Source organism: Pipistrellus kuhlii, unplaced genomic scaffold (genome assembly GCF_014108245.1).
Source record: "Pipistrellus kuhlii isolate mPipKuh1 unplaced genomic scaffold, mPipKuh1.p scaffold_m20_p_8, whole genome shotgun sequence".
NCBI lineage: Eukaryota > Metazoa > Chordata > Mammalia > Chiroptera > Vespertilionidae > Pipistrellus > Pipistrellus kuhlii.
Window position 1 is genome coordinate 42547656 of NW_023425584.1, and position 288358 is coordinate 42836013.

At 37.9% G+C, this 288358-nt stretch overlaps 1 protein-coding gene, 1 long non-coding RNA gene and 1 pseudogene across 14 annotated transcripts; all 3 read right to left on the reverse strand.

Moving 5' to 3' along the window:
• Positions 1 to 41883: 41883 nt before the first annotated feature.
• On the reverse strand, positions 41884 to 198584 carry SLC7A11 (solute carrier family 7 member 11). Of its 13 annotated transcripts, none has more exons than XM_045576780.1 (13): positions 197960 to 198577; positions 194899 to 195025; positions 191515 to 191630; positions 181855 to 181980; positions 178144 to 178243; positions 170350 to 170394; positions 142920 to 143043; positions 141001 to 141104; positions 139702 to 139798; positions 138082 to 138231; positions 136294 to 136471; positions 109475 to 109480; positions 41884 to 42059 (listed from the first exon to the last, which is right to left on the reverse strand). In XM_045576780.1, the coding sequence occupies exons 1-13, from the start codon at positions 198234 to 198236 to the stop codon at positions 41899 to 41901; spliced, it is 1611 nt and encodes a 536-aa protein (XP_045432736.1). In that variant the 5' UTR covers positions 198237 to 198577; the 3' UTR covers positions 41884 to 41898. The 13 variants fall into 13 exon arrangements, 8 of the variants coding, with proteins under 8 accessions (XP_045432736.1, XP_036279406.1, XP_036279407.1 ...); XR_004985541.2 differs by lacking the exons at positions 41884 to 42059; positions 109475 to 109480 and adding exons at positions 124735 to 125488; positions 125630 to 125777 and having other exon boundaries at positions 197960 to 198574; XM_036423513.2 differs by lacking the exons at positions 41884 to 42059; positions 109475 to 109480 and adding an exon at positions 78293 to 78637 and having other exon boundaries at positions 197960 to 198575.
• On the reverse strand, positions 49408 to 51403 carry LOC123651794. The gene is made up of 3 exons (XR_006740718.1): positions 51132 to 51403; positions 50066 to 50149; positions 49408 to 49818 (listed from the first exon to the last, which is right to left on the reverse strand). It is a non-coding gene; the product is annotated as an uncharacterized LOC123651794 (long non-coding RNA).
• Positions 198585 to 204366: 5782 nt separating the features above from the next.
• LOC118711471 lies at positions 204367 to 205518 on the reverse strand (annotated as a pseudogene).
• Positions 205519 to 288358: the final 82840 nt, after the last annotated feature.

Below are 288358 nucleotides of genomic sequence, written 5' to 3' on the forward strand. Positions count from 1 at the left end.
GTCCTTGTTTACTTGTGTGTTAGTGTTTTCCAGTCCATGACTTCCTTTTCATTCTCCTAGTGGTGTCTTTTGAGGAACAAAGTCTTAAATTTAATGAAGCCTTTTTCAGTAATCAATTGCTGTGTAACTACCTACCATAAAAATTAGTAGCTGAAACATTGTGTTACATTCATCCTCTATTCTGCATTTTGGAAAGGCATGTTAGTCTCCGGTAGTTCGCTTTCTTTCTTCGCTTTCTTTCTTGGCAACTTCCCATAGCACAAAAGGAGTACAATGTCCTGTCTTCCACATTCTATTAGTGAAAGGACATCACAATGCCACTTGTACAAGGATACATGTACCAAGATTCTCATCTGAACAAAGGTTGGATTAGCAAAACACTAATAATGAATTGAGTGCCTTAATATAATGAAACACTTATAATGAATATAAGGCTCATTAAATGATTATGTATTTGTAAAATGAAATAATTCAAACCACTCCTGTTAAAATAAGTTGATCTATTTTGATATGGATTGAGCCAAAATATAATACTGAAATTTTTACTAAAAATAGAAAACTGCATGAGAGGAAACATGTATATAAAACATGATTTAATTTTTCTTAAAAATATAATTTTCATATTCATAGCCAAATTATGGTAGGATGAACAAAATAATATTTGTGAATCAAAAAACCTTGGAATCTTGCCTAGAAAAGAATCTTTCCTTTTTTGCTTCCTTTTATTATATGAATGTATTTATTCTCCACTTGAATATTAATAAAATATGTCAATATAACATTTCAACATCTTAACATTAGAAAGAAAATAATACTAAAAATAGTGCTAAAAATAAAATAAGGATCCCAGTAGAATTACAATATAGTCAGAAATAACCTCAAGCAAAAATAAATATTCTGACAGATTTTTTTTAAAAATGGTTTCAGAAACTTACAGAAATGTTCGAAAATGGGATATAAATGAACTGAAATTTACATTTGTTGTGTATAAACACATCCACAGAAAGTTGGGTAATTATGCCACAGAATATGGGACAAAAGTGAATGAGTGAAATCACTGCATCTCCTAAGACAGCATCTGTCAGGAATAGTTTTCCTGCTTTTGTCACTGGGAACATTTAACCTTGACTTTAACAACCCCCGTAAGTACCACCCAGCCTTGGGTTCTATATGAAAAGTGTTTCACATGGAACTAATGAAGTGTGTGGAAAAGGTAATTTTGAGACATTTATGATATCTATACATTTACTTGCCATATAAAAATCAGAATATTAGCATTTTAAGGGGTTCTGATATCAACTTCCAGCTTTTCTCCTAGAATCTGGTTTAATATTGGCCAGTCTCAAGGATTTTCAAGTTGTATTTTCCATATTTCCCTTGTATACAATTATGTTTTCCAAGTTATTTAATTCATCTTTATTAACATGTAGGTTCCTTTCTTAACTGCAGAATACATAGGAGAGCTTTCTGCTCCATCCGAAACTTCAATTATTACCATACACCTGGTTCCTGAATCAGTCTCAGATGTCAGCTCAATGAAAATTACAACACATTTGTTTTCCTCCTTGTTCTTGAGGAATTTCCAATATACAGACATTAATGTTGATGAAACCTGTAGGGTCTACTACGACTTTATTAATATAGATTGCTCCGAAGGATTTTATTTCATTTGAGTAGTTTAGGAGCATGGGTGTATTAGGGATAATTTTTTAAAATCTAGCAAACTTGAATGTATCAGGGGTAATTTTTTAAAATCTAGCAAATCTGAAATGACTTGGTGTTCAAATAAAACTGTTGAAAATGCAGATTTGGAAAGGAACCAAAGCCAGGAGTTTAGCCTGGAACAGAGCTTGTAGACAAGCTAGGGAAGAAAGGGCTGCTGTGGACATTTGCCTGTGGGCAAAGCCTTTTGTTACAGCGGTATCACACACAGATGAGTCCATGAACAACTACAAAATGCTAAGGTTTGACTGCTTCCCCCTTTTTCTGTAAGCTCCCTCTAGAGCTGGGTGGGGAAATAAAGTTATAGCTGTTGGAAAGAAAAAAATGTTCACATTCTACAGCTTTCAACTCTAGAAACTCTGAGCCAGCAGCTACATGTTGCAAAGGTTTTGATTAGAGATTTTAGGGGGAAAATCAATACGTTCTGATTCCTCTGCTCCTTTGTGATTGCAATAACACTGCGTTCACTCGCTTTATGATGAATAAAGTCATTATCGCAGCTGAGTGAACCAGGACAATCTAGACCCCAAAAGCCAGATCTAAATTATGAAGTATAAGTAAAATGCCACAATGAATTTTCACCTTTTTATTGCTTCATGTATATTGTGTACTGCACTAAACATTAAGAATATGAAATCAGAAATGTCACGTCTTCTCTTTACTAAAAACATGCTCTAGCCCCATCCTGCAGAAAAGATTAGTAATACGCCAATGTTGCTGCTTTAGTTTAAAGAAACAGTGTTTGATGCTGCCTTTCTTATTTAACATGGGCAACAAATCTAGTTTGTTGATTACATTATATTGCAAATGTGGAAAATGATATTAATAATCAATGGGAAAATAAACGAACAAGAAATAATTACAAGTAAGTATGATGCAATCTCCAAACACAAAGTACAAAGGCAAATGTAGTAACAACGTTTTCATGAAATATGTAGACAGTCATGGAGGCATTTGTGGAATTAATTGCCTATTTCTGTATTGTATAACCGTGTGTAAGCACATAACACAGACAGGTGAGAAAGATTTTCATCAAGGTAGCATGGTAAATATTTAAATCATATATCCCATCCATAGAAGAAAGCAAATACAAGAAGCAATAAAAAATGTCTTTCACACTTGGTTCCTAAGAATATTTATCCTTTTAGCTTCTTTTGGGCAACTTACGTGATGGGTGTAAATGATAAAAAGAATAATAGTAACTGAAGCCATTTAATACCAAATTCTCAATTTCTATTAATATTAATAAAAAAGTATAGAAAAATATTATCAATGATTATTCTGCTTAATCTATATTTATGCTGTAATAAAAATACCCAAAACTATGCTCTCTGTAAAATAAAAAAGATATAAAATATCTTGAGGACAAAAAAAAGCATTGTTCACAAAAACTAATGCCCAATGCAGCTCTATAGATTTTCATTTGTTTGGTTTTTAATTTTGAGTCTTTAGAATTTTAAAAATTAATAACTTTTACTGGTTCATCAAGGAAATTCTTAAGTAAATTGCCTTAAAAAAAAAAAAAAGCAAATGCATGATGATGATGATGATAGAATGACGACTAGTGCACTTTGATGTTACTGCCTTGATTTGAGCAACTTATCTCTGGTTTTTCCTTTATCAATGCAAAAGCAACAGTTGAGTTGGAAAAGGCGAAAATAATGACTCATTGTTTTGTAAATAATTTTGACCTTAACCATGAAAATTCTCAGGGAACCCTGGAATTCTGCAGAACATTTGAGAACCTGTTGGTAGATTGATTAAAAGTGTGGAATGGAGAATTTTATTGCCTGAGTATTACTCAGCTTTGAGAAATTACTTACCCTCTCTTTCTCTTACTTTATTCATCTGTAAAATGGAGATATGAATAGTGCTTAGCATGCCGGAGCTGGTTTTTGGCTCAGTGGATAGAGCCTTGATTTCAGTCTTCAGTCACAAGTTTAAGTCTTTGATCCATTTCAACTCAATTTTTGTGAGTGTTAAGATAGGAGTCGAATTTCTACCTGGGTTTATCAGTTTCCCCAGCACCATTTGTTGAGATTATTCAGTCCCATTGGGTATTTTTTGTTGATTTCAGTCAAGGGCACATGTCTGGGTTGCAGGCTGGATCCCCAGTAAGGAGCTTGCAGGAGACAGCACATCAATGATTCTCTCTAATCATTGATACTTCTATCTCTCCTCCTCCGCCTTCCTCTCTGATAAACTATTTTTATTGATTTCAAATAGGATCATACAAAAATTAGAACAGTAGCTTATATATGAAACACAATTATTTTTTGGTTCTTAGTTCTATAGTATTAATAAATATATCACCAGTATATTCACTTGGTAGGAGCATTATATTACTATGAATTAATTATGCTATTCCATTATCTTTAAAATATTTAATAATTTAAATTCCTTTCCTGTGAAGTAGTTTCTCCATGAGATAAAAAAGTAAATTTACAAGAAAGTGATTTTTCTAATAAAGCTGTATTCCTCTGCTCCAATTTTATTTTATTTCTGTATTTTAATTACAATATATTTTGCATATACCATTGTATAAATTAAAGTGTACAGCCTATTAATTTGGTATATTTATTTATTGTAATATGGCTTCCATGGGTAGTAATAATATTGTAATATGGCTTCCATGGGTAGTAATAATTAGCACCTCTCAGTATTCAAATGTTCCCTTTTCTTACATCCTTGACAGTACTTGTTATCTCTTGTATCCTGTTGATAACCCTTTTAACAGGTGTGAGGTGATAGGTCATTGAGGTTTTGATTTGTATTTCCTGATGATTAATAATGTTGAGGATCTTCTCATGTATGTGTTGGCCATTTGTATATCTTCTTTGGAGACTGTCTAGTTAGTTCCTCTGACCCTTTAAAAATCAGACTGGTGTGTTTTCTTTATAAGGAGTTTTGTGTTCTTTATATATTATAGACATTAACCTCATTTCTGATATATGGTTTGAAAAATTGTCCTTCCATTCCATAGATTGCCTTTCCATTTTGTGGATTATTTCTTTTGCTGTGCAGAAGCTATAAGTTTGATGTAGTCCTATATGTTATTTTACTTCTGTTTTTTCTTGTTATACCCCGAAATCTATATTGTCTAGGCATATTATGGTGTTTGGTCATATGTTTAAGTTTTGGCTGTTTAAGTCTCTGATCCATTTCAACTCAATTTTTGTGAGTGTTGTAAGATAGGAGTCGAATTTCTACCTGGGTTTACTCAGTTTCCCCAGCACCATTTGTTGAAGAGACTTTCAGTCCCCATCGGGTATTTTTTGTTGAATGTTAATTTTCCATATGTGCTGGCTTAACTTCTGAGCTCTTTATTCTGTTTCGTGGTCTATGTGTCTGTTTTCACTAAATAGCCTTGTGATATATAGTAGTTTCCCCTTATCTGTAGTTTGGCTTTTTGCAGTTATTTGCCCACATAAACCACAGTCTGAAATATTAACTGGCAAATTCCAGAAATAAACAATTCAGAAGTTGTAAACTGCACACCATTGTGAGTAGCATGATGAAATCTGGTACCATCTCCCTTTGTCCCTTGAAATCGTCCCTATGTCCAGCATCTCCACACTGTAACATGCCCCTCCACCTGTAGCCATCTTTGTTAGCAGACCCACTGTCACAGTATTGCAGAGCTCGTGTCCAATAATAGTCCCAAAGCCCAAGAGTAGTGATAATGGCGATCTGATATACACAGCATTTGATACTGTCCACTATTTAGTATATGCTGGGGTCTTAGAATAAATGGCCTTCAGTATGGGGAAAATGCTGTAGTTTGAAGGAAAAAAAAAATTATGCCTCTGGCTTTGTTGTTCTTTCTCAGATTGCTTCAGCTTTTGGGGTATTTTGTGGTTACATACAGATATTAGGAAAAATTCCCACAATCCTATTTCTGTGGAGAATGCCATTGGGATTTTGATAGGGATTTGTGTGAATCTATAGATCACTTTGGGTAGTATGGACTTTAAGCAATATTCTTCTTTCCACATAAGGCTGTGAAGGTTGAAAAAGACAAGGCAATCAGACAGTTGTATGTGTGAGCACTGGCAGTGCAAGCTACCTGCCCTGCAACCGACTTGTTTCTTCAGAACCTGCATGAGGCTACCTTTTCTTCTGGGGGCCTGCACCGAGCAGTGTCACATGGTGTTTATCTTCTAGAAGGTGTGCACTAAGAGACACAAAATTAAAAGGATATACTTTAGGGATGGCAGTGTTAAGAAGAAAAATAAAGCAGGTATGGGAAATGATTAGTGGTTAAGGGTTGCAATTTAGTACAGATGGTGGGGAAAAGTGATATGAGTACAATAAGGGTAAAAGTAAAAAGATAAAGGAAGAAGCCGAGTGGGTATTTGTAGGACACATGCTCCATTCAGAGACACGTATGCTGAGGAAGGAGCCTGCCTGGACACTGGAGGCCTGTATGACTGAGAATGGTGAAAAAGGACCACCCATCACAGAAAATTAAGAAAATAACTGCTGATAGTGGCCTAATTACTTACAACTTTTTTGTTTTATTTTCTTGGGTGAATTAGGACGCCATCAATGAGCTCTGAGCAAAGATGTGATGCCATTTGACTTTATAATTAGGATTATATAGTCTTCAGTATCCAGAATAGACTGAAATGGATCAAAGAGTAGGGGTCCAGTGAGGAGGCTATTACAATTATCAGGATAATCACAGTGGTCACTTGGGTCAGGGTGCTCTAGTCAGTGGTCGGCAAACCGCGGCTGGTGAGCCACATGCGGCCCTTTGGCCTCTGGAGTGTGGCTCTTCCACAAAATACCACATACCCTAATTAAGTTAGGGTACCTAACTATATAGTATAAGTTTAAAAAAATTGGCTTTCAAAAGAAATTTCAATCGTTGTACTGTTGATATTTGGTTCTGTTGACTAATGAGTTTGCCAACCTTGCTCTAAGTGATCAACAGTGGGGAGACCCTTCAGCCAACAGGATTTTTCTGATGAGTTAGAGGTGGTTTATAAGAGCAAGAAAAGAGGAGGTTGAAGAACTGGAAGGATGTAAGGTAGGGAATACTGAGAGGAGAAGGCTGGGGGTTGGGACACCATGTCAGTTCTGCACATATTAATTTGGAATACTATTCAGGCAGTTGAATATATGATGTACCTCTACATACAAGGGAAAATGGAAGTAATCCTTGTGAAGACATTTAAAGCTCTGAACTATATGAGATCATTGAGTGAGGAATTCAGAGAAGAGTATGCAGACTGAGTCCTGGGTGCTTCAGGGTTAAGAGGTCAGAGATACGAGGAGGAACAAGGCTGAGAGTGGAGAAGCTGGAAATCCAGGCATGTGCCTCAGCCAATGTCAAGAAAGAGAGTGACTGCAGATCCATGTTAGACTTTTTAATTTCATCCTCCACCACTCAATGTCTCATCTTGTCCATTGAGTTATTTCTCTGCTAAATTTTGAATCATCTTAGAGGCAATATAGCAGCATAGTTGGTAGTGACAAGCAGACTGGCTCTATAATGGACTCTAACAAATTACAGCAAGAATATATAATACTAATGAATAATACTTATAAATAGGCAAGTATTTCAATAGCACTTGTATGCTTAGTAAACATGTGATAAGCATTAGGTCACTAATTTTCTATTCACCTGTTTCTAATCAAAGGTTTAACTTGGGTGTTTTATTTCACTGGCAATTTTTTATTTCTGAAACTCATGTTTAGTTCTTTTCCAAATTTTCATATTCTTACTTTGCTTTATTCCTCTGTTTCAATTGTATACTATGTTTTTAAATCATTTCAATTGTACACTACGTTTTTAAATCATTCTAAATGTCCATTCTTAAGCCCACCAGTTTATGACCTAAAGTTCTGATGTTCTATTCATCTGGCTTGTCATGGCTGTGTCTTACAGGGGTATTGTATCAGTGTTGTATAACTCTGCATTTATAAACTTGCCCTCCCAGGGTTTTACCTATAACCACCTTGTATAGCCGAAGGGATATTGCACTTGGTTCTGGAAACCCTACACTAAGAATCCCACATTACAAAATAGGTGTTGGCCCTTCCAATGGTAAGCTTAGGGAACTAGAAAGAATCATTTGGTTAATATAATTGGAACCAAAACTCATTAGAAGCCAGTTCATTGTTCTAAATTTCAAGATAATATGTCTCCCTGAGTGGGAAAACCTATCTATCATTATCATTCTTATAGGCAATGAGGCAGACTTTCGGTGCACCTTTCAACATGAATGAAGTCTGTGAAGGTCTCAGCTTGACAGGGACTCTCAGTGCTTAGCCTCACAAAAGTTATAAAAGAACAACTAAGACCTGTGTGCAGCCCCAGGGCCAGATCATTTTCTTAAAATAGAACTTCAATACCGAATTTGTTTGTGGGGGTTTCACTTTCTTCCTTGGGAAAATTCAGAATGCCTCTTAAATTTTACCCCGCGTGTCTAGTAGGTTAGGTTTCGGAGGTCGGACTTATGGATTGAAGTCAAATTATTGATTTTGCCACATTACCAAAGCCAGGGGTACTCTGCATAGATTTTCAGGCCTGGAATTCTATATCAAGATTATGTCAGAACACTGACCTTTCCTAAGGGCATACACAAATGCATTCTGTTCAAATCCACATACTTGACGATTCACCTGTAGTCTGTATGTACTTCTGGCCAATGTGAAATTTTTTTTCTACCCTTGCCAGCAGGTATTTCTGAATCCAAGTGCAAAGCTTTCATTATGCTTATAGGACACGGGGGAGATGAAAAGGAAATGGGTATAATCTGAACAAAAGAACTAATTTGGTCTTGCTATCTTGTAGAGTAAAATTACTAAGACTAGTTTCAGTTTCCTTGTATTCTTATTTTAAAGCAGTTGTGACATTATGACTCACCCAAAGTTATATAAAGTTTCACAAATTTGATTAAGCTGTGAAGAAGGAACTGAGACAAAACTAATTGGATTTTGCTTTATCAATCACCCTGGAACTCTGTTTGCTTATATCAAGTTTTCAATTCAAATATCAAAGATAATTTGCTACCAAAAAGAAACTGTCTTTGACTCAACATTAAGAAGATCCATGTAATTCACTGTGCTATTTGCCTGTTTAGGAAACCGAAAAATGTGCTAGCAGAACAACAACAAATATTGGTTATTCCTGTGCTGATTCCTGTTTCTATTGCACTTGAACATTAACCATGTTAAAATGGAACTGACGGCACTATATGACTTGGTTTGCCATAAATGAAGTCTTTGTTTTGAGCAACCATATTGCATTTGAAAAGACAATATATATCTAGTTCTATTGCATAGCTACAACTCCAATTTTTACAAATGTGTTCATTGTAATTCAAATTATCATGTTAGCATATATATTTGAAAGAAGAGCATTTTGATTTTGTGCAACACTTACTTATTTATAAAATAGTTTTGTTACCTATGGTTCCATTATTTATAAAATAGTTTCAACAAATGGTTCCATAATTTCAACAAATGTAAATATTGCAAAAAAGTAATAAAATGTGAGGAAATTTATTTCAAGATATAAATGTTGGAAATGTTGGAAATTTTACATACCAACACCAAATTATTTCAATAAGACTAAAATTATCTCTCAAGAACTTATAAATAGTATATTTTCAAGGATTATGGCTTGTATACATATACATGTATTAACTATGTTAAATTCTTGTTTCTTTTTGTCCACCTTTTTTTGCTTAAAAAACTAACTTAAACATGAGATGGGAGACCTATATTTGATTAAATGCTGTGATTTCTTGATAAGCAAATAATTGGATTTGCTTCTAGTACAACTTCTCTATTCTTTAAAGCTGAACAGGATTGTTTTTTGTTTTGATTTGTCTTTTTGTTAATTTTCAATGTCAAAAACATTTACATAATGAAGAGAAAATTACTTTGGTAAAATTTTCTTATATTTCACTTTGAAATTAATAGTTATTTATGAAATTAAGTTATTCATTAGAGACTTACTGTTCAATAATTCTGCATTCCTTATTATTGCCAGTATATAACTGCATTGTCAATATTTTCTAGCTTCACAATGATGCATCTTAAAAAACAAAAACAAACATGGTTTTTCTTTCAGAGAAGCACTACCTATTCCTTCAATGAATTCAAAACCAAGAAAGCAGTCTTTAATAGGCTGAAATAGTATTCTGTGCACATTGTAAATCTCACATACTATAGCATCTGAGGTCAGACGATCTATGACACTTATAGTATAACAATTTAATATGTTTAAATTCACCAATATAAAGTAGAAAATTTGAGATTTATTTATTTATTTATTTATTTTTGCTTGCTATTTTTTATCACTGAAATAGATTTCTGCTCTGCAATTTATGGAATATATTTTTGCATTTTACCCTAGGGTTTGAGGAGTCCAGTTCCAGGCCAAAATTCCCTGGGTGACATTTCAATAGGCAATTGCACAGGCTTTGCCTTGCAGGCCTCATGGGAAAAGTTGTCTCCACAACATACCCGTGCATTAGAATTTCTGGAGGGGTTTACCATTAAGGCCTTAAGATTCCTCAGGCCTGCCATGCTCACACACATCTGTACTCCCAGGCTAGGTGTACTCCCAGGCTAGGTGTTTCCTGCAGAATCTGTTTATGAGGAGAAGCTGGCTGAGGCACTTCTCAGGTGTCTGCCAAGACCTCGTTAGTGGGGATCTTCATTAGGATACTTGTCCCCAGTCTGGCTCAGTACTTTTCCACTCTTGGCCCTCCCCTATTTCCCAAGTTCCTTGGATCCATAAAAAGGCAGGGCTTTCTGTTCCGTTTGGGGCTCCTTGTTAGATGATGCCCCCTGTCTGCACCACCTGGCATCTAACCTCACTTTACTTTATGCTTTAGCAGTAATCTATTTTGATCTTTTGTTACTCTGCACCCCAGTGTTCCATTTCTGTAAATGCAGTAAATTTGGCTAGATTGTCAACAAGAAGATGTCAAACCAAAAGTAATAATCTTGACACCGGAGAGCTCCATGAAATTCATAACTTCACCTTTCAGTGGTAGATTTTCTTTGAATAGCTTTCATTTTTCCTTTAATAAAAAATAATGTATTGGGGTGACATCCTATATAAAAAAGAGGTGATATGCAAATTGACCATCACTCCCTCACACAAGATGGCCACCCTCATGTGGTCAAAAGATAGCCACCACAAGATGGCTGGCAGGGAAGGGCAGTTAAGTGGGGACTGGGCCAGCAGGGAAGCAGTTAGGCATAGATCAGGCTGGTAGGGGAGTGCAATCAGGCAGGTGAGCAGTTGGGAGCCAGAAGTCCCAGATTGGAGAGGGTGCAGGCTAGACTGAGGGACACCCCTCCTCCCCCCAGCATATGAATTATGTGTACCCAGGCCTCTAGTTGGTTAAGAAAATTATATAATTGTACACTTGAAACCAAAATTTTTATCACTTGTATATTGCATTGTTTGCTCACCACCCCAACTCGAATCTTGTCATCACTATACTGTTGTCTATAAATTTGTTTGTTCATTTGTTGCTTTCAGTTTTATGAGTGAAATAATACTAGTTTTGTAAAAGAAAGTTGAACCATGACATGTGCCCTGCCAGCATGGCTGGATGATTCTCTTTCATCATTGATGTTTTCTTCTCTCTCCTTCTACCTTCCTTTCTGAAGTCAATAACAATTATTTTTAAGGAGAGCAATGATGTGCCAGTAGTTTTTTAAAAAAATACAAAGCATGTAACAAACAGTCATGGAAACCAAAGACATTCAAGACATCACATTGATGCTGCTAATGCAATATTTCCTGTGTTCAAAACTGGTAGGGTGTGAATATGCCATTACTGAATTTTAAAATATGTGGCTCTGCATAATAATGGAAACCAAAACCCAACAATATAATGTAAATGTTGAATCTTTCTTCCTGATACTTTAGGCATCAAATTAATCTCTTAAGGAGAATAGAAAACAGACCAGTAACTTTGTTTTTCTGCACTAATAAACGCCTAATTAGAGTTAAGCACTTGAATCAAGTGAGGCAAGGAAATGAATTATATAACATTTACATGTGGAGCACATTATTTATAAATATAATAAATGCTGTTTTATTTTCCTTTTTGATAATTGAAAAGCAGAACATGACAGCTTTGTCCTTAAGCTACAATATCTATGGTATGTTTCTGAAAATTAAACTTTTTATAAGAATCACTGAGTTTTTTACTGGGATAACAGAAGCTATAAGAGCAGAAGCAATTGCTTTGTCGTAAAGATATTTCACTACCGACTTTCCAGTTAGTGTGCTTGATATGCCACCGATTCTTAGAGTCTATCTTCATTATAATTTGATGAGAACTCCACATCACTTGATTTTAAAATAGCTTATTATGTTTCTCAATTTCTGAGATATTACTAAATGCTTCAAAGAAACTGAAATGCATTCAAAGAAACTGAAATGCAAAGGAATGAATTTTGAGATGGATAAATTTCTTTTGTAATATACCTAGAGAAGGAAATAAAAGATCTATTATGATGGCAGTTAATCTATCTTATAATGTATGTGACATAAAAGAGACATGTGCCTACTTTATTTGATCAAAACTTAGTGGAAGACCTTGTGGAAAAGTAAATGAAACATTTTGTTTCATTTTTAAAAAGCAACTGTCCTTTCTCTATTTTTTCCTGCAAGGAACAGGACAGATGAATACTTTGAGAAAAACATCTGTAACTATAAATAATGATTAAGATGATTAATATATGTATAATGAAAGACATTTAGGTTTAAAAAAATATTTGAGCGTTCAACTATTAAAAAAACATTTGAGCTTTCAACTACAAACTTCCTTACCTCCCCTTCCTTCCCCCATTCTACCAATATAGTTGTCATTATTTGTAATTGCTCTTTAAAGCCTTTAAGAAAACTTACTTGGTAAATATATGTAGCATACTTTGCATAATTTATTGAATAAGAAATAGGTATGGGAGTATCATCGCAAACATTGCTCATTGTTCATATAGAGCTTTCTTGTTTGGCATACAGACAATATTTTCTACTGCTTCTCCCTTCCACTTGAATTCTAAGGATGCTGCTTAGAGCTACAGCGGACCTTGAAGGGTAAACCACTAATGTGCTAAGGCTGGCAGAAAAGTAGAGCCCATTCTTGATAACTTAAGTCTCAAATATGGTTTGTAACATACATTTGTGTCTGCAAATATGGGACTACAAAATTTAGCAATAAGCAGGTGCAATATATCACTTCCATTCTGAGCAAGAAAATATAAGGGAGATACTACAAAACAAGGGTAAATGTTTAAAAGAGTTCTAGCCTCCCATTTAGAAGGTAATCTTATATTTCAAAAATTAATTATAAAATAGGTTATATTTTCCAGGAAAATCTTAGATCTCATTCCTTGGTAGCATGTTTCTAATGGCTGTAAAACTGAGACAGATGGTTCTTCATTACTCCAAGAGACTGTCCTTAGCATAAAGTTTACAGCAGATGCTTCAAGGGCTTATTAATGAGAAAAAAAAAACAGGGGACAAGTCCAGAAAAGTCTCATTATCTTATTAAAGGGAAGTTAAGCCATATCTAGCATGTATTAAAGAAAACATTAAAGAACATATCTTTGCCTTACCTATTAGCTGTGGATATTCTGTAAACAAAAATTTCACCTTGGATTCACTGTGCATTCCTTGTTGAGATGCTAACGTGCTGCACTCCAGTGTTGTGAGTTGTGCTGATAAGGCTACATAAATTAGATGCAAATCACAGAGTACCACCGTCTAAAAGTTAATGATGCTCAAGTTGTCAAATCTCCTAGCTAAAGTTGACTGCAATGAAATGGCTCACTTTTTGAATAACGAGGAAAGAAAAAAAGATCAACCAGTAAGATCATCAAACCGAAAAAAATCAATTCAGCAAATTGCAACACCTTTTTCTGCCAACATACGGTATGATAATTCCTTGTAAGAAAGTGATAGGTAACATCTAATAATAAGTGATGAAACTAAAGGCCAAGAATTAAACCTCATAAAGCAATATTTTCTGGAAAGTTGGGATAGTCTGGAGAAAATTATAAACCAACCTCCTAACAAACTATCTCTTAAAAATGTGGGTCCTACCACCTGTATAAGCAGAAATCACCTGATACCCAGAATTTCTATGTATCCTGAGTGATTGCTGTATGCACCCCAAAGTTTGGCTATTATTGCTGTAGCAAATTAAGCCTCACCATCACCTACATTTTCACTACTGAATAACAATTAATGCTAATGTCATTTTTATATATTTAAAGGGACTTAACTTTAAAAGTGCCACAATTCAACAATACAGGGATAAAAGGCCAAGAGATATAAGCTTTTTAATTTGTTCAAAATCAGCCACACATAGGAAGTTAGTTAATAGATATTGATACTGGTTTGAGGGAATGGGCTGAAGAAATGACTTTACATGCTCTTATTTCAAAATACCGGCACATACAAGTATAATCCCTGCACTAAACATAACTATTATCTTAAGTTTTAGCACTAGAATTGAACAATTTCAGGAGTTTATGAAGTTCTTCCTCGTTTACTAAGTGAGGTATAGGCAGTTTAAAATGTAACATTGATTACAACAACAAAACATTCACAGGATTCACAAATCCTACCTAATTGATAGTAGTAGCAAGTCGTTTAGGAAGTTCATTCTTGCATCAACCCTAATTGTCAATATGAAGATAAACAGGCTATGGAAAAGTTACTCTTCAGTGTCCCAACGTGGCACATGACTGTAGTCAATAAGATAATCCTTAGTCATTTAGCACATACAAAGAAAGCAAAAAATTAGTGGTTAGGTAGTGTTGTTTCCCTGCCTTCAAAACCTTCAAGTAGAAAAAATTACTATCATCCAGATAAATGCTCATAGCATAATTTAGGAGAGAAGGCTCATGGACCCTGGCTCTCCTTTAGGACTATTCTGTCTTGGTATTAAGCTCAGAAGCTCTACAATGTCAAAAATTCTCTGCAGGCTTGGATGTTCTATGAAAATTGGTATGAGTCAAGCAGAAGATAGTCTGTTTGCTTCCAGAATAATTGTTGAGAAAAGAAAGGAGGTCTTTGCCTTTTAGTAGTTACCGTATTTTTCGGACCATAAGACGCACTTTTTTCCCCCAGAAGTGGGGGGGAGGGAAGTCCCTGCGTCTTATGGTCCAAATATAGCCTACACATATACTTTTTTTACTTGCCCGGCTCCGTGTGGTCTCTGTGTGCTTGCCCAGCTCTAAAATGGTTCTAAATGCTGCTGTTTACTTTACAGGGTTGATTACATGTGTTTATGACGGTGATGTTGGGTTTTAATGCACATAAAATATTTTAGGACACTATTTGTTTCAGAATCTTTTTTTCTTCATTTCCCTTCTCTAAAAACTGGTGCGTCTTATGGTCTGGAGCGTCTTATGGTCCGAAAAATACGGTATATGCCTGGGGTGCGACTACCCACCGTAACCTGTCCAGTTATGATCAGATCACTGTGTGAGGTGACTTTTCATAGAACCCTTTTTTTTGTGTGTCTATATTCTTGTATTTTGTCTACATTCTTGTATTTCAAAAATCTTCCATTGTTGATTTTGCTTCCCAAGTTTGTCTCACTGAGATCACCATTTCCTGGGTGGCAGCCACAAAAAAACCGGGGTGCCAGATAAGGGTTCAAACTGCCCTGTAAGAGTATCTCCGAGACAGAAAAGGACATTGTCTTTGTGCTCTTACCTGTGCTCTTACTGTACCTGAGAAGGCCCTTACACCTGAGGGCAGGCATCTTTTTCCTAGGAAGACCGGGGCTGCATCTCTGCTATCATTTCTTGAGTTCTTTGTGCTCTGCCAGCGGACTGTCTTTCCCTTCATTACATGCGCAGAGCACACAATCCCCACAGGGACTGTATGTCTCCTTGGTCATCACAATCAAGCAATTGAGGGGTATTTCCTGGGTGACAGCCACAAAAACTGGCACCCTAGATTGTGTTGGCATCCTGTATCTCCTGAAGGGGAGCTTGTGACAGCAGACACAAGGGTTCTGAGGCTGCCTGTCACTCCTCAAGCCAAATTAAGCAGAGACAGGGCTGAATCGGACATGAGCATTTATACACAAGCGAGAGCAGAATTTCCAGAGTCACCAGCCACTCTCCCATACTGCTATCATTATTGGAATAATCGGCCAACTGCTGAGGGGACTTGGGAAGAAGATAACTCCGTGTAGCTGAGAGCAGCAAGTGTAACATGGAAAGGAGAGGGTCTGGGCTCCTGAAGGCCAGACTGCTCAGCCTGTTCCTGAGGCAGTTTTTAACATATAGAAGATTGCAAAGTTCGACAACAAGGTGGCTAAACTGAGTGGGCCAGGGTCTGAGCACAGCAACCAAATTAGTGCCTTGGTCTGTTCTCAATGTATTTTCTTTCTGAATAAGAGGGGTAGCAAGAAGAGAGCACGCACCCACCAAAGTCTCTAAAGGCCAATTGTAATTCTCTTCAGAGGTGTGTTAGTTTTATTAGAAGCCTCACAAAACTATAACAGAGAAATGGGCAATATAGGACTTACACTTGGGCCCCTCAAGGATATAAGCTCCTTCTAGGAGCTATGGGCTAGTCTGGAATCCCAGTTTTTGCAGCTGCTGCCCAAGGAACACTTCCACTGGCCACGCAGAATGGGAGTGAGGATGGTGGTCAGTAGGCACCCTCTTTACAGATTATGGTTGTGAGGCAAGAACCCACAGGGAGAATCTACTCCCTGAACTCCAGTAGGCACCCTCTTTACAGATTATGGTTGTGAGGCAAGAACCCACAGGGAGAATCTACTCCCTGAACTCCAAACTTTAGTGATAAAAGTCCTAACTTCCATGTGGGGAGGGGTTTCCAAGAGGGTAACCAACTAAGCCCTTTTTTCTAAGGTTTTAAAATGGGGAAGGGGTCCAGATTAAGAACTTCCAGCCTTTATGACCCTGTGCTTTTCTATGCTCCCTTCTAATTAGAAATGAATATTCTGCAAATGAGTGACCAAGTCCAAAACCCATATGGTGCTCTCCAATCTTCTGTGAAAGATAAAGCAGAGAAAGAGGAATGTTGCAATTGTCTCTTCTCATTTCACTCTTCCCAGAAGCAAAGGGGAGAAAATTTCTCTATCCTCTGTGGAAGTAAGATAAGCATTGTGGCAGCTTGGAGGTATTTCTGCCCTTCGCATATGCATTCCTCTCCCATTAACCCCCCTTGTTCCCTGAAACTGGCCCTGAGGGTCTTGTTTTAGAGACAGGGGTCTCCAGAATTCATCTACAGGTTTGAAAGCCAGTGAGGCTTGCAGCCACTTCTCTCTGGCATGAGTCTTAATCCACACCCAAGGATATTTTTCCATTGAATTTTAGAGAATGGAGGAGAGAGAAAGGAGAGAGAGACACTTCCAGGCGACCAGTTGATCAGCTGCAGGTTTGATCCCCAGACCTGAGGTACATGCCCTTCACCAGAATTCAACCCGGGACCCTTCAGTTCACAGGCTGACACTCAAAATGCTGAGCTTCCCCTAGATGGTCTGGCTCTGTGGGTAAACAAAAATAAAAGGTTTAAACCCCACACAAGGAGAAGCTCCATTTCAATCATCAGGTACCTGAACTTTTGAGTTCCCTCCCTATTGTGGATCATCTATTCCAGGGGTAGGGTTTATGAAAAGACTGGAGAGGGTGCAGGCTGGGCTGAGGGACACCTCCCCCTGCCTCTAATCTGGAACCCCTGGAGGGATATCCGACTGCCCGGGATCAGGCCTAAAAGGGCAGTGGACATCCCTCTCATAATCCAAGCAGGCAGGCAAGCGGTTGGGAGCTAGCAGTCCTGGTCACTCCCTAACCACTCCCCTGCCATCCTAACCAGGCCGGCAGGGGAGCAGTTAGGCGTTAGGTGACCAGGCTGGCAGGGGAGGGCAGTTCAGAGTCGCAGTTTGGAGTCACCAAGTTCTTTACTCTCATACCCTTAAGTGATATATGGAAATGTTATTTGCCTGAATTTTTATCTTTATCACTCAGCATACATAGATACTGTAGAAAAGGGCACTTATGAAGTGAAAGCAAATTAACTGAACAATTGCTGAGCAAACAGCTGTACCAGATGTTTGCCTTCATCATTGCAGAGCAATCAGATGGGTATTGATTTGGGATCACAACTTCAGGAAGAAAATGCTGAGAATTCAGCTCTTGGCTTTCACCCCTCAGGACAAGCAATCACCTATACAAAAGATGCTGTTGTCAGTGAAATTTGTAGTGTTAATCTCTATCAGTGAATCATAAAATTTGGGATTCATTATATCAGGGGACTGAATTAACTAAACACTCATATTCTACCCTCCATAATGCTTTTCTTGTGTTAGAAATAGATGAATCCAGCAATGAATTTATTGTTCTGCATTTATACTTTGACCATAATAGATAGGAAGGGTTGTGTCAGTACTTCTGTGACTCTCGCTGCAGTGGATTTTACAATTCTATTTAGAAGGCTGAACTACCTGTGTGATTCATATGCCATAATGCAAAATTATTGAAAGGTAGCCTCATAGAAAATGTACAGAAATGCTGATGAGTGAGAATTTCAACTTAAAAAGAGAGGTTTCAAGCATATCATGTGTCAAAAGCCACAGATTTGTCCCGAAGGAGGATGACTGTATCCTTCTACTATTGCACTGATTGGGGGGCAAGGCATGTGATCAGGAGCCAGTGGTCCTGGATTGCTGGTTTAAAACAGCAGTTAGACAACCCCCTCACAGTTGGACAAACCCAAAAGGGTCCCAGCTTGGAAAGGGTGCAGGCTGGCCTGAGGTCCCCTAGCCCAGCACATATTGTAAGCAACCTTTATGACCGAACGACCAGAATGACAACAACTGATAACTCGTTGCTATAATGTGCAACTTCCCATGGCTAGCTAACCAACCACCAGGGGACAGACGCCCAATACAGGAGCTGCCCCCCTGACCCAGAGGCAGGTCTCTGTAGCAGAGCAGCTCCCTCGCTGCATAGGAATCTATTGAAAGTCAGCCCCTGACACACGGGTTTGTCTTGCTCCAGTCCTCTCTCTTCCCCGGGGCCCACCTGCCTGCCCACTGCAGTGGCAGTGAGGTAGTGAGGGAAGGTGGGAAGCCATGCAGTGGTGGGGTAGTGTCAGTATTCATTCCTTCTGCACCCAGCCTGGCGACCATTACCTCTTCTCCTAACCCCACCAGGGCCTTCGGTTCCCTATCCAAGCCTGGGGCCTAATGTAGAGTCAACCACCCTGGGAAAGGGGTTGAGGGCCAGCTCCCTCCTCTTGGAGCTGGTGGCCAACCTCCCATGGACCCTCATTCCCTCTTGCCCCCATGCATGAATTCATGCACTGAGCCTCTGTGGTCTCAACTGATCAGCGTATGAAAGGGGCAGATTGAGATGTGAAGCACATTAGCTAAGTCTTACATGCCAAAGGTCTGCAATCAGCAATCTCCTCAAGGCTAAATGTGGCTGTTAAATACATAGAGCATATCACCAAAGGGCCCCTATATTGACAAGGGGCCTTTCTCCCTATCACAGGAAAGGGGTGTTAGTAATATAGGTGATAAACATCTTATTTTCAACCATGGATACCCCGTCATCCTACTGGCCGCCCCTGCAACAATATATAGCTTTTCTTTAGTAGTAATGAGTTGTATCCCTTCTCTCTTTATTTGTTGACTTTAAATTAATAGACCATAGGTTTTAAAAAATGCATAAATGTATTATATTGATAGATGAAAAAAATTCTACATTTTAAAAAGTTTTGTTATGTGAGTTCTACCAACCTCCTCAGGCTATAGCCTTTTCTGAGAGGAAAACTTCAATGAACATTTCAGTTTCTTTACCTGAACAGTTCAATAAACAATAAATTGCTTTTTTCTCCTTCTCAATTTTCTGTTGCCATTTACTGGCTGAGATGAAAATTTAGCTTATGCTCTTGGCTCATGTTAGCCTGGACTATAGATTAACAACCATCTTCTATTCTGCTAACTTTACCTATATTCTCTCCTCTGCTAACTTTACCTATATACTCTCCTTTGGGAATACTTACTGTTTCTATCCTCTAGACTAGTAGCGTGGGGTGGGAAATTGCACTCCCTGGCCCAGTGCAGAGCTGTTAATCATGATGTGGCTAAATCTACTCCTGAAACCCAGAATCAGACAGGACAAAAAGGATTAGGTATAAATTTATATTAACAGCTGCCTATTCTAATTGGGGTTTGAGGGAGTTCTGAACTATTTGTTCAGCCATGTTGAATGAGCAACAATTGTCACAGAAGGATGAAGATTCAGTACCATAAATGGAAGGTGTTTAAAATATTGCTCAGTCAATGCCAGCTTAAATTAGTCATCATCACAATGTCAGATATAGTGGGAAAAATTACTAATTCCTGTGTTTAATTCTCCTGTTTGCATTGCATGTCTGCCTGGTGAAAGTTGCTATGTCTGCCTGGTGAAAGTTATGTGGGGATGATAGGGCTGTTAAAGCAAAAGATATGTTGAACACCTAATGCTCTAAAGGGCTGTTAAAGCAAAAGATATGTTGAACACCTAATGCTCACCAAATCATTTAAGATTTAAGTTTTTCTTGGCCATACAGATGTTGATTAGATAACACAACCTATTGGATTCTGTAACTGTCAACCAAGAACACACTCTGGATAGCCTCATCAGTTACGTGGGCAAACAAACAGCAAGCACAGCCCCAAAAAACAAAAGCTTATGTGGTTAATGATTTGGAGGACTTCCTGTAGATGGTTTAAATCCTATATATTAGGCCTTATAATTGAATTGATGACTCATGTTGACTGGGAGATGACACAACTACAAGGATATGTCACAAAAAAAGAAATAATATGATACAACTTTTCTTTGGAACCTGAGCAGCCACTATGGTGCCTGGGCTTCTAGTTTCTATATGGCCCCAGACAAGACAAGGGGTGAGCATGATAACTCTAGAAAATCTGCTGTGGCAGGAAAAGTGACCACAGTCCAGAACCTCAAGCCAGAGAGTCACACTACACTGTCCCCAGCAGTCACACTATACTGTCTCCAGCAGTCAAAGTCTGAAACAAAGCTGAGTTGATCTCAACTTTCTTTTCTTAAAAATATAAAGTTATTGATTAAAGAAAACAGACCCACAAACATTATAATCAAAGTGTTACGCACAACTCATGACTTAACTGATTCCACTTATTTGTTCAATCAAACCAAATGTTAATATTTTATTAGACACCATTTTTAATCCTAGACTAGAAATAAATTTGGCAGTTATATTATACAGCAAATCATCCATGTGAAACTGACTTTTTGAGTTTGAATATAATGAGCCATGGGTTAGCAAGACATCTGTATTTTTTTTTTTCTGTTTGGATTTTTCCATTGTCAGTTTGATTAATGGGATGTATCTCCTTTTGGATATCTTATATCTGAACAAGTCTATTTCATGTTCTTGCCACCAACATTTCCAGGAGATATCTGTCATTCTGACATGTTGAAGAAAAGTTTCTTTATAAGACTGACTTATAGAGAGCTCATTATTGTTTCAAACCAGTGCAATTGCCCTGAAGGTCCCTTAAGCAAAGGGCCTTTTTCTAAACCATGCTGCATAAAGATGTTATAACACTTATATTAAGTTAATATTAAGTTATTTTATCATATGGGGCTTTTTAAGCTATCTGCAACATGCACTTTAATAACTGCCCCAAACTCCATTCCCAAACTCCATTCCAAGTTCTACCAGTCAGAGTCAAGTTGACAGTGCTCAGATCCCCCACAGTATATGTTACCAGTCAAATAATCTTATTCAAACTCATGTCCCTCCCAAATATTTGGCAGATTTCTAAACTCAGTCTTGAACTATAAATGTGTGCAGAAAACTACTTATAGGTTTATCAAACTCCACCAAAAACTTAGTATTTATACTGTATTTGTTGTATAAATATTTTTGCTAATGTCTAGGGGAAATAATTTTAGTCTCAAATACAGTAGTCTCTTTGCAGACCACTGTTAAGCAAATACAGGATAAGGCAAACTCAGCAAATACAGGATAAGGCAAACTCAGTAGCCAACAGAGACAAATATCAAAAGAAATTTCAAGACTAATCATTGTTTTTACTTCTAATAATAATTTGGCTCTCAATAGTACAGACTCATCCAGGCCGTGGTAGAGCCACAGTCAACTGTGGCTCACGAGCCCCATGCGGCTCTTTGGGCCCTTAAGACCAGTTGATGTTTGGTATCATTGTCTTTTAAAAAAAGTTAACTGGTATCATTGGCTTGTCGTCTCATGACCTAAACTTACAAAACAGACACATGCTGGAAGAAAATATTTAACCCATTGATTAATCATTGTTTTTTTAAAAAGAGACCAAACTACAATACTTTGACATTCCCACAAAAGTTTCTGTAGCTTCATGTCCTCACCATCATTTGGTGTTGAAGAAATTGTGATTAGGTCCTTTAGTAGACAGTTATATGTGGTAAGAAACTACAAAAGAAACTACAAAAAGTTTATAAGTTCAGCATGTCACTCCAGTAAAAATACATATGTTTCTCATCACAACAAGAAGCATCAAGTGTTAAAAGTTGTGTATTTGATATAATATTTCAAAATAATATGTTTACAATAAAAAGGTATACTATAGATAATATAGAATTAAAAAAAAGAGGAGCAATGATTTTTGAATGAGTATTTTTAATATAGGACACACTTATCTATTCTATTCACTTTAGATGGTTCTTACAAAAAAGGGCTTCTGATTAAACATTTAGGTATTGATCATCTTAATGATAATCCTGTGTCCCAAATATACCAGAGGATAACAATTACTACTTGAGAGTTCAATGAATATGAGATAAAACTAGCATGAATTAATTTTTATTACTTTAGAGTTCACTTAAGATATTACATTCATCATTATATATAACCCTACAACTAGCCTATATGTATGGATAGTGTACCTCTAAGATGATATAGACCTGGTTTTTGTGTTTTCCAGCTCTAAGTTCATTACTACTTTTTTTATTCTTCTGGAGTAGGGGTATTTCCCAACTATTTTTATGAGACATTTGTCAATTTAAAATTGGGAGGTAAGTTAATCTGAGGGGAATACATCTGAGGCAGAATTTCTTAAATTGCATTTGCTTGAGAATTTCCCACAAATTGGTGTGTTCATTCCTTCCCGTCAACCCCCATCAAGAGAATTCTTGTTCATATGCCAGCATGGAGGCTATTCTGCTATATCTTTTCTCTCGCTTGCTTAAAACAAATTTTAATTGCCTGTGTTCTGCCTTATTGCAAAAAGAATTTGAGGTGGCTAAAAGCTATTTCTAATGCAAAAAAAAAAAAAAAAAGTGTGTGTTTTTTTTTTTCCTTTATTGATTACATTTGTAATACCTTATACTCTCATCCCCCCACTCATGCCCCCTGTTGTCCGTGACCACTAGTTAGGGAAGAGTGTGAGGGTAAGGGATGTCTCTCAGTCCAGCCTGCACCCTCTCACAATCCAGGATTTCTGGTTCCCTATTGCCCTCTGCCAGCCTGGTCATCCCCATCTGCCCTCCCCTGCAGGCCATCTTGTGTCTTGGTGTGATGGTCAATTTGCATATTACTCATATGTATTAACTTTTTATTAAAATAGCCTATATAATAAGAAAATTATAGTGACTTTCAAAAAGAAATAACTTTCATTCTGGAAATACAGGCACTGCCTCTCCATAATCCCATTATTGAATCCAAACGTTGAACTTTAGAAAGTTTTTCTAATGTTTTGTTTACATTGTTGTTTTTCTTTTCTTGCCTGCAAGCAACTAAACTGATGTATAAGTGGAACTAGCTCTAAATGTCAGCAGAAAGAATTTACAGTATCAATGAAGCCTGTAGAATCATTGAGTCCCTGGGATCCTGTTCATATACCAAGCCTAGGTGACAGTCTGAAGAAGATGCACTCAGTTTCTAGAATTAATCTGGATGATTTTCCTGTCTCCAATGCTCCACTATCTCAATCTCAATAAATAATGTGCTTACACTCCTTATTTACTTGCTCTAAATCCTCTGGATTCAAAATTGCTGGGGGGCGGGGGGAGAAGACATAACTAGCAGCAATTGAGTGAAAAAATATCTAGCTTTCTTGGCTTCCCTATGGTGACAGTGGAGCCTATAACTTATTCTATGAAGGTTCCTCCTAAATGAGGATGAATTTATAACATCAATGAGCTTATATTATACATTGAGTAAGCTAAAATGCCTAAAGGTCTATCATATTTTACAAATTTAAGCATTTTCTCCATTTGTTTTAAGCAAAAATGAGATAACTGCATTCCTCACTCAAACACATGTAGCAATTTCCTTGATAAAGATTAAGGAAATTCTAAAGAAGTATATGAAGTGTCTATATTGCTACAGAGTCCATGAACCAATGACACTCATGATAAACCTCTGTATCAGGATTATAAGAAAAATGTCACAACTTGGAAAAAAGGCCAAGGCAGATATAAGCAAGTGCACATAATATGTGTTTAACCCCCATTCAAGTGCCTCTATATATTATCTGCCCTTGAGTTCGGGCTATATAAAAGTTATCAAGGGCAGATAATAATCTTCACAAAATAAAAATCTGATGAGTAATAATAGTATTGTATAAGTCAAACTGTATCACAATAATAAAAAAACAAAAGACAGTACATTCCATTGGAACAATGACAATTGATATTATAAAATGAATTTTAAAAATTACTCCCAGAAACTTGTCATTTTCAAAATGCTAAACTGGATTTTTCATGGAAATGAAATCTAAATTAATGTAAGCCTGTCTGAGCATTTCTTACTGAAGACTCATTTTCACAGTTAATATCCAATTGGAATGTATTCTAGCCAACAGCTTATGAAATGTCATAATTGTGAAATACTGCTTACTGCTTTTAGCAATTATTGTTGTCTACCATATAAGGTTCTTTACAACAAATAAATTGGCCAGAATGGAAAATGTAACAATATTTAGTACTAAAGTGTTTTAATTAGCTGGAAAAATGTAACAATATTTAGAAAATATTGATTAGTAGCTAAACATGAGTATTCAGAGATGATTAGTTTCCATTAATGTCACTCAAATCTTTCTTCATGTGGAATTCCAACAGGCTTTAACAAAGGATGTCTTTATAGTACACTTTGAATACGTGTTTACAAATACCAGTAATGTTAATGCAGGATCACGGGGCTGTCCCTAGATCCCAAAGGCTGGGCCTGAGGACTAGAGGATGTGCTATAGGTACAGGGAAGAGCTGCTTTGATAGGAACTGTGATATTTCAAAAGATCCAGTCTTCTGGGAGCAGAGCATAGAGAGCTACTATGAAGAAAGAAGCAGATGAACTTAATAAAGTGCCTGTTGTTTAATCAATGCATTAAAAGTTTAGTCACTTTATTTTTGTTGCTACTTCATAAAAGAAATATATAGGTGACCAATTTAAAAATCTATCCTTCATAGGAAAATATGCCTTTTCTTTCCCTCTGTTATTGCTGTTTTGATCCTGAAATGCTAATTTTTTAGCACAGGATCAGCTAGGTGTTAGGCTTTACTTCTTAAAACAATTGCAATTTGATGTGTATTTCAACCTTTTGATGCTATTCTGACCTTTTTGGTCTGCAATCATGTTTATTCCATTGGCAATTTAACTGCTCTGTTACAAGTTGCAGATCTCAAATTTAGGTCCATTACTTAGTTTAGCATAGAGATAAACTAAGGGGGTAGAGATAGAGTTGTGCTTTATATTTTAATATATGTAGAAAAAAAAGGCATACCATTGCCAAATGTTTCATAGGAAAATTGAAATTAGTTGAGCTCACGTTTTAAAACTAAGGGGGTAGATACAACTGTGATTAGAGTGTTTAGAGTGTTTGAATTGTATGTAGTCCTTAAAGTTTAACAGAATATATATTTGTGAGAGTAGAATATTCAGTTCTAGCTTTATTCCAAATGAGGTCTTTGAGGGAAGGCTGGAGAGTGAAATTCAAGGAGTGAAATTCAAGGAATATATCACAAAGCAAGTGATCCAAACCAAGATCATAAGGTTTTCCAGCTTAAATATTATCTGGTTTACCTTTTTCAGATTTCTAAGGTTAAAATATTTAAAGAAAAAGACACAGGACATATGTAAAGAAAAATTCAAGCTTTTCCTGAGTAATAGTGCTATAGCAATGCTAACACTAAAGCTGTATATTTTTTTCTGCTTTTAACAAATAGGGATTAAATAGTTCCCAAATTTTTATAACAAGTTAATTATTTTTGAGGCTACTTGCCATGAGATTAGAAGATAATTGCAAGTGTGATTTGAGAAAATGCACTCCAAAATTCAGCATTATTAGAGAATGGAAGGTTTAGTTTATTTTTATTGGTTTGTTCACTTTGTAGTGTGATCGGGGTAGGAAAAGGTTGCATTTCAGAATATTTTTTAGAAGTCCAGTGTTAGACTGACAACTGAACAAATCAACTGAACAAATCAACTTAAACTCTAGCTGTGGCTAAACTCTAGCTGTGGCTCTGGAGGAACCTGTGACCCATCAGTAAGACATCAGGGAGCCAATGCAAGTATATTCCAACCTCGTACCTGAAGGGAGTTCATCTCACTTGAGAATGAGTGAAGCAGGAAAATTAACATCACAAAAGAGGGGAGGGGCCATGAAGGGGAGGGGCCATGAAATTATCCTTGAGACAACAAAATACACATGGCTCCGTAGACAGAGAGATGATACACAGAAGAGCCATCCGAAGAAATATATTGTACATAATTAAAGTTGCTTTGAATTGAATTATTTGTGACAAGTGACAAGGGCACATTTCCTAAGAAAATAAGGTCATCTCTACAATGCTCTGAGATAGTCACTTTACAATGCTCTGAGATGATCTTACAATGCTCAGAGCATTGTAAGATCATCACTTTACAATGCTCTGATTTCGGTCAAGGGCATGTACATTGGTTGCGGGCACATCTCCGGTAGGGGGTGTTCAGGAGGCAGCTGGTCAGTGTTTCTCTCTCATAGACATTTCTAGCTCTCTCCTCCTCTCTATTGATTTTTTTACAGAGAGCTAGAGAGGGATTTTTTACAGGGAGGAGGAGAGAGGGATAAAATACATTTTTTTTTTTAAATGAAAAAGTGGAGCTGGCTCCTGGCTTTCACACCAAGGTACAAGGTGTAGAGTCAATAACTGTACAGTGGCAGATGGTTATTAGGCTTCTAAACCTTACGAGGTGATCACTATAAGAAATGTTGAATCACAATGTTCTACACCTGAAACTAGTGTGTTAATTTATAATTTCTTTCTTTTAAAAAATTCTCATAAAAGATTTTCATAAGTACTTTGGCTCTTCCCACTCTAATGTTCTATATTTCACTAGAACTTGTAATGTCTGAAATTTAATTCAGATTCTAGCTGATGGTCACAGCAGCATGGAGGCGGCACTGGTACTAGGACATGGCAGGACTGAAATGCAGTGCTCTGTAAATTCGTCAGCACAGAAACAGCAAAGTGCTGCTCATTAGCATTCAGCTTTGCTAGGCTGGCCCTGTGAAAAGAATCGATGAGGAACAGAGCCGTGCCACCCCATGAACTGATGGAGGCAAGCACATTTCATGATATGTCAGGGCCTCACTGGGGCACAACCCGAAACGGTGCACACCGCGCTTTGGAAAAAGACAGTCGTCACTGCAGTTGATTGTGGTTGAATTAACTCTGCCTCCCAAGTCCACATTCTCTCATTTCAGCGAAATTTTTATTTTTTGTCTCTCTGCTAAACACAAATAAAAATGACATGATGCTTAAAAAAATAAAAATAATAAAAAATAATAAAAATTTTTAAAAAGTACAATCCTGGGCTTGCAGTTTGCCAGAGCCTAATCTCCAAAAGAATCTCCGGGCACAGCATTTTGAAAGTGACTGTGGGTTAATGACAGTCTCGGTACCATTAGCCCATCTGCATGCATAAGTAAAAGTGTTCCACAGAATAAATTTAAGCTAGTTTCCCATACTGCTCAGAAATATATAACATGCACTTAAGGTCCTACATAGGTTAAGGACGTCTTACATTTTAAGTCCCACACATTGACATCGTTACTGACTTGACTCTTGGAATGACAAGTTATTTATTCAGCTTCATTAGAAGCAGGAAATTCAACACAGGTTTGGATATAGATTTTTCATGTAAATGCCAAAATGGTTGAGCATCATAATGTGAAATGTAATCAGTATGATTTTAAATTTCCTATGGGTATATCCTGAATGACACTAAGCCATCATACTTTTTCTTTCTTTTCCTCAGTTGTTTGATGTATGAGACAACTCTGATTGGGACAACTCAAACAACTGAAACAACTGAGGAAAAGAGAGTCACACCACCAGTTTATTAAAAAAAAAAAAAAAAAAAAAAAAAAAGGCTAACTGTATGATGATTACAGCTTTTTTTTAGACTTGTACCAGTGTCCATGTTCTATTTGAGATAATTAAGTGTCACGTTTTTTTTTTTTTTTCTCAGCCTACTTTTCTTAACATGCACTTTTAAGAGTGAAGATTAATAAGTACATAAGAGCATAACTGAAACAGATGCATCACTCTTGTACAGACACAAACAGTATTACTGCATCTACAGACACATGTATCTGTACAACATCAAAATGTTATCAAACACTAACATATCTAAATGTCGCTACAAAGTGGACAGAATTAAATATTTCTGTTTATGGATTTATGGATACTCGTACACAAATATTTATGGATACTCAGATTATGAAGATCAGCTCAACTAAACAGTTACAATGTGAAGTGGTGTATGATCATTATCAGTGAGAAGTTTGTGTATGCACAGCCCACGGTTTTGTACTTAATTGATACAAATAGTTTCGATCACATTCTTATGATCTCAATATCAGACAAACAACAGTGAGGGGGAAGGCTAGGCCTGGGAGGAGGGGAGCGAGTGGGGTGGAGGAAATGGAACAATTTTGCTTAGCCAAAAAAGATTTTTATAGTGTTTTTAAAAAATTCTAATTATAAAGGAATATGCAATGACTGCTCGTGATTTATTTTTCCCAGCTCGTGATTTATTTTACAAGTCTTTCCTCAAAGCTCTTTGACATTCCTTGTGTTTTATTACAAGTTTCTTCCATTGCGTCATAGGCACACCATCTCACTGAGAGCATATTTTATTTTACTCCTGTCATTAATTACCTGTGGGCCTGTATCATGTCTCCCTCAGACCCATTTATTATAGTGCTGCCTGCTGGTATCCCTGCAGCTAGCAGTCTGTCAGCATTCCCATAAGAAACCCCATTTTGCAAGGAGTTAACATGCACAGCCTAAAGCTCAATTTTACGGCTGAATTTTTAGAGTACATGATAGAAGCTATGAAGCTCTTTATCATCTTGGAGCTAAAAATAGTTTTAAAATAGTTTTGTCTTCTAGAAGCAAATTTGAAGGGGAAAAAAAAGAAACCCTGTAAATATTTTTATAATTACATTGTTTCAAAATTGTGCCCTAATTTTCACGATTAAAAAAAAGCTTTTTTAACTACATATAAACATATGAGAGTATGCCTGTCCTAGAAATATTTCTGTCTCCATTTTAATTCCCTAAAAATACATGACTAACTTTTTAAGGAATTCTGATTCATTCATTAAATTGAACACTTCTAAGTTTCTGGAAATTGAGGGTAATTCTAACTTGACAGGGTCTCTGACAATTATAAAAGAATCTAACAATTTAGTGATAAAGAATCTCTTAATAATTGTCAAAGAATCTCTTATAATTGTCAAAGATCAAATTCCCTCTAAACATTGTTTATTATCTCATGTTTTTTCTCTTTTCATTAAAAACAAAAAATAGGTGAGCTGGGCCCTCCCTGGATAAGAAACTTGGGTTACCCAAAATATGTGATCAGTGCTGAGGCCCTGCCAGCAGGCGAGGGGATCCCAAGGCAGGTGTTGGGTGTGGAGGCCACTGGCTACCAAGGAGACAGAACTAAACCTCACATCACCCTGCTTGGTCCTAGAGGATGGCTGGTTAGCCAAAGTCAGGTAAGATTCCTCAGGGAAGGAACAACCTAAGACAGACACAATTGCAAAGGGGCCATCAGGAGAGAACTTGGGGGGGGGGGGGGGGGTTTGAGGGTCGGGGGTCAACAGAGTGTGCCACAAACTTTTCAGGGGCCTGAACCCTCACCCCTTCTAAGGGAGGTCTCCTGCCCCCATGGCTGCTTCGATTCCCATACCCAACTCAACTCAAGAGAGACTTGGCCAGCAGCAAGACTTATCTGGGTCCCGATTTGTCTTGTACCCATGGTATGGGGAAGTAGGTATTTGATATCTAAATCCAGCCCAGAACCAGGAATGCTCAGGGCCTACTCAAGAATGTAAATATTAGAAACAATCCTTTCCACTAACAGACTAATTTAAATTGAATTCTCAATCTTATTTTAATTAGCCAAATTTATAAGAAAATATTCCTTTATGTTTGTTGCAGGAATCCACATGGCCTTGGCTGGAGTAGTCCTGTCAATTCCTGTCAGTCCAGAGATGGAGTTGTATTCTGTCTTCATGGACTGTTTCTCTTCTGAAAATATACTAAGCTGCTGACTGTCAGGGACCTACATTACCTCCATTTGTCCAACCAGTCTGTGACCACTGGTTAGGCTTATATGCATACAACAGAAGGCGGGTGGGGGAATGCATGGGGAGGGATTTGAGATGGGAATGGGACAAATAAGTGAAGTATCATTATAAAATCAAATGAATGGACCAAAATTGATCTTTCTCCCCCTTTCTCTAACTGATCATTGATCTGAGTCCAATACTTATAAGTCAATGAAAGAATTACTGATCATTTCTAACTGCCTACTGCAAGCCCCACACGATCCCACTTATATAGCATTTTGAGCAGTATTTTAACAACCCAGGCATTGATCTATGAACCAGGAGTTCAAACTGGTGCCCTGACTGATTTAAGTACACTCACAATGTTGTGTAACCCTCACCACTAGAACTTGGTCAAAATTTGTTTGGGATGATGAACAAAATGCAGCAGAACTAAAAACACTCTCTGCTTTGTCAGGAGCCACATCCTCTCAGAATCTCAGTGCTTTCATGGTGTCACCTGGAGAAGAGAAATTTCAGTCCTTGAGGCTTTGAGACAACAATGGACCCTGTGACCTGTGAATATATTATCTGTGGTAGGCAAAATAATGATGCCTTTACCAAAATAACTTCCTGTGATGTTTTAGGGTGACATTTCAACATACATAAAATGAACCAACTTGACTCACCAAATGTCTGGACACCCAGTGGCCCAGACATTAGTCTGTTCTCTTACCTAACTGGATGGGCTCGGACGTTGGTCTTTTCTAGACTTTGGGGGTCTTCTGCTGGCTTTGAACCATTGGTAACAGTCCAAGCTCAAAGAGCCAGTGTTGTGATTTCAACTTAGCAAGCTGAAGACCCAGGAAGAGTACCAGTCTCAGCCTGCAGGCCTGTGAGCCGAGACTCCTCAGTCTCTAATTCCTTATAATAAATAAGTGTGTGTGTGTGTGTGTGTGGGGAGGGGGGGTGTCCCCATTGAATCTGTTTCTGGAAAGAACCATGATAAATTGTTGGGGAGGGGGGACAATGGAGGAAGGTATTCCATACATGTCCTGTTTACACAGTCCCAGGCATCATTTAAGGTTCTTTAAAGTTCTTTTATACCCAAAAGTTTGACTTTACTACATTGTCATTCTTAAATAATTCTATATTTGAGATCATTTATATGATACTTTTAACACTATATGATATTTTTAAAATATTACAATCTTTATCTTGCTGTTTATAACAAAGAAACTATTCTGATTCTGTACAATATGTACTTGAGATTGAATGCTCTCTTTGCTGTTTGTTAAATTTTGGGTGGACAAGAAACTATATTTCCGAGTTGTTATGGACTTAAGCATCTCAAAGGACTTGTTCATGCTACTGGTTAGTCTTGTATGCATGCATACAACAGGGGGCATGCGTGGGGAAGGATTTGGAATGGGAATGGGGGGATGAAGACAAATACACTTTTAAGCAGGGGGGGAGGTAAGGTTCTGGATGGAAAGTGAAAATTTACCAAAGTAATATGTGGAACTTGGTAAAAACAGCTTTTTAAAATAATCCAACATTCTATTTTCATTTAATATCTACTTAACAGAGACTTGGCAGTTACCTGGATCCCAATTTAAGCTGGGCATGGTAAACAAAGCAGCCATTGGGGCAGGAGACCTCCCTCAGAGGAGGTGAGGGTTCAGGCCCCTGCGAATTTGGAGGAGGTGAGGGTCTGTGCCCCACCTCTGTTGACCCCTTTGCGACTGTGAGTAACATGTAATGACCTAAAGCAGTTTTAGCATGAGATGAGGCAGTCAAATTTTTTTTGCACTAAAATAAATCAAAAGCTATGACTATAAATTTCTAAAAGCCTCCTAATAAAAAATGGGGAATAGTAGAAGGATATCATGTAAGTAAAATAACAAATGAAGTTAAAGTAAATAAGTAAATCAGGATAAACACACATGGTGTCAAAATAAGCCAAAAGAAAGATCATTTGGGCAAAAAAAAAATGGAAGATGCCTTTTTCATCTCTGGTTTGATCCCTGGCAACTTGCCTTACTAGCAGTCAGCAGCTATGCGTCACTGTCAGGAGAGAAACAGTCCAATCTTTTGCAGAGGATGGGACCTGCATTACCACCATTTGTCCACCATCCAGAACTTAAATATCATTGCTGACAGAAACTCACTTCAAACATGTACACATAAGGAACTGACTTTGAAATTGACATGGGGACTCAAAACTCATTTTCGGTTCTTATGAGAGGCAAATGAGACAAGCAATGAGTGTATTTCTAGTAGCACAAATACCTCCTAGACGAATGAGATCGAATGAGATCATGTGCTACTAGAAATACCCATCACTCATCTAGGGGGTATTTCTAGTAGCACATGTTCTTGTTCATTGATGAACAACATAGAGGAAAAGGTAGGGGAGTGTGGGGATGACATACTGATGATGGTCTATGTTGTTCTTGATCAACCAAAGGACTTGTCCATCACCACTGGTTAGGCACATACGCATGCACACAACAGGGGGATAGGGGCATGCGTGGTGAGGGGTTTGGTATGGGAATGGGGGGGATGAAGACAAATATGTGATACCTTAATCAATAAAGAAATTTAAAAAATTAAACTAAATTAAATTAAACCTTGATGGAAATTCAGTAACTTTTATTTTTATTTCTTGGCATCCTAAAAAATATTTGAAAGAAACAATTAAAATATTATAATTTTAACTTTTGCATTAAAATATTGTTTCCCTTTCTGATTCTTACCACAACATTTTCTTGATCTTTTGGAGTAAGACTAAGATTTAAATCAAGAGCTTGTCTCAAGTCAATAAGACTGTTTTGTTTTGCTTAGGATAGCTGGGGATGACCTGTGGTTGGCAGTCCTGATAGGCTGTTTTACTTGGCCAACTCCTTTTCTTGGGAAAGAAGTTAGTTGTTTGTTAGAAATCTAGGAATTCAGATAGGCTTGGATTTTGCCCTTTGATTTTGCCCTTTGTGTGTATATATATACATACACACATATACATTATATATATGTATACGTGTGCGTATATATATACATACACATATACAGTATATATGTATATGTATATTTACATATATACATATACATATATACGTATTTATATATACGTATATGTGAGTGTTTATATAATATATACGTATATGTGTGTGTTTATATATCCATATATATGTGTATATATATACACATATACAGGCAATATTCTTACTAAAAACATATATAACTCCATTGTATGTGCCAGACTTTTCAGAATTAAGTAGACTAAGTACACTGGAACTAATGAAGCTACTACAAAGTGAGAAGCATGGAGAAGATTCTTCCCTGATAGCATGCCCCAAGCATGCGAGGGATGTAAGAGTGTTTCTAGGGATAGCAATCCCAGAGAAACTTCCAACCACTGGACCAGAACATCAAACCTCAAACTCTGGCATTTTTAAGTTGCCTGTTCTAGTCCCTTTTTTAAGTTGCCTGTTCTAGTCCCTTTGGCCAGATTTACATCAACTCATCATTCAGATTTACGTCAACTCATCATTCAAACTCATCAACTCTTTTGAAGGGTACTTACGTCAAAGACAACCTTTCACTGCTGTGAAAGCAGCAAATGTTTAGGAGTAATTGGTTAAAGTTGGCTGCAAAAGGGACAGATAGCAAGTCCTTTTCTCAGCCTGCCTTCTGGGGCCCAATGACATTTTGTCCAACAGAAAGTGAGATCCACAGGAGGCCACAGATTTGTTCTTAGGTTCTTAGCTAGCCACCATCTCTATGATAAGTAATATGATTTAATTAAACAGATAATGGATGTCTCACATGGAAAGTTTTCCATTTTAAATTCCCTTGTTAATATGGAGAGGGAAGGTACTCAGAGGGAGGTTTCAATCCGTCTGTTATGTTCTGCAAACCTCCCACCTCCTCTCTTTTATGGCACGGTTTGTGCATTGGAACACGAGCCTCTAAACAGGCTCTCCTTTCCATATCATGGAATTGGATTTCATGTAACTTCACCTCAATAGCAAACATAAACCTCACAAACAGGGAAAAACCCCAAACTGATACTGCAGAAAGCTTCCTATCTTGATGATTCTAGAATGTGGACATACCTAGTTACCATCTATATAGTGTATGTAACTTGAAAATTAGTGGGTATGTTAGAAAATTTTCAACATACCCAGAAAAATTCCTTAAATCGACTTTTGGAGCTGCTTGTCTTCTGGTTCTTTTCTTGGGCATAAAGGATGTCAAAGCAGGTCTATGTCCGATTGCGTGCTGAAGCTAGAACATGATGGAAGGGTTTACACCCTTTAATCCAGTGTAATAAATCATAAAATGGAAATTTACTTGAAATGCCAGCTTAGCATTGGAGTGGTGGGGAAGGCTATGCGATTGTCTAGCAGGCCTGTGTATTCCTTCTTCATTCCTGTCTACCTGGGGACACAAGTACTATGCAGCACCATTAGGTCTAGCATTGCATCAGGAGCCAGTTCAGAAAGTACTGATTTATAAGGAAAGTATTGATATAGCTGGAATAAAAGCCTTTTGGTCATTTTGCTTACTGAAATTTCTTTTCCCTTATTTCCTAAGCTCTCCTCTTTGCCTCAGAGATGAATACAGTTTGGTGTGGGATGTGGATATTAATCATCACCATACCTCTAGCATAGCAAGGAAAAGTTACATCTCTGAGGCAAGGGAATAGGCACCAGCATGATTTATATGCCTACATGAGAAACGTAGGACATTAAGAACATTAGGTCCTGAGTTCCTAGCTAATGGGGAGGTCTAGTGTCCTGGGAGGGAGAGGCACAGCCCTTGAAGGACACAAAGTCCTTATCTAGCCATTCTTACCTTTCCACCACAAGGAAAGTGCACAGGACTTCCCTGAGACATTAACTTCAAATTTTATGATTTATATCCTTAAATACCACAGGTTGGAATCCACACAAGCAAAACGACTTGCAGATCTTGGGGCTACAAGTGTGACCTCTTTTCCCCTCATTGTCTCAAACCGTGTGTTTTTAAGATAAGGTCCAAGGTACAGACATGCAGAGCATTCCATATTAACAGTATGACTATTCTGGACTGAAAAATATCAAAGTATTGTGTGAATACCTACACCTGCTCTGCCGTCTGTCCCTTTCAACAGACTGAATTAAGGACAAGACACAATAGCATGCAGAGTAGCATGCAGTCTGCCCGTGTCTCCTTGTTAACATTCTATGTTGTCATTAAAGAATGGATGGGCAGGGGATGACATGCCCAAGCATTGGAGAAAGTATGGTATGTAATTCTGGTAAGCTGGAGGGAGGCCGTCTGTAATCAGCCCATTGTACCACACTGAAGAAGAGTGATAACCATTCGATTCTCCTGACAAATCATGTTTCCTCTGGTATATCTTTTAATCCCTTCTGATAAGATTATCCCCAGATTCTTTATTTTCTCTTAATCCCTTCGGTATATCTTTTATAAACTTCAAAGAAGATCTGGATTAGTGATGTGGATCACCATCCTCAAGTAGATGAACCACCTTCCCACAAAAGGAGGGACAAATTGAAAACATCTTTGTAAAGATGTATTGCACATCTGTGAAATCTATAGTTACCTATCAGAAATGCAAACGGAAAAAGTTTAAGTTTCATGGCCAAGGTTATAAAAGAGCTCCATCAAAGCTCTTTTACTCTTAAGCTGCTTTTTAAAAACGAACATTGGACATTTCTGAATCTTGCTGACACCCAGCTATCTCTCTCCCTTCCTCTCTGTACAAAATCAATAAAATATATTTAAAAATAAAATTAAAAAATAAATAAATGCTCTCTACCTTTGCCATTTTATTTATTTATCTTGCCATTTTATTTATTTATCTTGCAACAATGAGTAATATTTAAAGTCAGCAAGTATGTCATATTCATTGTTTCTAGTGCTATCACATCAAAACGTCTTGTGAATGCTATATATGCTACATTAGGAAATAGGAACTGGCATACCTGCTTCCAATGATATTGACTAATCCAAATGACATTGAATTACATACTAATCTAAATCTAAAGTGGCAGGCAATCACCTTGTCTGCATAGGAACAAACCTAGATTTAAGCAGAGATTAGCAAACACGGGAGAGTGTTGACGTTAATACTAGAAGCTGGGAATTGAGATGACTTGCCTTGAGTAACCCTAAAATATCAAGTAAACTGCCTTGTTAAGACCTAAAATATCAAGTAAACTGCCTTGTTAAGACCTTAATGTAAAATTGCTCTTACTCAAGTCATCTCAAGTAATTTTACATTACGGTCTGTAAGGCTTGTGATTGAGTCAGTTCTAAAAAAATGGTCTTTCCTTTGTCCTCGGCTCCCCACCATTTACACTACCTCATAGAACTGTTGGTGGGGAGCCAAGGAAAGACCATGAGGTAATGTAAGTTCCTTTGAGCAGGTTGCACATGGAATAGGATTTCAACGTATATTTGTTAGTAGTAGAAAAGATTTATGATCCTAGTCGAGGTCTCCAATAGAACAGTGGTGAAATGCAAAATTTCTGGAGGCAGACTACCTGGGTGCGATGTTGGCTCACCAGGTGCATGATGATGGAGAAGTCCCTTCTTCTAAGCACTAGCTCCTCCTCTGCAAGATGGAACTGACTGAACGTTTTGGGCAGCTCTAAGAGATCATGTGTGTGCAGATACTGCACTGTGCCAGGCACACAGCAAGGTCTCAGCCCTTAGCTCTGGCTGGTAGCATTACAAGTCTTTCCAGCAGAGGGCGCAATACACCCATAAAAGCAGGGTTTCTTGGGGGGAAAAACATTGGTCTCCAAACTCTGGTTTTCAACAGAGCACTCACAGACTGAAAAGCCAGAATGAGCCAGCTGGGAAAGGGCTGCCTGCAAAATCTCTTCAGCTCATTCCAAACTTTTTGTAAGTTTCTCAAGGTCTCAAGGTTAGAACTGGTGAAGTGAGATTCTTATCCATTATGAGTTTCTGTAAAGAAGTCTCCAAACACTCCTGTGATCCTGGGCACACTTGGATTATTGAAGAAATTTAGGGTGGTGTGTGTGGGTTAGATGGATGATTAAAAATAGACAAAATTCAAATTCCTTCTGCACAAGGATGCAGGAAGCTTCCTTCAACACAAGGATGCAGGAGGCTATTATTTACCTATGTGAGATTTTCTGTCCCTCCCAAAAATATTCAAAAGGGTTTTCATTTGTTGTTTCTGCATAATTATGCTTTGGAGTCCTGTTTAAAAAGGTTTGTTGGTATTTAGAGTTCAGTCAATGAAACAAATGATATAGAGTTATCTGCATAATTATGTTTAAAAAAGTTTGTTGGTATTTGATAACTCTATATCATTTAGAGTTCAATTAAAAACAGTCAATGAAACATAGTAACCTAGGCATATATAGAAACACCATTGATGAGAGAACATCATTGATCAGCTGCCTCCTGTATGCCCCAAACTGAGGATCAAGTTTGATTCCCAGTCAGGGCATATACCCAGGTTGCAAACGGTGACCTCCTGGTTCATAGGTCGAAGCTCAACCACTGAGCCATGCTGGCTGGGCCGTCACAGGTTTTTTAGACAGGAATTTGCTCAACCTATTCCCATGATTCTGTTCAGTCAGTCTCTGTGAACTATTGCCTTCCTGACTGCCCTGCTGCCTTTTAGTACTAGCATCAGTCAGTCAGGATGGGAAGATGGATGTTAGGTTAGGGAGAGAGCAAGAAAACACTGGAACCACAAACACAAGCTAGAGCTCATGATGACAAATGGATACCCATGACTTGTTGCCTAGGAACTCGACTGACCTGTGTGCTGTGTTGTGTGTCACCTGTAAGGGCCTGCCGAAGGCTTCAGGCCCCCTATCTGTCACTGACACTTCAAGCGTCATTGCTCTGCCATTTGGACCACGTTGACACAGCAGATCTAGTTGGCACAGCAGCTGAACCTGCTGCAGGGTCTGTCTTGTTCCAGGACCCACTCGAGGCTGCCATGTAGTGAGTCATTCGTGTGTGTGAGTCTGACTTGGTTATTGAGTGAGATGTATATTGTTTTCAAAATCCAAAACTGCCTACTTGGGTTATGTGCAGTCACTTGCCATTCACCTGATAGTGGTTGGTGAAATTTCTAGGTATCCAGTAAGAAAAAGGCACAACACCCAAGTTAGCAGACCATTTGGTTTTTGTGGGATTTATTTCTCATTGGCTGGCATTCAAGTATACCAGGCTCAAGCCAAATTTATATAATCAATGAGATGTCCTGTGGAAGGAAACGGATGAATGTATTGGTCACGGATGAATGTATTGGTCACAAAGAGCCCTGTGGCACCGATTATAACATAGGGCTGAGGAATGCATGCCTCAGTTTTCCCCTGGCAATGTCTACAAAACACTTTAATTAAATAATTTACCTGCTACCTGGTATGTAACTACTGACCTGCACAAAGACCACAAGAAGTTTGATATTTATGTATATCCATATCTATGTATCTAACCATTTGTTGTGGGGTACTCTTCATTATGGCACTTTGGAGAGCTGATTAAGCAGATTTGAATCTGGAGCTTGAATCCCACAAAGAGAGCAGTTGGGAAGAAAAGACAGATTAGTGGTGGCGAGAAAAGAGCAAGCTGGGCTTCACAAGCATGGGCTGGAGCCCAGGCAGGAGGACAGTGCTTTACACCAGTCTCACCTTGGCAAATTGGGTGTCCGACAACGGTTAGGGCCCTTCCTCATGGAGCTAAGAACACACACAGCCCGGCATTCAGAGACATGGAAACAAGGACCTCGTGGGGGTGGAGTACTGCGGCCCCACTACAGCCTCACACAAGTGCGATCAGACCTCAGGTCTGACCTGTATAAGATACAAAAAGGTAGCTGCTGCGCTCCCCATTGTTCCCAAATCTCCCGCAAGAGTCTCTCTTGTTCCCACCCTAACCAGAAACAAACAGGAAAGAACATTTTAGAAAATTAATTCACTCTTGCTAAATTGACACACCATGGAGCCAGCACAGTATCTTTAAAACTCTGCTCTGAAGAAAGTGTCAGAGCAATTATAATAAGGTTGCTGATGCTGGTTCTAGGGGATAGGACAGAAAGGAGGCGAGCTGATTCCATTACAAAGGGAGTGGGGCAAGGATGAAGCTGGCAGGTCAGGAAGATGTAACAATAGTTCAAAGTAGTTTCTACACCATCTACACCGACTACTTACTCTCTCATGGCCTGAGAGAGCAAACAATAAATATGGCCTATTTATTGTTTGCTCTCTAGACTCCCAAATATATAGGATTCCCCCCTGCCCCCAAAAAATGTATACACACTGTAACAGCTGATAGCTCAACTTTTAAAATGAAATGTGTCTTAATAAACACTACCTTTATAAACACTACCTTTATAATCAAAGTGTGTCTATACATTTTTGGGGACACCCTACATTTCTGATCAACCTACATTTCTGATCAACCTGAATAAGAGCGTTCTCAACAAGCGATGTGCTTACTATATGTATCTTGGCCAACCATTGTAGGTTTTAATAGCAAATTTATATGTGAAGAACATCGTGTGCCCTAGTTATAAAGTTCTCTGCCAGCAGGCCTCAGAGGATTTTCTCTAGCCAGAGCACTAGTATAGAAGGTTTTGCACCAAGCTAATCAGACGATTGCATACCTGCACTAGTAATCCTGCTCAGATGAAGATCCATGAGCTAGTAGGAAACCCAGCTAAAGCAATTGGTCCACAGACTCACTAGCTCTAGGCTAAAACTGCCCTGATTACTGTAGGACTTGCCACACAAAGAGAACTGCCAGCAGATGAGGAGGTGTGGAGTTCCCAAAATAGCATTTCTGAGCACAGTGCTTTGACCCATTTTTAATATCTCCTTACCAACTTGGAAGAGACAGCCTGTGTGATCAGTATGGAAGGGGAAGACATGAAGGAGCAAATGTTATTATCTACAAAGTCACAGAAGCAAAACCAATTTAGGCACGCTACTTAGAAAATATAAAGTACAGGGTCTAAAAGTTTTTCAGCAGAAATCCGGTTCAAAGACTAGAAATACTGACAGTCTAAAGGAGAACTGAAACAACTAATGAGAAAATATACATTTTGGCAGGTCATTTCAATTAACCCTAAAATGTGGCAACAGAAATGACATTTTTCGCTCATGTTGTTCTTTCTACATCTAAGGCATGAGGATACAAATGTGGCAGGATATCTTAAGGCCACAAAGGAGCGAGTTATGGGTCTCCTAGTCTTTCATTCTGAGTTTAACCTATCATTCCAGCTCTTTAACCTCATCACTTTGGTCAATGGTTACCCAATCAATGGATATTATCCTCAAAATGATTTGCAAAGCAAAGATGCCACTTTGGCGGTGGGGTCAGTTTTCTCCTCCAAATTCATCCAACTGATTTAAAAGACAGTTTCAAGTCCAACTTCACCTTCCCTGTCATCATACTGGAGCACCTTGCTAAACAGCCAGCACTGGTAAAAGAGCATTCAACAATCTGCTTCGCATACACCTCTCTTCCAGCCAAATTGCACCCATAAAGCTAAAACAGAACCTCTTTGGAGTCTCAACAAACACAAACTGTAACTACTGCACAAATCATAAAATATTCATTGTGTTGCCTTTTCTTAATTAGCATATATATGGAAGCCTTTCTTTCATGGTATGTTGTTATTGTTGCAGTAATTCAATAAAAGTATCCTAAACATTTACATGGCGGAGCATTTTTATGATTTACACCAACAGAACAGCATACATGGTGGAGTACATCTGCTTTCAAAGTCATCGCTTTATTTCTCACTCCCATATCCCTTTTAAGAATGACAAATATTGCCGTGTGGGGGCCTGTCTTTATTCCTTATTCTCTCTGCCTATGAATTTCATTCTTCTATACACTCTTCCCTATGATGATCCAATCAATTCATTCAGTGGGGAGCATTATTTTTTTTCTCTGAAGTCTCTCACAACAGAGTAAAGAATTCTTCCCTTAATCTACTCCCTTGGATTTCTGTTATTAAATAAATAAATAAACAAACATATTCCTCTGGTCACTAACTAGACTCACACTCACATGTCTTTCCAAAATGAGTCATGAATAGTCAAAAGCGCAAGTCTTCCACCGAGAAACTAAGGAAATGTTGAAAGGGAAGTCACTATAATTTCTTATATTGTGTTATCCTCCTGAACTATTTCCAACCTCAAGTCAACGGAACAGGGGTCAGTTGAACAAAACGATCGTGTAAAACACCTCACTGGGCCCTCAGGTTGTTTCCCTTTGCCATGTCACAACTGGGTTTTCTTAACACAGTCAGAGCCATGTGCTTTAGCTCAAAACTCAAAGCTCCAAGACGTCTTCACTTGGAATAGCTGTTATAGGCACGTGTTTGTCTGGGCTTTTAATCTGCCCTTATTTCTACTCTTTCCCCTTTAAAAGAATCAAGTAGCAATTTACAGAAATTAAGACAAGATCTAGCAGAGCTTAAAACATCAAAATTATGAACTTCAAATAAGAGGTTTGGGAGAGACATTCTATTAAATCTAAAGATGCCATCTGATGATCAGCAAACATACCTGTCGTCGAAGACGGTGGAAGATGGTGGTTGGTCTGGCCTGGGCCACTGGTTGACTGACTCCAAGTGCAGTAAGAGGCGCTGGTGAATATAGCTTCCCTGGCACCCACATTTATTGTTTTCCAACTGATTCTGAGGGAATCTTTTAGCTACAAGAGAAGAGAAAAGACTAATAAGTATTATTTTAATATCAAGGTATTATTAAAAAAAAAATTGAGAAAAGTAGGCCTGAATTAAGGCGTCTGGAGAATAGGGACATCCTTTCCCCCAGCTAGAAATTTCAGAAATTAAAAATGATGGGGAGTGCAGAGGGAATAAGAGAGGGACAGCGGAACTGGAACTGAATGTTAGCAATGTGGTTCCCATCAGCATGGCTGTCAGAGAAGCCTGGACAGTAGACAAGAACACCAGGGATCAGAGGTGGAATAAGGGGCAAACATCATTTTCAGAAAGGTCATTTTAAAGGCTACAAAAGAGAGTTAGACATCAGATGAAATAGTAACAAAGTCACCATCATAATAATTGCTGACATTGGACACTGCTTCAACTGCGTCAAGAACAAAGACTTATATAGACTGTCTTGAGTTATTTACCTATGGTTTCAAAAAAAAAAAAAGTGGTATGCTCAATGGACATAGATAACGGGGTTAAGGCCATGAGTGGGGGGTCATGGGGGGTCATGGGGGAATAAGGACACATAAATTAATTAATCAATAAACTTAAAAAAATAAAAAAGTGGTATGCTGAGCTTTGAAATAGGGTATTCTAGATGCAGTCTGTGCCCTCAAACACTGCAGAATCCCTGGCAGGTTGGAGGGGAGGCCAGAATTACTATTTCCAGGACTCTCGAGTCCAGAATTCCTTCGCTGCTCCAATATTGCTATATTTTCACGAGTTCTTTGTGTTCATAGTGAAAATATTTTGAAACAAAAATAAAAGGCACTATTCTATTGAAACTGATATATTAAGCATTTAAGAAAAAAAATCATAACATTCTTGGAGTACCAAGTTGCTTCACATAAACATAATACTCAGAAACATTTGAATTTTTTTCAGCATCTGTTGCAAATAAAGTCCAATCGGGTAAGTATTGAAGCATAAAGGGGGGAAAAAGCTAAGTGAACTGACAATTCTGCAAGTGCTAAATGCCATTCAGATTTAGTATTTCTTTGTGTGAATATGTTTTATATAAAACCCTTTCCATTAAGAGTACACATATTCCCACATAGCTCCACCTCCTAACATGGACTGATCGGTGACCTAAATGAATATAGGTATTAGGATGTGAAATAATTTTTACTGCTGTTTTACCAGCACATAAATTAATTAATCAATAAATTTAATTTGACTTGTTTGATCTGGCATGGAAATAAATCTGCATTCCGCCTCCTCACATTCCTCACACCACCTCTTTGTGAAGATGCAGAGCAAATGAAAGGTATTCCAGATCTGCATGGGGAGTCCTGAACACCTCCTTTCTGACTGATTCAGCCAATTACGCCCTGGCTCCTGGATGGATAGTTAAAATGCACCGGAGCCTTGAATCCATCGAAGTGTTTTACATTCAGGCCGGGAGCCCCCAGCCGCCAGTGTTCCATGCTCGCTCTCCAATGTGCTAGCTCTCCGGGGAGCTGACACAGAGGAGCTGCTCCACATTTCAGAGCGAGCACACCAGGTGCCAGACTTGAAATTGCTGCTGGGACTACAGCGAATTCCCAAGCCGGACGGCAGAAACAAACAGCGAGTCTCAGTCTCGTATATTAAGATGGCAGAATGAGATTGAAGAGATCGAAACTTGTACACCGCTGCATCCTTTGCAGCAACTGTTGGGTAATGTTGATGAGACATGATATTAAAGGGATTTAGCTCTACGAGTGACTGGGGAGAAAGGTAAAGACATGTGAGGAGGACAAGGAAAATGAGATGGCTGCTAATTTTGGAAAGTTTTGTCAACAGATTTAACCAGAAAGTCATTCTTTATTACAGCATGCATTACAGATTGCCATATGGTTTCGTTATTTCTGCACTGTTTGTGTTCAAAATAGGCTGTAGTGTGCACAAAGTCAGCTACTCCAACTGTGTTTTGTTCATCTCTGTGTACCACCAGGATTTCACTGATGCATTTGATTCATCATTTTGAACACAGCTAGGCTAGAATTTATAATACACCAAATCCAAAAGTGGCCAGATGGCTATTTTAAAAATTACAAACTTATATTTCTGACATTATAAAGGGACTAATCAGTCACAGGATAGTATGACGGATGAGCCCTTGAAAGGAATTTTCCGTCCTCTGCCCTTCAAGAAGGCATGCAGCAGTACTTAAGCATTCAGTACCATCCCAAGCAGATGAGAATCTATTCTTTGCCTACAGAACTCCAGGGAAGTATAAGGCACAGCCTTCCTCAGTAAATCATGCCATTAATAATATTACCCTATATTAAACTTGTATGAATGAATTTATTGACTAATTGACAATATGTCAATGGGAGAATTTAATCTTAAACGTATTCAAAACGCAGCAGACTTTGAAGATACTATCACAAGCTAGACGTCTTCTGGGTGTGTTAAAAATTCAGTCGAAACTTTAAAAAGTTAATAGAAAAAGGCCAAGGCTCCCTGGATGGATTATTTGAGGGTTGCTATTACAACGTTTGAAAATCAGAAATGGTGTAGAAAAATTACACTCTGGCTGAGGCATTGCATTATAATTAATGGACCTTGACCAAACAACAGCTTGGCCTTAAATCAATACTCAATTAAATATTTCCTGCAGTTCTATCCATTAATTGCTCTGCAGCTCAGAAAATAACATTCTAACTGCTTGCAAAAAGGTAATCAACACTGGTGTATGAAACTTAACATTTGGGCTCCTTTGAAGAAGTTAATTTTTCTCATTGAAGGAAGATAATCACAGTGACTTACACTTGATTTCTTTCAAATCCACTTAAAACTATTGAACATTGGATACAATAACAAGCAATAGATTTCTTTTATCGTGAAATATTTAGTTTGTCTGGAACAAACACCACAAGACAGCATTTCCATCTTCATAGTGAAAAGTATCACTATTTTGATGCTAGATTTCAGTTGTAGACATATGAACTCTGGTTGCCTACAGACTATTGGATGGAAAATGTTTAAGGGGCAACATCTTCTAGCCGCTGCTGGCAAAGGAACATTTAATGTTGAAATAGAAAATGCTATCTTGCCCTGCAATGAGGAATCACCTTTCAGTTCAGCTCTTAAGTACAAAGAGACTCAGCCTGACAAAGGTGATTTACAGTGAGCTTCCCACAGATGCATCACCCAGAATGCTGATTGCCTAACAGGACAGATACAGAAGCAGAGGGGGAGAGGTGGGGTTTTAGGCTGCTGGCTTCAGACAGAGAGCTGCAGGACCCAGGCACTCGGAGAAACACCCTCAGGACTAAAGGATAACGGCAAGAGAACAAAACTGAGGGAAACAGCACAAATATAAGCACCACACAGGCAGGAATACCAAAGGTCGGCAGGTGTGATGACTACGAATTTATCAAGTAAGGTTTTGAAATGAATAGCTCAGCCCCACACAGCCTGTGGGGAGACACTGTCTCCGGGCTCATGTCACTCCTGCAGAGACAAAGCAGATGGAGGAGGTGTCCTCTCCTTTCCCTCCAAGGCTCTTGTCTTAGTGTGGATGGTGTGCAAGTATGTGTTCACAGTGTTTGTAATGTTTGTTTATAATAACTTTGAAATGTATCCATTAAGGCTCAGATGCACAGAAACATAATTTTCTGCATTTCTCCCCACTGCAGTCAACTTGTTCTCTGAACTTCCTTTTTTAAATGTAACGTGGGCTACAGAACTGAAAGCAACAAATAAACAAAAACTCAGACACGGACAACAGTGTTGTGGTTACCAGAGGGAAGAGAAGGCAGGTAGTAAAGGAGGTCAAAGATATGATAAAGGAAGATTTATCTTTGGGTGGTGGGCTCTCAATGCAATATATAAATGATGTATTACAGAAATGTACACATGACACCTATATAATTTTATTAACCAATGTCACCCCAATAAATTTAATAAAAACTTAGAAACAAAAGAAATGATCACATGTCAAGTTTCCATGTAATACCAAAGAAGAATATCCACAATTATCTGAAAAGACTATTGAAGTTTTAAAGGCTTAAATCCTTTTAAACATCTGCCAAAGGAGTCTAGACTTTCTTCATATACATCAACCAAAATAGCATATCACAGCAGAATAAATGCAGACGAAAATATGAGAATCCAGACATTGGACAGGTTTGAAAAAATATACATTGTTTATAGTAACATAGTAGATAATTTTTTAAATAAATAAACTCCTTTTAAGAAAATGTAATGCATTCCTGGCTGGTGTGGCTCCGTTTGTTAAAATGTGATCCCATACACAAAAAAGTTGTGGGTTCGAGTGCTGGTCAGGGCATAAACCTAGGTTTCAGGTTCAATTTCCAGTAGTGGAGAGTATGGGAGGCAACCAATCGATGTTTCTCTCTCAAATCGATGTTTCTCTCTCTCTCTCTCTCTCTCTCTCTCTCCTCTCTCAAAATCAATAATCATATCCTCAGGTGAGGCTTTAAAAAAATGTAATGCAGACTTATAGTTTCGCATGTAAGAGGTATGGGAGTGCCATTCTGTCCTGACAAAAAATGAAAAGCTGAACAAACTAAAAATCAACAATTCTTCTTTGAGCAAAATACTGCCACAAAATTCACTGACAGATGACTACAGATTCACTACTTACAGAACAGAAACCCAGGAGCTGAAATCTCTGTAGGAGCAATTGCTGGGTATGAAAACATAAATTGTAGCTGATGAATTGCAGGAGGCTCGGTGTGGCCACATTTGAGAGAAAATCTCTAGGGACCCAGTCGTTGGTGGAACCCCACACTCCTGTGAGTTTGACCTTCTGGAACTCGACCAGGTTCTCACAGTGAAGATCTGAGAAACATCCCCTCCTGCTTCTTGAGACAAGGAGCTACCTTGAAAGACAGCAGGGCACTCCATTCTCATTAAGAAGGCCTGCCCTCAGGAGAAGCTATTTAACCAGATCCTAATCTGCTGGGCTTTCTCAGTTTAATTGACTTGAGGGGAAGGGAAATTACCCAACTCCAGCCCACTCTAGCCATCTGGTGCCACCTGAGGGGCGTGCAGAGAGGGGGTGAAACTGAGAAGCACATGAAGCTCATCATCCAGGGGCCAAGGCTCAGAAAGAGCCCGAGACCTACTCAAAGGGCTAGCATGCTTCTCCTCTCCCACATTACTAAAGGCCTATAAGTGTGATTCCTTTATACCTGCTACATCTAGTTTGGCTACCAAAAAAGTAAATTACAAGACATACGGCAAGGCAAACACACACTTTGAAGAGACAGAACACGCATTAGAAGCAGACACAGAGGGGACATCGGAATTATCCTGTTAATCTTTTGTGACCACCTTTGTTCTCTGTATCCACAGCTGATGTTAATGTTCCCATCTGGCTTCTGCATACAATGAAGCAACCTTGCTCAGTCAGGCCTCTAGCCTGGCCTCCATGTCCAGCACTGTCCTTACTCCTTATCTCAACACTCCATGCCTCCTAGGATCAACCAATCTGTTTTTGCAATTCCACATTCCCTATTGGGGCATGAAGCAACTCTGATTGTTCTCCACACCAGATCTTGCAAAACTCTGAAACACAGCAAGATGTTCTCTCAAGCCCTCTTTCTGCCAGAAAAGGCAAACCCTTCCTATAAAATCCTCGGTCATCCCATTTGAGGAGCATTAGGAAGCCTTGCCTTGAAACTGTGAGTGTAGAGCATGCTCTCTCCTCCAGAAATTACAGAAGCTATGATATGAAAGCAGGCTCCCCTGCGGGGCCTCCAAGCACTCTCATCTCTCTGGCTCCAATGCTTTCCCCTCCCTGAGGAGGGACTTTTTCACCTGATTCAAGTCCTCCTTCCTATGTCACAGTTTGTAATAAAAACCTTATGTTCAATCCTCCACACTTTTGTGCCTTGTGCTTACAATTTTTTAGAATTTTGAAACTTTTTGTGTTTTTATTTGTGTGTGTGTGATTATGAAGTGAACTTCAAGAGCCCATTTTAAAGTGAGAAGAATTGCCCTTGACTAGTTCGCCCTCTGCCATTCAGCTGCAACAATAATCCTAATATGGTAATGCACCAAGGCTGTAGCAGATATCTTGCTAAGTACGTGTGTTTTTTCCATTTTACACTCATAACATTTAGCAAATGACATTACTAAACCTCACCCAAGACCACAGTTAGGGACAGAACCAGAAACTGAAGCCAGACAGTTTGCATCCAATGTATACACAATCTTTGCCCTCTATGCTTGGCCATCTAAAGACAATCAGTGCAATACTAATAGATGATCAGCCACATGCAAGGAAGTAAATAAAATGAAATCCCATTTCAAACCATTATCGATATAAGATATATATACAAAGTACATTTGCCAATGGCTAATTTCATGTGTAGTAAAATTTGTAATTCTGAGTGAAATTTCAATCATCTCTCAGTCACCCTCAAAATTCTAGATTAAAAGGCCTTTGTTATACAATTATCTATTATTTCTGGATACAGAGAACTTTCCTAGATAAAGAATTGCACCGGAATGCACAAAACTAGAGAAGTACATACTATTCTGTCATGTCTCCACCAGGTGTATTTCTCTTGCCACATGTTTCATGAAAGCTAATATTCATAAAAGTTTTTTCTATGGCTAAAATTATGTATTGTTTCTCTCTGTAACTATCTGAACAACTCAAATACACATAATATATCACATCATGATCCTTGAAACTCAATGGAAAATAAACTATTATAATACCAACATAATCTAGAAATGCAATACTTATTAGTAGGATCATTATGACAACAAAAAAATTCAGAATTTGAAACCTGGATTCTAATAAACAATATTAAAAGAGATTCCTACTCTAAAATATAATCATATTTTCTTTTCTATATGCCAAAAGAAAAGAACTTTCAGGAAAAAGAAAGATGTATTTATTTGTTATATGATTACTATCATGCTATTATTTATACTTCATGTATTAAATTCCATAACTATTTGGTATATCTTAAATTATAAGAACATTTTTTCTTGATTTAACCTCATTTCTATTTGAGATATACATTAGCATGCAATTGTTTATTCACTTATTTGCATAACATGTATTACTGGAGTGTTTCCCAAACTTTTGACACATGTGTACCCCTTTTATAATTTTCGTAACACTGAGTACCCTTCGTACTCATGAGAACGTAGAATTAGGCGCAGCTAAGCATGGTGCAGTGCATATTCCCACCAAACTCCGGCGCAACGCGTACCCCCACCAAACTCTTCCCGTACCCCTGGGGGTAGGCATACCACACTTTGGGGAACAGAGTTAGAGGATTTATCCGATACATGTGATATTTAAAAATACATAACACTAAAATTAAATATGAATAAATGTGGGAGAAAAGACAAAGGAAAAACTGGTTTGGGTTCTGCAGGATTGTACTTCCATCATGTAGCCAGTATTATTGTCCACTCAGAAGAAAACAAAAATTCAACTGATATTTCAATGGGAGGAATTTAATATAGTCTCGAGATAAGCTACAACCAAGTTGGAAGGTCTGAAGTAGGCGGAAGGGAAAAGAAAAGTTTCCTCAAAGGTCAGTATCTGCAGTTAGCCGCCATCCCAGGCCAAAGGAGAAGGTAAAATGGTGTTACCTGGGAGGGTCAGTGCCGGCTGGAGCTGGGGTAGTCCACGCGGGAGCAGTCCACTGCAGCTAGTACTGGGACCACTCCTTGCTGCGGCTGCCTTGCAGGAATCCCAGGCCGTTCTGTTGCTAGTGCAGGAGTCCTGGGTTCCAAAGTTCCCAGAAACTATCACTGGGACAGACAGAGAGAGCACCATGCTACCAGCGCTGCTGAAGCTCAACTACTTTGCTGCTTTACGTATAACTCAGAAAACCTGCTGCTGTTGCTGGAAACCGCCTGCCAGAGCGAGCAGGGCCCCAGGTGCTCAGCATCACCCTGGGCCGGCTGGGGAAGGCTCTGATGAAGACTCTACACAGGCTTCCACAACCAATAGAAGGTGTGGGTTTGGGCTTTTGCCATCCTCTTGCATTCTAATCACCTGCTATTACCTCCCACTGTCAGAGTCTTAAGAAGCCAGCCGCCAAAGAAATCTCAGGAAAGCAGTTTTCAGGCCTCAGGCCCTCTGTGACAGAAGATGAGAACAAATATGCAAATGACCCTGTCTGACCTCTGAAGTCAAGGCCAATTTGCAGTCTCTCTACCCTGACAGTCTTTGGTAGTCTTCAAAGATTCCTTGCACTGTTTTCTGTTATTTCTCTTCTGCTCATTTTGAAAGTAGAAAATATATTTCTAGCCAGGCCGGTGTGGTGCTGTGCTTGAGCGTGGTCCTAAAAAACCAGGAGATCACGGAGATCACGGTTCCTGGTCAAGGTACATGCTGGGATTGCAGGCACATCACCAGTAGAAAATGTGCAGGAGGCAGCCAATCAATGTTTCTCTTTCATCATTGATGTTCCCTTTCTCTCTCCTCTCCCTTCCTTTCTAAAATCAATAAAAATACATTTAAAATATATACTTATATTATTTTACTAATTTCCATAAAACTTAGTCATGATATAGTATACATTTTATATAGTTCTAGATCCTATTACAAAATATTTTATTTATTTATTTTTTCATTAGTGTTTATTGGTGATTTTTCTTTCATAAACTATTTTTGTCAGTTTGGTAACAAAGTTGTACTGACTCCACAAATCAGGTAGAGAACTTTCATATTTTTCTATTCTCTGAAAGAATGTCTACATTATTGGTGTTATTTTTCTTAAATATTTTTGAATAATTTACAAGGTAAACCATTTAAGCTGTGTCTTAAAACAAACATGAAGTTTCAAGAAAATAATTGATGCCAAAACTGGTTTGGCTTAGTGGATAGAGCGTCAGCCTGCAGAGTGAAAGGTTCCAAGTTTGATTCCAGTCGAGGGCATGTACCTTGGTTACAAGCACATCCCCAGAAAGGGATGTGCAAGAGGCAGCTGATAGAGGGCTAGAGAGTTAGAAACATCAGTGAGAGAGAAACATCTCTCTTCCTCTCTGTAAAAGATCAATAAAATATATCTTTTTAAAAAGAAAATAATTGATATGAGTAAATATCAAAGCAGAAGTACCATAATGAATACTCTGTAAATTTCTTCTCCAAGTCAACTACTAGGGCAAAATACAATAGAACTCATTTTCTTTCATATTTTTACTAGAAGGAAGCAGTAATAAGTTTGTTAATAACAAGCAGATAAATAATATAGTTCACTTTATCTGATAGAAACACAGACTCCTTCACCCTACAGTGAATATAGGAAATAGGATATCCTATATAATAGGAGGGGAATAAGCTAATTATTTGTTACGCCCTGAGGTATAATGACCAACTGCATTCAAAGACCAGATCACAGATCAGCAGGAAGGAAGGGCAGTGAGCTACAAGCAGGGGGTGGAGAACTATAGGTGGGGGCAGGGCAGCAAGCAAGAAGAGGTGGAAAACTATGGGGGAGGGGCAGGGAGAGCTCCAGGTGGGTGGGGCAGCAAGCTATGAGCAGTGGGAGCTACCAGCAGCAGTGGATGGGTGGGTGGATGACCAGCTGAGGCAAGTGGCAGGAAGCTACTGGCACAGGAATTCATGTGCAGGGCTACTAGTCTTCACATAATGACTGTTAATTCAGTCTATATACTCGTTACTTAATGTGAGGTTGCTAGGTACACAAGTCAGTTTGGGTAGTTTGTGTGTTTTTAAAAATTTGTCCATTCTATCTAATTATGTTTTGCTCATTTATTTTCATTCTTTTCTTTTTCTCTTTTTTTTTTTTTGGGGGGGGGGGGATTCATTATCCCTATCAATCTATCATAAAGTTAAGATTGTTTATTTCTCTAATTTAAAGATACTATTGGACCCTTCTATTGAATTACTCATTTTATGTGTTGGAGTTTTTAACTCCAGATGTTGTTTTATTTTCTTATACTTTCTATCACTTTATTGGTTGTCTCATTGTTGAGACATTGTCTCCATAACTGCCCTTTCTTTAAGCATAGTTTCTTTTATTCTTTGCATATATCAATAACGGCAACTTTGAAGTCTTTAAGCTGACACTTAGTCCCTCTCACAGGCCATTTCTGTTTCCTGTTATTTTCCCCCCTGTATTGGGTCATACTTTTCTATTTCTTTGCTTGTCTCATAATTCTTGTTGAAAACTGGATGTTGTAGGTAATACAATATATTGTAGCAACTCTGGATATGGATTCCCATCCCTCTCCCACGGGTCTGTTTTTATTGTTTTACTAGAGCCCGATGCATGGAATTCATGGGGGAGAGGGGAGGAGACCCTTCAGCCTGGCCTGTGCCCTCTCGCAATCTGGGATCCCTCTCTCCTAACCATCTGCCATCTCACTCCTTGCCAATGGCTCGCCCCACCTTAGTGCTACCATGGAGGTAGGAGAGGCTTCTGGCACCACCACTGCACTCACCAGCTGTGAGCCTGCTTCTGGCTGAGCAGTGCTCCAGCTGTGGGAGCACACTGACTACTAGGGGGAAGCTCCTGAGTTGAGCATCTGCCCCCTGGTGGTCAGTGTGTGTCACAGTGACCAGTTGTTCTGCCTTTCAGTCAATTCGCATTTTAGGGTTTTATTATATAGGATTATTTATATTTTGGTGACTTCAGCTCCTTTAGTGAAATCTATCTCCACTTTTGTTATCCCTCCTTGGGTGCAGCCTTAAGGGGGACAGCTTCACCCTGGAATAACCTTAGATCTAAGAAAGTCCCTTAGTTAAAACTAACACCGTCTCTTTCCCTGATCTCCTTGGTAAACTGCTTGCTTCACTTGGTATTAAATCCTACTGAGAGGAGTTAAAGCAGAATTGGGAAGAAAGGGTAAGGGGTGGAAGGAGGGATCCTGGAGCTAGCTGAAACAAACAAACAAATGTGTTTTGTAGAAAACCAGAGTGGGTAGCAGAAAAACAGGGTGTTTTGAAGTAAGGATGCTTTTCTTGCAAGTGAAAGAAAACAATGTTGCAAAAAGGCCAGGAACCAATTGGCCAACTGCACAGACAGACAAAGAGTAGGTCCGAGGGGAAGAGTAGAGTGCTCCAGGAGGCAACCCATTCGAATGCCCCTCCCAAACAGGGAGTCTGTGTTTGTTTGCAATGAACTCCTGCCTTGTTTAAATACCTCCGGTCCTCTGGTCCCCAGCTCCATTCCGTGAGACATGAGACAAGATCTCGGGAAAAATTCCTGCTCATTCCCGCTCACAGGTTCCGGTATCACTACCCATTAATCTTCTCTAATTACCAGCTGATGATCATGTTGTTTTTGATAATGTCCTCAAGACTGAGCCCAATCTTTTTTTCAGCAGTCTAAACCAATTAAATGTGAGCTTCTTTGCCAGGGTACTGTTTCTGAGAATTTTTTCTGTGCCTAAGAGGGCTCTTCTTAGGTGTATCTTTTTATCTGTTGAACTAACTCACCTATGGCTTAAAATGTTGCTTTTAACTAAGATAACTTATTGTTTTCAGGGGCTTCTTTATCCTTGAACACTCTGTTTTGAATGAAATATGTTCCTTTGGGAAGAGCTACAGAGCTGTTTTCCCCTACAAATTGCCTTTCCCCCCAACAAAATCTCTGAACCACCATTTGGGGAGTAGGATTGTAGATAGTCTCTGGTCTTTTGGCTCCTTCAACTTGTAGTTGGAGGGAATAAGAACTACAGTAAGTTGTTCTGATTGGGAACTAAATCGCAAGGGAGCCCCATTTTCTTGGCCTTACTTCCCCCTACCTTCCCCCAGTCCTAGGTGAAGTCTCTATATCAATCTGAACTAGAATGGGGGAGAAAGAGGAAGTAGGTTGTGGCTCACATGTCACAGATGATCACTTACCTTTTGTGTTTTAGTGGAGTGTGAGGAATAAAAGTTTTTTATTTTTATTTTTTATATTTTTTGTATGCCCTTAGGACTATTTTCAGAAACTTTAAATGATTGGATTATGTTTTACAGTTTTCGCTAGTTTTGCTCATTTCACTGGGGATTAAATTCATAGAACTTTCCATGCTGGCATCTTAGAAGTAGAGCACTTCTGAGCTTCAATCTTAAAGGTAAAATAATGTAACCATGATCTGAACTTATTTAAAGTCGTCATATCCATGGCCTTTATTTTTGTATCCCACTAATTTATTGCCAATATCTCTGCTATTGAGGGCATTATGACTATTTCTGTGCTACCTATTTGATTGGGGGGGGGAAGGGCATAAAACTTTTAGCTTTATGCCCTTCCAATATGATGACAGAATAGATTGGTATCAGAAATGAGACACAGACAGCAGTGTGGTGATGGCCAGAGGGGAAAAGGGTGGGAGCTGGGTGAAGTCAGACAAAGGTGGGGGAGGGGGAGGACCTCAGTAATAGTGTCCACAAGAAAAAAAAGAGAGAATTACACGGGATTTACAATATTGGGGGGGAAACAAAGAAGAAATGAAAGAGAAGGTTCTGATTGCTAGAAGCAACCAAATAAAAGGAACACCTGTGTTAATGAATAGCTGTGTGATTTTGGGTTTATAATGGGGATCACATGGTTTTAAGTAGCAGTCCAGTCCTCTAAACCCGAGTTTATTTCCATTAATTAAAATAATCTAGAGGTAAATTTGGACAGGTCAGAATTACATCGTTCTAGAGTTAGAAGTTATCTTTCTGGGCAGTTGGCCCATTTCATTTACAGCAGCAAATTTGAGAGGTCACTTGTTAATGTTAGAAATGAGACCAAATTCACAACTTTTGCTCAAAGATCATTATAATTTATTTACTGTGCCGCTTTTTTCTAACTCTATGTTATTCTCAATTAAACAGCCACATTATATTAGGACAGCCAAAGTGTTAATTTTATCTGGTTATGAATGAGGATACATCTGGGCAGCTCCTAACTCCTATGGTTTGTTTTTAATAACCTGAAAAGCCCTCTTTAATATTTAATATTTAACTGTAATTTTTAAGTTAGCATGTCTATTTCTTCATTACTATTTTCTCTTTTTTAATGTTTTTTTTATTTTTATTTTTAAAATATATTTTATTGATCTTTTACTGAGAGGAAGAGAGAGGGATAGAGAGCTAGAAACATCAATGAGAGAGAAACATCGACCAGCCGCCTCCTGCACACCCCCTACCGGGGATGTGCCTGCAGACAATGTACATGCCCTTGACTGGAATCGAACCTGGGACCCTTCAGTCTGCAGGCTGACGCTCTATCCACTGAGCCAAACTGGTTTCGGCTAATGTTTTTTTTGTTTTGTTTTGTTTTGTTTTTTTTTATTTTAATTTTTAGAGAGAGATGAAAGGAAAGGGAGAGATTGAGCAATAGAAACATCAATGATAGAGAACATCATTGATTGGCTGCCTACTGCAAGGCCACTACTGGATATTGAGCATAAAACTGAATTGCATGCCCTTGACCAGAATCAAAGCTGGCACCCTTCAGTCCATAGGCCAAGGTTCTATTCACTGAGCAAAACCAGCTAGAGCTCTTCATTACTATTTTCTAAATCTCTATAATTTGGTGATACATGTTAATGTGCTTTTTTCAAGTATAATTTCACTTTGTAGTCGTATCAGTTTTAGTTTATTGTTATTATTGGCTTATAAAAACTGGTACTTGCAATATCAATTTACTAAACAGCTTAAAATTGGTTGGCATGCTTTTTTATATCCTTTCCCAACTAAAGGTTATTCCAGAATTTGTTGGCATGCTCCTTATATCATTTTCCAACTAGGGCATATAATATTTTCCTTTATTATGTTTTCCCAATTGGCTACATAGCCCTCTATCATTACCTTTTCATTTATAACAATTCAGTCTCATCCAAGTTAAAGGAATGCCAAATAATACTATAAATATAAAATTCCAGAATTTTGTACATGTAAGTAATGTGTGTACATTACTGCTATACCGTTCTTTTTAAAAATAATATACCATAGCCGAAACAGGTTTGGCTCAGTGGATAGAGCATCAGCCTGTGGACTGAAGGGTCCCAGGTTCGATTCCAGTCAAGGGCATGTACCTTGGTTGCTGGAACATCCCCAGTAGGAGGTGTGCAGAAGGCGGCTAATCAATATTTCTCTCTCACTGATGTTTCTAACTTTCTATTCCTCTCCCTTCCTCTCTGTAAAAAAAAAAAAAAAAAAAAAAAAAAAAAAAAAAAATCAATAAAATATATATTTTAAAAAAATAATATACTATCGATATATAAGATCGGAGCAGAATGGCCTAAAATTTTTTCCATCCATTGCCTACCTGAAGTCACAACCTGTCTCTTCCCCCTCACAATACCTCTTCCTGCTCTTTTTCCATTACATTGATCTTCTTCTAAAATATGTAGTATTATTTTTATTTATTGTGGTTGTGGCTTGTTATTTTTCATTCTCCCCATACTTCTGCTTGTAAGCCCCATGAGGGCCAATTCCATGTGATTATAATAATGCTGGGCTCTGCTGAGTCAATGATGTCTATTGGCTGCCTGCTGTGTTTAAAACACTGGGCTAAGCCCTCAAGATGTATATATTTCAGGTATGTTCCATAAGCTTGTCCTTTATAATAGGACAACAGCAAGATACCAACAATGATAGTATACCTGGACAACTTAATTTTCAAATTAAAGAGGATTTGTAAGTTAGCCTGCATCAAGAAAAGGGCAAATATTTCTTGGTAGTGAGATTAAAAGATATGTTACCAGGAGGAATAGGATTATTTTACAAAGGAAACTAATCACCAACAGTGTAGAGTATGAAACTTAAATAATATTCCTAAAGAAAAAGTTCCCTTTCCTCCTTCTCCACATTGTCTGGGTGTCCCTTCCTCTCTATTCCTGTCACTCCTCTCCCAAAACAATGGTAAGAATTCTGGCAGAGCTGGAAGCACTTTTGATTGTGGCTTATTTGGGGGCTAGGATTCGTTTATTTATCTACTCATTCCCTGAGCCAATCTTCTTTTATTTTCTTTTTGAAAATTTGTTTGAGCCAAAACTGAGGACTGTGGCCAGGAAGCAAGGTCTCAAATGCTTTAACCAATTCTTCTTAATTCTCATTATGTGTTGGGAACTGTTCTAGGTTTGGGGAATATAGTGATGAACAAATAGACTAAATTATTTTATAGTTTTTATATAAAAGACTCAACAGTTTTCAAAATGGGGGTCAATTATTTTGGCAAAAGAGGCAGGTAGAATATAAAAGACAAAGACCATTTAAAATTTTTAAAAATATAAAACAAGAGCAATACCGAGGAAAGCGAGAAGAAGTAGAGTTAAAATGACTTATTTACATGGGAAACCGCTGGAAGCGTATGTGTCACTCGTGTGGGGCTCCCTTGAAAGGTCTGGGCCGAAATTCTGACAGATAGTAGCTACTCGGCACATGTGGGCACCCAGCACTTGAAACCTGGCTAACATGGCTTAGGTCCAGACAGCGAGGGCCAAGAATACTAATACATGAGTCACAAGAACTCTTACCTCAGCCGCATTGCGCATAAATCAGATTTACCTCTGCAAGTCAAAACAGCTTCCAGGGATTGCAAAACCCAATGATTTGGTGACAGGATGAACTACAACAGGTTCTGGGACACTTGTGGCAAACACCCTTTTTTTCCACCATTGATTTACACTTTCAAAAACATTAAAACTTTAAAAAGTCCAAAACAGTGCTAGCCTGTTTAAAAATATGCTATGATCATGCAGGCAGGTATACGGTGACCTCTGGTTTAATGATTCTCACAAAGAAAACATGCTCAGGTTTGCTTATAAATAGTTGCCAACACAGTACCTGAAATAGACAAGCCCACAGAGCCACCCTCCTCCAACCCACAGGCAGCATCAGATCCACCGTTCTCCTGAGATACGGAAGGGGCAACACCAGAGACCCCTTTTACACTAATAAAAAACAAGCTGAACAAATAATATGATTGACAAGCCCACACCTCATAATTACCATCACCTTGTCACTTTATTTCAGAAGATACCCCCAAATCCCAAAAGAAAAGAAACAAAAGGATCTATCAAAATTTTAACTTCTAAATGAAAGCATTTTAACAGAGAATCAATCAAGCAGGAGACTCTGTCATTAGCCTCCTGTCAGGTGGTTACATGACACTTCACTGTCAGTCTGCATAGCTGAGTCTCACACGTCAGGCAAATCTACGTTTGAAAAGTGTGCATTGCTAACATTTCCCTCATGTTCAGCTCCGGTATCTCAACCAGAAATTCCGACACTTTGCTCCAACTTCTTTCTCTTTAGTCCCTTTGAAACTACATTGAATAAATCAAATTTATCTCCAGCAAGAAAGTACTTCAAATATGTCACATTATAAACTCTCTCCTTACCTGTTTTCTATCTCCAAGGATAATCTTCCCCAAGTTAAATATTCTTCATTCCACCAACATTAACTTACATGTGTTCAGCAAACTGGTTTGGGTCTGTTAGTAGTTTCTGATCCACTGTAAATCCAAAATTATAGATTTGAATTCCTATTGATTTTACCACATTTAGGATTAAAAAAAACACACAAAAAAACCACTCCCAGCCTGTTTAATATTTCATTTTGAATACTGCTTTTATTATATAATAGTTTAGCAGTAGCTACAAATTTTGTAACAAAAGATTTTATTCATCTATAGTTCATGTATTCTAAACTGTAATAACATGCTAAATCAGATAAGCTGTTATAACATGCTGAATAAGTAAGTTAATGACTAAAACCATAGATAAATCATACCACTAGAAATCTTTTATTCTGATTAGCAAAGATATGATAATCTCTCCAAATAGTCTATGAAAATTGGGAAGATAAAACATTTAACAAATATTTGCTGAATGTTTACTATGCATTGAGTACTCATCTAGAATATGATGCTAAGAAACAGAAAAAAAAAACCAACCTTTTCACCTGAAGAGTTTATACATTGTGCCATAAATAGGTATAAACTTAAATAACCATTAATTCTATTTTCAGTGCTATCATCTAAGCATGGATTAGATTATATTTCCTTTAGGATCTTATTAGGCTGAAGATAACAAAACTCAGCTATAAATAGCTTAAACAATTAAAGGTTAGTTTTTGTTTTTGAGCCATTTGTTCGGCTTTCAGCTTCCTCACAGATAACATAAAAAAAAGAAAATACAGCCATGGCAGGATAGCTCAGTTGGTTAGTGTGTTGTAGTCCCAATACGTCAAGGTTTTCAGTCAGTCCCTGGACAGAATCAACCAATGAATGCATAAATAAGTGGAAAAACAAATCAATGTTTTTCTCTCTTCCTTCCTCTTTCTCTCACTTAAGAATCAACCAATGGCCGAAGCCGGTTTGGCTCAGTGGTAGAGCGTAGGTCTGCGGACTGAAAGGTCCCAGGTTCGATTCTGGTCAAGGGCATGAGCATTGGTTGCGGGCACATTCCCAGTAGGGGGTGTGCAAGAGGCATCTGGTAGATGTTTCTCCATCATTGACGTTTCTAGCTCTCTATCTCTCTCCCTTCCTCTTGGTAAAAAATCAATAAAATATATTTTTAAAAAAAAGAAAGAAATAACCAATGAATGCATAAGTAAGTGGAAAAACAAATCAGTGTTTCTCTCTCTCCCTTCCTCTTTCTCTAAAAATCAATACGGGAAAAGTACACATTTACTTATGCCACTTGTATTGTAGAAATACACTATTCCTTATTCACATAAATAATAATAGTCAAATGTTAATCAAAAGACCTCTGTATTCATGTTGTGCAAGCACCTGACTAATAACCTCAGAACTCATGAAGTCTGAGCTGGAGTAGATGCTCTCAATGCTCCAAGCAGAACCACCTAGTAATTCTGTGAATCTAAAGTATTAAGAACATGCATGACTAAGAAAGGGACAAAGGAGAAAACAGAGCAATAGAAAGTACTATATCCCAGAAAGAGCCTACAGCCAAACAGACCCACCCAGCTGCAGGAAACCAGGAAGTGGGAGAGGTGAGAGGCTGTACTTGGACTTTCCCTGGGTTTAATTGCACAGTAAGTAACTCCTCCCACAAGTCACTGTGGCCTATCTACTCTGCACACCAACTGATCAAACCAGTAGCTCTTTTTTCCCTGGAGGGGCTTAAAATGGCAGAATTGTGGGTTCCCGTCAGGCCACTGAATGTGGCCTGAGGGGAACCCAGCATCCCCACCTCTCTCTCATACCCTTTCATTTTTATTTATTGTAATCTATATCCAGTATAATCTAAGTCAAGTTTCAACCAGGGAAATAGTGCCTCTCTTAGGAGAAGAGCATTCTGTAGCCTCCAAGGCCAAGTGGAGTAGGAAGTAAAGTTTTTCCCATGAAGTCTCTGAACTAGGTCAGAAAACACATCAAACATGAACTCTAAAACACATTTACTACTAGATTAAATTCTCTCCCTAGACTACATGCCCAGCTACATGGTCCAACATGGTTCACAAGAAAATTCATAAAATGTGCACTATGTGATAGAACTTGTCTATTACAAATAACAGAATGCCAGTCCAAACAGTGATGAGAAAGGAATGTGTGGTTTCACATAATTAAAAAAAATCCAGATGTGGCACAGCTTCAACAGGTGCTGCAAAGTGTGAGATCAGGACTTGGTTGTTCTCCATCTTTACTTATACCTTTGTTTTGGTTCAATTCCCAGGCAGACACTTTTAATGTCATTGAAAAGAGTAAAATATTGTCTCAGAGAGTATATCCTTCCACTTTAACAATCCTGAACCTTAGAGACCTAAAGGCTTGTCACATACCTACCTCTGAAGCAATAATCCTGGGACTCTCCTTAGCCAAGACGGGGAAATTGCCTCCACCCTGGAGTCAGAGAGTAAGCACATCAATCACTCACAATCACATGGCCTGAGGATTAGATAAGGATGGCTCAATAAAATCAATCAGGGTGTTTTATTAGCAAAGGGGAGGGATGGATACCCAACAGGCCAAAAGTAACAGATGTCTTAGCCACACAATTGACCATGATATTCCAAATATAAGAATGAAACATTATCCTAAATTTGAACATAATGAACAATATTTCATTATCATTTTACCGCACAGAAATTAAAATGCCAAATAAAAATCCTTTCTCCTTGTAAAGTCATAAAATATTAAAGTCCAATATTCTTCCCTTCACGATTTTCTTTTGTGGTTTAGTTCAGCTCCACGGAATTTATTTGGAACTCAGGAATCATGGAGGATTCCAACGTTTAACCCATACAATTCTCTGTTTATTAAGAGAGAAGTTGTGTACAATAGTCATGACTCCTTCATGATACTTAGAAAATAGGAATAATTCCTAGCTAGCTAGGCACACTGCTGCATTAAATAACATTGGCATTCTATTCCTAATGTGAAAAGGAGAGTAGATATTATGGAAAAGTAGCAATTTAAGCCACAGGCCATCATATTCATTTTATTACATGGTCAGTAAGAAAACAGAAAAAGACTCCATAGTCCAAGCTATGCTTCTGACCAACAAGAAAATTTGCACAGTTTTTATATTGTTAGGTTAAATAAAGGCAAGATCATTAGGTCATAGCCCATGGGTTAATTAGCACAAGGTTAGTGAGAAAATTCAATCAGGAAGGACAAATATGGTCTATAAATGCAGGGGGAAAATACAATTTTCTAACATATATATTTTATAAGCCTTGCTTGCAATCATACTTTGCGGTTCAAAGGTAACATTTTAAGGGAGACTGACAGAACCTGTATAGCCAGCAGCTGAACATGAGGGTGAGAGGTTCTGCTCTTCTTGGTAAAAGGTTTAGGAATGCAAATCCATAATGATAGATGCAGAATCCATATGGACTCCATCCGAACAAGGCCTTTGTGCTTCTCTGGCAATTCTCTAACAAATCAGTGGTCATCATTTGGAGAATATGTACAAACCCACTGTTATTCCCTCTAAGATTTTTATCATCAACCACTGTAACATATGATTTAATTTTAACCAGGCAGGAATTAAAGTTTCTTTACATTTATGATTTTTACTTCCTTTAGAGGTTAGGTTAGTCATCTGTCATTTGTTAATCTATAAGCCTTGAAGGAGCCCCAGGTGTCTTTATGCCTGTGCTGGTCCCCATGACACCTCCCTAACCCGAGCTGCGAGAGGCATAATGAGGAGCAACTATCTCGGCCAGATGCTCTGCCCTGAACTTGTCTTTGCTTAGCATTTAATTCCTCAGATCTTGGATAACCTTCAATACCCTGGTGTCAGCATAAAAGTCCTTTCCCACCTTTGATTTCATGGATCCAGCAGACCTGACTTCAACATTCTCCAAGCCAAGGCTAGGAAACTGGATAAATGCAAAAGGTTAACAAAATTGTTGTCAACAAGATGAAGATGGGATGAATTATTAGCAGCCAACTTGGTGCTGCCTGCCAACATTCAATAGTGATAATCCAAGACTCCAAATCTGCCCGCAGAAGAGATCCATCAGCATTTCTCCCAGCCTTTGTGGTTTGCAACTATGGATGAGGTTAGCTTATCCTGTGATAAAATGTTCCTGAGTCTAGCGAGACCTATTCCATGTCCGTATGGATCTCTAAGCTCTGGGAAATGGCCTTGCAGTCATGCTTTGTAAGAGTGCTGGCCTTGCCCCACACAGAGAGAATCACCAAGTTTGGCCTCATTATTCTGTTTGAAGTTCCTACCTAGCTAGCCTCCCACCACCAATCCCCAGACTACTCTAGCAACACCACAGTCATGTGTAGCAAAAAACAGCCACATTAGCTAAGTCTGTTAAATCCACCAGTGCACCCACCATTTCCCCGAAGAACCATTGTCCCAAACAACTGCTTCTCTTCAGAGACCCTCAGCACACCCTGTGGAGTGGTAGCATCTGGGGGCTGATGAGTGTGTCTTGTATTAAATCAAACTGTTGTCATTAGCTAGTAGCACAGAACAAGGAAATAGAAGATTTATTCAGTCAAAGAGATGCAAACACATTTCTCTCTAACAATTAAATATACTTCCATAACAATGTATACTCCTTTTAGAGAACTTATCATAATCTGATTTCACATTTATTTATTTTATTACTGGGCTTCATGCCTAGCTCTTCTACGAGAGTCTTTACTATTTGAGAGGTTTACTTGTCTCTGAATTAGCAAACTTAGTACCATGCTTAGCATATACTAGCATTTAATACTTCATTGTTGCATGAATAGATGAATAACACTCCAGTAATATCTGAGCCTGGACAGACCAGATTGATAACTCATTCTTGTTCATAGGTGAAATGCATTAGATCTTTAAAAAAATAACTTGTAAAAGAGGGCCTTTTCTACAAACTTGAAATGAATATGATCCTTCACATGAATTTTCAAGTAGAGAATACTAAATGGAAATGTCCCCCAAAATTCCCTTAAGAGAATGTAATATTACATTTGATATTAATATTTTAAAGCATCTCTAAATATAAGCCAGGGCATGATTTTAAATATTTCAGTTAAACGATTTTTCTGGAAGTCAGGACACTGTGATTCACACACTCAGGGATATGATGACTGGACTCAACACATGCAAAAGTGAATGAGCAAATGACACTTGAACCACAACTTGGAGTATCTAAAAAAGATCTATAGGATATAAACATTTCTTCCATACAGACTTTCAACAGGAGTTGGATTCCAAGGCAAGGCCCTGGATTATAGGCACAATGTTCTCTAGTATAAGAGGTAGAATAAATTAGTAAATGGCAGTGTTGAAGTATTTTCTTTTAAAATCCACAGCCAGTCCTAGCTGGTTTGGCTCAGTGGCTAGAGCATCAGCCTGCAGACTGAAGGGTCTCAGGTTTTATTCTGGTCAAGGGCACATGTCCAGGTTGTGGTCTTGATCCTCAGTAGGGAGCATGCAGGAGGCAGCTGATCAATTATTCTCATCATTGATGTTTCTCTCTCTCCTTTAAAAAGAAAAAAAAATCCACAGCCTGATGAATATTTTTTTATAAAACAGGGATAAAAGTTTTTCTTTAGGGAGAGGTAAATCTTTCTGAATACATAAATCAATTTTGCTATAAGAACAACCTATCGGTATACTCCCCAGTTTTACATCATAGACACTAGCCTCCATCGATGGCATTCTAAATGTACCCCCTGGTGATCTGCAAACTGCTACCAGTTCACAGTGACATAAGAACAGAAACCAGGAATGAGCACTAAGAAATTTATATAATAATTTGAGATTATCATTGCATTCAAGCACATGATCAGTGCCTTCTTTGTTATGTTAAAAGTATGTTTATGTGATTATGTAAAAGTTAAACAAATAAAACAAGAACAACAAAACAATTCTTAACCACTGATGATTTAAGATTTGGCATAAAGGGTTTAGTTTGGAGTTTTCAAAAAGGGTTTAACAGTTGCTTAAAATAATCATAGAAAGTTCTCATCAATGAAATTATATCATTGTTCTACATAAGAAACTTATTGGAATATCTTCTAGGATGAATTATTTGCACAACATATCTAAAAGTAACCCATAGCCAGGCCAGTGTGGCTCAGTGGTTGAATGGCTATCTTTGAACCAGAAGGTCATGGTTTCTGATCAGGGCACATGCCTGGGTTGTGGACTTGGTTTCCAGTAGGGGTCATGCAGGAGCCTGTTTCTATCTCTATCTCCCACTCCCTTAATCACTCTGAAATCAATAAAAATACATTTTTAAAAGTAGCCCACAAATAGGTCTAAATTAATTCACCTATTTTAGAGATTATCAAATACAATGAAGTTAATTGTAGATTGATTCATATTAAGGCATTCCTTCTGACAGTAGCAAGAAAACAGGAAAAACTGTCCATTCAAGGCTAGTAAAAAATAAATTATTATGCCGAAACCAGTTTGGCTCAGTGGATAGAGCGTCAGCCTGCGGACTGAAGGGTCCCGGGTTCGATTCTGGTCAAGGGCATATACCTTGGTTGCGGGCACATCCCCAGTAGGAGGTGTGCAAGAGGCAGCTGGTCGATGATTCTCTCTCATCAATGTTTCTAACTCTCTATCCCTCTCTCTTCCTCTTTGTAAAAAAAATCAATAAAATATATTAAAAATAAATAAGTGATTATAATATGACCAATGAAATTTGCAGTTGAAAAAATAATGTATCTTTATTTTTATTACTCCAACTCTTCTCATAGACCTTCTAAGAATGGCAAGACATGTTCTGTGAAATATTGGAGAGAACTTAGGAAGAGCTGTCTAAGCATGAGTTTCTAAATGAAATTTGGAAGCTGTATGATGTCTTTATATTAATAAAAATATATACCTTTCAATAATGATTTGTACAGTGAAAGGTAAGAGAATAGTAGTTCTTGGGAATGCAGGGTACTACTGAACTGGGTTCAAAGTTGACCAAAGCCAAAAGCAGATACAGAAGAAAAAAAATTCTGAAAATGGAGCAAGTTCTATAAAACTTACATAGAAGAGGATGTTTGTTAGTCTCTTCTCAAAAACATGCATAAAGTGAGGTCAGAGGTTCAAAAAGTCTTGAAATATAATTTAAAATGAGATAGAGCCAGATATCTCAAAAATGTTATTTAATTTGGCTTAAGAGCATTTCTACCAACCTAACTCTTCTAGTAGTCCTGGCTGGTGGCTGGTACATGGAGTGGCCGGGAGTTTATACTGAGTTCTTAAGATATAACCCACCCAAAGTCCCCAGAACCCTGGCCAGGAGTTCAGTTGTTAGAGCATCAGTCCGTGAACCAAAGGGTTACAGATTCAATCCCTGGCTCTGATCCGGAGCTCAAGAGGCAATGACTTTCTCAGGTTGATTTTTTTTTTTTTTTTCCTGCACTCTCTCCTGCCTCCCCCTCCTACTCTCTCTCTCTCTCTACAAATCAATTGAAAAAATATCCTGAGATAAAGATGTAAAAAAGATAAATAAAGTCCCCATTCCACAGTTGCCACTATGAGATAAAGAGGGTCATGTCATGTATTTGTCATAAGTTCTCCATGGAGTGATAGAGTAATGAGGGTCAATATTGGAATAGGTTTAGTAGCCTAAAATTCCTTGTTCTTCATGTAATAAAATAATGACTGAAAATACTCCTGTCATTTTCTGAGTTAAGATTCAGAGAAGTTTATATGCACATGAATAAAAATACTGCTTCTCAGAAGAGAAGGGCACATATAAGGGGTTTAAATCATACTGTTCTCAGGGTTATATATTTTTTAAATCTTTAGTAAATGGATAACTGAAGATTCAGATCCTTGAGTAATTTAACTAATTACAATTGTTTTATTCAAGCAGTTGAAGTGTTCCAACCAAAGATGGACATACAATGTAAAAAATTTTGACAATTTTTCTGTCATTTTTGAGGTAGAAAATTGACCATCAGGTTAAATGTAGCTCAGAGATAGTTTGAAAGGACAAACCCAATACCTATAAAAATAAATTTATTGTATTTTAAGTATTTGGAAGCAATATGCCTAAGTTTGAATAGGGTGAGACAATGAGTAGTCATGATTCTGTCTCTCTGATTTTCTATTTCGGGGTTGTCATTTTTTTCCTCCTTTTCACACAGCACTTGTCAAACCAGGAACTTTAAGACCAATATTTTGAAACATGAAACAGACCAAATTTTATCAATTATCTGTTGATAAGAGAAAAAGAATCTTCTTTTGACATTCCAAAAAATAAAATAAAATAAAATAAAACAATAAGTGTTTCTTACTCTTTCTCATTCTTTTTAAAATTGCCATAGGATCTAGGATGACTTGAGAAAAACTACATTCATGTGAGATAAAGCAAGAAATTTAGTCTAAGGCAATATCAAAGCAAATAATGAGTTCATTATAATACAATCAGTAATTTTCTCAAGGGTTGAAATACATTTGAATTTTTCCTAAATATAAGGGATTTGTTTTCCAAATTTGTCCCATAGGCTGCAATTTAATGATGTAAAATTTTATGTGTAAATAAATACATTGAGAAATGTTTTCCATTAAATTGTCACAGCTCTTTGTCAAGAAATGTACCATCTTAGAGCAGTTTTCTCCAGAGCAGCTTTTTCCCCTCCCACAGGCATCTACAAAATTCTTTATAAATAACTATCTCCGGTATGTACTACTGTAATGTATAGTAATGTATAATATATAATCAAGTTAAGAGGTTATCATAATTTATTAAAAACTGAACAAGTACCCTCTGTCTTGGGGATGGGAGGATAGATGCAAAAAAATAAATCTTATAGAAAACAAATCAGAGGGATAATTGGGGGGGGAAGGGCTCTGGGTCAGATTCTAAAAGCTTTATCTGTAGCATTCCCCTCCTCTTTATAATGAAGAGAATAACAGCTTAAATCTTGGCACTTAAGGAAAGCTAATATATATAATTATAATATAATTATAGGGGCCATGGCCTGAGATCCCCTGTCAAGCCCCACTGATTGGGGCACAGCCTCAGGTTCCCCTTCAAGCACTGCTGGGTGGGGGACATGGCATGAGATCCCGCATCAGACCCCTCCAGGTGGGGGGTGTGGCCTGAGATCTCCCATCAAGCCCTGCTGGGTGGGGTACATGGGCTGAGGTTCCCCATCAAGCCCTGCTGGACAGGGGCATGGCCTGAGGTCCCCTGTCAAGCCCCATAAGGCACGGGGGAAAGACTCAGCCTCAGGTGCCCTGCCCCAGCCCAGCACCATGCAGCCTTAGGTCCCTGCTGATTGCTCATTAAGGCTTGTTACAGAAACTCAGCTTCCACTGTGAGTGCAGCCATCTTGTGTTATGGAAACCCCACCTCCACTGGGCTTCTTTGTGATGGTGTAATGGTCAATTTGCATAGTCCCTTTTTATTAGTTAGGATTCTAAGTCACCTCAAAACCTATAGTATAAAAATCCACCAAAACAAAACAAATAAAACCTACACCTGAAGATTGTGCATTACTTTTCCTGCCAACCCACAATTTTCAAAACCAATCTTAGAATTTGGAAGGTAATCCCAGTAGAATCTGCCAAATTTGAAAACAAAACAAAACAAAACAAAAAACAATCCTTATCCTTTTGCAGCTTCCAGATAAACCTATCGGCATCAATTGGACAATGAAACACACTCTAACCGAGACTTAACAAATCTAACCAGGTTTCTGAGGAAAGAGGGATTGCTTTCTGGAAGAATCTGTGCCCAGGTCCTGGAGTGTCTGGAAAGGAAACCAAGCAAGTGTGATTTCAAACTGACTTTGAGAATGATGGACAAGAGGTTGACCGGGGACAGCCTGAGGGCTCAATTACTACCATGTCATTCTAATTAATTGATGTTGATCAGTTTGGTTTTAAAAAAAAAATCATCCCTGTAAACCTCCAAGAGGGTTTTAATTTGTGCTTTTTAATATTTTTTTCTAAGTTGAATACTCTGCTTAGCATGGTGCTGTTTACAGAGCTCACCCGGTTGAATTGTGGTTAAAGGGAACCGTGCTGTTGAGTGCTGATCTCTGAGAGAAAGACGGGTTTTGTAATTATAAGCATCAATCATGCCGAAGACTATTAAACCTAGATCACTTCGCACAATAGAAGTTTTAAATCAAACTTCTATTTGGGGAACTGTCATTAATATTTTTTTCTACGGTCTCACTTCTACAAAAGCGTTCTTCAGTTTATATTGGAGCCCAGTCCGTTTAATGGAGCTTATGTTGGAGCCGAGTCAAATTCTTCCACACTCTCCCTGCTTTTCTTTATATAATGACCCCCATTCCAGAAACTCAATCTCTGTTGTTAATTTCCTGAGGATTGTGGAGAATGCTGCCTAAACGAGAACCATCCGTTCTAAGGATGTAGGCAGTGCCTTAATTGATCAGATAAACATGGTCCATTTAGTTTTGCTTTAACTCAGACTTCAAAGTATTGTACAAAGCTGTATGTTTGCATCATGTTGGCCAAAGTAAAAAACCTGAAACTCCTCAGGAGGAAAGGAAACAGTGGAAATTAGGCATCTGCCCAAAATCTGGGAGGAAGAATAAACACGTAAAGCCCATTTTAATCTATGCTTTGAACTGAAAAGAAAAGGGCTCATGAGAACATCTAAAGATAGGAAAAGGACAATTTCCAAGACCTTGAACTTGAACCCCTTGAACAGCAGGGGATGTGGACTCAAGGCCACAAAATATTGGTCTTTCTTCGCTCAAGTCCCATCCCATCAAGATAAAACACAGGTTCTAAAATCTCCACTCTTCCACCTACCCACCTACCGGGTGTCAGCCCTATGACCAACTTGCCCAGGGAGGATTTATAAATGCCCTCCTGAACTTCTCACAGACTCTCTCTTTTGAATAACCATTTACAAAAAGATTAAATTCAATTAGATTGTATCTGTTTCCTGTGGCATGCTGCCTTCAAAGCCTACTTTATTTATCACCTTCCACCCCAGCGGAGTACTGATGCTGGCTGGCACAGGGCACCTTCAGATTCAGGAGGAAGGGAAGAAAGGGAAGGAAGTATATGTATAGACTCACTCAATCCCTGGGAGCAGTTTGGGAATGGCTGACATCTGACATCCATGCCTGCCCTGAATCAGTTGGGACTTGTGACCTCCCCCCGCCCCCCAGGAGTAACCTGAACCCTCCACACACCTGCCCAGCTGAGTCACCTTGGGTTCAATCATCTACTTACACCCTACTTATACTCATTATCTTTTTTTTTATGTTCTCTTATTCTCTGAATTTACCAATAATAACTACACCTTGATAGTTATTGGTACCAACCTATTGTACTTATGGAGAAGCATTTGTTTTATCTTGAAACCTAGGTATGACTTAATGATCATTTCAGCCTAATTTGCTCTTAAAACTATGTTAACATATTTACTATAAATACTATTAATTCAAACAAAATCAGTACCCATGGCACTGAAGGGATTAATGGGAAGCACATCTCTCAATCTCTGTTCAACAATTAGATCAGATAGGAAATCAGATAGGAAATCACTAGATGTCAGAGTTAGTCATTTTTATTGGTAGACTTTTGAGAGAAGGAAAAGAAATATGACAAAGAGAAGCAGACATTGAACAAACAAAAAGATAAAAGTCAGCATTTTCCACCTGGGACTACAGACTCATTCTTCTTAAAGGGGAAAAGCAATGCAGCAGCTTTTCACAATGCCTCTGGTTCTGGGTTCTGTCTGCACTGTTGTGACCCCCGGCAAAGATGGATCTTCCTCTTTATTACTGTGCTGTTGCTTTAGCCGGGCGAGACTGCAACCTCTCCTCCCAGTAACATTTTTTACAAAGATGAAGACGAAAGAAGGTGAACCATTTTTACAGCAATTCCTTCTTCATTCTGGTGTGTTTTGCAGCCCTGGAGGAGTGTCCCATGGCCCTAGCTGCCTGCTTGCTGCTCACTTCCCTGGGCCTGACAAGCTTTCCCTTGGGTTAGAGGCAGAGGGCTGTTGGTAATTTTTCAGGTTTTGCTTTCTCACTGGCATGACAATGCACAGCATTCTAGTCTATTTTTTTTTTCTTTCAGTAGTGTGGAGGTGTGCAGTCATTTGGCAAAAGAAACCCCCAGCGGCTAAAAGGAGCAAGGAGGAAAGTCAGGAGCAGGCCAGCCTGGCCTTTCTTTGGGGACCGGAAACTGCCTGCAGTTAATTGCTCGCATCAGAAGAATAACTGGTGGTACCATAATTGAATTTTTATGGAAATAAACAGGTGGCAGATTTACTATAGCTGTGGGGATAGTAGGGGGTGGAAAGCTGCAGCCACATTAACCTGTTTAATTTAATAGCTTCGGTACTCGTGGAAAAAAAAAAAAAAAAAAGGCAGTGTTGCTCATTGAGTCAGTTGGATGCCAAATGTAAATAACTACAAATACCTGCACATGCCCATGTGGTTGAGAAAAAAAAAAAAAAAAAAAAAGAGGGCACTGTGCCAGCTTCTGCTAGGTTTCATGTTTATTAATTAAGCTCCTGGAAGTGTCAAAATAAAAGTTGTAAGCCACAAAGAGCCTTTGAGAAAGGAAAGAGAAAAGAATCTGACAACAGGAAAATAGATGATAGGCAGAGGGAGACAGACTAAGGCTTTGTTTACATTAAAAGCAGAGCTCAAGTCTTTGACAGAGAGGCTTTGGGGAGAATGTCCCCTGGGCATTGCAAGGATGAAGGAAACACTACCTTTGCACTATACTTCCCCCCAGTGGGCAAGTTTGGGAAATGCATTTTTATATTAAGGAAAGAAAAATCGGGAACCATTTGGAAAAAAATATTAAAAAACAACGTTAGCTTATTAACGTACTTGGCATTTATTTGTAAACCAAATAGTAAGAATGAAAGTTTGTGTTTAAATTTTTGCTGGTTTGCCTTCAGGCGAGAACAATGTGAAATATAAATATATATTACACCAGGGATTGAAACACATTTAAAAGGGAAAAAATGTTTATGAGACAGAAGCACTTATTATCTAGGGGGAACCACACAAATGTGTATACAACGTGGGTGTCCTCTGCCTAATTTCCCAGGCCTGAAAGGTAGACGGATTCTCAGATAAGTAAGTTAGATATAAAGCAGAGCTTGCTAAGTAGTAGAAAGAGCACAGAGAGAAATGGGGATGAGAAAGGCAACAGAGAGAAACAGGGTTGAGAAAGAAGTGGAGAGTATGAAAAAATAATTTTACAAATGAGAACTATTTTGCCCTGGGTTTGAATGACCAGATCAAATACAAAAATAGCCAAGACTATCAGAACCAGAGGGATCAAGCTTGGGATGTTTTGTGCTCGATTTTACTATTTTAGAGTAAGAAGTGGGAGGGTCTGAAAGGGTGCTACCCATTTTGGGTTTTTTTGTTTGTTTGTTTGTTTGTTTTTTAATATATTTTATTGATTTTACACAGAGAGGAATTGAGAGGGACAGAGAGTTAGAAACATCAATGAGAGAGAAACATCGACCAGCTGCCTCCTGCACACCCCCCACTGGAGATGTGCCCACAACCAATGTACATGCCCTTGACTGGAATTGAACCTGAGACCTTTCAGTCAGCAGGCCGACGCTCTACCACCGAGCCAAACCGGTCCCGGCCGTTTTGGGTTTTTTAAACCCATGAACCTTTGGTAAATGCTTGCTGGGCACATCATATTGTGCTGACTACATTCCAGGGGAACATCAAACCTCACTGCAATCAGATATCTGGTCATGAACTCTTCCCTCCTTAAAACCATGCTCTTGACTTCACATCAACCTCTTAAGATAGAAACAGATCCCACAAATTTAGGCCCCTGTCTACCTCTGCCGCCTCCTCTTTCACCACTCATCACTCCAGGTGCACCATCTTTCATTCAAGTCCTCAAGCACTCACTTCTCTCCTGCTGTCTGTGGTGTTTGGGTCCTCCTATCACTTACCACTGCTCTAGAATTCATCTGAAGTGTCACTTGCTAAAGGAAGACTTTCCCCACCTTCACTGCCCTCTCTTCCAAAACCTCCTGCACATACATATACACAAACACCAGGACAACATGGGTTTTCCTGTTACACAAGCCCATAGAATTCTCCTGAGCAATGCCTCCCTCCTCCACCAAAATATCTGTGACACAACAGCAAAATCCATGTCAAGTTTGCTCAAAACTGTACCTCTGACATCTAGCACAGAGTTAGTGGATCTTGGTTAGTACTGAATATTTAATACCTGGACAGCTGCCTATCTACACTAATATAAGAGTAAGATGCAAATTGACCATACCTTCACAACATCCACCAGCCAATCAGGAGTAAGTATGCAAATTAACACAACAAAGATGGTGAGTTGATTTGCATATGGAGGCCTCCGGGCCTCTGGGCAGCATGGGAAAAACAGGAAGGCAGCTCTGGACCGGAGTGAAAAGGTGGCTCTGGCTAGAGCAAAGGCGCTGCTGGCAGCCAGGGTAAGGAAGGCCCATGTATCTTTGTGCATTGTGTCTCTAGTCATTTATAATCACTCAATTCATGTCTATCTCTTATAAGGCTTATACATCTTCCACATATTCTAAATAGACACATGAAAATAATCATCAATTCAACATCTGCATGCTTTGGATGATTTCTTTAATTTTTGTGATTCACCTATAGATGCAATATTACTTTGGATTTTAACACTTGGGAGGGAGGGACAACTTCAAAAGCTTTAACAGCCCTATTCATGATAGAGAGAGCAAGGGAGGATTTTGCCAATTGCTTAAGAGAACAATTCCAGTTATGTACTCAGAAAAATAACCACAAGACTGGACCACCTAGAGGCAGACTCAGATCAAAATCCAATTTATGACCTGAAGTACAATTTGCTGTTCTGAGAACACCACAGTGGTCTCTGAGTTTCTGGAAATGAGGTACCTCAAAACCAGTGTTTTACAGTATCCCAAAGCTCCAGGTACTTCCCTTTCCCCATGTAGTTTTGCCATGTGGAATTTTACACCTCCTTTGTATTCTATTCACATATAGGTAATACCTGGCATGAAATGTCTGAGTAGCCAGATTCTAGGATCCGTTTGTATCAGCAGGACCTGAAAGGCAAGCAATCTATTTTTGTCACAAAGCCAAAACACTTTGGAAACTAAAAATGTTTATGTGAATGTTGACCCCTAAAAGCACATTATCCTTAGAATGTAATATGCTTTTCTTATCGCTTGCCACATCATTGGTATAAAAGAGCAACAGTTCTTTGGAATGCTTTATCCAAAACAAACATCATAATAGCCCCATGCTCAGCCATTCTTAAGAAACCCAGAACAAAGGGTAGGCTAACCAGATGAAGGGCTATTTATTTGCAATACACAATAAATGATCACCGATCCTCTGGCAAAGGCTGGGAAGGAGATATATTCCACACACCAGTGATATCATTGCACAATCCAGCATTAAGGAATTCTTGATTATGGAACTAACTCACGTCTGATAATTTTATGAGAATGAGCGACTTCCTGTAATCGTGTCAGACCCATGCTTCCCAGTTGTGCAGTGTTTTCCAAAACACAAATGAAGAAGGACTAATGTGCTATCACCTATCTCAGTTAAGGGACCCGATGATGGGCCAATCATTTCCAAAGATTCCTGCAATTCAGAACGTGCTGATGAGCTGTTGTGATTACAGGTAACACCAACTATTTTGCATCTTGCCTTTCAATGCTACCACTTGGCCTCTGCTGCTCTACATTAATAGTTTCCTCCCCGTTTAAGTCAGGCAAAGCATTTCCACTGGAGCATCTGCCTCTAACATCTTCAACCCACAAATAATAGTAGCAAAAAGTTTCTTCAAAACTGCTACCTTTCCCCTCACCATACATTTCTTTGGAACATAGTAATGACCTAGGTGTCCTGGGAGGTAAATTAGGTGAAAATGATTTGTATATGATAATACCACCCAGAATACTTGCTACTCTTCTCTGTGTTATATAAAGGATCTTTGAAATCTCAACGTCACTATTTAGAATACCATATTTTCCGGCTTATAAGACGACCTCCTAATTTTACAATTAAAACATAGGTTTAGGCCTATATTTGCTGTATAAGACTACTCCCCACTTCCAAGGCAACATCAGTTCTTTTTTTAATAGACTACCTCTCTAACTCAGCCAATCCAAGCAGGCTTTTTATGCATGCAAATTATACATGTTCTGTACCCTAAGCTACACTGTGGTCAATCTGAGCAGGCTTTTTACTAGAACAGAGTCAGAGAGGCGGTCTATTAAAAAAAAACTGGTGTTGCCTCAGAAGTGGGGGGTAGTCTTACACAGCGAATATAGGCCTAAACCTATGTTTTAAGTGTAAAATTAGGGAGTCGTCTTATACACCGGAAAGTACGATGTAGTCAAACTCAGACTCACTTTCACCAGCTCAGAATGATACAGTTATCGCTTTGAAAATTTATACTTTACTTATCCAAGGGCAGTCATTCTTATTAGTCATCATTGTTCTTACATATAGTCCCAAGTTTTGTCATCTTACCTAATAATAGACAAACATGTAAATTGACTATACCTCTGTTGCACCCACAACCAATTAGGAGTAAGTATGCAAATTAACTCCACAAAGATGGAGGGTTAATTTGAATATGCAGATGTGGGGGTGGGGCAGGACACATGCTATGAGGGGGAGGGGGCATGAAAGGAGCTATAGGAACAGTGCTCTGGCTGGGAGCAAGGCCTTGCCTGCTCCCAGGCAGCCTCCTGGGAGTGGTGACTTGGCAGCTCCCAGGCAGCCCAGGAGCAGGGACTTGCAGGTTCCTGGGCTGCCAGGAGCAAAGCCAGGGGAAGGAAGGCCTATTCTTGTAGGAATATTGTGCAATGAGGCTCTAGTCATAAAATAAAAGGAAATACTTCTCCAACCAGCTGTTATAATGCAATTGATTCCCCTGGGACAGTCCTGCTTCTAACCAATGGTTAGAAATTAGGAAATAATGGTATGTTTGTGGGCTTCAAATGGTGAATTGCTCTCCCTTGCAAAATTAGTCCCTGAGAAAAAAAGAATAGTCTCTAAGCAAGAAGAGACCAACCCAAATAAGGAAGAAAATACATCTGAAATCCCAACACAGCTATGTGCTGGCAAGTGTTCAACAATTCACTCCTTTTTTGTTTTTGTTTTGTTAAGATATGTTTATTAATTTTTAGAGAGAGAGGGAAGGAGAGAGAAACATCAATGTGAGAGTGAAGCATTGATTGGTTGCCTTCTGCACACCCCCCACCAGGGATCAAGCCTACAACCTGGTATGTGCTCTGACCAGGAATCCAATGTTGACTTCAAGTGATCAACATGACATCACTGAACACAGAGTTGGGAAGAAGTAAGTGCAGGTGGCCATCATAAGGCATTAAGAGCCAGCACACCACTGTAGGGAGGGGGGATTGAGGGAGGAGAGGAGGGGAGGTTGGGAGGTCAGGGAGTTGCAAGTCTTTACAACCCACTCACACACTCCAATTCTGGTGCTTAGAATCCTACATTTTTCTGATCAGTACTCTCGCTTTCACATAAAAGGAACAGCAAGACTTTAAAGTTAATTGATATTATAATTCAGCAACCATATCAAACCCCGAGTTTCATTTCAAGTACATGAAAGCTGAAAGAAGCTGAGAGAATTAAGAGATTCTTTAAGCATTGTTAGAGTTCCCGAGGTCCGGTCTGTGTCACAATCAAGAATTAGAGAAGAAAAAGTTATCATTTGGCTTTGTCAGCTATCCGATGCTCTCAAAATATCCCAGTATCCCTATAGTCTTTTAATTTATCTGGTAATGACACTGGCCACTTGGTTCCCCGAAGTCTTACCTTGAATAGGCATTTCAATCCAAGGAAGTCTTTCATTCCGGAGATCAGAGGCTACGTTTAATTAGCTGTCTCACCACAGCTTGTGACAAGCTGCCTGAGTTCTGTCCCTGAAGACAAATGGGATTTCATTGTTTTCAGCCCCACTCTGAAAATCAGCCCACATCCTCCCTCCTAGACCCGCTTTCTCAGACTCAATCACATTAAACCCATTTCCAAGTACCATTTTCCGTAACTATATGGTCTTAATTCAAAGGAACATAAACTAAATATATGTTCATTAAGGGATGAAATACACATATGGCAAGAATATTAGTTAGCTTACAGAATTATGTGAAACTTGGAAAATCAGCCTTGGAAAGTAGGAAGGAACCAAAAGCAATTAGTCAATTGGTAATAGTGCAGAGAAGACATCTTACCTAGTTTGGGACACCCAAGACGCATTCGCTACCATCACCGCTGTCCCCTGTGAATAATTTCTCCTCTGTGTCCAGGTAGGACAGCGGACTGCTAAGGCTCATGCCTGGCCCTGGCTGCCTGGTGTGGAAAGATGGAACATCTGACCTCTTCATCATTGCACGTGAAGCCCTGCCTCCTACTAATGTCGAAACCTGAGGATTGACTGCTAGCAGGAAGATCGCGCTCACTAAGTAAGAATGGTGCACTCTCAGAGATCAGAGTAACAGGAAAGAACCAGGAAGTAGGAAATGAGATGGAAATAAAGAGAAGAGAAAATAACTCTAGCCGGTTTGGCGCTGGATAAAGTGTAGGACTTTGGACTGAAGGATCATGGGTTCAATTCCAGTCAAGGGCATATACATCCTTTGCGGCCTGTGCAGGAGGCAACCAATCATGATGTTTCTCTCTCTCTGTGTCTCCCTCTCTATTCCCTCTAAAAATCAATGGAAATATGTTCTTGGGTAAGGATTAACAAAAGAGAGAGAGAGAGAGAGAGAGAGAGAGAGAAGAGGAAATGTGGCAGGAATTTTTATAGGAATAGCAGAGAGAGTAGTTTGATGGGAACAGCACTTTTGGAAGTAATGCTGTTGCTTTTCCTTTGTAAGGGGTAAATACAAGTACGTCAGACGATGCACTGAAGGGGGCTGGATACTTCAGTAACTGATGAGATAATGGGAAAATGTACTGGGTTAGGGTAACATGAACAACACATGTGTTTGAGCTAACTGTGTGGAGGAGACAGGTCGATTTCTCCCTAAAATCGGAGGAAAGGGAAGAACGAATGAAGGCATGGAGTTGGAGGGGGCAGGTGGCAGTTGTTTATTAAAGAAATTCTCTCAGACAGCCTTGTTCTTTTTACAGAAGTTGGAGATAAAGGCCGTGTTTGATGCTGAAGACATGAGGCAGAGTTAGGGTCTTGGGGTGAGTGGGAAAGCTTTAGAAAAGCTACTGTGGAAAGTCACAGCAAAGTAAGTGTGGCTAGAGGATCTGTTAGTACAGTGGTTGGCAAACTCAGTAGTCAACAGAGCCAAATGTCAACAGAACAACGATTGAAATTTCTTTTGAGAGCCGAAAACCAACTTCTGTGCATGGGCCACAAAGTTTCAATCGCACTGTACGTGCGCGCCCACATGTGGTATTTTGTGGAAGAGCCACACTCAAGGGGCCAAAGAGCAGCATGTGGCTTGCTAGCCGTGGTTTGCCAACCACTGGGTTAGTGGAACAGAGGATCACTTCCTCTCCAAGTGCCTAGAAAGCTGCTCCATCATAGTTACTGAAGTTGGGCTGATAGAACTTTCCATTAGGAAAAAAAAGTATATATTAAATCCAGCTTCATCAGCCCTCATAAGAACCTTCAGCGTGATTATACAAACAGCATATGCAGAAGATTTTAGCAACACACATAAAACTCACAAATACCTAGTTATAGGATAAAGTCCTGCGAGAGGATGAAATGATCGTGACAGATGGTAAACAAGGACCCCATTTCAGCATCTGGGAAGCTTCATCTTTGGCTTTGTGGTGTCTTTCATGGCTATGTAAAGGAACTATAATTTAACCGCCCATTAAGAGTACAGACCAGGACTTAGATGATCTTAATCTCCTGAGGTTTGTCCCTTTTCCACAGAATGTTCCAGATGCATTCTGTAATGACCCTCTACCAAGCCACTAAGATCGACTGCCAAAGTCCAATCTGCCACAGAAATCTTGCGAGAAGAAAGGGATGTTTCATCAGCGGCAGGCATTCATCCTAGCCCACTCCTAGCCCACACCTTGCCTGCTTCTGATCTTCCCCTGTTAAAAACGTAGTACGCCGGAGCAAGACTGTGCTATATTTCACGAGTGTTCTGGGCCACCACCAAGGGACAGTTCCATCTGTTATTTGCTCTCGGCTTTGCTTACTGATAAAACAGGAAGGACAGCTTGCTGATGGGCTCCAGGAAGCAAACGGCTCCTCTCTTTCCTGCAATTAATGTTCATAAATTATTTCTATAGTAGACAATATGGATGGTACCATGATTTCAAAATTAGTTTCAATAAATTAAGGGTCTGCATTCATTACCAAAGGAGATTGATTTGCAAGGCAACTCGTGGAATTTAGCATCGCCAGCTACCTTTTGTGCTGTCATTAATTCATGGCTTATAAAATCTTAAGATCATATAATATGTTCAGTTGTTGAAATTTCATTTTATGTATAATATACAAAAGAGTTTTAGTTGTTCACAGGAAACAGAATTTGGGGTACCTCAAAATTTCTGAGACTAGGTTAATAGCCCTTTGGCCATAGGAAAGGGAAATGGATGATGACAGCAAAATGCAAAAATCACTAAAGTGATTCCCGCCCCCCCACTACAAATTATTCTGTTGTTCCAATCATGCAACAATCATAGGATAGATAAATCAGTGTATTTTCTGGCCTCTGCACTATTTTTAAAGGGATTTCCAGGAACCTAGAATATAAATTGCTTTTTCTAAATTTCTTTTATCTCAACTTGTCATGTTTTCTTTATTTCATTGGTTCAATATCTATGACCAAATTTGTCTATGCTTCCTTTATAAATGAAATATTTCCCATGATCAATAATAGTATGCTTTCTGGGAAATAGTGACTAGGACATTTATAGCAGGCTTGACACTTTCAAAGTTTTAAACTACAAAGTTTTAACTTTCCTAGCAACACCTATCAGTTCAAAGTACAAACAACAACAACGGAATGGAATCATGATTTCTTAAGACTACAGCTGGGGAGAGAAGCCTTTGAGCAATGGAAGAGTCATCAAAAGACCCGAAAAGATCAGAGGAGCTGCCTTCTCTTCATCCTTGTGTGAGACCAGTTGAGAAACAGGTCTCCTGCAAGGGGGTGGGATCGAGGTGAGGTAGGAATACAAGACTGCTGGTTAAGTGAAATAACACAGCACAGGTTAATAATAGAAAAAGAAAAGAAAGAATTACTGGCACATGAAGAAAGAAAAAGGTCTGACGCACCCTCATACCATTATCAGGATATATTTAGGAGAAGCAATTTTATAAAAATACAGACCAGTGGCATGGCACACTCTAACCATTTCATTTTATTCTGTTTTTTTTGTTTGTTTGTTTTTGTTTTTGTTTTTGTTTTTTTTTAGTTTTGTCATAGCCTATCTATTGGCTCAAATTCTAATATATAAAAATAAATATTGTCTACTCATAATACTTGATGCTTCCTCATTTTATTGACAAATCTGTACATTGGAGAATTAAAAAGAAAACTCATTAAATATTAAGTAACACATAGATTCATGGTCCTTCAATGTTGGCATCAACTCACTAATCCTCTCCTATTTTACTGTTAATTTGGTTACATGAGGCTACACCGTATCACTGGATAAACATTTAGGAAGAAAAGATGCCTACTTAGCTGAAATGTCACAAACTAGTTCATCTATTTTGGCGCTCAATTGCCACTTTAAGCCAACTCAATACTAACACAAAATCCGCTGCCAGTTTGGAACTGATGCTCACTCCTGGCAAAGCCATTTATAGTCCAAACAAATGCTCTCATTTCTTATCATTATGAATACAATTACTCTTTCTTTTCAAATTATTTTTTTGTTAATCCTCACTCAAGGGTATTTTTCCCCCATTGATTTTGTTTGTTTGTTTGTTTGTTTGTTTTAGAGAGGGAAAGGAAAGAGCAAGCACCCCTGTGAGATACATCAATTGGTTGCCTCCCGCATGAGCCCGGACTGGATGAATTGAGCCTGCAACCCAGGTATGTGCCCTTTGCTGGGAATCTAACCTGAGACCGTTCAGGGAGTGTGCCGATGCTCTAACTACTGACCACCTGCTAGGGCATTCCTAAAAATTTCTCTTAAAATATTGGCTGATGATGCCCTGCCGGCATGGCTCATTGGTTGAGAGTCGACTTATGAACCAGGAAGTTACAGTTTGATTCCCGGTCAGGGCACATTGCGTGGGTTGTGGGCTCGATCCCCAGTGGGAGGTGTGCAGGAGGCAGCCAATGAATGACTCTCTTGCCTCATTAATGTTTCTCTCTCTCTCTCTCTCTCTCTCTCTCTCTCTCTCTCTCTCTCTCTTTCTCTCTGAGATCAATAAAAATATATTTTTTAAAAATATTGGCTAATGGAGTACTTTGGCATAGCAATTTTTTATTTTTTAAAGTTTTTTAAATTGTACTTTTATTGATTTCAGAGAGAAAGGAAGAGGGAGAAAGAGATAGAAACATCCATGATGAGAGAGAATCATGATTGGCTGCCTCCTGCAAAGTCCCCCACTGGAGATCCAGCCCACAACCCGGGCATGTGCCCTTGACCGGAATTAAACCTAGGACATTTCAGTTCGAAGGCCAATGCTTTATCCACAGAGCCAAACTGGCTAGGGCAGCATTTCTTCTATTAGGGAAAAATATAGTAAATACTAACAATATGCAGTAAAATGTAAGAACACAATTCCTGTCTTTCAAACATTTACAACATAAATGATGATACTTAGTATAAAAATCCCGCTCCAAAGGTATAGGTATTATTGTTGTCATTCTATTGCCATTATTGTCTTTATTAAAACCTCTTGCCTTAGCAGGGATGATGGCGAACGTGAGTAAAAAAAGTCTGTAGGTTAAATGCATATTTTATGTGTCTACTATGCACTCCATTAACATAAAAATAGTTAACATTCCTAGAGAGTTTACTGTGAACCAAACACTATGCTTAGAAGTTGTATAATCCTTGCTTCAGGCTTGTAAAGGAGGCATTGCCAACCCTGTTTTAAAAATAAGCACATTGAGCCGAAACTGGTTTGGCTCAGTGGATAGAGCATCAGCCTGTGGACTGAAAGGTTCCGGGTTCGATTCCGGTCAAGGGCATGTACCTTGGTTGTGGGCACATCCCCAGTGGGGGTGTGCAGGAAGCAGCTGATCGATGACTCTCTCATTGATGTTTCTAACTCTCTATCCCTCTCTCTTCCTCTCTGTAATAAATCAATAAAACCTTTTTTTTTTCTTTTCTAATAAGCAGATTGAGTTCAGAGAGGTGAATAGAATGCTCTTGGTTGCATCTCTAAGAAGTGGTGTGGACAAAATTTAAACCCAGGCTTAACTAACTCTAACGTTTGCATTGTTTTTGACTATTTCTGAGAATTTACATTTGATGCATTCTAGCCATTGAAGTTTTAGTAGGAAAAAAAAATCTCAGTCTCTAGGAGGTGAAATATATGAATTGTTATACTATATGACAATATCTGTCAGCTAAAGAAACATAATTTAAACCTGAGACTAAAGTCCATGTCCTAGTTCTCATTTCAAAATGATTAAATATATTCTTTCCCTGCTGGACTATCATCAGAGTGGCATATGATAGGCCTGGAATCTACCATATAGTCCCAAATGGCCTAAGGGCAAAACTACTTTCATGCCATTAATTTCTAAGCGAAAGCTGAAAGGCCAAAAATCACAGGTGAAAACCGCTCTGGTGAGATTTTTCAGTTCAATTTCATTCTCCCTCGAGGTTCAAACAAACTTCAGATAATCATCTTGAACTTGGTGATGAACCAAACTCAGATTCAGGCTATGGCTTCTAAGAGGGTCAGCTCTTTCATTTAGAATAAGGCAGAGCTTAAAGTGACAAGCCAAATGGGGTCAGATGTTCAATACTTGGCAAAACCTCAGCTGTCGCACTGAAACAATGTTGACAAGATGGCAGGCTGTAAAATAAATTCCCTAGGGAGGCTACTGATATTATTCTCACTTTCCCTTATGTCGACTGCCCAGCCTCGCTGCTTTCTGGAGCATGTGCCAATCATGGACAGCACATACTAGGAACGGCAAGGACGGCACAACATGCTACGCTGATTCCAGCATCAGGAGCTGGTCCATGTACATAGGGGGACTTCCTTGGCCCCCAATGCAAGATAAAGCATGCTGCTCACACACCCTCCCAAGGGATCAAAAGGCAGCCAAAGCCAATGCAGTCCTCATGCTCCAGAGCTTAACCCTTTCCAGTGAAGTTCATTGACTAAAGTGGGAGCCAAACACCACGAATGCTTCCTCTGCAGTGGCTCTCAACCTTCTTAATGTCCGACCCTTTAAGATAGTTCCAATGGCCTTAGGCTCTATAGCAGGTGGAGAACCGCTACTAGGGTCAGCTAAAACCATCAGAAAAACACAGATATTTACATTACAATTCACAACAGCAGCAAAATTACAGTTATGAAGTAGCAACAAAAACAACATGAGGAACTATGTTAAAGGGTCTCGGCATTAAGAAGGTTGAGAATGACTGCTCTAGAGTCTAGAGTCTAGACCAGCGTTTTTCAACCGCTGTTCCACGGCACACTAGTGTGCCGCGAGATGTTGCTTGGTGTGCCGCAGGTGCAGACAAGACAAGAATTTTATAATTTTTCACTATTTTGTTTACTTAATATTTCATAATAAAGTAATTATAAAATACTTTCTTTGTGTTTATTTGATTCCTATTCAAGAGAATTACTTTATATATAGTCAATATAGGCACAGAGTTAAATTTTTTAACATTTTCTAATGGTGGTGTGCCTCGTGATTTTTTTCATGAAACAAGTGTGCCTTTGCCCCAAAAAGGTTGAAAAACACTGTTAGACAATCCACTTTCGCCACTGCTTTGAGAATGTAGATTGACTTCAGTTAGGCAGCCTCCATCCAACTTTCTGATAAACCAGAAGCTAGCTTACCCACATTGAGTTAAACACCCTGTAGGGGTTAGAAATCTGGATCTGTTAACTGTTTGTGTGGTGCCAGGTCTCTAGTAAATTAACTTGGACAACTTCAAGTATATCCTAAAGCTTTAGCCCAAATCATGGTAATATCGATAGTTAAGCTTTGAGTTTCATGAGCTTTCAGGTGTTGTACCATAATCAAGGGTAGGTAGAAAGCTAGCCACACTGTGAGGAAAATTAAGTTTTTGATATATTTTTCTTTTGTTCAGAACTAATTGACTATCCTGAAGACATAAAAAAAAAAATAGAGAATAATAAGGAGAAAAATATAATCCCAATAAATAGTATTTGATTTAAGGTGAGATTGCTTTAAATGGCTCACATTGTCTTTGCCTTTAGGGTCTAAACCACATGTGTCAAACACAAGGCCCGAGGGCCAAATCCGTCCCGCCAGGCCTTGCAATGTGGCCCGCACCACACTGTCATCACTGCACTCCGCTGCGTTTCCATCACAATGACAGTTTATGACTGTTCAGTAAACCATTCGGCCCGCGATTTAGGCTGGATTTTAGATTTTGGCCCCTTCTCTGATTGAGTTCGACACCCCTAGTCTAAACTAATAAAAAATTGACAACCCATGTATGTTTCAGTTATAATATTCTGAAGTTGGCACATAGGTAACTCAGTCAGGTTATTGGGGCGGCCCAAACACCAGGATACCAGGTAGATGGCATTATTACAATGAAAAGTTTAAAAACTATTAAAAAGATCAAGAGAAACATTGACAAAAGGTATCTTAGACTAACCCACCCATAGGCTATTTATCTTGTTAGACTCTCAGAATATTAAAGCCATGGAGAAAAAAAAGGTTAGACCTTAGCCCTGGCTGGGTGAGTCAGTTGGCTAAAGCATCATCCTGTGCACTGAAAGGTTGCAAATTCGATTGCCTTTCAGGGCCCATGCAGGTTTAATCCCTAGGTGAGGTGAGGTGCGTATGGGATGCGACTGATAGATGTTTCTCTCTCTCTCTCTCTCTCTCTCTCTCTCTCTCTCTCTCTCTCTCTCTCTCTCTCTCTCTTCCTTTCTCTCTAAAGTCAATAAAAACATGTCCTCTGGAGAGGATTAAAAAAAAAAAAGCTAGACCCTGAAAGGGTCATAAGATGCTCTGATTTGGTCATTTATGGCTGGGCTACGTTGCTTCATTTGGAGGCTGCCTCAGGGTGCTAAGGAGAGAGAGCACCTGGCTGCCACATCTGCTTTACCAGGAGGAGCTCCCATCACTCTTCTACCTGTTGGTCTTTTTAATAAGGTGTGCTCTTAGATAAACAAAATGGTGCTGCTCAGGGAAAAATTAAAAACATGCATCTTGTGGCAAAGGTAAAATGATTAGGCCAATGCCACCTACCTCATGAATGACCAGCCAGTCAGCACTGCAGCAGCCCTTCCTACTGCCTGATCCCAGAGCACATCGGCCCTTTCAGAAGACAAAAGCCCAGTTTTGCTCATGTTGTTGTTTCTTCTGTTTACAGTATCCAACTCCCCGCCCTTTTCTCCTGAGATGTCCCACCCATTTTTCCAGTATAAATCCATAAAGCATTTTTGGAACCTGTTATTTTTACTCATTAAATCACACAACTGAGCACTTACCTGAAGTCTGAAGGAAAACTCAAGGAGGACCTGGCTTGTTCCTGAGGGAAATGCTAAGTGAGGGTGAGAATTTCACTTCCTCTCAGGATCATCATGATTGGGTCATCATTATCATCATCATCATCATCCCTTACATTGAAATTCCACTGTATAATGGCTTGTTAACATGTATGTTGCTTCATATGATGACCAATTAATATGTACTCTTAAGCATCTTAATAAACTGAGTGCTGGGATAATAAAAAATCTCTTTGTACTTTGACATAGATGCCTTGTCACCATCAAATTGCTTGGCACATGCAATTCTCTCTTTAAATTTTTGAAATCATCTCTCACTCCTCCTGTTACTTTTTTTTTTTTAAGCAGCTATTTAACAAAGAGACATGGTTACAGAAAACAATGTGCAGATTACAGATTAACAAAACTAGAACCACAGAGTCCCAATGGCAAAGAGATAAGAGCTGAAATTGGAACAACTTTGGATGAACGGCAGGGTGCTATAGCCCTGAATGACTTCCTGCAACTCTTGATGTTAATGACCAGGGCCTCCTTCCTGAACCTTTCACTCCCTTTGTTTTATAAATCCTGCTCTCTTCTATGCTCTTTAAAACTTCCTTCTAAGAGCCGTTTTATAGCTTTGCTGACCTTTCACATATTTTCATACTTTGGGGTACCTGCTCCTGACATTCTTTTCTTTCTTCCTTCTCATCTTCCAAGATTCACCTCAAATACCACTTCCTTTCTAAAGTCTTTCCTACCATCCAGGCTGGAATTATGTGTTCCTTCCTCTTTTCTTTTTTAAAAACATATTTAGTTTTTAAACAGGTTATGCGTTCACGTGGTTCAGAACCCCAAAACACAAGTAGGCATGCAGTGAGGTATTCTGCTATTGTTTTATATCACCTAATATCCCTTCCCATCAGTTGATTTTTGTGTTTCCAAAGATATCTGTAATAATAAAAGAGTAATATGCTAAATAGACCGGATAGCTGAATGACCTTCTGGATGGTCATTCTGGACATCCTTCCAGACGGCTTTCTGGATAAAATCGCCGCAGCAGTGGCCAAGGCAGAGCCAGGTAGAGGCAATCAGGCAGGCAGGCAGGCAGGCAGTCTGGTTAAGGGTGATCAGGCAGGCAGGTGAGTGGTTAGGGATGATCAGGCAGGCAGGCAGGCAGAGTGGTTAGGGGCAATCAGGCAGGCAAGCAGAGTGGCTAGGGATGATCAGGCAGGCAGGCAGGTGAGCAGTTAGGAGCTAGCAAGTCCCAAATTGCAGAGGGATGTTCTGACTGCCGGTTTAGGCCCAATTCCACAGAGATTCCAGTGATAACAGGCGTAAACTAGCAGTCAGACATCCCCAGAGGGTCTTAGACTGTGAGAGAGTGCAGACCAGGCTGAGGGACCCCCCAAAACATACACATCGTACACAAATTTCATGCACCAGGCCTCTAGTTTATACATAAATAAGTTAAGACAAGTATAAGTTTTCTCTGGTTTTATACAAGTGATAGCATATTATAGGAAAAGTTTTCCACATTGCCTTTTTTCACTTAAAAAATTTGTTTTGGAGAGAGGTGCTTTCATATTAATACACATAGCATCATTTTCTTAGGGCTATAGAGTATCTATTGTAGGATTGCAACATAGTGTACTTAATTAGTTTCCTACTGTTGACCTTGAAGTTGTTATTAATTTTTGTTATTCTGAGCAATGATACAATTAATAACCTTATAATATGTCACTTTGTGAATATGTTCTAATATACCTGTAGAATTGGGGAATTGTTCTTATCAAAGAATATAAGATTTTGATCGACATCTTCAATTGTCTTACAAAAAGTATACACATTTATACTTTCTCAAGCAATATGTGAAGTGCTTTTTTGTCACACATTCTTGACAACAAAGCATTATCAAATTTAGGTCTTTGTCAATCTCAATAGGTAAGAGATGTTATTTTAGTGTAATATAAATTTGTATTTTCTTTGTTATAATTATCTTTTTACAGTTTTAAGGGTTATGTGTATCTCCTTTAATGATTTATTTGTTTTGATCATTTCCACATTTTTGTACTGGGTAATCATATTCATTGATAGATGCTCTTTACATTTTAATGAAATTAGATGTTTTCTATCAATATGAGTTGCAATTTTTTTTCTAATTTCTGCTATTAAATTTTGACTGCTTATAGTAACCCTAATTTTCTAACTGCTTATTAACTATTAATTTATTATTGAACTCATGTTTTATGTTTCTATATTTGCTATTATAAAGAAACAAATATTGTTGATATTAGACTTTGAGGATCTCAATAGAAGATATCATTTCTTATTCAACTTTCAATGTCTTTTGTGTGTTAGCACAATGCCAGGCCCCTAAATGTCACCAATAAATTTTCTGTGAATGGATAATTTGGGTTTGTTTGTATTCTTTTCTTTTGAGCTTAAATTGATGTTAACTTTGTATGGTACTAGCTGCATACAACAGCATTTACAGCACTGCTTTGTTGTGGCTCTACTTCTTTCCCTATTCAATTGACACTTAACTGAACAATAACAAGCAGAAATTATTTATCTGATCGGTTTTTATTGGAGGCACAATTCAAAATATGTTGTATGTGAACGTGCAATGTGTAAAGGGTAGAAATGGATGAAGCAAGCTCACATAGCCACTGAAGGGCCTAAGCTTCTTTTCAATCTATAAAATAAATTAAGTGCCAGAATAAAGCCTCCTTGAACCTACTGAAGATTTGGGGCTAAGAGCCCTAGTCCCTCAAAAAATCTAATCAAAATGATAGCTTTGAAGTAAGTCAATATAAATTCAAGAAAATAAGACACCTGCCCTTCAGTGAATCCAACATCAATCAGTACTATGTCTGTTTTTATTTCCCTTCTTGCATATCCTCACTACAAATTTCAGACTATATTTTTTTATGGAAAAAAAAAAGTGAAAAGTTAATTTTCTAGTGTCTGCCACCTATTCTCATGCGTTTGTTTCTCAAGTGTTTCTGAAGTGGAATGAAAGTACTGTGACCCCTCAGGTGGACTGTAAAACAAAGGCTTTATATACTTGCAGAAGGTGGAGAAGGAAGGTGTGCAATTCCACACACATGTTTATCCATAATGTTCCCCTTGGCTCGGATGTCCCCTTGCTTATTTGGTCTTAAGGTCTCTGTGCTAGAATGCAATTGCATAAGAGAAATTTACCCTGACTCACCTTCCCTTTGCCATTCTTTTTTTTTTTTTTTTTTTTTTTTTTACTGATGATTGCACAAAAAATAAACAGTTACCAGCACTCCAATATCCAATATGCCAGGGCAAGGACCCCTTTTCTAGAAAATGAAATAAACATACAGAAACTAAGAACTCTTGTCAAAATTATTCCACTGTGAAATTAGTTACATTCCACAAGAAAATATAATCATGCCAAAGGTTTCTTTCTTCAGTGACTCACATAAACTGCAGTGAAGGGGTGGGGGTGGGGGGATGTTCAGCTTCAGAAGCTATCAGTGCCATTGGCTACCTAAACCCATTCATATTTGATTATTTTCAGTCTACTGCAAGTCTTAATATAACCTTGGCAGATATTTCTTTGGTTCATTGAATAAAACATTCCCATCAGTCTATGATTGTGTTGGCCTGTCCGGGCTATAATGAACAGAGCAACTGATTAAAAATATTCCTCAAAATAACTGGTGTATAATATACTTCCAAACAGAAGACGCATGACAGAGATGATCCAACAGGGAGCTGCCAAGTGTACTGTTCACTGGGAGGTTTTCAATATCCCTTAAACACGCTGCTCAGAGCTAACTGAACCACAGCTCTGCTGTCAGCAGAGCATGGGACTCTTGAGATTGTCTTCATTTCCATTCAGGCTCTGCCAGTTCAAACTAAAGACTTCCATGGGGTTAGTGCATATTTTCATTTTTTCTGGTACTGTCTACTTTCTCTTTAAAATTATTGTATTTTTAAATTACAGTTGACATACAATATTATATTAGTTTCAGGTGTACAACCCCATGATAAAGAAATTTATATAATGTATGAAGTGATCACTCTGATAAATCTAGTACCCATCTGATACCACATATAGCTATTACAGTATTATTACTGTAATAGCTATATGTGAAAGCCTACTACTGAAGGCCTGGTGCACGAATTCATGCACTGGTGGGGTCTGGTTGATCCTGCCCTGATGGGGGCCTATTGGGGCTGGATCAGCTGGGGGAAGAGGCTGCAGGAGGTTGGCCACTGGCCCTGCCCCAAATCAGGGCCCAATCAGGGCAAAGCTGGCCAGGAGGAGAAGCTGTGGGTGGTTGGCCAGCTGGCCCCCACCCCAATTAGGGTGGGGGGGCAATCAGGGGTTGGGCCAGCTGTGGGGAGGGGCTGAGAGAGGTTGGCTGGCTTGTCCCAACCCAGATCTGGCCAGGCCCAGCTGGGGGGAGTGGCTAGTCCCCAATTGGACTGGTTGGCTGGCCTTAGTGCATATCATAGCAACCAGTCATTCCCATCATTCTGGTTGTTCGGGTGTTCCCATCTCTTGGCTTTTATATATATATAGATATTCCTTATGCTGTACTTTACATCCCCATGACTATTAAATAACTAACAATTTGTATTTGCAAATTTCTTCACCTCTAACCTCCCTCCCATCTGGCAACAATCAAAATGTTTCCTGTACTTGTGAGTTTGTTTCTGTTTGGTTGGTTACTTTGGTTTTTAGATTCCACATATATGTGAAATCATTTGTCTTTCTCTATCTGACTTATTTCACTCTATACAGTACCCTCTAGGTCCCTCCATGTTGCTACAGATGGCATGATTTCATTCTTTTTTATGACTGGATCATATTCCATTATAGTACGTATGTACCACTTCTTTAGACATTCATCCTTTGATGGGCACTCAGGTTGCTTCCTTGTCTTAGCTGTCATAAATAATGCTGCAAAAAACTTATAGATGTATATGTCTTTCCACTTAGTGCTTTGTGTTTCTTCAGATAAATATCCAAAATACTTTCTCCTTTATAAGCAATCCATTTCCCTCTCAATGATGCTTGAGCCCTTTATGAATGTGATATTCTGAAAAGCACTGTGTTCTAACAAACATTTCCTACCTGCATCATCACCCTCATCTCCAGAAAGCCTTTCTCCTGTGCATGCAGTTGTGAATGGCACTATGAAGATAATCTGTTAGACGCCACCCTCTTTCATATAAAAATGCATCATGGAAAACACACACAGACATATACTGAGTATCTAGAGAGAGAAATGAATGCAAACAGTAAATTCTACTTAGAATCCCCCATTTGATTCCCATGTCCTATCAAGTCAAATATAATTTCCTCAGCCTGTCATTCTGAGGTTTCCACAATATGAGCCTAAATTACTATCTTTCCAGTCTGACTCACCAATCTCTATGAATATCTCCTATTCCTAGTAAACCAGATGACCCGCAGTTCCTGTGATATGGTGTTTTCCCATTATCTGATCCTGCCTCCTATAAGCAGAGAATCAGGGCCCTGGAGTCAAGTAATCTGCAATACAAGGTGTTAGGTGCCATCTCAATGGGAAGGGAGGAGGCGCATAGGAAGGAAGTGGTTTTCTCGTCATCTTATCAAATAAGCAGCTGGGAGTGATCTGAGTCAGAGCATCTCTCAGAGTCACCTATGACAAATTCATGTAGATCATGCAAATAAGTTGTCATTTTAAGTGAGTGCTGCAGGAACGAGGATTCTGTAATGAAACCAGAAAGACAGAGATAGGGAAGAGGAGTCATGTTTCAAAGTGGAGGGGCTGAGATGCAATGGAAAGCTGTGTAAATGAGAGGAGAGATGAAACAAATTCCTATAGTGGCTGCTGGGTACAGAGAGCTAAGTATGTGAATGGAACTGAATGCACCTCAGTACTTATACCCATGGCATTCTTTGTGCAAGGAGCATCCCCCTCCACTGGTTCAAATCATATCCATTATTCAAATCCCACCATAAATGTCACCTTTTCCATGAAACCTTGTTCTATCCCTTTCAAAGAGGCATCCTTCCCTCCTCTGCACTCTATCAGAGGTGGTCGGTAGTTCTTGATGGCCTTCCTTACATAGGTTGTGTTATACAGTCTTTGATCTGTGCCTTTACTATATTTTGTACACTGTAAATAATGAACTTGTTCTTTTCTAATATCAACTATAGCAATTATAAAACCTTGATGCATAATTGTTACTCAATAAATATTGTTAATGTGACTTTAACATGCAGATGACAAACAGTTATGTTTATGATCTATGAAATAAGGAGAAGGGTAACAAGGTCCAAATGTATATATATATCTCTGGATAGTCTCCCAGTTGGCCAGTATCATTGGAATTCCTCCAATATGTTTTATAGAGATAACTAGATATGCTCAGCTTGTATTAAATATACTTTGCATTCCTCCTGGGCCTAGTCAATCAATGTGTTAACTTGTCAGAATAAAAATATTCACTATAATCTTGAGGTGTTGAGAGAATATTGAATATATATTACCATGAAAATATAGGAATGTCCACTTTAATTTTCTCTCTCTCTCTCTCTCTCTCTCTCTCTCTCTCTCTCTCTCTCTCTCTCTCTTTTTTTTTTTTTTTTTTTTTTTTAAGCATAGCCAGGAAACCATTTCATCCCACTGAAAAAAGTGATACCAAGACTAATTTAGGTTATGTTTTAATGAAAATTGAGTGTTCTTTCTTAGTTTAATAATCCTTTCTCACTACATTATCCCTTTATTAAGTTTAGTATTTTGGAAATATGTGCTTGAGATATATATTCATATAAATGAAAGGTAGGATCCATAGGAAAAATCTTATAGTATCAGGAATAAAATACCCCTTAAATGTTCTCTGTGTTGGGTACTGGGAAGATTGAGGAAAAATATTCAGCAAACTTATAGTAAAGACTATTAGACATTATAAAATGTATTTTATAATTAAATATTACCCCCAGATTTATCCTATTTTCCCTACTTTTTGTTGTTGTTATGTTAATCCTCATCCTATAATATTTGTTCCACTGTTCTTTTTAGAGAGGGTTGAAGGGAGAAAGGAAAGAAGGGAGGAAAAGAGAGGGAGAGAGAAACATTGATATGAGAGAGACACTTCATCTGATTGCTTCCTGTATGCGTACTTGCCAGGGCCAGAGATAAAATCATTTTTATATTACTTATACCCTTCGGTATGCAGGCCAACACTCCAACCACTGAGTCAAGCCAGCTAGGGCCTACTTATTTTTTCATTCTTCAATTTTCTTATAAAGTTGTTTGTTTTTTTTATAAGCCCTTTAAATACTTTTCATTTTAACAATGTGGGGTACAAATAATAAGCACAAATTAAAGTGACCCAGTCTTTATTTACATTTCAATATTCTCAAGTCAAATATGTTATGATGGAGTATACTATTGTTAAATTTTTTAAATTGACACTTTTAGGTACATTTTTGTCAATTTTGGACACATTTTAAATATACTAGTAGAATGATTGCAAAACTGGATGATTCAGGAAAAATCTATTTATCTCCTAATTTGCTCCTAACGTTGAGGGAAGCCATTTATTTATTCATGCTATCTTTCACTTTCTCCCTAAAGGATAAGGTAAATAAAACTCATAAGCCACCTACCTCATGTTTATAATCTATACTAGTAATAGCCTAGGTGGTCAAAGGTCCTCACGCATCACACCCTAACATTGTCACAGTTGGCCATCACAAGATGGCTGTGAGCACAGCGGAGATAAGGCCCAGTGGAAAAGGCAGTTCCTGGCAGTAGAGCAGTTATGGGCAATCAGACCAGCAGGGAGGGCAGTTGGGTATTGATCAGGCCAGCAGGGGAGAAGTTAGGGGGTGATCAGGCAGGCAGGCAGAAGGGGTTAGGGGCTGATTAGGCAGCCAGGCAGGTAAGCAGTTAGGAGCCAGTGGTCCTGGATTGTGAGAGGGATGTCCCACTGCTGGTTTAGGCCCAATTTCTGCAGGATTAGGCCTAAACTCTCAGACAGACATCCCCCGAGGGGTCCCAGAATGGAGAGGGTGCAGGCTGGGCTGAGGGACAACCTCCCCCCACATGTACAAATTTCATGGACTGGGCCATCATAAAGTATAAAGGTGTGAAATTTTGGCTTTCAAATACCTTATAATATTTACAGAACTGAAAGACTATAGGAAATACAGTGGCTACATTCATTAAGAACCTTTCTTTCCAAGGCTACAGAAATCATCAAGAAAATACACCATAAATATGATATGTTATTAGCCACTTGGAATTCAAAAGACCCACCTTGAGGACAGTATTTTTTAAATATGTAATTCCTTTATTAAAATAAGAAGAAAACTTAAAATTTGAAGCTGATTAACAGTGAATCCTTGCAAGTGTAATGAAATTTTGTCATAACTTTTTGTTTCAACAGACCTCATATTCTTAGTAATTTTATTTGTGTATTTTCATTTCCAATTAAGATGTTCCAAAAAATAATATTTTGACTAAAACAAACATTGAAGGAAGGGCCAGTGCTAAACGCGAAGTTCACAAACAGAGTCTACCCTTTTTTAAATATGTGTAAACTCACTCTCCACGAGGCTTTTATGAACCAGTTATTTAAATGTGTGGAAGAGAGCAAATGTGTTCTATTACTGCTGACTCGAAAGAAGATACTTGCTGTGTGAGCAGAGAATGTTGAAGCTATTTGTGAGGGGAAGAGTATGTCACCTAAATTAATGTGGTAAATTCGCCTCATAAGTCATCTCCACCATCCTGCCTAACCACACTGCTGGAAAGAGTCGAGGTCAATATTCCACTCATTTAGAATCTACAGAGCCCGTTTATCTAAGATGGGGTCCATATCCCTTCATGTAGTCTGGATACAATAAGACTCAGATTAAAACCTTCTTTAAGAAACCAATTTTTCAGGGCAGTGAATCAGCCATTAAACTTGAACAAATATTGCAAAACTCTGCTTGCTCTCCTCTGTTAGAGAATGCCATGACTGACCTACCTGTCCAGACGAGGTCACCTGCAGACTCAGATGTCAGTGCTGCTGAATAAACTCCTCGCCACAATGCAATAAATAGTTTCCTTCTTCGTGTGTTCGCTGAAGTCCCTTTTCCGTTTCCCCGAACATCCTTTAGAAAAGGACATGATATTATTTTGCTCAATTAGACATAAGAATTAAACTCCTTTATGCAGATGGGCTGCTGTATTAAGTGTGGAGGCCATCCTCACAAAGAAGCAGAATGTGAGGGCCGTGGTAGAGAATGTCAGAGAAAAGGAGATACTGGAAGTGTCAAAAGCCAACTTTAAGTGGCCAGCGTTTTGGTTCTGGTTCACTTTTGCCTGAAGGTAATGACGTATCACATGTACCCAGGATAAGGATTGGAGAACTGTTTCTGAACATTACTTACTATATATATATCGACACGTAATTCCTAAGGTGTGGAAGGATTAGGGGAGGTTTTTACATAACATTAGCAGAGTGTACTCAACAGAGGCTACTAGCTACAGATTTTTTCACTTCTCTCTTTTAAATTCTTCATCCATTCTTTTCCACCTGCTCCCACACCTTGCTTCATGAGCATTCCCTCACCTTTGCAGTCTCTAAGTATCCCTCTGAGCCCCCTCTATTCTGAATATTTAGATTGTTAACTGCTACTTATAGGAAATCATTATGACTGGTCAGAAAATTAACTGAATACTACACAGATTCTTCCTGGCCCTGCGGGCCAGTTTCTCAGAGTAATCATATTCTTGGGACTATTTTGTTCCCACAGAAGCACAAAGGATTGCTGCTTCAGTCTTCCTAGGCAGGGAATCAGCTCATTCAACTCATCCACCTGGTGCCCTAGATTCTATGAAAAGTCCATGAATCATGTGGGTGAGTGGCCATGGGCCACTTTGATGTTCTCCTTTTCTTTTCCATTATGTGGGGTTTTAAAACTTGAGCTTATGCTCATTTGGATTCTAATTGTTAAGCTTGTGTAGCTGGTTAGAACTGTTGGGTGGGAGCTAAGGAGATGGTGAGGAAAGGCAAGAAGCCGAGATAAGATTCAAGGCTGAAGCAGGGGTGTGACCAGGTGGGGTGCCCGTTTCCTAATGCTCCACCGAAGTCTACGTACATCAACCCTTTTCTCCTAAAGTCTTTGCTGCAAAATCAAATTCATTCTCCAACAACTTCTTTCAGGGGGCTTTTTAAAAAGTCATTGAGCCCCTAGCTGTTGTGGGAAGCAGGAAGCAGGAGAAATCAGGCCGACCCCAAACATGGCAATTGAGAGCAGAAATGCCTCCATGTGCTCAGCACACATCTACCACTCGTCCTCCCAATAACTGTACCCCCAAAGCTGGTGCTGCATTACTGCCATTCGTTATATTTTCATTTGCCCAAAATATTTTTGCTCTCAACCCTCTCTTGGCATAAGAAACAGAATGGCAGAATAGCTGCCTTTCTCCTGAAAAGTAGATTTCATCTTTAGTAGCTTATCAAAAAGCTGACAATAATTCATTAATACCAACCTCTTCCAGAAATCTGAAAATAAATAGTCCACTGCCCTGTAGGTGAAAGGAGGCAACGTTTGTGAATGTTAAATATGTGAAAAAAAAGATCTCATTGCGACATTGGCTATAAACAGCATAAACAATACGCTGCTCTGAAGATTGATTAAACTCCCAAGTGTTACCATGACTGTTCATCAACAGCACCAGCAACTTACTACTCTATGTGTCATACACAGAGCACCAGTGAGAAACCTACAAGCACAACTAAAGTTGGCTGTGCTTTGTTCAGGTAATCCTGGAAATCTCCTGAGAATGGAAGACAAAACAGATATTAGATGGTAGAGAGACCCAGGCATTCCAATTTCATTATTCCTGCACCAGCACAGCTTTAAGCTGTAAACATTTTAGGATAGACTTAGATTCATAGTGTGTTCCAGTTTTCAAAGGCTTCAAGTTGTCTTATGCCAAAACCATAACCTGCATTTTCAGTAAGGTTTTTCCTACTTTTATGTAACTTTGGGAGAAAAAAGCAAAAACAAACAAACAAAAACACTTTAAATCCCTTTCACACCCTTTGTTTTTCCTTTCTCTTGGAATACATTTGAAGCTTAATGTTAATCCACTATATCAGGCATTAACTTTTTTTTTCCTTTGAGAGAGGAAGGGAGAGAGAGAGAAACACTGATGGGTTGCCTCCCTTATGTGCTTCAACCTGGGGCCAGACCCAAAACCTTGGTCCATGATGGGATGCTACACCAACCGAGACACACTGGGCAGGGCTAGCAGGCATTTGAAAAGGCAATGTGGAGGCAGTTAAATGTGACATAAGAAAACAGAATGGATCAGTAGAACTACCTGACACTTAGGCTATGCTAAAGCAGAGGAGTCATCTCTGATTCTTTTTGTACCTATTCAAATTGTCAAGGACATGTAAGAGGTTGTCAGAATTTCCAGGTGAAATTGGTTAAAGATTAATATGCTTATGTTCTAATCTAAAGAGACAGTAAATTCTATTCTGTCACCCACCTCTTTTCGCATGATTTCTAGGGAAGAAAGAGACCATCCTGCCTCTCAGGATTGAGCCTTGAAAAGTGGATTTGCTAAAGTAAATGTCAATAAGGGGATCAGAGAGTTTTAGAAGTATGAGACCTGGCCAGAAACTTAAGTCAAAATGTCTCTTCAAAGAGGAATATGGTCCAGTGGAAAAAGCACTGAAGTCAGAGTTGGCTGACAGAACAACTAATTGTATTATTCTGAATAGATCAATTTATTCATCCTTAAAATGAAGCAAGTTGAATCCAAAATATATTCTACCGTGTTTCCCCGAAAATAAGACATCCTCCAAAAATAAGACCTAGCGCAAGGAAAGATAAGATATTTCCTGAAAATAAGACCTAGCACAACTTTGGGAGAAAAAATTAATATAAGACACTGTCTTATTTTCGGGGAAACAGGGTATGTATGTCATGGTGAACATTTTTAAATTTTTTTATTGATTTTAAAGAGAAAAAAACCCCCACAAAATTTATTGTTCCACTTATGTTTGCCTTCATTGGTTGATTCTTATGTGTGCCCTGGACCAGGTATCAAACCCACAATCTTGGCATATCAGAATGATGCTCGTGAGCTACCTAGCCAGGGCCCCAAATTTTTCTAACTAGCTTATTGCCCTTCATCTAGCAAACCAACAACCATAAGAAAAACATAAACTGATGAAGAAAAATAGTTCCAGAGACAGAGAAAGGTTGATCAGACCATCAAACCTCAAAGGAAAGATAGGGGAGGTAAGGGGGAGAGATCAGCCAAGAACTTGTATGCATGCATATAAGCCTAACCAATGGACACAGACAACGGGGTTGGGGTGGGGGGGGGAGTAAGGGAATGAATGTGGAGGATAGGGGGTAATGGGGGAATAAGGACAGATATATAACACCTTAATCAATAAAGAAATTAAAAAAAAAAGAAATGTCATAATAGAGCTCTTTAAAGTTTACCTCTGATAATTGAAATAAAAATATGGTAAAAAATGGGCATCTTATTTCACTTCTTGCCCAGGGCCTTATCTCCTGCATCATCTTTTACTTCTTTTTTTTATGCTGTTAGAACCCAAGGGAAAGTGTGCGCCCCCATTTCTGGTCCCACTTTGGCTATCAGGAGGGCTTAGTTTCTTAGATTTCCTACATGACCCAATTTGTTGCTGGTCCCCAAATTTCATGATTTTTCATAACTATTTCTCTAGTCCTCCAACACCCTCCTTCCACACAATACTTCCTCAACAAGCCCTCACATTTGTCTATAGTCTAATTACTTCCACAAATTCTAGTACATCCTTTATTCCCATGGAACTTAGAGTAGCTCTTCATCCTGAACACTGATGGGTCCCATGGCATTATGTAACATGTTGACCACCAATAATAATCTCTGACTCTTTTGCATTGTGTTTACTCTCTACTTCAAACCTCTTTGAACTTTCCTGACTCTAATATATGCAGAATCACTGTATATCTACATATCTATTCTTTACCAGGTGAAGACAAGTTCTTGAAGACTACTTCCTGCTAAAGGAGTTCCTCACCTGTTCTAGGAATAAGATAAGAGAATTAGGTAGGAAAAAGGAATATTTCTGGGCCATTCTCTTACCAGGACAACTTCTAAAACTGTTCCTGAAGGGTGGAAGGAGGCAGAAAGATGGTTGTCAGGTGGAACTTTGGTAAGTGTCACAGGATCTCCACACATTTTAAAATCCATTCTTTCTCTTCTAAGAAAAACTAGGATGAAAGGCTGAAAATAATAGAAAACTGAAAAATAGGTATGAGAGAAACATTTGGTTAATAAAGTTAGTATAAGTAGATGTAAAAAATATTTTAGAATAAAACTAAAATCACATTTTTAATGACAAATAGATATCAATTGTTAAATTACACCAGAAGCATAATCACTAGTAGTAGTGAGGCAGGTTTGACTGCTGAGGCACTCTGACTCCTTTGTCCTATTATTTTTCCAGTCCATTTGTACAGGGCAATGCCCTATCAATGCTCAAATGCAAAAGCTTGACTTCAAGTAATTGTCAACACTCATCTGGACTTTTTTTCTTATTCCATCTTACATTTCTAAATCACATTTATTTCATAACGTTAACTCAAGCCAGATGAAATCCCTTGACAAAAGAATCGAACAAGTCCAAATTGATCTCTTAAGTGGATCAATAGAAACTTAACTGAAATGGATTGGGGATTTTATCTAACCTGATGTAGTAGAACACTAATAAGATCACTTCCAATTCACACATATAGAACTAAATTTCAGTGCAAATTGATCTGATTACTAAGGATGAATGGTCACCTTTAATAATGGATTAAGGTGGTAGAGATTTCTCTTTTTATAATAGAATGCTTTTGTTTTGCTTTTTAAACTCTTAGAGATTGATGGCATTGCATAACATGTTGACCACCAATAATAATCTCTGACTGTTTTGCATTATATAATATTTACTCTCTATTTCGAACCTCTTTGTCCCCAGCTTACTTTGAACTTTCCTGACTCTGCAATATAAATATATATGCATTTCTTTTTATGCTGAATTTCACTCACTTCTTCCATGGCCAGATTTGACTTAAGGATTGTTTTAATTTTCATAATTTGATCTGAATTATATTTTTAAATCACAAATATCTCCTGAAGTGTTTTCCAAAGGAAGTTTTATGACAGCCAGGAAGCCACAATGACACAAATGCAATGTTCCAGTAAACGATGACATCCCTGAAAGCTATTTGTATAATAATGATAAAACCCTAACATGTAAATTGACCGAACAGCAGAATGACCGGTTGCTATGACATGCACTGACCGCCAAGTGGCAGACACTCAATGAAGGTGCTGTCCCCTGGTGGTCAATGCACTTCCACAGAGAGAGTGCCGCTCAGCCAGAAGCCAGGCTCGTGGCTAGAAAGGATAGTAGCAGTAGCAGGAGCCTCTCCCACCTCCGTGGTAGTGCTAAGGACCTCTCAGGAGATATCCGCCTGCCAGCTTAGACCCATGGGAACAGAGCCTAAGCCGCAGTCGGACATCCCCCAAGGGGTCCAGGACTGTGAGAGGGTATAGGCCAGGCTGAGGAACACTCCTCCCTGCCCCCCCCCCCCCCCCCCCGCATAAATGTGCACTGGGCTTCTAATTTGTATAATAAAGCAAATGATAGTGAATAAAGCAGTCAACATGACAGAGATCAGAGGACTGTAAATTTGAAGTGTTAGTTTTGTCCATTTTGTGACTATTAATTTGATAATTTTGATATAGGTTTCTTAGATCAATTACATATTACAGTTTATTAATGTTCATAACATTTATTCAGGATAATTTGATGATAACTATTTTACTTGGTTGAAACAAAGACTTAATATAGTGATGAATAAAGGCCAAAGATTGTATCTCTAAAAATAAATTCCCTAATCTAGCTCCAATTCATTTGAAATATTAGAAGATTCGTCCATTCTAACGTCCATCTCTCTATTTCCACAGATGGTAACTAGCTTCTGCAATTGTCTCAAGTGTTGACGACAGAATTCTACAAAAAAGCTTCACTTTTCTTAAAGAAAAGAAAAAGAATGTTGCTATAAAATGCTCAGAATCTAAGCTACTTTATTTATTAGTGAATGCTTGTGGGTATACTTTTCCTAGACCTTTTCTTCTTAGGATCATGGTAGTGGCCTATGACCTAAACCCCTTTAGAAAATTAAAGTTTCTCTTTGCTCCTCCCTCCCCTTCTCTCCTTCTCACCCTCTCTCCCTCCCTCCTTTCCTCCCTCACCCCAACTCTCCTCCCTACGTGTCTTTCTTTGGGTCTTTGACTCTGTTGACTCTATTTCCCTCCCTATCTTACCTCTATTGGGTAAATATACCCCAAAACAAAAAGCTTTTCTTTGCCTAAGAAAATGTTCAAACAAGCAGCTGATATCTGTCCCTGCATCTCTTCTGCCTATTGTGGATGTGCTCTGAATTATAAATTCTTAAACATATCTGTGCTTCAATAAGAAGTAGGGGGATATGACACATGGTCTACTTTACTTCTAAGCTCTTAGAGCCTAAATGGAATAGATGGAGAAAGTCCATCTAAAATGCTCTCCATCTTTTTAGTTCAGGATAACTCACAAGGGCTCGGTTATTGGAGTGTGGTTCTAAAGCCCTAGAAAATCCTGTCCTGAATTTTTTCCATGTCTTACCTTCTCTTTTCAGCTTCACACAGAAGCACAAAACAAGGGCTGATTTGTCTAATGTAGATTTAAATGTTTGTGTGTCCCATAAGGTCACATTAACATCTTTCAACAGTTGGTACTATGAGAACTATAATATAAAAATGAACAAGATATTATACTCAAATTATTTCCCTGGTGCCAATCTCCCCTAGTAGTACTCCTTTTTTATGTTGTTTTGAAATAATTTTATTATATATTTTTCTAAATGTAAAAAGTGCTTTTTATAAAATAAAAAGTTAGAAAATCTGGAAAGCTATACAAAGAAAAGAAATAATAACTTATATATAATCCCACAAGCCATTGACAGTCACTAAATTTTAGAGAAAACCTACTGTGTTGTGTTTGTCTAAAAATTCTTGAGCTAAAGTAGTAAATTGCAAATTCTTTTCTACTGGTAGACCAAAGCCTAAACAATGGTCAATATATTTTCCCATATTTAATGTAAGGAAAGGCCACAATTTCAGGGGGAAAAAAGCAGAAAGAAGAATGATTAAGATATTTAAGAGATCAAAAATATTTATTTCAATTTTTATTAGGAGCTAATTGGTCCCCATTGCACTTGCCCATCCTACCTGGTTATGTGGGAAAGGATCCAAAAGGGAGTGAGAGGATAAATATAAAAGGTCCAAGCATATACAGTATAAGAAAGAGGGTGCTTCAGGCCACCTCAGTACCAGATCACTCAACACAATGCAAGCCCCTTACCTTTTTCAGATGAATTATATTGTGCATCTTTGGCTTTGAGTGACACATTTACTAGAGGGCCATTACATGAAGTATTTCTCTTCTTGAATCAGGAGTCAAGAAGCTGTGCAGGGGAAAAGGATTTGAGCTCCTTTAAGAGGCAAAAACCATCATATAGGAAGTGACCTGAATTTGGCTAATCAAAGTGGCATAGTGGTGGAAATCACTTAAGAAGAGATATAAGAGGTTGGGGGGGAGGGGGTGTTACTGTTTACTATGAGATAAAATATTAGTACTTCCCTCTAGTGTTCCTCTTGGAGGAATGCTTCCACATTCCCACAGTGGTGAGTTGGACTCGCTTTGGCCAATTGTATGTGCAGGTAATGGTGTGTGCAGATGAGATATAGAGGCTTTAATAGCCTATGTGTGGTGCACCATGTCTCTGTGCTCTCTGAGGTGACAAACTTCCAGAGGGAGGGAAGGAAAAAGGGAGGGAGGGAAGGAGGGAGGAAGGGAGGGAGGGAGGGAGGGAGGACACCATCACCCTTAGTTCTAGGGGAAATACAACAAGTAGAGCTGGAGCAAAGCAGGGAAGAATATGAGTGGAGAGAAATATTTACTGTTATGATTTTTGTGTATTACTGCAATCAAAACTAACCTATTCTGATGGATATAAGTTGGATGCCAAAGCTTTCACAAACTGATGAGGGGATGCAATAGATGACACCAACCAGAGGGATAGAGCAAAACACAGCTGGAAGAACTGCGCAGCAGAAGAGATCCTGTGTTTTATGTAAGAGTGACAGTAAATTTCTGGAAGCTGCATAGACTCAATTTTCTCACTATGAATTCGACTCTGATTCATAGGTTACTTTTACTCGACATGATACTGTGAGAAATTTTTAAGTTTTAAACCTTTTTGGAAAACAACATTTTTAATGGTTATGCTCTGACTTACTTATTGGGTTGTTACTATATACTTACTATATACTTATTAGGTTGTGTACTATCATTTGCCATTGTCAAGGATACTATTAAAATATCTTAATCTTGATACTCAAGGCTTGAGTATATAATTTTATTAGCCTTATTTGACTGAATTTTATTTATTTAAAATCACTTTTTGTATTATCTTTTGCATTAGATTATAGCTCTTCATATGCAGATATTATGGTTTTTTCTCTTAATCTCTTTTGATAATCTTCCAGTAAACTATACAGAGCTCATACTAATAATTATAACTATGAACATAATTTTCTCTGACTCTTATGGAGATAACTGGCCAAATGCTCTCTTAACATGGGTCACCGAACTTTACAAACAATCCCATGTATTTACATGAAAGCTGGTTCTAGTGTGTAAACTGAGTTTCATTCTACATTTGATACAGATGTCCAAGAAGCTCTCGTAGAGATCTTTAGAAGACAATTAAAAAAATTGTCTTAAAATCAATATTTTAATATATCCAAATCTCTATTTCTCTTCTTATTCAAAAATTGAAAGCTATTAAACACAATAAGATTTGAGAAAGTCAAAACCTTAACTGATTCAACTGTGAAAGCCTATTTTCTTACTTGAGCAAAAATATAAACAAATAGTAATGCCATTCTGTATAAGTAGGAATCCCAAGTTTGGTGGAGTTAAAGGGGAAAAGTCTCACGTAGTTACAGACCTGTAGGAAAATGTGGGACCAGGGCGTTTGATGTACATATATGCACTTATCCATTTGTCAGAGTGGTAATTTCCTGCACCTGTCAACCTGGTTCATGCAGTTCCTAATCCTGTTTACCAGCTAGTTATATCCTGTGATTAAAACTTACAAGAAAACAGAATAGCAGAGGAGGAATAGGAAAAAAATTAACAAGGCAGTAAAGTAGTAAAAATAACTGCTTGCACAATGATATGCTTTAACTCATTTGGAGTAAGTGCCGGCCATTAAATATAGTCAAAACAGATAACGTGCTGTGAATTACAGGGTCTTAAACACCACTTTTAACTGATATTTGACTTGTTAAGTATAATGGTGGGTGGAGAGAGGACTATCACCATAAATAATAGAAGATAAATTCTAGGCCTGTCAGCAATGATTTCTTGTGTGTTATTTTCACTTAAACACCGAAAGAAATGACAAAGGCATAAATAGAATGGAAACTAACTTAATGAAGTCTTTTTTATATATAGTTCCGTAACATTGACTCTAAACCAGTTTCCAGACAAGACAATTTCAGCACTTCTATCAGTCCTCAGGATTTTCATGTCATCTACCTTTTGTGGGTTGTCGTTTTTTTTCAATCTAATGGTGTCTGCAAACTCCTTTTTGACATGCAAGGTTTATCCTGTAGTTGAAGAAGATGTGCTACAGAATTTTGTAAACCTAGTTACAAAATTTGAGTACTACATAGTGATAAATCTAACATAGAGAAACACTGCAGACGTCCAAAGGTGAAAGGGAAGCTTCCAAGAGTACTTCCATCTGATCTGCCATTGTTCTAAATTTACATGGTCATTACAAAATCAAAGCAAGTCAAAAATTGTGCTGCATTAACCCTCCATATACCAGCAATTTTCAAGAGATGTGCCACAAGAATTTTTAAAACATGCAATACATATCTGACTATTTAGACAGGGGCATTGACCTTTTCCCTTCTATTGTCAAAGTTAAAAAATGACAGCAGCCATCACAATAGCTGCTTGATGAAAATTATACCTTTTTCATCACATCAGCAAAAATATATTTTTTGGTGTGCCTCAGAATTTTAGTCATTTATGTGTGGCATGAGATGAAAAAGGTTGAAAATAGCTGTCATACACTAATGGTTGTCTATGAACAAAAGTTGCTTTAAGAAAGTCAATTGGTAACGGATTAATCCTTTCATTCAACCATCTTATTAAGACGATTTTACATCAGACATCATTTCATGTACTTATATAATAAAAATATTAAGTGCCTCATCCCTGTTTCTCTTAAGGACCTAGATATATGGCTTGGATCACAAATTCTAAAACACTAGAAAAGCCAAAGCCTTTTTCACAATTGCTGTGATTCCAGACCCCTGCCTGATTTCGGTGCTGTCTGCTTCCAAACCTATCTATGCCTGAAACTTTGTTCCTTTAACAGTGGACACACACACACACACACACACACACACACACACACACCTGCTTAGTCTCAAGTTTAGTAATGCTATTAAAAATGTAGGACTAACAAGTATAGAATTATATGGCAGAATATACAGCCTTCTCCCATTTCTCTTGTTCCCTGCCTCTCTCCCCTGTTATATCTTCCTCCTTTTTATCACCCTCCTTTATCCATCAAGGCCAAAACAAAGTATTTTCCTAGCTGTATGTCTGACATCTCTGCCTCATTTTATTGACATGTCCTAAGTCAAAACAAAGCCTCTCTCTCTAGTTTGTGACACTCTATTTCTCAGTAATATCTCTAATTTATGGAACAGGACTGTTCAATAGAACTTTCTGCAATGACGGAAATGTCCATAAAATAACTACCAGCCATATGTGGCTATTGAGCATTTGAAATGTGGCGAGTGCAACTGAGGAACTGAATTTTAATTTTATTGCATTTTAACTCACTTAAATAGCCACATGTGTCTGGTGACTACCCTACACGACCACAACCTCTCCAGATAAAGTAACCTCTGCCAGGCATTTAGTACTCACTTATTAATCAGAGTTGTATTGCCAACCAAGTTATTAAGTATGTTTTCCTTCATAGACTTTTATTTTCTTCATATTAATATTCTAATATCTTAATGAAAACATAAAAAGTTAAATTATCAAACCAGACTCACATGAATCCAGAGTTTCAAGCTCTACCAATAATTTTGAATTTAAAAAAAAGCCAGAGCCCAGGCAAAGCAAGATGTCGGATCCCTAGTGTAGCTCCCCTGGTGCTTTCTCACCACATCACAATAGCCCCTGACCCTCCTTAACAAAAGAGATCACTAATGATGCATGTAACTACAGTACTTACTCAGAGAGATCTATTTTAATCATAAAGTATCTCCACTTTATACTCAAATAGCTTTCATGACATTTCCTAATAATCTATGTGTACACGTCCATAGATTCCATTTCCCCAAAGCCCAGACTGCCAGAAGCAATCCACAAACCAGGTGCATCTGCTCAAAGCAGATAAAAGACTTAGATAAAAGACTCCCCCAGGACTGAATACTTTAGTGTGTTTCCCAAGAGTTCTGTAATTAAAATGTTTATGAGAAGACTTGACTGGGTAGCCTTTATCCCTTCTTGGAGGCATTTTCAGGTAAAGGGAGAGAATGGATTGAAGTGTGGTGTGTTCACGGATGTTGTTGAGTCCTAACTTACATGCATGCATTAGTTAGGCAGCTATGTTGGAATGTATTTATTACTGGTTAAGCAGCATCCCAGATGCAAGCCCATACTTGGTCCAAGTTCAATAATCCCAGAGGAGCACTGGAAATGAAATGTTAATATTGGCTGCAGGTTACCTATACTCTAGAGATCTAGGCTTTTTTTCTAATGTTCAACATGGAAGCCACACGTGGCAGTTCAGCACGTGAAATCTGGCCAGTTCAAATTGAAGTCTACTTAAATATAAAATGCACACCACATTTTAAAGATTTAGCATTAAAAAGGGATATAAACTATTTTATTAATAATTTTAATATTGATTACATGCTTAAGTAAAATATTAAGTAGAATTAATTGTAATAGTGTATTTTGTTAAATAATACACTATTACAATTAATTCTATTATCTATTTTTACTTTTTTAATGTGCCTATAATAAGTTTTAAATTCCATATGTGAATTGCCTTTTGTGGCTCATTGTATTTTTATCAGGCATCACTGATCTAAAATATTATATTTCTAATACCTTTAGTGTATTAAAATTCAAAGCCTCTTCATGATCTCTTCAAATTCCAAGATATTACATTTCCATGGCACTTTCCTCAAATACTTCCTCTATACACAGTTTTGCTCTATCTTAGCTCAGCCAAAAATTCATAACCTTCATTAGTTATTAATTTAAAATAAAAGATTTATAAATGTAGAAAAATTACTGACAACTTTATGGGCCAGAGTTGCATCTTAACATCTCTTACCTTTTCTTTGCTATCTTTCTTTTTCTATTTATTTATTTATTTGTTTGTTTGTTTGTTTATTATTTATTTATTTATTTATTTATTTATGTTCATTCTTCCTTTTCTTCATCTTTCTCTTCAGGAACAAAAGAATTCATCTCTCTTTTTCCTGTACAGCAGTTCCGTAATCATTATATTTTGTTTGAGACTGCTTTTGAGGTCTATCTCTCTCTACCTAAAGACATGCAGTTTTCTCCTGAAGAGGAAGTCTAGTGAATAATATTTTTTTTTGCACTTGCAATACAAAGATGAAAGTCACTGGTTAAATTTTTAGTGTATTTACAACCTAGAAGGGGACACAGAGAAGTTACAACCAAAATGAAAACAGTATGAATGGCACCATCATTGAGCTGTGCCCACGACGCTGTGAGAACACAGGGACCAACAATGCTCACCATTAATTACACAGACCAATAGAATAATTAGTGGGTAGCTACCTTGTTCTGGCTACACTCACACCATGCTCCAGCCAAGCAGCGATGTGTAATTCATTATTCCCTCTACCTCAAATTCTCTCCTGTAAAGGTTTTCTAATTTTCAGTACAATTTCACAATAAATAAAAACCCAATGAACAAATGTAAATTGGGAACTCAAAAGCATAGTTACTTTGATTTTGATGAGAGATGTGGAGTCCCATCTATTTGCCTCTCTCCACTATGATGACATAGCAACAACCCCTAATGGGGCTTTGGGGAGAACATTATAAAAACCATAGCTCTGTTCCCTTGGCTCCTGAAATATAGTACTCTCTCCTGATTTCCCATTTCTGTCAAATCCTCAGTCAACATTCTGAATGCAGGCTTCTTCTTACTTTCTCACTCTTGATCTCTCCTTATGCATTTTTATCCAACACAACTTCAGCTCTGCTCCTAAAAGCTGAGCACATCCAAGTCTAAATCTCCAGCACAACTATGCTCCAGGTTTCGGATTTAGACAGCAGCATGCCTGTGAGACACCTCCTGCTGGCTTCAGGTTCCACAATCTCCTCCATCTCTTCCTGATGCACACCTCGCACCTCAATGATTCTTCCTCTAACACACACAGACCTCTGAGATCTTGTGGTTTTGGTGCCAGACCACTGTAATAAAGCACGTATCATGAAAAAGCGAGTCATATTTGTTTTGCTGGTGGAGGATCTTGCCTTGAGTTGTAAAACACAACAGCATTATAAAGCCAGGATTGCCTATACTTCATTTCAGCTGATGAGATCCCTTTTCTTACTGTCAGCTAAATTAAACACATGTGAGTCTTTTTTACTTTTTCTATCACTCACCCCATACCAGCTTTATATATTACCAAGTCCTCCCAAATATGTATTGACTTTGTTTCATGATGGGATAATGGCCATCAGATATGCTTACAGTCTAATCCCTCAAACCTGTGAATCTGTTGCCTACCTTAACCTACATGGCAAAAGGAACTTTCCCTGGGTAGCCTGCAATCCCAGTTTATGAATTATATTCTCCAGAATCTCATCTGTGGGATTAGATGTTACCTTAAATGCTCCCATAATGCCCTATGTCTGCCTCTATCAATACCTTAAAATACTGTCTTATATGGGTTTATGAGCCTCTATTTCATCAAAGTGTTAGTTACTTGAGAAAAACTGTGCTTTACATTTGAGAGCACTACACTCAACTTGGCATATAGTATTGCACTTGCTTATTATTTGTTGAATGATATTACTGAATTAAACAATATGATATTGTACATGAGTAAAAAGAGCAGTTTCTAGGAAAGGGAAGAAACTTATTTAACAGCAATTGGAATGATATTGAGAAACATATGTCACCAGTGAAAGAAATTTTAAAGCATTTTATAAAACATTACCACTCATTCAGTTATTTATAACCTGGAAAGCTCGTCTAAGATAGGAAATGTACAAAGCAAATCAGGGTTGCAATGGTAAATTTCCAGTTAAAAGTATAAATTACCTTTGCATTTGTATGATGAAGATAAGACTCATGTTTGGTAAATGAAGGAAAAGGTTTTATAGGGAAAAGCAGTAATTTAAAATCCATATTCATATTGGAACTCAAATGAAAGTCTCTGGAATGATCTTTCATGGCCGCATTTATCTTATTATGTAGCTAAAAGGTAATAAGCCCATCTCAAGTCTTCTTTTTGTTGCTTCATTTACTACAGCATTAAAGGTAAATTGTGGAGAATATCTTATGATTTATGGGTATTAGTGTTTGAAAATTACACTATCTGGGAACTTCATATTATTAGGTCAGAGATTCTGCCAGGCAAGCTGAGAAGTGAGAAAGTCTGTTCTAGCCTGGTTCCCTCTGAAGTCTAGAGAACAGTAGTGAATTCCTTTGATGGTCAGGCAGGGGATTGCTGTAATCCACAGGTGAGATGGACTGACATGGCAAACTAACCATCCTTGGTCTTTTTCTTTCTCTTTCCTTTTTCTTTTAGGGATCTCAGATGCAAAAAATAACTGGGGGGGGGAAAGTTGTGGTGTTTTACAACACATATTGACAATTATATCCCTGGTACATGTTTTCCTACCATAGCTCCTCAACAGCATTTTAATTTCCTGTTAAATCCTCTTCCATTCTAAAAACTGGTCTTAATGGAACGCATTATGTAGTTTATTGAAAACTATCATCTTTAAAAATGCTACTAAGCAGTTCTTCAGTTCATGATCCTCCATCCTGATCAGCCAGTGTAGTCTCTGTTCTGGTCTGGTTGTTGCTGTTGCGGTGTCCTTGTTATTGGTGTTATTTCCCCTTAGATCCACACCTCCATGCCCCATGGCTTTGAAATTTCTTTCTTAAGATGCATTGGCTGTAGCCTAAAAGTGATGGCTTGCTGTTTTCTTCATTATAATCTAAGTATTTTTATTCCCAAAAATCTCTTAGTGGTTTATTTTGAAGATTACAGATATCTAGACTTTTAACAAATATCCTTTTATTATTGATTTCTAATTTTGCTATATTATTGTCATAGTCTCCAAGGTATTGCTTCCTTGATATTTAGTTGATTTTCATTGAATCCAGTAGAAACTCAATTTTTGTGAATGGCTCACAGGTGCACAAAAATAATATTTGCTTCTCAGGTATTAAATATATGTATACTTTTGCATATAGATATGTAATTCTCTATAGTTAAATAACAAAATATATAACAAAGTATTAAACATTCATACTTACATATAATTGTTATTTTCACACATTCTATAACTTCATGTCTTGTCAGTTTGATTTAACAAATAATACTTCCACTCTTAACATCTCCCCATAGCCAGGTAAGGCATTGTCCAGATAAGCACCAGTATGCCCTATGACCTATAGATTTCCTATACAAGCATTAATATCCACCATCACTCCTCCTATTGATGAAAGTTTCTTCTTTTTTTGTTCAGTAAGCAAATAAAGTTCAATACTTTGAATGAATTGAAAATAAAACACTTGGTGGTCAGGATAGGAATACTTTTAAGATGCATTCATTTAAAATGTGCCAAACACTTATTGTGTGACTTTTGACATACTACTAAATTACAGTTTGCCTTTATTATGTGTTCATAATAATGTGGACTTTATAAAGTAACTAGAGGCCTGGTGCACAAAATTCATGCATGGGAGTTGGGGGAGAGGGGTTGGTGTCCCTAAGCCCAGCCTGCACCCTCTCTAATCTGGTCCTCTTGAGGGATGTCCAACTGTCCATTTAGGCCCGATCCCACCAGGAAGGGATCGGGCCTAAATGGGCAGTCAGACATCCCTCTCACAATCCAGGACTGCTGGCTCCCAGCCGCTCACCTGCCTGCCTGCCTGCCTGATTGCCCCTAACTGCTTCTGCCTGCTAGCTTGATCACCCTCTAACCACTCTCCTGCCAGCCTGGTCACCCCTAACTGTGTTCCTCTTCAGGCCTGGTCACCCCTAACTGTCCTACCCTGCTGGCCCAGTCACCCCTAACTTCCCTTCCTTGCCACTTGGTCACCCCTAACTGCCCTCCCCTGCAGGCCTGAACCCCCCATCACCCTCCCTTAAGACCTGGTCACTCCCATCTACCCTCCCCTGCCAACTGTCTTGTGTCATGGGAGTGGCCATCTTTGGCCACTAGTGGACAATCATCTTGTGTATTAAAGTGATGGTCAATTTGCATATCACCTCTTTATTATATAGGATGGAGCAGCCATCTTTGACTATATGGGGGCAGCCATCTTTGTGTGTTGGAGTGATGGTCAATTTGCATATTATCTCTTTATTATATAGGATGAGGTTTAAATGAGTATATAGTTAGTGTTTAGAATAGTACTAAAGGCACATAATATGTATTTGATAAATGTTAGTTATTTTATCGCTGGCTGTATTTCATTTTTTTCTTTTCTTTTCAACTTCTTGATTTATTTATGCTTTGTGTGCATGTATGTCTATGGGAGAGGGGGAGAGAGAGAAGTGGGGAGAACTTTTAAAGCTAGTATCATTTCTGGGAATTTTACTTCCCCCAAAGCAGTCAACCATTCACTTGTGCAGGGGACCTGAGGTCCAAGGCAATAATTGTGTTCTGCTTGGAGTTAAAATGTATTACCTATAATTGTGACTAAAAAATTTGAGTCTTGTCTGAGTTTTTTATTGAGTGGAGGAGCTGTATAAACTCAGGAATTATACAGAGAAAGTCAGTTCACAGAGTCATACAGAGACATAGAGGTAAGAAATGAAGAGAGCATGTTGCCTGGATTCCTGGAGCTTTTCTTTCCTAGATTTGGGGCCTGTTCTGATGCCAAACTGTGTTCCTGACAAATGGTTCTTCAAAACATAGCTTTATTCTTATAATATTTACTTTTTTGCTTTAATTACTTGAATTTCTGTTACTTGTATCCTAAAGAAACCTAAGTAATATAATACATCCTAACAAGCTTGTTAAGGCAGAAACATGCTTGTTAAGGTTGAAAATTGTGTTTTTGCTTCTGGGATCAGAAGATAACACAGTAATCATTGAAATCTTTTCACTTACCACATACCTCAAATTCCAAAGCTCATAATGGGGGCCAACTTGAACAAAATATAAGAAATGGGGATATCAATGGAAGTTATTCTAAAACTATAGTGAATTGTGTCATCCAAAACAGGTGTAACACATTCATCTTAGATCCAAAGAGTCTTAGTAGTTACCTATTTCTCATTTCCCATTTAGTTCCCTGCCTCATTCTTCTTCCTACCTAGCTCATGCCAACTTACTCCATGGGCCACCCTCTTCTACTCTTTTTACATTCTCTCAGTTGAAAGCCATCAATTCAGATAATCTTCAATTGCAAGCTACACTTACTCATTTAACCAAAAACTATTTGTTGAAAGTGACATCTGTGTATGGATGGGAGTGGGGTGGGGGTGGGGGGGCAATGGTAAGATATGTACACATATAATACCTTAAAAATTTTTTTAAAAAAGAAAGTGACACCGAAACTGGTTTGGCTCAGTGGATAGAGCATCGGTCTGCGGACTAAAAGGTCCCAGCTTCGATTCCGGTCAAGGGCATGTACCTTGGTTGTGGGCACATCCCCAGTAGGGGGTGTGCAAGAGGCAGCTGATCGATGATTCTCTCTCATTGATGTTTCTAACTCTCTATCCCTCTCTCTGTAAAAAATTAATAAAATATATTTAAAAAAAAAAGAAAGTGACATTTGCAAAGCACTGTGCTTAAGTCATATTGGGGATACAAAGAACAAAAAATATGTTTTCTGAACCCAAGGTGCATTTCTACACAGAGTGCTCCTAAATGTGATGGGTGAAGGAGATTAGGAAATGGTTCTTTCCCAACCCTAATATTTACTTCCATGTAGAAGAGGGAAACACTCTTAGCCTCATTCTAGAAGAATTGGGGGGGGGGGGGGAATTATTATGTAGCTTTTCTCTCTTGGGAGGCATCCTGACCTCAGAGGGAATTAATTTTACCATGCTGCTCCAGCTCATAAGTTTTACAGAGTCAGGGATCTATGGGAAGAGGCTATTGCAGGCTTAAGGCTGCCTGCAATGGGGTGAGCAAATCTTTCTAGCTGTAGAGTTCAATATTAGAAAGCCTGCTTGCCCATAGTCATGAATCACATTCCTCTATATTAGCTGTTATCATCAATGAACATGGTATTTTGTTCTCCTACCTGCCTGACAATTTTGACTTATGTCTTCATTTATTTATAATTTAAGTAGGGAAGAAAAGTGATGTTATAAGCCTTCCCAGGAATATGAACAATATGTGCCTCAAATCCTCTCCTCTCACCTGAGTTTTTGCCCAAAATCTAATTTTCAGAGAATGTATCCAGATGGAATTTTCACATCCTCAGCCTCAATACTTCATCATGAAAATGTGCTTCAATTTCCTCATAGAAAGATATCAGAAGTTTACCACTAAATATGCCTGTTTCAATCACGTGCTCCTTTATTCATCAGCTCATTCAGGCTTGAAACCCTAGTTACTTTAACTCCTCCTTCCCTCTTCCTCCATAGTAAGCCAGGCACAAAGATCTGTTGTTTTTTCTCCAGAATTTCTCATTCTGGTGCTCTTTTATCTACAATACTAATCTAGACTTCATAGCTACTTGTTACAAAAGCTCATCATCTTGCCTTTGCTGGTTTGGCTCAGTGGATAGAGCATCCATCTGCAGACTAAAGGATCCTGGGTTGGATTCCAGTCACAGGCACATGCCCGGGTTGCAGGCTCAATTCCTAGTGGGAGACAGCTGGATGCAGCTGATCAATAATTATCTCTCATCATTAATGTTTCTGTCTCCCTTCCTCTCTGAAATCAATAAAAAATATATTTTAAAATAAAAGCTCATCAGCTGGATTTTGCTGATTTCAGATTTTTCCTCATTCATTTTTCCTCTCTCACAGAATTTACAGTATAACCTAGTATAACCTTCCTCAGTATTCTCTTCATGAATGCCTTCAGTGGCTTCCATTTGTAGATCAAACTCATTATCCTGATTTAAAGGCTCTATCATAAGTAGACATGATACAATCAACATTTCTGTATTTATTATCCTTGACTCTACTCAGACCTAACTCTTTTATGAACCAAAAGCAGAGTATGCTTTGCATACAAGCCTTGTCTCAAATTGTAAAACACACACACACACACACACACACACACAAATAAACTTCTACCCTTCTTCTCCTAATATTTAAGGACTAGTGCCAAGCCCAACACTTTTATATCTTCATGCATTTACAGTGGCAGTACACAGTTTCACAGCCAACCACACACTGCATTAAATGGTGTGTCCTGTGGCTTATTAAAGATTCTTCTTTATCTGAGCTGAATTACTGTGAGTTCCTAGATATAGCTGAGGAATCTTGGTACATTTCCCATACCATTAAATTCATTGTTAATTGTGTAGGAGATATAGAGTAAATATTTGACTTATAAATAAAAAGTAATTGTTTTCACTTAAGAGATTGCTTGATTAAATACTCTGAAATTTAAGAGTGAGTTGATAATCAGAATTTCTATTCTGACCTCTGACTTTCTCTGTTACTTTAAGCAAGCCATTTTAGCTATTTTGTACTTATTTTGTTAATCCAAAAATGGAAGTAAGACTTGTCATTTGTCTTATTCACAGAGAATGGTAAGGAGTATCCTAGACAATGCAAAGCACATGGCTAATACGAAGTTTAATAAAAATGATAAATAGCATCTATTACAGAATTGAACCATTGTTCAATTTCTTCTGCCCTTTCAGTCCTTTGATTCAATATTCTCTCACTGAAATCTGAGAGCTTTAATTTGAGAAAGGGTTTAACTAATAATCATAGACTTTCTACATTAACCTTTTCTTATCATTAGGCACACCTGGATGATATCAAATTATTCTTTTAAGGAAATCAATATGTCACTATAAGTGCATTGAAAAACATCTGGTAATGGAACATCAGGTAAGGTAAACCTGGGTATAAAACACTGTATCAAAGCAGGATGGCAAAATAGATGGCTCCTGACTTTAGTTCCCCTCAGAGAAAGAACAACTAGCAACTGCTTATAGCAAGACGCCTTTGTGAAGACCCCAGGTCCTGGAGGTGAGGGTGAAGCACTGATATTGGAACACAAAAACCAAGAAAAACTGCATTAGTGGGTTTAGAGGAATGGTTTCCCTTTGGCTGCATCTCCTCTCCTTCAGGCCAGAGCAACGCCACACCCAGGGAGTCACCACGGCTATGATTTCTCCAGTAGATAAAGGAGAGCCAGACGTGGACACCCAGCTTCCCCACATTCCAGGAAGCTCCCTAGGAAGCACACTTAGGTGTTGCCTGACAGGGATCCCTGGGGAATCAGTTAGAGAAGGAGATGAGGAACAGGATTCATAGTAACAAGTATGTAGATTTTGGCAGACAGCATTCCTGATGATACCGGTGCCTCACCTTAGATCCCAAACAATAGCTCTACCTATCCGTAGACCCACACCAGTGGCCCTTTCTGACTAGGGAACTTGGTCGACAGTTCTGCCCAGTTTAGGTGCACAGCCAGCAGCTATGCCAGTAGCAGAGCCCATACTATGGCCCCACCAAGATAGTAAAGCAAGTGGGCAGCTCCATACAACTGCTGGACACGGCCTCCAGCCCTGCCTGAGCAGCAAACCTGGCCAGAGAACCTGGGCAGCTGAGGCATCCATGCTGTAGCCCTGTTCAGGCAGAGATCCAGGCCAACAGGTCTATCCAACTGCAGAGGATAACCTCCACCCCATCTCTAAGGAGCCCAAACAGTGACCTCATGCAACCTTGGCATCTGAGCCTACAGTACTTCCCAATTGCTGAGCACAGCAAGTGGCCTCTTCCAGGCAGAGTGCCCATCTAGCCACCTTGTCCAATCATGAAGCATAGGGTAGCAACCATGCCTGATCCTGGAGCACAGCCTCCAGCCACACCTAAATGCAAATTACAACTTGCAGCCCAACTTCACCAGGGATTCCAACCATAGATCTCACCCAAGAGTGGAGCACAGCCAGGTGACTGTCCAATCATGGAGCTGAGCCTGCAGCCCAGACTGAACACAGAGTCCAGCCAACGGCACCACCTGGCTGGGGAGTTCAGCCTTATGAATATAACAAACCAAATTCACAGCAAATTAACAGGGTCAGACACAATGACCAAGCGGAATTTATTCCTGGGATGCAAAGATGGGACAATATACACAGATCAATGAATATAATAGAGTACATTAATAGAATAAAAGATAAAAATCATATGACCTTCTCAACAAATGCAGAAAATGCATTCGACACATTAGAACATCCTTTTATAATATATTTAACACTCTCAACAAAGTGAGTATTGAAGGAACATACCTTCACATAATAAAGGTGATACATGACAAACCCAGAATACTCAATCATAAAAGGATGAAGCTTTTTCTCTAAGAGTGCCCACTCTCACCACTCCTATTCAGCATAGGACTGGAAATCCTAACTAGAAAAAATAGGCAAGCAACAAAAATAAAAGGAATCCAAATCAGAAAAGAAGCAAAATTGTCTTCGCAGATGACATAATCATACATTTAGTAAACTTCACCAAAAAACTTTTAGATCCAATAAATGAATGTATTTCAGAATATAAAACCAAGATATAAGAATATTCTGTTTCTGTTTACTAACAACAAACTATCTGAAAAAATAATAAAGAACATAATCCTATTCACAATAGCATCAAAAACAATGAAACACTTAAGAATAATTTTAACCAAGGAGATAAAAGGCCTTTACACTGCAAACTATAAGACGATAAAAGAAACAGGAGAAGACACAAATAAGTAGAAAAGATATCTCATGTTCACGGGTCAGAAGAATTGACATTGTTAAAATGCCCACACAACCCCAAGTGATTTATAGATTCAATGCAATCCATATTAAAATTTCAATGAGATTTTTCACAAAAAAAGAAGAAGTAAACAATCCTAACGTTTATGAAACCACAAAAGATCCCAAATAGCCAAAGTAATCTTGAGAAAGAAAAACAGAGCTGGAGGCCTTATACTTCCTAATTTCACACTATATTACAAAGTTCTAGTAATCCCACAGAATGGTACTGGCATTAAATCAGACATACAGACCAATGGAATAGAGTCAAGTGCTCAGAAATAAATGCATACATGAACCGTCAACTAGTATTTGACAAGGTCATCCAGAATATTCACTGGAGAAAAATAGTCTTCAGTAAATAGTGATGGGAAAACTGGATATCCATATATAAAGAATGAAAACTGACACTTGTCTTACACAACTCACCAAAAATAATTTAATATAGATGAAATACTAAAATGTAAAAGCCTGATACCATAACACTCCTAGAAGAAAACAGAGAAAAATCTCCTTGGCATTGGTCGTGGCAGGGATTTATTTTTGTAGATGACACTAAACACATGGAACAAAAGAAAAAAATAAACAAGTGGTACTACAGCAAATGGAAAAGCTTCTGCACAGTGAAAGAAACAATGAACAAAATGAAAAGGCAACCTGTGGAATATGAAAAATATTTACTAACCATATATTCTATAAAGGGTTAATATTTAAAACATAAAGAACTCGTATAACTCAACAGAATAAAAAATAAATTGAAGTATTTATTTTAACAATGGGCAGAGGACCTGAATAGACATTTTTCAAAAAGACATACCAATGGCCAAGAGGTATATAGATAACAAAGGTGCTTAAGGGTCAGGTCTGAACCAACTTGGGGAACGTTTCTAGAAGAGATGACTTTTGGGTAGAAGTTTGCTATGTGGGGAGTAGGATATAAGAATGGGGGAGGAAAATATAATTCCTGTAAATCTGTAGTGTGTCAAATGAAATAACGGCATCATTTCTTTGTTAAACTACTAAAAAATGCATTTAATATTGCTTCAGGGAATACAGAAGTGGTCATTGAAGCTGGAGAAAGAAAGGTGGCAGATTATGGAAATTCCTGTATATTATATGGAGGAGTTTGGATTTTATCTATGGGGGGGTGGTTAAACTATTAAGGATTTTTACAGTATTTCTGTTTCGGAAAGAATGTTCTGGGGAAACATGTGAAGGCTGAATGAAAGAGACAAGAGATGAGACTTTTGTTAGGAGGCAAGAAATAGCAAAACTGAACTGGGGCAAGTGAAAGCAAAAGAAGTTGCTGATATTTTAGACCAGAGGATAGAAAGATGCAGATCATGAGGAAGAAAAGTGTCTACGGTGTTTCCTGAAACTGCCCCCCCTTTCATTTTTTAGTACAGGAAATTGATGATAAGTGGGAGACACCAACAAATTCACAGAATTAGTGACAGATAAATAATCATTTAATCACAAACTTTCAATGAAATGAAATGTACAGTGCTTAAAAACAAATACCAAACCATGACTTTTATTATGTAAACTATCAAATGTTTATTTACTTTCCATTTCAAATATTTTCAAGTAAAAATATGTACAAAAATATGTATACAAAAGTTTAATGACCTGGAAGCATGACAAGAATACTTATACATAAACACAATTGAAATTAGATTCAATGCAAAATTGAGTGACATCATATTGCACCAAAATTTCTTCCATGCAAAACATATGCGTCAAGAGTTTCCACCAGATGAAATCACACTTATTTCATAGTATCTTACCACTTACACAAATAGCCCATAAACACCATCTGGCAGTCTGATTTCTGCACCAGAATTCTCCCCAGAAGGAAATCATTAAGCTGTAGAAAAAATCCATTTTATTTCGCAAATCACATGCTGGTATAGGTATCTGTGCCAGAGAACCCTAGAAACGCAATATAATCTACGAATGAAATTCTCTGTGCACCATTTATATTTTCATAGCTAAATATCTTAGTACTCCAAATATGATTGGAATATAGGTGCAGAAAAGGAGTTTTGCTCCTTAAGAATTTATCAATGCAAGAGATTGTGTAAAAGAATAAAATACACACAATCCCCTTTACCAAGTTTCACTAACACAATGTCAAAGTGAAGGACTACAGATGAGGACCACTTAGGAAACTGAGGCCCACTCCTCCACAGCTGGATTTCTCTATTCCTGTATTTTAGATCACTAGGACAAATCCACCATCCCCCTGATCCCTATCAAGTAGGGGAATGGTAACAAGGTCATGACAAATACATTCCAGATCCAAGCTAAGGGGTATAGCTGGTCTGTATATTACAGTTTAAGCACAAATCAAAGAGATGGCTGCCAGCACAACTCGCTGGAGTAACCCAACTACTGTTTTCCCACTGGGCTCAATTGATTCTATTGGTGCAAATTACTGACACATGACATAGGATATAAAAGGCATTTAAATACATTCATACATGTTACCTAATGATATGTTAATATGAACATACACATACAGAATATTCTATTCCTTGAGAACTGAAAAAGAAGTTACTATTACTAGGCCAAATTTTAACACAAAACTCACTAAACCCATTTTTATAAAGTAAATACAAACTTTTAATACAAAGATATTAATGATTCATCATGAGATGAATTCTGAGTCAGTAACTAAAAATCATCTCTACCAGTGCATAACTACCATCTAATCCACTCTATAATAAGCAAAAACCAAGCTCTACAAAATCTTGTATAAAATCTTAGTCAGAAAAGTAGGACAAATTAAGTTCCCCAAGTATTCAGTCCAGGCAGCCACGTGGCTTGCCTTTCTATGCTTATTATGCGTGCACAGGTTGCCAGCAGGTAATCACTAATACACAACTAGATGCCTGTTCACCAGTGGCACAGAGAGGAGACACTCTATCTCATGGTAGGAAGCAATGCAGTCTTAGCACATCTGATACTTAGGTTTGCAAATTCTCAAAAGAGTTGGCAGGTACCATTGGCTATTTTGAACACCAGCATTGGCCCTAAATAGCTTAAAAGAGTTAAGGAATATGCCATTCTCCTAACATGGATAATGTAAAAAGGTCCCAGTTTTCAAGATGTAAGCATGAATAGTTTCGTTCCAGATTTATAGCATTAGAAAAAACATTCACAAGGGAAAACTATTAGGTAAAAAATTTCTCCAAGGAAAGAATCAAAATAATCCCAGCTACTTAAAAATTTTTGGAGGATCCTTGTTGTTGGTGTGATAACCGCAGCTACATATACATTATGCTTTATTTCCAGAACAATTAAAAAGTGCTATGTGGTAGTGTCTAAAATTATGAATGCACACAGTAGTTTAATGTAGGTCAGTTCTATTCTGTTATAAGCATACATTCATTTGAAACAATCTGTTTTTTTTATTATATGAGAGGCCTGATACACAAATTCAAACACTGGTGGACCTCCCCTTACCCACCAACTTGTAGGGCTCCAGCCTGCTATCCACATTGATCCTGCACAGCCTGAAGTAGTGTGGGAAGCGGCTGCTGGGCAGGAGGAGCCCAGGCTGGGTGCTGCACTACACCTGCCACCCTGGAGAGACTTGTGATGCTGCAGCTGCACTCACCAGCCTTAAGCCAGACATCTGGTGCCTGTTTGTCAGCTGAGCGGTGCTCCTGCTGTGGGAGTGCCCCGACCACTAGGGGGCAGCTCCTGTGTTGAGGGTCTGTCTCCTGGTGGTCAGTGAACGTCATAGCTACCAACTGGTTGTCCGGTTGTTTGGTTGCTTAGGCATATATATGTATGTGTGTGTGTGTGTATGTGTGTGTGTGTGTGTGTGTGTGTGTGTGTGTGTGTGTCAATAAAAGGAAATTTGGAGTGAAGGAGAAATACTAGGGACAAAAGAATTCAGAAATCCTTTTTTTTTGTTTATTTGCTTCAGAAATCCTTTTAATTCAGACAGTTTGAACCTAGAACCAGGGAACCACATTGCATTGCTTCCTAGTGTGAGATGAATGAGCTTCTGAGCATGCATGGAAGCATTAGCAGGAATAATTGAGGTCTAACGTCACAATCCTTTAAGTCAGACCACTGACAACCCAACTGTTACAGGTGTAACATCCAAAGGCCTGACATTTTCTCACAAGATACTGTGCAAAATACCCTATCACACAAGGTGCTCAAAATGCAGTCACTGCTGCAAAAGAGATAACTGCATCCATTTTTATTTTTCCTCTAGCTTTCAGCACGGCCTTTAGAGACTTCAGCAAGAGGTAATATGGATTCAGCAAGCAAATCTAACCAATAAATTAATTCACTTGAAAGTCATTCTTTAAAAAATACCAGTAGTGTATATGTTCACTTTCAAACTGGTGCACCCATTTTGTATGACATTCAGATAGATGCCTAATGCTCCAGTTTCTTGAGAAGATTGTTATCTATAAACACATAAAGGCAGCTATTGATATTATAAATGTACCCTCAATCTATAGCTGAAATGCACATGTACAAGTAACTATTTGGAGACTGTAACCATCCTCCAGTGATGTTTTAAGTCAATGGAAACAGAAAAAAGGGGGAGGGGACTACCAAGGAAGTAAACCTAAGTGGTTGTAAGTAAACCTAAGAATATTGGTAATTGTATAGATCCAAATAAGACTCACTCCTATCTGGAGGATATCATGCCAAAAATAATACAGAAGGAGTCATTGATTCATTCCAAGAAAACAGAGAAATAGTTCAAAGAAATCAAGTTAATAGCCCTGGAGGCTTATAAAGAACATTATCTCACAACATGGAAGACTGGTGAAGTTCCTGTGAGACCATGATTTATGCCTTTGTGCATTTATGTCAAATATAAAATTAGTCTGAGCATTTATTTTTTTATACCAACTAATTTGAAAAATGCAATAGAAAGAAGAAAGGATTATTTCTTAAATATAACTGTTATAATACATTTTTTAAGTATAGTAAGATACTACCTACAGGATACACTTTTAGGTATTATATATGATGGAAAAGATTAAAAATGCCTTTTATAAGAAAATTATCCTAAAAATCATGTACAGGTAATAATTCTATTAACTATATATAAATAATGTAAACAGAAGCTGTCAAAATGACTCATTATCTACTCTCATTTAGATCCACCATGAGCTTGTTGCCAGTTACAGATGATGTGCTTAATTCCTGACTTTGGTTAGGAAAGTCAAATGTAACCCTGCAGACATTATCAACACTGACATATAGACCATCATATACTAGTAGGGTAAAAGAAGCAAAATTATATTTAAGTAACATTAAATTTCTTGACTCATCTGCATTCAAATCCCAAATCTCTCTATTTCCAACCAACCTTTAAAAAGAAAAAGAAAAAGAACTACAATTAGAATCCTATTTATTATTATTCTATCATTCAGAACTGACAAATATGTGAAAGGTGAAACTCTCCCCTTATATATCACATAATGTATATTATGAGAAAGCCACTTATATATTGATACTTTAACTAACTCACAACCTTATTTAAAAATATATTTTACAAATATTCCATGCTATTTCTAATAGAAAAAGCAGTGGAAGTATTTTAATCAAAAGGGTTTTTGATTTTGTAGGGCCAGAAGTATATACAATTTTGCTGATTTGCTTCAAGAAAATTAGTACATAATTCCTAAAGCAAAATTAGGTACAGGATCTTGGAAGGGGCATGTCTAAATGAGCAGCACTGAAGCTTAAGTTTCATTAGCTTCTCAGGATGTCCACCTATGTGCAGCAGGCACTGAATTTTTAATATTTCTCTCACTACACTGCATAATAAATTACACCAAAATATTGTTACCTCCAATCATTTACTACTTTCATTTCCTGCCACTCTGAGCTTCAGTTTTCTATCTTTTCATAACATATACCTCAATGATAAGAAATCAACTATAGGTCAAAAATGCTCCCTTTCTTAGTTATCATTACACTTATCTGGTAATAGAGATAAAATATTGATTTTCCTAAAGAACTGATTACAGTGCATGGAGAATTCCATTGATTGATACAGTGGAATGCTAACCATCTGATGATATTTTAAACTAGAGGCCTGATGCATGAATTCATGCACCAGTGGGGTCCCTCAGCCTGGTCTGTGAGATCGGGCTGAAACTGGGTGTCTGAGATCCCCTGAGGGGTTCTGGATTACAAGAAGGTACAGGCCAGGCTGAGGGACCCCACCAGTGCACAATCAGGGCTGGGAAGGATACAGGAATTTGGCCATCTAGGGAGGACCCATGGGAGGGCTCCAGGGCATGTCCAGCCCATTTCCCTCAGTCCCAATCAGCTGGACCCCAGCAGCAAGCTAACCTACTAATTGGAGCAACTGCCACCTGGTGATCAGTGCATGTCACAGCAAGCTATTAAGTGGCCTTACCATATCATTAGCATATTATGCTTTGATTGGTTGAAGACAATCAGACACTTAGCATATTAGCCTTTTATTATACAGGATAGCAATTGGGGAAATAATTTTACCAGACACATAAGGCAATCTGGAAATTTGTTTCAACATAGTTATTTTAGTGTTAGATAAACTCATGCATTTCTACAATATCCTAATAATCTGTCCTAATTTTGTGCCAGTGTGGCTGGGGGAGATACTGTACAAGCAGATAGCACATGTGTGTGAACACACCTAACATTTATGTGTGGTCTGGAATCAGCCACCTTTCCTAGGATATGATACAATTGTGAATAACAATTATGAATATTGATTTCCTCACCACAGAAAACATGTTTTGTCATGATTAGCCTAAAAATAAGTTATAGTTTAATAATCTCCATTACTTTCTTTAAAAATTACTACCTGACTTCCTGTCTGGTTAAAATGGTATTAAGATGGTATTAGAAGTTTAATAAGGAAAATTCATTTTGATAATGATGAAGGAATTTTCCTTGTAGAATCATTAAGAATATGTATTCTACTTAGCCAGTTCAGTCATATATTTAAAGAGAAATTAGAACTCAAAATAAACAAATAAATAAAATGTGGAGACTTATCTGTTGCTATAAGACCATTAGCCTCAGGAATAATCAAGAACCATACATTATGTTCAGGAATAATCAAGAACCTCAGGATGTTACATGTACAAATCCCTCCATGAGACTCTACCTTTTTTCTCATTACATATAAATCCAAGAAGAGTTTTCTGGTTTAGAATATATGGACCTAGATTGAAATACCTCCAGGAACAATATAGTGGAAAGAGATATGGCTAAATGGATATAGGAAGCAGAGACTTTTAAAACCCTATGAATTCACTTACAGACCCAAATAGTAGGTTTGTAAAAAAAAAAAAGTCAATCTTGGATATATTTTAAATATTAGCAAGATAAAAAATTGAAATTTGTGAATTAGAATTATCTCAAATTATGAAATATCATTATTACTTTGTCAATTGTCTGTGAACTCTACATTTTCTCTTAATGATTTTAATCAGTGTCATTCTTTCAAAAATTCTTATTTTCAAATGGGCAAAAAATTAAAGGATGAAACATAACTGGCTATGATGAGCTACTTAACCTTAGATGTGTGTAAATAATAGTTAACAAATGTCACCATGATATTACTATCATTAGAAAATTGCACAATAGTTTCTGAACTTAGCATAATAACACCTGTCTGGATATACATATGCATGCACAATTTCTATTTCTTTTAGTGAATCTGTTATCAGTTATCTCTTTTGCAGATTAAATGATAATTAGGGTGAATAAATTACTGACAAAGCCTAGCTATAGAAGAGGAAAATTTTTAGAAACATCAGTTGTGCATCTTATTTAGCAGTGGCATTTCTTGCTCAATTTTTATGTAAATATATGTCATTTCCTAATTGATCTGTACAGTTTTATCTGAAGAAATATTTTAACAGAATATAATATATATATATATATATATGAAATGTACAGCCTGTCAAAATTCATCACCATGTAAATATAACTATAAACTAAAAATATTGTTCAAAATTACTAACATTGCATATAGATATGATTATAGGGTTAGGTATAATATTTGGGGCATTTTCTTTCTTGGTGATTTCTGTCTTAACATTGATATTTTAATTTGAAGATTTGAAAATACACATATTTAGATATACTTATCAAGGGTAAATTGTTTGTGAAACAGGTAATGATGCTTAAAAGGATTTAATGCCGAACTGGCTACTGTTTTGCTGGAAGAAGGATGTTACATCCTTTCCTGATCAAATGGGCTGCCATGAAAACAAAATGTCGGACAACCACAGAGCTTCCTAACAAGGAGTGAAAAAATATACCCCGACATAGTAAATTCTCAATGATTTTACACAAACATAATTCCTGGATTTGTAAACAATAGCTCCTAGAAGCTCTTCTTTAATGTATTTAATAAAGTTAGGTATGCCCCCTCTGTCCTTTGTTCACAATGCTGTTAGTATTAACCCTTAAAAGATGAGTCTCATTTAAGTTGGCACCGAAAGGGGAAGCAATGCAATGCCAATGTAACACAAATTTCTCTCTTTCTTCTGTCCATAATGATGATGTATGCTTTTTTTGTTGTTGTTGTTCTTTCTCTAGAAGAATAGAAAACACTTTTCACAGTACAGTTTTCTATAGTAAGTAAAAAATGTTTTTACAAAACCCATATATACAGAAAACACCTCAGTCTTCAATTTGAAGTTTCTTAGCCATGATATGTTATAGAGAAAGACCACTGAGTTAATTTTGTCCATTCCGTAGTCTTTTCTCCTCACCTCAACAGGTAGGTATCAGGAACACAAGAATCACGTGAAGTCATGGTATAGCTGCATATCAGCTTTCTACACTTACATGGAGTTATAACTAAATTTCTTAGAAACCAGTTTGAATACACTAAAAGATCTGAATAAAAATAAATGATTCCTTTATTCCATCACCAAACCTGCAGTCCTCTGGATTTTCATAAAGTGAGGTGAACGTCCATACTTTGTTTCAGCTTTTGGGGCAGAAACAAAGCCAAGGATAGATTGCCAAGATTTCAAATGCATTAATTTATAATTTATGACAATCTTCTTCTGGTACAACTTCCAGTATTATTTGTAATGTTCTGGTTATTCTGCCTACAAAGAAATAATGAAGAAAAATTAAAAATGTACAGAAATGAGAAATAAAACAAACAAACAAAAAAACATACAACAAAACATGAATTATTTGGAGTTGAATACTGAAAACACACAACTGCTATTTCATAGAGCCCTAACAAGAATTATTTACTTCATTAGAATTCTATCATGCTCAATTAATGTATGCCACGTCTATAACTTCCCATGATGACTTCTCAGAAGAATATGTTAATACTTTCTATTAAAATAAGGACTTTTATTTATGAATCAGGAGACTGAAAATATTCTGAGACAATAGGATCAAGATGTAAATAACTGTTCAAAAACACATTTCATATTCAGTTTAAAATTGCTTTGTTGTTTTCATACCTGTGAGATTACAATCAATTCCTCAGCAAAGTCAAGAGAAGAATCAGAATAAAATTTTCAGTCTCAAACTTGTAGTGTTTTATTGAGCAAAAGATTTCATTTCCCAGGACCTCATTTGCCTCATCTATACGAATGAGGGACTTGAGAGTGACATCAGCAAGCTACTAGTAAAAGGCTAGGAGGTCCCAATGCTCATCATCGCCTTAAAAAAAACAGGACAATAAGTAGCTAAAATGGAAGAAAATAGCTCAGGAAAAGCTCTAAAGTCTAGACAACAACAGCAAAAAAAAAAATGCAGCAAAAACGTAGCAGAGCTCAGAAATCAAGGATGGCCACATAATTAAGTAAAAAAGTATTTTGCCTACATCACCATATCCCCCAGTCAGAGATCTAAGAAAGTTCCCAGAGAAAGAGAACCGGAGAACCCCAGCAAACCTCACTAAATCTGGGGTTTGCAACGTTTGTAAAGAGGTCTCCCACAGTCTTGAACATGCTGATCCCCTGATGGAGCAGCCTGGAGAGCCTCCACCTCTGTATCTATTCCTAGGTGCTGGAGCTGTTGCTGAAGTGAGATGGCCTCGGGTTCTCTGGTTGTTGCTGTGCCCCAGCATCTCACCATACACTAGAATTGAGCTGCCACTTCTCTTTGCCCAACTGGGCTCAGGTGAGGCAACTTCCCCTGCTCTGAGTCCAGCCCTCAGGATCCCAAGAACACTTTGCCTGCCATTATTTAGGACTGTGTTGCTGCTGCCTTTCTCTCCTCTCCCTCCATCCTTGGTCAAGACTCTAAACTGTCATTGTTGAGATAGCTCTTGCGGCTCCAAGCCCTGCCCCCTGGGTCCTAGGTACTGGCTCTGACCTATTATTGCTAGGGGTACTGTCATTATCCTGTCCCACTCCCCAGGCAGTTCAAGGCTCAGACCCATCAGTTTTTCCCAATACAGAAAAACTCAGAAACAGATGGTTTCACTGGTGAATTATATCAAACATGAAGAATGAACACCAATATTTTGATTAATATGGCTAAAAACATTATCAGCAAAATATTAGCAAACCAGATTCAACAACATGTTAAAGGCTCATTCACCATGATCAAAGGATGGCTCATCATAGTACTGGTATCCTAGCCAGAGCAATTAGCAATTAAGTAGAAAAAAGAAATATAAGATATACATATCAGAGTGGAAGAAGTAAAATTATCTCTGTTCACAGACGACATCTTATATATAGAAAATCCTAAAGAAGACACTAAAAAGTATCAGAAGTAATGAATAAATTCTAAAATTGCAGGGTATAAATAAACATACAGGAAGCAGTAGCATGTCTGGACACTAACAATAAATTATCTAAAAGAGAAATCAAGAAAGGGATCCTATTTACAATATCATTAAAAACAATAAAATGCTTGGGAAGAAACTTAATCAAGGAGGTGAAAATTATAAGACAGTGATAAAAGACATTAAAGAAGACATAAAGAAATAGAAAAATATCTTGTGTTCCAGGATTGAAAGAATTAATATTGAGAAAATGTCCATTAGACCCAACATGATTTATAGATTCAGTGCAATCCTGATCAAAATCCCAATGGCATTTATAATGTAAGTAGAAAACTTATCATAAAATTTGTTTGGAAACACCAAATAGCCAAAGCTATACTGAGAAATAATAAATCTGGAGGCATCATGATACCTAATCTCAAGCTATAATGCAAAGCTATAGTAATCAAAATAGTATGGTCCTGGCATAAAAATAGACACATAAAGTAGTAGAACAAAACAGAGAACTGATACACAAACCTCCCTATCTAATTAACTTATTTTTGTCTAGGGTACCAAGAATACACAATAGGGAAAGGACATAAAACTGGGTATCCACATACAAGAAGAAATGAAACAATTTTCCTTATATCACTCAAAAATTAATTTGAAATAAACCAAAAATGTTAATGTAAGACTTGAAGCCATAGAACTTCTAAAAGAAAACATAGGGGAAAAGGTCCTTGACATTGATCTAGGCAATGATTTGTTGGTTAAGTCACCAAAGCACAGGCAACAAAAAGTAAAACAAATATGACTACATTAAATAAAAGCTTCTGCCAAGCAAAGGAAACAATAAGTTGAAAAGACAAGTTACAAAATGGAAGAAAATATTAGCAAAGCATACTTCCAAAATATATAATGAACTCTGATAAATCAATAGCAGAAAAATAAATAATCCAATTTATTTAAAAGTGGGAAAAAGACCTGAATACATCTTTTTCCAAAGATATACAAATGACCAACAGAGACATACATAAAGTTGTTCAACATCACTAATCATAAAAAAAAGCAAAATAAAACCACAATGAGATGTTACCATACATATGTTAGGATATTATGACTTGATTCATAATACTGTTACCAAGCAGTTCATGAGCTAGACTTGTTTGCAGTCCATACTTTAAGTGGCACTGCCCCAGGAGATGAAGAGACCAAAGTTCCTGATGGTTAAATGGAACATAGAGGCCTGCTGGACTAGAACATTTAAACCAAACACATAAGAGAGGCAAAAAAAAATAAAATAAAAATCATATTCTTCCAAAAATATTATAAAAAGGACAAGAGATATCAAATGTTGGCAAGGATAAGAAGAAAAGGGAATCCTTATACATTGTTGGTAAGAATGTAAATTGGAACGGTCATTATGAAAAACATTATGGGTGTTCCTCAAAAAATTAAAAATAGAACTTCCATATGAGCCAGCAATCCTATTCCTGGGTATGTATCCAAAGAAACTGAAATCAGTATCTCGGAGGGATACCTGCACACTCATGTTCATTGAAGCATTATTCACAATATATAAGATTTGGAAACAGCACAAGTGTCCATCAAAAATGAGTGAAGATGTGACACACATACAAACAGTGAAATATTATTAACCAGGAGAGAGAAGGAAATCCTGCTATTTACAGCAACATGAGTGGACATTAAAGATATCATGCCAAGTGAGATAAATCAGACAAAGACAAACACTGTTTGAAATAACTTGTATGTGGAATCTAAACAAACTGAACATGTAAAGACAGAGTAGAATGTTGATGATCAGGGGATAGGGAGTGGGGCAAATGGGGAGATGGTAAGGGTGCAGACTTAAAACTAGTAAATAAGTAAGTTCTATGTAATGCACGCCATAGTGATTATTGTCAATGTACCATATTATAAAAGTTGCTCAGAGACTAAATCTTAACTACTCTCAACACACACTAAAAGAAATGATAAATACACGACATAATAAAGCTATTGTCAGCTAATGCTACTGTAGCAATCACATTGCAGTATATACAGGTGTACCGGTTAATAATGCCAATTTTATAATTAAAGAAAGCATGATAATTTCAAGAGAAACATCAAAAGTGCTTTGTTCAAAGTAATGTCCATTGCTAGCTACACATTTCCCCCATCTTTCAGGTAATTTGTGGATAGCATCCCAATGGAAGTTTTCTTGTTTTGAGGCAAACCAATCAGAAACTCAATTTTCACTTCATCATACGTTTTGAAGTGCTGCTTAGAAAGTTCATGCGACATCAATCGGAACAAGTGGTAATATGAAGGAGCAAAGTCTGGTGAATACAGTGGGTGGGTTAATACTTCCCAGGCAAGATCTTTTAACGTGTCTTTAACTGGTTTTGAAGTGTGTGATGGTGCATTATCATGAAGCAAAATTATTTTGCCCTGTCTGGCCTATTCTGGTTGTTTTACCATCAAAGTGTAATTCAAATTGATTATTTGTTGTTGGCAGTGATCAGTATTAATGGTTTCATTTGGTTTTAGAAACTCTTAATACACCACACCTTCCTGATCCAACCATTGTCTTCTTTCCCAAGAGATTTGGCCTTTCAGTTGATGTTGATGGTTGACCTGGATCAACCGATGATTCTGTGCATTTGGGATTCTCAAAATAAATCCACTTTTCATTGTCAGTCACAATTCAATGCAAAAAAGACTTTCTTTCGTGCCATTAAAGAAACATTTTATTGATGACATTTCAATTTTCCATTTGTTTTTTGTTCAGTTGATATAGCACCCATTTTCCTTCTTTTAAAATCTTTTCCATTGCTTATAAATGATCAGAAATTGTTTGCTGAGCAACGTTTAATCTTTCAGCAAGTTGTTTATGGGTTTGACTATGATCTTCATCCAATAATGCTTGTAACTGTTGGTCTTCAAACTTTTTTGGTTGACCTGGGCATTGTCTTTCACCTCGAAATCATCACTTTTATAGCATTTAAACCAGCATTCACAAGTATCTAGAGATGGATCATGCTCAACATAAGCTTCCCAAAGTATTGAGCAGCACTTTTCTTCAAAATAAAGTAATGAATTAAAACTTCCCACAAATACCCTTTTTTTTCCTAGCATGAACGTCAACATTTTTAAGCATAAAAATATCTATGATGTTAACACCTTCAGAAAATTTAACATAGGAAGTTTTTAAGCTGTTGTCAATACAACAAAAGAGCAAATATATCAAATCGCATATATATCAACATCTGTGTAACTCCATCTATTGAAAAAAATCCACGTTATTAACTGGTACATCTAGTAAATGTATCAAACCAACATATTTAACACTTTTAGCTAACACAATGTTATATGCCAATTATCTTATAAAATAAAAGGGTAATAAGAAAATTGTCCCCTTGACCAGGAGTTCAACCAGGGGGTATGCTGGCCCACCAACCACCCAGAGTCCCTTCCCCTGATCGGCCCCCACCCTAGCATGAATTTGTGCACTGGGCTTCTAGTATCTTGATAAAAATAAATTAATTTAACAAAGAATGAGGGACTTGGACTTGGTCTGTGGTTCTCAGAGTGTATTCTGCAGACCAGCTAAAATATCCAAAAGACATCTTTACAAGCCCAACCCTAGACCCAATGAATTGGAAACTGAAGATGGAGCCCAAAAATGTGTGATTCAGATATACTTAACATGAATAAACCACCAGGCTAGATCATTTCTAAGGTCATTTTATCTTGATAGTCCTAGAACTCTGTGACTTTGGTTTCCCAGGACATTACTTCTTGGTCACTTCTATTCTTTGTAATAAATCCCTATAGAACCTCTTCAAACTACTACCGTACTAGCCCTGGAGCCTCTCAAAATACCATGTCATTTTAGTGGCTTCAGACCCAGATCATCTCTCACCTAGACAGCTAGCATTTCTCTTTTATGACTTGCCACCTATAATAGTCCTTCCAAGCAATACTTAATACCACCATTTGCTTTGTAACAGTTGTTTTCCTCAGCATACTAATTTTTATCCTATCCATTGATGATACAGGGCCCAGCACAGTTCTGGCAAATGGTAAACTCCATGTAAATGTTTTGCAAATAAATTATATTTTGTCACAGCCCATTCTACAATGAGATGTCCTTGAAGCACAAGTGAACACTTAAGAGCAATAAAACTCCATGCTTATAGGAAAGGGAAATGGTAAAATTATCCTAGTAAAACAAATAGAATAAAAGTGTCAATCAATAGAGGTTGCTTTATAGGCAGAGAAGGAGCTAGAGTCTTCTGATTGGGTGAAACAGGGTTGTAATTTTCTACAGTGATCAAATGCAAAACGGTGATGTTAAATTGACAATTTTATCTGCCCTTTGTTCCTCACTGGAGAAGTCTTCTGTAGCTAGCTGAACTATCTCTACAACTTCCACGTGTGTGTGTGTGTGTGTGTGTGTGTGTGTGTGTCTGTGTGTGTGTGAGTGTGTGTGTCCATGCATTTATCTACTGGGATTTATCTTTCCTCTTTTTTTAATAACTGACTTTTTAATTTAGCATCTTTTTAATTTAGCATGTCCAAACAGAAGCCCCTTCCAAAGTGTGTGTCCCTATTCTGGGACCATCATCTGGGACCCTTTGTTTTCTTAGCCTACTTGCTTCCCCAGGTCACAACACTGCATTGGGTCACAAAGGGAGAGCAGTTCTGGGACCCTGCTGCTTTCCTAGTGTGACATTCTCCTTCCTGAATGTTCAGTCTAAACTTCTATTCAATAGGATATCTGGGCCAAAGACTCTCTCTTCTAGTTCTTCACTCCCATCCTTTCTCTTCTTCCACATTCAACCAGTTTGTGTTTCCTGTGGCTTTCTTATGCTCAAGATTTGGATAATCTTCATCATTATAGAGGTTTGGGTGGAGTGGCTGATTTTGGCTTTGAGTAGCTGTTGGAGCCACACAAACTTTTTCTTCTAGGTTTTCTACAGCTCTGCTGTTAGACAGGTTCTCAACAAACCCAAGGGTACCTCTGAGGAAGTTTCCTGCTTGCCCAGGCATGTAGCATTCAATTACACTCATGCTCATATAAGTCCTTCGGCTTTGTGGATAACCAACACCATGATACTATTTCTTTAAATAAAGTAGAGCCAATGAGTCTGTATTTGCTGTTTACAGTAACTACCAGATACAAGACCAAACAGCAATTGTATTTTCAAGTTTTACCTTTCGTATTCAGTAGGTATTCCTGAAACCAGTTGAAACAACAAGTGACCTTGCAGAATCTGATTTTCCAACCACACCTGGTACAATCACAGGAACTACTGCCAGAAGTCATAAAATACTAGCACACAAACCATCTTCCCCAGCAGTCGGGATTAGAATAATAGCATATTTGGGTTTGTTGTGTTTTTTTTTAAAGACCTCAAAACCTTTCACATGGATGGTCTCATTTTATCCATGAAGATGATTTGGGCCCCTCAGAAATGTAGGCAATCTTAACTAGTCTTACATGTGGCACTGCAGTCTTCATGAAGTGTCTGTTCAATGCATTAAAGCAGCTTTCACTGAGGAATCATAAATGAAGTCACCGCAGCACATTTTAAGCAGCGTATGCTTTTAGGACTGGGGCATTGCCTAGTCACCATCACAGAGATGGATACAGTCATTCTGCTGGTGCTGCCGGGTATGAGTCGCTCTAATCAAATACTTTGTTTAAATGCAGCTGTCCTCCTATCTCGCCCTGAGCAACAGGAACCAACTTCCAATGATCCCACTCACTCTTGGTCGTGACGAGGTCTGGCTTGTAAACCCAGACTGTTAAGTAAAGTGGCTGCTGGGAGCCTGGCTGGGTTTTGCCAGGATTAGTTTTCATCAGGTTATCTGCTAAATATACCAGTGGCTATTCTGCCTCATTTTCCTTGGGTGAGAAGCTGGTGTTTCTATAAATAAATAAATACATAAAGAGCCAGGAGGATTAAGCACGCTGTCACAGGCGGCAGGAGAAAGCTTTCTGTGTGTCTAGTCCCTTAAGAGCCCCTCTTCACTTCACCCCAGGAATGCTGTCAAACAGAACGTGGCTCAATACTGGCATCCTGTGGCCAGAGGAATTCATCAAATCTCTGAACCTCTCCCATCCATGGCCTCAGCACATCCCGTGGCTGTCTGGGCGGAGCAGCCTTACAGCGTTTTCTAAGAGCTGTCCAGTTGCTTCATGTTTTTTATGGAAGAACCCTCAGTGAGATGTGTTCTGATCTACTGACATTTCACAGGGCCAATGGGTTTGTGTGTATTGGAGTAAAAAGAAATGATAATACAGAGGCTAAAGAATGTTAGCCACCAAGGCACTCAAATCGGTAATCACTGAACTAACTGCCCCAAGCAGAGGCTCTCTGGCCTCCAAGTTCACACAGTTTGTTTCTGACGAGGAGGTGGCAGGGGGAGAGGTGATGTTTTGGATCAGGACTCCGCTGTTTTGTGTGTCTGTGTGTGAGTGTGCTGTTTTGGCCAAAGGCTAGGAAAACACTGGCTATTGCAGTAATAAATACTATGAATTATTATTTTACTTTATTACAAGAATGCTGCCTAAGAGGAAAATCAACAAAATTGAGGAAAGACTTTCAAGGCAGCTGTAAAGATAAAGGGTGGCAATGATTGCGGTTTAAAAGGCAGAATTGTCATGTTCTTTGGTGAGGCTTAATGGCATTTTTGGGAACCAAATAATCATTAGGGGGCTACTACATTGCTGCTGCTTTCACAAATGCCTAACACTAAATCTGGAGTTCTTGGAGATGATCAAAACATCATTAGAGATAGAAAAACAATCCCAAACTTTAAAATTACATGAGCAGGAAAACACATCAAAGAAAGATGAAGCATGGAACATAGCAATAGGCATGCACTCACAAAAGTGTGGTATAAAGTATGCACATGTTAGCAAAATGGAAGAAGTATTATAGTAGGCTGGCTACAAACAGGAGAAACAAAATGCCTACTACATGGGAGCAAGCAAGCAAGGAATTTGCTCCTTCACAGTGCTCCCTTCTCAATGTGGCCCAACCCTAGGGCTGCCAGCTCTGTTATCCTGTATTCTCTTGGTTTTAACTGTGCTCAAGGGTTTTAACTGTCTCTAGCCAGGATCTGAGATCTCATGGTGATGAGCATTAATCTGTCCTGAACAATCCTAATAGTAAATACTGTTTACCAAGTCTTTTGTTTTTATTTTTCAGAATCATATTGCCTACAAGTGGAAAATCATAACTAAAACCATTCTACAGAAAATGAATCTGATCTAACAAGAAATAGAGATTAAATACCCTGCTAGGCGATCAGTGTGCCTGTGTTGGCCTTAAAAAAAAACTAATTTTATAGTAACATTTCTTGGGGGAATAGTATTGCCGGCTAGAAAACACAAATTTCAGTATAAGTGGTATATAAAAGGTCTAAAGATACCAAATACCAATTAAAAACTAATAAAGAGGAATAGTAGCAAAACTCTATTTTCAATGACTGCCTTCTGAAGGAGTTCATGTAGCACACTAGAGATTCATATTCCAAATTGTTACTTTATTTTTAGTAGCATTGACATTATTTATAAACAATTTTACTAGAAATCTCTCTGAACTTTTAGCTGAACTTTAAAAAATTAGTTATGGTAAAATAAGTAAATTAAAACAAATGAGAACAAAACTTGTTTTCTAGCCCTGACTGGTTTGGCTCAGTGGATAGGGTCCCAAGTTTGATTTTGGTCAAGGGCATGTACCTTGATTGCAGGCACATCCCCAATAGGGGGTGTGCAGGAGGCAGCTGATCGATGTTTCTCTCTCATTGATGATTCTGACTCTATCCCTCTCCCTTCCTCTCTGTAAAAAAATCAATAAAATATATATTAAACAAACAAACAAACAAAAACAACAAAAAAAAACTTGTTTTCTAAACTCACCAAACTCACCAGCAAGAACCTATCTGCTTCTCAGGTTGTGTTTTTGACCCCTCTCTCTCATCCCCACAGCACCCATCCAGCAGATGTGAATTCAAATCCTAGATCAATGGTTTAAATTCTGTACACTCAAAAATAAAATCCCCCTCTCTGAGTCTCGAGTTCCCCATCCGACTGTAGGAGTAACACCACCTCACAGAGATCTTGTGGAGGATTAAAAGAGATGATGACATGGGAGAAAGGGCTCCCTCAGCAGAGCCTGGGACAGAGGGGCTGGGCTTTCCACTGAGACTGTTCCTTCCTAAGCTCCCTCCCTACTACTGATCTTCTCCTCCAACTTACCTGGTCACCAAGCTCTGTGGGCGTTTCCTCTTTAATATCGTTCCTTTCTCTTGGACCCTACTGACACCCTGAGTTCAGATCTTCCTCCATCCTCGTCAGAATTCTGCGTTAACTAACCTCTATTCTCTGTCTTCAGCCTCGACTCCCTCTGACCCAGCCTTCCTGCCTCCAAGATGATTTTTCTAAAGTATAAAACTGCCTGAGTTTGAGTTCCAGCTCTTCTACCTAATATGTATATGCTGTGTAAGAAGTGGTGTGAGTTCTCCCACGCTATCACTCAAAGTCTATAAAATAGGAATAATAATTTTCCTGCCTCAGAAGATTTTTAAAGAATAAATAAGGTCATGTATGTGCTAATCCATAGAATCACACAGTAAATGAGAGCTGTTATTCTTCTCTTCCTTGTTCTCGCTGGCCTTGTGACCCATGTGTGACTTACCAGGCCTATTAAATAGGGTGGAGTAGTAATCATGATGTTTAAGATCTTTGTAGGTCTCTGCCTAACTCCCTACCAAGTCTCATATCACTCATCAAGGAGTCTGTTATGATATAGAATCACTAACTTGCACTCTACCCAGAATAAAAAGAATCAGGTTAGGAAAGAATTCAGAAGAGCAATGCGATTATTTTCAGGAATGCTGTTAAAATTCTTCCTATGAAAGTTGTTGTCCTAAGAAGTGACTAAGCATCCCAACTGAATACTGCTCTGAAAGCAGTCAGCAGCTACATCCTAAATATCCTTCCATTTTTCTTTCTTCCGGTTCTAATTTAAATTCAATGATGCATTTGAACTAGCAGCTGTCCCACTTATAAATTTGAACTTTAAGAAATGTGTGTCATGGGTGTCCACATAGATGAGTTTTCTACAACACGGTCTGTAAAAAGGTTCAGAGACTTACCTGACAGTCTTCTGAACCACTTGGGCTTCTTGTCCCAGATAATAAAGAGATAGTATGCGGGGACTCCAGTCATTGTGAGGATGAAGCCAATCCCCGTACTAAAGGGGTCTGAATAAAGGGAGAGGGCGACCATGAAGAAGCACGTGAAGGAAAACAAAGCCGGGATAAACAGCGGCACCTGGAACACAGCACAGAAAAAAAAAATCACTTCTAACACAGTGCAAGGGATGGACAGTGGTTCAAGGTGAGCCCAACAGTCATGACATTGGGTGACATGCATGACCAGGTGATAGGAACCTTCCTACTTTACCTTAGTAGCAAAGTATCTTTATTTTTTTTTAACGTATATTTTTATTGATTTCAGAGAGGAAGGGAGAAGGAGAGTTAGATAGAAACATCAATGATGAGAGAGAATCATTGATTGGTTGCCTCCTGCATGGCTCTACTGGGGATTGAGCACGCCACCAAGCATGGGCTCTGACTAGGAACAGAACCATGACCTCCTGGTTCATAGGTCAATGCTCAACAACTGAGCCATGCTAGCCAGGCAGTAGTGAAGTCTCTTTAAAGGACACTGAAAATATATTAAATACTAAAGGCCCGATGCACGAAATTCTTACAAGGGGCTCGGTCCTTGCAGCCCTGGCTTAGTCCGGAAGGTCGTCTGGAAGGACATCTGGAAGGTCGTTTGGTTGTCCAGTATAATTAGCCTATTACACTTTTATTATTATAGATATTCCATTAATTAAAAAAATGTTTTGGATAAAAAAATAACTCTAAGGATAAAAAAGTGTGTTTCACTATAGAAGTCTTTATTTATTTTACTAGGTAAGTACTACTATAATTTCTGTTTTGGGTATTAAAAGATGAGCTCTTTGATAATTATGATTAGAGTCCACTTTAATGTGGAGCTAAGACCATGGGCTGCTAGTGACATCTTAAATCCTTTCAGGGAAAATTGATTTTCTGTTGGAGATTCACAGTAAGAGAGGACAGAAACAAAACAGGCCAGCTCCTATTGGGCCGCTAATGAAGATGTTGCCTGGATTAGGCAATGAATATAATTAGAAACAAATTCTGACAACGTAACTGACAACCTGGTCTGTTATTTCTTCAAAGCAAATGAACAGTGAGGCCAAATCAATGAGCATTGGAGGCTGAAGGAGACGGGCGAGAAGGGTATTCTTCAACCCTCCCCAAAGGAATGCTTAGTTATGGTAACTGTGCTTTCCGATTAAGTGGTAAGTTCATACACCTTTGCTTTCCCTCTATATCTTATATTTTTATTCCTTCTGGGGTGTATAATGTAGAAAAAGAGCAATGTAATACGTCATAACCTTTAAAAATACTGAGAATGCCTATTTTGTACAGCAGCATCCACTTTAGAGTTTAAAAAGTGACACCATTCCATGCGTATCGACATCACTCTTTCTCAGTCTGGCTGTCCACAAATGTTCAGCGTAAAGATAAATCAGAGTATCCCACGCTTTGCATGTATCAGGTCATTGGACACGTCATGAAAAATCAGCATAACAAGCATCCTCTATTAACACCACCTCTTCTTAAAGAGCTCAGTACAGCACATAAAACAATGTGATGAACTATTTCTCAGGGAAAATCAGTCCAATCTGAAGGCACTACTGGCAAGAGTTAAACACCTGATGGCGGAGGACTGCCTCCCCCCTCTCCCCACGCCCACCCACGCTTCCCATCATCAAGCTACGACAGAGGGAGGACTAGGTATTAGGAGAAAGATTTATGTAAACCCATCAAGATTGCTGAGGTTACCTTGAAAGGACGATGCATATCTGGGCGTTTGTATCGAAGATAAATCAGCCCAGCAACTGCGAGCCCAATAAAAAGCCACCTGGCAAAACTGAGGAAATTCAAAAGACTGTAGAGGTCTCCAGAGAACAGCATCACCATCGTCAGAGGATACTGGGGGGAGGAGGACAAAAACCACTCGGTGAGTTAAAGGGAACACAGGTGATCTCAAAGCATCACATACCTAGACATCATTATTAGCCCTTCCAAATGATTACTTATACTGATAAACTACCAAGTTGATTAGAACCTAATCTCCCTTCTATAGTCTGCTCTTAAAACTCCTTTCTATACCAGTAACAGAATGAGAGGGTCATCATCACTACCAGTTACTAAGAAGGGATTGTATACGATGTTTGGTGTTTAGTTGCTTTTACATTGGACAGAAGAGAGTATGTTTTCAAAGTTACAGTCAGAGACTGGAAATGTAAGGACCCACGGATGACTAATAAATAATGAATAATGGGCATCACAAGTGTCCCCTCTTGGAAAGTCTGCAGAAAGCTCTGCAGTGGGGTCTGCGTCGCTCATGGCCACGCAAACACGAAACACGGGCCACTCCTCAGGGCCTCCGCCAGGCCCTGAATACAAAATGTTGACCTCTCCTTCCTCCACACTCCCTCTCCCTGTGTGCTTGCCACGGGTGACCCTCAGGACCGCACAAAGGAAGGCGGCTCAGAGACCAGCACAACGAGCCCTTTCCGTGGCGCGCCAAGGACAGCATGACTGATAGCAGAGGCTTAAAACGAAGCCCTCTTCACGGAATAATACATTCCGTTTCCACAAGTGACCGCTGCCTTCCGCATTCCTCACAAAGGGACCTGTGTACTTTACAAAGAAATTTCAAGGAAACATTTTGAAATAAATTAAATGCATGGAGGAGAAAAAAAAAATGTTCCATGAATTCTGGCAGCAGATTGCATTTGAGAAAAATGCTACAAAATGGTAAGCATAAAGGGACCATAACATTGCCAGTGGGTGTTTGAGGACTGTGACACCTTACACAATCTTTTGTATCCCATGTTTCACGGGTACCGTTCTGGGCGTAAAGAATCCTACGACTGAAATTTAAGTTTTGGTGCTTTTATTTCTTCCCTGTAGGGTGGCTCTCAAGTGTCTCACTTTTAATCCCAGAATTACTGCCCTGTCTAGAATTTCATCGTTGCATTTTCTATTATTTTGTGTGCATTTCATTATAAGGAGCCTGTGCAACATCTGGGTCATTTAGGACTGTAGTTTTTGGCTCCACTCTCTGTACTTAGAATTGGGATTTATTCCTCTGCATCTTTTTCTACCAGGTCCTTTGTCAATGGTAGGAGCCAAACTAATTTCCCTTACACCTCACTACTTTCTACAAAGGTGGAAAAAAAAAAAAAAGTGATGTGGCCATTGCCCCGTAGCATCAAAATACTGGGTCAAGAGAAGCAGCGGAAAACATCCTGCCTTCCACAGGCTGCCAGGATATACATAGAGCCCTTTTCTCAATGAATGAGAGGGGAAAGCACGCTGCTGTCTGGTGTGAAATCCTCTTTGCTAACCTGTTATTAGAGGTTATATCGAGAGATGCTTGTTAATGTGCATTACCAAAACAATCACAGCTGGCAGAGGAGTGTGCTTGCGGACATGAATCATGGACAGGATTTCTGGAAGGTGACCCTCTCGAGACGCCACATAGAATAACCTGATGGGAGAAAAACAGGGGGCGGAGTTGACTATACCATTGATCGTTGCAGAGGGGAAATATCCCAGAACCCTGAGAGAAAACTTGCATCTTTTTCACCCCAAGTGGTTTGGACATTTCTTAGATGATTTACTTAGATTTCACTTTTCAGATAAGGTGGAGACCATCATGAGAAGTCTGTCTTAGAATTTTATAAAATCTGACGACTATTGTATTCTTCTTTGAGAGGGAACAATAGCAACACACCTGATTCAGCGTGGCTCTCCCTACATACAAACAGCTGAAAATGAATTTAGTTCTAGGTTCCCAGTACTGTAGGTGTGCTATCTATCCAACCAAAACAAAACACACACACACACACACTCTCTGCATGCACATGTGCACACACACTGTGAATGTGAATAAAGGAAATCTCATTTAAAATAGAGTTGGGAGGGCTTGAAAAGGTGATCAACAGGAAGAAGCCTTCTTCACTACCCCCATAGGAAAAAAGACATTATCTCCTGGCCCAGCAATAACGCAGCTGGAGGGAAGCCACAGCAACCCTGAAATCCCACCCTCTTCCAATGGCCTTTCAATCAAAATTCCACTCCCAACTCCACTTCCCTTCCTCTGCAAAAGCAAGCCCCTCCCCTTTGTTCTCGGGACTCGCCTGTGGTTTTGCCACAGCTTGCTTGTTCTGAATTGCGATTCCTCTGCTCTTTCTGAATAATCTCACTTTTCTGGTAAACAACTGGTTATTTCATTTTTAAGGGTGACAACACATCTAACATTCATATTTATCTGATTGGGTTTTAATCTTATATTAAAACAAAAGGTACTTTTACATCCAAGAAAGCAATAGGGATAGAGATAGGGTGAAGTGGTGGTTTCTGGTGCCTCTTACATTACTTTTTTTCTTGTCACCTTTAGAGAAACAACAGATTTTATCACCAGAAATAAAATGCTGCTGTTGGACTCTGTAGACAGACCATTAAAAAAATGCCACAAGCCCAGCTACAGACTCGGCTATGTGTAGAGACGCAGTGCCCTCTACTGGTCAGAAGGAGACATGCTGTTGCTACTTGGACAAAGACTTCAATCCTGCAGGTCCCTTTAAAAACAACAGGTTAGGAGGCACTGTTTCTTTTTAAAGTAATCCTTATCACACATCCAATCTCAAAAGCAGAAATACATTTCTGAAAATGCTTGAACTCACTCACCTGGAGACGGCAAATACACCCCCATTCATGGAGCCAAAGCAGGTGAGGGCAACGAAGATGGGAACTGCTAATGAGAAATTTCCCAGGAGCCGCTCAGCAAAGGTCTAGTGAAAGAAAGAATATCAGAAACTAGTGCTTTGCCAGAAAGTGGCATAAAATGAAACAATGTATGCCAGACTCACTTTATGACTTTCTATTAGCCTAGTGATAATGTGTATGTTTTATAATCCTCTTTGGTCAGGGTCAGACTAACTCCGTAGACAATAATCAAAATTAGGTGCCATGGCATTGCTTGTTGCAAAAATGTGGGCTAAGGTCTAAACAAGCACCTATTCTTTACTTTCAAAGGGCAACAATCCATTTACCGAATCTTTATAAACTGGCCAAAATCTTCTATCATTCTGGTAAGTGGAAAAAGCTTCTTCAGAAAAATTTCTGCTTTAGGAGACAGAAATCCTTTTGCACAATACCTTCTCTTTGCCCAGAAAGCCACGTTTTGATAGTGAAGCACAAATGCATACTGAGAAGAATGATGGACACTAGTCTCATATACCAATCCCACTGTCATCATGTAAAAGCATGGCAAAAAAAATAATAATAAATAAATCAAATAACTGATGCCTTAGTCACTGGTATCCTATCTATGAGATGTTCTGAAAATCTTTTGCCCAGAATAATCACACCAGCTGAATCTGTGTTCATCAAATCAATTATCGGGTGATTCCTTCTGTTTCCTATGAAAAGGCTAGACTACAAATACAAGGCCAAGGAAATAAAGCCACAGGAAAGACAACAGATAAACAAAATTTCTGAAATTTCCTTTTATGCTATGACATAAAGGCTGTATTGAAAAAAAAAAGAAAGTGGGATTTTTTACTTGTCCTTGATGCAGCTGGTGCTGTGTAATTAATGGGCCACATTACATTCGAGGAATAAGTGCTGCCTTCTGTCCAATGAGATGAGATAAGTGGCCGGGCAGCAGTAAGCTTTGTGCATTTGGGTGTCTGCTAGAACTGCATTGGCTGAAGCCTTTTTTAAATATAGAGAACACATACCTAGGTGCATGTGAAATGAGGTCATTTGTTCCCATGGATGTTGCTGATATGAGGTAATATGACTATTTTTAAAGGAACTGACAGCTAATGATTGGAAATTATTCCCCCTCTTCCCTCTCCATTGTTATGAGGTCATGAATGAAGGTTCTCTTACTAGCTATGGTTTTATACAAAATAAAAATCGGTGTCACAGAATAACAGTCCCATAACATGACCTTTTGGAGCAAAGACAGTCCTGAAGTCTCATAAATTTTGGAAAATGTAAAATTATGAGTATCCACTTCTTAGGGAATTAAAAATGCACATTAGCATTTTATATTCTGAGAAGTGCTACAGAAATGATATCTGTGTAACTTTGAATAACTCATTATTCCCCCAAATTAATAATATCCCATGACTAGTATTCAAAAGGATATAAGAGAAAAAACAAATATATACAGTCAAGTTTGAAATTCTTAAAGTGGTACTTTGGGAAAAATGTTTGAAAATGTTTACAATTGGGAAAGAGTACAGAATAATTGCAATTTGCATTCCCAAAACTGCATTCTTTTAAATTCTGACTACTTGTCCTTAAAGACATGTTAGAAGGCTATGTATATGTGGAAATGTGTTTTCAAGCATGTATATATGTAGAAATGTCTTACATGATATTAACACTACAGAGAAATCATATAGGATTTTAGTTGTATCAGTTAAATGGAATATGCTAAGGTGTGTTCTAATTTTTTTAAGATGCTCATTATCATTCAGGTCAAGAAAAGATTACTGAATTTCAAAACCCTTTTCTGCTGGAAGGAACTAGTATAAAATTGCATCAACTCATTAACCTAAATTCAAATTGGCATTTCCCCAACTTGGACTTACCACTGCCACTGCATTTGAAAGCAAGAGCTCTTCAGCACTAATGGTCGTAAAGTAGGCCACATTCGTTAGCACATAGCCGATGGTGACGATGGCCATGGATATACCTATGGCGAGGGGGATGTTTCTGAAATGCACAAAGGAATCGCTTATTAGTTACCTTTCTTTCTTTCTTTCTTTTTCCTCTAAAATCAAGAACGATAGGCTAATTTCAACAAACAATTAAATGGTATGTATGATAATTATAGGCTCCGTTGGGTATGCATAAACATTTCACTGGAGTGAGGTACCACACATTCCTTTGTAATGTAATAAGGTCCATGGGGCAGATGCAGAGATTTCTGTAGTCTTGTCTCCTGCTCTACCCCATTCCTGTACTCCATGAATGCTAAGGCAGTGTTTCTTTAACTTGAGCATGCATCCCTGGAAGGCTTGTGAAAACACAGATTGCTCCGCTCCAGAATGTCTGATTCCGTAGGTTTTGCATTTCTCACAAATTCCTGGGTAGTTCTGATACTGCTGGCCAGGGGACCACACTTTGAGAACCATTGTCTGTTACACCTTTCAAACACTAATTGACTGCCTTTGCACCTTTCTGAGACTAGCTCCCTGAAATGGTCTTTCACATTCGTGGGATTTTCTCCTTCAGGAACTTCCTTTACCAGCAAATAATACTTCCAAAATATTTTTGTAAGACTGAGAGCAGGATATAGCTACCTTTCTAAATGATAGGAGTAATAATTTCTAATGGGACACAAAAAGCACAGAAGCGCTCACAATAATGACTTTGCATGGCCCTGCTGCAAGTTCAAAGGAAGCTTAAGATCATGAATGTCTATTAAAGCAACAGCGAAGATAATCCCATGAAATTAGAGGTGACGTGCTGGGAAGCACAGAGGGCCAGACCGTGCTGACATGACACAGCTTCGAGAAATACCCAGCGCAGATGCAAGGTTATGTCTTCATTTAATGCACTTGGAAAGCCAGGAAGTTACTGACCCCAATAATTTGATTCCATGTTACCGATACACATTACTTGCTTCACATAATCACCTCTTCAGACTCTTTCCCGTTCAAGCAACTTAAACCTTCAGCTCTCTGCATAAAGGCTGATGGGGTGTTCTGTTGTTTTTTTTTTGTTTTTGTTTTTTTTTTGGTGTGTGTGTGTGTGTGTGTGTGTGTGTGTGTGTGTGTGTTTTGGCCGTGGAGTTTATCAGCTCTCATGGAGCCTTAACCCTGCTTGTGTCACTAATGAAGACCTCAATATAAATAATGTTCTCCAAGATGAAAATACAGTTCAGAACCAGGGGAGTAAAAAGGGGGGATGGCGGGGGAGGCACAGCCTGTCTCACTCACCAAGCCAGGCGGCTTTTAGCACACTAAGTCCCAGCTCATTATGTTAAAGAGTGCTGTAGAGAACAGGCAAACCTAGCCAGTCCGCCTCTGCCATTCATTATGCTGCTTAGAGCCTGACACTCCCCTGATCCCCAACGTCTTAAGCCTTGATGGAGAAACACATTGACCTCTAAATCCTGGCATCCTGTTAGGAAAGGAGCAGATGCTTCCTTTCCCCAGTGTGGGGAGGGTCCTGTGGAATTTCCTCGGAACACCGTAACATGCACTGCCAGTCGTGATTGATAAATGCTCAGTTTAAGCAACGGAAATCAGCAGGCCAATTAGATACAAAAGAGTGAATGGCACCAGGCCAATTAAAGATGAGTTCTGTTTCTTTGAAGGAAAGGTTACATGGAAATGCAAAGGGAAATGAAGAGGAACATGGAGGTCTATAGACAACCTTTCAGTCACTCACTGTATTATTATAAACTTGAATCCTTTCAGCTTTCTAATGTGCCCAAGGGGGATGCTAAGTTCTTGCCATGGAGGAGAGAAACAGAGAGAAGGGAAGAGAGACTTTGTATTCCTTGCAAGAATAATATTAAGAAATGAAATGAAATTAAGAAATGGTCAAGCAATGAAAAGGTTCTGGTAATAAAAAGTGAAGTGACCTAACCTGCCCAGGACAGGGAGTCCTGTCTCATCACATGATGCTACAAACCAGTAAAGAGAAGTAAGTCTCACATTTGGGCTGTGGGCTCCCAGCATGGAAGCCAGAATGCCAGCTTCCCCCTCTGTTTCCTGCCTGGAGATCATGGTGCTTCTGATGAAAGTTTTCTCAATTGATCTTAACAGAAGGGATCCTAAAACAACCAGCCAACCAAATAAAACAAAACAAAACAAAAAACACCTAACCTTCCAGGTTAGTTTTCTTCCCCATCAGCTTGTCAACAACAAAAAACACCACCAGCAGCTGCTGCCATTTATGTGGTGTCTGCTATGTGCCTGACATTTTATTAGGCACATTACATGTTTGCCTCATTTTATCCTTGGAAAATCCTGCAGGTTGGAAACATCATCACCGTTTTATATATGAGGAAATGGAGTCTTAGAGAATTTAAATAACTGTTCAAGGATACACAGCTGGTAAGTGGAAATGCAGAGTTCAGCCGCAAGGTCTCGCCTACCTTGAAGTCAAAGCACTTTAACCACTAATGTGTACGCACCATCTCCTGTGTATGGGTCCTCAAACACTGACTATTGATTTTCAGGGAAATCATAATTGCTGAATATAATGTTTACTGGAGAGCTCTTTTCAAGGCTGTGTTTCTCATGCAGTCACTGGGAATGCAGCTACCATAAATGAGGGGAAAATACTTATTCCACAATTTCTACAGTTTTCTTATGTAACATGAACTATAAGGTATAGTTTCACTGTGTAGGTAGTAGGTTTTCTTTTTAAAATCAAAAAGACAACAGAGGCTAACTGAATTAATTTTGTAGACATGAAGGAAAAGTAGTAAGCATTCCTGTCAGGTAAAATTAACTAGATTAACAAGTTTACTATCAGCTAAATAGACTAGATAGATATCAGGGGGAGGAGGAATCAAAGGAGTCTAAAGTATATGATGAGAGCGATGGCATCACCTTGCTGCAATTCCTCACACACCTAGTAATTCCTCTCCAGGTAACATCAAGCCCCAGGAATTGGAAGGTTGTGGCAAAATAGCCACTCTCTTCTGCCCTGAAGTCCTATTTCACTTGGACAAAGGGAAGGAGGAGAGGGGATCATGGCCGCCTTGAGAGAAACAGCAATCAGTTGGGAGGAAATCAGTTGATTTGTTCAGAAGGGCTCGGCACCGGTGGTTAACTCCTGGGTTTCAAGCGTCAAAGCTTAAGAGCTGCTGGGTGAGCTGATAAAAGCTACTAGGCCATGCCAGAGCATCTTTTGAAAGGCTTTAGATGCAGAGGGCAGATAGGCATGGCTAGTAACCAAAGATTAAAGCAAATGGTACATGATAATAAAAGGAGTTGCAGGAACTGCTAGGCCACTGATGTTTCACAGTCTCTGTGTGACTCTGAGGCAGCCGCTAATGCCAAGGGCAACAAAACCATTGTCTTGACACAGAATAAAAATGACTCACACTTATGAGGTCTACTCTTTCTCAAATATTTGTGAGTGTCTGTTATGATTAACAAAATAGAAATGTATTAAGAATCATTTAATCACTAAGACCTTTTTGTCATCATATATAGTCTTTTTAAGTAACAGGCATTAAGTATGTGAGAATATGGTACTTTTCATATTAGTTGCAAATAGTCTTCAATCAAAAGGTCTTGAAATACCCTTCTAATAGTTTTATTTTGAATTGGTACCAATAACAAGTCTGTGTCAATAAATATCTATGGGTAAATACTTGTTTAATTTGAAATGATTACATGAAAGTCTGGAACAGCTGCCTTGAAGCACTTTCATTCTAAGAATCCAAATGGTCCCAGTAGTAATAGCTCATAGTTTATATTTGTATAATCCATAAAGCACTAGCAAATATATTTGATCTTCAAATCTACAAGTCATTTCTTTTTTTTTCTCTTTTTCTTTCTTTTTTTTCTGTGTGGAATGAGATAGAGTCTGAACAATTAATAAACAAAATTCACAACAAACCATCGAAATAGGAGGTAATACTCCTATTTTCAAACAAGCGAGCCAAGGCTAAGAGGGATTAAGTACATGGTCAAAGTAATAAAAACAGTCAATGGAAGGGCTGGAACTTAAACCTACCTCTTCTAGCTCGAAGTTCCACATCTATGATATATCTTATCATATCATGGCTGCATTGTACCTACTTTACTTTAACTCTATGTACAAGGTCCCTAGGACCCTTTCATGTTGACAAACAGATATTTTATATAAGTGACATAAATTGATATTGATTGTTACAATGTGACATATTTTAAGCCAAAAATATTTTTTCTACATAGCTAAGAGTCATCATAAATAAACATACAGCATGGGTTGCATTTTTCATATGCTTTACAACTATAATAGATCCAGAAATAACCATTGTTCCCAGGGCTTCATATTGGCTAGAAAGACTTGCTATGGAAGCAGAATGAGTAAACATAGTGTGGTTCTCCAGAGAGATGAGCACATTAAAGGTTACAGGGCTATCTGATGTGCACACCATATGAGTAATTCCATAATTACTTGAACTTAGGATACTACTTTATAATTGCTTTATAACCTGAACAAAATCTTTTGAGATTTGCATGAACCAAAATAAATTCCATATAATCCCCCATGTTTGACACACACAATGGGAATCATAGAAGTCATGGAGCCTGGGGCATCTAAAATTGTCTTTGAGCCATGGGGCAGGGCATGGTGACAATTCTGTTAAAACCTACTCTAGGGTTTTTGAATATTCTGAAATCTTTAAAGACAAGTTGTTGATGCTTCAAATTTTCTATTTAAAATCATTAATATTTTAACACATGTATTTGTAAGCAGGAAAAAGGAGGGAGGAATCAAAGGAGGGATTCATAAAGACAAGAAAATGCCAAACTTTTTAATATGTGAGATATGGGGGGGGGGGGGGGGAGAAAAGAAAGAAAAAAAAAAAAAAAGAAAGAAAGAAAGAAAGAAAGAAAGGAAGGAAGGAAAACAGTGTTTTACAGGGTATTTTTTAATTTGGTTAGTAAACTAGAGAGTATTTGTTTAAATAATTGAAACATTTAAACATTTAAATAATTGAAACATAACTGTGATTCATCTCAACATAAAGTATTTAAAAATTACATTAACTATCTTTTGATTACAAGTATTCATTTTAGAATCATACTTATTTCATATTTTCTTTATAATGACCCAAAAGAGACCTTGAAAGCTTTCCTTTAGATATGACCCATAAATTACTTGAGCATTTATTTTTTTTACTTATAATTTTTTTTGCAGAATTACTGTTGATTTTATATTACCACTGCAATTAATTTTATCTCACGCCTCAAAATTCTGTCATATGTTACAAAAAGATAAAGTATATATCAAATAAAATTTATCTATATTTTTCATTCATATGATTTTTCTTCCATACATTTTTACATACTTTCCCTTACTCTTGCTCATTCCAAACTCTCCAGAAACCCCTAGAAATGGAGCTGTCCTGTTTGGCTATGTGATATTTGATATTTTTTTTAGCAGGGATTGGTAGCTTTCCAAACTTGAAACAATTAGATTACAGATGACTGGGCTCATACAAATCCCTTTATGAGTTTTCGGTGATTTTGCCTCATTGTCATTTAGTGCAATTACTATATGTTTGTTTTCCACCATGAGTGAGGATTGCGCTGTTAATAACATTTTTAAAGAAATGCATTTGTGGGAAACACAGCAAGTCATTGGAAAGATGGCATGGATTGTACTGGAAGAAAAAAAAATGTAGTGCGAGAGGAAGGATACATTCAATAAACCTATTTGTGGACATCCTTAAAAATCCATGGTTCATGTTCTAACTTAATGACAATTTCTGGGCCAGAGCTGAACACAGTGATGTGAGAAGCAGATTGTCACATATAGGTACACAATGATCCCACTGGTTTCAAGCATTAAACACCTGCCCTCTGCTTCTTACAGTAACATGAAGGCTATGGATGTTTTCACTGAGACATTTTGCATTTCAGTACCACTAATGTCTCATCTAAATCTCACCATTTTCCATTGTCCACAGATGGAGAACTCCATAAACAAAAAGAGAAGACAGAGAGACCTGTAGGGAGATGTAAGAAATGAACAGACACAGATTAAGAGACTGCAGGCCTGAAGGAGGCTCCTAGAAAAATGAACGTGGACACATAAAAGAGGGAGAAACGTGCAGCAAAAACACATGGAAAAATGAACTAAAGCTTACAATTCAGAAACAGGGTAATGAGCAGTCAGAAGGATTACTACAAGCATTTTTATCCCTTAAAATACTTTAGTTTTTAACCTTACTATTAGAATAAATCAATGCCTTAATGTAGCTTGAGAGTAAATTTTCATTTGCTTGCATTTCATACAAGTAAAAATTTGCATTGTCTGCATCTCATTTTTCTCATATTCCAAAGATTTATATCTTCCAGATATACTACAGTTGTCCATATTTATGGGTAAACATCAAAATATAAGTAGATGGTTTCCAATAAAATGTTAGCAATTAAATAACTGAGACAGAATATTTTAATAACAAGTTAAGTTTCACACTAACGTCTGAGGCTTATTTTTGTTATATTGTTTTTAAAATGTACCTCTTTACTTTTCATTATTTTCCTCAGGATTTGGCCTAAAGTACACCAATGTAATGCAACATCTCAGGGAACCACTTTTTTATAATGGAGTTCTTGAGACTCAGGTGTATGGCTGCAACCATTAACTACCCACTACAATTTTGTGTTGCTCTTTCCAAAGTAGAAGTTATTCCTGAGAAATAGCAGATGGACCACATCTCCCAGACTCTTGCTTTTTCTAGGTGGGAATGTGACTCATTCTTGTGTGTCAATTAATGTGGCAATTTAAGGCTGAGGTGAGGTGGTTAAGAAGTGAGTTGCCTTGTCACCCCATTTCGCTGACAACTAAAGAGTAGCAAAGCAGCCGAAACCAATTTGGCTCAGTGGATAGAGCGTCGGCCTGCAGACCGGGTTCAATTACAGTCAAGGGCATGTACCTTGGTTGGGGGCACATCCCCAGTAGGGGGTGTGCAAGAGGCAGCTGATCAATGTTTCTCTCTCATCGATGTTTCTAACTATCCCTCTCTCTTCCTCTCTGTAAAAAATAAATAAATAGGTATATATTTTTAAAAAGAGTAGCAAAGCCACATTCTGGAAGAAATCTGGGTCACAGGCACAACCTGTGGAAGAAATCCTACCAGTCAGTTGCCAGGGACACCAACAGTAGACGACTGTTACTTAAGTTAAAAATTAAACTTTTGGTTATTTAAAGCCATTGAAAATGTGTGGTTTGTTTGTTACAGCAGCTGGTATTACCCTAACAATGATGGGCTACATTATATCAAGACTTTCTGTAAATCTCAATTAATTGGTTTATGTAAAACTTAAAATGGGACCTATACTATATTATTTTATAATAAGCCAGTATGTGATATAAAACTCTTCAAATAATGTCCCAAATGACAAAATCAAATAAAAATATTTGCATCCAAAAAAAGCTAGGGTAGTGAAAAATTTATTATTCAAACTTCTCAGAAACAGAGCAAAGATAGAGCCCATTATTTTGAAACATAAACTCTCCAGCATGCCTGAGAACTACCACCAATGCAGCAAAGATCAAAGTACAATTGCCCCTTATTTTGTCCAAGGATACATAATAAGATAATGAAAATACTAAAAACAAGACCACTTAAAGTAAATATACTCTCTTTGGCATATGAGAATTATGAGAATTAGAGTCAAAATTCCCTCATGCCATTAACACGTATCTTAGAAGGAACTAATAACACTTCTGTATACACATATTATAAATCAGGTCTAGTCACATTTTTTTCTGATCAGCACACAATAGGAAATGGAACAGGTAAACATAGTAACAGTCAGCCATAACAAATGAGACACGGCTTCTACCACCAAGAATTGATTCAATACTCCTGACCAACAATGATGAGTCTAATCATCATTAATCATTTCAATTTGATATCTGGTGGTCAAGTGGATATTTGGCTTTCCAATTGGGTGCACTGGGAACCAAAATAGAAAATGGACAATTGGCCCAACCAGAGTGGCTCAGTTGGTTGAGCATCATCTTGTGCTCCAAAAGATTGCCAGTTTGATTCCCCATCAGGGCACATACATACTTGGGTTGTAGATTTGATCTCTGGTTGGGGCATGTCCAGAAGGCAATGGATAGATGTTTCTCTCTTGCATTGATGTTTCCCTCTCTCTCACTTCCTCTCTCTAAGCATGTCCTTGGGTGAGATTTTTTTTAAAAGGACAATTAATAGGATTATAGACTACTCTGTTTGCGCTCAACTCAACCAGATCAGTCCTCTTTACTTGTTTAATGTATTAACTAGTGGCCCAGTGCATAAAATTCATGCACATTAAAAAGAATCCATTAGAGGAAATATTTTAATATTGCTTTTGCCCTTTCTCTATAATAGAAGTGTCAGAGATGAAAGAAAATTAGTAAAATGTATATGAAAATCCTCCTGTCAGAATCTGGGGCACATCTTGGGACCCAGAGTCAAGTCCCTGCTCACCTGTGTATACCTGGAAATTGTGTGAGACCCAGACCTGGAAGGCCCCACCCCCATTGGGCGAGATGCAAACCCGGCCAGCTCCACCTTCCATCAAGCCCCACTAGGAGGACAGTGCAGCCTCAGGTCCCCCGTTAAGCCCCACCGGGCAGGGGGCACAGCCTCAGGTCCTCTGGCCCACCACCTGGGCAGGGGGTACGGTCTGAGGTTCCCCCATCAAGTCCCTCCAGGCAGGGGGCACGGCCTGAGGCCCCCTGTCAAGCCGTGCTGAACCAGGGGGCATGGCCTGAGGTTTTCTGGCCTGCCGCTACGGTGGAAGGCATGGCCTGAAGTCCCATCAAGTTCTGCTGGGCAGGAGGCACAGCCTGAGGTTCCCTATCAAACCCCACCAGGTGGGTGGCATGGTCTGAGGCACCCTTCCCCGGCCTGGCACCACACAGACTCAGGTCCTTGCTGGTGGCTCATTATGGCTCGTTATAGGAATCCCACTGCAGCTGTGGGCGCAACCATCTTGTTAGGGCATGACAGAGTGAGGGTCAATTTGCACATTTCATCTTTATTATATAGGATATTCTGCCAGACAACTGAAATAAACCAATGCTTTCAAATAGTTTTAAAATGACTGCTCTAGATTCTGCAAGTCAAATTGTGTCTTTAGATAATGTTTTTGGACCCAATGATGGCTTCCTTGAGTATTAAAATCATGTGAATTGGTTTCATAAAGTGCCTAAATGTGAATGATTATGTATGTATGTATGTATTGTATTATATGTATGTATCTTTGTATTTGACCCTATGAAGTTGAAATAATTTTTCAATGCTAACAAATTCCTGTTATACTCAGGGTAACTGAGGGGGAAATCCTTAGTGGGAAAACTATGAAGGGATAGGAGAGCCAATAGCTATGGCCTGGCTTTAGTCAAAGAGGTAAATCCACATGGCAGGGCCACAGAGAACATGACACAGTGGCTGAATGGAGCAGTAAAGAAAAGTGAAGATGAGAAGAAATAGAGTTGATGGGTTAAGCACCCTGCCAGTTTAAAGAGATAATATGTCATCGTCAAAAAATGAGATGATGAAGACTTGTGATTGGAACAGTTGACAGCTCCCTGAAAAGGTCACAAAGGCCTACGGAATGGCAGATCCTCCTGCAAGCCCTCCCTCTCCTCTCCTCAGGCTGTCCATTTACAAAGATTCATATTCCCAGCAGAAATGGAAATGTTGTGATCTTTTATCTTTCAGCTCAAAAGTTAAATCTTTTGAAAAATAAGCTTTTGTGCCTTCATTTTATATTTATTATGACTTTTCTTAGACTACAAAGATTCATAGGCAAACCTCTCTCCAGGGATAATTTGTTCAAGTCACACACAATATGCAATGGCCAGGGGACTATTTGTCCTGGGGAAGCAGAGGTGGCCCTTAGATATACCCTCCACTTAATTTCCTTTCTCGTCCACATTTTCTCTTAGTCTCATTACCCAATTAAACCTTACAACAAAAAACAAAATTATATATACTACCTCAAGTGTAAATGTATCTTTTCGCAACATCTTTTCTCTGAAGTTTCACCTTTGACATTTGCTTTATCTTGATTTCAGAGAATTATGAACAACTCTCTGGACCGCAATCTGAAGGCTGGGCCTAGTCATGTCCTAGTCACTGGCAGGGACACGGGAGATCACTGGACCTCTCTGAGCCTTTACTTTCTCATCAGTTGAAAAAGGTGTTGAAATAATGAAATCTAAAGTCCACTTCAGTTAAAATTTCATGATCCATTCCCTTTAGCAAATAAAGCAAATCCATGAACATTGTTTAACAGAATACTTTGAAAAGTCAATTGAGCACTTGCTCATCTATCAGAGCATCCTAAGGAAATTTCTGCCTTTGCCTTGTTCTGTCAATCAGAGGTGAGAATAGGACGCCAACTCTATAATCTCCTCTCCTGTGTTCTGAAGATTATGATTCTATCCTCAACCAGGAACACCAGCGCATTAAATCACCTCCCATCACTACAACTTCAAAGTGTCAGCCTGGCTGGAAGAAGAATCGATCATTACCACATATCATGTAAAGGATAAGTGGTCTGTTCACTCTTCTAGAATCTAAAATGCGGTCTGAAGATCAGGTCAGGCCTCCAAAAGGCAACATACGTGGAACCTATTAGCACAGACACTCGTGGACTGTCTTTATAAGTTGCTGTATTTTATACGGGTAGATTCATCAAAACTTAATGGCAAACAGATTTTTTAAGTCCATCTGAATTTCAGGAGGGCATTTGCAGTAATATTACTAAGGATGCTGTCATGTGCATTCTATCAAAATCCTTTATATAGAGTTTACTCATTAAACCAATGTTTATCAAATACATTCTTTATGCTAGCCATTGTTATAAGTAAAGAGATAAAGATATCAACCACAACAACAACAAAAAATGTATTCTCTCATGAAATCTGAAATTCAAACAGATAAGATACACAGGCCCCTCTTCCTGGAACACAGTTCTCCCATCACCTCTGGGTCCTCACATGGTTGCCTCAGTCTTGCCAGCTAGTCCCAAATCAGAGTCTCCCTCTCTGGGAAATCATCCCTTCTTTTCCTAATTACACTCCCTACCCCATAATATCCACCCACTACTCTTTTTAATGAGAAACAAACAAACAAAACATCTTCTAACTCCTGTCTTTTCAAATAACTTTATTTATGTATCCATACTCACCAAAGTCTACAAAGAAAGTAAAGCCATTCACTGAGCATTATAAAGTGCCTTCAAGGTATTTGCTCTAAATCTCTAGTGCAAACACTTTTTAAAGGGTTTGCCAGGACACTTTTTAAAGGGTTTTTAACCCTCAAGGATAACTCTGCTTTTTATGTAGCTTGTAACCATATAGGGAAAGGGTTGTTGGCCTCGTTGGCCTTTGATATTTTTGCTTGTTTGTTTTACCAACCTCTTATTTCTAAGACAAAAAAATGGTCCTAAAAGAAATGGTTTGTTAAAACAGAGAGATAACTACTTAAGAAGATATAACTTGGGATTTAAAAACACACACACAATTAAAATAAAAGCTTATTTCCAGTAGTGATGGGAAGACATGCAAAACTTGACTATATTTAAATGATTTCAATCAAACCAAGCTATCATTTTGACTCTTCCTCCTATATTATTTACACAGCTGTGAGATAAATCTGTACAAACCTCCCCAAAGAATACTTAAAAAAATAAATGGAAGCAGTGAGGAGGAAAAAAAAATTAAAAAACAAGCACAGTTAAGAAACAGCTTTAACAGAGAAAAGAAATGTTATTCCACCAAATGCTCATATGAATTGTAAATTATTAAATCTCTAAAAACACCTGATTTATGAACAGGATAACAGAGCCCCTAGCCAAAATCATTTTTAATAAAAAACTTGAAACCTCCTGAAGTTCATCTCAGATTTAATATCAAACACAGCAGCCATTCATGAACATTTCCCATAAAACAGGAACACAGCATGACATAACCGGTGGGCAGCCATCAATGGGGAGTCAGCAATACAAACAAACAGGGTGTCAGAACCATGGACAGGATCAGGCCTCAGAGGAAGCAGCTAATGGAAGTGGGCCACAGACTGAAATAATGTCACCAAGGAAGGGTAGTGGGGCAAGAAAGACTCACTTCTAAATATACTAAGCATCTGGCTCTCACTCTTGGTCAAAATATTGAGCTTCTTAAATGACTGCTAAATGAGAGAGCAACACAACAGTGTTTTATGTTGATTTCTGTACATAAATTTAGAATATATCAAGTGAATTGGAACCACCATGAGAAAACAAAGGGTAGTGCCCAGCTGGTGTGGTTCAGTGGTTGAGTGTCACCTAGGAAATAGGAAATCATGGTTTGATTCCCTGGCTACCTGGGTTATGGGCTCAATCCCCAGATGGGGGCATGCAGGAGGCAGCTAATTAATTATACTCTCATCATTAATGCTTCTCTCCCTATCCCTTCCTTTCTGAAATCAATAAAAATTAAAAAAATAAAACAAAGGCTAGTAATGAAATAATCTAATATTGCCTTTCTCATTTCTTAAGAAGAATAGACACATCTAAAACATGTAAAAATATGATTCAAATATTTTTCAACAGATATTTGGTTCAAAAATAAGGATGTCAAGAAAAAAGTTATTATTCTTTCTAATATATATGTCTTAGGAACTGTATGTATTACTCTGTTTATAACCTATTTGTCAAAAGATTGTTTCTCAGGAATATAAATCAACTAGTTGCATACATACTATAATAACTAAATTTATTCATTTTTAATCCCTTATAGGTCAGTTTCAAGAGTAATAAGGGTCATAAAGAAATATTTTTTGCATGTTTCCATTGACATTTCTATTAATATTTGGGCATTTTGTTAAAAATATTCTTGAAAATAAAAAATCATTATAAAAGGTACTCTATTAGTAGAATTCAGGAGCTTTAAAAAAAAGGCCAAAATGGTAAAATATTAAAACTAATATTATTGGCAGCTACCTTGTAGGTTACTTTCATTGGCTACTATTTTTTTAATCTGAAAAAAAAGATAATGAAGAAACCAACTTAACAACTAACCCTAGTATGCAAAAGAAATTTCTGGACTAAAAGGTAGTTAGTCATACATGTAGAATATATATATATATATATATATATATCACAGATTATATTGAAATAATATAACCAAAATAACTTAAAAACTATGAGCTTTATATTTCAAAGCATTATACAGATTATTTCCCCATGCATGAAAAGCTAAAAGTAGAAATAGCCTTCATAAATTATACTCAATGCTGATTTATTTGGAGAAAAATAATAATATCAATGCCACCTTTCCCCCAGTAAAAACAGAGTATTGAAAGTTCTAATAATAGTCTGGCCAGCATGGCTTAGTGGTTGAATGAGTGCCAACCTATGAACCAGAAGGTCATGGTTCAATTTCTGGTCAAGGCACATGCTGGGGTTGTGCATTGGATTCCCATTGGAGGGTATCGAACAAGAGGCATCCAATCAATGATTCTCTCTCATTATTGATGCTTCTATCCCTCTGTCCCTCTCCCTTTCTCTCTGAAATCAATGCAAATATATTTTTTTAAAAACTTCTAATAATACTATAAAAATGTGTAATAATTGGCAGATATATCAATAGAAAGGATAATGAAGCAGAATAGATTAACTTAAAAAAACAACTTAGTTTAAAACATAGAAACTTAATATATAACACAATGACATATCAAAATTTATAATGTATTATAAACTAGTAAAAAATATCATAAACTAAGGGGTAATATTAGTTTTTTTTAATATATTGGTACATCTACCCAATGAAACATTATACCACTATTAAAAATGTTATTTACTGCCCTCGTTGGTTTGGCTCAGTGGATAAGAGTGTTGGCCTCTCAGTTTCTATTCTTGTCAAGGACAATATGCCTAGGTTATGGGCTCGATTCCCAGAAGTGGACATGCAGGAGGCAGCAGATCAGTGGTTCTCTCTCATCATTGATGTTTCTCTCTCTCTCCCTCTCCCTTCCTCTCTGAAATCAATTTTATAAAAAGGCATTTACTAAGACTTTAAAGATCTAGGAAAATTAAATGGAATAACATGAAGTGAAAGAAGCAGGCTAGGTCTAGATGAATAAAAGAGCTAAAGCTGAGCTGAGATATAGCAAACATAGGTGGCAGGGCAGACTTCATGGTAGCTTCAAGCTGCTGGGGATACAGCAATAAGTGACAGAGGAGACTCTGGTCTTCATAGGGTAACAGACAATAAACAAACAAGTAAGTATATTATATAGTGCCATGGTAATAAAGAAAGTGCATGTGTACATTTATCTTAAGTACTATAATGCAATGCTCTCATGCATGTCACTGGGACACACAAACACACACACACACACTGGAAAGCACCTAACTGTCAAAATAGTAACAGAGAGTACTTTGATGTGTAAATGAGATGATAGGTAATTTTAATTTTCTTCTACATGTTTTGGCACTTGACAATGGACCACCTATTATTATCAAAAGAAAGAGAGAAAGGCTATATATTGTTATTGAAAAGATATGAAAATCATCATGTTTTACTTTGACTATTTTTTTTCCCCCTTTAGGGTACAGAATACATAATTTTTTCCCCTTTCTATCACTTTACTGAATGGATTATCTGATCACAATGATTGGGTGGAGATTTATGTTGTAGCCCTTTAAGAATGAAATAAACAAGCTGTGTCTGAGAACAAACATATTTGGGATATCTTGTGCTTCTTGGTGGCCCTAGATCAGAGGTGTGCAGTTAGGCAGGCAGGGCTGAGAGGTGAGGGTATTGGCCCAGGAGTTGTGGTTGTAGTTGTAGTTGCTATAGAAATGGCAACCACAGGAATAGTATTTACGTATTTGGGGGAGAATAAGAAACTCCCACTCTGTCTAGTCACAGGCTTGCATCAGACATATGACGGTTTGAAAAACACCTAAGAACCCACACTGCAGCTTCCTCCCCACTGTAACTTCAGAGTTTAGGCTGTGAGTTGGCATAAAGAAAAACAGCTCCGAGACCCAGAGACATCACTGAGATCAATTAGGAGTTGCATTTTCCAAACATTTGCAACTTGATCACCTCTCCTTGACAAGTATTGCAGCATTATGGGACCAAAGAGCCAAACATTTAAGACACATTTAACCTTTCTGGCACCAGACCCTGGGCAGCTACAAAACAGGATTTCAAATCATGACTTCCTCTTCCTCTCTATCTCACTCATTTCTTTTGTCATTTGCTGGTTCAAAACAAAGTTAATCGTGTCTTCTGTATCAACTTCTCTTTTGCTTGCTTCAGGCCATAATATAGGAAGTGAGATTCTGGTTGTTTGACAAGAACACTACAGAAAGAATAAATATTTCCCCCCAAATAGATATCTGAACTATTTAAAGTATATCTGTAAAAATGTTAGAGAAAATAAAAAGCAGCTATTTTCTGATAATATTCTATCATTTCAGCATTTCCTAATCATAAAGCTTCTGTTTTAATCTTATAACCAATGACCTTTAATAAATGACGTGGAATAAATTATTTAATTCTGCTAGCCAAACCTCATCCATTATGTGTTTGAATAACAGCTTTAGAAAGTTGAATGCAAATGTTAATGCTTTTAAACATTTTTAAAATCAGTTTTGTTCTATTCTTAAATGACATACAGGTCACTTCTAATGATTACATTCCTCCTCCAGCTAATTTCAAGGCTACAATCTTGCCATATCCATCTCTCTCAGATTTGTATTCAACAACACTAACTATTTAAAAAGAAGACTAGAAAGGAATCAGGATTTTAACTTGTAAATATAGACAAATCAATCCATCTCTATGGCTTCAATTTCTTTATCTTTACAAGGAAAGGGCCAGATAATTGAGGGCTACTTCCTATTCTAACGTTCCAGGCCTTTGCAATTTATTCTTTCAAGGTCAAGTTCATTGTGTTTTTAATTGTAACAGTGAATTAGACTAATAAACTTGGCCAGCCGTGCTAATGTGTGATGGGAAGAAGAAAAATATGTAGAGAACTATTTGTTTACACAGGTCACATAAATTTCAAACAATTTAGAGACATTATCCTATCCTATCCCTGAGAGAATGAACATGATGGTAGAATGCCAGGAAAGGAGAAGTGGCGTCATGAAAGGCCAATGGGAAAGACACTTTGGAGGAACTGAGACATGTCTATAGAAAGCATTGTATGGTGAGCAATCCTCCAGGATCAAGAAATGACTGCTGATAAAAATCATCCTATATAATAAAGAGTTAATATGCAAATTGACTATCATTCCAACACACAAGATGGTTGCTCCCATGAAGTCAAAGATGGCCACCCCCATGTGGACACAAGATGGCTGCCACAAGATGGCCAGTAGGGAAGGGCAGTTGGGGGCAACCAGGCAGCAGGGGAGAGAAGTTGGGAGCAACCAGGCAGCAGGGGAGGGCAGTTAGGGGCTACCAGGCTGGCAGAAGAGAGCAGTTAGGGGCAATTGGTCCAGCAGGGGAGCAGTTAAAGCATCAATCAAAAGTGGTTAGGGGATGATCAGGCTGGCAGGCAGAAGCAGTTAGAGGTAATCAGGCAGGCAGGCAGGTGAGCGGTTGGGAGCCAGCAGTCCTGGATTGTTGAGAGGGGTTCCAGATTGGAGAGGGTGCAGATTGGGCTGAGGGACACATACACACACATGCACAAATTTTGTGCACCGGGCCTCTAGTGCATTATAATTTTCAGTCTTTTTCTCATTATGTGTTATATATTATAAACTTTAGTTTTTCACTTATTATAAAATATTACTGTTATGCCATAGACTTCATTTCATAAACTATTTTCCATATAATATTGTACATTCTACTGTATAAAACAGTGGCCTTGGCATTTGAACACCAAATGCTCAACTAATGTGCATAGTATTGAATATTGTTAAGCTTTTGTCCTAGATAGCTTTACCTATCTGTTCCACATGTAAATTTTATGAAAGGGAATATGAGAAAAGGGGAAAATGAGAATATGGCATAGTAATAAACAGTTGCCTGGGAAAAACATCTGATTTTTAAAAGCTATGAGCTTGTCTCCAAAGAAAAATCAATGACATACTATATGTTTTTAAAAAACAACTTCTAAATGTCAGAGATTAGAAATGCCTCACTCTGAGACTGAGATAATTTCTGTTTCCCATGGTAAATGTTTCAAATAAGGGTGTCCCTTACTTCATCATAATGGTTTTCAGACCCAAAACATAGGCAACTATAAGCGAGGTATTGTCAGATATATCAATCAGTATGTTATTTCTAATTCTCACATAAATGTTGCAAAATAAGCATTAGATTGCATGTTAGAATCCACTTTACCATTGGGTAAAGAATAAATATAAAACTCTCTCTTTCTCCTTCCTTAGGTAGACAGCATAAAAAATAAATAATGCAATCTTAACTGGACTATTGGAAATGTCTAATGCTTAAAGTAGAGCTATCATCTTTGGCTAGTGTGGCTCAGTTGGTAAGCGCTTCATCCGTGAATCTTATTCCCAGTCAGGGCACACATTCAGGTTGTCGGTTTGATCCTGATTGGAGGGTATACAGGAGACAACAGACAGATGTTTCGACCTATCAGAGAAGATACCTCTTTGCATAGGCAATTAACTCAATATGTATGTAGAGACATACTAAAAGGCTAGTATGAACATCCTGGAGCACAGAGGTTTGTAAATAATTTTGTTTCTTCTGTAGGTATATATGATAATAACAGTGAGAAGAACCCAGGATTTATCACCACACACATTACGGACTGCCCTAACAAGTCTATTAATATCTGTATTCTTCCTGGTGCATTCCACCTATCATGAACCCAGTACTTAATGTGACCCCACTAAATCAGATGCCAGAGCTTGGTCTAACCCTAGATCTTCAGACCTAATAATTGAGTTCCCTTGCCACTGGGGTGTCAATCTGGCTTCATTGCCCCATGCATCCTTTCAAACTTACCATTTCTAAAGTAACTCAAAAAACTTTGGTCCTATATAATCTTCCATTCATCATGAGTTCCAGAAATTGGCCACAGAATCCCTTTTGTGTGTCAGTATTCTTGACATTTTTAACTCCTGAGACAGATCTTCTACCTATGTTTCTATTCCTTATCCATGCTTCCAAAATAATATCTTCTGCTTGTCAAACCAGGTACTTGTGTGTCATCTACAAGAATCATAGCACATATTAAGTCAGTTGAAAGGAGACTCAGAATTTGCTACTCTACCATGCCTTTTCTGTCCCTGAGAAATTGGAGGCTCGGAGAGGATAGAGGATGTAGCTAAAGTTACAAAATTAAATATTTCCAGACCAGAACTAGAACCTTAGTACTTGACTCCAAGTTCAGAGCCCCTTTCCTAACAAGAGTGTGGATTTCTTTTTACAACACCAGAGTGGGTGAATCACACCGTGCCTGGTAGTGCCAGTTGCCTCCCAGGTCAACTCTTGTCCTGTACTGATTTTACTATTTCCCTCTTCTCCTTTCCTCTAGAGCAGTGTTTCCCTTAACTTTTGACATATGTGTACCCCTTCTATAATTTTCATAATGCTGAGTATCCCTTGTACTCATGAGAATGTAGAATTAGGCCCAGCTAAGCATGATGCAGTGCATATCTCCACCAAACTCTGGTGCAAGGTGTACCCCCACCAAACTCTTCCCATACCCCTGGGGGTACGTGTAGCACACTTTGGAAACACTGCCCTAGAGCAATGGTCAGTAAACTCATTAGTCAACAGAGCCAAATATCAACAGTACAATGATTGAAATTTCTTTTGAGAGCCGAAAAACCGACTCTGTGCATAGGCCATGAAGTTTCAGTAGCACTATGCGTGCGTGTCCGAACATGGTATTTTGTGGAAGAGCCACACTCAAGGGGCCAAAGAGCCGCATGTGGCTCGCGAGCTGCAGTTTGCCAACCACTGCCCTAGGATACAAAATGTTTAAAAGTCAGATCTTTAACAGATCTTATTGAAAATATTTCCAAACTCTGATTTAGGATTTCCATTTGACCTTAAAACTTGAGGGTTTCCTTTATCTTACTAGTACCAGACACTCTTGTGTACTACATGCTTCCCCACATTGGTTCCTATACATTCACCAGCCTAACAATAGAACCATAATATTATAGAATTGGGAGCAAACTCACACAATAGTCTGCCTCATCTATTCAACCTGCATATCTAAAGAATTACAGCTAAATGATAATCCCTTTTATCTCTTTTGAGAATTCCAATGCCTAACCAAATTCCCTTTCAACACTTTTGAACATACATTTTACCCTAAAATAAACTCTCTTCTCATTTAATTTAATCTGATTAGCATGCAGAATACTAGTAAATGATAGCATTTTCTTCATAGAAAAACAAGACAATTTGATGCTTTTGAAGAAAATATGTGAACACTATTTTGACTCATCCTCTCTCTCTAAGCAGTTTTGTAGCTCATATCTTTGGCCTGGGACAGTGTGATGCTATTTACCAGAATTCTCTGCCACATGATATATCACCTTGTTGACTCCAGCAATGGTTCAACTCTAGGAGGCAATTAGCTTTTCAATGACATTTATGTTTATTAAAAATAAACACAAAAACACATTGAAATGCAACTTGTCAGATTGTAATTACCTTTAAACTGCATATATGTAATAGCAAAAAATCTACTGAACATGCAACCATGTTCATCTTTCCCTTGCACTGCTTCACATATGCTCAAAACTTGCAACATAACCCCCCACACCCTGTCCCATTGGCCAATGGATCAGGTCCAAAACTCTTATAATGAAGGCTAAGGTTCACTATATCCCAGCTTCCACACATTACTACCATTTTGTCTTCTACTCTTCACAATCCTTTGCTTTAGGGACAGCAGTTTACACATTATTCCCTGGAACCACTAAACAGTTCCTGGCTTGAGGTACACCCTTCCCTGTCTCAGATGTCTTCACTTCTCTATTTGACCTTTCTGAGTTCTACTTTTCCTCCAACTTCCTCTTCGATAGCAAAGTTACTTCCTTAAATCAGTCATTTCACTACCTAGCACACCCATGCATCACTTCGCTTTGCTTCCCAAAGAGACAAACTGGAAGGTTGGAAAGAGTATGAGCATTGGAGCCAGACAAATATTCCATGCATTGAATCAAATATGGATTATAATCCTAGTCTTCTTGTGAACTATTGGCATGGCCATAAGAAGTGACTCACTTTTATGAGCTTCAGGTTTCTCAACTGAAGAATGGAAATAATATATTGTATTATTAAAAGTGGTACCCTGTAATCCATCTAGTATTCAGATTGCAAAATACCATTGATGGTTTTAATAAAAGTTATGCAATTTTAAATTAAGCAAAAATTCATAGAAACCACTTGGGAGTAAATTAACACTGGTATTCTTGTTTTGTATCAACTCAATAGCTTCTTTTCTACAAATAAAAATAACAGCTTAGATACATGATACCAGCCACTCAGATCAAGACCTTGTTTGTCAGATTTCATAGACTTTCTTGGTAAGATAGTGAACCTAAAAATAGGTGACTGCAGAGAAAGTACAAGTCGCCCATCCATTATATCTGCACCATCAGTCAACAGTGTGAGAATGACAGTTTGGGTGTGGGCATAGAAATATTTGGTTGAGAAGGGAAAAAAAAAATCTGCCAAGAAATTCATTCTGATTATGATGCGTGAGTGTATTCCCACCTGAAGGAGGTTAGAGACTATTAAATAAAAAGCAGTTCTCATCATCTTCTGAACCTTTTAACTACTAATAATTGGTACTTTGCTGATGATGCAGAACAACTTTTCAAGCTGATTAATAGATTATGTGTGTAGAAGAGGCACCCACGTTCATAAAACAATTATGCTAATCCTCTAAATTTTTTTCAAAGATTATGAAATATTCTAATCTTTGAAGAACATAGGTTTTGGTTGCAGATGGGTGTTTGTATATTGCCTGTCAAGCTCATTAACATTTTGAATTTCACATATTTTATCCTTACCATCCCAAGAGAACTGTAATAGAAGGATTATTACCCTCTATTTAAAAGTGGTAAACACAAGTTCAGAAGCAATTTAGAGGTCTATCCAAGGTCAAACAGCTAGTTAAAAGAGGTCAGGATTCAAATGTTGGTTTCCTGAACCAGTCCTATTTTCAAAGACTCAGAAAGTGACTGCTTTTACAGTTCATCAAAGTGAAGGAAATCCTTCTGTATTTGAAAGTCTCAACCTTACTTGTCTCACTTCAGATGTTTACACTGATAACACATTCTACTGCACCTATATAAATTCAGAAGTTACTCAATTTCCTGAGTAGATCGATAAGCAGAGTCAATGTTTGAATATGACTAGAACAAAACTATCAAAATTATTTCAGTGCATGGCAAGTGTCAGTGTAATGGCCTTGATGCATCTTATCTCTGCCTATAATAAACAACATGGGATATTATCCTATTTTTGTGAGAATCTTAAAACAACACTGAATCTTAATGAATGCCACCCAGCAGGCCACAGACTAGAGATTAGTGATCTAAGAAGTTTGTCCCCAAATATAATTCAGAACGTAAAATTTATTTATGAGCCACCTATTGGGAATAGCCATCAACTTTTAAATCCAGGCATAGAGAAGGACAGCTGATTTACATAAATGAGAATATGAATTAAGGGAGTTACTAAAGTGTAAACTCAAAAACAGAAGCTGTACTTATTGCTTCTGATTGTAGAAAGTATTTCCTTTTAGTTAAGCAGATTCCAACTCTGTTATCTCCAGTGTGTGTCACTTAATTTCTCATTTGTGTTGTGCCTATTACAGTCATGACATTTGGCCTCCCCTACCATGCCACCCAACCCACAATTTATCAAAGTTTGAAATGGTCATAAAAATTAGCAGGTTGGTAATCACGTGCAAGTGAAAATATTGGTAGTTCAATTCAAGGAAGTTACAGCCAGAGTCTCATTTTATTGTTTATGGATTGTATCTGTTTAAAGACATTATAGAGGCGATTCATGCGTGTGGTGAAAGGCTAGATTAGGTAGTATCCATATTCTCCTCTAATTCTGAAAATTTTTGAATATTTTATGGATAACTAAAGAGAACAAAAATAGTGGGTAAAATTAAATCTGTCACTATTATTGCTCCTAAAGAATGAGTTTATGAGTCAACACTCAAAATGTAAATTTCAATAATATTAAAGTTCAAACTTAGAAACAACTAACATAAAAGGATGTAGAATAGTTAAAATTTTAAAAATTAAAAAATCTAAATGACTTCCACAAATCACTTGAAGGATTAGCTATCTTCTTTGTTTATTGCCTGATAAAATATTTTAATATAATACTATAATTTTTGTACCACATATTTGGCACATTAATCTTATATGAACAAACTTTTTCAACCAAATGTATTTTTATAGATATATAAAACTGAGAAATGGAAGGATTTTGATCCCAGGACACATAAACACATGTCCTATTAGTGAGAAATATTTGAACTGAGGAAAGGTGAGAATAAGTAACTTGATAACCTTGATCTCTGAATACAGAATCATCTATTTTCTGTGACATCTGGCCAAATCTCAACCTTTTGCATGCCTCAGTGGCTCAACCAGTATAATTATACTCCTGCTGTGAAACATATTTAAAAATTGATTTGCAAAACTTTTTCTGTTTCCAGGAAAAAAAAATGCACCAAATAGAATGAATTTAATTTAGGTATTATTGATTTCAACAATTGAAGAAATGTACTGTCACATATTAAGATATTCTAACAATGCTTTTTTTTTTTTTTTTTTTTTTTTTTTGCAATGGGTAACTTTTTGTGACAATTAGTTTTCATACCTTAAGAGCACATATTATTAGTTTCCATACCTTAAGAGCCCACATTTCTTGTTAAAGAAATGTTAGAAGTTTTCGGAACTTTGTAGATAGATAACTTTGTAATTAAAAAATAAAAAACAGAATGTTGCTATAATCTGCATATACAGTTGAGACATTATATGCTATTTCCTAGCACCTGTTAAGTTAGAAAGCTACAACACATAAAAAGGGAGATTTATCTCTCATAGAAAACTGCACCCTTAAAATGCCAAAATGCAAGATCAACGACTTTCACTCAACTTTTAATGTGCTGCCCTACAACTTTACTACAGCACATTTGGGCAAGATTTTTAAATTGTTTTGTTTTGCTGTTTTTAACCAGGTTAATAGTTTTATATGTCCTATAAGAAATATAATATTATTAATAAACTAGAGGCCCAGTGCACAGATTCATGCATTGGTGGGGTCCCTCAGCCTGACCTGTGCCCTCTTGCAATCTGGGACCCCTCTGGGGATGTTGAACTGCCAGTTTTGGCCTGATGCCACAGGCCATGGACGGGCCAAAACCAGCAGTCCGACATTCCCTGAGGGATGTAGTAGTACACGAAATGGCAGGGAGCCAGGGAGGAGCCCAAACCCCGGCCAGCCCCATGCCACTTCTGCTCATCCTGGCCCTGCTGCACCTGCCACCACCACTCAGTAGCGCACTGCTGCAGAGGTGGGAGGCTCACGCCACTGCTATAGCTGTGCTTGCTAGCCATAAGCCCAGTGCCTGGTGCCCATCAGTCAGCTTAGTGGTGCTCTCTGGTGGTCAGTACACATCATAGCGACTGGTCAAATGATCATTTGGTCATTCAGTCACTTAGGCTTTTATATATGTATAGACTAGAGGCCCGACGCACAAAAATTGTGCAAGAGTAGGCCTTCCTTCCCCCAGCTGCTCGCACCAGCTTCCCTCGCAGCCCTGGCTTTGTCTGGAAGGTCATCTGGAAGGACGTCTGGAAGGATTTCCAGTCTAATTAGCATATTATGCTTTTATTATTATAGGTACCTTTACATTAGCTTAATACAAGTTGATAAGGATAAAAACACATATACTACGAATGCATGCAACATCTGAACTGAATGAAAATAACATGATGCTGGGCCATTTATGAACCAGTTTGATACCATCACACTGTCTTAAATGTCTTTGGGCATTTTTCCCAACCCAAGTTTCTCTCCTTTATAGTTATCATTGGTACAAGGTGTGATGTGATGACTTTCAGGCATCAATTAATATAAATTGGCAGCAAGCATAGTATTAATTAAACATGACACTCTGATTATTTAAACCTCCTATTAAAGTTGATTATTCAGAGCATGTTGATAGCCTACTCTTCAAAAATGACTGATGATATCAAGCTTTACTGACTTCCTCCAAGTCTACTATTTCCAACTCTTCAGAACAGAAGGAATAAATGAAGTGAGAAGAACACCGAAACAAGGCTAATAGGCAAACCGACTAATCTCAGACTCCCAAGGTCAAAGTAAAGCAATTCATTTCTTGCCTTTCATCAACATAAGACATGATTTATCAATCTGAGAGCAGGATTACAAACATTATACATCTCAATAATATGTTCTTTGCACTGTGTAACTTTTTGAACAATGATGGATTGCAGTCGCCACAAAAGTAATATCATAGGCAAAACCTATTAGATTTGCAAATAAAAACATTTCAATTTTTAAAAGCAAAGGTACTCATTAGCAATCATAACTACTACACACTTCATTGAGGGGAGGAGCAATATTATTTTAAAAATCAGATATTCATTGGGATTCTATCACTTTGGACTTTTAATGCTCCTCAACACACTATTCTTACTTTAATATATTCATTCATGGAGCCAGTCACCATGTTATAGATAATTACTAAATGCAACATTTTTATGTTATTGGAAAATGTCAAAGATATTATTGCATTTTCACATAAAAATGGTAAATGTCTCTTAAGGATTGCTACTTCTACAGTCCAAAGCTGCTTTTAGAGAAGAAAACATTATAAGGAAGATCATTGGAACATTTTTTTAACATTATAAAGGTAATCATATAGCAGGGATTTTGCCTCAAATTTTAGGATTAGTGTTTCATAAGCTATTAAGAATAGGTGAGATAATAAGAAGTCACAAACCAATTATTTTGATGATATTAATCTCCCAGGTTATCTCTCACTTGCTATAACACTTACAAAACTGTTCCATAAGCCATGCTCCTAATAGAAGTTAAGAAATTATTCTATAAAGTAATATTAGGTAATTTGAGAGATTTTCACCAATGTTAAATTATATATATAAAGGATTGTCAATAGTTATCACGAAACCGTATTCGCCATTCAACATATCTAATATCACATTTTCACTGACTAAAGTAATGACCACTTTTTCTATTCGGTCACAATTTAAGGCAAAATTTATTGCCTAGGTGGAGGAGGATACTACAAGGTGTTGTACCTGCAGCTGATGATTCATTTCACCAGCTGCCAGAGAGCTGCGCGCTGCCGAACACCTGGACACACGCACTGCGGCTGTTGGGGAAACACATTTATCTTGGCACGTCACAAAGGAGATGAAATTATAATTTTTCTCCCTTGTAACGAAAAGCACTTTGGAGCTGTGTCGACCTACAAAATAATACAAATTACACATCTGGAATAGGTCCACATAATTTTACCATCTGTTCTCTATTTTCAACCATGAATATGTCCCAAAGCATTCTTTGTGTTTAAAAAAATAAGATTTATTTTTTAAAGACTTGGACTGGTTGTCAACATTGCAGGGAAATGCTATTTTTTTTTTAATTTAATACACTGAATAAATTGCTCAAAACCCTGAATTTCTTTGGTTGATAAATAATGCATAATACAAATTTAATCAGTAGTTTTCATTAAGGGGATTTTGTGGCTATCTCGGATTCTGATTTTGAGAAAATAAATGTGTTGGCTAAGTCTTATGCAAAGTCTTCCATGCAAAAACTAAATATCCGAATATTTAGTATGAAAGAAAAATGGTAATAGACAGGTCTTTCTTCAACTGAAGTTTCAATAGTTACTCATTATCTTGACCAAAAAATCCAAAGATTCTTACTTAATTTCTCCTGAGAAGTTCCTTAATTAAACACATTAAAATATCATATCAAAATAGAAGTAGTTTAGGAATATTTAACACAGTTTTCAGAACCATGAGTTCCAGAAAATGAAAATATTTCATCCAAGGTAACCAGTGATAATAAGCTTAGTCTACATCAGTTTTGATAGTTACTTTTAATTTATTATAAAACTCTTATAGCTAATGTTTCTCTTTTAAAATGCAAGTTTATTTTCTCTAAATATAAAAATTCAATGAATCTGTACACAAGATAGGAGAGATCATAAAATGCACAGTTTTAATGCTGAAAGTTTAAAGAACAAGCTTCAATATGGGGTGAAATAATTTTTTCATATTTCTGCCAAAAACACTGAAGAAAAAGAACAGCTTAGGATATTTAAATATAGAAAACACTCTTATCTGGGTAATATTTACCTTTCTCCTAAAATAAGGACATAATAATAGTAACAACAACCAAACAATTATCTGTAAAAATAAAATCGTAATATGCAAATTAACAGGACAGCCAAACGACCTTCTGGACATCATTCCAGATGTCTTTCTGGATGAAGCCATGGCAGCAGGGGTCGAGGCAGAGGCAGTTAGGGGTGATCAAGCAGACAGGTGAGTGGTTAGGGGTGATCAGGCAGGCAGGCAGGTGAGCAGTTAGGAGCCAGAGGTCCCAGATCATTAGAGAGATGTCCAACTGCCAGTTTAGGCTTGATCCCCAGAACTGGGCCTAACCCGGCATTCGGATATTCCCCGAGGGATCCCAGATTGGACAGCCCAGATTGGAAATGGTGCAGGTCAGACTGAGGGACCACGAATTTTATGCATTAGGCCTCTAGTATTGAGAATAAAAATCAATGGTCACTAATCTAAGTACTTTATACACATTAACTCATTTCTACAACCCAATGAGGCAGATACTATTAGTATTCTTTTTTTTTTTTTTTTTTTTTTTTGGTGAAAACTTTCTTTGCAATAAAAAAACACTGAATTAATACATAATTGTCCTTCAATATTTGTATATATATGGAAACATCAATATTATCAATGTGTGAAACTAAGGCCCTGTTAAATCCCTGTTAAGTATATGTATAGATGTATAAAATAGGTTACCAAAATATAACTTTATTCTTTTATGCTTTCAGGTTCTATAATTTAGTGCCAACTGTAGAAGATGCAATAAAGTTATTGGCATCTAGTTTATGATAAAATCAAATAAAGTTTATCTGCCTAAGAAAATTATAATTATTATAAGAATAAAGTTGATTAGCCCACACTAAATTTCTTCTTGAGGTCTACATTTCAACTATATAGCCTTACATGTATTCCTCATAAGTATTTCAGAGTAAATATGGCTACTTACTTTTCAGGATTTTCTACTTCTTCAGTAACGAAGTTGAGATAAAACCTAAAAAGATACAAATTATAAGCAATTAATATATTTTATGATCATAATTCAAAGTTTCAAAATTTGTTCATTTATTTATTGAATTTATTGGGGTGACATTGGTTAATAAGATTATATAGGTTTCACGTATACATTTCTATAACATGCCACCTGTATATTGTGCAAATGTTTAAAATCAACCTGAGAATTATGAAAACTTTATAAGCAAACACTTACAGTATGATGAAAATGTTCCACAGCCAAAAGCTCCTGCAAATCATTTCCCTATTAAACTGCATTGATGGAGTTCATTTTTATTTAACATTTTTATAAAGGTATAACGTACTAACAGTAAAGTGCACACATCTTAATGAGTAAAGATGGAATTTTACACAACTGTGTAGCCCTTTCCAGTAATACCTTCTCCTCCACTCTCCTGCAAAGGCAGCCACTGTTCTGACTTTTATCACCATAGATTAGATTTGCTTATTTCATCACAGCAGATGCATATTTGCTTGTATAACAGTTTTACAATGTTTATTCTTTTGTGTCTGGCTTTTTTTGCTGGCCTTTGTGTTTGTGATTCTCATCCATATTGTGTGTAGCAGTGATCTAGTATTTTCCATTGTTGCTATTCATCGAATGAATGTAGCACTATGCAGTCTATTGTTGATGCACATTTGGATTACTTCTAATTCATAGCTATTTTGAATACAGACACCATGGATATGCTTGTACATGTCTATGCATTCATTTCACTTGGTTATATGCTCAGAATAAGATCGCTGGATCATAGGGTGGATATATGTTTACTGCCAACTACTTCCTACCATTTTTAAAATCTGCTCCAGTAACAGATGAGATTACCTTGTGTCAGTCACTGGGGACATGAAAGCGGAAAATATTTAGTCTCTGTCCTCAAGGAGCTTGTGGTTTATAGAATGGTCCATAAAATAGTGTGATATAGCGTAGGGGGCAATGCTGGAAGGCAAATTGGGCGAAATGGGAGCCAGGGCAGGTCTAACCCAGATTGGCAGGTCAGGGAAGATTTTTTAGAAGAGGCATCGGCCCAGTTGAGTCCTCAAAACTGTTTAACATTTACCCTGGTGAAGTGGTATAAGGACATCCCAGACAGAGTAGAGCACATGAGCACCAGGCCTGAGTAACCCATGATTGAGTATTCTACAGCACTGAGTGTGTCACGGGAGTGAGGACAGAATTTAAGTACACACAGCTTTTGGCTTCGGAGAATCCAGACTTTAGTAGTGGTGTCAAGTCTTATCAAAACTAGTAGGGCAATAGAAGTATGACAAGACAATGCTCAGTTTTAGGGAACCAGCTTTCTATATATAAACAGAGGCTTACAAGTGGGAAGTGAAATGGGATAAAAGATAATAAATTCTCAATTCACACGTGTCCCTTTCAATTCACTCTTTTCCAGTATGCATCCTACCAAGCAACCTAAAGTCACTAGCTTCTGAAGTTGCTATTTTTCTTTTTTGTATATTTAGGCAGCTAATGGTAGGAACATTGTTAGGCATTATACAAAGTTGATAACTAAAGAGCAGAACTTGTTTTTGAAATCCTCACCCAAGGACATGCTTAGAGAGTGGAAGGAAGAAAGAGAGGAATTGATTGGCTGCCTCTGCACATGCCTCAATCAGAGCTCAAACCCACAACCTGGTTATGTGCCCTGATGGGTAATTGAACCTACAACCTTTAGGTGCATAGGACAACACTCAGTGAACTGAGTCACTCTGGCCAGGCAAGAGCAGAACTTTTAGAATATTTCTCAAGGCCTGCACACTTTTCTGGGCCTATTACATGACAAAAGCATTCTGGGCAAACATATTACATTTTCAAGTTCTATAGGATTGCAAATATTGCCCTAAAAGTATGTCCCAAAAGAATTTAAGGATTCTTTTACTTTGTGACCCTGCTTGTCTCATTTGGGAATGTCCACCACCTTGCATACATGACTTCTTTTTCCAACCTAAAGGAATGCTGGAGACCCTTTAAAGTCCTGTAGTTTCCTCTCAGGGTCCCAAAATATAACATTGAGGCAGACTCCATCCTCAAATGCACATACATACATAGATAACTGGATCATGAAGGTGGGAAAACTAAGGGTTTATAATAGGGAAAGCTGAACATATAAAGAAAAATACCTTTCTACCTCTTCATTTCATAGGTTAGGAAATTTCCACAAAATAAACAAGTGATATTTTCAACGTACCCTTCTGCTCTCTTAGTGTTCCTTAGGAGGTAAAATATCAATTTATTAGTTGCACAAAAGCCTGGGGTCACAGGTAGAAACTTTTCATAATCTAAAACCAAATGGCTGGACTTCAACTTTCTTGAGACTTCAACAAAGATGAGAAAGCCTGTCACATTCCATCTTTATAATACACTTATCTAAATTAATAAACAGGTAGTTAATGCTCATGCTTGTTCAAAACAAGACAACAGGCCCCCAATGGAGTCACTTATGCTAAGTCTCATGTCACCAAACGGAGACTTAATTACAGTTCCAGCTCTCTCAGAAATGGAATCTGAAACCAGTCTATCAGGAATCATCTGACCATAACTAGTTAGGCCATCTGCCTATAGACAGGTAAGTAACCTTGCAGTAACCAACCTACTTTTTTGTGTAGCCTAACTTTCTTGTTCCCACTTCCTTCTACCTATAAAAGTCTTTCATTTTGTACAGTTCGTTGGAGCACCTTTCTATCTGCTATATGGGAAAATGCCCAATTGGAATCAATTTTTGTTCAAATAAACTCTTGAAATTATTTATTTTATAAATTTATATTTTAACAAGGTTAAGGTATCTAATATCCTAAAGATATGTTTTAAGTGGAAATAGCTTAGAAAACAGTAGTGATAATGTTGATCTAAAAAGTTAGCAACCTACCTGGATGGCGTAGCTCAGTGATTAAGCATCAAACTATGAACAAGGAAGTCTCAGGTTCAATTCCCAATCAGGGCACATGCCTGAGTTGTGGCTGAATCCCCAGTAGGGTGCGTGCAGGAGGCAGCCAATCAATGATTCTTTTTCATCATTGATGTTTCTCTCCTTCTTTAAAATCAATAAAAATATATTAAAAATAATAAAAAATAATAAAAATAAAAAGTTAGCAGCCAGCCAGGCCAGTGTGTCTCAGTGGTTGAGAGTCGACCAGTGAACCAAGAGTTCCCCAGTTCGATTCCTGGTCAGGGCACATGCCTGGGTTGCAGGTTCAAAACACAGGAGACAGCTGATGGATGTTTCTCTCTCATCAATGTTTCCATCTCTCTATCCCTGTCCCTTCTTCTCTCTCTAAAAAAAATAAATCAATAAAAACATTTTTCAAGTTAGCAGCCAAAGATGTCTTTTAATGACCAAAGTATACATTTTAAAAATAGAGGTTGTAGTTATAGCAGGAAGGCAAGCAGCAATCAATACTTACATCTGGAATATGCACTCTCAGGGATTTAATGTGTTTGTTAAAAGCCCGAGGCAATAGGAAGTACAGAAAGAAAATGTAAATAAAACAAAACAAAAAAAAGCATACAAACGAAGAAATATTTCCAGGGTTCTCATATAAAAATCAACCAGTTCTGTCTTAACATTAGTTTTAGAAATGTCTTTCCCAACAATGTTAAAGCAAGAAAGGAAATATTTATGAAAAAGAACACAATTTCAAATATTTGTCATGGCTCTAGAGACTAGAGACAAGGAAAAGGCTTGGGGCAGGGTAGGGGTGAAGAGAAAAAAAGCTTCTTATTTTTGTCCAAACTTCCCATCCTACGGGAAATACACCTTTATGTTCTCCTGGCCTCTAGCAATGAGTCCAGAGCATCCTCTTTGCCTCACATCTCCTCAGGCCTCCAGAGAATGTTCACAAGGTCTATTGTCTCAGCTTTTCCACGATTGTGTATAAAAGGCACAGCAATGCTGACAATGCATTCCAGTACCCAACCATGTGAATTATTTTAAAAAGAATCTTATTCTTTAGATGGGATTTGACACAATGGTACAAAATAATCCCCACAGGTGCTTTAGAAAGACCAAATCCACTGAGGATAGGATTTAAAAGGAAGAAAAAAAGACACTGAAAACCTATTTTCTATCACGTAGTTTAAAAAAAAAAAAAAAAAAAAATCCCACCAACCAATATTTAGCTTTGGATCAGGTATGAGGCTGAAATTGGTTGAACTCCCCTGGGCCATAAGGGAAACAGGCAGGCATATTTCTCTGAATACAGACATTGGCACAAATATTAAAGTTGTTCTGACCCAACTCTGTGACCTGGCTGGGTTAATGATTTCTTTCCCCCTCATCATGTTTCTCTGAAGGAGTTTTTATCATTCTAAAAAGGTTCTGCACTCCTCACAGCCAAGATCCTATGGTCTCCCAGCCAAGGTTTGGCAGTGTCTTTTTCCCATTTAGCACGCGGGAGGTGAACTGCCAGCGGACCCGGGCCTCCAGGACAACCAGGCTCCTGCTGCCTTTTCTTACACCCCAGGTGGTTGAGTTCTGATGGCAATTGCAGCTTCTTTCTTAATTCTGTGCAATGTTCCCATGCTTACCCCCACCACCACCACCACCATCCAACACTGTCACAGCAGCGGAAGGAGTGGAGGCTCATTTAGGGCCCCATTTATTTATAATTCCACAACCCGGTCTCGTAAATATCTCATGAAAGTCAGAGAGAGGTCAGAGAGAAAGGATCACATCTGAAAAATTAATAAACACCCCTCTCCCTGGGAACTCTTTTAGTCTCCCTCTTGTTCCATTTATATCCAGATATTAACTTTTCCTCAGGAACTTGAAGCCAACAGACTATTTCTTCTAAACACAGCTTCATTTTTTTTTCCCTAAGGCTGATGGCCATAGATTAACAACCAGACTATTTCTGCCTGTCCACAAAGCAGCTTTCAGGTGGCATAACCACCTGTGATCGAAATATAGTTACTTTATCTGTCCCCTACCTAAGCCACTTGTATCAGATGACATTTCATTTAAAATCCTGGCCTTCATTTCCAGAACGATGATTGAATCCTCAAGAATATAAGAAAATCAACAGTTTCCTATTCTTTAAAACAGGGAGTAGACATGAGGATAATATGGGTAAAAGGATAAAGGTTCATGTAAACCCCATTTGCCCTACAGACTGTATGGAGATAAGTGTTTAGGCCCAACGTGGAGTTTGGGTCCCCCAATACCAAGCCAATGCTGGGCTCTATACTTATTTCCGTGCTCCTTATTCATTTTCTACTTTTCTCTTCTTTGTTCCTTATTCTTTATCCAATAAAAGCTTCCTGCCTGCCACTCCACTGTGCAGTTTCTGTGGACCCTTGAGAATGGAGACTGCCCACTTTATGAAGTGCTAAATCACGGTTGTTTGTATCACCTACATTGTCCTTTTAAATCATTTTAACAAGAGTAACGTTTTGGGTTCGATGTCAATAAAATTAAATATAGCCTAGCCGGCATAGTTCAGTGGTTGAGCATTGACCTATGAATCAGGAGATCAGGACACATGTAAGGGTTGTGGGCTCAATCCCTAGTGTGGAACATACAGAAGGTAACCAATCAATGATTCTCTCTCATCATTAATGTTTCTATTGCTCCCTTCCTCTCCCTTCCTCTCTGAAATCAATAATAGTTTTTTAAAAATAAAAAAAACAAAAATTAAAGTAATAAGATAATTCAACATGAAAAGAATCTGTCTTCATAAAGAAATCTATCAGCCCTCAAAAGCCTACAGAAGTAGAGATTTGCTCCAGATAAAGAAGGTGACCTGAATATTCAGTGCTGGTAGCAGCGGGGAGTGAGCTAGGTAGGATAATATTTTAATATTCCGTGGGAACAGATGCATCGTACTCACAAGCAAAAGAAACTTCATTCAATAGAATTAATCAAATCTCCCTTGTGACTATCTCCACATTCCACATTCTTGATTGAATACTCCCAGGCTCCAGGCACTTGGCTCTAGCTGAAAGCTTTTGCCACCGCCCCACTTCGTGCTGGTGTCTCCTAGTGACCTTCCCAGTAGCTTGGCTGATGCCCCAGGGCTCCGGAGCTCTGATCCCGGCTGAATAGCCACAGAATAGTTAATTCCAGTGCTAACCCTGTGATCACAACTCCGTTCTTTTCTCTGCCCAGCACCACATTGTGCTTTGGACACAAATTAAAAGGACTTCAACATACTGAGGGATTCAAGACTAATGCTTACACACAACGGATATAAAAGTATTCCAGTAATGTGCAAATATTTTATGCTAGATTCCTTAGAGCTATAGTCTTTTAACAACCTTCAAATATATTTTGCTGCAAAAAGCCATGTTAAAATTTTAAGTTAAGTTCCTGTTTTCTCCTAATTCTCCTCTGCTGTTATATTTTCATAACTCAATGAGATTAATAGGGTAAACACTCCATTTACTTGGAAATATATTTTTATATGCCATGCATTAGCTGGGAGGTAAAATGTTAAAAACTAAAGAAACCGAAGAAAATTGTACTTGTGTTTGAAATGTATTTACATAATTTTTGAACTAGTATGGTTTCCTGATATTTTTAGACTCATAGAACATTCTCACAGCTAAACCTGTATAACTATTAGCTCTATAAATAAGAAAAAAGAAATATTGCTACTAATCACCCCAAAACAGTACAATTTAATTTGACTACAATAATTTTGATATTTAAATTATACTTTTCTACCTATTGGGCTTTCTAGCTAAAATCGCTTCAATTAAATCTTACTAGGTCAGCAATTTTCAACTGGTGTGCCACAAAATTTTTTTAAACATGTAATATCTGACTATTTTGTCAGGACCACTGACTTCTTTCTCTTAGTTATCAAATTAAAAAAAAAAATGGTAACAGCCAACACAACAAAAGCTGTCCAGTGTGAATGAATCAAAATTATATCTATTTTTTTTGTGTCAGATCAGCAAAAAATATATATATATTTCTTGGTGTGCCACAAAATTTAGTTTATGTGTGCCATGAGATGAAAAAGGTTGGAAATCACTGTACTAGATCAATAAAATTAAATTAGGAAAAATCCCACTCTTCTCCATGGTTATTGTTATTCAAATTTCTAAGCAAAACAAGGCACAGATACCAAGTTCCAGTGCTTCCCCCAGAAGGTACCACAGTTAGAAGTACCTCAAAGGAAATGCATCTCCATGGCCTGGTGATTTTTATGAACCTGGCTGTATATTTTCTTTTCAAATGTTGAGAACGTTTTAAGGAATTTGTAAGGTCCCTTAAAAAATGTAACAGATTAGTTAGCACAACTGATTTCATTATTGGTTTCTCCTTCCATGCCTTTTACCTCCTGGGAGCATCTTACTTATTTCTATATCTGCATTATTTATTTCTCATGGGAAGGTGGAGAAAAGTCAGTCGCTATTTCCAAACACCCCTGAAAGGCCTTGGGACAAACAAAGCAGCAATGGTCAATATCTCCCGGCACTATATGTCCTTTCTGATCCACACTTACAAGTGATTTGCACTGGTTCGTAAGGCCCAGCATTTGTTTTATGACTTTAGGCTCAATCTAGTGGTCACTTCAACTGGGAGCCTCAGTTCTATTTGCATTAAGTTACATGCTCAGGAATGGGCCTGGTGGAAGGAGCCACGCCCTCTTCTTCAAGTCAAGTAAAGTAAATGGCACTGGGTTGTCACATTTGCCTAGCACTTTGCTTGGCAATAAACTGAAGCACTAGAAGGAGTTAATGAACCAGACTCACTACCATCTACAGTTAGGCACTTACCAGCCAGCATATGCATACATTCCATAATAGAAAGCCAGTGGCAAGCCCATGATACTGGCGTCTCTTCCTGAAAAGGCATCTTTAAAGTGTTGTGTTTGCCCTGCAATGAGAAGAAAAAGATTTGAAGACTTTTCAAAGAATGTTATTATTCATAAACATGAGGAGGGGGCTGAGGAGATTGGGTAAAAACTATACTGTTTCGGGTCTAGGTTTATTACCATCTGCCCATTGCCAATGTCATCTATTAATACTGTATTCATTCTAGAGATAGAGTCCACAAAGTATATTGATCGCCACTAACATTACTTTATACTTCTCTTTTAATAAAATTATAGCAGAGAGAAAAATGGTATTTTTTTTAAAATCCCTTATTTGAGCGTGCCTCTACTCTTGACAGAGTTTGACCATGAGTGAAGATTAAAGGATCTTTGCTAACCTACAGTTTATAGGAGTATGACAGAATTCTTTAAAATGAAGATAATAGAATGCTTGGGAAGAAATATCAATGATTTATTCTCAAGGAGGAGGTGGCAAGAAAGCCCTGAATCACATTCTTACGATATTCAACTTCCTGCTTTTCCCCTGTAGTTCCTTAGACACTTGCAACTAAATTCGCTCCACTCCTCCCACCCCAGCTTCTTTGGTAAATAGTTTTTATTGGAGTGCAGCCAGGCCACTAGTATTATGGTTGACACTGCCAGCCTATGGTTAATGTCACCCTAAAACAGCAGGGTAGGGTCGTTGTGACTGAGCCCAAACGGCACGCAAAATTAAGATTTCGTATCTGGCCCTATGCAAAAAGTCCGCTGATGCTGTTCTAGAGAATGGCATGGTTTCCTTCTAGAAACACTGGAAAGAAATTATACCGAACTTTAAAATAGATACATTTCAACAAATTTTGCATCAGCATGTGAATTGCACACTTTATTGATCACATTTTTCTCTGCTTTGTGAATCATAATGGGCCCTTTCCTTGTATGTCTTTTGGATAATAACTAAAAGTCAAGAATTCAAATTTAGTTAGACAGTAGCTAAAGTGAAGCATAAAAAAAAAAGTCTCTTCCCCAAAGCAAATAACAAATGAGATTATTCTAATAGAAAGAATGACATCGTTTCAAAACTGGTCTTTACCTAAGTAAATTAAAGGTATATGAGACCCTTTCTCCTCAACCCTCTCAGTTGCTGCCTGGATTGCCCAACAACAACAGATATATCAACATAATATGTGTGAGTTTTGAGTTCAACAGTGGAGAATGTTGAATTATACACTAAATGATTTTTCTCTAATTCCCAAATTTAGCTCTTGTTTTAAAATGATACAGTAAATTCAGAAATGCCTGTTTTACTGAAACACCTCTTCCGCATAAGTGGGAACTATAAAGGCTGGAACTCTGATAAAAACATCTATTGTATTTTTTTTTTTTAATCATGATCTGTGGTCTCCTTGGCCTAAGAATTCCTAATAACACTGAATAATCAGTAAGAGAAACCAAATGTAATAAAGATCAGGTCCCAAGCACAGATCCTAAGAAGTGCCTTCTGCGAGTATTACAGAAGAGAGGCCTTGCTGAACCCCAGGGATACTGCGACCGCATCAGAGAGGTCTCAGGGAGATGGAAGTCATGATCTTCATAGGAAAGCTTAACACATCCTCATAAGTAAAAACAGACCATAGGACTATTTTAGGGATCTGATTAGAATAGACATAAATGCTTATCTAAATTAGTAAAAACAAAACAAAAAACACCATTTTTCTCTCTGGAGTTTCAAATTCATATGGAAAATATATGATCTAGTTAGAGAAAAAGAAAATCACCATTTCTACAGTACTAGAGTAAATATACCTGCTAAGAATGCTCTCCAAAATGTTAAAATTTACTTTGAATGTAGTAATATTCTCAGGGCATTTCTCAGATTAGATATATGAGGAAGCCTGGTCATATTAAACTCGGATATTATAAGATTTTATCCTAAGGATCATTCTAGTGTAAAGTGCTGAGAAGCATCCAAAAGGTATCTCATGACTTCTGCTCTCAAGGAATCTACAACACAGTAGTATTTGGGCAACCTCCTCTCATCTCACACACATTTAAGTGGTAAAAAACTGACTACAGTCATACATTACACCATAAAAGATAAAGGGAGGGAGAAAAATCTTGTTTTCAAGGATGATATATCACCTTTTGGAACCTAAGTTAGACCCAAAGTGAGTCAATGATGCAGAGTTTCTATACTTTCCAAAAATGGAAGAAGTTCCCTACAGAAGACTAAAGAGTTAGCCCAGAAAAAGAAAACTCCAACAAAACATCATTTTCCCTACATTTCTCACGGCTCAGATGAAATCTGAGCAGGCCAGCTCTGTGGAGACCAATGTGAATGAGGAGAGCCAGCTCCTGTCTTCTCTTTGTTGTGTTTATTCTGCGAAGGCCAAGGTTGCTGGATTGAATGCAAACATTTAGTCAGAAGGCCTCTAAGAATTCCCGCTGGGCTCATTCAGTGGACAACAGCAAATCCCTTCCCCCGACCTTTTGCCGTTTGTTATTGTTGAATGCCTCTACCCATTTTGCTGAATTTTGGCATATCTTTTGCCTTGTGTAATTCCTCTGCAACTTCATTAAACTTCCCAATAAATTCCCTTTCTTGGAACTGACAATGTCCATGTAAACATTAAATACTTTACATGCTCAAGTTATAGGTCACTCCCTTACAATTGCATCTCACTTTTCTAGTTACTTCCTACTATCCTGCCCATTGCTAATTAAATAGCTCACCTGGGCCTGCTTCCTTTCCAACACTTTCCCCTGAACCCAAGCTATTGCATGTGCCTCCTTCCCTAAAACAACTAAAACTCAAAATGACATCACCCCCTCTGCCATCTCAGGTTTCTTACTAAACAGTAACTCCATGAGGCAAGTACTCCCAGAAAACGCTATTACATTTCTGTTAAAATGCAGAGTTTACATTAAAAAATAATGTAACAAAAGCCAAAACTGGTTTAGCTCAGTGGTAGAGCATCGGTCTGGGGACTGAAGGGTCCCAGGTTCGATTCCAGTCAAGGGCATGTACCTGGGTTGCGGGTGCATCCTCAGAAGGGGTGTGTAAGAGGCAGCTGGTCGATGTTTCTCTCTCATTGACGTTTCTAGCTCTCTATCTCTCTCTCTTCCTCTCTGTAAAAAATCAATAAAATATATATTTTTAAAAATAATGTAACAATGATAACTGAGTATTCACCATTTTTGCCACATAATACTTGGTTTTTAGAACTGCTACTCCCTCATCTGTCTCCCTGCCGAAATTCCATTCTTAAGGTAAAAAGAATAGTAACCATAAAGGAAAGGAATTATTGATCATCTTTTATTACGATCCAGATATCTTTAATCTTCATTTCTGTCACTGAACTAGTTTCAAGTTTAACTGCAGATTTTTTTTCCCATTTTGAGTTTTCACTTCAAACAGTTTACATCAAGAGAGAATTCACTGATGCCTTATTTTGTTGCTTGGCCCAGTCTTAATGCTCTGGTTGCCATTTAGCTCTAAATACCAACTCATCCTCATGGTAGCAGGCTTTCATATCAATTAGATGACAGTATAGATTCCAAGATCCACAAGCAGAGACTAATTAAGGGATTCTGCTAGTACAAGCGAAAGTTAATGCTGGAGAGACCAAAAGCAGATACGTACTTTAAAAAGCATTTATTTTTCAGTCCATACCTTTAATTAGCTGCATAACTCCAGGGACTATAATTATCAGAATTGCTATGAGCTTGCAAAAGGTTAGGAAAATCTGGATCCGGGCACTCCAGCTGACACTCATGCTATTTAGGACCATCACTGCAGCTGCAAACAAACAAACAACAAACAAAAAACAGATGAAGTCACAAAAGGAGAATCTTTATTGGCATGAAGACATTGTAGGTCCTGATTACTCTAAAAGCCATCCAGGACCAGAGGTGTTAGCATGACCTGGAAGCATTGTGGAAATGCAGAAACTCGGGCATGGCCCAGATCTAAGAAACACAAATCTGCATTTCAACAAGATCAAGGGTGATTTTTATACACATTAATGTTTGAGAAGCTTTTAGATAAAAACCTCTGGACAGTAAGAAGTCATTTCTTGTTCTTTTTTAATATGAGTGAATATATATTATAGTGCCTTGATGATTATATAAAAATATCTTCTAAGCAAATCCTGAAGTCTTTGTAGCACACAATCAGGTTGCTGAATATGACTCTTCAGCTTGCTAAGGCAGCAGCTACCTCCTCCCTCAGTGATTCTGTGCATATTCACCTCTCAGTGCGAATCACCCTCAGGAAGAAGATGTCAAGTACGTGGCTGGGACCTTATGCTTCACTCCCAGGACTAGCCTCAGCCAGCAGTTGTGCTGTTCCTCTCTGCTGTCCAATTAGCACGGCCAAGAGTGACTTTCAAGCTACCCAAAAGAAAGAGTCTTCCAAGACATGTTTTGGGACTTGGACAAAAACCATTGTAAAGGATGCGTCCAAAATAGCACCCAGGCTAGGATGAGCCCTCGGTCCGAAGCCAGCGGGATGTCCCTTTCTTACGAAGGCTGCCTGTGGTTTCCCAGCAGCACGCAACCAGCCACGCTCCCCACCAGGTGTAGACCATGAGAGCCTCGAGGAGAAAACAAGCCACATCCATCTCTGCATTGCTAGCATCCAGCTGCATGCCTGCCCCAGGAAGATCATCAGCACCATTTGGTTGAATGAGTGAATGAGCTGGATACTCAGTTTAAAAAACTAACAAAACCAAAAACCACTGCCATGGGCCAAAAAGACATGAAATGAATGATGATAAGATGCTGCCTCGTATACTCTGCAGGAATGACTGGGGTTGTTTTAGGCAGTGGATTTCAATGTTATGCTCTTTACAAAACCTTATGCTCAGTGTTAACCACCTCTTCCCACCAAAAAAGCAACTCCACAGTTGCAGTTATTATCTATAAGCTTTATTTTTAAAAACGTATATTCCTCCCAAACAAATAAAAAGTGTATAAAGACATTTTTCCACAAATAAAACAAAACACAGAATTCTTATTCAAATTGCAATAGAAAGCTTGCCTTATTTGCAGCAATGAGTTATCTTTTTATCTTCCACATAATCACTGACTCATTTCAGAATTTAAGAATCAATACAAATGTTATCAACTTAATGGCCTAAACCCCTAAAAGAAGGTTGATTAAGGGACATTTTTTAATGGTTTGCTATGCATGCATTTAAAATCATGATGTAGTCAGATATTTATAATATGAAAGGGTGTTCATGATATAATATTGACCAATAGAGCAAGTGACAGAGATGGATAGACACATATAAACACACAAAGGCAAAAAGGAAATGAAGAAAATCTAAAAAATCATATATCAAAACATTAACAGAAGTTATGAATGTTAGAACACTAAATAATTTTCAATGTTTCTTATTTATTTTTCTGCATTATTTCAATAAATTTATAATGAACATTTTAAAGCAACAAATAAAGCAATTTTCATTTTTGACAAAATTCAAAGATGGAAAAACTAAGGTCTCGGTAGATTCCCCACACAGAGGCTAGGAGTTTCCTAATGACGAAAGGCTAAAGGAAGGATGATCAAAAAGGCTGGGCCTGGAATAAGCTACATGGGAGGTTAAGGGAAAGTTTTTATCTACGTTTGAAGCTTAAAACTTGAAGAAACAGACACAGCATTAATAGCACAGTGCATCATTTTATCAGAGAAAGGATAAAACGTAAAATTATTTCTCTCCCCAATATAAAGCACTGATATATCAAAAAATAATATGATGCAACTCTGCTCTCATCTTTGTCATCCAGTGATTTCTTCTCCTGTTTCTATGCAAATGAGTCTGTGATAAATTAATCATTATACAAAGGGAATTATTTTTTCAGTTAAAGAGATTCAGCATTGGCCTGCAAGAAAATGGAACTCATGTTCCACCACCAACAAAAGAGCAGTTTTCTTTTAAACAGAGCTCCTAAAACCCCAAACACTATTTCTTTTTTTCTTTTTTAAATATATTTTATTACTTTTTTAGAGAGGAAGGGAGAAGGAGAGATAGAAACACTGATGAGAGAGAAGCATAGATCAGCTGCCTCCTGCACACCCTCCACTGGGGATGTGACCACAATCAAGGTACATGCCCTTGACTGGAATCGAACCTGGGACCCTTCAGTCCAAAGGCTGACGCTCTATCCACTGAGCCAAACCAGTCAGGGCTCCAAATACTATTTCTGGTAGTACTCCACAGTAGAAGAGAGCTGTTGCATAGAGATGAAGGGAGAAAAAGAAGAAGAAGAAAGGGAAAGAAGGAAGGAAAGGGGGAGGGAGGGAGAGAGGGAGGTGGGGGGGGGAGGGAGGGAAAAGATTAGAGGTGGAAGGAAGGAAGGGAGGAGGGGAGGGAGGGATTGTGGAGGAAGAAGAAAGTGAAAGAGGCATTCTTATCTTTTTGGAACCTCTATCTATATATTTGAGGAGAGGAAGAGGGTTTGTTACTTTCATAAAGAATGTAAGTATTCAGTGCCTATTAAAAAAGAAAAAAAGTATTTGGATTTTCTTTTGTATTTTGTTAAGTCTTCTTAGAAAAATGGAAGACAAAATTAAACTGGTATTACGAACTGATAGTCTCACCTCACTTTGCTCTCAGACAGCTAAAATAAAAATTCTGGTTAAGACTGATTTCTCTCAAAGGTTTCTCAGAACGCTGCTTTACTTGAGCATCTAGACATTACGCTCATTGTGTGGTACAGATGGGTGTGCCTCTGCCACCCTGAAGGACACAGCTGAGCAAGGAACAGGCGGCCAGTACAGAGGTGCAGTGAAGGTTCTCACGTGGCTGAAGCTGCTGTTTCATCATGTGCCCTTACAGAGAAATGTAAGTCTATGAATGCTGCTTCTCCAACAATATTGAAAAAGGATCTGAGATTCAATAGAGCAAGAGTTTTCTGAGTCTCTGAGACAAATGATACCTACTTTGTTTTTGATACACTACCCACAATATAATAATCAGAGAAATCTGAGCAAGCTCTCTGGTCCTAGTTTTACCTTCATTGAAAAATAATTGCTAATTTCATACATTAGGAATTATTTATATAAATTTGGGATGATGATGATGATGATGATGATGATGATAATGGTTACTATTACTGTGTTGCTTATCCTATATGTTACCAAAATGAAAATTCAGGGACCTAAAGTTTTTTGGCATTTTTTTTATGATACAGTCTCCTAAGATCTGAAATGCAACCAGGAAAGCCATATGTACAAATCCTGGAGAGAAGAAATACATATTTGAAGGGAACTGTATCTGAAGAAGATGTTTTAGGTGAATGTTAAGGACTGAGTCTGTGACTTAAGAATGGCAAGTATGTCTTGCTGCACTTCTGTAATTCAAGTCTGCCTTTGCTTTTGCAGAGTAAGATTACTGAGCCTGGATATACTGGTTTTTCCTTGGCTCAGACTTCTGACTTCTTCAGGTTACCCTGACAAAAAATATATTTATGCTGTAGGGAAGTTACATGGTGGATTGTGTCATTGTTTTCCTAACAGCTGCCTGGACTGCCTTTATCTCTTGGTTAGCATTTATTTCCTGGATGCATTAATTTCAAAGAAAATGTGTAGCAAAAAATTGAAACAGAGAATCCATATCTAGGGAACTTACTATTGGGAATAAAAGTGGTAAGCATTAAATCATATGTAACTGTGTAGAAACTTAATTTCTTAATATGACCTTTTCTCCTTTCTTTCCTTTTGATTCTTACTGGCCGCACTAGGCATCCTGACTCACCTGCCTCCTTCTCTCTTACAGGGCCACTCCCTCAGTGGTTAAGCCTTTGGGACAAAGAAATTCTGATCAGCATCAAATAACCTAAGGAACAAAGCCTCCGCCTCCGGTGCGTTGACCCCAGAGATAGAGTTACAAAGTCAAATGAGAGATAACAGCTAAGCTTCAGTTGTGTTGCAGCTCTAGGTCCAGAAAAACAAGGTGGCAAAACTAGAGAGAGATGCCATGGTTGACACCAGGACCAGATGCACTGACTAATGACTCCCTATTCTAGCTCTGACCAATCAGTAGAGACCATGACGCGAACTCCCTTAGTCACTGTGATTAATGATCTTTCCCCAACATAACCCATGCCCTGGAAGTCATGGGGGAACCATGATTTGAACATTAGCTCGCCCATGTCTAGGCGCAGGCCACTTCCTAAAAATAAACCCTTCCTTTGCTACAAACTCCTGTTGGAGGTGTCTTATTGGGCCTTGACGTGTGCAGGCAAAGAAACCGCTTTAGGCTGGTACCAAATGTAAACTATTATTACATGGCAGACGCAGTGCAAAGACTTTACACAGATATGTTATTTAATCTTCACCTCTCTATGATGTGGTTATCATCACTGGCCTTGTTTTTCAGACGAGACTCGGAACATTAATGAACATGCCTATGTTCATGTAGGTAAGTATGAAGATGGGATTGGAGCCAAAGTAGGCTGCCTTCAGAGTCCTCACTTTTGCCACTGGTTCTTAGGTAGCAAGGAGGAAGTAGCTCGAAGACATATAGGATCTCACTAGAACACCTGGTTCTTCCAAACTCCTGGCAACTCCCCCCCTTCTCTGCTTAAGTTCACGTTTGTCTTGGCTGGGATTTCAGGACATTTCAGGGACACATTGTACTGTTATCCTCCTGAATAAATGGTTGTTGTCTACAGTATTTGTGCATTTAAATACTATGTATGTCTACCTAAGACTTGGCGGTCTTGGTAATTTAGTTATGGTAGAAAAGGAATAAGTATAGCCACACTTCAGAAGATGAAACAAATTCACTCCATGTGCTCATATTTGAAATGCTACCACAGAACTGGTCCTATATTTTCTTTCATGTAAGTTACTGATGCCAGGAAAATACAGTTTTAAAAAAGAAAATACAGTAATGCGTTTATAGAACTCGCTAATTTTTTCTTACAATGCAATCACATGTTATTTTTAATTTGTTTGCTTCCCCTAATTATTCTCACAGGTATGAGAGCTGAGCAGGGCTATTTACTCACCTACATGAACTAAACTCAAACTCACAGAGGCTGTTAGGGTTGGATCTGGAAGTAGATCTTACATTTTGAAAAACTATTTTTATTATATTATTCTTCCTTTAGAGTGTTGGATTTAGTTTTATGAGACCAAAACAACAGACAAAATATCATTTTAAATATTCAGCGTATGCATATTGTGGACGAAAGGGGCCATATGCTGACCTGACAAGCTCAAGACTTACAAACTCAGAAACCTAAAAGAACCACAAAGGATGGCCTAAAATTAAACTTTAACTAAATGCAGTTATGGTGGGCAATTACGCCCTAAGTGATACCTTCACTGATAAGGTCAACCTTTACCTTATCTGAGCCTATCTGTCTTTTGCATCTATGATAACATACCCTTGAAATGTTCCTGTACCCACCTAAGTATGTGTCTATCATTTTATTTTTTATCCCTTCCCAGGGGTTTCCCCACTTTGCTTTTTCCTGCCTCTCTAATCTATCACCAATGGATTTCATGTAACTCACCTACATCCCTTTCCTTTGATTGGAATGTATAAATATAGATGTAACCCGCCATTCTCAGGAACATTATTTCTATTCATTGAGGTTCTGCTTCCTGGCATATGTCTACAGTTTGGCTCAAATAAACTCACAAAAATTCTTTACAGGTTTCAATGTTTGTTTGTTTTTTACGTTAACATCACCAATGCTTCTTGAAACTATAAAAAGAGTGAAAATTCATGGGGTTCCTCCGAAGGTAAAGGGAATGCTGTCAGTATTGGAATAGAGGGGAATGCCAAACATGAATATAAGATTTCCCAGTTACACTTCCATGTGACCCAATGGAGAGGGCTTTGAATAAACACAGCTTCTCATCCCTACTAATTTGACAGAAATGAAGTAGAGCCCAGATGCTCCTATATTTACCATAGGGTTACATCCAGATAAATCCTTTGTGAGATGAAAATATTCTAAGTGGAAAATGCATTTAATACACCCAACTTCCTGAACATCATAGCTTAGCCAAGCCTACCTTAAATATGCTCAGAATATAGTAAGAAATTATTAAAATCAAAATTTGAAGTATAGGTTCTATCAAGTAATGTTAATGTAAAAAACCATTGAAACCTGTAAAGAATTTTTTGTGAGTTTATTTGAGCCAAACAGTGGACATATGCTGGGAAGCAGAACCTCAATGAGTAAAAAGTAGAATGATAAAAAGCAAAACGGTGGACACAGACTTAGGTGGGTGGAGGGACAATTAATATGATAATGAAGGAATTTGGTGGTATCTGTCCTGTCACCCAGCACATTTGATTGTGCTCCAGGGGCTCCAGAAAAAGGAAAGTTACAAGTTACCCAGACATTTCAAGGGTATGCAAAAAGACAGATAGGCTCAGTTAAGGTAAAGGTTGACCTTGTCAATGAAGATACCGGCCTAAGACGTAACTGCCCACCCTAACTGCTTTTAGTTAAAGTTTAATTTTAGCCATCCTTTGTGTGGTTCTTTTAGGTCTCTGAGTTTGCAAGACTGCCATGCAGGCCTCTCCTGAGCTTGTCAGGTCAGCACATGGTCCCTTCCATCCACAGTGTGAATCATTATCGCATCATCATAAAGTCTAAAAATTGTATGAAGTCTCCCTGGCCAGTTTGGCTCTGTGGATAGAGCACTGGCTTGTAGACTGAAGGGTCTCACATTCAATTCCAGTCAAGGGCACATGCCTGGGTTGTGGGCTCGATCCCGGTTGCGGGCGTACAGGAGGCAACTGATCAATGAATGATTCTCTCTCATCATTGATGTTTCTATCTCTCCCTCTCCCTTCCTCTCTGAAATCAATAAAAATATTAAAAAAAAAATCATAAGTAGAACCACTATAAGTCAGGGACCTCTGTACTTTTTAAAGGGGGTGAGGAGTAAATTAGCATTTAGTAACTCTCCATCCCCACCCCACTCTCATTTCTTTAATGGTTGGCTAGCATTTCAAAAAACTTGAAATTCATTTTTTTCTGTGAATGGGTTATAACACAAGCCTTCAGGTTTGCTCTTCGACGTACATTGAAATCCCACAATGATTTCCTCCCCTAGGGAATATAAGAAGCAGTTCATACAATTAAACTCTACTTTCTACCTCTCACTAACCTTCCACCCCACCCCTAGCAGGCAGAGAGTCACCTATCTCAACTTTGAATAATGCAGACTGTGAGAAATTTGCCCCCCGGCTAGTTTCTCCTTCTCTATTGCCATCTCCAGTTCCGGTTGCTCCATGAAAGCTAAATTCTTCTCAAAGGGAGTTTGACTTTCCCAATTAGCCACTGACTTACATTACCTCCCACTGAGTCATAAGAATATCCGTGCTTTCTCTCTCTCTCTTTTAGTGCTTCTTATTATAGGAACACATTTCCTCAAAACTTCAAGCTTACAAAAGAACATCAGAATTTGTAAACTAATGTTATAACTAATAGCAGAAATAGAAGGGAATGTCTAGCTTCATCCAAGATTTACTGACCCTATGTTAACTATTCGGTCACCAATCTCTACTACATAAAGAAGTTTTGCAAACCATAACATACTTAGTTATCCTTACATATAATTGCTTTAAAATTTTGATTTGAATGGTTACCATTAACTTCCCTAAAATTCAAATTTTCCCTTAAAATTATTTAATAGAATTTGGGAAAATAATAAAATAGTCACCTAGACTTCCCAAATAGTAGTAATGTATTAACCATTCTCCACCTTACTTCCAGGTCAAAATGGGCAATATTTGTGGTTTTGTAAATGTTTACATAGAATGTATTCAAAGTTTGCTGGTTATGGTTTTCAATTAGTAACTTCTATTGACAATTTATAGAGAACCTCAAAAACACTACCCTTACCTTTCTCTTTTCAAATATAATAATAATAACTGCAGTATGATTCTGCCTCAGTCAATCGAGGAACAAGAATAGAATGGACACAATATTGGCTATTAGGGTGTCCCAAAGTGGAAGACAAGATGTATCAAGAATTTTCTATGAGCAGTTCTGCTAAAGGCCTTCAGTATTTGACATAGCTTCATTCAAGATAAATAATCTTTTCACAGGTATTTTACCAATAAGTAAAACTGACACTTAAAGTGGTTTAATATTTAGGCCCCAATCACATAACTAAGAAATTGTGACATGAAGTTTCAATTCCAGGTTGCTATCAAATGTGCATTGTCCTCATCCTCTTCATTGTTCCATTGAAATACCTGAGCTACACATAACTAAAAATTCTGAGTATGTAATTCAGTTATTTTTGTGTAGCTTTCTATTTCTGACTAATTTAAATAATCAAATGTTGATTCTTAAAATAGTTTGACTCTATTAGCATCTAGAATTAGGTTATCATTTCTAAGAAGAGTCAAAGGTTTGGAAGCTACATCCTTTTAAAAACTTAGCCATACTTGACTTTTATATCACTTACGTAATGTTGTGCAAAATCCTCTTTTTCATTTTGTTTCTATAAATTTTCTACTATCTGTGCCCATTAATAAAAATGAGCAAGTCACTAATGTGGAGATTGTAAAGAAAACTACTAGCTGAGAAATGCTACTAATAATCAAATATAGAAAGAAGACTCATAGTTATTACCAATAGGCATCTAAACCCATAACACTGAGAGTGACAGCTGCTAACACCATAAAATGTATAAACACTACATACACACCCAACACATACACATCACTCCATGAGGATAAATGAGTTATAATTCAGCATGTTTTATCACTGAGGAAGGAGAATTTCTAATATTAAAAATCCCTAAGATAATTAGGTTTTTCCCCTGCTGGCATGGCTCAGTGGTTGAGTGTTGACCTAAGAATCAGGAGGTCATGGTTTAATTACCAATCAGGGCACATGCCCGTGTTGCGGGTTCTGTCCCCAATGTGGGTGTGCAGGAAGCAGCCATTCAATGATTCTCTCTCATCATTGATGTTTCTCTCTCTCCCTCTCCCTTCTTCTCTGAAATCAATAAAATATATATTTTTTAAAAGAATAATTTGGTTTTCATCTGTAATTGTTCCTACCCTCTCCCCCATGTAATCCAATTTCTAATTTTCCAACAAAGTGGTTTTTCTTTGCCACTTAATGATTAAGCCAATGGAAAACTGACATGCAATATAATGAAGTATCTCTCCAAATACTATTCTTTTCCAACACAAATTTGGCAACGAACTATAAGCAAAAAAAGAACACGATGTGAAAAGTAGGTTCAACCATGCAAAAAATCTGAAGAAACTATCTCCAGTCATTTTTGTGATATGTTTTTGTTTTTGCTTTTCATATTCATACCTATCATACTCACTTAAACCCACAGCCGTAATGAGCTGGATTGCAAGTTCAGGAATTTCACAATGAATAAAAAATGGTTCCAAAAAGTAGCGTCCAAATGCCAGAGATATCACAGCAGTGCCTGCAGGGCTAGAAAACATATATATTTAGGTTACTACAGAAAAGAAATAGCATCTTCAATAAACTTTTTTCTACTATATGAGGTATTTTTATTCAGCACATGGAACATGTTAAATATGAGAGTCTATAATTTTCAGAAATCCATATTTGATTAGGTTGTCACCAACGTTTCAAATAAAATTTTGTCAATAACTTTGGTGAATAGTTTTGAAACTTCCCATGTCTTTGTAAGCAAGGCTATGTTCTTCTATATTTGCCCTTTTCCCCCTTAAAAGTCTAGTTTATTACTTGAGATCCTTACAGAGCTGAGCTTCACCAAAAGCAGTCTTCTCTCTCACTAAGCCACAGAAAGAATGTGTTAACAGTGCATATCTAATGGGATGGGCCATGATCAGGAAATGAATGCAAAAAAAAATTAGTGCTTTATGCAAATATATGCCTACATCCTTGACACTGTTATTTTTCCAGTACATACAAAAACTTGAAGAGCCAAGTGATTATTCTTAATTCTTTAACTCCATGGAAATATTTAGATTCAAAGTATAAGCTGAAAGATAGAAATACTCTTGTAATTTTACACAAGTGAGAAAATGTGTGAAATAAGAAAATGAAATATGTGTAGGTATATAGCAAAATAGGTAACATGCCTTTTCATTTTTAATTCTTCAAATATCAAATATTTCTCTTAAAATTATACATGACTATATATATAAAACCCTCCTTTGGATACACAGAAAAGCCATGGGGTTATCTAATCCCTTCCAGTTTCTCCTTTTTCCTGTGGTCGCCCAACACCCATGCCTAGTGCCTAGACTGTCAGACAACCAGTCACCACTATGTTCTAACCGTGGCCTGCTAGTACCAGACAGCATTACAACTTTGACATCCTTCTTTTCCTGGAGACCCCCTTCTTCCTCCAAAACAAGCCTATTTTTCCTGTTCTCCATCATTTATAAATCTTTTGATGTGTAAATTAAAATCTAACCATGTCATTTTAGTGCTTTTGAAGCATACTCCAGATATGCAAAAATCCTTCATTTCTAGGCTCCAACTAGAGTAAACTTTCCCTTTTTTTTTTCAGTTTGCTTCTTCCCACTAGAAGGATAGGCGTACCCTTTGCCTGGAGCCTCTGCAACTCTTTGACAGCTTTTTCTACCTCAGATCTAGTTCAATCTTCCTCCAATCCTCTGACTGTGTGAGATCTCCCTGATATACCCTGGTGAACCCCTTAGCTTCCTTTTCACAGCGCTTATTATAGTAGCAACTTTACATTCACATGTGATTTCTTGATTGATAACTATTTCCCTCACTGACCCTGAGCTCCATGCATATAAAACTGTGTCCATCTTAATCACTATTTTATCCCCCCGTGTTCAGTATAATGTCTATCATGTAATAGAAACTCAATAAATATTGAATATAGCATAATGAATGTGTGAATTCAATCAAATGGCTCCTGCTTTGTACTGATGTGTGATATTTCTTTCCTTTAAACCTATGTTTTACAGGTAATTACTGGCAATTTTAACAGGGAACCAGAACACAGACTTCTAAAATGTTAAGTACTAGTAAGTTCAATGTCAAAGGAAAAGCAGAGACTGCATGTTTCACAAGAATTAGAGAAGAAAGACCATCAACTAGGGTGAACAGGAAATTAACTACGAAAAAGACGGAATTAAGTTGACCTTTGAGGAGTAAGATTTAGATCATTAGAAAGGAGTGGAAGGCACATTCTGGGGGGAAATCTCAGATTTTAGAAAAAATGATATAGAATTGCTTAAAATGAGAACAGATTTATCAAAGAAGTAAATTCCATTCTGAAGATCTTAGTTTAAAAAGAGACTCCTAGGACTATAAAAATCAAGATCAGTGTTAAATCAATGCTTATAAATCAGTGCTGTCTTTGCCATTTAGATAAGATAAAAGCTCATGACCTCTCAGGTGTGTATTACTGGTAAATTTACAGGAAGAACAAGTTTTCCTAGTTATTCCTGTTAAACTCTGTGATCAGAATGTGCAGGTCATGTTTTCTGGAAGCAATTAAACTTGAGGAATTGGGATACTTTAAATGACATCATAAGTATCCCATGAAGTTGTAAGGAACTTTCTAGTCAGGGTGACTTGGCATAACTGGGCTTGATTCTAAACCAAGAGTGTCAGGAAGAGGAACACATTGCTACAAGAGTAAAATCAAAAATGATTTTCACAACTGTAGGCCACTGATTTGTTTAACGTGAGGATGTGAGTCATTTATATCAAGTCAAGTCTTATTTCTTTGTAGAGCATTAAACTTGGTGACACACTAAGTTGTGAAGCAGCACAGAAAGTTCCTAATCACAAAAACTGAGGAAAGGGAAATATCTTAGTGGTATAATCCTCAAGAATGACAACTCTAGTTTCTAGCCTAGGGCTCCATTTTCATGGGCCAGTCAAAAGGAATGATTTATCAAGCTCGATTTTTTGTTAATCCTTACCTGAGGATATTTTTCCATTGATTGTTAGAGAGATTGGAAAAGAAGGGAGACACATAGAGAGAGATATATTGATGTGAGAAAGACGCCTCAATTTGTTGCTTCCTACAGGGCCCCAACCAGGATTGAGCCTGCAACTGGGGTATATGCCCTTGACTAGAACTGAACCCGGGAGCTTTCAGTCTATGGGCTAATGCTCTATCTACTGAGCCAAACTGACTAGGGCTATCCAGGTGGATTTAGATGTTTCATGTCCTTTCAGGTTAATATCTTTCCTAAAATGTCATAAGGAATAACTGACAATTAGAGAAAAGTAGCTGCTAAAAAGTTTGGCATGGTTGGCAAACTACTGCCTGTGGCAAAACTGCATTTAAAACATTAATTGAGAAAGGTATTTCATCAAAGACTGTATCCTGAAGTAGATATATTTGTAGCATAGTCACATGGCATGCATGTTTTATTTATTTATTTATTTATTTATTTATTTATTTATTTATAATATATTTTTATTGATTTTTTACAGATAGGAAGAGAGAGGGATAGAGAGTCAGAAACATTGATGAGAGAGAATCATGGATCAGCCGCCTCTTGCACACCCCCTACTAGGGATGTGCATGCAACCAAGGTACATACCCTTGACCGGAATCAAACCTGGGACCTTTCAGTCCGCAGGCCAACGCTCTATCCACTGAGCCAAACCAGTTTCGGCGGCATACATGTTTTAAATAATTATGGTAATTCAAAGAAGGGTGTAATGAATAGGTTAATTTTTCCTTAATTTTTTTTTTTCCTACTTATGCACTTACCGGATTATGAGCAGTTCCACCCAAACTCGTACAAAAGCTGGTAATGGGCCAAAGACTTCCAGAATATATGTGTAATGACCACCAGATTTCTTTATACTTGTTCCCAATTCAGCATAGGACATGGCTCCTGTAAAATATTTATAATAAAGAGGTACAAAGATAAATATCACCAAGTAATTCTGCAGTACAGTTAAAACAACAATGTTTATATTGCATGGAATATTATTACATCCTTTGGTATAAATGACATCCTATTTCAAAACAAATAACGGTCATCTAATTGCTAAAGAGCCACCAAATTCTTGTAACTTCCTTAAATTTGACATCTAATTCATTCTGTTTGAACAGTGTAAATTTACTTGAAATAGTAAAGACAAACTCCTAAGACAATATCATATTATTAAGAATTTTGAATCGCAAACCTGGGAACAAAGGAAAAAGAAGAGATAGATGCCAATAATAGTAACCTATTTTTAGAGCATAATTTCATACTAAGATATAATCCCAAACTGACCTCATGCTATTGAAAATCCTTTTAATAAATATTTCTATGCTATATCAAAATAAAGATTTATCTAGCCCGAGCCCAGGAGCTCAGTTGGTTAGAACATCATCCCGATATGCCAAGGTAGTGAGTTTGATTCAAGGTCAAGGCACAGACAGGAATCAACCAATGAATGTATAAATAAATGGAACAACAAATTAATTGCTCTCTCACTCTCTTTCTTATCAGTAAATAATAAAAGAAATTTATCTGTTTTTCAGAAAAGTATGAATTCTAGGTCTTGAAAAGCTTTAATTATGTTATAGGATAAGTTTTGTGTGTAACAAAATGAATTTAATTCAGATATTTTATTTCTGGAAAACATTTTTCCTGGATGTTTTTAAAGAATCTACTTCTGGGTGGTTGAAACAACACGCTTTTAAAAAAAGAGATGCTATAAGTTATATTCATTGCATTTGATAAAATTCATTGTGAACCAAATTTTAACATTTAGCAATACAATTCACATGGACTTAAGTAATGTAACCTCCCAAAATTTCAGTTTCATGTTTTGTGTATCAATGAGATAACAGGTGCCAAAGGCCCCACACCTGGAATAAGTACCTCTTAAAAAACAGCTATATCATTAATTTGCACAATTACTTATCAAGAAAATGAAAAATATATCTTGTTATGACGTAAAAAGTTTTACCATACTGCTAAATACTTAAATGTAACACTCATTTTTTTTTTTTACTTGTGCTACTTCAGAGGACAAAAGTATGGGAAATTATCACTAGTCAGCAAGAGTTTAGGTACTACTGTCCAACATGAATAGAATTTGGATATTCAGTGAAATCTTAGTATCACTTATCCTATTCCAGAGCCTAGCATTTTATCAATCACCCAGGAAGAATTTTCTATTTAAATACAAACAAAAAACCAGTTTCTAGGGCCATACCCAAGACCTATACTCTAGCCAAGAGAGTTTAGATTCTCCAATAAAAGAATCCAAGATAATCTATTATAATACTTTAAAATTTGCACAGGTGATTCTAGAGTAACTAGTCTGCGGATTGATAGTTGGGAATCACTGACAGAGTTTGCCTGTTTATAATTAATTATAACGATCTGCAATTTACACTCTGTTGGAAACCACTCACCATGTGGATAGGCTGTGCAAAAAAGCATCCAATATAAAAATATATTGGAAAGAGTCTTCAGTACCTCAGTATTGATTGTCAAGGAACCAATACCTAGACCTGTGCATGCTTTGCAGAAACTCCAGGATGGTTACCCTAGGTTTAAATTGAGTTCTGCGGGAATGAGATTTTCATTTAAAATTCTCAAGCTCATGAAAGAAGTTCAAAACAGGATATAAAAATCCATGTATTGATTCTGACTTTAAAGAAGAATTGTAAACCAGATATATAGATTCTTTGGTTCTAGAGTTATAATAGAGTTAGTACCTTTACAGGGTATTGTCTTTTGAAATCAAAACACACAACTTGCCAGAGAAAAGCAAATATATCTTAAACATGTACCCCACAGCAAAAAAAAAGAAAAAAGAAAAAGAAAAGAAACTTATTTTTTTGAACCATTCACCAGTTTTTGTCACCTTTACAACTAACTCATGTTAGCTTTCTAGTAATTTGTTCACCTCATGAGGGGACATTTATTACTTCTTTACTATTAACTGTCAAATCAATAGAAGAAATCTTGATCTCGAAGGAAAATTAATAATCATATTTCTCCTAGCAGTTCCGTTCAGTGAGCAGGTGGACAAATGGTCTGTGTCTCTAGAGACCAAGGGGACTATAAATGAAGAAAACAGATCTGAGCAAGCATAGCAAATGGATGCCCAATTCCAGTTTCACAATTTATATTGCAAAAATTTATAGGTGAGAGAGGAAAGGTAAAAAAAAAAAAAAAAAATCTGTAGTATGCTCAGACCCTTGCAATACATCCACTCATGATAGTGATTGAGTCACGTGCCATCACACATCTTTCCATATCAAGGACTTTTGAAAGAATCCTAGGAATTAACAAGCACATGAAGTTAAAAAAAAAAAATTTAAAAGGAAAAGACTGCCACCCATTTGTTTTGCCAAAAAAAAAAAAAAAAAAAAAAAGGCAGTAAAACTTCTGCTGAACATTCAGTTCCGTGTCTAAATAGGCCACGCCAGCTTTCACTTCACAGGTGTTTCATTCAGCGTGCCAGCTGCTGAGACGCCCCAGACACGCATAGCCAAGCACAGCTGCCCGGGACAGAAAGCTCACATAGATTGCACTGGGTCATCAAAGTTAGCCTTTCCTTTGGTAGTCCCAGGGAAAAGTCAGGAAACAGTCTGTCTTAGGAAAAAGGAATACAGCCCGCAGGAATAGATTTGAAGGAATTCAGGATCCTGTCAACAGTGGGCACTGCTTTTGTATGGTCCGCAAATCTAAACAGAAATCAGGAAATTGAGAGGATAGCTTTGGCCATTTCATTCACTGCTTAAACATTACCCTCTGCTTTCCCAGAGAGAGAACTGCCCAGCTCCACAGACACACCCCCTGAGAAGAAGCTGCACTCACCAAACAGTGACAGGACCCCACAGGCGGTCCAGACAATCAGAGACATGCCCACACTGCCCGTGTTCTGGAGCACGCCCTTAGGAGAGATGAAGATTCCCGATCCAATGATGGTGCCAATGATGATGGAGATGCCCCTCAGCAAAGTGATTTTCTTCTTCAGCATCACTGTCTCCTGCCCAGGGGGCTCCTTGCCCCCCGGGGAAGGCAGGCTCTCTTTAACAGTCCCCGGCAGGTAGCCTCCATTGGGAATGGTGGCCACAACAGGCTTTCTGGTCATTGTAGTGATACACCGTCGTGGGAAAAAGGAAACAGAGGGGGGAGGGGGGGAGAAAGAAAAAAAAAAAAAGGGTAAAAACCTGAAAATTTCAACTTTGGTGTCTCTTTGGTGTGAGTAACCAGTCTCTTCCTCCTTGTTCCCAGACTGTCTCTCAGTGCTACTGTGTTCAGAGGTAAAAACTCAGAGGTGTACTTTCTCCTTCACAGCTATGTAATTACTCCTCAGGAACACCTGCTCCTCCACCTCCTCCAACTACCTCGGTGCTGTGGCCGCCGCGGCAGTCTTATCATTAAGACCAGCTCAGCTTCCTCATGGGCTGGTATTTAAGCTCCTGCCTGTCACACAAACTTACTCCGGCTAAATGATGATGCAAATTCTCCAGGTTTGCATCAGCCACATGAGAAGGCTCCAGCATGACTCAGCTCTTTTTTTTTTTTTTTTTTTTTTTTTTTTTTTTTAACAGTAGCAGGATGTTGCTCAAATGACCTAAGCCTTTCAGAGAACAAAGCAAAGCACACACACTTAAAAGGGATCTTAACCAATCCAAGAGGAGTAAATGCGTAACAGACCTTCCCAGAGAGTTAAAGCAACGCCTAGGGAGCGACAAAAACTCTTGACTCAAGAAAGAAAGTATGAAATGAAGCAGGAAATGGCCCCAGCATTGTGGAGTTCCCTTTTTCTGTTACAAGCAACTGTTTTGATAATAGAATGAAACCCAGAAGGCGCTGTTTATGAAACAAAATTTAGATTTTTTATAATCTGTTTCCTGCGCGTTTTATTTATTTATTTTGGGGGAGGTTTCCTAGCAACACAATTAAATCTAATATTTACAAAGTTAGAAAGATTCTGTATGGCCACTGTCATGCACATAACAATTATGAGCCTTACTCAATACTAAAAGATAAAAAATTCCTACTGCCAATAATAAGCCAGTATTTAAAATTACCATCTTAGTGTGACAAGTTTTAAAATCTCAATAATTCTAGAAAATTGTCATTTTCTGATTCTCATTAATCCCAGGTGATCACCTAAACTAAATAAAAGATATATAGTTTTCATTTGTATATTAATCCATTGAATTACTAAGAAACACTAATTTAAAAATTGAGTAATAATTACAATGGCATAAAAACATGCATATAGCAAAAGCTTTAAAAGGGACACAGAATAATAGTTTGGAAGGTAATGACATCATGTATAAAGTTTTTTTTTTCTAAAGTGTATGAACTTCTGTTATAGTATGATTATAAATTTAAAGTGAATGAAAAAGATAAGCTAAGATTAAATTGTTTACCTTGAAACAGTAAGAAAAGCAAAACATTTAAAAACCCTACTAACTTTCTTAATTGAGCCCATAAAACAAATACCAAAAAGAAAAGAAATCCCAGATATCACGTTTGTGGTTTAGGTGGTTTGGGATTCCATGAGAATTGCACATTAACATTACCCTGAAGCTACAGTTACACACACTATCAAATATGCTTCGGAATGTCTGAACAGAAACAACAGATGGGGTGGGGTGAGGTTCAGAATGACATAAGAAACAGCCACTAGGAGAGCAGTGTGCAGAAGGTAAGAATTATTTTGTTCTGTTGGCACCTGAGAAGATTATACCACATCAATAAATACTCTGCCATCCAAATAACTGAGGCTACATCATTCCCTTTTATATTGTCTACCTGACCCTACGTAATTTGCTTTGGGTAGACAAAATCAGGGTTTTTCTACAGCCAAAATAAATACTTTAACCCAGATTTTAGGTTTAAAAAAATGGTAGTTTTTCTCATTCAATCTTGGAAAGTCCTAAAAGAAGAAAACTAGGAAAAATTCTTCTCCTATTTTTCCCCCTCCAAGTCCTTCCACTCACACAATTCTCCTGATGAATGAACATAATGAAGAGAGGAGGCCTTTGTCTCCCCCCAGGGGGAACATATTCACTCTGAAGACATATGAGTTAAAAGTAGAACATTCAGCATCCCAGGGAACAGCGTTCTGGCTCCAACTAGGACAGAGCACACTGTAATTTTACATTTTGTGCTAAATGACTGAACTAATAAATTGAGACCAAGACTTCACTCAGAGAGAAAGTTAGATAAATTCTAAAGAAGAGGGGGGGAAATGTTCTTTCAATATAAAAGAACATTCTCCTTCTTTGCACTTTTTTTTTAATTAATGAAGAAAAATTACTAAAGTTAGACTAATGGCCAGAAGGGTTGTGCTGTTGGATAAGACAGAGCCAAACTAAAAAATTCTATAAAGTGGCACATAGTTACCAAAGTCACCAGCATACTTCTTCAAATACCTAGATATTGGCAGAAAATGGAGATTACCAAGAAAATGCTGTTACTTTTGGTGTTGACAAACCCTAATAGTCAACAGTTCTAAACACATAAACTATGTGTGTTTCACAAAAATGAATTCCAAACAAATGCATTTATATTCCTCCTCCTGCTTAGGCGTTCTTTTAAACCCTCCTGTCAAGTTAGGAGACCATTCTTCTGTTATTTACAAGTATTTATTTAGTGCTTACAGTACACAAGGAATAGCCTCAGTTCCCTAAACACGTCTCATGGAAGAAACAGGCATGATATACTTCGGTAGCTTCCCCTTTGTGGTAAATTATTTCTGTCCCAAGCTTATAAATATGGGCACATAATGACCCTGGGCAAAAATAATCATCTCCCGGGCAGTGGGGTATAGGAATGTGACCTGAGCTGGGCTCTTTCTAAACAGGATTAGATGTATCTTTTCTCATCTCTTGGAAGTTGTGGAGATGTGACTTCAGAACAACTAGGTGCCTTGCCCTCTGTCATGTTGAAAAAATGCACATGAAATAAGTTGCAACTATGCAGAAATAAGAAACTTAGAATGTGCCAGCATTGCAGGGCCCTGTTTTAGTTCCTAAGGGATCCTGATTGGCTGTGGGTGCTGAAGATCTTTGATTTCTATAAGCTACCTCCTTTCCTTGCTAGATACGCTACCTCGTGCCACACACCCAGAACAGTTACACAAGGATGGCAAGGTTCAGTGGAAGTGGTATGTCATTTAAAGCTCCTAAACGGGGTTGATATGATACAAGATAGCCATTCAACACATATGGTTACAGGCGCTTGAAATGTGGCTAGTTCAAAATGGGATGTGCTGTTGAGTGTAAAACATCCACTGGAATTTGAAATCTTATTTTTAAAGAATGAAGAAAAAATATCTTCTAATAATTATATTATTTATATTAATTCCACCAGTTTTGATTTGTGTTTTTAATGTGGCTACTTAAAAATTAAAATTATATATGTGGTTCAGATTTGTGGCTCACAATATATTTTTATGGACAGTGTTGATTTAGAAGAAAAGAGGATATAATTCTCAACTTGGTATAAGCAAGGATTTCTTAAAAGGGACATACAAATTACTAACCATAAAAGATGATACATTAGAATATAGGTATTAAAATTAAGAAATTCAGCCGAAACCGGTTTGGCTCAGTGGTTGGAGCATAGGCCTGTGGACTGAAAGGTCCCAGGTTCGATTCCAGTCAAGGGCATGTACCTTGGTTGTGGGCACATCCCCAGTGGGGGGTGTGCAAGAGGCAGCTGATGGATGATTCTCTCTCATGGATGTTTCTAACTCTATATCCCTCTCTCCTCTCTGTAAAAAATCAATAAAATATATTAACAAAAAAGAAAGAAAGAAAGAAAGAAAGAAAGAAAGAAAGAAAGAAAGAAAGAAAGAAAGAAATTCAACCTTGATTGGTGTGTTTCAGTTGATTGAGTGTCATCTGTGCACTGAAAGGTCACAAGTTCAATTCCTGGTCAGGGAATATACCCAAGTTGCAGGTTTGATTCCTGGTGGAAGTGCATATGGGAGGCAACCGATCAATGTTTCTCTCTATATATGTATCTCTCTGTCTCTCTGTCCCTCCTTTTTCCTCTAAAATTCATAAAAATCATATTTAAAAGGAGAAAAAAAAGAATTTCATTTTATAAAAAGACATGATTAAGGGACTGTCAAAGTGAACCATGAAATGGGAGAAGGTATTTGCAACTGGCAAAGATCTCATATCCAGAATAAATTCTTACAAATCAAAAGGAAAAAGACAGCTTTAATGGGCAATACATTTTAACAGACATGTGATAAAGTGGCCAATACATTTGTAAAAAACTGCTCAATAGTACTAGTCATGAGGCCATGTGCCTGGGGAGGCACATGAGCATTTCTTTAATTATTGTCAGCTGAATCTACTGGAGTTGGCAGAGCACATCCTGGAAACACACCTTGCCAGAGGCAGAAGTGTTGTCTGCCTGACCTTCAACTCCAGGTACCAGGGGGTGGGTTTCGTTATCTAAACCCAGCCAAGCACCAGGAACAAACACGATTATCTGGGCCCACCCAGAATATCACACTGTATCTGCTCTGGGTAACTGTCTCTCCATCAGAGGACAGCTGTCCCACGCAACCCCAGCTTTTTCCTTCTATCTCTGTATCTGTCGCTTTCCTTCATTTTCTCAGTCCCCAGCAGTCCCTACTCAGGAAACTGATAGCTCTCTAGCCACAGTGGACATGGAAAAGAAATATTAATAGCCAATTAACACTAAAACAGCCATGAGGTATTAATTCCCAACATCATTGGGGCTCATTTGAGACTGACAATACCAGGAGTGGAAAAAATGTGGAGCATCTAGAACGCCTACATTCTGCTGCTGGGAATGTTAGCTGTTGCATCTTTTTTGTTTGTTTTTGGATTTTATTGTTTTATTCCAGGGAAAAAGGGCAGCTATAAAATACAGAGGCCTCTGTAACAATGACTTGTTTTTTCTTAAAGGGAGAGAATGATTGGAATCCAAGGAATTAAAGCAATAGATGGGACAAGTCAGAGCATCTCCAAGTTATTTTCAGGAAACAGCAACCAAATACAAGCTAAATATTCCAAGCCAGGAATTCTTCTAACAATTTGCCTTGTCTTGTAGATTACCAACACCTCCCCACTTTGGTGGGAAAGCATAATTTATTACTCCAAACCAATGACTCCACTATAAGAAACACCTTAGAACAAAGTTTTGAATCAAATCTGTGTACCTGCAAAGCACAGGCAAGGAATGAGGCAAATACACACACGCGCGCGCACACACACAAAATAACAAATATAAAAACCCTTCAAACAAGGACAAAGATTTGACAAAAGGTGCCTGAACTGTAGAATGTAAAGGATCATTAAGCATTAAATGCAACTGTGTACCCAGTTTGTGTTAATATATGGGATAACCAGACAGTTTTACCCTCTATGGCTAAGCCCATTTCTTTATATAGACGGACAAAGCTAGCCCTGCTCTAGTAATAACTAGCAACATACTGCTTTGTTCTTTAAGATGCCACACTAGGCTGAACCCCTAAGCCAAGGTTTTCCACTAAGGCTAAGAACACTGCATCTTTGCAGGGATGAAGAGCTTACCACACACTCACACTCACCCATACCAAATCTATCAGCTCTTGGGAGTCAACCTCGAGTCTGCATTTCATTTATGCCAGTATATCTTTTATATTGATATGTGTTCTTCCAGAATATTCCTGTCGTACTCAACACAGTAAAAATCTCAACACACTCGCACCTGGGTATGGTTACCCAGTAGTTATTACTTGTGTGCAATAAAACAAGAGACCAAAAACCACAGAACAAGTGCACAGGGTGGGGACTGCTGGATAAGGAACAGATATAAAAACACAGATGTGCAGATTTCAGAAGAAACCTCAAGTATCCGCCTCTAAGTCTGCCACAGTTCAGATCCTTCACCCATCACCCCAAAACAGGGTGAATGCTGCTACTTTTGAACACCCTCCAGCTGTGTGAATCTGGTTGAAAACAGATGATGCAACAAACCTACACCAGCTGTTTGTTAAATTTGTGTTACAGAAAACAAACTTTAAGGTTTACTATTGTAACTTTGTAAACCAGAGAAAATAACATGCTCCTTGGGGAAAGGTGAAGGAGTGAGAAGACAGGCCCTGGGGAGAAGTATTGTAGCAGCACCTGGAGCTGATAGGCCTGCCTAGGAGAAGCACAGGTACTGCCACATCCCCATAGGGGACAGTTCTTCTCTGGGGTTCGGCAAACCAGCTCACACACCACGCAAAGCCGCTATAGATCTATCGAGTCATAAGAGCCTTCCAGCTCATCGTGAAACAAGTTCCATTCATCTTCAGTCAGTCAGCTCTTTGCCCCACCTGCAGCTAAAAGCATAAGCAGCATCTTGTCCAGCTCAAAGGTGACAACCTCTTCTCCATCGTTGTCAAAGGGGCTGCTCTTCTCTCTTTCCTCAATGAGCTCCCAGAAGTGGTTCCTTTGTCGGGCCCGGTGTCTGGTTGATGATCTCACTTTCTGCCTCTGTGGCTCCTCTCTATGGCCATCAGGGTTCACACGCTTGTAAAGACAGTTCCCTCCGAATGGGCAGCTCCCCCATCCTTCATCAAAATGCCTACACACCTTGTTGCTCATTGCCTCCTCATATTTCTGAGTGAGTTCCTGCTTCTGGGCAGGACTTAATGGTCTTGCTCTCAAATTGCTTAGCACTCCTCCACTTGTGAATGCACTTGAGACAGTAGGTGTGGTTAGGGTGGGAGAGGATCCAAAAGTGGTGCTCACTGAGGTTGGCTTTCTCATAAATTGCCTCTACACAGATCCCACACACTTTGTCCTTACTGCGCTAGAAAGCAAAGGAGAGTGCCATGTCCTTCTCATGGCCTTAATGCAAGATTTTATGTGCTGTGACCTCTGGATAGCCCATACTTGCCACAGGAGTCTCCATGGAGATATACACAATCCTCCCCATAGGAGCACTCTTCAACCTCAGCATGGGGCAAAGCTACTTCTCTGACCCCATTGCTGTTGGCACCTTCTCTGATTCTTCTTTGGTCACTGAGCCTTGAAAGGGTGCTTTAGTGCACCCCAACCTCAGCATAGGGACAGTGCGTCTACAGTAGGGCTGGCAAGGAACAAACTCAATGGCATTCCCTCAGTCTTCTGAATCTGCTCCTGCAGTTGCAAAGTTTGAATTTCTTGACTCAGCTTTGCCGGTGTTCATTTCAACAATCTGATTTTGCAGTTAGATCTTTAGCAGTTGCTTCTTTCTTCCTGTTTTGATGGTTTGTTATGTTCATATCTGCAGCGGTCTCCTTGAACTCCATGAACATGGTACCCTCACTGAGCATAATTGAAAACTACACCATATGGACTTTCAGAGAGGTCATGTGAGTAGCGACAGTGTTCTCCTTCCTTACAAACTTCATACATGGAATACATAAAAGGGTGGTCTAGGAAGGAGGCAAGATGACATGGGTATCCTTTGTGCCCTAAAGCATTCTAGGACAGAGCAGTTGTTGCATCTTTATACAAAGTAGTATTAACTAAGTTAAACATACACATATTCTAGGAATATGCCCAATAAAAATGCAGGATATCCACATACCAAAAGACATGGATGAGAATATTCATATTGTTAACTATATAATAATAGAGGAATATGAAAATTGTCCAAGATGCTGTCACAGTAACAGCAACGACCAGCAGGATGCGTGGAGTGACCAGGCCAGCAGGGCGGTTAGTGAGGGATGACCAAATGACTGAACAGCAGGCTGTATGGGGCGACCAGGCTGACAGGGGGGTTAGTGAGGGATGACTAAATGACTGAACAACAGGCTGCATAGGGCGACCAGGCCAGCAAGGGGGGTGCATTTAGGGGTGATCAGGCTGGCAGGCAGAGGAGGTTAGGAGTGATCAGGCTGGCAGGGGGGACAGTTAGGGGCAATCAGGCAGGCAGGCAGGTGAGCAGTTAGGAGACAGCAGTCCTGGATTGTGAGAGGAATCCTGGATTAGAGAGGGTACAGACTGGGCTGAGGGTACCCCCTTCCCCCTGTGCACGAATTTTGTGCACTGGGCCTCTAGTCATTTGCCATAGCCAATACAGATCATAATGCAAATGTCCATAAACAGCAGCATGAATTCATGTACCATTGTATTTATTCAATGAAATACTACAATACAATAAAAAAGAATTAACAATAATTGTACAATATTATGGATGACTCTCACATAATGTTAGAAGACAGATACAAAAATATATATACTATATGATTCAATGTATGTTATGTTTAAAAACAAGTAAAAGAACTCTATGGGGGAGAACACTGATTGTTACCTTTGGGGCTAGATGGATTCTAATGATTGACAGTGGCACAAAGACAGTTCTAGAGTCCTAGTAATATACTACTTTATTACCTGAGTGTTTTAACTTTATGATAATTTTTGTACTTTTCTTTATTTATATAAAACTCAACTTTAAAAGAAAAAAGAATTTTATTTGAAAATTTATGATAGTCTCTCAAAAATCAAGCAGACAGATAAGTAAAACTATAGAAAAAGAGTGATTCATAAATTTAGGACAGTAGTTCCATAGAGAACTTTCTATCCAACAGATTAAAAAATACAGATTAATTTAAAACATATATACAGCATTAATATATATAGAAGTTCTAAAGAATTAACATGAAAACTATACACTTTTACCATAATGTAATAAAATTAGAAATTAATAATAATTATAGAGCTAAAAAATAAATTGTGTATGTCTGGGAAATTTAAAAAAATCAACTTATCTATTGATTAAACATTAAATGTGAGGCCTTAAATGGTTTGGTTCAGTGGGTAGAATGTTGGTCTGCAAACTGAAGTGTCCTAGGTTCAATGTTGGTCAAGGGCACATGCCCAGGTTGTGGGCTTGATCCCCAAGAAAGGATGTGCAGGAGGCAGCCAATCAATGATTATCTCTCATCATTGATGTTTCTCTCTCTCATTCCCTCTCTTTTCCTCTCTGACACCAATAAAAATATATATATATATTTTTAATTTATTTTATTGATTTTATACAGACAGGAAGGGAGAGAGATAAAGAGTTAGAAACATCGATGAGAGAGAGTCATCGATCAGCTGCCTCCTGCACACCCCCCACTGGGGATATGCCCGCAACCAAGGTACATGCCCTTGACCGGAATCGAACCCGGGACCCTTCAGTCCCCAAGCCGACTCTCTTTCCATTGAGCCAAACCGGTCCCGGCCAATAAAAATATATTTTTAAAAATTAATAAATGTGAGAAAATATTCACAAAATATTTAAAATTGAATAATGAAAAACCTGTTCTAATTTGTGTGAATCACTAAAAATTACTTAAAGAAAAATTTAAAGCTATAAGTTACATTAATCAAAACATAAGAAAGATTTAGAGAAAATAGACTAAATAGTCAACACAAATTTTTGGAGAAAAAGACTATATTCAAAGAAGGAAAAAATATAATTCTAAGACTGAGGAAAGTAAGAACAAAAAAGTGATAGAAAACACTCTTAAGAGCAACTTTAATTATTTTAAAGACAAATAATATACACAATTGAACAAGAAAAAAAAGGAAATTAATAAATGTGAAATGAAAAAGGGAAAATGTCTTAGAGACCTGGAGTTTGTAAATAACAAAGGAATGTAATGAACAGCTATCTGCCAGTAATATGAAAACCTAGAATAAGTGCACATATTTCTGGAAAGTAAATACTGAAATGGCACTAGGAGAAATAGGAAAAAATGAATAAGTGGAAAAATTGAAAAATTAAATAACTATTTAAAAGTGGTAAGCAAGGATATATTTGACTCAAAAAAAACCCCCAAAAAACTAGCAAAACAAAACTAGGCATCATTTGTTTTATAGGTAAGGCCTACCAAATTTTCATGAAATAATCTCTTTCTTAGAGAAGTTATTTAAGAGAATGAAAAAAAAAAAAGAAGAAATATCCAACTAATTTTTTTTTTTTAATCTAGTGCAGGAGTTGGCAAACTTTTTGTGTGAAAGGCCAGGTAATAAATATTTTAAGCTTTATGGTCCCAGATGGTCTCTGTCCAATACCATGCACGTGCCTGTGTGTGTGTGTGCATGTGAGTGTTTTATAACCCTTTAAAAATGTAAAAATTGTTCTTAGCTCTTGGGGAACTTGCCAATTCTTAATCTGATAATATCTTGATTGCAAAGGGTAAGACACTCAGAGCTATTGCAATGGCTTATGACAAAGGTTTTGTAAGTAAATTTTTATTAAAATCCCATCCCTTTCTATACTGTCTTTGGCTGCTTTCATATTGCAACAACAGAGTTGAGTAGCTGCAACAGACACCGAATGGTCTATAGCACATGTGTCAAACACAAGGCCCGCGGGCCAAATCCGTCCCGCCAGGCCTTGCAATGTGGCCCGCACTGCGCTGTCATCACTGCACTCCGCTGCGTTTCCATCACAATGACAGTTTATGACTGTTCAGTAAACCATTCGGCCCGCGATTTAGGCTGGATTTTAGATTTTGGCCCCTTCTCTGATTGAGTTCGACACCCCTAGTCTATAGAGTGGAAAATGTTTACCATCTGGCTCTTTACAGAAAAAGTTTGCTGACCCTGGCTTAAAAGAACATGCAAGAACTGACAACCCATTTCTCCCTTGATTTTTCTCTCTTACTACTCACTCCTCTTGCTCATTCAGAGCTTGTTATTCCTACAAGATGAATATGCTCCAGCATTATGGCATTTGAAATTGCTATTCCCAGTGCCTGCAATTCTATTCCCATAATATCTAGACATTTCCATCTCTCACCTCCTGTACTCCCTTTTATCACAGTAATCATTACATTACAGGATTACTTTGTATTACTTTTCTCTGTCCCTCATTTGATCATGAACAACCTGATCTTGGACTAAATTTTTATTTCTGCATCTTAAAATGCCTAGCCCATGTGTCTGTTTCCAAGTGGTAAGTACTGGGTATACATTGGATCGTTATTAACTACCGGAGACATAAAAAATGTTATTATAGAGTTCTATTGGGAGAGTGCAAGGGGTGGGTTAGGGAGAGAGAGGAGTAGCAAAAGAGCTGAATCATCATCTTTCACAGTAGAAAGTTGATATATAACATATAAATATAACTATAAAACAACAGGAGCATATTATTTAAAGATCTGGAGGCCAAAGAGCTTGCACAAGACAGTGCATCCCTTTCCAACTGTTTTATCCCAGTTCACCCCAGGTGAAAGTCTTAATAACTACAATAAAACAGCCTGACAGGGCTATCAATACTCTGCTTGCCACCAGTGACAGGGTCCTTCCTGCCATTTGATAGGTGAGAGAATAAACTGCAGATCCTTTTTTTAAAGTTCCCATTCTAAACTATACTACTTTCAGGTTCAATTGTCTTAGTTTTCAGATAGGAAAAAAAATCATCAATTGATAAATCCTACCCAAGTGATTTGCTAAAGCAATCCTTTCATGAATACAGGTAAGGGAATACTGAAAGCAGAGCACGGTTTGAAAAGAAGACAAGCAAAGATACAATTTCAGATAAAGCCCCAGCTGATCCTGCAGGAGGAACCCTGGAGGGTAAATTATATCTTAGAGTTCACCTCAACTCAAGTCATGGGTGTCAGTCTTTCACATTATCAGATCAATGGGTCATTGGATAACATTCTAGAGCGAAGAATGAGAAAACTCAGATTCAGAGGAAATGTGTTAGCCCTGGGGAGTAAGAAAAGGGGTACAGAGGGAAAGGAATATTAAAAAACAAGAACACCTACTTTTTATCAATACTGTCACCACTTTAAGTGACCAAAATAAATGTAATCAATAGTACCTATTGATAGAACCTATATAGGAAACTCAATATCACCTATGTAGAATTCTTGATAAAATTGTTTAACCCGAGTCCAGTGATGAGGTAACAATCATAAAAATCCATAATAGGAGAAAATCTACTCAACGACCAGTCTAGAATTTTCAAAGAAGTCAATATAATTAAAAAATAAAGGGAGAAGGACTGTTCTATATTAGAAGAAACTGAAAATCATATAAAAGATATCTGAGATAATTCAGGAAATTTGAATGAGAAATGCATATTGAATGATATGGAATTTAAAAAATATATATATTTTATTGATTTTTTTACAGAGAGGAAAAGAGAGGGATAGAGAGTTAGAAACATCAGTGAGACAGAATCATCAATCAGCTCCCTCTTGCACACCCCGCAACCAAGGTACATGCCCTTGACCAGAATCAAACCTGGGACCTTCAGTCTGCAGGCTGACTCTCCATCCACTGAGCCAAGCTGTTTTTGGCAGATGATATGGAATTTTTATTAAAATGTTCTCTGACCACAATAAAATTAATTCAGAATTAACAGATAAAAATGAAAATACTATATCTAAATTTATGAAGAACAGTTAAGACCTCTCTGAGAAGGAAATATACAGCCTTAAATGGTCACATTAGAAAAGATGAACAAATAAAAACTAAAGAATAAATATCCAAAGTGGTTAAAAATAAACAAAAACCTGTGCACACATACATATACAAATGCCCGGTGCACAAATTTGTGCACAGGTGGGGTCTCTCCAGGTGGCCTGTGAGGATCAAGCCCAGCTCACACCTTCAGCCTTGCAGCCCCGCAGCCCCACAGTCCGAGCTGGCCTGGCACCACCCCCTCACCTGTTCCACCATCCCACCTATAGGGCGATAGATCGGAGCTAGACACCCCCACCTGGTTCCCTCAGTACCTGTGAGCTGGGAGGCAGCCCTGCCCCTCGCTGCTGTCTCTGGTCACTCTCTGTGGGGCAATTGGCGGGGCAATTGGCAGGGCGATCAGGCCCCTGCTCACACCTACTTTTGCCTGGTGCCATCTGCTCACCTGCTCCACCATCCCACCATAGTCCCGCTCTTGTCAGAGCCAAGATGGTTGCCAGAGTGAAGAGAGTTTGGGGGATTAGATGAAAAAAGTGAAGGGTTGACAAGTACAGTTTAGTAGACACAAAATAGTCATGGGGTGTAAAGTACAGCATGCAGAATATAGTCAATAATATTGTAATATGGTGCCAGATGGGTACTGGAAATATTGCAGGGAACACTTTGCAACTTATGTTATTATCTAACCACTACGCTGTACACCTGATACCAATACAAAATAACATTGATTGTAAACTGTAATGAAAAGTATAAAATAAAAAAAGAGTAAATGATCAATATAAAAAATTAGAAACAAATAATAAACCCAAAGAAAATAAAGAAAAAGAGATAACAAAAAGAATTAAATAGAAGACAAAGATGAAATAAAGATGTTCAATAAACTCCAAGTCTTTCTTTGAAGGGTGACAAAATAAAAGCAAACCTCTGGTAATACTTATGGGTAAAAAGAGACAGAGATTGTACAAATAAATAATATTATAAATGATAAATGAGACATAATACTAATGATTCAATTGAAATTAAAAAGATAATAAGTGAATATTACCAACTCATTCAATTTAATTGAAAACCCGGGTGAAATGGACAAAGCCCATAGAAAGTTATCATAATAAAACTAACCTGTGAAGACTTAGACACTCAAATGGCACTATGAAAGGAAGTGAAGAGTTATAAGATTTTAACAGACACAGATCCAGACATGTTTGCAGGTGATCTTACAAAAACTTCCAAAAAGTTTAGTACAGTTAGAAATTTGCATACCTTATAACCCACCAATGTTACTCATAGCAATTTATTAAGAGAAAGGCTTGCACCTGTGCACTCTGAGATGTCCACAAGAACAACCAGAAGCAAAACTTAAAAAAAAAAACAAAAAAAAAAAACCACAAAACAACCCAACTCTACCAGTTCCCATCTATTGGAGAATGTTAAATAAATTGAGTTTTATGCACACAATTGAGTGTGAAAATGAAAAAACTATAGCTGCATGCAATAACAGGATGCATCTTACATACTGTTAAGTAAAATATTCTCAAAAGCTTTTCAATATGATACTGTCTTCATGAGGTTCAAAAAGAAGCAAAAGCAGTAACACACACACTAAATTTCTAAATGGCAAGGAAATGATAAAATTCTAAAGTTCAGGGTTATAAAATGCAAAGGGAGAGGGTTTGAGAGTTCAGGGGTGTCCAGGACATTATTTATAAACAAACAGGTAAATTAAAAAATGGCCACTCATGGGCTAATAATGATTTTGTATCATGACCCTAGGAATACAATAAATGTAATTCCTTATGCCTGACATCTTAAAGGAAATAAAAAGGAGTAATAGTATCTTCTGGTCTCATAGTCACAAATCTTGACCATCTCTTTTTCACAGGATAATAAAAGAAAAGTTAATATTTCATGCCTCTTAAGTTGACAAATATTTAAGATGGATAACTTGCACAGGTTGGTGAAGTTATAAGAAAAAGGAGACCCAAATATTGATCTCAGAGTGTAAATTTATACAACTTAAGAGCAATTTAGAAAACTCTAGGAAAGTTAAAGTTGCACTTGCCCAATGAGTTATGAATTTCACTTACAGAAATCTACCTTGAAGAAATTCTCATGCAATTGCTCAAAGGAGGTAAGTGCATACAAGGATCTTTCATTGCACTAACTTTCACAACAGCCAAAATGTGTAAACGTCCTAACTGTTCAACATAGGGGAATGAATAAACTGTAGTTTATTCCTCTAAAATGTGACACAAGTGGTAAATGTATGAACTAAATTTACATATATTAGCATCATAAAAACGTAAGCTTAAGTGGAAAAAAAGCGAGTCACAGTAGGATGCACACAGTATGATACCATTACAATTTTGCATATTGTTTATGAATCCATTCCATATGTAGCAAAAGAACAAAAAGCACTCACGATGATATAACTGACTCTAGAAGAGTGGTTAACTTTGAAGAGGCAGAAGGAGAAAAAGTTATGGGGATGAGCCTTTGCTGGATTCTTTAATGTTTTATTCATTGCAAATAAAAATAAGGTGAGAGAACGAAGAAACATGGCAAAATAACATATGTTAAGTTTAAATTGTGCACCCTGTGTCTGTTATATTATTTTATATATTTTTTTATTTTATCAATAAAATTTAATTTGGTTACAGGACAAAATAATCTGGCATCTCAAACTCTACCCAACATTCCAGTGCTCACTGCAGTAAGGATTTCTAGCACACCCCAGTAGGGAAATCTGTGGAACCCTTGGAATAATAAGGTGTCCAGCCCTAACTGGTTTGGCTCAGTGGATAGAGCGTCGGCCTGTGGACTGAAAAGTCCCAGGTTCAGTTTTGGTCAAGGGCATGTACCTTGATTGCAGGCACATCCTGGAGGTGTGCAGGAGGCAGCTGATCTACATTTCTCTATCATTGATGTTTCTAACTCTCTATCCCTCTCCTTTCCTCTCTGAAAAAAAAAAAAAAAAAAAAAAAAAAAAAAAAAAAAAAAAAAAAAAAAAGAGGTGTCCAGCCTTGTCTGCAATTATTTTTCTCAACTAAGCCTAAATTGTGACATGGGAGAGATTTGGAGAGTACTTAATCTTCTATAACATACATTTTTATTAACCATTATTATCCATCAGGGAATGCCTGAAAGTACCCTTGTGTAACAGATGGATGAGGTTATATTAAATCTAAACAAACAAAAATCATCCATAAATGAGCAATTTCAAAACACCTGGAGTAAAGTAATTAAGACCTTTAATTTTTTATACTATGACTTTTTTGAAAATGTGTAAACTCTAGAGAAAATATTCAGAAGCAATAAAATTATGTTAAACTTATAAATATGGCTGTCATGTACAACTGAAATGCCATAATCCTTATGGTATTTCCATCTCAAAAATGCAAGTTATAAAAGAATCATGTGCTTTGATTTCAATCATGTATTGAGTCATTACAATATAACTACAGGCAAGTCTCAACTTGGCTTTCCACGCCTTATGTTTTTAGGAAGCAAAAAATCTTATAATCTCCGAAAAGGGTACACCTTTCATCACCACTGACAACAAGTCTACAATATGATTTACATCCACTTTCACTAGATGAAGTCGTTAGAGGCAATGTACTTACACACTTTGTAATGGGACATGCTTATTAAAGGAACTTGCCAGAGGGTAGTTGCAAACATAATAAAAGCATTCTTGAAAGTAGGGGAGGGTGGAATCTCTGTCTCTAACATAAACAAATGCACACATTTTCCCTATTTTAAAAAAAGCAATAAACTGTGAATTCAAACCTAGTAAATTCAGTCATGAGTCAGATGAAAATCTCAATGTACTAGTAAAAGTCAGGGCCTGAACTCACCAAAACAATTTTTGTAAAATGGCTGACTCACTCCAGCAGGTATCACAGTTATAAATAAATTGCAAAATAAAAAAATGTATGGACAACAGTGTGGTGACTGGGGGTGGGGGGGTGGAGCAGATGGCAGGAGGGTGATGGGAGGAGGTGGGAGAGAGTACATGGGGAATAAACGGTGATGAAAATAATATAATATAGTGAAGAAGAAAAAAGTTTGCTAATATTGGATTAATTTTCAAATCTGTTTGTAAATATTTTAATTAATTTTGCTAACCAAATTCCCTTTAACTTGATCTTCTTTGAAGGCATATAAATTATATACAGCCATATACCTCACTATATGTCCCCCTTTAGATGAGAACATGCCCTGTGAAAGAACCACCCCCATTTACTGACCTCTTCCATTTATGCTTTTTCCCTGTGCATCTGTCCATTTATTCCTTATTTCAGCAAATACGGGGTGTTTCCAAATTGTATATGCACTTTGAATGATTATAAAGCCAGTGTTTATTAACATACAGTTCATTTTCAAAATTTAAAAGAATCTACAGAAATTAATTATTTTTTTTGTCAATCTGATGATCATTCTGGTCCAGGCACTGCTGATAATGCAAAGCAATGAAATCACAAACATCAAGAATCATTTCATTAGGGTATTTGTGTGCCCTCATTTAGTTGACTGTTGTTGGTTTTGTACCGTAAACTTTATCTTTTATATATCCCCATAAAGATGTCTGGTGGTACTTTAGAATAAATTTTCTTTGTTCAAAGCTTAGTCTGGCTTCACCCATTATTTCAAATCAGTTAAACCTGAAAAGGAGTAAAAATTAGGTTTTCAGCTGTTAAATTGTGCACTTTTTTGGGGGGGACACCTATATTTAATGAATATTTACTTTACTATGTGCCAGACATTATATTGGGTGGGAATATTTAGTTGATGATGACGATGATAATGTATTATGAGCCAATACTATATAAATACTTTAAAAACCATGCCTTCATGAAGTTTATGGTCTAGTTTATAATCTAAAACAGAAGTAGCAACTAACAAATTGGTTGCAATGACAATAAATGCTAAGGAGGAAACCTATAGGAGCCTTAAATGACAGGGTAATGGTATGAACGTCAGGGATAACATCCCTAAGAAAGCTTAGACATGCTTCCACCAACCACCCTCTTCATCTTGCTCCAGTTGTTCAATATAGCTTTTCTCTGACGACCAATGCTATATCCCCAGGAACGCCCCTCAGCCTTTTCCTCCCTCTCACCCCTTTCTCTGCTGCTTCCCTGCCTGCTCTTTAGTAATGAGCCCATACTCCATGTCCACCTCCATATTTAGGTCCATACTCTTCATCCACTGAACATGCAAGACTCACATGAGAACTCAGGCACAGTTATTTTCCTGCATCATGCAGATAAAACCAAAGAGAAAGCAGGCATTGCTGATTGAAAGCTACTGTTTCCCAAAATTCTTACACACAACTCCTAACCCCAGTCTGTTCTCTTTCATTGCTAGACAGAAAATGAGAATGGGAAGTCAGGAAGAGGAAGAGAAGAAAAGAAGAGAAAAAGAAAGAGAGATAAGGGTACTGGCATACCAGTAAAGTTCACAACCTCTTTAGGAAAACTCTGATATGCCTTTTGACTTCCTCCCTTTTTTTTCTCTTTCTCTTATTTTTAAATTCTACTTGTTTGACTAAGAAAAAACAAATAGTTCATCTATTTCTCTCATTCCCCCCTCTGCCTCTGGCAACTATCAATCTGTTCTCTATATCTATGAGCTTGGTTTTATTTACTGTTTTTATATTCCACAAACAATCTCTGACTTATTTCACTTAGAATAATGCCCTTTAAGGTCTATCCTATTGTTGTAAATCAAGAGTTTATTCTTTTTTATAGCTAAATAGCATTCCATTACATATATAATGGGAGATACACACACACACACACACACACACAGAGAGAGAGAGAGAGAGAGAGAGAGAGAGAGAGAGAGAGAGAGAGAGAGAGAGACAGACACTGAGTGGCCAGATTATTATGATCTCTGAATGCATAATAATCTGACCACTTAATGTATATACTATATAATAAAAGGCTAATATGCAAATTGTCCCCTCTACCAGGAGTTCAACCAGCAGGCAGGCTAGCCAACTGCCCATCTCTCCTCCCCCTGTCCAGGCTGGCCAGACCCCACCCATATATACTATATCTTTCTTATCCACTCATCCATTAAGGAACACAAGTTGTTTTCCATATCTTGACTATTGTAAGTAATGCTGCAATTAGCCTGGGGGTGCACTGCATATATCTTTTTGAGTTAGTGTTTTTATTTTATTTATTTTTAAAAATAGATCTATATTGACTTCAAAGAGGAAGGGAGAGGGGGGAAAAGGAAGGGCACACTGGCATGTGCCCTTGACCATAATCAAACCTGGGACTCTTCAGTTGGCAGGCTGACACTCCATCCACTGAGCCAAACCAGCTAGGGTTTTATTTTCTTGGACAAATATCCAGAAACAGAAATGCTGGGTCATATGGTTGTGCTATAAGTTTAATCATCATCCAAGGTGATGTTTTATTGATTTTTATTGGGGGGGAGGGGTAGGTGGGAGAGGAAGAGAGAAAGAGAAAGAGAGAGAGAGAGAAAGAGACATCAAATGGTTGCCTTTTAAACATACCCCAACTGGGTAGTAAACCCACAACCTAGGTATGTGCCCTGAAGGGAAATCAAACCTGCAACCTTTTTGTGAGCAGGACAATGCTCTAATCAGCTAAGCCACCAGCCAGGGCTGATTATTCTATTTTTAATTTTTTGAGGAGCCTCCACTCTGTCTTCCACAGTGAAATTTACATTCCAACAACAGTGCACAAGGGGTTCTCTTTCCTCCACATCCTCACCAACACTTATTTATTGCTCTTCTTTCTTTCACTTTTCATTTGTATTATTTTTTATCTCCTTGGATTTCAACAAACATAAATGAACAATTTAAAAATGCATATTTTAGCATGAATATACTCTGTTCTTTCCTCATACAGAGTTCTTTCCTCATTGTAATGCAAATGTCAGCCCCTGAGGGCAGTAAGCACTCCATAGTATTCAGATCATCTTGTCCCTTCATTTTCAGTAATGTCCACCAAACCTCTTAATTCAAATTAAAGATGTGTCAATTTGTAAGTCCCTTAGCCTTTTCTGACACTGGAGACTATTGCTTGGTCAACCTCCTTCCAGACAAAATGGCCACCTTGGAAAGTTGTTAGTTGTTTGTTTTCCCTTATCTACTTTATTCTTCTCTTTCATTCTCAGGATGCTTAGAGAACTTGGGCTTCTTATTTTATTATTCAGAGCAATTGGGTTTGCTTTTGCCTCACTCCCAGCCCAGCCTATACCCTGTAGACATTCCACAAAACAAATGACCCATCCCAACACTTATCTCAAGAAATGCATTTGTTTTCCAGAAGATAGATTTTTTTTTCCTACCTCTTAAAGTGAGTTTCTTTTTTTCCTCCTTATTACAATTTTGAAAGCATATTGTAAATAAAAATAAAAAATAAAACAAAAGCAAACAGAACTAATCAATCTTAAGAAATAATATTGAAAGGTAAAATATGCAGTAATAAATATGTTTTAAAGTCCTGACTAGTACTCCATTGAAACAATAATAATGAAATTCTGTCCTACAAATACAAGTTTTGTTCAACTGTACATATATATGTGTGTATGTCTATCGGTTCCTAAAATAATAATTAAAGTCTAATATTTGGCATAACACAGTGTGAGGACAAAGAAAACAGAAACCTCAGAAATAGCAACAGAGTTGTGACCCTTGAAAGTCGAAGAGTCATATGTGTGTGTGTGTGTGTGTGTGTGTGTGTGTGTGTGTGTGTGTGTGTCTGTTTAGGGGATGATGCTTGGAAAGGTGGAAATAGTAAACATAAGAACTGTTAAAGTGACCACTCAAATGACAGCTATACCCAACACATCAACATGATCCATTGGTGTGGCCTTCCACGGAAACTCTGAATTGATCAACTTGCCAAGGTAAGGCTTGAAGTGCAACCCGGCAGTAGGTCCCATCTGACTCTCCAGTGATCAAATACATACCTTGTGAAAGAGCCAGAAAGGAAAGCCAGGCTGGAGCTAGCCCAAAACACATATCATGTCCTGGGAAAGTGTCATTAAGTCTGGAACAAACACGTTTTTGAAACAAAACAAAAAAAGAAAGAAAAAAGTAGCAGGCCTTGACAGGCGTTCATGAGAAGACTGAAAGGAGGGAAGGCGGTAAGTACAGCTGACTCAGCATGTTGAACATTCTGGAACATGTAGTTACAATATGCTTGGGGATTACATACTAAAATGCAGCATGATTGACAATGACAAATTTGCAAAGTTTTAAGTCGGAAATGAGTTTTTAATTTGGCAAAAAAAAAAAAAAAAAAAAACACCGTTTTTTTCTCCCACTCATGTCAGCTCACAAGGTGGCCATATTGAGGCAATATTGAGGGGCAATATTGAGTGCAACATTAATCATGGCTCATTACCTGGCCACATTTTTGTGGCTTAGATTTCTTGATAAGAATGGTTGGAAATTGGACCAACAATAGCTTTGAGTTTTGGTGTTTGACCAGCAAATGAAATAAGGGTTCAAACTGCACCTATTACTGTAAAATATCATTTCCTACTAAAGTGAGTCACTATTGATTTGCATTTTTTTAAAAAAGAAAAGGAGGAAAGAAATAAAGGAAGGAAAATACAAAGAGAGGAAGTCATTTTTTTAATAATATATACATAGCTGGATGTCTTATAGTTATTTTTGTTTTTTAATAATTTTTTAATATTTCAATTACAGTTGGAGAATGCCATATGAGAAAAAGCATTCAACTACAGGTATCCCTTGCTTTTTGAAAGTTGCTTTATGCCACTGAAATGTTTGATGAAGAAACTTTTTAATTGAAGTAAAACTGATATATAACATTTTATAATGTACCGTGTATGCCCCTTTCTTCCATAATGGCCTACATTAATACCTGTTTTCACTAACTGAAAGAAATTGGAAGAGGACTTTCTTTTTTTTTTTTAATGGAAAAAACAAACACCCAAAACATTGAAAAGCAAAAATAACGTTCATCATTTGTTTTGCAGGGAGCATTATAGAGGCAGCAGCACCCCAAGCAGCAAGAGAGGCCCCACCGAGCTCCTTCCCAGAAACCACACTGTGCATCTCCACATCAAGCCCCATGGCTGGAAACTGTGTTTATGATCATCTGTGCTGCATCTCCGCTTAGTTTGTGCATCTGTGAGCAAGATGTGTCTGTCCTAAGGTGATTGCTTCTTTGCTTTAAGCCTCACAAAAGGCCTCATAGGAACACTCTCCATTTGAATAGCAGGGGAAACCCGTAAAAGAAGTCATGTTTATCCGACACATTTTAAACATGAAAGAGAAAGAAACTGGAGTCAACCCTTTTTTATGAGTTTGATAGGATCAAAATGCTTTTGCTATTTTAAAAGATGAAGTAATGGTAACTGATGGCATCCAAAGTCTTCCAGAAAGAACATTTTAATGGCATGCTGAGGAAAATGGTAAATTAGGAAAAACATACTGCTGACATCCTCCAACCATCCTTTCCCCTTCTTTTAACTGAATATTTTTGCTATGTTTTCAGTCTGCTGAAATTCCCCAACTGAATCCACTTTTCAGTAAAGTGCTTCATAACACAAATAATACTTTCTTCAATGCAAATGCCCTTTCTTTTACATATAATAATTTTAAAGAGCAATTTTATTGAAGAAATTCATACTTAGTATGAGTGGCTATGTCACAACCTCCAAAATATATTTTCTAATTAAAATCAATTGGTGGCATGTGTAGAAAGGTTTTGGATTTTTTTGTTTTTGTTTTTGTTTTTTTTGGCATGGAAATATTCAAAGTACTCCTTGCTTGTTCAGATAGAATAACCTTTTATTCCATATATTTTAAGAATAATTGCATAATAATTCAATAGATTTTCTCATAGGCTGCTGAATCCTGAAAAACAAAAACAAACACAAACAGACAACTTATTCCATTCATAGCATGGTGGCATCTTTTGAATCCATGACACTTTCCCTCCTACTCAAGCCAGTTCTTATTTAGGACAGGTCATGAATTTTCATCCCCAACTCAGGAGTCAAGTGTGAGATAGCTCCTGGTCACCCATATGCCCATTCTGTTACTAAAGTTCCAACCCTACAACATGCTAGCCCAGCTCACGTTGGTAATTTTCTGCCTCAGTTTCTCTGCTTTGCCCTGATTGCATCTTTCTTATGAGCCCTTGGCTTTTCATTATTCTCAGGATCCAGGGTTCTGGAAACATCCACCCACGTCCTTGAGAAAACCAAACACATTCACTTCACTGGAGTTTCTGTATGTCGCATGGAGCTCACACATCCTCATACGGTGATGCAGAATATGTGACCTAATCTACATTACTCAGCACTGTTCTGGCATACAGAATGTGAAATGTCTTTGATTTCCCTTCTAAAGAAGAGAGGCCTGTCACAGGATAAAAACCAGTATCAGGGCAATAGTTTATTTAGTGTCAATAATTTTAGTTTCAAAATCCCTACGTGATGTATTTTTGTTTTTTCTGGGTTTCTCCAAACCCTTTTTAAAAAATCCCATTCCCAGATGTGTGAATATTTAAAATGATATTAAAAGATTCTGGGAAGAGACAGCATTGGAGACACAGTTTTGGGGATTTTCATTAATCTCCACATTAATTACAAGCAAAGACACAAAACCCACAAACACCTACAACTAAATAAAATAGCACAAATATCAGCTACCCAAAGCATAACTCCACAGAGCATGAGCAGCTGTGAAGGAGAAAGCAGAGGAAAAGCACAGGGTACTACTGTGAGCTACAGTAGCCACATCTTGCCAAGAGGCACTTGTGGAAACTCAGCAGAGCCAGCTATAAGCAACCATTACAACCACAGGTGAGCTCTGCAGGCTCTCTCCAACTCATGGCTGATGCAAAGGGACCATGAGAGGCGTGACTGTGCCAGAGTGACTGGCACTGTGGACTCCTGAAACGAACCACATGAGGCTGCCTTCCAAGATGAAGCCCTGCAATAACGAGAGACTGGAGAACAGAATATAAACTGAAGAGCATCGGGACAATAGGTGGCAGGTTCGTAGGCAGAGCACTGCTGTTTTACAGGGAGGTTCAGAGAAAGACTCATCTGTCAGATGACATTGGAGCAGAAACCTAAGGGTAATAAGAGAGTGTGCTAGCTTCTAATTGCTGCTGTAGAAAAGGATCACAGACTTTGAAGCTAAAAGCAGCAGACATTTATTATTCTACTAGAGGCCCGGTGCAAGAATTCATGCACTGGTGGAGTCCCCCAGCCTGGCCCATGATTGGGGCTGTCTCCCCCAGTCCCAATAGGGGAGGGACCATAGGAAGTTGGCTGGCAGGGGGGAGGGACTACAGAAGGTTGGCCAGCTGCAGGAGGTTGGCTGTGGGAGTGCACTAACTACCAGAGGGAAGCTCCTGTGTTGAGTGTCTGCCCCTCCCCTGGTGGTCAGTGCACATCATAGTGACCAGTCAACCAGTCGTCTGGTTAACCAGTCATAAGGGTTGATTAGGTATATATATATATATATATACACACACACACACACACACACACACACACACACACACATACATACATACATATACATATATACACTTCTGGAGGTCAAAAGTTCAAGATCAGCCTCACCTGACTAAAGGCAAGGTGTCAGCAGCACTTGAGGACAACCTAAGTCCTTGTCTTACTCAGCTGAAGGCTGCCTGCTTCCCTTGGCTCATGGCTCCTCTCATTATTCCAACTTCTTGGTTTGGTTGCACATCTCCTACTCCACTCTGATCTCCTGTCTCCCTCTTATAAGGTTCCTTATGGTTACATTGGGGCCACCTAGATAATCTAGATCAGTGTTTTTCAACCTTTTTTGGGCAAAGGCACACTTGTTTCATGAAAAAAATTACGAGGCACACCACCATTAGAAAATGTTAAAAAATTTAACTCTGTGCCTATATTGACTATATATAAAGTAATTCTCTTGAATAGGAATCAAATAAACACAAAGAAAGTATTTTATAATTACTTTATTATGAAATATTAAGTAAACAAAATAGTGAAAAATTATAAAATTCTTGTCTTGTCTGCACCTACGGCACACCAGGCAACATCTCGGAACAGTGGTTGAAAAACGCTGATCTAGATAATCAAGGATAATCTTCTCATCTTAAAGTCCTTAACCATATCTTCAAAGTTATTTTCCCAATATAATAAACTCACAAATTTCAGAGATTAGAATATGGATATTTTTAAGGGAATATTATTCAGCCTACCATAGTCAGCAAGCTAAGACTAGCCTTTGTGTATAAAATGCAAGGTAAGATTTCTCTTCTATTTGCTTAAAACTGTGATTGGTCATTATAATCATATTTCCACTAGGATTTAAACTATGTACACTAGTTCTACGGGTCTCTCAAATTTTTTTAAAGTTTTAGAAACAGTCAATGCACTCTGGATTTAAGTGATGTCAATGAAATCTGAGCACAAAAAGCTGCAAAAATGAGAAGAGGGTTTAGATTCAAGGCAAATACCTGCTCACTTTAATCCATTTCAAAATCTGGTATTTTTCTGGAAAGACTTACTTAGGATTCCAGATTGTGCATCAAATGAAAAAAGAAATATACTATATATCAAAAATGATCAGGCTAACTTTTAACCTGCACTGGCTTAAGACTGTCAAGACATAACAAGTCTACATTGATGAATCAATGTTTTCAGTATCCTCCCATTGCTGAGCATTCGTGTTAATTTAAGTAATCTGATATAATTCACAGAAAACTGCTGACTTTTGGGAGGTGGAAATATGAAGAAATTTTCAATCACTCATGGTCATTAATATGAAAGGCAATGTTTTATTAAAAACTAATAATTATAACCAAAGATGTTAATGGTGTCCATGGATGGAAGCACTGGTTCACCTTGCATGCCTTTAAAATCAGTTAGAAGTATTTATGCCTGGAAAATAATACAGAATTATGTATTTTTTAGTGGAAAACTTTGCAAATATATATAAAATTAGGCTTCATAGTAGAAGAAGACAGAATTTAAAGAAAAAATTTAAATATACATGCATATAAATAACCATATAATATTAAAATTTTCATCTAATGTCTCATCAAGGAAGGAAGACCCATTAGAGTCTAGACTCTAGAATCTAGAAATATATCTTCTCAATGTGACTCACTAGCCCTGTGATCATAGTTACTTAAACTCTGTAAATTCAGTGTTCTGTCTACATATTCCCATGTCCCGACCAGCAGAAGATCAACGTGGGGGCGAGGAGGCACCTAGAAGGGAATGATAGAGCACATGAGACTCGAAGAAATGGAGGCAAGACAGGGTTCTGATCCAGTGTCAAATTTTATTGTTGAAGCTGCAATATATATATATATATACAGGCTGTAGGGGGAGGTTGCTGCAGGGACATTCCAAGGCTGGGCAAACTATGGGAGGGAGGATCATGGAGGGGACTTGTAGGGATCTTCCGGAGCAGGATGTGTCCTTAAGCGATACGTTATCTTTAGCTTCTGGCCAAACTGCAGGGCACCACGTGATCTCTGGTGACTGTGAGTTGTAAGAGGAGTTGGAAACTTAATTCCCAAGATGGAGTTGTATTTTCTAAGATGGAGTTGCTTGTATCAACTCTGATGGCTCCCAACATTCCCACCTATATTTGTTGTGATAATTAAATGACATATGTAATGCTAAATCTATTCAGGGTTGAGCCATAGCTTAAAATTTTTGGTAGATATATGCTATTACTGCCTGGGTGGTGTGACTCAGTGGTTGAGTGTCAATCATGAACCAGGAGGTCATGGTTCAATTCTTGGTCAGGGCACATTTCCAGGTTGTGAATTTGATCCTCAGGGTGGGATATAGAAGAGGCAGATGATCAATGATTCTCTCTCATCATTAATGTTTCTGTCTCTCTCTTCCTCTCCCTTCTGCCCTTTGAAATCAATAAAAACATTAAAAATATGTGCTTACTGCTGTTATCATTTATTCACCAAATTCATATTTTAAGATTTTAAATAAATCATCTTCCCTTTCACATTCACAGTCACTGAGAACTTGCAACACAGATGTCAGAGTGATGGTCGTTCTAAATGTGACATTCCATCAGGTCTCACATCTGGTTACTACCTCTTGCTCAGTAAAAGCAGAAGCCCTTATAATGTCTCTGACAGTATTCCCCCCTCCCCTCAGCCTATGCCCATATTAACTTTCCTGCTCTTCTCTGGAAATGCCAGTTCCTTCCTGCCTTGGCATTTACCTTGCTCTTTTCTCTACTTGGAACATTTTATGCCCAGGAATTTGCTGGCTCCCTTCCTCTTTCAAATCTTGAGCAAGGAGGCCTTCTCTGACCATGCTGGGAAAAGTAGCTCTTTGCCCAAAGATCATTCCCTATCAGTTTCTGGTTGATTTTTCTCCAAAGCATCTACTTTCTGATTATATGTTATAAATGACTCATTTATCTTATCTATTGTTTCTCTGCTCCACCCTTGTATAAACTCTAAGAAATCAGGAAATTCAATATATTTTGTTCTTCGGACCACTCCCTTTGCCTAGGCCACAGGGGTATAAGATATTCAAATGCCCTTATTTAAATGGAAGTTTTCACTATCCTCTTATTGAGGGAGAGCCAGCCCAGGTCCCAGTTGTTCTCTACAAACTTCTACCATCATGTAAACACCTTTCTTCTATACTCCATTGTCAGAAAAGTTAGTTCATGGGGCTTCCTTTCCAAAAATTTTCACACATACCCACATTATATACTTTATTTCCCAGTTCTCACAGAGCAAGATCAAATATGATTGGAATATCTTCCATTATTAGAAAAACTCCAAATTTAGTATAATTTGATAAAAATGTTGTCTCTTGTAACATTCATTCCTGCTCTGGATATTCTAATCTGCTAATCACACATTATCCAATTTAATGCTCACAACATAATGGGGTATACACTACCATCCCTATCGTACAGAAGGGGGAACAGTTCAGAGTGTCAGGACCCTGACATGTGGCTAGTAAGTCCCATGAGGAGTGACTTGAACTTAGAGACATCTCTCTCCAAAGTCTACGTTCTCGGCACTTTGCTATGTTGCCTCTTCAACTATGGAAGATGTCTGACATCATTTCCAAAGAGCCTTAAAATCTAAGGCTCTTTGGAAATGAGTCCTTAGAGACAAATTAAGATTTAAGTTGCATTCAATTAAAAAATTGTTTAAAAAGTTGACTAAATAATAGAGTCAACAACTGCCAGTGAGCCATTTTCCGAATATAGGCAAAAGAATACAGACAAAACTGAAAACAAAAGAAGGAAGAGAAAAAAACCTTTGAGTCAACACAGATTCTCTACACTAAGAAAGAAATTAAAATTAAAATGGAGAAAGCATCCCAATGTGTGGGAAAACAAAGCCTTCTGGATGAGTAATATCAGATCGCATATAATAATGCTCTCAGACTTAGAGTTAAATTTCCATCAAAGGATTCTTGAGGGGCACATTTTCCTGAAAAATCAATGTGCATATTGCTTCTTTCTAAAGAAAAAATGCTCAGTCTGAAAGATGATTACTTGGATCCCAGCCAAGGAGGTTACTAGTTTATAGGAGCACAGCCTATATATTACCGTATTCCTGCATTTTTATTGAGATCATTATTTTAGCCTCACAAATATCTTTCAAAATCTATTTCCACCTTTTCCCTTTTGGCTTTCTGAAAAGTATAAGAGCTCAAATTCTCCACTTTGATAATATGCTCTTCAGTTTAGCATTTTATCTTCAACAATAACATCTAAAAAGTAGCAAACTAATCATAACAGAAAAATAGCATCAGGTTGAGTTGAATGTATTATATAAGTAACTTCCAACACTCTCCCAAGGATATTTAGTATCTGAAAAATCACATCATTCTCCAATTAAAATATATACTTATATATACCTAATGTAAGTTACCAATTATACGTTTTTTGAAGACAATAATCATGTGCCTAATTTGAAAATCATTTTAATATGTACTTCAAGTTGCACTATTGATGACCAAATTATTTTAATTTATTAAATTGCAATACACAAATATAATATGTAAAAAGTAGGGGGGGGGAGACCTAAAGATTTTAAGGTAGCAATTACACGTTAGTACAGAAAACAACAAACCTACAAAATCTAATATGAAAGGCAATTCTATTTCCTCGAGATCTAGGGTGAATATTCAAAAGGCCCCTTTCTTCATCTGCAATTGACAAGGCCCCATTTGTGCAGGTTATAGCAGAATCAGTATACCAATCTCACTCAACTCTAATCGCTCTATGTCACAGGCCAGGAAGATGTAGAATCAAGTTTCAGCTTTAGCTAAAGTCATTAACTTCTAGGCCCCTAGAATCAGTGCCTGTTCCAACATGTCAGAGAAACTTGTCCCGAACTATTTCTGCAAAGCTCTTATGAAGGACAAGATTTTGGGGAGCCCTTGGTATAGGGAAAAGAGACATCCAAAACTATTGTGGAAGAGTATCTGAAATTTCATCACACCCAATGAATTTTATTATATTACATTTATTTTGAACAAAAGCGGGTAGCCAAAAACAAAACTGTGCTTATTTGGAACCCATTCTCAAGGCATATCTATGTGCAGTGAAAATAAGCTCTTCCCAAAAGGGAATAAAGATATAAAAATCATAGTTGACCTACAAAAGTAAAGCACCACAACAATGACAAGATAATTTATTCTGATCATCAGATACCATAATGAAGCTTGAATTCACAATAATTCCAATTATTTTTATTTTATTTATTTATTTTTAAATCCTCACTCGAGGGTATTTTTCCTTGGATTTTTGGAGAGAGTGGAAGAAAGAGGAAAAGATAAAGAGAAATATCAATGTGAAAGAAATACATTGATTGGTTGCCTCCTGCATGAGCCCCAACCAGGGCCCAGGCCAGGGAGGAGCCTGCAACCAAGATATGTGCCCTTGTCCGGAATCCAACTCTGGACCCTTTGGTCCGCAGGCCAACACTTTATCCACTGAACCAAGATGGCAAGGACAATAATTCCAGCAAGAACTGTTCATTTATTCTCTTGACATTGGTGCTATCACTACAATGACTTAACTAGATGTATATATATATATTTAAATATCTTTATTGATTTCAGAGAGGAAGGGAGAGGGAAAGAGAGATAGAAACATCAAATGATGAGAGAGAATCATTGATTGGCTGCCTCCTGAGTCTCCCCCAGTAGGGATCAAGCCCACAACCCAGGCATGTGCCCTTGACCAGAATCGAACCCAAGACTCCTCAGTCTGCAGGCTGATGCTCTATCCACTGAGCCAAACCAGCTAGGGCAACTTAACTAGATCTTGTTGTTGTTGTTAATTCTTATCTGAGGATATTTTTCTTCATTGATTTTTTGAAAGACTGAAAGGGGAGGGGGGAGAGAAGAAGAGAAGAAGAGACAGAGACAGAGAGAGAGAAAGAGAGAGAGAGAGAGAGAGAGAGAGAGAGAGAGAGAGAGAGAGAGAGAGAGAGAACATGAATGCGTGAGACACATTGATTGGTTGCTTCCTGCACATGCCCCAACCCAGCCAGGGATTGAACCTGCAACCCAGGCATATTCCCTTGTCTGGGAATCAAACCCAAGACCCTTGGGTATGTGGGTGATACTCAAACCACTAAGCACCACTGGCCAGGGAGACTTAACTAGATCTTGATTGAACTTATGTTCATTTTAATTTGAAGCCATCTTATTAAGATGATCCTAATTGCTAACTTGCAGAAAGTTTGCCACATCTACTTAAGTGCTTGGCATTTATTTGATCCTCACAACAAGTGCATCAGAATTTATCTCAAGGGATTATCCTGAGGTCTAATGAATTAACATATGCAAAATGTTTAATTCTGGCTCATAATAAGAATCTGAATAGTGCTGACCATTTGGTAAATAGAATTATTATTCACGTTACAGTTAGAGCACTTCTAGAGTCCACACTCTGTCCATATTCTGTGTGTAGTATGAATTATATGAAATCATAAATCATATGCATAAGAGATGACTCAGCTCTTCAATGTCCGATTCTCTTCCACTACAATTGCACTCTCATGATCGCATTTCACACTAAACCTCCACTTTATACCATCTCTGATGGTTTGTTTCCTTGCTTCAGAGTGACCTTTGGGCCCCTGTGCAAGCTCTTTCATACTTCAGGAATAACTTTCGGGAAAGCATATTGCATCTTGTGTCTAATTGTTTCTCTCAAGGTCTGCCTATTTTCTGAAGCTTTCAAGGGTTTGCTCCATCTCTTTTCAATCTCTAACCTCCCTATATAATCCCTGACCTCTTAATATTCTTCATTTTTTTCTTTGTACTGAGAACAAAGCTTAGAAGCACAGCTGTTATTCTTAATATCGGATTCTTAGGAAGCAGCAACTTTACCTGAACTCTCAGCTGTTCTCTACAAAGCCCCAGTTTGTTATACATTGTAAGCTGCATCTTTGGCCAGCACACCCCAAAGAAGGACACTCTTATCAAATGAAATTAATTTAAAAACTTGATCACAACATTCAAGTCCCTAAATACACTACATATCACACAACTGTGAATTACAGTCCCTATTTTAACTAGTACTTCTTTCCTCTCCATTTAACAGGTCTGAAGTTCAAAAGCAAAAGCATACCTTCTATCCATCAGTAAGTTGTATGTCGTGTGTCTAATAACTGAAGTAGAGTGTCCAACTACACAAGGAGTGCAGAGTGTTCAAATAATAAATCACTGTGGTATTTAGAAAGTATTACGCCATGAATCAAAACCTTTTATGAATATCATATTTTACTTATGTTACATCAGAGTGACTGTGAAATATTATACACATTTTCAATATGAAGTTATGTAAAAATACCCTTCTACTAGACTTATATTTGATGCATGTAACTATGACAGTCATACATGCTAGAAAGATTTCTGTCATACTACAGAGTGAGTGTGATAGAATAAGAATGGCCCTCACTGTCCATGCTATACCAAGTACTAATGAGATTAGAGGAATGGTCTCTTTATCAATTTTCTTACAAAACGGGTGGGTTGACACAATCCTGACTTGTTTCTAAGTTCCATCAACAGTCCCTATATATTCTATTTTCAGAATATTGGTAAAATATTATTCATAAGAATAATTTAATTTAGTCACCATATTGTATATTTAATATCTATGGTGTTCATACTCCATAATTAAAAATTACTGCTATAGACATACACTTCTGATTAAATTATATCTCATCTTATGCTGCTCTAAGCTGTTTTGTAAGTTATCCTACTTAGAATGTTTCTATAATCAATATTTTTACGATCTTTATAGGAAAAAAAAATCTCTATATTAAGAAAACTTTAGGGAACAACTGATAATGTACAAATGTTGCACAGAACTTTTCAAGTGGGTATTTAAAAAATGTAATTGTTTAATTACAAAAATGAAATACATTTCAGAGAGGCAGCAGTATTTTGTGTCATTAGGAGACAAAATTTCCTAACAAATTGTCTCTCTCCTCCCTTTGCTTCTGTGCCTCTATGTCCTACTCTCATTTTTAAAATACACGTGAACCAGGAGATGTGTCAGAAAGCAAACACAAATATATCACAGGTAAATCACACCCATTTTCCAAGCATTGACATTGGCACAGTTTTTATGAAGGGAATGTTTCTTTGTAATGATCTCTGCCCACATCAACTCTGCTTACCAATGGTTTTAGCAAACGGGCTCTGACAGGAGGGACATTCAACACTGAAGACCAGGATGCCAGAGGGGAATAATGACTTATTACCAATAATTCATTTTGGATAATAGTAGAGATTTATTCAGCTAGATGCTTCTGGTTCTGAGGCCTGACAACTGCAAGAACACAGATGTGGTATCTCCTCTGCAGTGTCTGCAGAAACAAGAGTTTTTAAACACTTTTCCCCCCATAGATTTTTTTTTTTTTCAATGGAAGGAGACTATTAGGGAGACTAGAAATCATTTTACTTATTTTTTGTTTGTTTTTTAAAACAGATTCAGGGTTCATTTTGCTTAGGAATTATGCTGGCAACACACAAATAATTTCATTTTCAAGGTAAAGTGAACGAGGGTGGTATGACTATGCCCACACTGTCTACCTGTCCTGTTTTTGTTTTTGTCTTTCTCATCAAGCTGTTTTTGCTTGATGTAAGTATGATGATTCCCATTTAGGATTCTTATTGTTTTGATGGAAAACCCAATTTGAAAGGGAAAGCCAGACAAGGATCCAACTATGGAGTATGAGAAGGAAACCTCCACTTGGCTCCTCTGCTTTGCATTTTGGGATTGACCTTTACTGTTTACTTACAAACTCACAGAGCTGGAAAGAAAATGACAATTATCTAACTTGCCTCCCCATTTTAAAGTCAAGAATGTTTTGGATTCATTCATGAAATGCAAAAATCATTGTGGCACTGCAATTATTATTCAACCTTTCCTATGATGAATTTTTTTTTATTCTATCTCTAATGTTGTTTATTACAAAGAATATTCTTTTCAGCAAGGTATATCTTAAAAGTGCAAAGCAATTTGAAACTTTATTTTTTAATATATTTGTGAGTAACACTGTCCAACTTTGAAGCCCTATGTTCCAACTTAGGAACATATGTGCACGTTTTTGTAGTTACCCAGTGAGTGACCTTAGGGAAGGTCGGACTTCATCAAACTGGTGGTGTTATGTGCTGTGCAGTGTCAGGCCTGCTGAATCAATTAGAAAAGACATAAACTGAAATATGGGCTGTGTCTGGCTAGAATGAAAACTCAGATGTTATGTCTGTTTTTTACTTTGATATGTACCCTTGATCTTCAACAACTCTGAGTGTTATGTTTTTTATGGCTTAAAAAGTATACCTATAAGGTGTGAGACCCTAATTCTTTAAACAATGGGATTATTTCTTCACAATTCAAATAATCTAATAAATAAGAATCTTGGTTCATTGACTATATCTTATTGTTACTGCTGGGATATTGCAGGATAAAATAGAAAAATAGAAGTCTAGTCTTTTGTGGCTCATGTTTAAAACTGTTTATGTATGTATTTTTTATTTATACATCCACCCACATTTGAATTATGTTAATTATAAGTCACACAACTGAAAAGTAGTATTGTAATTTTAAACTTTTATTCAAAGTCTGTAAACTAAACACAAATTTGAACACTGTAGATTTGCAGACCACAAACAGCAAATACAAAATAATCAGAAATGGGAAAAGTTATTTTCTCATGTGTTTTTTCCCCCTGATATTAATTCTTTGGGATTCATTTAGAATATCAATGAATGAATCTGCTGAATTTTGGAGAGAAAAGAGAACCATGAACTACCAGCTCCTATGATCATTACCTCCATTGTATGGGGGTGAAAGTTTTAATAGAAAAATATGAAAAAATCTATACTAATAATAGAGGAATATGCAAATTGGCTGAGATGCCGCCATGTAACGACCAATTAGGAATGGGGGCTGGGCCGCAGCAGAGAGCTCTCAGCATGCCTGCGCTGGGGGTCCAAAAGATGTGGAGAGGAGGGAGAGCAGACAGGCAGTTAGGGAAATCAGGCCAGGAAGGGAGAGCAGATAGGCAGTTAGGATGATCAGGCCAGGAGGGGAGAGCTGATAGGCAGTTAGGAGGATCAGACCAGCAAGGAAGATGAGATAGGCAGTTAGGGCAATCAGGTTAGGAGGGGACCACAGATATGTAGTTAGGGTGATCAGGCCAGCACAGGGAAGCAATTAGAGGGATCAGGCTGGCAGAGGAGAGCAGTTAGGATCATAAGACTGGCAGGGGAGCAGTTTGGGCATCAGGCAGGCAGAAAAATGAGCAGTTAGAAGCTAGTTCTGGATTGTGAGAGGGATCCTGGGTTGGAAAGGGTGCAGTCTGGGCTGAGGAACTCACCCCCCCCTCCCCCCCCCCCCCAGTGTCATCTATAATAATAAAAGCAGAACGACCAGAATGATCAGTTACCATGATGCACACTTACCACCCACGGTCAGAAGCTCAGTGCAGGAGCTTCCCCCTGGTGGTCAGTGTACTCCCGCAGGAGGATTGCCACTCAGCCAGAAGTCGGGCTCATGGTTGGTGAGCGTACCTGCCATGGTGTTGAAAACCTCTCCCAATGCCATGGCAGCGCTACCGAGCTGTGGCAGCATGCACAGCAGGCTTGAATGAGTGCAAGCATCATGGTGCTCAGCCCCAATTCAGGCTCCTCCCTGGCCGCCTGCTGCTTGGCGCACTGCTACATTCCCCAAGGGGTCCCAGACTGTGAGAGGGATGTCCAGCTGGCAGCCTAGGCCTGATCCCCATGACATATATGATATCCACAGAGTCCTTATATTTTTTAGGCATTTTAACAAAAACAATATCATTTGGGACTAGGCCTAAGCTGGCAGTTGGGCATCCCCTGAGGGGTCCTGGACTGTCAGAGGGCACAGACCAGGCTGAGGGACACCCCAGTGCACAAATTTTGTGCACCGGGCCTTTAATTTTTAGTATAAAAGGTAGGTAAGAATGAGGAGAAGATATGTAAAACATGAGCTAACGCTGTTCAAGTAAACCTTTATTTTGCATTTTATTCTACTGAATTTATTCCAGGCTATTCATAAATATGTATATTAGCCTTCTTCATTATTTTCTTAGTAATAACTGTCTTCAGATATACTGTTTGCTAAAATCTGCATTGGTCCAGAGCAAATTATTTTTTGAAATAATGGAAATCATTAGAACCATGAGGCTTACAAGATATTTTCAGAAAATCTACTTAAATTTCTGTACATTTTAAAAATAAGAACTCCTGCTATACAAAGATTATTGGATCAATATTTATATTTAAATGGAGAGATATGTAATTATAAAACACAAAGAATTATAATAGGCTATAGCATTTTATATATTCAAAATATTTTGACATACTTCAACTTATTGTTGTCACAACAACCCTGTATCCTAGGTACATTAGTTATTATTATATACCCTAAGCATCCCCTGTATACCAGTCTTTCTCCCTGCTTTTAACCAGTGTTGTCTTTTGTTCTTTTCCATGATAACAAAAGAAAAGAACCTGAGCTTAACCTGGTAGGTAATTCATAAAGAATTCATTTTAGATGCATCTATGCCCTAAATCATAGCTGAGGCATTAGCAATCTGACTTGGATCTCTAGTTATATATCTGAACACTAGTATGTCCAGTTGAAGATGAACACAACTCACTACTGGTATGGACATGATCCTGTTATTGTTAAAATGCCTAAACAATATGAGGACTCTATGTGGATGTCATATATGGCACAGACATCTGTATATATGTACATATGTAATTGCTTTTTAAATTACAAATTCAAAAGTGCTGAATAAACAGCAGCAGAATTCAATGTGTTGAGGAACATTTATCCTCAGACCTGGAGAGATGTCCTTTTGACTTTGGTATTTTATCCATAATTTGGCAGAGAGAAGACACAAGAATTTTAATCTGAGGTTCCTCAGATGTGGCCTCGTTAAAAACGATGAGCATAATCAACTCACTCAAGTACCTAGGCAATAAAGTTTTTTCAGTGGTCCAAAAGTGATTTCAAAATGTAATTCTTTATTGGGGTGACTAAAAATAAAACAAATATAAAGATGCTCAATATACAAACATTATTGACCACTATTATTCTAAGAGCATTACTGATGGTCAAGTGAGAAAAGCGACTGTCTCAGGCATCCCATTTCGTCATCTTGAGATATCCTGGATCAACTTGTGCCTGTTGGTTTAACTGAGAGATGGGAAGAAAATGAAACTTACAACTTTGTCTTTCTAAATATCTGCTAAAGCCTCTGGGACTGGAAGAGGGGGAGCAAAAGGACCCAATATTCACGAGGATAATACCCGGAGAGAGCATGATTTATAAAGGCTGAGGAAACAGCGCAGGACGCTGGATTCCCGAGAGCACTTGAGCATCAGAGGAGACCCCATTCACATCCAGCCACATAGGAAGCAGGTGTGCTCCAGAGAAAGGGTTTGGGATGCAGAGATGGGTTTACTTTGAAGCAAATAAAGTTTCTGCTTCAAGGACTCTTAACATGCTAAGAGGGTTTTAAAAAGTGTTTGTATTGTCATGAATATTTAGAAATTTAACAAACATAAGATGTATTCTGAAACTCTCAACTCTTTCATCCCAGCCTCTTCTCTGGAGTCAGAGTGGTTGCAGGTATGTTTGGGATCCAGTAGAGTAGAACTTGAATCATGGATACATTAACAATGAGTTTAATGAGATAAAATGAGATAATGGTTCTCAGTCATTTACATGTATGATAAGGTTATTTGCCAACTGGGAGAGGCTTCCAGGAACATGCTATATATTATGTAGACACACCCAACTACATGACACAAACAAACAGGTTTAGTCATCAGATCAGTGTGACGTCTAGCAACTGGAACCAGAGGACGTGGGTGGGGAAGCAGTGAGATGTGAAAGGAAGAGTCAGAAGCTAACCTGTGGAAATATTCCAATCATTATATAAGTTAAAAGTGTGTAGGCTGAGATACACATTAGCATCTACTCAAAAGAACTGACTCCTGTCAAGTATGCACTATAGCAATTTTCTTAAATTTTATAAGACTAAGAATTGACATGATGGTATCAAGAGTAAGTGGTAAAAATACCAATAAAAACAAATTTTAATCAACCAAACTTAAAGAAAAACTGAATTAACTTCTATAGGTGAGCAGGAGGAGAAGAGAGAGTTTGGGATTAAAAATGAGATTGAAATTCTAAGACCAGACTGAACTTCTTTCCATGAAAAGGGGATAGGAGAATCAAATCTATCAGAAGCCTCTTTCAAGAGTGACAAGGAGAAAAAGTAAAACAGGTTCCACCAATTTCAGGTTCGTTCAGTAGGAGAATTAAATGTCCAGAGTTTGATAAAATATCCAAATATAACCCTGGATTGTCATGATATGGGGAACATATCTATCTACACAGAGACTAACAACTAACATTCCTAGAAATAGATCAAGGAGTTTTTTGGATAATGCTCATGATGTTCTCTGAGGACATGCAAGAGTTCTGACATGGATTGTGAGAGATCAGTGCAGGCTTGGAAAATCCCAGAGACCTGAGATGGTAATGAAAATGAGAATTCCACAGTATCTTCTTTAAAGTCCCTGTGCAGACATCAACTGCTTGGCTGGAAGTTCCAGTGGAAAGAGGAGGAATGCCTCCCTGGTAGAGGTTCAGATGATGCTAATCCCTCTGCCATCTCCAGGGATCTTCTGTGACAGAGGGATGTCTAGAAAGTGATACTTAAACACCACTGACAATTAGTAAGTATGATATAGTTAACTTTGTGAAGAATTATATAGATACCTTTGATCAGAACTGGCAATTTCTTGAGGCTAAGTGGAATTTAGTCTTCAAGATAAGAGATCTTTAAGTTGAAAAATATTGGAACTGTAAGCTAACTTGAAGTACAAGTCATCCATCTCTCTATTTTGCAAATTTGGGAAATGAAACAAAGATGAAGTGATTAAAGGACAGCTATAACAGGTTCAATGACTACTAGTTCAAGTGTATGTTTCCCTTCATTCTTCTTATTAATCCCAACTTCAGTATAAACAAAAACCCCTAATACCTCTAAAGAGTGTAAATAGAATCTAAATACAACCTTTCATTTTCTGAATTAATAAATGAAATAGAAGTTTTTAACCTACTTGTTTCTTCCAAAAGAAAATTTTGAGGAGCCTAACATCTTCTTTGAGGCTACATTGTAATTTGTATAGGTATTGATTTCTAAATCCCTCATGTGATACTGCCTAAGGAACCATATGAACAGAGGAAAGGATAAGACTCACTACTCAGAGTATAGGTCTATAACAATTCTTGGCCAACACAATATACTTCAGAGAAAGTAATTATTAATTGTGAATGATCCTTTTATTTCAAGGACAAACATATCCACTTTTATAGTATAAATAGCAGAAAAGATATTTTTATAACATAAATTACTAAAAAGGAAGCAATAATTCAGGAGTAATTTAGTAATAATTACTAAAATAAATAATTCCAGAGTTTAGGATGCTATAAATTTTAGATGTCAAAATTTCCAAGCAAAGTTTTGCAATCCTATATCTCAATGTATATTTAATATCTTTATAAATAATCAACTCTTATGTTTCAATATTTTTACTCCACAATCAGGAAAAAATGTTTTCTCCTTTGAGTCAAATTTAAAAAAAATAAAATAATGTACAAACCACTGATTTAAATTATGTGATTTTAAAAAAGATGAAGATCTCTGATTCTTCCTAATCCATTTTAATCTATAGTTTCTTTGGCAACAAAATAATGTGCTAGGTAGAATACTGGCCCTCCTCCCATCAAGAGATGTTTATGTCCTAAGCACCAGAACCTGTGAATACCTCAGATCCCTTGGTAAAGGGGAATTCAGTGTGCAGATGAAATTAAGGTTGTTACTCAGCTGACTTTAAAATAAAAGGATTAATCCTGGATTATCCAATGGGCCTATTTATCACAAGTGTCCTTAACTCTGGAATAGGAGATAGAAGAGTTGGTGTCAGAATTATACAATATGAATGGCAATGGCTGGCTTTGAAGATAGAAAGGGACCAGAGCCGAGTAATGTGGGCAGCCTTTAGAAGCTGGAAAGGACAAGAAAAAAACATTCTCTCCTAGAGCCTCCCGGAAGGAATGCAGCCCAGCCCTCACCTTGATTTTTAGCTCAGTAAGATCATTTTGGAATTCTAACCTCCAGAAGTCTAACAGTTGGACTGTCAGATGATAAATTTGTATTGTTTCAAGCTACCAAGTAAGGTAATTTATTACAGCAGTCATAGAAAACTAATATACATGACAAGGGAATAGAAAATCACCCAGGTTTGCAAACAATATTAAATGCGATGGAGTTAAGGAAGATAATTGAATTTGGAACTTAACTTCTCAACAATTTATTGCCACACTTTCCAAAAGAAAAATCAACAGCCCAAGTTTAGTTTCCAGAAGAACATGAGAGAAGTAGTATTGTATGCCAATATATGTAAGGAACTCATATAACTCAATAGCAAAAAGAAAACAGTTTGATTAAATATGGGCAGGGAAACAGAATAAACACTTTTCTATAGAAGACCTACAAATGGCTAACAGGTTACTCAACTTTATTGAAAATCAAAATTACAATGAGAGTCCGGCCGGCATGGCTCAGTGGTTGAGCATTGATCCATAAAGCAGGAGATCATGATTTGTTTCCTGGTCAGAGCACATGCCTGGGTTGTGAGCTCCACACCCCAGAGTGGGACATGAAGGAGGCAATTGATCAAATGATCCTCTCATCATTGATGTTTCTATCTCTCTCTCCTTCTCTCTTCCTCTCTGAAATAAATAAAAACATATATTTTTAAAAAACTATAATGAGAGATCACCTCACACCTATTAAAATGGCTGTCATCAAATAGATGAGAGATAACAACTGTTGGTGAGGAAACAAAGAAAAAGGAACCATTGTGTAATGTTGGTGGGAATGTATATTGGCACAGCCACTACGGAAAACACAGGGTGTCCCCAAAAATGTGTACACATTTTGAATGATTATAAAGTCAGTGTTTATGAACACACATTTCATTCTCAAAATTTAAAAACATCTACAGAAATGAATGATTTTTTTTTTTTTTTGTCATTGCCTGTTTTCAAACTGATGACCAGTCTGGTCCAGGCACTGCTGATAACACAAAGCAATGGAATCACAAACATCAAGTATCATTTCCTTCAGTATTTGTGTGCCTGAGATTCATTGACTATTGCCGGTTTTATACCGGAAACTTGATCTTTTATGTACCCCCATACAAAAAAGTCTAGTGGCACTTGAGGGCAAATTTTCTTTGTTCACAGTTTAGTCTGGCTTTACTCATTATTTTGAATCAGTTAAACCTGAAAAGGAGTGAAAATTAAGTGAGTTATCAGCTGTTAAAGTATGTATACATTTTGGGTGGTTCCTCAAAAACTACAAACAAAATTATTGTGTATTCCAGCAATCCCACTTTGAGTATTTACCCAAAGAAAATGAGTGCATGTGTGTGCACTTAGTGGTAAATGCACTTCAAAAATTAAGACCACTTACTGTTAAATTAGAAATTGGAGGTATAAATACAAAATGCTTTAAATAAGACAGAGATTAATTAGGAATTCAAATGCTTTAACATTATGTGAATGGTCAATTAAATAACTAATTATGTTGAAAAATTAATTGCCTGCTTAAGTATAAGACCATACCCCACCACATAGAGTTTCTCTGCCCACACAGGTGTTCCATATCTCCTAGATTTCAAAAATGACTTGGCATTCATGTTTAAAGACCAGAATAGCTTGGAAAATTTTTTACGTGTTCAATTATCTATTTAATCTACAAGCATTTAAAGAGTGATAATTTTGTGTTAGGAACTATGTTAGCATTTGGGAACATAGTGAAGAAAGATGGTCCTTAACCTCAAAAAGCTAATCTCCCACTTTTTCTTTCTTTCTATCTATCTATCTATCATCTATCTATCTGTCTATCTATCTATCTATCTTTTTCTCTTCTTTTTCATGTTTTAGATCTCATTTTAAAAGCTGCACATCCCTAAGGTATAGGAGGGCTGATTCTCTGTTTTCTGTGAACCGCATGGAAAATGACAACTTCCTGAGTGGAGGAGCTGGGTATTAAGAAATTAAAGAGGAAAAAAAAAAAAAAAGAGACCAAGTCACAGAAATAGTTTAAGCTGGGACCCGGTGAGGGGCTGCCACTCTGATGGAGAGACAGTCAACCACCCACCACAGACAACACAGCGCATTTATTGATTTCTAAAGGGGGGTTTCAGGTCAAAGAAGTTTTGGATGTGCCCAGGTCCTATTCATTCCCTCATTCCTGGGATTTAGCATATCAAGACCTGGGTAAGTCAAGGTCCTATTCATTTCTCATTCCAAGCACACGGATAAAGATCAGAAATCAGTACTGATAACAGTCTCCGACATTTTGGCAGGCTGTTTCTAGGGGAAACCACCATGCCAGTCACCTCGGACTCAGCTTACATTAACTTAAAGGTCATCCAGGTGCATTCCCAAGGGGCCCTCTACACTATGGCATATAGTTTTTATCTCTATAATCCAATGGACAGAGAAAGAGAAGTTGCTACTATTACAACTGATGTTGAAGGACAACAGCCTGATTTGTAAAATATTTGTCTGTGCTCATTAGTTGTACCTTGACTGGCTCTCAAGATGGTTTGGAGAAGAGAGATTGGAATTCAAAGGCACAAATTTATTCTGCATAATAAAGTATCATCACCTGGCAACCTGGAAATTTTTCTCTAGTATTTGGGAAATAGAGACCAAAGGTGGGTTTTGGTTACTGTGAGGGTGAATCCAGCAATACATGGAAAAATCTGGGACCCAAAGAAATACATAGAGTGATTTCAATACACCAGGAATGTCTGACCCAAGGGAGAAATTTCAGAATAACATCTGATACTGAAGGTTAGTTGGTCTCTTGTTCTCCAACATTCTTTAAGATTTTCAGTTACCAGCACCACAGCCTGATGTTAATGATTTTCCATGCAAGTGAAAGAGAAATGTCAACACTTTGGGTAAAGCCCGGAGAACAAGGAAGAAACAGGCAGAAGTTGATAAGAAGTGGTGATAAGAACAGAGCTGGTTTTAGAGACACAGGCATCTGCCCGCTGTGGTATAAGTTGTAATGCCAGCAGGCAGGAATCCTTCTAAACACTAAAAATCACCTGACTCCTCACAATATTTGGGGTGAGGTCTTGAGTTGTTTTATCAGAAAATAAAAGAGAGAGCATTCAAGGAGCCTTGGGGACATGAAAACTTTCTACTTATTATTATGAATCTGATTATTTTCGCCTCATGTTATACTTACTTGAGCCACATTGACCTCTCCCAGTGGAATGCAAGCACATGTGGTATTTATCTGTGTATTTCTCCTGTACCAAGCTTAGTGTACCATAGAGCAGGGGCTCGTCAAATTAAGGAGGAAAATGATTTTGGGAGCAGCGGGAAGACTCCATAAAAATAGTATTTGTTTCCATGTAAGAAGCATTACCACACTGGCTGGGGGCTAAATGGATTACTCTTGCCTAGTTGAGTTTCCCCAACTGGGAACAGCTCCTCTGGGGTTTGGACTTGAGAAAAATGGGAGGAGTGTCAGTGGATACGCAGAGTAGTGGTGGACAGAGCTGAGAATAGAAAGAACTTTTTCTGTAGAAAAACCTCAAGCTGGGGGAATAATTTAAAAGAGGAAACATATTTGTCTTTTAAATGAGGAAAGAGGTGTTCTTAGGGCTAATTTGACTTATTCTATGGATTGTATTTGATATGCACCAGAGATTTGTAAACATAGTTTTATGATAAAAATCACTGAAAACAGATTGGTAGATTTTTGAAAATATATGCTCATGTTCGAACTCTGGAGATTCTGAGTTCAAACTCTGAATAGAACTCTGAAATCTAATTTCCTTTACATTTCCCACAACACATTAAAAATCTACTCCTGCCCGAACTGGTTTGGCTCAGTGGATGGAGCGTCGGCCTGCGGACTGAAAGATTCCAGTCAAGGGCATGTACCTTGGTTGGGAGAACATCCCCAGTGGGGGATGTGCAGGAGGTAGCTGGTCAATGTTTCTCTCCCCTCAATGTTTCTAACGCTCTCCCTCTTCCTTTCTCTCTATAAAAACAAAACAAAAAACAAAAAAACAAACAAAAAAAAATCAATAAAATTTTTAAAAAATCAACTCCTAAGGGTCTTTTTAACCCCAAGGCTGTAATACATACTAATTAATTAATAATGTGTTCACCCTTACCTTCAAATTCAAAATTTATCAATAAAAATAGTTTAATCTAATTTTCACCTTGTTTCTCTTAAATGAATCCTCACAGTGCCAGTATTATATATAATAGTACACCCCTCATCCTGTCCAATAAGCAGAAAACTTAGGGAATGTCTAAAATAAAGCTTTCAGCTAAGAAAAAAAATAAGTAGCAAAAAAAGGGTACCAAATAAGTAAGTTTTTTATTGTCATTAATGGACAAGATGATTTAGTAACAGCAGCATATATAACAGAAAAACTATTGTTTTTATCCTTCTGACTTTCAATTTGTAATTGTGTTCTTGTATTTGCCTAGATATTATATAGATCAATTAATTACTGATTGACAAAGATAGAGAGATAGAGCTTTTTTGAAAAAAAAAAAAAAAAAAAAAAAAAAAAAAAAAACAAAAAAAAACAACGGATAGAAATAGAGCTAGTAAGAAATCTTAAAATTTAAAACAGGTCATACACAAAAACATCCACCCACAAAAAATAAAGGGAAATTCAGATTTTCCAGTGTAAACTCTTTATAACCTTAAAGGTAATAATGCCAAATCCTAGCATGTAATTACATGGTTCTGGTTCAGATGCTGACATACTGAAGGCTGCCTCTGTACTTTCATTCATCACCTGTACATGAGATTCTAAGTTGGAGCATCATCTTTGTTTAGCAATTTAAACTGAGATGGTATACAACATTTTAAAAGAAAACTAAGAGTAGGAAAAGCTCATTGGCAAAGCTCATTCTCTGATAGGTGATAGCAGAAAAGTTTGGAGTCTACACAGTATTCGTAAATGATGTGATATAAGACGTTCAATGATTTGAAACTATTGAAGGAGGAAGTCTAGTTTTCTCAATTGAAAAAAAGCAGTGTCCTGGGATAAATCTACTCACACTACACCAAAGCTTTCAAAATTATCCATACAAAACCTGTCTTACTTCCTTAATTCCAAAATGTATAGTCCTAATTTTCATATGTACACACACCTTTCTGAAAGAGGATGTATTTTAGGATTGATGAGTATAATTAATGTAATTTCTTTTTCCATTAGAACTATTAATAAATCAAAGGTATATGTTGCAAATGATGGCATGTTAGCATTGAGAAAATACTGAATTCAAGTCCCAAATTTAGTTAATGTTTGTTTTTTCTGCTTGAGATTGTGTTACACTAATGCTGCAAGCCTAGTTCCGGAGAAAAAGGAAATCCCTTGGAAGTCAAGAGAAGAACTTGAGGGAAAGTCAGGAGTATTGACTGAGCACTAAACCAGATGCAATTAATTTAACAAGTTTCCGGGCAATTGAAAGGTCACAACTGTTCCATTAGGTACTTCATTCACTTCTTGTACTGTCAGAAGGGAACTGCTAGATTAACAAAAACTGACCAAGATCAGAAAAGTAATGAAAATAAGTTGAAAGAAGAAAATCTGAACAATTCTTACTTTAACCAAGATAGGTCCAACATTCACATTTTTCTAGAAAAAGAAGATAAATATGTTGTAGATGTACTGGAAGCTATTCTTCTTGCCTCTCTAAAGCTGATTGCTAAATTTTCAGGACTTTTATGAGGCAGCTATTAAAATTTTGGTGGCGTGAAATTGGATGGATGTATCTATAATTGATGTATCTACAACACAGAAATCAGCAAATGGTAATACAAGTCAGGGCCCTAGTTTCACTAAAGAGGCAATTAACATGAACAGAACATACAAAAACATGTTATAGAATGTTTGCATTTTATTTTTAAACTAGAGGCCTGGTGCATGAATTCGTGTGCCAGTGGGGTCTCTCAGCCTGGCCTGTGGAATTGGGCTGAAACTGGCTCTCTGACATCCCCCAAGGGGTCCTGGATTGCAAGAGGGCACAGGCCAGGCTGAGGGACCCCCACCAGTGCAAGATCAAGGTCGGGGAGGGACACAGGAGGTTGGCAAGCTGGGAAGGGACCATAGGAGGGGTCAAAGGCATGTCTGGCTCATATCACTTAATCCCCTATGGGCTGGACCCCAGCAGCAAGCTAACCCACTGGTCAGAGCATCTGTCCCCTGGTGGTCAGTGCACATCATAGCGACTGGTTGACCAGTTAACTATCTGCCCCCTAATGGTCAGTGCATGTCATGGTGAGCAGTTGAACTGCCTTAGCATATCATTAGCATATTATGCTTTGATTGGTTGAGTGGACAACCAGAAGACCAGACACTTAGCATATTATGCTTTTATTATATAGGTTATGTTTTATTGATTTCAGAGAGAGAAAGGGAGAGGGAAATAGAAACACAGATGAGAGAAAAACATCAATTGGCTGCCTCCTACATGCCCCTTACTGGGGATGAAGGCTCAAACTGTAAACTAGGGTTTGTGCCCAAAAAGTGAATTGAACCAGTGACCTTCTGGTTCATGGGATGAGCATATTAGCTGGGCTAGAATTTTGCATTTTAGAAAAAAATTTTTAATACCATTTATTGAAAAAAATTTGCTTTAGAACAGCTAGTTCCCCCCAAAAGAATTTATTGACTTTTTATGTTTTCACTTTCCTCTCCTCTCTCTCCCTCTCTCTCTCTCTCTCTCTCTCTCTCTCTCTCTCTCTCTCTCTCTCTCTCTCATTTTCCCCTCTCTCTCTCTCTAATTCTGACAAAAAATATTTTTTTATTGAATTTTAGATAGAGAGTGGAAGGGAATGAGTAAGGGAAAGAGAAAGATCAATGTGAGAGAGAGAGACACCATTTGGTTGCCTCTGCATACACCCTGACCAGGGCTGGGGGTCAAACCTGCAACTCAGTGTGTGCCCTTGACCAGAAATCAAAACTGAGACCATTTGGTGCACAAGCTGATACTTTAACCACTGAATAACAATGGCCAGGGCTTTATTTCCAATTTTAGAACTCAACTATAACACCCATGAAACTTTATTGATGGAATAGAATTATCTTTAAAAGCAAGATTTTCACTTAAAAAATAAGTTGACCTAGTTCTGATCTAGACTCATCAACCCAATGTCATTAAAAAGTATTTACTTATCACTATTTCCAAAGACATGTAAAGTCTTCTTACCCTAAACAACAACAACAAACCTATGGACCTAAATTAAAATTAAATTTTACACACACACACACTAACATGGCACATACTGTTCCAATCCAAATACAGTGATTATGATTCACAAAGAAGTCATTCCTTTGTGTGTCTGATATTTGCTGGGAAAACAGTAGAGCTCCCAGCAGGCATAACCCACTTCACATGACTCCCTGTATACATGACAAGGTATAAAATAATATTCATTCACTGTGGAAATCTGACCATCTGCTCCAATGAAAACAGACTCCTATGAACCCTGAATTTGGGGGGGGGGGGGGGAAAGTCTGACTTTACCTGAAACTCCTATACTTTTTGTATAGGAAGTGTATTTGATATTTTTGTGATGAGAATGGCACTTTACCTCTGTGGTCTTCCTCCAAAAAACAGAATCTTAGTTTAATCAAGAGAAAAACCTCAGCCTTAGCCAATTTGGCTCAGTGGATAAAGCATCGGCCTGCAGACCAAAGAGCCCTGGGTTTGATTCCAGTGAAGGGCACATGCTCAGGTTATGAACTCTTCCTGATCAGTGATTCTCCCTCATCATTTATGATTTTATCTCTCTCTCCCTCTCTGAAATCAATAAAAAATATATTTTTTTAAAAAGAGAAAAACCTCAGACAAACACAAGCAGAGGGACAGTGTATAAATATCTGTCAAGTACTCAAAACTCTTAAGGTCCTCAAAACATGGTAAATCAGAGAAACTGTCATATAGAATGCTAAGGAGGAATAATGACTCAATGTAATAGTGCATCCTAAAACAGAAAAAGGATATTGAGGGAAAATAAGTAAATTTCAAATAAAGTATAGAGTTCAGTTACTATAGGAAAGGGGGCAATTGAACGGTGATGGATAGTAAATAGAATAAATAGGGGGAGTGATCACTTTGTAATGTATACACATTGAATTACCATGTCATACACATATATTTATGTATAATTATTAAAAAACCCAATGGGGGGGAAATAAGCAAGCAAACAAACAAGCAAACATAAGTTGGCCCTTTAGCTGAGACAAATGTACCACAGTAACATAAAAAGTTAACAATAGGGGGACATGGGAAAGAAATAGCCAGAAACGCTCTGTACTGCCTTTTCAACGCTCATGTAAATCTAAAACCATTCTAAAATAAGAACTTTGAAAATATATTTAACCTCATAGATAAACATGCAAAATGATATACTTCCATTCCTGACCAAGCACACTTACAGGCCCTAGAAACAACGAAGATGATGTAAAATGTAGCCAGAGACCTTCAAACCGGAACCACCATGGATCGTAGTGTGAACTCACCTTGGATGAGTGGGGATGATCAGTTGGCTAATATAATTACTTGGATGAAAGATATTGGTTTTTCTAATTTCAAGGATGAATAGGAGCTTCAAAATCTCAGCTGAATGCAGGAGCCACAGGGAAGCTTGCTTTCTTATGCGTGAAAAAGGCTCATTATGAATTTTTGTCACTTGAGGTGAAAATCAAGAAGGGGTTCCTGTGGAGATGTTGGGTGTAGGCCCAAAAGAGGGGAGGTCTGGGAACAGTAAGCCACAGAAACAATTGCTGGAGAGCCTTTGGAGGTTCAGGGGCAGAAATTCTTGTTTCTGAATGCTGATTCCTGATTGAAACAGACCAAACCTCAGAGGCACTGTAGTCCCTTTGGGGCTTTGTAGATCTGAGGTTTACAGGATTTATTGTTATTAATTAAATCTCTCACGCTAAAACCCATATCAGAAATGTTTGCAAGTTAGGATTTTTTTTTTCCACGTGGGGCCAACCAGTGAACTGTTATCCTCTCTCTTTTTAAAAATGTTTTTATTGATTTCAGAGAGAGGAAGGAAGACAGAGAGAAAAATAGAAACATCAAGGATGAGAGAGAATCATTGATTGGCTTCTGCATGCTGTCTAGTGGGGATCAAGCCAGCAACCTGGACCATGAATGGAACTATAACCTCCTGGCTCATGGATCAACAGTCAACCACTGAGCCATACCAGCCAGGCCTGTTACCCTTTCTTAGTGTAAATTTGCCATCTCTGTCACCAAGATCTTGAATGTGAGAAACCAGGTATAATTCTCAGTTTGAGAGAAGCCCAAACAAGGAAATAAGGATTAGACGAAGCAGCATGATAGGAGTCAATGCAATGTTTGTCTTGATTGTTTTGTATCTCTTTCCATATTTACACTAATATGGTATAAAGAAAAAATGAAAAATAAATTTTGGTTTGAATATCAGATGTGTCTTGAAAAAGACAGTATAAAAACTATATGTATTCTATTGGTTCTACTCACTCACTGCCTTGATGTATGATTGCTTCCTGGTGTAATAATCTATTGCCTATTAGTTCAGTGTTTCGCAGGCCCACTTCTTGCTCTCTGGCTGCATGACTGACTCCATCAGTGGTAATGGACTATGTCATAGGAAATCACACCATCCAGACCCATCTACCTTAAACCCCAAAGCCTTGAAACCTTCTCAGCACTCAGTCCTGCAAAGAGAAAGAGGCAATGACCTGCAAAAACAGAGATCTGAGAACCTCTGGAGATATTAGGTTTAGATAAATAGTGAGTCATTAATAAATAAGATGCAGGGTAATTATCAATATGAACCACATTCAATAATTAATACCTTGCAAACAAAATAGAAATGAAATACTTAGTGGAATTTGACAGAGGTTATATTCAGTTCCCCTTGAAAACTCTGTTTTGAAGGGGAAATCACAAATAGTTTTAAATTATGAGAGAGCTTTCTCCCCAAAGCATCCATAGTGAGCCACTTAGCAAATAGGATTCTTAACACTCACCCATCTGTGCTCTTATAAGCTTTACCCATGCTTAATTCTAAAAGCACAGCTCCTCCCATTTAATTACAACTTTTCACCTTTCATTGAAGCATCAAAAGGTTTTGGTGGGTAATGTATGATTTATAAAAATGAGTGGCAAAAGTAGTTAAATATAGCCTCTTTCATATGTCATTCTCATTATCTAGAATGCGTAGGCTAGAATTTGTTGGCAGTAACCTCCACTTTCTGCTGACAATCCCAGTTCTTGATGACCTATACTTTGTTGAGGAGGGGAAAGGAACTAATAATTACTGAGCATTCACCGAGGTAGATGGACTGTTGCATTGGTTATCTCATGTAATTCTCTTAAAAAGCCTATGAATATAGGCTTATTAATGCCAATTAGTAGTCCAGAAATTTCAGGCTAAAGAGGTCAACCACTTACCCAAGAGCAAAGGAGTGAATTGGGGATTTCATTTCTGATGTTTCCAGTCCCTACGCCTGCCATTTTCAATTCTGGGTCCTATTCCTATAAGTAGAATCCAAAGGTCTTGATGCTTCATAAATGACCTCATCTAAAGTAATGTATGGTTATTTACAGAATATTTTATTAATGCTTCATAATATCTGGCAGTTTATCAACAGCTGGGGAAACAAAGAACAAAAGCACTTTCCAAGGCCTGATTCAAAAGGGAGTCCAGTCCTTGTCCAGCACTACTGATTGATCAAGTCTATAATGAAGCGAAAGAAATAGGTTTTCACCATCACTGAAAACGATGGATAAACTCAGTCATTTTACCAACCCGTCCCCACTGTACCAGCCACTTGGCTCTACCTGGATGGTGAAGGGAATGGTTACAATTTTTTTTCCCAGCACAAACAAATTTAACCCTCATCCTGAAATATGTTCTCTTTAGACGGGAATAAAAACAGGAGTGCTTTCAGATAGGTAATGTGATTCTTTTTTTCACTGCCTTGTGTTTGAAGACCAAACACTCACCAGGATCTGAGGTTTTCCTAAGAATAGAATGTTAGTTTAGTCATGAACCTATACCTTTCTCATCTATGGTTTCAGTGACCCCAATCTCACTTTCTCCCACAGGGCATCTCCAGGGTGCTGTGAACACAGTAGGTCTTTCATGCCTTTTAAATGGAATAAATGTGTGTTAATATTTGAGATTCTGTTGAAAATACTCATCTGCTGAAAATACTGATTCTGTTCCTATTACCCAAATCATACAGGCAAATTTTATTGAAAACACATTTTAAGGTAATAATGATAATAATGGTAAAACAAATACTCCAGCTTTAAAATCTTTTAATACTTAAACAAGAATAAGAAAAAGATATTTATTACAGTCTATGATTTCTCTCTGGCTCAGTTGAACAATACAAGACAGCCTTAAAATTTAGAAATTCTCTTGTCATAGGGACAGATAGGCAGTTTGCATCATCTACTATAATCAAAAGGAAAATGAAAGAGAAACACAATTACCATAGGAAATATGAACTTGATATAAACTTGTCAAAAAAGTCATCTACTCCAACCAAAGTTATTTCAGATTCCCTATATAGGCAATCCCCACATGATTAGCTGAAAAGTGATGAATTCACCTAATTTTAGAAAATGTCCTCCCTGCTTTGTGACATACTGTAACTCTAACCATCTTTCAAAGCTCAGGACAACATTCTTTTCCTGAAAACATTGGCTCTCACCTTGGTCCATTGTCCATTTCCTAAACTCTATTAAATGCAGGGTTGTACCACACAAATTAACATATATCACATTTATATTATATTGCAAATTGATACAAATATCTTCAAATATTCTCATACACAAGAAACAGCCTCTTGAATGCTGAAATTGTTCCATATTTTTCCACTGTAGCAAGCACATGTGACCCCCAATAAATCCTCATGGACTGAATATTGGCGCTCTGGTTTTCTATGTATTGTTCTACTTGTGGCATGTTCCCATCTTTCATTATTTTGTTAGATTTTTTTACTTCCTTTTATTTTAAGGCCCAGCCACACAAATGTTTTTCTCTTCCTATTGACCAAATCAAATGCTACAACACCTTAAAATCTATCCTTAAATCTGCCTCTTCCAGGGAGTCTCTCTCAGGGCCCTGCATGTAGCGATCTTTGCTTTAGCAGCTGAAATTTAAATGACACTATCAAGTCCTTAAACCCCTATCACTTCATGCTGTTCTTCAGTGTTTCCCATTGTACATCATATTTCCCTAAGTAGATAAGATCCCTTAGCTCAGAGACATACCTTCCACATTCTGTATAGTGTCCACAAAAATAAGCACATGAAATACAGATGGATCTGGTTTCTAGCTTACATGCTCTGTCATATTTTGCAGTCTCCTCTGTCCTCAATTAGCCGATCTAATCTGTCATACACTTCCACCTCCCCCCTTCTCCCCCCAAAGAGTGATTCTTTTTTACTTTATAGCCTAGCCATACAGGGATTTTGTTAATAGCGTGGACTATTTAATATATGCTAGGCACTCACTTCTCTTGGTTTTCCAATAAGGTTTTTTAAGCAACTTTTCCTGAATTTTAAAGCTTCTTTTAAACTTCTCATTTCAATTTTTCCTAGTATTTGGTCCCACTTCCATTTTCTAAATCTAAGCAACCAAATAATAAACTTTTCCCTACTATCGCCAGAATATTTGGATAAATTGAATTATGTTGTGATGATGACAATAAAGGCCTTCAGCATGAATCAGTGTACCATTTCCTTTCTGCTCCTGGTGCCCACTCACTGCATTTGTCCCGGTGGGGTCTGGAAGACTTGTCTCACCACATCACAGAATCACAGACAGAACCCTTTTTTTTTTTTAAGTAAGGTCACAATTTCTCCCATTTTACAACTCTGTGGATGCAATTACTACAGTCTTTGCAATGTGTGATTGTAGAGAAAAGCTGAAGTTATTTTGAAGTTCCTAAGAATTATTAAAATTTAGGTACTAGCGAAAACTTTTGCTTTATCTTAAAGAGGCCTCTAAAAGAAGGGCATTAGTATAAAATATTTAATGTTGAAATTGTGAAGCCAATCAATCCACCAGTTGCTTGGACATAAAATTTAAAAATAATAATTACAGCAACAAAATTAATGTTCATGTATAAAGTAGGAAAACATAGTGCATAAATGTTAATGGTTATGAATTTGATAGGGATAGATTTATACTTTTACTATCATCTGCCATAGGAAGATCAGTATTTAGGATTTTAAGACTTGCAATAAGGAATTTAGATGACCAATATACATAAGTAGATGTCAGCTACTGAATCTAGATGACTAAACTTTTATTTGTTAAATAAAAACCTGATGATAAAAAAACAACTCCTTCAAATTATTGTTTAAAAATGTATTCTTTTACTATCAATGTCAGTGATTTATAGATTTATGAGCTTCTTTCCATAGTAATGGTACTTCCTCTATAAATAATATATGCTTTCCTCAAAGTAATCATCACTCTAAAAGAGAAAAATGTGGTTATTTTTTAAATAAGAAATAGAGAATTTTGAAGAATATGTAGACAATGATATTGAGAAAAATTGTTGAAAATAAAATATATGCTGCAGAATTAACTTATAAAATAGGACTCAAAGCTTCTTTGACTGCCTGTGTTATTTTTTTTTAATGGAGTCACACACAGAGAGACTGTGTAATAGGCAAACATATGACTGCCATCTCCAACCCTTTTCTTCTCAAAGTTTCTTTTTCCCTTCAGCACCAACTCTCTTAAGCCCCTTCCCCAACTTCTTATCTCTTAGTTTCTCAATTTGCAACTAATTTGATGAGAGTAATAAATTATTTCCTGACCAGAAAAGCAATTAACAGAAGCAAACATCATCAGAACTTAATTTAACAATTTAATGTTCAACTATCCTGACCCCACGCAATGAAATGTCCTGGGCATAACATGCTATCTGCATCCGAGGGTGTTTCTCTAACTCACAGGAAGGATGGTTGCTTCTCTAAATCTGTTCTTGACTGGCAGCCCTTGTGTGCATCACAGGTTTGTGGTATCTTCTGTTTCCCACAATGCTGAGGTGAGCTAAGTGGAACCCTCATGTCCATGTCTCTTAATGTTTTTATGCCCCAAGTTCCTTCCCTTCCTTTTTGTTCCTTCTCCTCCTCCTACTTCTTTACCAGGACTCACTCAAAGGATCTGCTTTTCCAGGAAGTCTGTGCAGACCCTCCCAGGCCACATGAGATATTCTACCTCTGCCTCTGTGCTCCTGAGGGTTGATCTTTCACGGTACTCACTACTGTTCTGTAATTGTCTATTCACTTGCCACTACACTGAGAGCTCCTTGGTACTGTGTCTTTAACCTCTGTGCCTCTGCTAGATATCTATCATGATGCCTGGATATTAAATTTAAATGAATGAATGGCTATATGTGTGAACAGCTCCTTTTCTTGCAGGATAGTCTAGCTTTAGCCATTTTAGCCTGGTTCCAGATTAGCCCCTCCTTTCTTTCCCTCTTCATCCCCTGTAACTTTCCTCAAGTTGTCTGGGTTTTCAAATGATCCAGTCATCCAGGCTTATCCTTTCTCACGTTGGATGTGTATTTCTAATTAAAAATAAATAGAGATACTAATTGAAAGTATTACGTATGTTCCTTTTCCCCTCATTGACCTCCTGGTCAGGCCTGGGATGGTCTTTCTAATTAAAATAATTTCTGTCTAGCCAAAACTGGTTTGGCTCAGTGGTTAGAACGTCGTCCTGCGGACTGAAAGGTCCCAGGTTCAATTCCAGACAAGGGCATGTACATTGGTTGCGGGTGCATCCCCAATAGGGGGTGTCCAAGAGGCAGCTGATCGATGATTCTCTCTCATCAATGTTTCTAACTCTCTATCCCTCTCTCTTCCTCTCTGTAAAAAATCAATAAAGTATATTTAAAAAAATAAATAAATAAAATAATTTCTGTCTGTATGCAGTGAAAATCAAGATTGGGCTAGACTGTTCCTACCTCGATGATCCTTGAGCACTTTGTTCATAACACTAACATAGTACGAATTGCATTGTATCATAGCTAGTAACACATCTACCCATCTTCCCCACCATCCTGAACTATTTAATGAGAAAGTGCTATTTGGATTTTCTTTGAGCCTTCAGAAAGTCTAAGTGATTTCCCCAAGTTTATAAAGCTGGACAAAAGCAGAGGCAAAACCAGGCATTTCACCTGGAAGTCCAGCATTCTACAGATATTTCTCAGAAGCCTCCCTTTCTCTTTCACCCCTGCTCACTGTTCAAGTACTTTATTACTTTTAATAATATTAACTATAATACAATACACACACTTTTCTTTGTTGTTTCAAATAACTCTAGACAGCAGAATGAATGTAGGAGGTAAATGTAGAAGCCCTTCTTGGGAAACATCCTGAACAAAAAGAAGAGAAACTAGCATGTATTCCCTAAAGCTATACAAAAGTCTATGGATATTACTTGTTATTATTATGCAGCTTCCTTTGCTAACGTTTCCTACTCCTAAATAGTTAGAGTTCTGATGCACAAAATAAAGACTAACAAAGGCAAACTGAAACTCTTTAATCACTCTACATGGAGAAAAAAAATCCCCTTGCAATGGCCCTACATAAAAACCTGCTTTGGAGGAGAAACTGTCTGTTAAGCTATAATGAAACTCAGTTGCGACCAGCCAATGTCTGGTATGTTTTTTAGACTGTCTGTAGACCTCTTTGGCATTTTCTGACAGAGTTCAAACTCAGCAGAGGGCTCTGGGGGCAGAAGTGAGGAGGGAGGACTTCTGTAAGTAGGCCAAGTTAGCTTGAAATAAGTGCAATCTGAGCGCAGGTCTTGGAATTGGAGGCTTTCTGAACTGTAATCCTAGCTCAGACACTGATCCCTCCTGCGACCTAGGATAAATTACTCAACCTTTTCCCCTTGGTTTCCAGATCCTCTAAATAGGGATAATAATCCTGACCTCAGAAGGCTAGCGTATGAATTAAACATCTGAGAGGCCTCATCTCACAGAAAGTCTGAACAAAGCATCCCTTTCCTTACAGATAAAGTAACTCTTTCAACTGAACTTACTGAGAACTGTTTCTGCTAACGGGGCCAATGATGACTGACTCCTGTATCCAGGTGCCCTGAGAGTGTCCATGCAGCCTCCATACAGAGCATTATGCTAAGCAAAATAAGCCAGTCAGAGAAAGATAAGTATCACATGATCTCACTCCTATGTGGGATTTAATGAACAACATAAACTGATGAACAAAAATAGACCCAGAGGCATGGGAGCATCCAACAGACTGTTGAATCTCAGAGGGAAGGCAGGGGAGAGTGGGTAGGTAAAAAAGAAATCAACCAATGAACTTGTATGCATATATGCATAACATATGGACACAGACAATAGGTGGTGAAGGCCTGGAGTCGGGAGCAGATGAGCTAGAGGAGTTCAATGGGGGGAAAAAGAACGTCTGTAATACTTTCAACAATAAAGATTTTTTTTTTAAAAGGTAAACCCATAAATGAAAGAAACATGAGGCTGAAAACAAACAAAAATGTTGACTTCACCCAAAACCACCAAGCTTTCCTATCTTTGGCAATACGGTGTTTGAGTTTGAAGGCAATTGGTCTTATAAACTAAGCCTTTCAGTAGATTTTGTTGTTTGTTTCAATAGTTTATAGAAACATTAAGTTGAAGAAAGATTCAAATTATCATCACCAACCATTCAAGGACAAGACATTAGGATATCTGGAAGTTCTATCAAAAGTACCACTTCAGATTATACATAACAATAAGATTCTGTAATCTGAGCAATACAATTAAAATATATAGAATCGAGTCCACACAGAGTGAGGAAACATGTTCTAGAACACCACAGGTGACTCCAAACTCACTCAATTCAAGAGTAATTTCCCCCAGAGGAATAAATGTAAATGAGGAAAAATGCATTAATGGAGAAGTTAACTTTTGCTTTAACTTTTCTCAGCATTCTCCCGTATCTCACAGAATCTGCTCTTCTACATTCATAGCAAAGCAGAACATGGTGGTTATTTGTTCACTGAATGAATTGCCCCCAAAACTTAGTAGCTTGAAACAAGAAGACTCATATCTCAAGTTTCTGTCTGTTGGGAATATGGGCATGGCTTAGCAGGGTCTCTCCCCTCAAGCTACAATCAAGGTGTGGAGAGAAACTGCAATCATCTCATGGACAACTAGGGAAGGGTGTGCTACTATGCTTCACTGGAACACAGCCGTTGGCAGGATCCAGTTCTGTGTGGGAGTGAGGGCCTCAATTCTTCACTGGCCATTGACCAGAGTTTCTTACTACATGGGCCTTTCCATAGAGAAGTTCATAATATGGCAGCTTGCTTCTTCAAAACAGGCAAGCAAAAAGAGAAGGAGATTAAGAAAGGACAGAGGAAGGGAGAAAGGGCTAGAGCAAAAGCAAGAGTGAGATAGAGACAGAAGTCAGTCTTTTTTAACCATTGTGGAAGTGACACCCCTAACTGCCCCCTCCTGCTGGCCTGGTCACCCCACCCAGCCTGCTGTTCGGTCATTTGGTCGCCCCTCACTGCCCGTCCCCCCTGCTAACTGGTCACCCCACACAGCCCACTGCTCAGTAATTTGGTCATTCCTCACTAACTCCCTTGCCCACCTGGTCACCCATGCAGCCTATTTGGTTATGTGAGTGGCCATATTATTATGATCTCTGAATGCAGAGTAATTTGGCCAGTGTACATTCTATATAATAAAAGGCTAATATTCAAATTGTCCCCTCGATCAGGAGTTCAACCAGCAGGCAAGCCGGCCAACTGCACATGTCCCCTCCCCCTGGCCAGGCTGGCTGGACCCCACCCATGCACGAATTCATGCACTGGGCCTCATATATATGAGGGGCACACTGAGTGGCTAGATTATGATGCATTCAGAGATCATAATAATCTTGCCACTCAGTGTAGATTAAGTAGAAGTGAGTAGGTCCAGCCCACATTCAAGAGGGAAAGATAACACAAGGCTATGGGACTTTCTAGTGGGCTCACTAGAAGCCATACTGGAAGTCTACCTGCCTCAGACTTCTGCATACCTTAGATTACATTTAATACCCTCTCTCATATACCTTATATCCAAGAGTGTTTTTCAGTGTTAGCACAAGCTTTACCGTTTAGTAAATACTTGTATGACATTGTTGTAAGATGTAAAAGAGCTCTAAAGTGTGACAGTGAAAATTAAAATAACAGCACTAAGGTCCCCCTAATCACTGACGTCACCAACAGTGTGAATCACAGAGACTTGTGTGAGAGATAAGATGGCATTACTCTGTAACAACAGCATCAACCCAACTGACAAGTCATTCTCATGTGCTTTCAAATAATGGCCCTCAAATAGTGGCTCTTAAAAATCTTAAAATGAAAACCTTTGATCTGCATTGGTTCATGCCTCTGAGACTTTATTAGCATGCCATGTCACATTATTTTTGAATTTTTATAACCTGTGTCCATACTTTGTCTGGGTGTAAATATGTGAATATGCCTATAAAAATAATGCCTGTAATTCTGTGTTTCTATATGGAATGTTCTGAATCTGATCTATTAGCTCATTTGGATCATTAATGTCATATTCTTGATATTCATGTCAGTTACCTAGTTTTGCAAGAAAAGAAAAATTGTTGCTGAAAATGCTATCCTATCTCTGTGCTGGTGGGTAGTTAGGAAAATGTGTAATGAATAGTTGTGGGTGTGTAAAAAAATGTGGACAGAGATGAGGAAAAATGTATGACTGCCCTTATGGAAACAATTCAAGGTACATTACCTACAAAGAGAGGGTCAGCATCATGATTTATATATATATATTCCTTCTCAACTGTAATCCTTGGATTGAAAAGGTAATACTTCCTTAAGAATACTCATTCAATTTTCAATCTAATATGATGGAGTACACATTTAGTTAGAAATGCTCCTTTTAATACATTTACTGAACAAGCCCGGTTATAGTTGTGGCAGATACTTTTGCTCACTAGCCACTCCTTTTACAAATCCCTCCCCTTATTCTACAAACACATTGTCATTTAGATTATCCTCAGAATAGTGGTCTGAAATGAGATAGATTACAAAAGACACATTTCCGTATCATTAAAGAAAACATGTGGAGAAAAACAGGAATTTTTTCTTCAAACTTTGGATCTATGATGAATTAGCTGTTGACTTTGCAGAAAAACTTCCCTCCCTCAAGGGTTTCAAAGCTTCATTTGTAAGTCTAAAAAGCAGACTCTCACTGTAAGTTAATAGTTTTGCTGTTAAAACTCAATGTTACTTGAATTGTGTTCATTGAGGAACGGTACTAGAAAAAGAAAAAAATAAATTAACTGGTCCCCTCTTCTGTTCATCTGTCAGACCATATCTGAAATAAACTGTTTAATCTTGGCATCAGATTTCAAGTGGGTTACTGACACAAAGGCCACAAGGATAATGATATTATAAAAGATGAGTGAAGGATGGATCTGTAGAGCTTATATTAGTTTGCTGGGGCTGCCACAGCAAAGCATCACCAGAAACTGGGTGGTGGAAACAACAGAAATGTACTGTCTCAGTTCCAGGAGCTAGATAGCTCAAATCAAGTTGTTGCCAGGGCTGTTCCTTCTCCAGGCTGTGAGGAAAAGATCCATTCCATGCCTCTCTCCTTTGCTTGCTTGTGGCATCTTCACATCATGTTCCCTCTGTGCATGTTTCTGCCCCAAATGTCATTTTTATAAAGACATCAGTTATATTAGAGTAGGACCCACTTTAAATTGATTACTTTTATAGACACACTATCACCTAATAAGGTCATATTCTGAGTTACTGATGGTTAAGACTTCAACAAATGAATTAGAGAGGGACATATTATCCTATCTAATAAAAGGGAAATATGTCCTCTAACACACAAGATGGTTGATCCCAGGTGGTCAAAGATCCTGCCCCCAATTGGACACAAGATGGCCACCACAAGATGGCCAGCAGGGGAGGGCAGTTAGGGGTGACCAGGCTGGCAGATGAGGGAAATTGGGGGCAAACAGGCTGGCAGGGGAGCAGTTAAACATCAATTAGGCTGGCATGGGAGCAGTTAGGGGGTGAGCATGCTGGCAGGCAGAAGCGGTTAGGGACAATCAGGAAGGCAGGCAGGCAAGCAGGTGGGAGCCAGCAGTCCTGGATTGTGAGAGGGATGTCCGACTGCCCGGTTGGATCGGGCCTAAACTGGCAGTTGGACATCCCTTGAGGGGTCCCAGATTGGAGAGGATGCAGGCTGGGCTGAGGGACACCTTCCCCGCTCCCCTCCCGAGCATGAATTTCATGCACTGGGCCTCTAGTGATGCTAAAAATTCATACCAGATGTCTGATTTTAGTTAAACTATATAGGGTATATATCATAGCTATTTTCAAATTTCTTAACGATGGGGCTGAAAAAGAAGGATGAGATTTTTCTGGACTGCTCTAAAAAACAAAACAAAACTAAAATGAACATATGAAGTTAGGGAAATAAGACATCTTAATTATATATAAGGTAATACATTCTTTGAGAGCCTGTTTAATATTCTATGAAAAGGCCTTAGGTGTTGCAGTTATTGAGACAAAAATGAAAAATCTCACCACTAGTAACTCTTTGGACTTGTTTTATAATTTCTCTCTACCTGGGCTATTACCCTTTAGTAAAATGAATATAATAACACCCAGTTCATGTGTTGCTGTGAAAACTAAATGAGATAATGCATACTCCACATCTAGCACAAGGCTCAGAACAGATTTAGACTGTGCATAAGGTAGTTAATATCATTATTATTCCTATTTGGAGTTTTCTAATGATTGTAAGGTGATGAGATAGTTGTGAAGAATTAAAATTGTGGCTAGAGGGCCACTGTTCACAGATATTATTACAGAAATTCTTATAGTTGGAATTTGGATAAAAGATTTTTAAGGTTTCTTGTAAATTAGTATTTTATAGTTCTAGAAGGGAGATAAGTTGGAAGTAGATTCAGCCATGGCAGTTTTACACATTTGCCTCTTAACAAAAACTAGAGTGCTATTGCTTACTGTGGCTATATCGTTCCTGCGCTACTAAATTTAATAACTTGTAGCATGTTTCTCCTATCATGAGCTTACTTAATGTTTAAAAATATCTATACAAACACCAACATCAATTTTAATGTAGTCTTCAGCATAAAATATTATCACAAAAAGCAGAGCTGTATATTCTACTGATGGAGCAACTTGGAACTTAATGTGTGCCTCTAAATGCAAGTTCATTGTGAGTTTATTAAAGTAAACACAAATTAGCCTCATCCTCATGCAAAGATATATAGAGAATACATCATTCATTCATTTCATTCACTCAAAATATACTTTGGTCCCCTGTTAAGTACCTAGAGACTGTCCTAGGCAGTAGGAATACAAAAGTAGCAAAATAGGTGTTCTTCCCATCTTCAGAGAGTTTTCAGGTTAGTGGTAAAAAAACATCTAAGTAGACACTCAGTTACTGAAGGGTTGGTGAAGTATAGAATATTAAGGGGGTAGTTAGGATGGGCACCTAACTTCAATTTTGATGGTCAGGAAGGACTTGGAAATGGAAGTATTTCTACACTGAGACATAAAGGGTTAGTAGGAGTTCACAAGTGAAAAGGAGGGGGAAAGAGGAGTCTAGGAAAGAAAATATGTGTGTGTGAATGCTCAGAGTCCAAGAAAGGTCATACATCAAAGAAGAAACTCCAGAATATACCTGGGGTAAGAAGCAACAGGGATGGTGGAAAACAGCACGGAGCCAACAGTCAGAAGACCTGACCTGGTCATTAAGTAATGATGCCCCTACATCCCGCCCATGAATGCAGGATGTATTCTGTAACAAAAATGCCAGCAAGTTTTAAAATCCATACATTATTTAAGATCTTTTATGCAAACAAATTTTAAAAGACCACAAGATATACTCTTACAACAAGATATGGAAAGAAGAATTGAAGATTACTAGATGTTAATCTTCTAAAAACCAAATCTTTTTTCTTCATCTTTATAATAACTCATGGTGCCAAGCACTGCAAAACTGTATAGAATTGAACCAAGAGATACCTCTATCTTCCCATACTAAAAAAAAAAAAAAAAAAAAAAAAAAAAAAAAAAAAACAGACCCACAACCTCCAAAGTATCACATCTCACTTCCATAAACATTCAAAAACAGTCTAGGGGTAATGAAAAGGACATTGTTTATCTCAATTACTCATTTTCATTCCCCTTTCCAAAAGAGGATTATATGTTCCTAGTTTTTGCCATGCAACTTACAGTGCTTCTTCGGGGAAACGCATAGCCCTTTGCCACCTTATTTACATCACACTTGACCGTGTAACTTACTATGTAACACCTAGGCAGATGCTTCAAGTGCCATGTCATGGCTCTGCTATTGCTGTGTCCCCGCCACAAGACTGGGTCCCCAATGAAGAAGATATATGATGAAGAGCCTAGCTCTCCTAGAATCTTCAGGGACAGTGAAAAACAAACTGTGATTTGTAAACCACTAAGATGTTAAACTTATTTTTTTTTAAATGTTTTTATTGATTTTAGAGAGAGGAAAGGAGAGGAAGGGAGAGAGAGAAATAGAAACATCAATGATGAGAGAGAATCACTGATCAGCTGCTCCTACACGCCCCTCCTATGAGGTTTAGCCCACAACCTGGGCATGTGCCCAAACTGGGAATTAACTGTGACTTCCTCGTACACTCAACCATTGAGCCATGCTGGTTGGGCCTGAACTTATTTTTATTTGAGCATCACAAGGATTTCTGATTGAAGGGGATAAATGATTCTTAAAAAGTGATTCCCTAAGATAAAATAATGGTAGCTATGACCACATAAATGCAAAAAGGAACTAGCACTGCTCCTAAGGTGGTACACTAAATGAACCTGGCAATAATACCCAATGAAAGGACTGACCAGTGTGGACACCAGTTACATACTAGTTTCACATTGTAGTCTCCCAACACACACACACACACACACACACACACACACACACACACATACACACACACACACAGTTTGGGTAAGAAAAAATACCCCTTCTTATACACAATCTAATTTCTTCAAGACTTCGTGTGTTTGCTTTTCCAAATAAACCTTCTCTTCTTCCATGGCAACAGAACAAGACAAAGGGGTCCTGTTTTAATATTCACAAGCTGTTGCTCCCAGACAATGTAGTGCTGTTCAGTAGAAAACTCCTAGTCAGCATTAAAAAAAAAAAAAAAAAAAAAAATCCATTAACTCTTCCTTTCTCATCATTTGTGAATTAAAGATCCCCTGACCCAATACCTTTGGCAGACCCCCGCCTTCATCTCCCTGACAGCATAGGTTACAAACACAATCAGAATGAAAAATAAAGTGTACAGCTAAAGTATTTGCTATCTGCTTATTTCTTTCTATACGTCAACAAGATGGAAGGATTCTCAACTAGATATATAACTTGCTTGATAACTATTATGTGGACCTGGGGTTCTTAAAGGAATTCCCAGAGGCTAACTTTCTTTACCTTCTGGTCTTCTAAAGTAAATAAAAAATTATGCAAACTTTCTCTTATAATTCTAAAAGATGCAGAAAACAAGTGTATTGTTGAAACAATATGCTAAAAATAGACATGCAGGTTTACGCTGTACCTAGGAGACAAGGAAGCCTCGTGGGGTTTTATTAAAGCAATTATCACATGACATTTGTGCCACACTGTGGTTAGCCTGGCATCCCTAACTAGTGTAAAGCAAATACGTTTGCTTGAAAAAGCCATTAATACTTTCAGGCATAATTACAATCATGTCATTTGGCATAATGTGTTTCAAGATGGTATCTGGCTACTTTCAAAGCCCAAAGACTTATCAAATAGGATTTTTCAAGTGTGCTTAAAGTTGTTAACATTAGCTAGAGCCCTTAGCTCCCAATATGCTGTTTCAGTACAAAAAAAAAAAAAAAAAGATGCTTCCATAAGGAACAGAGCTGTTAGGAGTCACAATCAATCACCATGGTGAATCAAATATCCCTTTGCTCCATGATTCAAGCCAATTGAAGCAGATGTAAAGACAGTGGAAGTCCTCTTGTTAACTGACAGAGAAGCCACCATGCTGCTGCACTATTTATATTTAACTCCTACCAGGATCCCATCAGAGTCCAGAAATTTCTGATGCTATGAGTCAAGATTGGGAAAGCAGGGGTGTCTTAAATTCTACCAAGATTACTTCCATTGGGACAATTCTGAGCCAAGATAATCAGTGGAAACCTGACACATCCTATCTAATACAAGAGTAATATGCAAATTGACCATACATCTGCTACACCCATAAGCCACACCCACCAGCCAATCAGGAGCAAAAATGCAAATAAACCCAACCAAGATGGCTGCAGCCACAGAGAGAAGGAGAGAGGCTTGGAAAGCCAAGCTTTCTGCCTTCTCTGGCCTGCCTTGGCCTCCACTTAAGGCTACAAAGTTTCAATTATAAAAGATAGGTGAATCCCAACAGAAATGGCTGTGGCAAGAGAGTTGGAGAGAGTAGGTGTCTTGGTTCCACTCAAGGCTACAAAGTTTCAATTATAGAAGATAAATAAATCCCAGATACCAGGGCCTCCACTTGGGTCGCCAAGGAGCATGGCCAGTCTGCAAACCCCTACAGACTCCTTGCCCAGGCCACCCCAAGCCCAAAGGGAACCATCACCCTGATCTGGGACACCTTTCAGGACAAACCAGCTGGCCCCCACCCATGCACCAGGCCTCTATCCTATCTAATCCTATTCTAATAAAAGAATAATATAAAAATTGACCATCACTCCAACACACAAGATGGCTGTCCCCATGTAGACACAAGATGGCCACCACAAGATGACCAGCAGGGGAGGACAGTTGGGAGGGACCAAGGCTGCAAAGGAGGGCAGTTGTGGATGATGAAGCCTGCAGGGGAGGGCAGTTAAGATGACCAGGCCAGCAAAGGAGGAAAGTTGGGGGTGACTGGCCTGCAGGGAAGGACAGTTGGGAAGACCCAGGCCTACAGGGGAGAGTAGTTGGGGGGAGGAGGGGAGAGAGAGGCCAGGCCTGCAGGGAAGGGCAGTTAGAGGTGACCAGGAATGCAGGGGAGGGCAGTTAAGGAAAAACAGACTGGCAGGAGAACAGTTAGGTATCAATCAGGCTGGCAAGGGAGTGGTTAGGGGGTGATCAGGCTGGCAGGCAGAGTTGTTGGGGCAATCAGGATAGCAGGCAGGCAAGCAGTTGGGAGCCAGCAGTCCTGGATTGTGAGAGGGGTGTCTTTTTGCCTTTTTAGGGATCGGGCCTAAATGGGTAGTTGGACATCCCTTGAGAGGTCCCAAATTGGAGAGGGTGCATGCGGGGCTGAGAGATTCCCCACCACCACCCAATTTCTTGCACTGGGCCTCTAGTTATTTATAAATTCTTTCCCCTTCCTTCCCTAACTACAACAATCCAAGACGTTTTAAAAGGTCTAGGAGCCATTCACTTGACCAACACTTCCTGGAATATCTCAGATGGCCCCAGTATTGTTTTAAAACTACAGAACTGACAGGAGAGGATACACACACCTTGATTATGAGCTGGACTATGTGGCCCATCAGCTCAGAGTGGTAGCCAAGCAAACACTCAGATAAACCCAGTATCCCCAAAATTTATTGTTACAAAATGTCAGGCTTTGTTCATCAACCAGTAATCACTACCACAAGCACCATCATCCTACAAAATATAGCATTACTTTGATGGAAATAAGGATATCCTTCATCTCCCAGAGATGCTTTTACTTCTCTGACACCTTTTAAAAAAAGAAAAAATAAATAAGTAAATATATATATTTCAGGGAGAAAGGGAGAGAAAGAGAGAGAGAGAAATACCAGTGATGAGAGAGAATCATTGATTGGCTGCCTCCTGCACAACCTGCACCAGGAACCAAGCCCACAACCCAGGCATGTACCCTGACTGGGAAGCAAACTATGATCTTCTGGTTCATAAGTCAATACTCAACCACTGAGTCACACTGGCCAGGTTCTGATGCCTTTTTATATCAGTTTCTTCTCTATCCCACGTCTAAAATATATGGCCATAATAAGAATACCATCTACACTAGTTCAGGCATTTCTTCATTAAAAAGCCAACTCTCATCTAAATGAAGAGCCAAAGATCATTAAAGGTGACAGAGCATAGAATTTTTGAAATGAGTATCTCCCATAAGGCCTCGAATATCACCTTGCTCGCTTATGACTCTCTAGGTATGTATTTTATACACCATTTATTTGAAACAGCTTTGAGAGAAGGTCATTCAGGTATTTGGATGTGGGCTAACATCTAAAATGAACCATGGTCTATTATTCTTCTTATTGTCTACGTAGGGCAGTCTAGTAATGGCTGAAGACTATGGCCTCACTTGAGAAAGTATAAAAGCAGCATTTTTTTTTTCTCCATTCACATTACAAGAATCTTGATATTTAAAGGGTCTAACCCTTTAGGAGTGAGTGGTAATTTTATGGGTACAGTACATCTGTACCTCATACTTCTAACTTGGGCATAATAAACTCTAATTCAGGCAAAGACCTGCAGTACAAGGACATTGGTGTCTGCAGCAGTGTTCTCTTTAAATGAATTGGACCTATAAGACAATCTTATCAAGATTGTGTTAGTATAAATGGCAGTTTTATGTTGAAGAACAAGAGGAAGTAAAGCAGGATACTGTGATGCGTCATAAACCGGCAGTGTCTTTACAAGTCCAGATAGGTGTTCGGATAATGAGAACAGGTTTACTTGTCAGAGGCTCCGATGTCAAAACCAGAGTTTTCCATGATTTACAAAAGGACTACTTTTTAAATAGATTCACAACACAATAGCACTCAACAGTAATTGATGATCCGCAGACATGCATGTGAATTAATATAAAAAAGAAGCATCCACTTCTGGCTGCTAAGAGTGCCTGTGGGTAACAGGAGAGTTACTTAAAACACTGTGATATTTTTGAATGGTAACTTTTGCAAGCCCATCTCAAGTTCACTCTCATTATTCTGGGACTAATTGAAGGGTTATACATAGAAAGAGAAAAAGCAATTCATTTGTGACTCCCAGCAAGATTTTTATGAAACTTCTCCAGGAGTGGGAACTAAGGAAATTCAGTCACTGTAAGGAAAAAGATGAAGTGCCATCATTAAAAAATCTTTGAGAGAAACTGAGAAGAACTAAATGGTTAAGATTCATAGAGTAAAGAGGTTAATGGTGGGATGCCCCAAGAGTATACTTTAAAACTGTTAATGTTCAATGAATATATTAACCTGGGAAAAGCGAGGCTGTGAATTTAAGAGTTGGTACTGACGTGTTAAGAGGATTTAGGAATGAGAGGATTTTAACACCTACCAGGGGCTCTGAGTTCTTTCTATGATGCTCTCTGGGTGAAGCCTGGAAACAGGCCTGATGGAGACAGCTCCTGCCTTACGAGGCAATGGCTGGATCTCTTTAACCAAGACACAAGAAACTATTTTAGATTCTTAAAGGGGACAGGAGGAAAGGGCATTCTAGTCAGAACTGTACTAGAATTAGAAACATTTTACCTTTGTTGCTTACTGATAAGTTAAAATCATTGGACACTGAAGAAAGAAATCTATTCAGTTAAATATTAGGAATAAAAAAAATTTTTTTGATACATCATCTTAAACTGGCTTGAGAAATGAAAATTGAAGAAAAAATACAAATAGTTTGTGCCAGTGTGTAAACCAGTATGGCAAACATATGGGAACACTATTCTTGAGTTTGATAAAGCAAACTTAATAGAATTTTATTTTAAAATGCAGGGGATTTCAAGCACTAAGTACTATTATTTCCCTCAAGACCAGTACCCCCAGCTGCTCCAAATGGACCAGCAAAGTAAAATTAACCAATTCCCTTGAAAGGCTGCAGTGGTTCAGCTTCAGGGGACTTGTTAATTTCCCTTCTCCAGGGGTTCCAAGTGGGGCCTGAGAGCAGGCAGGGAGGCAGTGTGAAAAAGGGAAATTAACAAGCTTTCTAAAGTATTGCTACCCCCACTTCTTCCAAGGGAATTGGTTAATTTCATTCTGTAACTCCATTCAGATCAGTTAAAGTTTGAGGGAAGCTCCAATTAAATAGAGGGGGTGGGGACACAAAGGGTAGGAAATGGAGGGAATGTACAGAATTTAAACCAAAGCATCCCCACCTCCCAAATATTAAAAGCACTTTATACATAAAGATTCAAGTCCTTTTAATCTGGCCAGAGTAAAAATATGGGGGGGGGGGGGGGCAGGGAGGGAGAGGAAGAGGGGGCAAAAGGCTCATTTTATTTTTATTAATTGTATTCTTCCTAGAACTCTGGTAGAACTTCTGAAATACAATTTTTTTTTCTACTTTACCTGAATTACAGTGTTAAAGCTATTTATTCATGTCTGAACCATATAACATATTCACTTCTCTTCAAATCTGAATGATTTGAATGTCTCTACCCATTTCCAATGTGAAATAACAAGTGTTTTAAAATTGAAAAAGAGAAATATGCATTTAGAAGGAATTTCTTCAAACACTGCCTTGAATTATGACAGAGGGAAAAAATGGTCAAAAAAAAAAAAAAGAAACTAATAGGAAAAGATAAAGGAATGATAAGTGGAAGAAGCTTGAAGGGAAAAGATAAATGAAAATAGTAAGTGCATATAAATCACCTAAGAACATCAAGAATTGTGGTTTTGTTTGTTTTTTAAATTTATCTTCATTGCTGAAAGTATTACAGATGTCCCCCCGTTTTCCCCATTGATCCTCTCCACGTATTGTGAAGGGCTTAAGTTAATACATGCATTTAATTTATAATATCACAAAAAATGGATAAATTCTCATTTAGAAACTCTAGAATGTGCAAAATCTCTGAAATATCTAATACAGCTCTTAGCCTAATATAAATAAGTGTTCAAGTACTAGTATCTTAAAATTATTTGGCCATTACCTATAGACCACTTCTACTCATGCTTCTGTTTTATAAAGTTTGTATAACTCTTTTTTCACAAAATAATATTTTACCTTTGACACATTTGACTGGAATCAACCAATATTGTTAAAACAATTAAGGATATATGGAGTAAAGTCTTTTTAAAGATATCATGATAAGTAGAAAAGGCACAGTTCTGATTGCAAATAAAATCTAACCTCATCATTTTCTAGGTAGACTCCACATGTGGCCTTGGGCAAATTACTGAGTCTTCCAAAAACGGAAATGTCAACTTCCAGAAAATGAGGATAATAAGATCCACTGTGAGAGATTGTTTAATTAGAGAATATGGACGTAAGGTACCCAAGGCAATGCATATTAAGTATTAAACAGCCCTAGCTGGTTTGGCTCAGTGGATGGAGCATTGATCTGTGGATTAAAGGTTCCCAGGTTCAATTCTAATCACGGGCATGTGCCCAGGTTGCAGGCTTGATCCCCAGTTGGGGGCGTGCAGGAGGCAGCCAATCAATGATTCTCATATTGATGTTTCTATCTCTCACTCCCTCACCCTTCCTCTCTGAAATCAATAAAAAATATATAACTTTTAAAAAAGGTGTTAAACAAAGAGTAGCTATTAATACCATTACTAAAGTTAAATACAGATAAAGCTAAGGCTGAAAAGTAATTTAAGAGATCTAGACTAGTGGTTCCCTAAACTAGTTTTGCTTTTTTATAACCAGTATGGAGTTTTATAAAAATAGAGATTTTAGAGCACCAACTCCAATATATTAGATCGGAGTCTATGAATGCTGTCCAGAAATCTATTTCTAATCCAACATATTATTTTATATTAATGATACTTCGACAAGTTGTCACTTACCAATACAATGGCAGGACAAAAACTAGAACACTAGGTCTCAGCCTGAGCTGTCTATTATACAATATGTCTCTATGGTTTTATTCTCATGGTAACCTTAGAAGTTTGATTAGTCTCTCTTTCTTTCTCTCTCTCTCTCTCTTTCTCTCTCTCTCTCTCTCAACATTTTGTGGTCTGATTCTATACACTTGATGAAGTCCAATATCTTTTTTCTAAACTCCATATTCTTCCTGGAGGGTAATATTCAAGCACTTATTTTACACACTTCATATAGATTCTTCCTGTTACTTGGTCAGTGTTTTGTTTATAGAGATATAGCTAAATCAAAAACTCAGATATACCAGCTCAATAAAAGCATATAAAAAGAATATTAACTTAAATGTAAACTTGGACTTCTAAACAAGATGGAGTAACAGGCCATATTTATCTTTCTGTCTGAAACAAGTGAAAATTTGTACAGCATATATAAAACAATTCTTAAGACATTGGAAATTAGGGAATCTGAATTAAAAGGGGATCAGAGCATGCTATGTCAAATTACGCTGGTTTGTTATTGATAATTTTTACCTAAAGGCATTAAAAAAAAAAAAAAAAAAACAGTGAATGCAGGAAGGACATGTTGACCTCCTTTTTATTTGCCAAAAGCAATATATAAAAATCCCAAGAGAAAGATTTCCTCACTATGACAGGAGGTAAATAACATTTGTATCATGAAAGACAGGGAGTCAATCAAGGCCAAGAGAAATCTGTATAAACAAACCTTGTTAAAATAACCCTTACCTTCCTTTAGCCTCCTCAAATGTTAGGTACTTTTCCACAATTACCACTCTTTGTTAAATCTAGTATATAAGCACTTAGGCCTAACTACTTTTGAGGCCTTTATTTTCCTATTAATGCCTCAAAAAATAACTTTTCTAAGTTTTTCTCCTGTTAATCTGTTTTATGGCAACTTATTTCTCAGGCCCAGCTGGAGACCCTAAGAAAAAGAGGAAAAGACTTATCTCCCTTCACAACAAATAACAGTGATCCCTACAAAATTTAATATAAATAATAATGTTTCAACTAACTCCCTAAACTAAAGAGAGTTTCTAAGCCATAACTTAGGGAGAGGAAAGCTGGGACAAGCTAAAAGGAGTTCAAGTCATACAGAATATCTTCTCTGGCCATGATGGATTTAAATTAGAAACAAATAACAGAAAGATCTCTAAAAATATCTAAATATTTGGAAACAAAATAACCCATGGGACCAAAAAAAAATCAAAAAGTGCAATTAGAAGTATTTTTGACTAAATGAAAACACACAATCAAAATTTGAGATGCAGTCAAAATAATGCATGAGGTAAATTTATAGCACTAAGAGGCCTATATAAGGAAAAAAGAAGTGTCTTGGTTTTCACCTGAAGAAAAAGAATAAATTAAATCTGAGGTAATCAGAGAAAATAATGTAACAAAGTTCAGAGTGGAAATCAATGGAAGAGAAGTCTGAAATAAATAGAAAAAAAGTCAATTGTTGAAACCAAAATCTGGTTATTTTAGATTAATAAAATGTATAAACCAACAGCTATACTGATTAGGGAGAAATAAATTATCAATAGCAGAAATGAGAGCTGATATCATTATAGATTTTTAAAGATATTAAAAGAATCACAAGGAAATATTATAATAATTATATAGTAATATATTTAACAAGTAAGATAACATGGAAACATTCTTTAAAAGACCTAAACCACCAATACTTAATCAAGAAGAAATAGTCTAAGTAGCCTTATATATACTAAAGAAAATAAAATTGAAATAAAAATTTCCCCACCAAAAAAAAAAAAAAAGTGGTAGGGAAGGACTACAAAAGGGAAGTATTAAGTTTTTGGATATTGATCAATATGTTCATTATCATTATTGTGGTAGATGTTTCAAAGTGAATGAATACATATATCAAGGTTTATCAAATTGTACACATATATGCAAAGTATTATATGTTAATGAAACGGATAAAAACATGATGTAAAAAAAACACATTGTATTTAGAAAGATGTGATAGATGGTAGACTGTTCACTCAAGATGACAACCAAAATTTAATAATTAGAAACATACAACTCCAATCTTGAAAAGTGGTCATAAAGAGAACTTTCAACCAGAGGGTAAAAGTTCTTCAAGTTCAAAGACATTGTAGATCTCCTAGAAGTGTTCTTTTCCTTCTTTGGGTCAAATTTGACTATTTGAATTTCTAGTAAAACACACACACACACAAAACACAACCTAAATATTTTCTAAAATACTGCACTTACTAATGGAGAGAGATAAAAAAAAAAAAATACCTATAATAACTATCACTGAAATCAATCAGAGAGAAAGAACATTTCCATGTCATGGTGTAAACAGTCTGTTCTCTTTCAGTTTATTTATTACTAATATCTGTCCCACTTTTCTCACAGACCTCTTTTGAGAGTAAAATAAATGTGTCTTCAAGGAGTTTTTCCTATAAAGTGTTCAAAGTGTCTAATATACTGCGTGCACAGGACTCATAGGGTGTAATGGAAAGCAATATTATTTTATCAAGTGTACCTGTCCATATCCACTTAAAGGTGATTACTCAAACCTGCACCCCTTCCACACTCCCAGATTATGTGAATGGCACCTAAGGAGGCTCTCATGGTTTTTCTGATAAATCTTACATAATTAAATATATTTTTATGGCTCCAAGATAATTCTGGTACATTAATGACTGTGTCCTGCCCAGTTTAATACCAACTCTGTATTAAATTCAGTGCTAAAGCTTTTCCCTAACTCCTACTGACCACTCACAGTAGAGGAAGTTAGAATGAATGTCTCCCTCCCTCTTTCTCTTTTTTATATTTCAATCTCTCTCCCCTCAACTGAGGAGTCCCAGGTTCAGTTCTGATCAAGGGCACATGCCTGGGTTGTGGGCTCAATCCCCAGTAGAAGATGTGCATGAGGCAGCTGATAAATGATTCTCTCTCATCATTGATGTTTCTATCTCTCTTCTTTCTTCTTTGAAATAAAAAATATATTTTAAAATAATAATAATAAAATAAAATAAAAATCATACATTGCCCAAAGTAGGCATTTCTGCCTTCTCTGTTGCTTTCTCACTGGGTAAACCAGATGACCTTTATTACAAAGTCATTTGGTATTTCTGGCCCATAAATGTGTAGTGTGATCATGAGTAATGAACTCAAAAGCACATCACTGAAATCAAATCACACAGAGGACTAAAATTAGCCTGTATCCTAATAGCCATTCCTGATTTTTGGTAAATAAATAATTGGCTAAGTTGACATCTTTCACCTAATTGGCTTGGAGGTGAAATTCAGTTGAGAATAAAAATGAACAAAAACAAGCATAAAAAGATCCAATACTAAAGGAAGAAATTTAATGAATTGGTGTAATCAAGAAACTGAAGAGTTGTTTTAAAATTGATTGAATAGATTTAAAATAACAAAAGGTAAAGGGCAGAAAGTGGTTTTATTTCACATGACTCATGAAAACTGTTTTCTGGGATCTGTTTCTTAGGAGAAAATTATCCTTCTTTGCTCTTGCTGCTTTTAATATTCTCTCTTTGTCTTTTGCTCTTGGAATTTTAATTATGATTTGTCTTGGTGTAGTCCTCTTTGGATTCCTTTTGTTTGGAGTTCTGTGCGCTTCCTGGACTTGTAAGTCTAATTCTTTCACCAGGTGAGGGAAGTTTTCTGTCACTATTACTTTCAGTATGTTTTCGATATCTTGCTCTCTCTCATCTTCTGGGACCCCAATAATTCTGATGTTGGTTACCTTGAAGTTGTCTCAGAGGTTTCTTACATTATCTTCAGTTTTCTGGATTCTCTTGCCTTCTAGTTTCTGTGGAGGAGTGTCTTCTGGCTCTTTATGTTCCAAATCTTTGACTTGATTCTTGCGATCTTCCATTCTGTTTTTAGGACTCTGTATAATATTTTTTATTTCAGACAATGTATTCTTTATTTTTTGTTTATCCCTTATCATTTCTTGTTGATTCCTTATTAATTCTAGTTGATCCCTTTTCATATCCTCATTGGTCTTATCCATCTTTTCTAGGAAATTTTTGAAAAACCTTATAAATGTAGATTTGAACTCTATATCCAGTCGCTTTTTCTCCTCCATTTCTTTCATTTGTGATCTATTTTGTTGTCGCATTTAGCAGCTACAGATGGGTCGGGGTTTCAGGGTGGAGCCTATAGCCGTGGCTTCAGTCAGCCCCGCCCTATGCGGCTCCTGCCGCTCAGGGTCCTTCAGTACTCGCTGCAAGCGCCTCTGAGAGAAAGGTGCCTTCGATTTTCACCTACTACCAAATAGCCTAGGCTCTCCCTCAATGAGGCCGGTATTGGGATTCAGTTCAGTTGGAAGTGGAGTTGGAGGTGACGTTCAGAGCAGTCTGGAGCCCCTATCTCCTTCCCGCCAGGGCAATTCTGAGGCATGGCCAACCATCCCTTCTCTGCGCGCAATGTGCACACCTCCGGGACCTCCTTTTGCCGCTCCTCCAGGGTTCCACCTTACAGCCTAGCTCCCTGTGGATGAGCCTGGGTCCCCAGGGTCTGGCCTAGAACTGGGGTTCAGAGCAGTCAGAACTGGGGCCCAGCACAGTCAGAGCGTCTATCTCCTTCCCGCTAGGGAACGCCAGCCAGGCACTCAGCTGCCCTTCCTCTCCGACTCCATCCTCTCCGCGCACCACGTGTCTCCATACCTTAGGCTTTTACAGCTCCTCTGCGCTTCCTTCTGGTTTTCTCCTTGCTTCTCGTTGTAGAATTTCCAGTCAGTCGACTTTCCCGTAGTTCTGGGTAATGTCCATTTTATATTTTAGTTGTATTTTATTGAAATTGTTGTGTGTGGCTGCGGCTAGGTGTTTACCTCGGCAGCCATCTTGGATATTTTCCTGAAAATAAATATTTTTTAAAAAAGGCTTCATGACCCCATAGGAAGAGCAGAGAAGTTCTCCTGCCTTTAAAAAACAAACAGAGGGAAATAAGATTAACAAAAAAAACAGAATATGAAGCAACTCAGTGAACAGCTCTGCATATCCTACTTGGCTATTTATTTGTTCTCTTCTCATTTTGTTTGAATTGGCATATCATGATAGCACCAAGCTTGTTATTTCAAAGTTAACATAAAATCCCTAAAGAAGTAAAAGGAGAGTTCTGAGTTCAGATACATCAAGGATTCAGATAACCAAAAGAAGTTTAAAAATAAAGCAGTAACAACACTGGAGTAATTATATGGAAATATTCAACTTCATTCTGTTTAAAAAATAATTACTAGCAATTACAATAAAGACAATTAAAATCATTTTGTCCCCTCCTTCCTTTCCTTCATGCTCTTTCATTTTAATCACACTGGTACTTTCTTTCTTAGGCCAGATATTATCAAACTCAATTAGGGTCCTCTTTGCCCCCTGCAAGGTTGCTTTGGTTTGATTTCTGAGTAATGGAAAGTCATGTTCAAACTCCGGGTTAGCATTTTCTTAATCTTCCTAACCTAATCCTCATCAACACTTACACTTTTTTGGCGCTTTCCTAGAAAACCTAGATACAGAACTCATATTTCTCTGAGAGGTCCTTAGGTATCCCCCTCTCTTTCTCTTCCCCCTCCTCCCACACACACCCTTCCCCTCTCCCCAGTGAGCAGCGCAGATTTTCAAACATTTGCACAAGAAGATGGAGGAGAAGATGAATATTTTTCACCCTCCACCAAACAACTTAAAACCGCTCGGATATTCTTGTTTCCAGTGTCCTCTTTAGCTAAACCTCCATGGAAGATTTCCTCTTCTTCTGTTGACCTCTCTCCTCCTCCAATACCTAGACTCTGGGCTGTTTTCTCCCCTCTCCCAGATTTTCCTCAAACATTTCCAGTTCTCCTCTCCTTTACATGTGGAGTAAACCTACTCTACCCAGAGCCTACTGCCCATTTTGCACATTCAAACAAAAGGCCCTTCTGATGGCTCCTGTCTGCATGAAAATACAAGGGAGCCTCTGATTACCAGAACATGCTCATCTGGCTAATGTTCCTCTCCCTGGAGGTTTGCCTGGACATCCTTCTGAATGGCATGCTCTCCCTCCATTTAGATATGCAATCTGAAAGAACTAATGCAAATTTTCTCCATGAATTGTTTCTCTGTCCTATCAACTGAAGTTTAATGAATAATTTCTGCCATTATCCTCCATAACAGTCACAGCAGATAATTCAATCCAGTGACACAAATATATGACAAAGCCGGGTCTGACTTCATTGTCAAAAATGAATTGGAGGGGGCTCCAAGGTCCCAGCGGGCAAGTTCTGAAGCCTTCCGCCCTAATGCTTTTCCTCTCCAGTACTGATGCTTCTCCTCGCCCCGAGGGTTCCATTCCACAAGCCTAATTTTATTTCCAGCCATACATCTAGAAACTTGTGTAGGTGGAAATAATGTCAACAAGGATCCAGATAATTATACCTTGAATTTATAGGGCACTTTTCTGAGAAACTTGGAATTCTTCTCAAGGATCTCAGACTCGCCATGATTTCCCTTCCCTAAATATCACAATCCAGAAGGTAATGACTGCGCCTATAAATGCAGGATTATTTCAAGAGTTTAAATCCCTTTTGAATGGTTAACCTTAAATTCAGAGGACATGCATGTTCCACCCACACCCTGCCCCAGGAGTGATTCAACAGGAAGCTGGCAGTGAGTCCCAGTGCCCAGGGTAGCTGCAAGGTAGTAGTTTACTTTCTGCCTGAGCAAGGCATTAAGGCATGTGCCAGGTATCATTAGGGAAGGTGTGCAGGAACTGTCAGCCCCCAGATAATTACAGACCACGGTTCCTTTTATGATGAGCTCCCCACTTTCTAGTCGGGACTCTACCTGCGCCAGCAGCACTGCACGCGGAGCATACAAGGGGCAGGCCTGCTGCTCACCCGAGGTTCATGATTACCCTGTGGCTTTTCTCCACGGTTTCTGCATTCTAATATTTTCCTGCTGTGCTATCACCTGGCAGCTAATACAGGGAAAGAAAGAAGTGCAAGTGCGTGCGCTGCGGATCAAAACAGCCCATCCTCTACCTCGATACAGGTGCGCACGCATGGGTATGTTTCCCTGGCTGCACCATCGCGGTACCTTGAAACCAAGTAGGAAAACGAAGAACCGAGGTAAAGAGACTACCTGAATCAAAACCAGCTCTTCAAAGGTGTGATGTGCAAGCAATGCCCTTGTAGGGGTGTAAGATGATGCTCACGAGGGTTATCTGTACAGGGCAGACATCACCACCCATTGCTTTAAACGGGTGTTTTTGCAATGTGCCGACAGGCATACAGCACACACCGAGAACCTTCATTTGCATTCCTTAAACGCTGCCTTTACTAGGAAAGCACAGGTCTTGATGTGCGCAGATCATAATTTTGGCCCAGCGAGGCTGCTTCTTACGTGGAGAAATGAAAGTCCTTTGAACATGAATGGGTCTGTGTGTCTTCATTCATTTTGTCAGGGCACAGCCATGCTGATTCCTACACTGCAGCAATTTAAGGAAAGCCAGTATCCGTCTCACCTGAGAGAGATGAATTATGATGCAATCTTCCCTAGATTGCCTGCACCTCTTCCGTCTTCCACAACCCCTCCAGTGGGCTGTGTCAACAATCACTTCCTCCAGATACTTCTACGAAAAGTCTGAGCCCAGTGTCTCAGTAAATATAGGAAATGGTCAGACATCTTGCTCAGAGAATTAGCAAGTTTAAGTTTTGTATATCAGAACTCCCTGAAATGGTGTTTGGGTTTCTTGAGGCATCTTCTTCCTTAGGCAAATGCAATGCAAATAAAATAAAATAAAATAAATTGCGTTTCTTTCCTCAACATGCATCCATCCCTTGGTTCAAGCCTATCCACAGGAAATCACAGCTGCCCTGGTGTGGCTTCTCCTGCCTGGATCGTTAATGAGGCTCTGCTAATCTCCTATCCTACAGTGATTCATTTTTTACTCTATCCTGGGCTTATATCTGTGTGGCTTCTGGGTTAAGATTCATTTTTTTAAAGAGCCATGTCTAAAGGCAATCTATTGATCAGAAAGTGATATCCTGACTGCCTCTTTTATCATTTCCCAGGCAGACTTGGGCTGCAGGTGGAATCCTGCAGTTTCTTTGTTTAACATGAAAAATAATTTCATTTTCCTGCCAGAAGCCAGTCTTACTGATCATGTTGCTGCTTTAGAAGCCTGGAGAAACATGGCTTTCACCTCCCTTTCAGCAGTGAGAGATGGCAGATAATCCTAATTAAGAAAGAAACACGGATGGGTAGGAAGACTGCAATACAGAACAAAAAGAGTAACAACTCCGCGTAGTAGCTATTTCCATAATCTGAAGAGAGCGGGAAATTGTCAAGGCAGCGGGAATTGCTTTCAAGAGCAGTCTCTTCTCAAAGACTAAAAAGCAGAGATGCAGCTAAATTTACTCAAATCTGTTTCTGCTTCTTTCTTCAGCTCAGTTAAGGATTTCGGTTTAATCTAGTGCTGCAAAATCACTAGTTCAGTAGAAAACACAGATTCTGAAGGGAAAATGGTTTTTATTCAAGAAACAAAACATATATTTTACTATTGCATTAAGTAAATTTGAGTTCAAAAGATCAGGAAATATTTTACCCCAGGCATTATTTCTTCCTTTCTTTTCTTCAAATCATCAGTTAAAAATCTTCGAGTTGAGGACTCAGGGTTGACATGGGAAATGTCAATGACTGCAGTACTGTGACCCGCTGTCTCTGACTTGGGTATCTAATCCAGTTACCAAATGTTTGGGTTTTTGTTAATCATAGCCCTGGGTAATGGCAATGTACAGAATCCGGGGCGGCACACCATGAATGCTAAAAATGAACAAAGCACAGAGAAAATCCAGGAATTTCAGGAAATCAGAACTTATTTGTTTCTACAGCTGTCATAACAGATAACAGATGTTTCCTATACATGCCATTGAGAACAGGAAGTAAATTTCTCACTAGAACTAGGTAGAAAAGGGCATAAGCTTTGGGTCAGACAGACCTAACTCCATGTAAATACATAGAGACTACATGCTATAGATGTTTAGAATGTAGGTTTTGGAGTCTCTGGAGTTCCACTTACTAACTGTGATGGGACCAGAAATAATTAGGGCTCATCCACATCGGTGTGCACCTCTTTTGTCCCCAGCATCCCTCACAGGTAGGTCAGCCATATGATTGGAATCAGGCAATGAAATGTGGGCAGAGGTGATGTAAAGCCAGGCTCCTAAAATATCCCCAGTAATTTTCCACATCCACTCTCGCAGAAGGTGAAACTGAAAGTCTCAAAGATGGTAAAGTCACATGCTGGAAGGACTCAATTCCCCAGCTGCTACTTGGAATAACGTTGGAGTAAAGCCACCCAACTGGGAACATGTGCCTCTATATTTATGGGTGAGAATTACCCTTTATTTGGCTATTTTACAAAGAATTGTTTCACTAGCAGCCAGCCTTATTTATTTATAGTGACCATGGAACTGGAAAATTAAGATATTATCATCTACTTCATAAAGTTCCTGTGAGGATGGAATGAGATAACAAACATGGGTGCACAGAAGCTATCCCTCCTTCTTTACATGGGTTTGAATCTGTAGCCTAAGCCATTTCTTTTTTTTTGTTTGTTTGTTTTTTAGCTAAAGAACATAGAAAGTGAAATATATGTTTTATGACATATACTATACAAATAAGTGCATATGTTTTTATATATGTATATAAATACACACCTTATCCAGTCCATACATTCCTCCAGTGTTGAGTCACAGAAATTATTAGTCTTTAGGATGGCCATATGGTTATAAGGAAAAGAAGGCAATAACTCATGAATTTTAGGACAATCTTTTGGTGCTCATGCCAGACTCCCCACCAGCGTTTTTCCTCCCTGGAGCAATAAAATACAGGGTTCTACACAAATGATTCTACACAAATCAATTTGCATGTGATTCATGTAGAATCACAGAATGAGAAGCCCATAGTGTGAACTTAATGTAGCTTTTTATATTGAAAGCCCAGAGTTAGAATTCAGGTCTGTGTGCTAAAAAGATTACCCAAGACAGGAAGCTGTTGTGACCAATTTCTAGAACTTTTAGAAGCACCTCCATACTCAACAAATTAGATAGCCAAAGAGCTCTTTCTAACAGTAGAGGATCCTGAGTCAGGCAGTGCAGAATGGGAGATCAAAATTTTAGAGAGATCCTAATACTTTCTCACTAACAGAAGAGCAACGAGAATAAATGATATGGTTGAAGTTAGTTGTAGCTATAGAAATAATATAACTGCTCAAGTTTAGTGCACTAAATGCTTAAGCTATAGAGATATTGGGTCACATTGGTTCAAAAGAGAGATCTAAATTCAGATTCAAGATCTACCCTGCCACTTAACCTCTTTATGGTCCTGAAGGAACTGAGCTAGGAATCTCAGGCAGGCTAGGATTTAAATTCCAACTGCCATGCATTATTTGTATAATAATAGGAGCAGCCAAGGTGACCCTCAATGGCCGAATGGGTAAAAAGAATGTGATATATAAAATTAAATATTACTTATATATTTGAAAAAGGAAGTCCTGTCATTTGCAACAAGGATAAACTTTGAGGACATTATTCTAAGTTTAATAGGTCACACAGAGAAGACAAATACCATACAATCTCGCTTATATGTGGAATAAAAAAAAAGTCATAGAAATAATTAATAGTTTTATGGTTGCCAGAGGTGAAAGGTAAGGAGTGGAATAAATGAGTGCATATGATCAAAAGGTACAAATTTTGATAAAGATTCAGAAGTTCTGGGGATTTAGTGTATAACATAAACATTTAGACTATATTTAACAATACTGTATTATATATATTTGAAAATTGTTAAGAGGAGATATAAAAGTTCTCATCACAAAACAATTTGTATCTATATAAGGCAATGGATGTGTTAACTAACATATTGTGAAAATAATTTTGAGATCATATATAAAGATATATATTCATCCCATCATATACCTTAAACTTATACAATATAATATGCAGGTCTGTATCCCACTGTTTTAATTTTACTCATTGTTATGTAATGATATCCCTAATTCAACATAAAGCATAGTGTGTGTTTTTTTTACTACAATACTATTTTTTATTTAGGATATTTTCCCACTGACTTTTAGAGAGAGTGAAAGGGAGGGACAGAGTCAGAAAGAGAAACATCAATGTGAGAGAGAAATATCACTTGGTTGCCTCTTGCATGCACCCTGACCAAGGCTGGGGATTGAGTCTGCAACCCAGGTATGTGCCCTTGACCGGAATTTAACCCGAGACCCTTCAGTCCACAGGCCAACGCTCTATCCACTGAGCCAAACTGACTAGGACAACAACACTATTATTAATACACTAGAATGAGATCATGTAAAACTAGCTTGTGAGCTTCTTTGCTAGATGGCGAACTCTGTGAGGGAGGGAACTCATTTTTTTATGTACAGAATCTAGCATGGTATTTGGCAGACCCTGGGCACTAGAGAACTGTTTATTAATTTGAATTTTTGTAAATGTTCCTTAAGTGTTAGTGTCTGTGTTTCTCCTAGCATAAACATTTCCTAGTTCCTGGGAACTCTTAATAATGAAGTATAAAACAAATATTTCATACCACGCTCAGTGCCACAGGGTTGATTATACTGTAGCTCAGTTTTTCTGCACCTTTCATTTTACTTATTAAATAGATGTGAGAAAATACCACAAGGAAAGACACATGTTAGTATTTTAGACATACTTAAATATGTAAAAATACTCATTAGCCTGAGACAATTTACCATGGTTTGGGATAAGACGATACACGGGAAAAGCTGTCTCAGTTAGTGATGTGTTCACAGTGGGTACTCAATAATGCTAATCGAATAATGGAGGGTTGGCACTCAGTGGAAATGAAAGCCTAACTGATGATGAAAATGAACTTTTGATCCACATGGGGGAAAGTACCAATATTTTAAAATCCTGAATAGCTATAAATGTACCCAGACTCCCATTACTTTAGTTCCTTTGGGTAAATTCAGAAGCAGAACAATTGTGAAAAAGATTCACTAATCTGATTCTCAGAGAATATTTTCTTGAGTTTACTTCCCTGCCTCCACTTTCAGACCCAAAAAGAAAATTTGCAAAGATGCAAGATTCCAACTTTGCTGGCATTCATTACCTATCCGCTGCCCAGTTTCTCTCTCTGGAATGTGATTTAGATCACTTCTTATCCAGCTTTGTAGAGTTGAGAAAGCAGGTGGGAGGAGGTTATGAAGAGCAGGATCATGGTGCTTCCAGCTTCACTCAGGCAACAAACTGCAACAGCTCAATAGTTCAGAGTGAAATGATCAGAATCCAAAGCCTGAAAATCCCTATTCACCAAAATTTGTGGCATTAGCAGGAAATGTGCTTTCTTTAGGGGTAACTGGCTGTAGGCCTGCTATCTGTCAATCGGGCTCTCCCCCAGATGTCACAAGCCAGGAAGCTCTCTTCTAGACCACGGGGTAGCAAGTCAGTCAAAGTGAAAACTAGTAAGATTAAAAAAGAAACTTAAAAAAAAAACTGGACTGTTCTTGACCAGAACCTCCAGGAAGCCTTAGAAGTATTCAGGGAAGACACCTGCATCCTAGAGGTGATGAAGCATCCCACCACCCAAGGAAAGGATGAGGGGTGGGGCAGGATAGAAATGCAGTTAGTCTTATCACTGAACTTACTAACTAGACAACTTGGGTCAGTTGGTGCTTGGTTTGTTTATAAATTTCCGTGATGTTGGACAATGACTTAGAGCTGATAGGATCATTACATTCTCTACTTTTAACACATCTTTAAAAAGTACATTTGTTCACTCAATGACCAAGGAAAAAACTTCCAAAAACCCTCCTAGGCAGTGAATCCCTAAAGAGCCTTTCATGTCTTGACAATGAATTCTATGAACATAGTAGGTCAAAATCCATTCGATCTAGACAGCCCTTCAGATGGGAGAGCCACTAGGGGTTAGTGGTCCAGAGCAAGGTTTTGGAGATATACAACAGACTTGAAATCTTAGCTCTTGTAAGTTATTTAATCTCTTCAGTGACTCTTTTTAGGGTTGTCATAATAAACCTACAAACATTAAAATGTTTTAATAAGACTGATGTACTTGGAAGAATATATGAGTTTGGGAGCACATTGTAAGTACTTAATAAGCATTAGTTATAATATCTAAATTTGCATTTAAACATTATATGAGTTGGAAAAATTGGCTAGATTCTTTGGTTTTGTAGTGAGATTAAAAAGTATATTTGAAAATGGTCTTCAAAAAGGAGAAAACAAAGACCCTTAGCAACATGAAAGGGAATAAGACCCAAGGCTTCTATATTTATAGATTATATGCAAGAAGAAGTTCCCTGAATTATAGCAAAAACAGTTAAATGTGGTTTTTATGAACATTTAAAAATTTCTGTGATTGAATCAGCCATCCATTAAATTTTAAATTAAGAAAAGCTTTCTAGAGAAGATAGCCATCTAAACAACTAAAATGGGGATTTAAAAAAAAACTATTAATTTTATTTTAACATTATTGCTAAAATAAAACTTTAGAGGCAAGTAAACTAGTCTATGTAAATCAAATTTTATATAAAAAAATTAGGTATTCTTAATAAGTCCAGCAAATTGTCTACATGTAATACACTATGATTTCATACACAAGCACTTCTAAATAGTTATTCCAAAAGAAAGAGTAAAAAGAAAACTATTTTCTTTTTAAATTCACCCTAAGGTAGCAATAATCTTATTAGTTCTATTTGAGACTTATTTACATATTTATTATACAACTGATGCAAATGAGTCAATTTCCTCACTTCCATATTAGGATTTGCACAAACCAAGAGCATTATGGAATTTGAGGCATTGCAAAATCATTGATTATCAACATTAATGTTCAAATTTTAAAAGTGAGGACAAATTGGTAGTTACAAAATAGTCGCCAGGATGTAAAGTGCAACATAAGGAAGAATATAGTCAATAATATGGTAATAACTATGTATGATGCCAGGTGGGTACTTAAAATATTGGGGAAAATATTTGGTAAAGTTGTCTAACCACTCTGCTGTGGTTAGACAACTCAATGCAGGAGCTTCCCCTGGTGGGAGCAGGGGGAGCACCGCTCAGCCAGAAGCCCTGAGCCAGGCTCACACAGCAGCAGTGGTAAGAGCCTCTCCTACTTGTGTCTGACTGACTGAGTAGGCCTGCAAGGAGTGGGCCTAAGCCATCAGTCAGACATCCCCCAAGGGGTGAGGGCTTCCAAACTGCAAGAGGGCACAGGCTGGGCTGAGGGACTCCCCTTGAGTGCACAAATTTTGTGTACCGGTACTGTAATATAAAATAATATTGATTATAAACTATAATTGAAAAATAAATTTTATAAGAGGAAAAAAAGATCTGAGGACCATAACAGAGAACCAACTTGCCTAAAAGTATAAACAAAACAATTCCCAGCTTGTTCTCTTCTTGGGGAGGACAATTCCACACATCACTGCCAGTGTATTAGTTTCCTAGGGTTAATATAGCATATCATCCTAAACTGCGTGGCTTAAAATAAGAGAAATATATATTTTTTTTCATGTTCTTGGAGCCAGAAGTTCAAAATCAAGGTTAAAGTGGGCTGCACTCTTTCTGGGAGCTCTAGAGGAGCAGCCATCTGCTTTCTTCCTGCTTCCCATCAGCCTCCTTGCTCTGTGTCCTCCCCTCTCTCTGCTCCTTCCTGGCATCACCTTCTCTGGGGGTTCTGACTCTAAACCTCCCCATACAGAGCGCACCCAGAAAATCCCTGATGAATCCTCCTCTCAAAATCCTTAATGTAATCACATCTTTTGCCATATAAGGTGATATTCACGGGCTTTGGAGAGTAGGTTGTAGAGGTTTCTTTTGAGGGGGACAGGAGGGCGAACAAGACACCATTTTAGCCCACTACAGCCGGGCAATGTTAATGAGTCTGTGGATCCATCTAAAATACAAACTCTATGTCTGAGGGGCTTCAGATGATTAAAGTTTAAGGAATTTTTGCCCTTTACCATTTGAACTGCAACCCACTTCTCTTAATTAATTTGTATGTGATATAATACTGAATTCTCCCATAAGCAGACCGTTTTTATATAGATCTTAAGAGTTCTATTTAATCTTGACATGCGATTCTAGTCCAACATGGTAGAATGGATACATCCATAGATTTCTGCTCATTCTTTAAACTGTATTAGGGAGTCAATTAGGGAATAAAACAGATAAAGCCATATAAGCTCAAAGATTACAGTAAGAGATTCAAAAGCAGAAGAGATATGCAGGCTGGAGATACTGAGTGTTTAGTTCCAGACCACTGCAATAAAGTATCACAATAAAGTAAGTCATAATCTTTTTGCCAGTGAAGGGTTTTGCTTTCAATTTATATAAAATTCAACATCAGTAGACTACAATAAAGCAAAGTATAATAAATAACAAATATTGGAAGATGGAAAGAGATGGATAAGTGACTTCTGACTTAACAGAGAAAGACAACCCTAAGTTCACAAAGGAATAAATCAATAAATTGTATATGAGTATATACCTAAAACTTCAGAAAAGCTGAAGAATTGGAGTAATTAGTTATGCTCGAAGGCCATGTCAGAGTAAAGATTCAATAATGAGCTGCAATTCCTAAGTCCAAAATTTCTGAAAACTAAAGTTTTCTAAAAACTCAGCAGCAAAAATTAACATTATCTGAAATAATTTGCCATCAAAGTGACTTAAAATATGTAAAGCTAATAATTACATCCTTTATTCACACCTCTTAGTGTGACTATTCATGTTCCATTGCAGAAAATCCAATGTTTGACTAAAGAGGCCATCTTAATTCCCACTACATAATATATAGTTTATGCACTATATTATTTTTTGAAATCTTAAAAAAAAAAATCTAGATGGAACTACCTAAGGGGCTGGCACAGAGGGAGAAAAAATGAGAGGAAGGAGGTTAGGGTTCTCAATCTTTCAGGTGTTAAATATGTCACATTATTAACTAAATATTGAATATTTACCCTTTAAATATGTCCAAGTCCTAATCACTGGAACCAGTGAATAGGTTAGGTTACATGACAAAGGAGAATGAAGGTTGTAAATAGAATTAAGTTTTGTAACATACTGAATCCCAGACAAGGAGGTTATCCTGCATGACCTGGTGAACCCATTGTAATCCAAAGGCAGAAAAGAGTCAGAGAAAGAGATGTGATGCAGGAAACAGTTCAGTTAGAGTGATGTGATGTGAGAAGAATGCACCTGTTGCTGCTGGCTTTGAAGTTAGAAGAAGGGGGTGATGAGCCAAGGAACATGGGCAGCCTCTAGAAACTAAAAAAGGCGAGAAAACACTCACCCCAGGAGACTCCAGTAAGGAATGCAACCCTGCCCACAAACCTGACAATGCCTTGATTTTACTCTATTATTAGACTTCGAACCCAGAGGTTCTATTGTTTTAGACCACTAAGTTTATGGAAATGTGTTACAGCAGCAATAGAGGTAAACTTATACATCAGGTTTTACCACTGAAAATTTCTTTTCCCCCTTTTCACAGTCTACTCTTTGGAAGGAAAGGTGCTGTGCACAGTCATATATGAAGAGTGGGAGTTACACTCTATCTACTTCCTGAAAGGTAGAGAAACTACATAAATTTGGAATTTTTCTGCAGGAGAAATTTGGCCATTTTCTCCCATTTATTTACTTTTTCAATCATTTATTTATGTCATTATGGACTCATGGATATTTATTTGATACATACGATTATTAGATTTCCACTTACATCTCTTTGTCCAATGATGGGCCTTATGCCCAATCCTAGATCAATTACTGGTAAAGAGATCTGCATAATTGGTTTTGACTGTTCATGATTCACCATTAGAGTTGTACACAATGCCCATCCCCCCTACCTCAAACTCATCCCCCGCAAAACAGATCAACTCAAAGAATAAGGAAGAAGTGAATAGTTTGCTGTTTAGTAGGAAATAAACATTGAGTACAACTAACAGGTCATCTATTTTTGTTTTAATATGAAATGAGTTTAAGACACTCGTGTACTAAATCTATCAAGCAGAGATACCAGTCTGACTGATTTACCATCATATTTGAAAATAAATTTCTTATGGTCTTGACACATCTAGGTAGCTGAGAAAAACAACAACAACATATTGTACTTTTCACATTGAAGCAAAAGGTTGTTTTATTGTTTTGGTTTTTTTTTAAGGGAAAGTCTTAAAAAGATAGCTATATATTCCAGGAGTTTGCTATACATATCACAATAAAGATTCCCAGAAAACAAATTAACAGGGTGAATTGCCTGAGTCTTTTGCTTTTGTTTCTTCATGAGTCATCTTAGCTAGCTATAGTTCCCGGTGATTCAAATACCATTTTAGGTGCTGTTCCAATGAGCCCCCATAGATGTACTTAAAGTCCCTAATCAGATGACTTTGAGTAAGGGAGATTATCCTGAATAATCTGGATGGGCCTAATTGAATCAGCTCAAAGAATTTAAAGGCACAGCTGAAGTTTCACAAGAGAGAAGAAATTTTTCCTGTGGTCAACTGTCACCCATGACCATATATTCAAGCCTTTCCACTATCTTCCCTTCCTCGTTTCCTGCCTAATAGATTTTAAACTTGTTTAGCTAGCCCCCACAATCAAGTAAGGCAATTTCTTGTAATAAATATTCCCACCTTCCTTCTCCCTCCCTCCCTCCTATCTGTCTGTCTTGTTTACCTTCCCATTCATCCATCCACCCATCCATTCATCCATCCATCTACCTGTCCCTTCATCCACCCAAATACCCACCCACCCATCCATCCATTCATCCATCAGTTCATCTATTGTACATACCCAATGATTCTGCTTCTCTGATTGAACTCTATTACACTAAGAACAAATTATTTCAGACTTGTTCATCTTCTGCTTATTGTTATAATAATCCTCCTTCACCCTAATATTTCTATAATGCCTTTTCTCTTCAATCTGTATCAACTCTTACAGGTAAAGAATTAAATGGCTTCAGTGATATTCATTCAGTGATCAATGCACTCTAAACAAGTCACATGCTCTGGAAGAATATTTCTTCTGAGCTCAGCTGAATTAGAAGTGAAGGACTAAGATGAGGGGAAATTAGGACAGAGTAAAGAAGTTGGAGATGCATTCACAAGAGGAAAAAGAATACATGTTGATTTTTGACAAGATAAATATATCCAAAACATCTGCTGGTGTTGGGGTGTTTTGAGTACTCCCCAGGCTTGTTGATACAGTGCTAGAAGTAAACAAGAATCCAGAGCTGACTTACTCCAGCTCTTGCCTTTCAACATGGGCCAAATCTTTAAATTCCTTATCTGTGAGATACTCCAACCTTTTTCTTCTTTATCACAGTTGTTCAGTCTTTATTGCTTACCTGGAGAATAATAAATAACCTACAGAAATTATCCTTTCCCATGACTCAATCTCAGGCAATCTCTTCAGACAACACTATCAAGTTCTCAGTATCTTACTGTAATTAAAGTAGCTCAGTGTTTGAAGATAGAATTCTTGAGTTTGAATCCAGTCCAATCTTAGTTAAGACATTATCTCTCTTCCCTTTTTTCCAGCATAATACTCACAATCTTTCTACATTCAATGTCACTTATTTATTCATCTTATTTATTGTCTTCCCCCACTAGAATAAAAATTGTAAGCTCCAGGAGTGCTGGAACTTTGTCTTTGGAATGAGACCCTGCTGAATTTCAGAAAGCAATACAGTGTCTGGCACAAAGTGAATGCTTACTAAATATCTACCCAACCAAACTCACTCTCTTTCTGGATCTGCAATGTGGACACAATCACAGCACTTAATTTACTAGATAATTATGAGGGGAAAATGATAATGAATGTGACACTTTAGAATATTCTATTCGACAGAATTCAGAAACTCTCTATAGGGATTCCAAAATCCACTTCCTTCCCAACGGAGTATATGGAAAATATTATAGATAAGCATGGGCAGAAATAAAGCATTCCTCAATTTTACCATTTCTCAGATTATACTATTCTATTACCTATAATTTTTTAATTCCCTTTTTTAAAAATTGATTTCAAAGAGAGAAAGAAAGAGAGATAAAATCATTAATGATGAGAATCATCTACTGACTGTCTCCTACACACCCCCTACAGGAGATCAAACCCATGTCCTGGGCATGTGCCCTGACCAGGAATTGAACCATGACTTTTTGGTTCATTGGCGGGCACTCAAACACAGAGCCACAGTGGCCAGGTTAGCTCTTTCATTCTTTATCTACAACACTGTTTTGTGATGGAATCCACTGAAAAGGGTGTTTGCTTTAAGTTGGTACAGCACTAAGTAGTAAGGATTTAGAAAGAATCTTTGCTGCTTATCATTTAGCCAAGTCAGCCAACCAGCCAACCAACAGGATAACTTCTGCCTGGCATTCTGCTGCAAGTGTAGAAGTATTAAAAACCAGTAAGGCACTTTTTCCAGTAACTAGTAATAATGTCAAGACATTTTTCTTCAGATATAACCCAAATACCTTGGGCTACACTTAGCAGTTTATCCTTCTTTGTAAAAATTAAAGAAAAATGGATCCCCTTATACAATAAAATATGGAAGAGAACTTGCAAATAAACTCTTGAATATTCCATTTTGAACCCTGAGACCAACGAACAACCATGTGCAGGGCTTCATTCTCCGGTACTCTGACACTTCCGGTACTCTGACACTGAGAGTGAATGAGGAGGTTGAATAAGAAACTCACGAATGAGGTCCTCAGGGACACACAAGAATGTCAACAGTGGTTCTCTCTGGGTCACAGAGAAGGTTTGTTGTTATCTTTATTTCCCCCCACAATGAGTATTCATTATTTAGAGCTGGATCTATTAATTTTGAAAATATTTTTTTCTCTTTAAAATGGCATTTTGCATCCTGGATAATAGAAATGTTGTAAATGTCTGCAATAGCTTATCATCATTAACCAAGTAAATTTAAAGAAAAGAAAAACAAACAAACAAGGAGTTTAAAACATGGATATAGAAATCACAGTGCGAAGGCGCGCGCGCGCACACACACACACACACACACACACACACAAAATGCAGCCAAAGGTTCCACAAACAACAAACTACCTTATTTCTTTCCTCAGTCCTGTTTGGGAAAAACCAAGTCAGATTTGAAGAGGGCCGTCAAGCTCCTGAAAACCTCCCTCTCATAATCCTCAAATGACTATTGGACCTTGAATCTTTAGCAGACCAGCGGTAGCTAAGAGAAAACGTTAGTAAACAGACTATGAATTTAAATAGCCAGCAGAGAAAGAATTAAAATGCTTAATCTTCCTACCAAGCTCATAAAATATGACAAAGCTGCCTTGCTGTTTGGAGGAACTGGTATTTGCAGCTAGCTCTTTGAGGGTGAGTGGGGACTATATTGCTTCTAGTTTTTTCCAAGAGCTGGATTCAAATTGGTTAAAACTGTGGTGCACACTCCCAGGGGCACATTCCTGGTCCTGAGCCTGTCCCAAGTCTTGCCATTCATGGCTTGACTCTGGCTATTGGGCAGTAACATGTGTGAGGAAAGTATGGCCAGGTGGGCAGAAAGTATGGCCAGGTTGTAGAAAACCTCTAATTTATAATCAGTTGGTCAGAAATACAGGTAATAAATACAGGGTCTTCCATTTGGCTACCTCCCTTCATCTCATGACTGCTAGGAAATAAAGAACTACAGTTATCTATTCATATTCAGCTTACAACCCCCATTTTTTAGAAGAAAAATAAAAAGGTAAAAATAATGTTGCCACATTTAGGGGAGGAAAAAAATTATGGTGAAATTTGGTGTACACGTTAGGGTCTGCCAATTTTCCCATTTGTTGAAAGTATGTATAGCAGAATATTTTAAAGAAAAGTTTAATCATTCAAGTTTTTTTTTAATATGCAAATGGTCTCTCAACAAATTTGATAAGTAAACTATCACTTCCTTGTTATATTTTCCATTCTCTTGGTTTGTGGAGACGTTAGTTTCCTTCTCCCCTTCAAATTACTAGCTAACACCATCTTTAATATCTCTTTCCACACTACTCAGTTTTTCAATATTGAGATTCCACTCTTTGGCTTACATTATCATGAATATCTTACTGTTTGCAGGACAAAACTTGTTTATTATTTACAATCCTCCCTATCCTTCCCAGGGAGCTTCTGAAATATGATAGTAAATAACATCTTGCTCTGAGTTTTCTGAGCTGCTCTAGTAAATTAATCAAACCCAAGGAGAGGGTTGTAGAAACCTCTAATT

What these genes read in the sequence shown, in the direction of transcription:
- SLC7A11 (XM_036423510.2), bottom strand. Translation starts at nt 198,236, where the DNA reads ATGACCAGAAAGCCTGTTGTGGCCACCATTCCCAATGGAGGCTACCTG. An exon ending in TGGGGTCCTGTCACTGTTTG is followed by an intron (nt 195,026 to 197,959) that starts GTGAGTGCAGCT and finishes AATATTTTACAG; the next exon opens with GAGCCATGTCCTATGCTGAA. An exon ending in TGCCAGCTGTGATTGTTTTG is followed by an intron (nt 138,232 to 139,701) that starts GTAATGCACATT and finishes TCCTCCCCCCAG; the next exon opens with TATCCTCTGACGATGGTGAT.